Consider the following 246708-nt stretch of genomic DNA (forward strand, 5'->3'; position numbering starts at 1 on the left):
ACGGAGGCACAGGTTCAATGCCTGGAGGAGGGGGAACCTAAGATCTTCCGTGCCGCTGGGGTGTGGCCAAAAAAAAAAGCTTGTTGATGTTGACTTTGACCACCTGGCTGAAGTAGTGCTTGTGGGTGTTACTGCCCTCCCCCTCTCCATAGTGTACTCTTTGAAGGAAGTTACTCTGTGAAGCCCGTATCTAAGCAGAGCAGAGCTGTGGTCCACCTTCCTGGGGGTAGAGTGTTTACATATATTGTTTGGAATTCTTCTGCACGTGAGGTTTGTCTCTTTCCTCTCCATTTATTTAATTGTTCAATCATTAATTTATATCAGTATGCACTATTAGATATTCACTCATTTTAACAGCAGCCTTATTGAAATAGGATTCATGTGTCACACAATCTACCCAAAGTGTAAAATTCAGTGGGACTATATATTTACAGGACTGTGCAACTATCACCATAGTCAATTTTAGAACATTTTCATCATCCCCCAAAGAAATCCCATAACCTTCAGCAGTTCCCCTCCCCGCCACCCCCAGTCTTAAGCAACCACTAATCTTTCTCTCTTTATGGATCTGTCTATTCTGGACATCATTTCATATAAATGGAGTCATACAGCACGTGGTCCCTTGTGACTAGCTTCTTTCACTCAGCAAAATGATTTCAAGGTTCAGGTTTCAGTGCCCGCCTGACCTACCTGAAAACATAGGTGTAACCTCTAAAGTGCCTGACCCTTCTCTCTTTTGGTGATGGATTGCATCCTCCACACTGGAGGCCTCTTATGTGAGTGGTTTCTGCTCCTTCTCTTCTTGTTCCTTTCAATGTCCCTGATCGTGCCTCCTACTTTCCCAGCGATAATCTGAGAAGCTGGTTCCTGCTAAAGTGTGAATGGCTGTTAGTGACTTCCAAGGTTGACCCTCTGCAGTGCTTAATCTCCTGGGTACTGTTCAGTAGAGTTTCAGGTACGAGACAGGTTTATAGGCAAGACATCTGGGGATGGATGATGTTCTGTTTTCCTGTAGTCGATGAAATCAGTGCAGCCAATCCCCCTCCTAAGTTAGTAAATTGGATTCATTAATGGAGATCATCTATGTCAAAGCAGTCTCTGGAAGAATCTTCTCAAGAACATAGTGAGTTGATGACTGTGACTGTCGTGATTTTTTTAGAGCAAACTGGCTCAGTTGACTGGGGAGCTGGGTGAGAGTGTTACAGGGACTTCAGAGATGATCAGATACAATCTTTGCACTCTAGCAGGGAGACAGACAGGCACATAAATAACTCACGTACGAGCCGGCAGAGAGCAGTGTTGTGATCAAGGTTAAGCAAAGCATCCCCGGAAACTTGGAACCACTTTGGAGGCTCTCTGGGAGGCTGGGGACAGATTTTTAGAGGCTGTGTGGTTTGAGCAGTTGGGCAGGGTGGAGCAAGACACAGATGGAGGGAGGGCAGCTGAGATCTGCGCACCGCCTGAGCTAAAGCTCCGAGGTTAGAAAAGGCAGGGCGTCTTTAGAGAAGGACAAAAAGATTGAGAATGTAGGGGTGGGAGTTGTTGGGGGAAGGCATGTTATGGTGGGAAAGACTGGAGGGGAGCAAAGTGGGGAAGAATTAGACCTCTCAGGTGAGCAGTTTGGAGGACATTTGATATGTGGTGGGAAGCCCCTAACCTTTTTGGCCAGGGGAGGGGGTGACAAGATCTGTGCTGGGAAGTGGGGGCTGGTACGGAGGAGGGAGAGGATGTGTGTCTGTGTATGGAGAGAGGACTGGATGCCAGGGGATGAAGGTCCAGAGAAGGCTGCTGCTTCCTGTGTGTATGTGACCTTGGACGAGTTCACTTCCATCCCCCATGTCTCTTCTTCCTCGTCTCTGAAATGGGATCAGCCAGTTCTGAGAGATTTCATGTGAAGCTTGGAGGAGAGCGTGTAGGGAGAGGGTTTATCTGTCATGAGTGAAGCAGGTAAAGCCGATGACCGGTGAGGACAGATGAGGATGGGGTGGGGGGTGGGGGGGGTAGAGGGGAGGTGATAAGGATGACCATGTGGCAGGAGCTTTCCTCGAATTATCTCATTTAATCCTCTTAACAACCTTTCGAAGTGGGTGGTGTTATTACTCCAATTTTACAGACGAGGGATCTGGGACTTACAGTGGAAAATCTCTCACCTGAAGAAGGGAAGTGGAATCCATGCCGAGGTGCCATGGTCGTCCAACGACTGGACGACAGTCCCTTCTGCCCTGCCTTGGGGAGAGGAGAGGAGGGGTGGCTGGAGCAAGGAGGAGGAGCACATTTGGAGGAGCCCGAGAATGGGGAAAGGCATAGACACTCATCACAATAGGATGGGATTAATCAGGGAAGGCTTCCTGGAGGAGCCAAGTTATTATTTTTTCTAAGGAGTCATGTTTTGAGCCAGGTTTTATAGGACAGGAGCCATCTTGAGGCAGGAAGCAGAGGAAGGTCATGTCCCACAAAGGAAAGTCATAAAATCGTGATCTTCCCTCCTAAACTTGTTCTTGTCCAGCGAGAATGACACTGCAGCCAGATGCCCACACAAACCACAGACTCAGGAAAAACTTTGTTGCCTGTCTCCCGTTCACCATGTCTGACCCACCCCAGGTCCAGATGATACTTCTTCCTTCTCTCACTTGAGTCCTGCCATGTCTCTGCGTTCCAGCACTGTCCCCTGGGCAAACTAACATTGTCCCATTGGAACCCCCTGCGAGAACATCTAACCTGGCTGCCTTGCCCTTTTCCTCCAAGACGATCTTCCCGAAATGCCCATCAGATCATATTGAAGAGAGTGAAGGGAGACAGGTGGGGACCAGATGCCCTGGTTTGGGAGACCATAGGAGCAACCAACGGAAGCCCTCTGCCCTCCAGCAACCCTCGTTCTGGGAAATCTCCTCTTTCAACAAAGCCAGTGCCTGATCAGGCAGTATCAGAGTGGCTGCACAATTTGTTTTTTATCATAGCACTTTATGCAGTTTGTAATTTCATATGCACACACATAATTAAAGATTTGTCATCATAGATAATACCTCTCCTGTATAAAAAGACACATTGTTAAAAAGTTACTCCCTCCCCGCATTCCCCCAGCTTGTCCTTACCCCCACCTAGGTAACTACTTTTTATTAGCTTGGTGTCTCCAGAATTTCTACATGTAAAGATAAACAAATAAAAATTCTTACTTTATTTTTCCCCCCTTTTAAAACAATGTATAAAAAAGAAAAACAAAAACTCAAAAAAAAGAGATAAAGCAATGTATCCTGGAGATCTTTGCATGATAGCACACAGGGAGTGCCCTCAATAAAAACATTCTGTATGGCTGCACACTGTTTTACTATATGGATGCACCGTTATTTATCTAACCAGCCCTCTACTGATGGGTGCTTGGTCCATTCCTTGTCTTTTGTTATTAGAAACAGTGCCACGGATAACCTTGTGCATGTGCTAGAATCCGCAGATAAATTCTCTGAAGGGGGATCGCTGGATTACAGAGGAACTGCAACTGTAATTTAGACAGACGTTGTCAGGCTGTCCAGCAGAGGGCTTGTAACCAATTGACAGTCCCACTGTGTGTGAGGGGGCCGGTTTATAATGATATATTAGTTCATGTGATTATTGATGGCTTCTCTTTCCACAAAACTGTAGGCTCCAGGATGTCAGGGATTATGACTCTTTTGCTCATAGACGCTCAGTAAATACTGGATTAATGGACGGATTTATGAGTCTATCAGGAGTTGGTGGCCGAAGTGAATGAGATCACTTTGTGTTCACCTTGCCTGGTCCAGCTTCCCTGATCTTTGCTCTGGGCTGAGTGTCGATCCCCAGGGTGACTGGAACTCTGGGAGAGACCCTTGATGTTCTGGAAGATCTAATCCTGACATCTGACTCATGACCCCCACTCCAGAGCATGCTTTCTCCTGCTATGAGCTCAAGAAGTCCAATGTGTCAGTCTTATAAGGGTTTGGAGAATGGATCCTTGTCTGATGCTTGTGTTCTCTGCCCAGCCTCTGCTTATATGCCTCTGGTGACAGGAGACTTACCCTTTCGACTGACTCCTTTCAACTTTAGACAACTAACACTTAGAAAGCTTTTCCATCTATTGAGTTGCTCCGTATAGCTGCCTCTTCTTCAGGGAATTTAAATCATGGCTCTTTGGAGATAAGACTTTATGGCTGATGAGCAGGGGTATCTGGGGACAGGTATCCCTCATCTGTCACTTTGTGGCACGGAGGGCCAACTCCCAGAGGACCTCTGCAGGGCCCTGGCTGCCCACCGCCTCACTCTCTCCCGCCTCACCCGCAGGTACGTGCAGGAGGGACGGTTCCGGATTGAGGAGAGGACGCTGACAGCCTTCCAGTGGCTCTACAGCCCCCAGCAGCATCGCATCCTCAGCCGTGCTGACTTGGAGTCTCCCTCCAGGTAAGAGCACCCACTGCCCTTCCTCTCATTCTTCGGCCAGGGTCCAGGCCCCTCCAGGTGGTCCTTGTTAGACAGCCAGCCCTACACTGGTCCATAAACTCCCAGTGGGAACCATTGCCTTCTGTGGTGGAGAGGCCTTCTAGGGTCCTTGAAAGTTTATCAGCTGTGGTGCTGATCCAGCCTAGAATATTCTGAGTGATTTGAGGCAAGTCACTGCCTCTGCTTTCTCCTCTGTAAAATGGGTATGATCATGTTTTCCCTGCCTTCTGTTGGGAAGATCGTGAATCTCAAGTGAAATGGTGCCTAGAGATGAGCTGGTTCCGTTTTTTCTTTTTAAAATTATTTATTTATTCATGGCCGTGCTAGGTCTTCCTTGCTGCTTTCTCTAGCTGTGTCGAGTGGGGGCTACTCCCTAGTTGCAATATGCGGGCTTTTCATCGCAGTGGTTCCTCTTGTTGCAGAGCACAGGCTGTAGACACACAGGCTTCAGGAGTTGCACCACGTGGGCTCAGTAGTTGTGGCACACAGGCTTAGTTGCTCTGCAGCATGTGGAATCTTCCTGGGTCAGGGATCGAACTTGTGCCCCCTGCATTGGCAAGGCGGATTCTTAACCGCTGGACCACCAGGGAAGCCTGGCTGGTTCCTTTTTAAGAGGAAGAGCATCTGGCAAGTTTGCTGGGCAGTCCCTGCTTTGACCTGGGTAAGAGCCAGCCCTGCCTTGTCTCCCTCCTCTGTCAAGTCAGCTGGGATCCTGAGTCTGGGGGAGGGGCACCCAGATTCCTGCTCCCCGGCCCCCTGGCTCCTTCCTCCACACAGTGGACAGGCAGGACAACTGTTAGCGGTCTTGATGGAGACATGCTGGGAAGCCTGGCTGCTGCCACACCCCTTCCCAAGGCTTCTGCTAGACCTGACCCTGGAGCTTTCTTCCCACTTGCCCCATCTAAACCTCTTTGCATCAGCTTCTAAAGTAGCAGGACCTTTGAAGCCAAGGGGCTTCTGTGGTGGCTCAGATGGTAAAGAATCTGCCTGCAATGCAGAAGACCTGAGTTCGATCCCTGGGTTGGGAAGATCCCCTGGAGAAGGGAATGGCAACCCACTCCAGTATTCTTGCTTGGAAAAATCCCAGGAACAGAGGAGCCTAGTGGGCTATAGTCCATGGGGTCGCAAAGAGTCAGACACAGCTGAGCGACTAACACTGTCACTTTTGAAGCCAAGAATGAACAGGTCTTTCCTCCCAGGGTTGGCTGAATAAAAGAAGAAAGGAAGTAATGTCATTTGGGGGAACACCCTGGTCTGGCCAGTAAGTAAACAGAGACCATGCTCTTATTGCATCTCCCCAAACTGGCCCCAGGAATAAGGTTCCGTGATGCTAGTAGACCTCACCTCCCCAGACATCTGCTGGGAATCCTACTTAGCTAAGAGCAGCGAGTCTGCTCTCTCTTGTCTCAGTGACGATTTCAGAAGGTACCGGAAGCAGTGAGGGGAACAGGAACTCTGGATCCAGTTCTGCTCAAGGAGGAATAATTAACTGAACGATGATATAGAAATGATAGGGTTTCCCAGGTGGCACTAGTGGTAAAGAACCCGACTGCCAATGCAGAGGCATAAGAGATGTGGGTTTGATCCCTGGGTTGGGAAGATATCCTGAAGGAGGGCATGGCAATCCACTCCAGTAATCTTGCCTGGAGAATCCCACGGACAGAGGAGCCTGGTGGGCTACAGTCCAAAGAGTGGCACAGAGTTGGACACGACTGAAGTGACTTAGCACGTGTGCACAGAGAAGTGATAGGAACCCTGGGAAAGGCAACTCAGGCCACCCGGAACTCTTGGTATTCAGGAAACAGGAGGTTAGACAAATGCTCTAAACTCCGAAGGGCAGACTGCACACAGCGCAGAGAAGAGACTGAAAAGCCCCTCGAGCCTGAGGCAGGAGTATGAGGAGGGCAATGTCATCCTGAGCGTAGGTCGTGAATGCGTTCAGAGACAGAGAAGAAGGCTGCCTTGCAAGCACGCTGGTGAGACACAGACGTGAAGGGCAGATTGCAGTTTCAGGCAACCTGCAAAGCCCTATTGCAGGCTGAGCACCATCTGATTGACGGAAAGCAGTTTCTCCCTCACGTCCTTTCCTTTCATCAAAACTCCCGTGCTACCTGACATTATTTTATTCGCCTATCTGTTCATTGCCCGTGGCTCCCCTGGAATATGAGCTCCATGAGGGCAGGCCCTTTTCCCTCTTGTCCTCATCTGTATTCTGAGGTCTTGCCTGGAGAATCCCAGGGATGGGGGAGCCTGGTGGGCTGCCGTCTATGGGGTCGCACAGAGTCAGACACGACTGAAGCGACATAGCAGCAGCAGCGGCAGCCCAGAGAAGGAGCTCATTAAACAGGCACCAGGTGAAGGACAAATGAACATAATGTAGGCTCACAGGTAGGAAGGCTGGAAGGGAGGCGAGTTCCAAGACCAGGATGGGTCAGCTACACCCACCCAAGATACAAGGGAAGAAGAGGAGGCTGAGACCGCCTGCCCATGTGGGTGACTTTAGGCAAAACCTTTTTTGAGCCAAAGAAGAAGAATGCTTTTCAGAGTCACAGGAGCCTAGCTGAGTCCATGGAGGAGGGAAGCAATCATAGGATGGAGCCATTTGAAATAACTTTAGCTTTCATATCTGAGAGGGCTACCTCCCAAGGGACTTGAAGAAGAGGCTGCCATAGCGCTGAGACTAAGCACTCAAAAAACTATTACTCTTATATAATGAAAGTGGTACTAACTTATTATGTGTATTTATTGCATGTCATGTTATAAATGCTTTGCAGGCATACATTGATCTACCCTTCATAACAATGCTATGATCTGGTACTGTTGTTCTCCCCATTTTTCAGATGACAAAACTGAGGCACAGAGTCAGTGGCAGTGCTCACAACCAGTATGCACACTCCCTCTCAGAGAATAGGACATATGCCCCAAAGTGGGAGATGATGAAAGTAATTTGTATCTTTACAGAGAGGAAATAAGTTCACAAACCATAAATAAATGAGCTTAGCATCAGTCCTAATCAGGTTTCAGAGTCTATTATTAAAGAGATGGTTTGGGGGCACTTAGCAAGGAAAGAGATAGGGGACCACTGGCAGCAAGTGAATTCCCTGGGAACCCATCCTGCTGGGGAAAGCGTTATTTGCTTTTCCAGTTAGTTTTCCAGACTAGAAGTTAGGTTGGGGGTGGTAAAGCAGGAGACAGTGGTTCTGCGTTTCAGCAAGAAATTGTTCTTGTCTTCCCTTCAAAGCCTTACAGGTGACACAGAGGAGTGTGGGCTGGGGGCGGGCACGGCTGGGAAGGTTGATGAGTGGGCTGCGCTTGCCAAGACTGCTCAGTGCGTTCATGAGGGACTTGGTGACAAAGGCTGTAGACAGCATGCTGGTGATGTTGCTGATGGCAGGAACCTGGGCACCATCCCAATGGACAAGATGGCAGAACTGGACTCGAAGTGTCCTGGAGGCCGGAGTCCAAGTCCAAGTCTAAAAGGTACAGTTTAACAGAAATTAAAGGAGAAGTCTATTTTAAGCCTCCAATTTTGTCTGCACCTGGATAGCAGGCTGAGCAGATCAGCTACCTGAGGGCTTCCAGTTGAAGCTTGGGTATGATTTAAGAAAATGCTCGCACCTTGGGGCTTCAAGAGCTCAGGACAGAGTCCAGAGCTGCAGAGGGAAAGTCCTGGTCTTTTGTCTCAGATGGTTGATCCTTGGGTTGAGAAGATCCCCTGGAGGAGGCCATGGCTACCCACTCCAGTAGTCTTGCCTGGAGAATTCCATGGACAGAGAGCCTGGAGAGCTACAGTCCATGGGGTTGCAAAGAGTCAGACATGACTGAGCAACTAACACTAATATACCACGGAATGCTCTATCATTTCCTCATTTATTTTGTGGACAGAGATTGAACACATTTCTCAGCTAATTCCATATTGGATATTACCCTCGAATGGCTGAGCAAGTTGTGTTTTGGGGTGACGGGTCAGGCTGCTGAAAGGTCTCAGAGGGTGAGCTGGCAACTCGCTTTCCTTTTGTCTTTCCACCCTGCTCCAGGTCAGGCCCTGGGGTTTTGATGCCTTGTCTTAAGGAAGACAAGAGTCCTGACTCTAAGGGACACACATTCTAGTGGGAGAGACAGTCTGTAGACACACAGATAAGAGAATTTCCTGAGATGATCAGAGTGCTGAACAAACTCAAACAGGGCATCAGATAAAGATGGACCAACGGGTGGGTGGGAACTCTGGACGAGAGGGAAGGGCCCACTGGGAAGGAAACATTTGAGCTGAGAGTCCTGCCTGAAGGACACAAGAGGGCAGCCACAGGGAGAAGCTGCTGGCAAAAGGTGTTAAATAAATGCTGGGGAGGGGAAAGAACATGGGAAGGAGAATCTCAGTGACAAGGCCCTAACTACGTTCTAGATTTTGTGGCCAGAGCAGAGTGAGGCCTTGGCCAACAAATGGACGCGATGCAGATGTCCGTGCAATTAAAGGAAGGGCTTTCTAACGTCCAGAGCTGCCTGAGTACAGCGTGGGCTGCGTCCTGAGGGGGTGAGCTTCCCATCACTGAGATGTGCAAGTCATAGTCAGAGGCCACCCCTAGTGGAGGTTAGGGAGCAAGACTCAAGCATTTCAGGGGCCCCACAGGGCATCCTTCCTGCCGTCAGCCCCTTCAAGTTCAGGAGCATCGTTGGTTTGGCCGAAGCTGGGAGGATGTCTGTGCAGCGAATGAATGAAAGCTCCAGGCTGCCAGGTCCAAGGCAGAGGCAGTTTTAAGGACTCCGGCAGTCCTTGAAACCTCCCACTTCCAAATCCAGAGAGCACTGCACCCCCTCCCCAGTCCCGCCGCACGCAGAGCTGGGGAGAACCCCAGTGTCTTCCCGCAGATCTTTCCCCATTTCCATTCCCCACCCGCCCGGGGCCCCATCCCCCAGGAACTTCTGCGGGCAGGTGGGCTGTCCCCTTCTCCGCTCCCCTGGGTCCCTTGGGCGCGCCTGCCCCGCCCGGCGCCTTTGTTCCGAGGAGCCGCCTCGGGCAGTCCCCTGGCGGCAGCGACGCGAGCATCCCCGGCGCCGCACCCGGGACTCGCCGTACCCACCCCCACCGCCCCCGTGCCCTCTCCGGCCCAGCGTGCCCGCCCCTCCATCTCCCTCCCATTCTCCCGCAGCTACGCGGCTGCGGCGCCGGGCGAACTGAGTGGGCATCGCCGGGAACTGGGCGCGGACCCCGGCGGCGGCGTCGCGGAGGGCAGCAGGAGGGCCCCGCCTGGGCCAGGCGCGGGCTTGCGGGCGGCGAGTGCGCGGCTCCGGCGGTGGGGCGCGCCCGCCAGGTGTGCGGGCGGCGGCGGCGGCGGGTCGCGGGAGCCGCTTTGTGCCGCGGCCGGGGTGCGCGCGCGCGCGCCGCGGTGACGGTGCGCGCGGCGGGGCGGGCGGCCGGGGGAGCCCGCCGCCGAGGAGGAGGGGGCTGGCGGCCGGATGGAGACGGGGGACGCCGCCGCGACAGACTGCTGCCGTTCCGTCCACGTCGAGCAGTGAGCCCGCGGGCGCCGGCGTCGCAGGTCAGAGGGGCTGGGGCTGGGTGGCGACCCCGTAGTTAGCGGGGATCAGAACGCGGGTCTTGGGTGGGACTGGACCCAGGGTGGAATTGGGGTGTATGTGGTGAGGGCAAATGCGTGTGTCTGCAGAGAGCTCAGCTCGTGTGGACGTGAGTGAGCTCTGTGCTGCGATTCCACGGAGCAGTTCAGCGTAATGGGTTGTTTGGGAAGTGGGGTGACTGTCCTCAGACACCCTACCGGTGGGGCATGGCGCACACACGTCTGGGGTGTCTCTGCGGTGAGGGAGACGTCAGCCCAGGCTCTGTCAAAGTCTCTGGCTGGAGAATGACCAAGGTGGAGGTCAGAGCTGGGGTGTTTACAGGTGGTGGTGGTGAAAGGAAAAAGCCAGGACCTCCAGGAAGGACCCTGGAGCTAGGCTGAGTTGGTTTGTTGTTGTTGTTTTTTTTTTCCTCCTAAAGGACATAAACCCCACCCCGGCCTCACTCCAACCTGTGCCTGTTGCAGGGAGGGGAGCCAGGACGGTGGGGGCGCTGTCTGAGAGGCCTCTGTGGACCTTTGGAGCAGGGCTGGGCTCCAGCGTAATGCTCACCTTTGGAGGCCCTGAGTGATGAGTGTGGGGGTGCCTGCCCTGGGTGGGGGTCCGGGGCACACTATGAGTCCTGACCTGGGAGCTGGTTGAGGAGGACACCCTTCTTTCTCTCCGTCTGTGTGGCTCCTCTACACCCTACTTAACAGACCAAAGGGCATTTATATGCAAGTGGGGTTTGGGGTCTGAATGCTGGGATCTGTCTCTGTTGAGTGGCCCCCAATGGAGCAGCCTCCGTAGAGAATAATAGGGTTGTCCTGGGCTGGGCTCCAGGGCTCTCTGATTCTTTTCATGCTTGATGACCCTGGGGCGGTCCCTTAAGCCCCACGGGCCTCAGTTTCCCACGGAGAAGGGAGAAGGCACCCGTTCCCCCCTCCCCTGGTCTTCCTGCTGCAGAGTAAGGAGTAAACAGAGAGCTCGCCCAGCTGCGGAGGAGTCAGGAGGCAAAGAGTGACTCAGGGCATGTGAGGTCTCCATCAGTGATTTCCCCCAGGAAAGTCCCCGCACATCTTTGAGAGGTGGGCAGCAGTTGGGGGGGTGTTCTTCCCTCATCTCCAAGCAAGTGTGTTGGATATTCTGAGTTCTGGAGTGGGGCAGGGTGGGTGTCTTATAGATCCAGCTGCTCAGGCTTCCAAAAGCTACCTCAGGTTCCTTCTCCTTTCTAAGATGTTGAGAATTGTGGAGGGATTGGATGGGATGGGGGCTTGGAGTCACCGAATTTCTGGGCAGAGGCAGATGCTAAAGTTGAGTAGGCGTGGGCACATCTGGCTGGGATTCCCACTCAGCCCGCTTAGCCCAGGGTGTTGGGTGATTTGTTGGGAGGTGGCCTCAGTTCCGGGCTTCCCAGATGGCGCTAGTGGTAAAGAACCCGCCTCTCAATACAGATGTCCGAGATATGGGTTCGATCCCTGGGTCTGGAAGATCCCCTGGAATAGGAAATGGCAACCCACTCCAGTGTTCTTGCCTGGAGAATCCCATCGACAGAGGAGCCTGGTGCGCTACAGTCCATGGGGTCCCAAACAGTCAGACACGACTTAAGCGACCTAGTACACATATGCACGGCCTCAGTTCCAGAGAAGAAGACCCTCCTGCCACAGGCACCCTTGCCACCCCCCACCCCTTCCCATGGCCAGGTCTGGATCAAGTGTGGCTGAGTCACTGTGGTTCAGAATGACTTGAACCTTAAGGGACGGGGACGTTGGCATGGATGGTGGTGGCAGCAGCAGACAAGGCTGTGTTGTGACTCAGACTTGGGTTGAATCCCAGCTCCACCTCTCAACTCTCTCTCTGTGTCTCCACCTGTGTTTTCCCAAAGCAGAACTGGAGGATGCATGCTTTTAATTTTCCCACTGCTCTCTCCTGGGAGGTCTCCCCAGGACCATGCATTTCAGAACTGCCCTGTTGGGGAGAGAAACAGGAAAGTGTTCATCCATCAGCTCTGTCCCGACCATAGGCGTTAAGTCCCGCATGCTTCCAGGCTGCACATGTGAAGCCCCAGCAGGTTCGTGTGGGCATCCCACACTGTGGCTTCAGAGAAGATCCCAGAGTCCTTGAGGAAGCCTTGCCACGTGGCGCCGTAGGCTGTTGCTCGAAGCCTGCAGGAACCGGTCATTGCAGAAGTGACTGGAGTAAGACATGGGACCGAGATGGTTTGAAGTACTCTTTGAGGTGTCAGACACTGTGTGACTCTGGGCAAATTTCCAATCTTCTCTCCGCCTCAGTTTTCTTCTCTGGGGTTGTAGGTATTTACTAAATTTTTGAACATGGCAATGGGTCCGTAGCGAGGGCTCCATGATGGAATATTTCTGTGTATTTGGGAAGACAGTATGTTCTAGATGGTTCACATAGTCATCACTTAAAGTGGTGAAGGAGGTTGGATTAGGTGACCTCTAAAGACCCCCATCCTGGTCAGAGAATCTGGGACTCAGGGGTCTGGCCCCTGACCTGGTCAGTTCTTCCTGGAATGTGGCGCAGTCTCCCAGACCCCTGCATGGTTCTGCTCTGCATTCTGTGAGTTGGAGGCAATATGCCGGTTGCTCAGACGTGCCTTTCCCAGTGCTCTGTCCAGTCTAGCACATGGGAGCCCCGAGGGTGGGCAGAGGGGGCGAGGGGAACAAGCATCTCAGAAGCAGGTGGTTGAAGGAGGGGTGGCAGGCGGGTGGATGCTGGCGTTTGGAGTTGGCAGATGGTCGTGGGCACTGGTCTGGGCTACAGTCAGTGGGGAGGAGAGGGCACAGGGGTGGGGGAGGGTGAGAGAAAATGGAAAACGGGAAGGGCGGGGAGAACGAATTGGCAGAGGGCAACCCAGAGTGATGGAGGAACCAGGGCTGTGGGGCAAGTTGGGCAACCTTGGTGCCCAGGGATTGGGGGTGTGTGGAGTGGCAGGGACAGGCTGGGCTGGCGGGAGAGCAGTGGGGTGCTATGGCACTGGTTGAGGATTAGTTGGGGGCCCTCTGGCATAAGCCAGGGCAGGTATCATATTTCAGGGAACAGCACCTATAAGCCCCCTCCTCCTCCTTGCTCCAGTGCATCTGCCTCTGCTTCCTGGGCCACCACCCACGTTGGCAGGTGAGGCGCTGTCTGCAAACACTTGGGTCCCGTTGTGAGCCATGATTGGAGAAGGCAAGGATGTGCCTCTGCCAAGGCCTGTTGCCATGGTACCATGGTGACCCTTGTCTCCCGGTCCTCTCCCATCTCTGAGCAACGTGGCCCTCCCCAGGGGGAGGTCGTACAGTAGGGAAGGTGTCCGGCTGCCTCTGACTTACGCAGGGGCTGCTCAGGCTGGCCACACGACGGTCATGGTGCCCAACTTTCTGCCTTCAGGCAAGGTCACACCCAGCCTAGGGTGGGCGGTTGCAACAGCCACTGTCTTCACTTACAATCATTTAAAGACTCCTCTACAGTTTGGGGTTCCTCTTATTTTTAACAAGTTTAGTTTAAAAACAAAGTCAGTAATGCCAGCCTATCCATTTCTGCCCCCCCCCATTAAAATATGTTTATTTATTTATTTGGCTGCACGGCGTGTGGGATCTACGTTGCAGCATGCTGGATCTAGTTCCTGGACCAGGGCCCCCCTGCACTGGGAGTGCAGAGTCCTAGCCACTGGGCCAGCAGGGAGGTCCCATGTCCTCCCCTTTTAAAGAGCCAGATGACACTCTCTTCTTGCCCACCCCTTTTCAATGCTTTGGTGCTTCTCTAGAGGGAAGTTTTGCATCAAGTCTGCCACGCTACACTTTTTTGTTTGTTTTTTGCTCTGTTTGCCACCATCCTTGAGTAGATTCCACTCCACCTGCTCAAGAGTGCAAACCAGCTGTTGGGGCTCCCAAGGCAGGTGGGACACCAAGGCAAGGACTGAACTCTGGGGAACCTGGCCTGAGACCAGGCCTGGGTTCTGAGTTTGCAACTTGCTCTCTGGGCCAGCGGGGGTTCCACCTCTTTCCCTAATTCAGATCCAGGGCTGTCCGCCTCCTTCCCGGATCATGCTGGGTGTGTGAGCTGGGCCCTGCCAGGCCTGGCTCAGCAGATGGCATTGGATCTGGGCACCCGGGGGACCCTGCCAATTAGATGACTGGTGGTGAGCAAGACCTAGAGGGGAGTGACAGGCATTCAGGCACGGTGAGGTCCACCTGTATGTATGTGCACGTCTGTGCATGTGGGTCCCTGGAGGGCATGTTGCTGGATTGCCATGTCTGCACATCTCTGTGATTAAGCAGTGCTCCTCTGAGCTTGTGTCTGTGTGCACTGCTGTGTGCTCTGACTTATTCGTGTTCTTTCTCTGGGGATGTGAGCTGGCCACCCACCCAGTGCTCTCCAGGTCCTTGGGGCTGTGCCTGTCTGATGGCAAGTGGTGTTTTACCCAGCAGGACTTCCCAGTCCCCTGAGGTTCCTGCGTCTTCTGCCCTGCCCAGCTCTCCGGCATTCCTGTCCCGGTCTCCCTCCCTATGCCTTGAGGAGGTTGCTTCTCCCCCACTGGCCATGTGGCTGCCCACTGCTGTTCAGGCGGGGCTTGTCATGAGACAGCCGGTCCAATTTCCAGCCCCATCCTTTAAGCTCTGAGTTGAGGATGATGGCTGGGTGAGCCCTGGGTGGAGGAGATGAGTCAGACTGGCTGCAGCGGGTGGGGGGAAGCTAGGCTGGGTGTCAGCATCTTCAGGCAGGGGTGTGCACCCTGCGTCTACTTGACCCATCCTCAGTGGCTTGGCCACCAGTGCAGCAGTGGGAGGGTCCGTCCACCTCCCCTGCTCGTATTGTCTTCCCTTGGAGCCATGCCTGGCAGTGTCTGATGGGGAGCAGAATGGTCTCTGGGGCTCCAGGCAGCCCACCAGTAGCCTTGGCCTTAGCATAATCACTGAAATTTATGGAGCTCCTCTTCCTGTGCCAGGCCCTGGTCATACGTCATGATCCATGTTTTAGCTCACTGGCTCCTCAGCGCAATCCTATGAGGTGGGTTCTGAAAGCATCCCCATCTTATGAGGAAGTGGTGGCTCAGAGACGCTGGATCACTTCTGCAAGGTCACACAGCTAGGAAATAGTGTAGCCAGGACTGTTCTTTTTTTTTTTTTTAATTTCTTTATTTATTTATTGGCTGTACTGGGTCTTCCTCTGCTGTGCGGGCTTTTCTCTGGTTGAGGCCAGCAGGGGCCACTCTCTAGTTGTGATGCACAGGCTTCTCACTGAGGTGGCTTCTCTTGTTGAGGAGCACAGGCTCTAGAGTGCACAGACTTGAGCATGCGGGCTTCTGTAGTTGTGGTTCCCAGGATCTAGAGCACAGGCTCAACAGTCGTGGCACATGGGCTTAGCTGCTCCAAGGCATGTGGGATCCTCCCAGACCAGGGATCAAACCCATGTCTCCTGCATTGGCAGGCGGATTCTTTACCACTGAGCCATCAAGGAAGCCCCGGGTCTGTTCTTGACACTTGCTGCTGTCCCCTCCGCTCTTCACAAAGCTATGTCCGTCTCATCCTTACAGTCTCCCCTTCAGAGAGGTCAACTCAGATCATCCCCTCTAAACAGGGCTCTCCACCCACCCAGTCCCCTTTGGATCGCATCATCCTATATAAATACCTGTGTAACGTTATCCCTCTCTGGTACTCCACTCCCCTGCCCTCCCAGGGCAGGGATTTGTCTGTCTTGTTCACTGGAATACCCTCCACACTAGTGGAGAGTCTGGAACACAGTGGGGATGTAGTAAACATGGGATGAATGGGTGAATGAATGAACATGACCGTATGTCTGACTCCAGACCTAAGCTCTGTACCCCTTCTCTATGCTGTCTCTCACTGCAGGGTGGCCGGGTGCACAGCCCTGGAGCCAGCTCGCTTGGTTCCCTGTTCTGGTTATCTAGTGCTGCTTAATAAACCATCCAGAAGCTTATGACCTGAAACAACAGCGATGCGTATTGTGCTCATGAATCTGCAGTTTGGGCAGGGATTGAAGGGAGACCTGTATCTGCTCTGCCATCATCTTCTGGGGCTGGAATTGTCTGAAGGCTCAGTGACTCACATGTCTGGCCTTTGATCCTGGCTGTTGGCCTGAGGTCTTGGTTCCTCGCTACACAGGTTTCTCTGTGTGCTAGACTGAGCTTCCTCACAGTGTGGTGGCTGAATTAAGGGGCAAGAAAGAGCCTCTGTGCTTACTTGCTCACTCATGTCTGACTCTTTGCAACCCTATGGACTGTAGCCCGCCAGGTACCTCTGTCCATGGGAATTCTCCAGACAAGAATACTGCAGTGGATTTCCATGCCCTTCTCCAGGGAATCTTCCCAATCCAGGGATCGAACCTGGGTCTCCCACATTGCAGGCGGATTCTGTACTGTCTGAGACACCAGGGAAGCCCAGGAAAGGACAGCAGCAAGTGTCAAGAACAGATCCGGGGCTTCCCTGGTGGCTCAGAGGTAAAGAATCTGCCTGCCAATGGAGGAGACAGGTTTGATCCCTCGTCTGGGAGGATCCCACATGCCTTTTCACCTTTTGTCATCTGGCCTTGGAAATGATGCAACATCACTTCTGCCAGAGTCGCAGATCCACATGGATGCTAGAGGAGGGGGAACATATACACCATCACTTAGTGGAGGAGTGTTACCATCACGGGGTAAGAAGAGCATGTGGGATGGGGGGTATATTATGGGATGGACAGTCTGCCACAGTCGCTTCTTTGGAGTATAATCTTGAGCACATTACTCAGTCTCTCTGTGTCCATTTCTTCATCTTTAAAATGGGGACACCATCAGTATGTATTGGGCTATTTCATACTCACTGGGCTATTTCTTTGGCGGTGACTCTACTCGGGAAGATCCCCTGGAGGAGGAAGTGGCAACCCACTCCAGTATTCTTGCCTGGAAGATTCCATGGACAGAGGGGCCTGGCAGGCTACAGTCCATGGGGTCGCACACAGTTGGACACAGTGGAGCGTGCAGGCACGTGCACTTCCAGCCACAGATCCCCTTGGCCTCAGATGAGACATTGGTCCAGGTTTTCACTGAGCTGCACGATCCAGCCCCAATCCCACCCCCAACTCTCATGTAATACAGGAGGCACCTACCTGTGAAGTGTCCTTCTGAGGGCAGGGCCAGTGGTGGGGAAAGAAGAGGGGACCCTGAGAGGAGTAGGCCTTTTCTGTCTCTGTTTATTATGTGAGTCTAAGTCAGCCCTGCTCCCTTCAAAGGGGCAAGGGACAGGGTTGGTGGAGGTGCCATGAAGCCAGGGCTCCAGCAGGGTTTCCCCTGGGCTTGGAGGCACAGATCCCACAAGGAACCCCTTCTTTATCCGGGGAAGTCAGGATAAATGCACATGCTGGCTTTGAGCTGCAGGTCATTTTTTTAAAGTATCAGAGAGAGCTCACTCCTCTTGCCTGTCCTCCACCTGGCTGCCTCTGCCTGAGTCACTGTTCATCTGTCTGAAGAGGGACTCCCACCCAGCTTGCCAACCCTGGGGATCTCAGGGTTTGCTCATCCTGGCCTGAGCTGGGGCTGCTCCTCAGCTGGGCATTGGCAGGGGGCCAGGGAGAGTCTCGGGCTTTGCTGGTGCTCAGCCTGGCTGTATCTCGCATCAAGCACTGCCCTCACTTTCGGTGGAAATGGCAGAATTGTTAAAAGCAGGGGCTCTGGGTTTGAATTCTGCTACAGCCGCTTATGGGTCCTGTGACCTTGGGCATGTCCCTTAACCTTTAAAAAAATTATTTTATAGAAATTTATTTATTTATTGTTCTGGGTCTTTGTTGCTGTGTGGGCTTTTCTCTATTTGCAGAAAGCTGGGGCTACTCTCCATTTGTGGTGGGCAGGCTTCTCATTGCGGTGACTTCTCTTATTGTGGAGCAAAGGCTCTGGGCGCATGGGGTTCAGTAGTTGTGCTTCCTGGGCTCTATAGGCTTACAGGCTCAACAGTTGTGGCACACAGGCTTAGTTGCCCTGTGGCATGTAGGATCTTCCTAGATCGGGGACTGAACCTGTGTCTCCTGCATTGGCAAGCGGATTCTTTACCACTGAGCCACCAATATTTTTATTATTATTATTATTTAAAAAATATTTTTACTTATTTGACTGTGCCAGGTCTTAGTTGCGGCAGTCTGGATTTTTACTTGTGGCATTCAGACTCTTACCTGCAGCGCGTGGGATCTCACTGCCTGACCAGGGATCAAACCAGGGCTCCCTGCATTGGGAGCATGGAGTCTTAGCCACTGGACTACTAGGGAAGTCCAATCTTAATCTTTCTGAGGCTCCAGGATGGAGGACATGATTGTGGTAAGGAGTAAATGAAATAAAAAGGTATGGCATAACTTGTTCACGGGAGATTCTCAAGAAATGTTGGCAGTTATTCTTTATAGGTGGACAAAGTGAGGCGACAGGAGTCTGCGTGATTTCCCCACAGCTACATTTACAGTCAGAATCCGGGCTGGGACCCATGTGTTCTGACAGCAGGTGGTTGCTGCTTGTCTCCTGCGATACAGAGAATTCCTCCATCCCTCCATCCCTTTTGCCTGAGGCGATATGGCTCCCATCCTAGAAGCAAGAAGCCGGATGCCCACTTTTGCTCCTTGCACTACCCAGACTTGCCTGTAGAGGGTGCTGACACCCACCTTCTCACCCATTTTGGAAGGGAAGCAGCCAGGTGAGGCTCTGCAGTAGAAGGGGGAGGGTGGGAAGTGACCCAGCAGAATAGGGGAGAGCCAAGAGCTGCCTTTGCCATCTCCTTTAGGGAGAATGCCCCTCAGACAGCTCCTAGTGCCCAAGCTTTCCTGTAGATAACTCCAAGGGCCACCAAAGATAAAGGGAGTATCTTACTGGGTTTCATTCCAGTGTTTCTCACCGGATTAGAATCATTTGGGGGAGTTTGTTAAAGATGCAGATTCCAGAACGATGTTCCCATCCCAGAACAATGGGATCCGAATTTTAGCCATTGTACTGGCTAACAGGTCTACAGATCTGTGCCAGGCACTGATTTGAAGGCTTACCACGCATTAACTCATATACCTCTCCCAAGAGCCTGATGAGGTAGGTACCATTAATATCCCCATTTTATAGATGGGGAGTCTGCTCTGAGGCACAGTGAGGTTGAGAAACTTGCCCAAGTTCACACTGCTTGCAAGCCTCAGGGCTGGGGTTTGACCCTATGCTATTCAAGCCCCAGGTGGTTCTCACACCCATAGCATGGGAGAACCACTATTTTATTAATAGAACACAGGGCCCGTCCGCTTTCTTGTTTCCTTTTGCTACCTTTTATATGTCATTATTTTAAATAACATTTATTGTGTTTTTCTCACTATAAAGCAAAACCTGCTTATTTAAGAAAACTTAGCAAGTTTAGGAAAGCACAAAGAAGGGGGAAAAAAATCATGATTTTTTAATCTCACCTCCTGAACAACAGCTTCCCTAGTGGCTCAGCAGTAAAGGATCCACCTGCCAATGCAAGAGACTCTGGTTTGATCCCTGGGTGGGGAACATCCCCTGGAGAAGGAAATGGCATCCCACTCCAGTATTCTTGCCTGGAGAATCCCATGGACAGAGGAGCCTGGCAGGCTACAGTCCATGGGGTCGCAAAGAGTCAGACACATCTTATCAACTAAACAACAGCACCAACTTGAAAACCATGATTCTGAGCGTGTTAGCCTGTTTTATCCTCTTCAGAGACTTACTGCAACTTGCTTGCCTGGTATCACATGGGCAGCTATACCCCAGTGTCTTTGGGGGATTGCTTCCAGGACTCCCCACCCATCTCCATAGAGAGGTGGATAGACTCTGTGGACTCTATGGATAGACTGGTCTCTTCAACCAGTCCTGGACCAGAAGTTGTCTAGGCATATGCAAGCATTTACATATTTATTTAAACTAAGGGGATCCTGTTACATGAGCTGTTGGGTATCTTTTTGTTTGTTTAGTTTTTAGGATATCTTTATGTAGTAACATATAAATCCTACCTCCCTCTTCATGGCTGCATAGTGTTCTATCGTGTGCTTGTTCCACAATATAGTGAAATAATGGTATTTACATTATTAATTCTATTTGCTATTATAAACGATGATACGGTTAACATCTGTGTGCATAGTTCTTGTCAACTTATATGAATTTACCAGTGAGATAAATCTCCCACCCCATAGGGTACCAAAACCCTGCGATGCTAAGTCTCTTATATAAAATGGTGTAGTATTTGCATATAGCTTCTGTCATTCTCCTGTATAGTTTATTTTTTTAAATTAAAAACTTAAAGATTGTACTCCATTTAAATTTATTATGTAGTTTGTACCTCTTAATCCCCTACTCCTGCCTTGCCCCCTACCACCTTCCCTCTGCCCTCTGGTATCTACTGGTTTGTTCTCTACATCTCCGAGTCTGTTTCTGTTTTGTTATATTCATTCCTTTGTTTTGTTTTTAGATTTGGAGTATAAATGGTAACAGTCTGTCTCTGTCTGACTTGTTTCACTAAGTGTAATACCTTCCAGGTCTACCCAAGTTGCAGCAAATGGCAACATTTCATTGTTTTTTATGTCTGAGTAGTACACTACTTCTTCTTTATCCATTCTTCTGTTGATGGTCATTTAGGTCTCTCATATACTTTAGATCATCTCTAGATTACTTATACTACCTAATACAATGTAAGGGCTTCCCTGGTGGTTTAGACAGTAAAGAATCTGCCTGTGATGCGGGAGCCCTGGGTTCAATCCCTGGGTCGGGAAGATCCTGTGGAGGAGGGCGTGACAACCCACTCCAGTATTCTTGCCTGGAGAGTCCCATGGACAGGGAAGCCTGGTGGGCTACAGTCCACAGGGTTGCAAAGAGATGGACACGACTGAGCGACTAAGCACAAGCCCAGAATACAATGTAAATGCTATGTAAATGGTGGCCAACAACATGGCAAATTCAAGTTTTGCTTTTTGGCCAAATTCAAGTTTTGCTTTTTGGCATTTTATGGAAACGTTTTTTCCCACATTTTTCCCATCTAATTTTTATTGGCTGAGTTGAGCTGTATTGCTGAGCGGTGTTGTCTTTCTCTCGCCTGTTCCTACTGTTGGAAATTTAGATCACCCCCAGCGTTTCGTAGTTATGGTAGCAATTAGCTTGAGACCCTCAAAAGTACAACTTGGCACACAGCTCTGATTTTTTCCCCCTTTGGTATTTCTAGGTCAAAAGGCATGCATTTTTTTAAAGCTACTTATTGAAGCATAATATACCTAGAGAGTAGTGCGCATATAAATATGCAGATGCCCAAACTGACCCTGATCTGCATTTTGGAAGCTTCTTGGCATGTACGTAAGGACTCCGATGTGTGCTGTCAAATTTCCCCCAGAAAAGTGGTATATTGGTCTTGTTGGAGTTTTCTTACTTGAGATGGAGACACAAACGCTTTGCTTAAAAGCAGAGTGGATGGGAAATTCCTTGGTGGTCCAGGGGTTAGGACTCTGTGCTCTTACTGCTGAGGGCCCCGGTTTGTGGTTGATGAACTAAGATCCCACAGGCTGAATGGCACAGCCCAAAACAAAGCAATCAAATAAAAAACAACAACCCAGAGTGCGTGGAAGAACCATGTGGAGTCAGACTCTGAGAGACCTGGGTTCCCCCTCTCTGGGGTAAGACAGGCTTATCATCAGGGTAACAGACTTATGTTCAGGGTAGAAGAGGCAATCTCAGGTCTGGGATCAGCGGTCAGTTTGAGCTCTAAATAGCTTAAGAAGGTTTTAAAGAAATCAGCTTTTGTAGCTTCCACCCCTCCCCTCCTCCTCCTCTTCTTCATCTTCTTTCTTCTTAGCAAACCATCTGTTTAACACTTTTCCTTTAAATTATTACATGTTCTTGATAAAAAAAAAATCAAACAGCACAGAAGGACATAAAGTGAAAAGTTCCTACCCCCCAGATTTCCAATTCCAGTTGCATTCAACCAGTCCTGGACCAGAAGTTGTGTAGGCATATGCAAGCATTTACATATTTATTTAAACTAAGGGGATCCTGTTACATGAGCTGTTGGGTATCTTTTTGTTTGTTTAGTTTTTAGGATATCTTTATGTAGTAATATATAAATCCTACCGCCCTCTTCATGGCTGCATAGTGTTCCATGGTGTGCTTGTTCCACAATATAGTGAAATAATGGTTATTTATGTTACTAATTCTATTTGCTGTTATAAACAATGATACAGTTAACATCTGTGTACATAGGTCTTGTCAACTTATATGAGTTTACCAGTGAGATAAATCTCTAAAAACAAAATAATTGGCACGAACAGTGTGTGCACTTAAAATTTTGATAGATCTTGGCTTTTTCATGGTGGCCCACTGGCTAAGACTCTGTGCTCCCAATGCAGGGGGCCTGGGTTCAATCCCTGATCAGGAAACTAGATCTCACATTGCTACAACTAAGATCAAAGATTCTGCGTGCCACAACTAAGACTTCATGCAGCCAAATTAAAAAAAAAAAAAGATAAGTCTTGCCAAATATCTACACACTAATGATGGGGTGCCTGTTTCCTTATATCCTCACACTATCATTATTAATTTTTTTAACCTTTCTTATCTGATGGGTAAGTGTGTTAGTTCCTCAGTCACATCTGACTCTTTGCGACCCCATGGATTATAGCCTGTCAGGTTCCTCTGTCAATGGAATTCTCCAAGCAAGAATTCTGGAGTGGGTTGCCATTCCATTTTCCAGGGGATCTTCCCAACCCAAGGATCAAACCTGGGTCTCCCACATTGCAGGCTGATACCTTATTATTATTTAAAAATAATTTGAAATAATGGCACATGTTTCAGCTTCTCCAGTCCCCAGTCACGTTGCTGGGAGTTCTCTTGATAGACTGGATTACAGAACAAATCAGAGTAAATTGCACAGTCGTCGCATGTCAGGGTCCCGCCCTTGGAACCCAGCTTTCACAACCACTCCTCTTGTAATTCTTTTGGTCATCGTCTTGCTTTTCAGAACTTGTGCAATGGGAAATTCAGTCTAACCCTTGAGACAGGGTGAGGGGGAGGTGACCAGGGCACTGTAAATCACCAAGCGGATGTGAGAGGTTTAATCTTCATCCCAAGGCGTACATGCCCAACCCAGTGTGGGTCTGCTGGCTCCAAATGCCATGGCGCCCTGTTCTCCTGGGGACCAGAGTGTCCTTCTGTCGTTGTGCTTTGTCCTTACCTGTGGCTTATAAAGAAAGCAGAGGCTCACCAGGTGAACTGAAGCCTTCTAAGAGCATGCGACTTGCTCGAGGTGATTCAGTGGTCGAGCCAGGAGGAGAGCTGAGCACTGCGGGCTCAGTACTGATGCCAGCTTACGCTGTCTGGAGTAGGGGAGGATCCAGGCCGAATGATCTAGTGCCTGCTTCTCTAGGAGCATCTGTTTCCTTGGCTTCCTGTAACTGCCTCATCCCCACGCCTGGGAAAGGAGCTGCTTCATCTTTCAGCTCCCGCTGGTGGCTGAGAGGACAAGTGGAGGAAACCACACTGTCTCACCCTTCCCTCCTGCCTGAGGACCTGCAGACAGGATGGAGGGGCTGTTGGCAGGGCCTGGGGCTGCCTTTCCTCCTCTGATCCGGGCCAGTTTTCTCAGCTCCGAGTTTCTCTAAAGCCCAGAGAACTGGGTGGATTCCCTGGAGCCCTGTCCCAGGGCTGGGACTCTGGCTGGGACTTGCCTCCTCAGCTGGACTGGAAACACCCACAGGCTCCCACCAGGGAAGCCAGGGCCTTGGGTCTTGGTGATCCAAAGTGGGCCCTTCCTCTGTGGAAGGGTGAGGAAGCAACCTTAGGAGAGAAGGACTTGGGTGTGTGTTCTTTCCTGCTTCATTGTTGTTTCTTCGCAGCTGTTGAGATGAGTCTTGCTTGCAGGGCCTTAGTTTCCCCATCTGTAAAATGGGCTCTGCACGAACTGGGTATTTCTATAAGTTCCCAGAGTCATGGGGGCAGGTTTGATTTGCTGATGCAGATCATTGTGCAGGACAGCGGCTGAGAACTTGGGCTCTGGAGTCAGACCCAGCTCTGTTACCATCGCGCTGGTTCCTTAACCTCTCTGTGCCTCCGTGTCCCCTACTGTAAAATGGGGAGAAAGTGGTGTCATCTCAGAAGCAGTGGTGAGATGGAAAGGTCAGTGCTGGCCTACAGTCAGTTCAGACCCAGCACTGCCCCAGCGCCCCTTTCCCGGTCACTTGTCCTCATCTACCCTCCTGACTGCCCACATGCTGAGTCAGCAGTGGTTTGGGAGGAAGCTGGGTTGTGCTCGGTGAGGCAGGAGGGTTGGGCCTGGCACGCGGAGTGCTTCTCTTTTCTCTCGACTCACAGTCCTTCTCAGGGAGCCATGGGCCCCTTATTGCCCACCTCCACCCAGAAGAAAAACCGAGGGGTCAGAGCAGGGGCAGCAGGAGGCTGAGAGAGACCAAAGGAGAAGGTGGAATCCTAATAATACATGTAACAGCTCCGGGAATGGTATGGGAGCCCTGGGCTGTGTTAATGTTTATAATCTTGTGAGGTTGGTGGCAGCCATCCCCTATTGTTCAGTTGCTAAGTTATGTCTGACTCCTGGCGACCCCATGGACGCAGCACGCCAGCCTTCCCTGTCCTCCACTATCTCCTGGTGTTTTCTCATATTCATGTCCATTGAGTCATTGGTGCCATCCAACCATCTCATCCTCTGCTGCCCTCTTCTCCTTTTGCCCTCCATCTTTCCCAGCATCAGGATCTTTTCCAATGAGTCGGCTCTTCACATCAGGTGGCCAAAGTATTGGAGCTTCAGCTTTAGCATTAGTCCTTCCAATGAATATTCAGGGTTGATTTCTTTTCAAATTGACTGGTTTGATCTCCTTGCAGTCCAAGAGACTCTTCTCCAGCACCACAGTTTGAAGGCATCAATTCTTTGGCACTTATCTCCTATTAGGGAGGAGGAAACTGAGGCCTAGAGAGGTTAGGTAAGTTGCTGGAGGTCACACAGCTCCAAAGCTTGGGAACCTGAGCGCTGAGGAGAGGAGAGTGGATGAGGCTCTAGAATGGCTCTCACCTCCCTCCCGAGCTTATGGGGTAAAATTAAAAGCTATCTGGGAACTTTGCTTCCCTCTGTCTGGGCCCTGGGGGGCGAGGAGGGCACAGGTCCTTCTGGACTCTCAAGTTCAAGTCCAGACTGTGAGTTCTGCGCCCCTTCTTGCTGATGCAGCCTGGCCATTGCTGCTCCTTCGCTAGGTGTCTGAAACCCACGATTCCAGGTCTTTTGTGATTGCCGTGCAAGATGGGAGAATCCAACCTGGTCTTGAAATGCTCCTCCCTGCCTGGTCCTTGGGCTGCCCTTGTGATCTTCAAATGCTTGGACCTAGGCCTGTGTCCCTTCTGGGTCTGTGAATACTTGGCCCAAGTAGTCTCCTACCTGGGTGATAACCTGGGTGTCTGCAGACTGTAGGGGCCTGAATGAGAGCATCTCTCAGCCGTGTCTTCCCTGGAATACATTGACACACAGCACACATGGCACATATGCATACTGATAAGGGTAGATAAGATGGGGGCGGAAGTGTCCACACTTGCTGTGACGGCAGCCCCAGCTCTCTCTCTCTCACGCGAAAACACATCAGATGCTGTGCTCCAATGATGGGCTCGCCAGGAACTCCCTCTAACTGCTAAAGTAAGTACTTTGCAAAAGGAATTTTGTTATTATTATTAGTCACCCCACATGACTCCTGGGCCAAGGCTGTGAGTTGCATCTGGGGCTCCATCCTGTGGTTCAGCAACCCTAGGGAGGAGAGCAGGGAAGCATTCTGGGAGCGAGTCAGGGTGGGTTTGCTTAGGTCTCCTGTCCACTCCTGAACCAGGAGGATGAAGCCGTGGTTGGCCTGGCCTGGACCGGTGTTCCCCCCAGAAGCTGATGGAGCACAGAGCTGTCTTGCTCAGAGAGACACCTACTGGATGCAAGACAGGCAGGACCCAAGGTGTCCTTAGTACCTGCTGAGTGTCTCCTGAGTCTGGGTGGGTGCGGTAGGGATGACAGATCTGGGTGTGGAGTGGACGTCCAATGGGAAGCCAGTGGTCTGTGCAACCCTAGAAGGTGAACCACATGATTCTTCCTTTCCTGGTGAAGGTGGGGGTAGAGGGTGCAGCCTGAACCAAGGCCCACCAGGCTCCTGCTGAGCAGCCCACTGCCTCGGAGCAGAGGACCCCACACTGGGCACTCCCAGCCCTGGACTGGGCTGGCCCCTCTGCTGTCCCCAAAGGTCTGAGGCCCCTTCTTGCCTTGCCTGCAGACGAGGAGTCAAGAAAATAAAAATGCCTGTGCCCTCTGTCTACGACCTGGGCATAGCCCTCTGGCCCCATAGCACAGACTCCCAGCTCTGGGGAAGGGGGGCCAATGGGAGAGGCCATTGCTTGGTGGAGGGGGCCTGGCAGCCCGTCTGTGACCCTCTACCCTTCCAAGGTGGAGCTAGTGGTAAAGAACCTGTCTGCCAATGCTGGAGACCTAGGAGATGCAGGTTCGATCCCTGAGTTGGGAAGATCCCCTGGAGGAGGGCATGGCCACCCACTCTAGTATTCTTGCCTGGAGAATCCCATGGACAGAGGAGCCTGGTGGGCTGTAGTCCATAGGGTCGCAGAGAGTCGGACACGACTGAATGACTGAGCGTGCACCCTAGGCTGCTGCAGTGTGTGTGCCACGCCCTTCTACGGGGCTCTCATGAGTGAGCGCCTGCCGTGCACCAGGCAGGGTCAGCCCTGGTGCAGACGGAGATGAGGACTCACTCGCTTGTGGTTCCAGAGGGAAAAGCAGAGACAGGGCGCCACCCGCCACCTCCGCCACTGTCCGCAGGAGCTCGGCACTGCTGGCCTCTGTCTCGATGCTCCAGGGCGGCGTCTGAGCAGCACAGACCTGTGCCTGTGTAAGTGAGGGTGCTGGTAGGAGTGTGTGTGTGATCTGAGTGTGTGCCTGGGTGTGTTTGTACGGGGAGTTGTGTGTGCCTGAGGTGTACACACGGGTGTTTTTGTCTGCATGCACCTGCATATGAGTGTGCAGTACCCGTGTGCACATGTATGTGGATGTCTGTTGACGTCTGTGAGCATGTGTGTGCCAGTGTGTACCTGTGGGTCCTGTATGTACCTATGTGCTCACGTGTGTGTGTGCCCTGGGCCCACGTGGGTGTACGTATACTGTGTCCACATGTGTGCAAGTGTGATCACAGGTGTGGGGCTGGTTTATCTGGTAGGGTGAAGTGGAAAGGCCAAGGTCCCACCTCTGGCAGCCCCCGGGAGTCAGGGGGTGCCCCCCATCTGCAGGGCTCCCAGCTGGGTCTCTGTCCCCCCACCCCCACCCACCCAGGCACAATCATGGGAATCCTCAGCCTCTGTGGGTTCCAGGAAGCCTGGGAGGTGTGGGGCAGAGCTGCCAACTTGGGCTGTGGTGCAATCTGCCAGCCGAGCCCCTTCCGGAGCTGTGGGTTCCTCCGGGTGAGGGGAAGCTGCCCTCTGCGACCTCCCCTGCCTGTCTTGGTGCGTCCTGGGGGCCAGGACACACCTCCCACCCCACGGCCTCACCCACAGGAAGCCGGGTTGGGGGGCAGGCGATGGGGGAGGTGCCACAGTGGGTGCCCCGCCCCTCGTGGGAGGCAGTGGACCCCGCTGCTCCCAGGCTGCGGCAGTCCTGCCAACAGCTCCGGGGACATCGCTGGACCAGGCGCCCCTCGGCCACAACCATGTTTGGCAGGAAGCGCAGTGTCTCCTTTGGGGGCTTCGGATGGTGGGTAACAGATGGGAGGGCTGGGGAAGGAGTGGAAGGGAACTTGGCCGTGAAGCCTGGTTGAGCCTGTGGCTGGGACCTGGTCGGTACTGCGAGGGTGGGGAGGGGGTACTTTCAGATTGCCTGGGCCGGATGGAGATGGAAGATCCTGGGGGGATGGGGGGCATCAGACACCAGGCTTTTCCTCACTGTCCCTTGGGTACAATCTTCGAGGGAATTCAGAGGTCGGAGCTGGAGTGTGACTCTGTGGCTCATGAACATGTGTGTCTGTGTCATGCATCTCATCACCTGTGATGACTGCGAACATGTGTGTGTATCTGAGACTATGTGTGTAGGTGAGCATGTCTGACTGGGTGTGAGGTGTGTGCCTGGCCGGGTGGGTATGCCTGCGTGTGTGACCCTGTGTGCCCTTTGTTTCTGGGTGCACCTCTGAGCTTCTGGACCTGCTCGTGTTCTTGTCTGTGCACGTGTGTTATGTTCCCGTCTGGGTCATCTTTGTGACTTCGCTGCAGGGAGAGTGCAGGCCTTTGGGCGGCCTCCTCTGGGCAGGGGTGAGGGGTGAGCCCAGAGCCGGCAGCAGGCTTGCCTCCAAGGGCCCGCCCCCTCCCTCCCCTGCAGCCAATCCTAGCTCTGTCCGAGCCTCAGCAGCTGGTTCTGTGCTCTGACCTCTCCCCTCACCCTCTGTGCCCACCTTTTGCCCCTGAAGTTTCTGTCTGAGACCCGGGAGAGGCTCTTTTCCTCTCTGTAGGGCCAGAAAGTGGGGGAAACTGAGGTCAAAGACTTGTCTCTGGCCACCAGCTGCTGGCAGCTTCTCCTCCGCTGGGGAGCCGGGTCTAGTGGTTTTCATTATCGGTTTCCTTTCAGCTTCTAGGCTGGGAGCGCTGTCAGAAAAGAGGTTCCCAGTGCTGGGGTGGGAGGAGGGTGGCCAGGGCTGTCCTGGTGTGGAAGCTGGGTGGCCCGTGGTTGGGGGCATGAGCGGTGAGGGAGAGTGGGAGGAAGCACAGGGGCTCCCAGACATGGAACGGCAGGGCCTCCAGGTGGGGCTGGGGGGTTAGAGTGGACATTGCGCCGGGATGGCTGCTAGCAGGGAGGAGATGCTGCAGTTGGTTGAGGGCTAAATTACAGATTCCTGGAACCCTGGTCCACCCCAGACAGTATAGAGAATCTCGGGGGTCGTATTTTCAGAGCTCTGTTGGATGCTGGGGTGAGTGTCCACTAGCTCTGGGGTGGACCAGGTGATGTGAATGAATGGCAGTGGGGCGGTGGAGGAATCTGGGGGCCTTGGTTTCCTGAAAGGGAAAAGCTCAGTTGTCACGGCTGCCCTATCTCCCCATCTCAACCCTGCCAGACCATCGGCCCCGCCCTTGGAGGCCACACCCCAGCGTGGGAACTCTATTGCCCGAGTAGGTGTGGATGTGGGTGCAGGGACCAAGCTGCTGTGGCCCAGAGTGTGACCCAGAGTGTTGGCGGTTGAGGGGAGTGAGAGGGCGCCATGCTAGGAGCCCAGGGTTAAGGTGCTGCTGCACTTTTGCTCTTTGAGGAACCCAGATGGGACACTTCCGCTCTCCGGATCTCCGTTTCCCCCCTGTATAAGTGGGGAGTTTCTGCCTTACCCACAACACAAGGATGTTGTAAAGGAGGAAAAGAGATTCCTTGAGGAAATGTAAAATCTAAGGGCTTACGGGTCGGGGTTGCAGTTGGGTCGCTGTGGATGACAGATATTCCAGCAGAATGCAAGGATCTGCTTCCTGGGTCCACCTTACTCCTATTTGGTGGGTGGGATGGGAGAGGAGGAGGGTCTGCATTCCAGAGGTGGGAATGAGACCCTTGGGGACCCCGTGGAAGCCCCGAGGAAGGGGCCCAGGAGGCATGTGCAGAAGAAGCTGGGAGGAGGGACCTGGGCTAGGAACCTCGGGTGTGGCTTGTTTTGCTGTCGGGAACTGAGACCCGAAGGTGCTGGGAGTTTACTCAGAGTGAAAGGACCCCGCCCCCAGCTCCAGGGCTTGGTGCTGACTTGAGATTTCTGGGGCAGCTCTGCGTCCTCACCATGTGGCCCCTGACACCTGTCCCCTCCCCCTGCTGACCCCAATCATTGTGTAGATGGGAAGCTTGTGGCAGAGCTGAGCTGCTGGACAGGGGTGGCTGTAAGAACTTTCCAGGGTCTCTAGCTTGGTGGCACTAATAGTGATGATTGGTGATGGTTGGATGGCATCATTGACTCAATGGATATGAGTTTGAGCAAACTCCAGGAGGTGGTGAAGGACAGGGAAGCCTAGCTCGGTGCAGTCCTTGGGGTCGCAAAGAGTCGGGCATAGTGACTGAACGCCGGAAGAATAACCATGGTGATGATAACATGGGGCAGTGGTGACACTGATGGTGATGTGACACTGGTGTTTGTGACCCCTAAACAAGAGGAGACACAGACGGTGGGAATCTCACCTCCCTTTCTGTCTCTGGAGAGAGGAAGGGGCCTCTTTTACCAGCCATAAGGGCTGGCATATGCAGAGGGTAAAAATAGAAGCCTCAAAGCCCTGCCTTGTCTTCCAGCGAGGGTGGGCGCAGGCTGGGCGGAGTTGCTGGCTGCGGGGACCGTCTGCCACAAACGTGATCTGCTCTGAGCTCCTGTGCCTGACAGATCCCACCCGCCACTCGCCCTGCAGCTTGCTGTCAGGTTCTGTCCCGGGAGTGGCTTGTGCCTCCTTGTGGGGTAGTGGTAGCTCCCTGAGGAGGAGGGTCCCTGGCGCTGGAGGTTGTGGCATCTTTCTAAAGCAGAAATATCCATGCATCGATTGTCTAGCTGCTGTGACCCATCCCCCACCCCCCGAGGCTGGGTTGCAGAGTCCTCTAGTGGAGTGTGGGTTGCAAAGGGAGATGACATTCAAAGTGGTTAGGATCTGGAATCAGGTACTGGGATCCAGGCTGGACCAGTGATTTTGAGCCGGTTTCCTCATCTCTAAGATAGGGAGAATAACAGGACCCATCTCACTGGGTTATGAGTGGCTTCAGCCCTCCCAGAGCTCCCAGTCCTCCCTTCCCCAGGCTGGAGGAGAACTTCAGCATTGCCCCCTGCAGGGCCCTGTGGGGCCTGTGGTCTGCAGGTGCTAGGTGAGAACCCTCAGCCCCCACACTGACGGAAGCCCTTGCTTTTCTCTTGGCAGGATCGACAAGACCATGCTGGCGAGCCTGAAGGTCAAGTAAGTAGCCACTTCCTGTTATGTAAAGGTCAGAGGTAACGGCAGACAGAGCGGTGCTGGGGCCTTCATTTCCCTCCTGGTTGTGGAAACTCTCTCTGAGTGGGGCTGTTGGATGTCAGATTCTCCATCTCAGTCCAGGGGCTCATGGACTGGGAGGAGGCTGGACTGGGTTTTTGATTCCTGAAATATATGGGAAAAGACAGATGCTGGGAAGAGAGCAGGGGGACCAGCATGGGGAAAATGTGAAATGTGAAAAGCAGTGAAACTTTCAGGCCACAGCTCAAGGGTGTAAGAGAGATAATTGTATTTTCAATCTCTTTAGTTTTTATATGGAGTCCTAGTCCCATGGGGCTGTCTACTGAAATTCCCACCTACTTGGAAAATTGTGCCACACAGTTCTAGGACCTGAAAAAACACCCCAGTGTGTGTGTGTGTGTGTGTGTGTGTGTGGTCAGTTGGTCATTGAGTCATCTGTTACCAGACATCTGTCATCCTGAACAGCCTGGCCTCGGGGGCTGTCTGAGAATTCCAGCACCAGATTCAGGGTCTGGGAATCATCTGCCTCGGTTTACCATGTGTCTAACCATCTGCTGGGGAGCTCTGAGAAAGCACCCCTTTGTCCTAGAACCCCTGACTGATCCTCTCTCATCACCTTGGCTCCTTTTCCCTCCGTGTTTATGGCCAAACATTTTGTCTGCTTCTGGATCCTCTTTCCCCCTTGCATGCCCAGTCGCTCAGTCACATCCGACTCTTTGCAACCCCATGGACTCTAGCCTGCGAAGCTCCTCTGTCCATGGACTTTTCCAGGCAAGAATACTGGAGTGGGTTGCCATTTCCTCCTACAAGGGATCTTCCCAACCCAGGGATTGAACCCGTGTCCTTGTGTCTCCTGCATGGGCAGGCGGATTCTTTACCACTGCACCATCTTGCATGAGATGCTAGGTAAGAAGCTGAGTTACTAAGGGGTGTAGAGTAGTAGGAATGGGCTTTTTTTCAATGCTGTCTTGGGATATCTAATTCAATTTCACAAGCGTTTATTGAGGGCCTGGTTGTTTTAACTAGTAAAGATGATACATGTAACCCAGAAGGGAACCAGTACAAGGCAGAGTGAAGCGCTGGGGGCAAGGACCAGTGCTGAAATTGGGACCTCAGTGGGGTCTCTGGGTACCTGGGGTCTGAGGGCTTAGGCCTTGGGGAGGTGGTGTTGAGAGGATTGTTGGGGATAGCCTGTAGGACCATGTTCCTTCTTATGCTTGGTTAAGAATCTTTTGATTGCAAGAAGCAAAAATCCAGTGTAATATGGTTAAGCAAAAGATGAAATTCACGGAAAAAAATCCCAGGGTGCCTCAGGGAACACTGAGGTGTGGAGCTAGAGCTCAGCAAGACTGAATAGGAACTGGAAATCCATCCCTCAAAATCCGAGCTAACTTCCCTGTGAAAATTGATAAACGGATCCTAAAATTCACATAGAAAATTCAAGGATAGTCTTTTATTTTTTAATTAATTTTAAATTAAAATTTATTTATTTTTGACTGCATCAGGTCTTAGTTGTGGTTCAAGGATAATCTTGAAAAAGAAGAACAAAGTTGGAGAATTATACTTCCTCATTTCAAACTTACTACCAAGTGAAAGTAATCAAGAGAGTTCAGAACTAGCATAAAGATAGACATATTGATCGATGGAATAGAATTCAGAGTCCAGAAATAAACCCTCACATTTGTGGTCAGTTGGTTTTCTTTTTTAAAAAATCCTGATTTATTTATTTTTGGCTATGCTGGGTCTTCGCTGCTGCGTGCAGGCTTTTTCTAGTGGCTGTGAGTGGGGGCTACTCTTGGTTTTGGTGCACGGGCTTCTCACTGCGGTGACTTCTCTTGTTGCAGAGCACGGGCTCGAGGCGTGCGGGCTTCCGTAGTGGTGGCTCGCAGGCTCTAGAGCGCAGGCTCAGGACTTCTGACACATGCGCTTAGTTGCCCCTGGCATGTGGAATTTTCCCAGACCAGGGATAGAACCCATGTGCCCTGCATTGGCTGGTGGATTCTTATCCACTGTACCACCAGAGAAGTCTGTCAGCTGATTTTTTTTTTTTTTTGAATTTACTTGGCTGTGCTGGGTCTTAGCTGTGGCATGTGGGATCTAGTTCCCTGACCAGGGATTGAACCCAGGCCCCCTGCAATGGGAGCACGGAGTCCCCGCCTCTGCACCAGCAGGGAAGTCCCCATCAGTTGATTTTCAACAAGTATGTCATGACAGTTCAATAGAGAAAAATAGTCTTTCAACAAATGGTGTTGGATGATTGATATCTACATGCAAAAGGATGGAACTGAATCCTCCTCTCACACCATATACAAAAATTAACTCAAAATGGATCAGAGACATAAATGTAAGAGCCCAAACTATCAAAGAAAACATAGATGGAAGTCTTTGTGACCTTGGATAAGGCAATGGTTTTTAAGGTATGACACTAAAAGCAGAAGCAGCAAAACCAACAAGAACAGCAAACTGATTGATTTAGCTTCATCAAAATAAAAAAACTTTTGCATCACAAAGAACACCATCAGGAAAGTAAAAAGATAGTGCACAGGATGAGAGGAAATGTTTTCAAATCACGTATGTAATAAGGGACCTATATCTAAAACGTATAAAGAACTCTAGCAACTCAATAATACAAACGCAAAAACAATTTAAAAATGGGCAAAGACTGGAGAGTTCCCTGGTGGCCTAGTGGTTAGGATTCTGGGCTTTCACTGCCGTAGCCTGGGTGCAGTCCCTGGTGGGGAACTGAGATCCTGCAAGCTTCATGGCGTGGTCAGAAAAAAATTAAAAACATGGGCAAAGACTCTGAATAGACATTTTTCCAAAGGAAATATATAAATGGCCAATAAGCAGATGAAAAGATGTTCAATGTCATTAGCCATCAGGAAAATGCAGTCAAAACCACAGTGAGATACTAACTCACCCTCACTAGAATGACTATAATAAAAAAAGACAGATAATGACAAGTGTTTTGTGAGAATGTAGAGAAATCAAAGCCTTATATACTGACGGTGGAAATGTAAAATGTCACAACTGCTTTGAAAAACAGTTTGGCAAATTCAAACTTCGTAGTGACGCAGTGGATTAAGAATCCGCCTGCCAAAGCAGGGGACATGGGTTTGATCCCTGGTCTGGGAAGATTCCACATGCCACGGACGCACTGAGCCCATGAACCGCAACCATATGCTGCAGCTCCTGAAGCCCGTGAGACCTAGAGCCTGCGCTCCGCGACAAGGGAGGCCACTGCTGTGAGAGGCCCGTGTGCCGCTTCTAGAGAGTAACCCCTGCTCTCCACAACTAGAGAAAACCTGTGCGCAGCAAGGAAGACCCAGCATAGCCAAAAACAAATAAATACAGCAGTGTGTGCATGTCAAAAAGAATGTGGTGGTTTCTTAAAAGGGTAAACATAGAATTACCATGTGACCATCAATTCCGTTCTTAAACATACATCCAAGAGAAATGAAAACATATGTCCATACAGAAACTTGTACATGAATGTTCATAGTAGCATTATTAATAATAGCCCAAAGTGGATATAATCCAAATGTTCATCAACAGATGGACGGATAAACAAAATATAGTGTCACCATGCAGTGGTGTATTATTTAGTCATAAAGGGGAATGAAGTAGTGATTCATGCTACAGCATAGATGAACCTTGAAAACATTACATGTGAAAGTTAGTCATAGGAAATCCACATATTTTATTATTAAACTTTTTATTTTGTACTGGAGTATAGCTGATTAACACTTGTGATAGTTTAAGGTGGATGGCGAAGGGACTCAGCCACACACACACTCATGTATCCATTGCCCCCCAAACTCCCCTCCCATCCAGGCTGCCGAGTAACATTGAGCAGAGTTCCCTGTGCTATACAATAGGTCCTTGGGAAACCACATATTATAGAATTCTATTTATGTGAAATGTCTCTATAAGCAAATCCACATGTGCTAAGTTGCTTCGGTCGTGTCCGACTCTTTGCGACCTCATGGACTATAGCCCGCCAGGCTCCTCTGTCCATTCTTCAGGCAAGAATACTGGAGTGGATTGCTATTTCCTTCTCCAAAGAGACAGAAAATAGATTAGTGGTTTCCTAGGGCTGAGGAGGTTGTTGGGAAAATAAGGGGAGTGGATGTACAAATACAGGCTTCTTTTTGGGTGATGAAAGTGTTCTGGAACTAGTTCTTGGTACAGACTCTTGGTTCTTGGTTGCACAAACTTGCGAATATACTAAAAACCCTTGAATTGTACATTTAGAAATGGTAAAAGTGAACGTTGCTCAGTCGTGTCTGACTCTTTGCAACCCCATGGACTATACAGTCCATGGAATTCTCTAGGCCAGAATACTGGAGTGGGTAGCCTTTCCCTTCTCCAGGGGATCTTCCCAACCCAGGGATTGAACCAGGTCTCTTGCATTGCAGGCTGATTCTTTACCAGCTGAGCCACCAGGGAAGCCCAGAAATGGTGAATATAGTAAATAACTACATATAGGAAATAAACTACATCTCAATAAAACTGTTAAAAAAATAAAAGAGGGAATCCGATTGGCCCAGCTTGGTCCAATCAGTTTAGCTGGAGAGATGGGGTTTATGGATAAAACATGGCTGCTGCAGCCACCTCTCCCTGTGGGAAGGGTTAGTTCTCAGAGAAGAAGGGTGAACTGTGGGCTGGATAGGCACCATGGTAGGTTTTATCCAGCCACCCCAATTACCCTTAGGACCAAAAGGAAGATTGGTACCCACTCCCTAATCCTCCTCCCCACTAATACCTAAGATGAAATTCTGCCTGGATGCCCAGGACATGGCTCTGTTTACTGGCAGGTCCTTAGGCTGCCAAGGGCGTGTGCTTGGACTCTGCCAGGTACCCAGGTGCTACCTTCCTTCTGCCTCTGCTGGGTGAGACATCTTTCTCTGCCAGTGCAGCCCATTGGCTTCTCCAGTGAGCACCAGGTACCCCTGGGCTGCAGCCGATGCTCCCAATTTCCTCAGCTCCTCTGCCAGGGACCTGGTGTCCTTGACGTGAAGACAGTCAGCCATGTAACTCCTGAAAGTGTCCCTGAGCTATGCAGCTCTGAAGACAGGGGGTTCTGGCACCACTATTATTGAGCGCTTACTGTATGCTCACTTTATTTCTGTTGCTTATTTGGTTGCACTGGTCAGAGTTGCAGCACGCAGGATCTTCTGTGTGGCATGTGGATCTTTAGTTGCAGCAGGCGGGATCCAGTTCCCTGACCGGGAATCGAACCCTGCGCCCCCTGCATTGGGAACTTGGAGTCTTAGCTGCCACATCACCCAGGTTCTCACTTTTCATCACACAGTTTACCTGAAGTTTCACAGTCACCTGGTGAAGCAGCTACCACTACTGTCTGCACTTTACAGAAGAGAAAGGGAGGCTAGGGAATTTGGCCCAGTCATCAGTGAGTAGGTCGTGCAGCCAGAATTTGAATCCAGGTCTGTGCTTCATCCCTGGTTCAGTCCAGGCTGGAACAGGATCCTTCTCAGCACCCCCTCACCCCGCCCTATTTGCCCGCTCTTTCCCCAGTGTAGACAGAATGCACCTCTGCCTCCACAACGCTGTGGGTAGAAGGGCCTAGCCCCCTGCTGGAAGCCCTGGGGTATCTGAATGATAAAGACCCCCAGAAGCAAGAGGCGCCAGGTGTCCTGGAGCCACAGAGGACCAGCGGAGAGGGCAGTGGTGGCAGCACATGCAGAAGAAAAAATTGGGAGGCGGAGACTGACGAATTGTCACCTCTCCAGGCTCGGTTTTCCCATCTGTAAAATGGGAGATTTGGACTGGCGTCCAGTTTGCTCTCTTCAAGTTTTGATTTTCTGGGAGTTTGCTTTCATGCCGTTTGTCCTTTTACTCTTCTCCCAGGACCTTGATGACGGTGGATGCTCGCTGTTGAATAAGTGAATACAGGCATGAATGAATGAATGCCTTTGAGAGCAGAGGCTCTGCGTCCTTCATCTCTGGCTCCCCAGAGCCCAAAACCTTGCCTGGCATGTAGCAGGTTCTCATTCTGTATTTGCTGGATGAATCCGTGATGGGTCATCATGGTGATTAGCCCATCACATGAGGTGGAGGCTGGAGAGAAAGGCTGGGTCAGGAGGTGGGGCACAGCCCTTCTCCAGCTGCTCCCAAGCCTGCTTGGGATGTGGTCTGTGTTAGTGGTTGAGCCACCATCTGAGTGGATTCCCACAGAGCAGAGCTCAGGTTGGCAGGGCCAGTGTTTGCTTGTGGAGGTCCTTGAAGCAGCATCCAGAGGGGAGGACCTGAGCAGAGCGCTTCAGACTCTTTCCCCCATTCTTTTTCTGCTGCCTCTTGCCCTCCCTTTCGGAGACCGCTGCTTCTTTGCTAAAGAAAGAGATGTGAGGAATTCCCTGGTGGTCCAATGCTTAGGACTGTGCTTTCACTGAATAGGACTCGGGTTCAATCCCTGGTTGGGGAATGAAGATCCCATAAGTCCAGTGGTGTGACTGGGAAAAGAAAAAAAAAGAAGAGATGGAAAGAGGTGTGTGTGTGTGTGTGTGTGTGTGTGTGTGCCTGCTGCGTGGGCTGGCCAAGCCACGCTCCAGCCATTTGAGATGACCATGGCACCGTCACTGGCCAGCGTGGGGCTGGCTGAGCATGGAGGGGGTTCAGGGCAGCTTGTCGCTGTTGCTGAACACAGTGTCACGCACACTCCTGCTGACGGGGCAGTTAGAACCCATTCCCCTGTAGGGAAAAGAATCCACCTTTTAAATTGATGGTCCCCATTCTCAGGCTTCTTGGGTGACTCAGATGGTAAAGAATCTGCCTGCAATGCGAGAGACCCGGGTTCAATCCCTGGGTGGGGAAGATCCCCTGGAGACGGGAAAGGCTACCCACTCCAGTGTGCTGGCCTGGAGAATTCCATGAACTGTATAGTCCACGGGGTCGCAAAGAATCAGACACGACTGAGCGACTTTCACTTCGCTTCCCCATTCTTGGTCACTACACGTGGGCATCTCTAAATCGAGAGAAAGCTCATAAAAGGACCCAGAGGTCACGGTGCTGTCTTATTTCTTCTTCAGGAGAAGGGAGAAGAGGACCTGGAGGAGCTGTGTTCCCAGCAGCCTGGCTGGGGCAGCATTTAGGCCATCCTGTGGTTTGGTCAGAAGACCTCACACAGCCATCCCTACTCGAGGCTTCAGATTTCACCAGCTAAGAATTCAAAATCCTATTAGTAGGGAGGGGATCACATAGACCAGCAGCAGATGCTGTGTCTCAGCATACCTTCCCTTGGCCCCTGGGATCCCTGATGAAGTGGCTGGAGCCACTGTCCCTGCAGGAGGGGGGGCTTGCCACATCCAGAAAGCTCAATCTCTTGCTGTGTCACAGCCCTTTCAAATCCATGGCTTCCGTCCCCATCCTGTGAGGATTCCTTACAGAACCTGGCGATTCCCTTACAGACCTTCGCCTCTCCAGGTTCTCTTGCTGTGGTTAGCGTACATTCTCGGGGGTGGCGGGGAGAGTGAGGCCAGGGTCCAGGCACCTGTGCATCAAGTCTCTGCTTCCAGCTTTCCAGCCTTCCTTCCAGAAGGCCTGTCCCTGCCCAGCCCACCCCTTGATTCCAGCGTAATGCCTTTTTCATGCATCGGTTGAGGGCCGTGGTCACTGGTTCATTTCTCCCATCTTTGACCACTAGGTCTCTGTTTACTGTGGATTATAAGAATCCTTGAGGCACCACAAAGATGTTCTAGAAGCTTCTGAGGCTGCCCCATCTCCATCAGCCCTTCTCCCAAGCACCCAGAGCATCTGCTGAGTTTGCTGGGGTTGCCAAGGATGGGGCGGGGGGTTGATGTTTTGGGGGTTAGAAAGCTAAATCAGTTCAGCTCACATTTACTGGGCACCTATAATCAAAGCCCAGTGCTGGGCCCTGGGGCTGGTGGGGAAGTAAAGATGAAAAAGACTCCTCCCTTCCACTGCAGGGAACTAGGGTTCGATCCCTGGTCAGGGAACTAAGATCTCACATGCTGTGCAGCAAGGGCCCCGCCCCCCGCCAAAAAAAGAGAATGACAGTCTCTGCTCATGAAAACGTATAGTCTCATAGGGAGACAGACAGACAGTTGCGATGGGATATGACAAGTGCTAGCAGAGATTCCTTGGAGGATGGAGGGGGCTTTCTGGAGCTTGGTGGTGCCTCAGCCATCTCCGACGGTGAGTGAGGTCAGCTCCCCAGGCAGCAGCACCAGCCTGCGGGCAGTGAGGTGTGAATGGCGTGGGCTGGGAGGGACCTGAGTGCTGTTATTGCACCAGACGGATCACCGGGCACCGGTTCGGGGACAGACTGGGCCAAGTCCAGGAGTGTGGGAGGGCTGTGTGGCTGGCCGGGCTTGCCTCTAGGTGTGGCCAGGAGCCATGGAAAGACTTTCGGGCACGGGAGTCACGTGGCCACATTTGAGTCTGAAGGCCCTGCTGGCTGCCATCTGCTGACCCATTGGAGAGATTGGAGGCTGGAGCTGGGCCAGTGGGGTTGGAGGTGGGGGACAGATCGGAGAGCTCCCAAGGGGGTGGACTTCCCACCCTGGAGCTGCTTGGGACGTGGGAAGTGAGGGCCAGGGGAGCCGTCGAGGTGAAGACTCACGTTTCTCAGCGAGCCCTTGAGTGGATGTTGGTCCCGTGTATGGGGATGGGTGAATTTGGGCAGCTAGGGATGGAGGGAGAGAGTAAGGCTTTTTTAAAAAACGTTAATTATTTCTGGCTGCCCCGGGTCTTCATCGCTACTCGCCGGCTTTTTCCAGTTGTGGCGCGCGGGCTTCTCATCGCGGTGGACTCTCTTCTTGCGGAGCACAGGCCCTAGGTGTGCGGGCCTCAGTAGTTGTGGCTCGTGGGCTTCGTTGCTCTGCGGCACGTGGGATCTTACCTGGCCAGGGGTGGAACCCGAGTATCCATCCTGCCCTGCCTCGAGGATTCTTAACCACTGGACCACCAGAGAGTATGGCTCTGCACATACAGTCTCTGTTTCTCCTTTACCTTCTCCCCTCCCACGCGGCGGATTAAGTCCCGACCTTCAAGCCAACCCCCCCTTCCCCCACCCAGAGAAGGGCGTGGAGGAGAGAAGCAGCATTTGAGGGGTGCTGGAGCTGGTGGGTGGCCAGGGAAGCGGGCTGGGCAATGCCCTCTCCCTGGCCTTGCAGGCAGAGCTGGTGGTGGTCCTGGACTCCTCTCTGCCCAGCCCCTGCGCACCAGGTGTGCCTCTGGCAGGTGAGCACCAGTGAGCGCTGGTTGGTTCCACTGCACTTGTCACCGACAGCTGGCCACACGGGGCATGCAGGGAAGCTGCTTGCAGACATGTTCCAGGTGGCACGGAGAGGAGCATCTCCATTTCTGTCTCAAGCATCAGCTCTGGTCTGTTGATTCTTTAGGATAGTCCCCGGGACTGAGAACAATGCTGGCGTGTGTAGGTGTGTGTGGGCATGTGTGCATGCTTGCCCATGCAGGTGGACATGAGCTTTGAGGGCCCGTGTGGGAGACTGTGTGGTGCCTTTTTTGGCTTTAGCGAGTTCCTATGGTAACCACGAACATGCCTGTTTTGGGATCTGGAGTCGTGGGGCGTGAGTGGCTACAAGGAGAACCAGGCGGGCGGGTGCTTAGCCGGCATTTGGGCTGTGGCCTGATTTCATTGCCAGGCACGAGGGAAGCACCTGGAGGTGCCGTTTGCCAGGCAGCAAGGTCTGCAAACCCCGGGGTGATTTGTGTGCTCCTGGCCCTCCTCCGGGCAGGTCCCCACCATGCCCAGGAAACCCTGGTGAGTCCCTGTTCTGATTTCTTGACGGGCAAACAGCTCCCTGGATCTTGACCAGGTCTGGTGGGCTATCTGATGATGGGCAGCAGAGAGCCAGCTGGCAGCTCTGGCCAGTGGATACTGGACACTGGGGCTCTTCTGAGATGGGTGTGGGAAGGCAGGCAGGAGGGGCTCTGCTTATTCCCTGGGCCCCGTTGGGGGTGTTTTCTGTGTGGCTGGTGAGCTGAATGGTGCTTGTTGATCCCATGGGACAGGGCTAACAGGGACAGGGGCAGGGATATGGGGGAGCAGGATGCAGATGGGGCAGCCTGAGACCTGCCAGCCCAGCTCCAACCATCCTGGGGGCTTCCCCTCACCCTATTCAGCTCCCTGAAAGTCCTTGTGGAACCCCAGGGCTCTGGCCATGCCCTTGAGCTTCCTCAGAGGCCTGCTGGCCTGTCCTGAATGGGAAGGCTCAGAGTCCCGAGGGGAGGAGCCTGGGGGACTCTGCCTGGGTCACCAGGAGCTGGACCTGGCCAAGGCTGGGGGAGAATTGCTCCCACTGGGCTTTGACGAGAGCTCTGATACCCACCCTGCGTGTCCTGTGCTTCCTGTCCGAATACTGTGGACCTTGGGGTTGGTCAGGACCCCCTGCATCCCCTTGGAGAGGCTGCTGATGGATGGGTGCCCGGGAGGCACTCAGGGGTATCTGGATGGGGTGGCTGCCTGCTTCTCTCGCCTTCCTCCTGCTGGTTACTCTGGGGCTGGGAGCAGGGAGTGGGGATGGGGGTGTCAGGAGGGGAGGTAGATGACCCCCTTGGCTTGTGCTAGGAGGCCCCTTCAGGAGCTGCTGCTCCTCCTGCCTCTGAGGGGTCCCTGGGTCCCTGTGCTGGGGATGGGGGCCATGTGGCAGGGGTTGCTGGGTCTCACTGGGGGGCTGTGGTCCTGGTGAAGGGCAACGGGAGCAAGGAATTAAGACATTCTATGCTTTTTCCTGACCATCTTGGCCTTGAAGGCCAAGTCCAAGCCTAATCCCCAACACCTTTCCTTGGGAGCCTTGGAAAAGGAAGACAGGGAGCCTTCAAGAGAGATCCCCAGCTCTCTGGAGTCCTTGAATCTTAGGGCTTGAGATAAAAAGGTCAAATTAGCCACTATGTGAATCCCTTGTGCCCCTAAAACCAGTCACCCAGCTTGAACTTGATTACCTCCAGTGACAGGGAGCTCATTACCTCATAAATATGCCTGTTCTATTCCAATATGGCTCTGATCGGTCAAAGCTGACCATTATATTCAGCTGGAATCTCTGTAACTGCCACTGCTTGATCCTTCATCTCCTGTCCCTAAACAAGGCTAATAATCCTTTCACTTGAGAGCCCCCTGGACTTCAGAAGATGGCTCCTGTTCCCTGAGTTTTCTCTTCTGGGTCATCCCTGGCCTCCTTGGCTCTGTTTGGGACTTTTCACCGAAGTGTTCAGGTTTTCTAGGCTTCATTTCAAAGCCTGGACAGAGGAATTGGCCTAGGCAGCTTGCAGGAGCATGATGGACCTGATGATGGACAATGAAAAGTCATTGGCTTCAACCTCCTTATTTACAGACGAGTACACGGAAGCCCCAAGTGGGGATGCCCCAACCTGAGACGGCCCAGCACAGAGGTGGTGGATGCAGGGTCAGGACATGAGAGGTTGGCTGTGTGCGTCTGTGCAGTGCCTGACTCCTTTTCTGCTTCCCCATCCACTCCTCCATCTTCGCCACTTGCTGATTTAGGACCTGGTCTTGTCTTTCTGAAGACAGACCTGATGGCTGCTGGGATCTGGCAGGGCTGGGAGGGGCCTGGGGGGAACAGCAGGCACACATTGGTGCTCTGCCAAAATGCCGCTTGTCTCCCCAGACCTTCCACATTACAGGAGAAGCTGGAAATCTGGAATTTTCGGCAACAACTTGACAAGTAGCTCAAGAATTAAAAACACGAGGCCACATGTGACCCATCCTGTAGGCCAGATTCACCCTACCTGTGTGCCCCTTCTGCTGCAGGGGGTCAGCCCTGTGCGTCTCAGCTCCCTTCTCCCTGGGGTCGATTCTGTGATCCCTTCTCCCCAAGTCCCCCCTAGCTGGTGCTCTCACCTCCTGCCTTCAGCTGTTGGCTAGTCATTTCCTGCTCTGGCCCCAGACTGGACACACTCTCAATTAACCTTTTCTGTCTTCCAAATCCAGTTCTTTCCCTGTCACTGGATTGTGAAGCCCCTGAGTCACGGGGGTTGGTCCTCTCCCGCCCTCCTCCCGGCTCAGACCCATTATCTCCTGCCCAGACAGGGACAAAGCCTAATTACCTCCTCCTCGGGCCTCAGCCAGCTCTGACTAATTCATCATCCTCACAGCCGTTTCTAACTGCTCCAAGGAGGCCTGGATCTGCATCCCGACCTTGTTAGTGCCGTTCCACTCGGACTTGTCCCTGGGGCCTGGGCTGGGGACTGAGCAGTCTCTGGTCGTGCTTACTCCTCAGTGACTTCTCTTCCTGGCGTTAGTGTCCACTCACTGTTTGTGGTTCACAGCAAACAGTTGGATCCTCCATGGCCCCCAACCAAAGTAGTGGTTCCCAAGCTTTTCTGGGAAGCTTAAGAAAAATAAAAATTAAACTTAGGCGTAAGAAAAATTCTCATGTCCAGATTGCACTCAATTCCAGATTTGGAAATCAGTGCCCAGGATGCCCAAATTTGGAAATCAATTCCAGATTAGGACTCAGTGCCAGCACTTTATTTATTTATTTAGCTCAATCTTTTTTCAAAAAAAATTTTTAATTAGAAAAGTTTTTATTTTTGGCTGTGCTGGGTCTTCATTGCTGCATTTGGGCTTTCTCTGGTTGCGGCGAGCGGGGGCTACTCTTCATTGCAGTGCTCAGGCTTCTCTTGTGGAGCACAGGCTCTAGAGCATGGGCTCAGAAGTTGCAGCGCACAGGCTTAGTTCCTCCTCGGCATGTGGGACTCTTCCCGGAGCAGAGGTTGAACCCATGTCCCCTGCATTGGTGGATGGATTCTTAACCATTAGACCACCAGGGAAGCACCTGGTCTTCGTTGCGACATGCAGGATCTAGTTCCCTACCAGGGATCAAACCTGGGGCCCCTGCACTGGAAGCTTGAAGTCTTAGCCACTGGACCACCAGGGAAGTCCCGTGCCAAAGTACTTTTTAAAGATTCCCAAGTGATTCCAACGTGCAGCCAAATTTGGGAACCCCTGTCCGAAGGGATAAACAAGTGCACTGACTGTCGTTGTGAATATGGGCTGCATGTGGGTGAGTCTCTCTAGCCCAGGGTTTCTGTTGACATCTGGGGCTGGAGGATTCTGTCTTGGGGGCTCTCCTGTGCCCTGTAGGATGTTGAGCAGCATCTCTAGTCTCTGCCCTTGAGATGCTAGCAGCCTGCCTCTTAGTAGTGACAATCAAAAATGTCTCCAGGCATTGCTGAGTTTCCGGGGCAGGGGTGTAAGAGCTCCCCCAACCCACTGAGAAACATTGCTCCTGGTCCAGCCAGATCCACTTCTGCCCATTCTATAATTTTATTTATCTATTTGTTTTTGGTTGCACTGTTGCTACGTGAGGGTTTTCTCTAGTTGCGGAGAGCGGGGGCTACTCTTCGTTGAGGTGCACAGGCTTCTCTTTGCAGTGGCTTCTCTTATTGCAGAGCACAGGCTCTAGGCAGACTTGTTTGATAGTTACCACTTGCAGGGTTTAGAGCATGGGCTCAGTAGTTGTGGGGCACAGCCTAGTTGCTCCGCGGGCCTGTGGAATCTTCCCGGACCAGGGATTGAACGCGTGTCCCTTGCATTGGCAGGTGGATTCTTAATCCACTGGGCCACCAGGGAAATCCCTGCAGCATCCTAAACTATGTGCAGAAGACAAAGCTACCAGCCAGTGAACCTCATCTTAGTGGTTAATCCAGGGGCTTTGGAGCCAGGCAGCTTATGTTTAAATCCTGATCCCACCAGCTGGGTGACCTTGGGCAAGTTCTTTAACTTGTGCCTCAGTACATGTCTAGTTTTGTTTTTCTGTTTTTGTTTTTGTTTTTTTCTCTTGGCCTTTAGCTCCTGCCAGATGATGAGATTGGCCACTTCCTGGGGTTTCTGCCTTGATGTCTGCTTATGCTGTTCCCTGGGTGTGAGATGCCTTCCCGTCTCCTCCCCCATCGGTGTCATCTCGCCCATCCCACCAGGACCAGTTTAGATGCTGCTTCCTCTAGGACTCCTTCCCTTTGAGAACAAAGCACTCCCTTCCTCAGGCTCCCAGAGCAGCTGGAGCCTCAGGGTCATGTTTAAGCTCCTCCCCCGTCTGGTTTCTTTCTGTCTGTGTCCTTGTCCCCTTGAGGGCTGAGCCTGTAGGAGCCTCTAGGGTGCCCCGCCCTGGCTGTTTGTTGTCCAGGTGAGGTGGCTGACCCCTCCCTGAGCTGTGAACCAGCGGGTTACCACGCTGTCATCCTCCACCCCAGGGCCGAGCGCATTCTGAGAGGGTGGAGTGGGCGGAAATCCGTGCCTGGCAGGCCACAAAGCCACATAACTGAATTTTGGAGCCCTGCCCTGTGGTGTGTGTGTGTGTGTGCGCGTGAGACAGCAGCCACTACCTCTTTCTCGTCACCGTGCCACTAGCAGATGCCATCTGGAATTGAGCAGCTTTGAACCTCAGACTTTCCCTGGCCCGTTCCCCTGCCATGCCCTGTCAGTCCTGTGGGTCAGCTCTGCCTAGAGGACCAGTGGTCATCCACCCTGGCTGCAGTGCAAACCCACCCTGGGGACTGTGCTTCCTGAGGCCTGGGTGGGGCCCAGGAAACCTGTGTTATCAGGCCCAGAGGTGGCGCTTCTGATGCAGCTGGGTCTGCAGCTGTTTGGGAACTAGTGACATTTAAATCGCTCCTTCCTCACAGTACAGATTTAGTGGTTAGGTTCATGTGTTCTGAGTGATCTTGGGCAAGTTCCATAGCCTCTCTGTGCCTCGATTTCTTTATCTGGGGATAATAATAGTACCTATATGGCATACTGTTGTGAGGTTAAAAGGAGATAATCCAAGTGAAGCATGGAGCACAGTGCCTGCTGCCTAGTTAGTGCCTGGTAAGTGCTACCTGCCTTAACATTTCTGATATTGGTGATAATGGTCCTGGGCTGTGTGGATGACACGTATCCATGTGACATGCCCACGTGCATGTAAGCAAGCACATCACCATGGGCAAACCAGAGCGATGTGCAACCTGCTGCAAGGCAGAGCCAATTCGGACCCCATGAATGGATCTGTTTCTTTGACTTCAACCTTTGCTTTTCATTGCTTACATTATTATAACCATACATGTGCTGTGCTCATTTGCTCTGGACGGGTATCCCGCCAGGCTCCCCGACCTTGGGATTTTTTCAGGCAAGAATACTGGAGCGGGTTGCCATTTCCTCCTTCAGGGGATCTTCGCGGCCCAGGGATGGAACCTGCATCTCCTGTGTCTCCTGCACTGCAGGCAGATTCTTTTACTGCTGAGCCATTGGAGAAGCCCCGAAATAAAAACCCCTGTAATAAAAAGCCTTGGGGTACCCTGCCCCTCTGATTAACACATCCCCTCCCCAAGCTTGGCCATTCCAGGAGATATTTACAAGATAATGGTCTTTACTTCCCCCATCTCTGTCCTAGAAAAGAACCTGGCACTCAGAGTCCTGGTAAGATGGTTATTTTGAGACAGTAGTCTTCCATCTTCTTGGTCAGCTGGCTTTCCAAGTAAAGGCATATTCCTTGCCTCAGCACCTCGTCTCTCAGTTAATTGGACTATGTGTGGTGAGCAGACCAGGGCTGGACTGGATGACACACCCAGACCCAAGCCTGCTAAAGACAGACATCTGCAGGTGGAGGTCACTGCAGGCTCACGCACAAACACACCTTGCCAACCATACCAGGAGGGACGGATGTGTACACGGGGCCCAGGTAATCCAGGATTTTATTTCATTCACACTCTGACATTATTCCTGGAGTTAGCAGCACCTGGGCCGAGCTCTGGGCTCTCAAGGTGCCCCTTGTTTCCATAGCAACCACAATGCAGTAAAAATAGGACGAGAGAAGAAATGGAAGAGGACTGAGCCAGCTGTGAGGGGCATCCTGCCTGCTGTGGGCTTGGTCTCCACATCCTGGGCCACACCAAGTGTCCTGTTTTGTTAGTTTATTTTTAGAATAAAGGCATGGCAAACCTCTGAGTACTCAGGACCCAGAATCGACACTGTTAACATTTTGTTGCATTTTCATCAAACCTTTTTAAAACAAATTGTGGTAAAATATATACAGGGGCGTTGAGTACATTTTGTAATGTTGCCCAACTATCACCACTATCCATTTCTGGAACTTTGTCATGATCTCCAGTTGAAACTCTGTCCCCATTAAACACTAACTCTCCATTCCCTGCCTGCTGCCAGCCCCCGGCAGTCACCTTTCTGCTTTCTGTCTCTATGGACTTGACTATGCCAGGGACCTTGTGTAAGTGAAATTATGCAATATTTGCCCTTTGGTGACTGGCTTATTTTTCTTCCCATAACACACCCAAGGTTCATTCATGTTGTAGCATGTGTCGGAATTTCCTTCCTTTTTAAGGTGGACTGTTATTTTATTGTTTGTCAGTGTCACATTTTGTTCATCCAGTCATCAGTTGCTAAGACACTTGGGCTGCTTCCACGTTTTGAGTGTTGTGAATACTGCAGCTGTGAACATGGGTGGACAAATATCTGAGTCCCTGCTTTCAGTTCTTTTGGGTAAAACCCAGAAGCTGAATTGCTGGATCATGTGGTAATTCTATTTTTTAACTTAAAAAAAAAATTACTTTTATATTTTGGTTGCACTAGGTCTTCGTTATGGTGCACAGGCTTTCCCTAGTTGCGGCGAGCAGGGCCTCTTCTCCAGTTGTGGTGAGCGGGGCCTGTTCTCCAGTTGTGGCGAGCGGGGCCTGTTCTCCAGTTGAGGCGAGCGGGGCCTCTTCTCCAGTTGTGGCGAGCGGGGCCTGTTCTCCAGTTGAGGCGAGCGGGGCCTCTTCTCCAGTTGAGGCGAGCGGGGCCTCTTCTCCAGTTGAGGCGAGCGGGGCCTCTTCCCCAGTTGTGGCGAGCGGGGCCTCTTCCCTAGTTGTGGTGAGCCGGGCCTCCTCTCCAGTTGAGGCGAGCGGGGCCTCTTCTCCAGTTGAGGCGAGCGGGGCCTCTTCTCCAGTTGTGACGAGCGGGGCCTCTTCTCCAGTTGAGGTGTGTGGGCTTCTCATTGTGGTGGCTTCTCTTGTTGTGGTGCGTCGTCTCAGTTGCTCCTCAGCGTGTGGACTCTTCCTGCACCAGGGATGGAACCCATGTCTCCTGCACTGGTAGGCGGAGTCTTAGCCACTGGACTACCGGGGAAGCCCCTGGGTTTCTTTTTGATTCCATTGACCTGTCTCTTGAATCTTGTACAGGCCCAGACGTGAAAGAGAGCAAGGTTTGCTCAGGGAGTTGGTATGGCTGGAGTCTCAGGAGAGTGAGGATTCATCTCCAAAAGGTGGGGGCCTGGTCATGCTGGTGGGCCTGGGAGGTCAGACTTCAGAGTGTGTATTCAGTTTATTGAGCTGCGGAGAGGTAGATAGCTGGAGGTTTTGAGTCGAGGTCTGGAGGGTTACTGTGGCTGCTTGGGTAGACCCAACAGGATCCTGGAAGCAGACAGACATGGACCAGCAACTGCTCAGGAGAGAGATGAAGGTGCTTCAGGTATGATGTGGAATCAAGATGCTAGCAAGATGCTCCAAGATGGAATCTGCAAAATGTGGAGGCTGGCTGGACTTGGGTTGGGGGGAAATGAGGGAGCCAAGGACCGTGGCCTAGTGTGGCAATGGGATGAACCAGATCATTGTTCGTTAATCATGTTTTGTTTCTTTCAAGCTGTAAAAACTTACATGACGGTGGTTTGATATAAAGCTATGTAGGACTAACAGTCATTTTAGCAAATACTGAGTTTATTCTCTGTATCTGTACTATATGAAAGGGGCTTCCCAAGTGGCTCAGTGGTAAAGAATCCACCTGCAATGCAGGGGACATGAGCTCCATCCCTGGGTCAGGAAGATCCCCTGGAGAAGGAAATGGCAACCCACTCCAGTCTTCTTGCCTGGAGACTCCCATGGACAGAGGAGCCTGGTGGGCTACAGTCCATGGGGTCGCACAGAGTCGGACATGACTGCTAAACAACAACAACTTCGGTGTGAAGCACTCTTATATGCATTGTCTTGACCCTCTCCCAATCCCTATAAGATGTGTGCTCTGATTTCTATTGCACAGATGGAGAAAAGTAGCCTCTGAAGCAAGAAAACTGGCAGCCTGGGACCTGGGCCAGGTTCATCTGTCTCCAAACCCTTGCTTGAGCCTGCAGTCAAAAGGCAAAAAAGGTCCTGGGGAGCTCTTCAGTCATGTGGGGGTCCAGCTCTTCCAGTATTGGGGTGTGCAGCATTCTGGAAGCATGGAGCCCTGCCTGGTACCCACCAGTAGCTCCAGGGGCCTGGGCCCTCTGTCTTGCAGTTGCAGGCATTCATGCCTTCCTCCTGCCTTCCCTAAGTGTGTCTTGTATTCATAGGCCCTAGAAGAGGACCCAGTTGGTCATGACTCTTGGTGGATGTGGCCAGAACCCAGGTCTAACCAGCTTACATGAAAAGGGAATGTCTTGGTTTTCATAACTGAAAGGACCAGGGAGTCAATCAATCTGACCTGAGACATAGCTGGATCCCAGGCCTCAAACAATCCTCCACATCAGTGCTGACTAATATAGTTACATGTTGCAATTTAAATTAATGAAAATGAAGTACAATTAAAAATTCAGTTCCCCAGTCACAATATAGCCCCATTTCCAGTACTCAGTAGTCATCTGTTGACGGAGATGCACATATACAGAACATCTCCATCATCACAGATAGTTCTGTTGAACAGCACTGGACAGACTCCCCTGGAGGTCGTCCAAGGGCCAGACAAACAGAGATTCTACCCAGTCTGAGCTAGCTCACATGCTGCGGAAATATTCCCAGACTTTCAGGCCAGAAGATGTCTGAGCTGCCTAAACCTTGGCCACTAGGTGGCGCCAAGGAGGTGGCCACAAACTGGGTCTTTGGATCCTGCAACTGTCCCGTGAAGCGGCTCCTGCTGTTTTTCCCATTTTTAAATGGAGGAAACTGGGAATTCCCTGGCGGTCCAGAGGCTAAGACTTGGCGCTTTCACTGCCGCGGCCCCGGCTTCCATCTCTGGTTGGGGAACTAAGGAACTAAGATCCCGTGTGCCATGTGGCATGGCCAAGAAAAAGGCAACTGGCAAGAATGCGAAACAACAGAGAGCATTTATTGGTTAAACAGAGTAGGGAAACAACGAAATTGAATATGAAATAATGTATTGGCCAAACATTCTATTGCCTGAGCAGAAGTAAGGAGGCTTGACTTGAGAAGAAGGGGTAGGTAGAGACACCAGTGGCTCTTCTGGAAGGGACATCTGGAGTTTTTGCTGCCAAGGTCAGTTCTGAGTGCAAATCATACAAAAGTGGACCATTCAGACCTGATGGAGCCTCTCTAATGGGGGAGGCAGACAGGAGCCGAATGGAAAATCCAGGTGGCCTCAGATAATGCCCAGACTTGTAAAGGAAACAAGAGTGAGGTGGTGGGGGAGGGGCACAGGGGGCTACTTTAGGTGGGGGTCAGGAGCAGCCTCTCCGTAGAAGTGACGTTTGAGCAGAGACCTGAAGAAAGAGGAGCCAGCTGTAAGATATCTGGGGGAGAGGCATTCCAGGTGGTGGGCTGCTGCTGCTGCTAAGTCGCTTCAGTCACGGCCGACTGTGCGACCCCATGGACTGCAGCCTACCAGGCTCCTCCGTCCATGGGATTTACTAGGCAAGAGTGGGGTGCTATTGCCTTCTCCGCCAGGTGGTGGGAAGAGCAGGTAAAGAGGCCTGGAAGGGGAACAGGCTTGGCAAATGTGAAATGAGGAAGCAAGGGGGTCAGGGAAAGGGATGGGGAGTTTGTCCCCTCCCAGATGGGGACACAGACAGTTCTCCCCAGCACCAGCAGGTGGCGCTGTTAGCCCAGCCCTGCCAGCTCTTGGGTGTGGTGAGTCGGGCAGGTGCTTTGACTTCAGGTTTGTACAATAATTTAGGAACGTGCACCCCTGCCCTCTGGGGAGACTGAGGTGGATGCATGTGGGTGCCTGGCCAGGACCAGAAGACCAGGTGGCCAGAATCACCAGGTGGTGATTTCCTGACTGTTCTGCTCCATTGGCTGTATCATTTTCAATGTTTCTTTGCTCGTCTCTCTGCTGTCCTCTGGGTATCTGCCTCATTTCCTTGTCCCTTTGTTTCTCTGTCTTGCTCTCCCAGCCTCTGCTCCTCCTCTCTCCCATCGCTCCCTGGTGCAGCTGGTTCCTGTCTCAAAGATTAATTACTCGCTTTCCTGATGGTAGCTCTGGTGAAGGGCGTGTGAGGAGGAGTCAGGAGGAGAATGTTCCTCATCTCCCTGCCTGCCCCTCCTTCCCGGGGCTTCAGTTCTCCAGGGCAGGCCAGGACTTGGGTGATGAACCTCATCAAAGGGATTCCACCTTCCAGTGCCAGGCCCAGCTTACCTCCAGCAGGCAGCCCTGGCCTCACACCATTGCTGACAGTGGGAACCAGGGCTTGAGTTGCAACCGAAGATCTGGACAGCAAAGCATAAGACAGCAAAAGAGCAGTCCCCACAGGGATTTTTATGATGGGTCATTTTAGTTGCAAAGGTAAAGCATCTCCCTTACCCCCATTGGAACATGCTGTCTGAATTATTTCTCAGTGGAGACTGAGCTGGTCGCAGCCTGGAGTTGACCTCCTGGTTGTCATTGTCAGGGTGAAGGCTGTTGGGTGAGCTCAGTAGTTAAGAGCTTAGTGTCTTAAAGCTTCCTGTTGGGTGGGAAGTCCGGCTCTGTACCTTACCATGGACCCTCCAGCCAAATGCTTAATCTGTCCGTTGACTTAATCTTTCTGTCTGTTGGCTGCTTCATCTGAAAATGGGAACAATAATAGTAACACCATGTAGGTTGTCATGAGGATTGAGTCAACATGTGTAAAGCGCTGCCACACACATGATAAATGCAGTGAAATTACTTGCTCTCATAGCTACATCACTTTAATTAATAATTAAGTCTGTATTTTACTTGCAGCATATTATTAATTGATAGTAATATAATAACAGCAGTGGAATAGTAATGTGTTATTAGTGTGATACATAGGGCTGGGGCTCAGCAGTGGTGGCTCCTGGGCTTAGTTGCTCCACGGTATGTGGGATCTTCCTGGAACAGGGATCAAGCCCACGTCTCCTGCATTGGCAGGTGGATTCTTTGCCACTGAGCCATCAGGAAAAGTTTCTTGCACGTGCGAGATGTATTTCCTTAGGAAGAGTCCTCAGAATGGAATAACCGACCCTTTAGGCCTGAACTTCTTTTTTTATGACTATTGCTAATTGTTTCCACAATACGATCTAATGTGTTGTGGTTATCTGACTAGTCTATTTCTTTATAATTTATTTTGAATAGTAGATGTGTTTATGTGTATTTGGTTCAGAAACCAAAGTGATTAAAAATGATATATGGTGAGAATATTTGCTCTCGCTCCAACCCACCCTGACACCTCCTTCTTAAATCCACTTACCAGGTTTTTCCAGTGCTTCTGTATTCCTATATTATATGAACATTTATTCTTCTTATCTCATTCCTGACATGGGAAGTAATATCCCACACAATATGGTCTCACATCTTCCTTTTATCACTGGAGAATACATCTTACAGCTCTTTCTATATCCGTCTGCTGAAAGCTTCTTCCTCCACCTCCTTTCTTTTATAACTCTGTAGCATTTCCCTCTGTAGATTTCCTTTTAGAAATTGATGATTCTTTTAAGAAATTTAATTTTACATCACACAAGTAACATAAGAATACATTAAAAAAAAAAAAAAAACAAAATCAGAACATCAATGATACAATTTCCAGGCAAGGGGAGAGATAAATTAGGAGTTTGGGATTAACATATACACACTATAACATATACTACACACACTGCTGCTGCTGCTGCTGCTAAGTCGCTTCAGTCGTGTCCGACTCTGTGCGACCCCATAGACGGCAGCCCACCAGGCTCCCCCGTCCCTGGGATTCTCCAGGCAAGAATACTGGAGTGGGTTGCCATTTCCTTCTCCAATGCATGAAAGTGAAAAGTGAAAGTGAAGTCGCTTAGTCGTGTCCGACTCTTCACAACCCCATGGACTGCAGCCCACCAGGCTCCTCCATCCATGGGATTTTCCAGGCGAGAGTACTGGAGTGGGGTGCCATTGCCTTTTCCGACTACACACATTAGCACGTTATTATATATGAAATAGATAAACAACAGGACCTACTGCATAGCACAGGGAACTATACTCAGTATCTTATAAAAGAATATATATGTATATATAACCGAATCACTTTGCTGTACAGTTGAAACTAACAGAAATTGTAAATTAACTATACTTCAATTAAAAATATGTTACAAATAAAGATGCAGTCTCCTGTGGCCACAATGCCAGTTGCTTCTTCCCCTCACAGTAGCCACTATTCAGAGTTTGATACATACTTTCTAAATATTTTTGCATGTGTCTTGAGTAATGGTTGATGTCCATATATATGTATTTAGTTCATTCCTTCCAAACATTGTATAGTATCTAGCTTTGAGTATATCACATGTGCTTAGCAGTCTCTGTTCTAAATGGTTGCTTCTGATATTATTTACTCTACAGAAAGTGCCGGAACAGCCCAGCACTCATCTCTATACACACATACGAGTGTTTGTCTAGATTTGAGTAAATCTAGCGGTGACCTTGCTGGGTGATGGGGTGGGTGACTTTTTATTTTAGTCATACTGCTCAATTTCTCCCTGGTTTCTGTTCCCACCAGTAGGCATGTGCAATTTGGGTGACACATCCTCTTTGTTGTGGCTGCATTTTTCTGACTGCTCACCCCTGAATTTCTCCAGCTGTGTTGCCTGTCACACCCTCTGCCCCTTCCTGCACCATCCTCCCTAAGTCAGTGAATTGTTGCCCTCTGAGGTTCCTGCAGCCACCTGGAATCATTCTAGGATGGTCTTTTGCTGAGAGTATCTGCAGCCTCTCCTTTTTCAGGGGCTTCCCTGGTAGCTCAGCTGGTAAAGAATCTGCCTGCCATGTGGAAGACCCTGGTTTGATTCCTGGGGTTGGGAAGATCCCCTGGAGAAGGGAACGGCTACCCACTTCAGTATTCTGGCCTGGAGAATTCCATGGATTGTGTACTCCATGGGGTCACAAAGAGTTGGACATGACTGAGTGATTTCACTTCACTTACTTCTTTTTTAGAAGCCTGAGGCTCCAGGGAACTTTATTAACCAGAGGGGTGGCTGGCATGTTGTCTGTGAGACTGAAAGCGCTGACTTCCCTGGCCAGGTTCAGAGGGGTTGGCCTTGGCTTTTCATTGGTTCATCCTTGAACCTTGGCTTTTCATTGGTTCATCCTTGAACGGGTTCTGCTCTGAGGGTCCCTTGGGCACAGCTTGGAGCCCAAATGCAGTTCCTCTGCCGATTGAACCCAGAGGCCAGTTCTCACTGGGCTGGACTGGGGTGTTATCAGTTGATCTCAGACCCCAAGGTCAAATTCTAAGTTTCCTGAGAGGCCTAGAACTGGGCAATTGAGTGGGAAGGGAGTGACCATGGATGCAATTTCTGTCACCTACACCCACTTCCCTAGAAAGGAACCTCGAGATGGAAAAGACCATCTTATCGAGGTCTCTGTCGTTAGTTCTTTACCACTTCATGTACTACTCCGTCCACTTGAATGCTCATACTGCATCCTGTGCGTGTATATGGAATTTCCAGCCCTCACTTTACAGCTGAGAACGTAGGATATAAGGAGGCATGGGTCCTGAGTGAACAGATCTGCGTAGCAGTTGGGTCTGCTGACTCAGGCCCATTGCTCTTTGCACACCCATCTCTTGGGTCACAGAATGTGTGCACATATGTACAGGCATGCTCCCTGCACTCATACAGATATGTGTGCAAATTTAAGGACAAGTATTGGCAAGGGTGATATGGTTTTTTCCACTTTTTTCTTTCTTAAAATATTTTAATTTATTTATTTGGCTGTGCCTGATCTAATATGGGATCTTCAATCTTTGTTGTGGCATGAAGGATCTTTAGTTGTATGTAGCATGTGGGATCTAGTTCCCTGATGAGGGATCGAACCCAGGCCTCCTGCATTGGAAGCACAGAGACTCAGCCACTGGCCCACCAGGGAAGTCCCTGTTTTCAACTTTTTGTTTTGAAAATTATCAACCTGTGCAAAAATGAGAAGGACTGTGCATTGAGCAGCTGTACTCACCCAGATTCACCACTTATTAATATTTGCACAGCTGTTCTTGCTTTCTCCGTAGAATGAGAGTAAAGCAGAAAGTAAGTGGCCAACATCGTAATACTTCATATGTAAATTCTTCAGCAGGTGTCTCTCCCAAATAACATCATTTTCTGATGTAACCACAACGCTATGATCACATGTAAGAAAATGAATGTTAATTTACCAGCATAACTTAATATACAGTCCATTTCCAAATGTTCCCCAAGTTGAAATGTGGATTGTATATTAGATTATGTTATTGACTTATTATTAATGGGCTTCCCTGGTGGCTCAGACGGTAAAGAGTCTGCCTGCAATGCAGGATACCTGGGTTAGATCCCTGGGTTGGGAAGAGCCCCTGGAGAAGGGAACAGCAACCCACTCCGGTATTCTTGCTTGGAGAATTCCATGGACAGAGGAGCTTGGTGGGCTACAGTCCATGGGGTCACGAAAGAGTCGGACATGAAATGTGACTAACATTTTCACTTTATTATTAATGGTCACTCTTTGTACTTGGTTATTGCATTAGTCTTTTTAAATGTGGAACAACAGACCTAGCAAAGTTGTCTTGTAGAATATCTCACTTTTTATTTTTTTTAAGTTTATTTTTAATCGGAGGACAATCGCTTTACAACATTGTGTTGGTTTCTGCCATACATCAAAGGAAATCAGCCATAATTATACATATATGTACATACATGACATATTTATATATATGTATGTATGTGTGAGCCTCCCTCCCCCATCCCAGCCCTGTCCCACTTTTTTTAGATTTGTCTGAATTTTTTTTTTTCCAGTGTTTTCTTTGAATAAGCTTTGATTTTACTGAAGAAAGACAACATGAGTGACCCACATGCTGACAGTGAGGAGGAAGGGAGAAATTCCTGTTTTATCTTCAGCTTCAGATTTAAGCCCTCCTGCCTTCCCCTTGAGTAGGGTTGGGATGATCGTCCCCAAGCCTGTCATTCATGGGCTGTGCTGGTGCGGCCAGGTCTCTTTGGTGTTCCCAGGGGCTCCTCCTGGAAAGACTTTCCTGTGGCCCGTTTTGGGGGATGGTCCCCTTGGATGAAGGACTTATGTGCTTTTTTTACTTGTCTAAAGCTATTATTTTGCTCCTTCATGGGTTTTCTCCCCCATTGGGTAGAGAGCTCATATGTTAATTTTAACTAGTTTACTAGTGACAGAACTCTAACTCATACTAGTTTAAGAAGAGAGAGGGAAAAAAAAGACACTTGAAGGAATAACCGATCTAAGAAAACAGCTTCAGGAGCGGCTGGATCCAGGTGGGTCAGACAACACCATCACTCTGTCCCTCTCTCTTGGCTCTGCTTTCTTTTGCATTCACGTCACTCACAGGCAGTTCTCCTTCCATAAGACAGCCACTGACTTTGGACATCCTGAGGAGTGGTAAGCTGCTTTCTATGGTGCCGACAAAACTTTGGGTTTTCACACATTTGCACCGGCTCGGTTTATATGCCCATCCCTGAAGCAGTCACCTTGACCTGATGAATAGAATACATCGATTGGCCATGCCTGGACCACATGCCCACTCTAGAACTTGGAAAGGGACAGCCCCGTCTGAACCACAGAAGCCAGCCCTGGTGTCAGGGCACTGCCCGAGGGAAAAATCAGGGCCTGTCGACCAAAACAAGGGGCCTAGGTGCTAAACAGGCAGAAAAGTCGGCCTCCCTTAGTCTGGCGACAAGCGTGGTGAGCCTCTGATTGACTGCATCATTTCCTAATCCCCTTGGGTCTCATCCTTTTCATTTGGGTTTTGTGGGAGTCAGTAACTATGGAGACCACTTGTGTCTGGGTCTCGGCACTGCTTCTTAGGAGCTGTGTGATTCTCGACAGAAGAGTTAACCTCTCTGGGTCTCAGTTAACTCACCTAGCAAGTGGGGATGATATTAATGTTCCTTCCATACAGAGCTGTGAGCACCCAGTGGAATAAAAGCTGTGGATGTGCTTGCACCTGTCAAATGCTGCATTGGGGGGAGGTGTTTATCACCCTCCGAGGTGATTCTTGTGCTTCAAGGGGAGCAAGTCCTGCCCTTGGAGCCACTCCTCAGACCCTTGGGATGGTGACCTACACAGGGCAGTGGAACCTCGGGATGGGTGGGTTATTCTACACTGGTGACTGTAGCAGGGGGGCACGGCCCTGTCCCACAGGGGAACCGTCTGAGCCTTTTGGTCATTTTTTGATGCGGAATGGGAGATGGTGGAAGTAGATGGGCTGGAGGAGAGGGCTCCAAAAATCTAGCATTTCCTGCCAATCCTGGAAGAATTTTTCAAAAGTATTTTTAGAAGAATAAAGGAATGTACTTCTTTCTTCATGCCCAAGGGTGGGTGGCCAGACCCCTACCCGTCGCTCAAGTGTGGGCCCCGGAGTCAGACTGAGTCTGTCCAGGGTTGGCCCTAGACACGTTCTTCTGCTCATCTATAAACATTAGAAGGATACTGACACCCTCCTCTGTACAGCTGTGTCACAGGCGAGGGGACTTAGAGACCTTGGAGTTGGACCCGCTGCTTTGAGGTTTCTCCTTGCCAGACTCACGAGCTGTGCCAACCTGGAGCGGGGCTTTCAGTGTAAGAGTTGTTGGCGTTTAGTTGCTCAGTTGTGTCTGACTCTTTGTGACCCCTATGGACTGTAGCCCGCTAGATTCCTCTGCCCATGGGATTTCCCAGCAAGAATACTGGAGTGGGTCGACATTTCCTACTCCAGGGGATCTTCCTGACCCAGGGATTGAACCCGTGTCTCTTGCATTTGGAGGTGGGTTCTTTACCACTGCACCACCTGGGAACCCCCATCCTTTTATCCTTTTAGCCACATTACCTGAATTTTTGCACCTATGAGAAGGCAGAGAGTGGGTCTTCATCTCTGGGACAGCAATGCTCTGCCCTCCCCTCCGGCCAGTCCAGCTTGACTCTAGGAACATGGTCCTCCTAGTGGGAGTTGCCCCTCTCTTTCTGTCCTCCTCCTCTCCTTCCTCACTTCCAACAATATTTATTGAGGGTTAGAGTATATTAGATGGTATTCTGGGTGCAGGATATAGAGGAGGAGGTGATGACCTCTAAGATAGGTACGGTGTCTGCCCTTATGGAGTTTACAGTCCACTGGGGCAAAGAGACCAAAAAACCAGCCAACAGACAAGTCAGTAAAACCTCCTCAAAACCCCTCGTTAAGTTGGAATAATTACCGCAAAGGAAACAAACCAAGGGCTAGGTGCAGAGTAGCTAAGGGCTGTACTCCAGGTGAGTGGTCAAGGATGGCCTTGGCCACTGGGGAGGGGACATGTGGGACAGATCAATAGCTGATGAGGTTAATTTCCACATTGGATCATTGGGGATTACACTGCCAGTTGCTCCTCCTACCCTATTTCCCACACATCCCACTGCCTCACAGACTGGATGGGTTGATTGTTTCTGCTCCAGGTTCTCCAAGAAGGGACCCTCCTGAAGGTCACTGCCTGTCTTGCCTGGAGACGGCCTTACAGCATCCTCGTACATGTCCTTTGCATGACAGGTTTGATGGATGGTGTTCACATACAGCTGGCCACTGAGCCCAGCTCCCCGTAACCTTGAACCTGCTCTCATGCATTAAGAAGAAGAAAATAAGGAAGAAACTTTGGTCCTTTAGTTATTAGCTGTGACCCACGCAGCCTCATGACTGAGTGAGGGGGGCAGGGCAGGGGGGGAAATGGATGGAAATTTGGAGCCTTGGGGAGAAAGGGAAATGGCTGGTGCAGTTTGTGCAGTGCTTTGGGACTTGGAGGAGGGGTAAGATAGTGGGCACTAATTGGGGTGTTCCCTCAGGATGGAGGCAGTTATTCGCCAGAAGAGCTTAGTACAGCAGGAGTGATGCAGGCTAGACAGCTGGAAGAACTTTCCTGACGGAAAGAGCAGAAAGGCCCCAGAAAGCAGAAAAATGTGCAAATTGCAGACTCATAGCCACTCACCGGGAGGCTCAAGGCTTAGTCCCCAGCTGCGCGAGGCTCAGGGAATCTGTCTACATGGAAGATAAGCTTTGTGTCTGTCTTTAAGGCTAACGGGACTTAAAGTCACAGAGGGAAACAGCAGTTAACACATTAATGCTTTAGTGTCCAGAGGCCATTGTGAAGCAAACTCCAGTTGGGGTTAGGTAGAAACTGTTTGATTACAGCCGATAGGGGCAGTTTCCCTCTAGAAAGGAGTATCCAACCCAGGGTTCTTCCGGGACCCACAGAAGCAGGAGATGAGTTCAGACAACAGGGAAGAAAAATAGAATCTATAAGGAAATGGGTCAATGGGGCCACAACCTATGAATTTTCTGGTTGACCAGGCTTATGTGTGATCTGCAGTCTACACAATGTGATCTTCGTGTTCTGCTTGGTACACACACACACACACACACACACACACACTGTTGGGCTGTACCCCACAGGCCTACAAGCCTTGTACTTGCCCAGCTTTGAGATGGAAGAAGGAGCCCAGAGTCAGCGGGACAGACATAAATAGTTTAATAGACAAGGGGATCCTACATGTTTGGATCAAGGTCCTGGAGTGACACCTCCCTGTGTGAAGCAGATGAGTGCAGGACAGGATGGCAGTAAGAGGGGGAAGTGATGTCTGGTTGGCTCATCAGTTACCAGGGAAACCGGCAGAGGAGCACACCCATCACCCCCTTTGATAAGCTATTGTACAATCATTAGCTGGGGCCAAGGACGGGTATATAGGCATTTACTGTTAGGAAGGTCAGTCATATGAGTGGGCTGTAGGTGAAGCAGGGGCTGGTTGAGCAGGGGATGTACAGAGAGCACAAGAACAGCCATCTTGGGGGCCTCATTGTATTCTGTTCAGGATGTGTAAGATCTGTGTGTCTGTTAAGTGAATACTCACCTGCTTGCTGGTACCCACGATGCTTGCCCTCATTTTTGACAAGCTAAGTTACAAGCCAACCTCATTTTACTGCACTTTGCTTTCTTGCGTTTCTTAGATATTGCATTTTATTTAAAAAAAAAAATTGAAAGTTTGTGGCAACCTTGCATTATCAGATGATAGCTTTTTTTAGCAATAAAGTGATTTTTAATTAAAGTATGTGCACTTGTTTTTAGACACAATGCTACTGCACACTTAGACTACAGTATGGTGTAAAAAATTTGATATGCACTAGAGAAAACAAAAAAATTGGTACAGATCATTTCCTTGTGCTACTTGCTTTCTTGCACTGGTCTGGAGCTGAACCTGCCGTGTCTTCCAGGTATGCCTGTATTTAGGGCTCCCCAGGTGACTCAGTGGTAAAAGAATCCGCCTGCCAAGCAGGAGATGCTGGTTCGATCCCTGGGTTGGGAAGATCCTCTGGAGAAGGAAATGGCAACCCCCTCCAATATTCTTGCCTGGGAAATCCCATGGACAGAGCAGCCTGGCGGGCCATAGTCCAAGGGGTCGCAAAAGAGTTGGACACAGCTGAGTGACTAAACAACATCTGTATTTGGTTTCCCAGGGAGCAGTCACAATGAGCCATCACTCAAAATAGCACAGTGATAAAGGCCACTTGAAGAGTACCTGTGAAGTGCTTTTCATGCATTCTCCTTTAACTGATTATAACATCCGTTAACTTATTAAAACTAACGTAGTTATATTTATAAATAGAAGAAAATGCAAAGACAATAAAAGTCATCATAATTCTAGAGATAAATCCTATTAACCTGAACATGCAGTTCATGTAGTAATAAAAACTGATCATTTAATTATAAATAGAAGAAGTGCAAAGACAACAATAAAAATCATCATAATTCTAGAGATAAACACTATTAACCTTTTCCCCCTACTAAGAACTTTTTCTTTTTTTGGAACATGCCTTGTGGCTTGTGGGATCCTAATTCCTCTGCCAGGGATAGAACCTGGCCCTCGGCAGTGAGAGCATGGCCGAACCACTGGACCACCAGGAAGGTCCTTGGACTGTCTATTTTGAATAAAACCACCATGAACATTTTCATACAAGTCTTTATGTGGACCACACATGTTCAATGAATCCTTGGAAGAACCCTAGGAGCAACACACTGTTGTTATTCCCATTTTACAGATGATCAAACTGAGGCTCAGGTTAAATTTCTAGCCCACAGCCACAAAGACAGTAAAAGCTGAAATCAGGATTTGAGCTCTGGTTTGTCTAACTGCAGGATCTTTTAGTTTTATTCCCTCACTGTGGTATCTTTCCATCACAGCTGATTGAAGTTATTAAGTCTAGAAACAAATGGGTCCTCATCTCAATGACCTGTTGTTCATAACAGTTTTAGCTCAAGTACAGTGGGTGATATTGATAATGATGGCTCCGAGTCACCCAGAAAAGATTCTGTTAAACCTGTATTTGAAGTGGGCAAAAATATGTAAGACGTCTTACAGAAATTTCTAGCCAAGGTCACTACAGTAAAAGCAAGCCAGCAAGCAAAGGAAAGTTTTGCTACTCAAAGCTCTGTTGTCTGGAATTCTCACTTAGGTGTAGTACGTCCTCTCCTGAGGAAGCCAGACACAGAAGGCATTACTGACTATACAGAACGGTATATAAATAACACATGTATAAGAAACCAGTGTGTTCTTTGTAGAGCCAAACAGAATAGGTTTTTGGAGAGTCTGCCGGTTCTTGCTTTGAAAGTTGTTGCTAAGCAATGTTGCTAATATTATGGAAAGACAGCTTTCCTCACTTTTCCACTCAGCCCAGAAAGCCTAGCATTTGGAAGTGGCTCCAGTGGTAGCAGTAAGTTGGCAGGATTTGCTAAGCAGTGAGGTGGGGACTGCCGGGGGACCCTGGGTGTGAGATGACTGTGCTGCAGGCCACCCACCCTCATCTGCTCCCAGTTCTCCAAAGTGACCCCGGGCAGCCTCCATGCAAAATCTACGTCTTTCTGTTCATCAGGAATTTCACACATGGAAGAATCCTTTCGAATGTTTCTACTGTGGGAAAAATTATAGTCATGCTATAGACATGCTTTCTTGCCTGGAAAATCCCATGGACGGAGGAGCCTGGTGGGCTACCGTCCATGGGGTCGCGAAGAGTCAGACACGACTGAGCGACTTCACTTTCACTTTTCACTTTCGTGCATTGGAGAAGGAAATGACAACCCACTCCAGTGTTCTTGCCTGGAGAATCCCAGGGACGGGGGAGCCTGGTGGGCTGCCATCTATGGGGTCGCACAGAGTCGGACACGACTGACGCGACTTAGCAGCAGCAGCGTAGACATGCTTAGATTCATCGATTCAAAATGCCATAAATAGGGGCGTCCCTGGTGGTCCAGTGGTTGAGAGCCCACCTCCCAGTGCTGCGGACACAGGTTCAACCCCTGGCCAGGGAGCTAAGATCTCACATGCCACAGGGCAACTACTGAACCCCGGCCACAACAACAGAGCCCACGCAGAGTGACTAAGACCTAACACAACCACATAAATAAACAAACTGGGTTCCAGGATCCCTCTTAAAAAACTTCTGTAAATAAACCAAAAATAAATGTTTTAAATACCTTCAGAAACCCCAAAAAAGATGAAAAACTCCTTTCTTCTTCCGCCTACCGCCCCACCCCCCTTTTGTAATTCCTGAAGAGGAAATCAGCAGAGTTCTGATGGACGTTGTCCATTGCAGGCTCTGGATACCAAATGATGTGTGGCCCAAGGGTTGGATGCCTGCCGCTGAGTGGGATCTGTGGGTTTCCTCGGGCTTGGTTTCCTCTGCCTAGAGCTCGGAAATGCCACACAAGTCACTGAGATCCGTTTCCAGAATCTGAGCCAGTTTCTCGGCAGATCCCCTGTTCGGTGGGATGTGTGTGGCTCCGGGGAGGTAGGCTGCGCTGCGGTTCCCAGACTTGGCTCCTGTGCCCAGCATGGGCATGGCCTGTTGCTGTTACCGAAGGACCCTGTTGTGGGATGGACCCCTTTGGGGGGCTGGTTGTGAGTTCTGAGACAGGGGAGGTTAGGAGCTGGGAGGAGAGTCAACGTGTTGGCGAAGATCTCTCTTGCATCTCTCTCTCTCTTTTCAAAATAGAAACTGCTTCCCCACCTCAAATGACCTTCCCAATCTTTCCCTTCCCTCCCTTTTCCCTCTCCCCTTTCTCTCCGCCCCTCCTCCCCGCTCTTCTGCTCATTTGGTGATGTCCCAGAGACGCAATAGTAACGTGGTCCAGCAGGGGGCGCTGACGTACCTGCCACGAATGAATGTCAGTCTGGTTCTTTGCAAGCCCAGGTGTGAGTGCGCTGCCGAAAGGAGACATGTGGTTGGGGTTGGGGGGCTTCTGAGTGATTTCTCTGAGCTGGAGCTGGTGTGTGTGTGAGTGTACCCTCAAAGGCATAAGAGCGTGAGGGGTTCTGACCCGTCCTGAGCAGATCTAATATTGTATGGTTTTAACTCTTGAATTGCTCCAAAGTTGGTGTAATGGTTGGGCACACTGTCCCCTGCAGAAGGGGACAAGCAAGACATCTAAAAAAAGCTGGTTTCCGTAAAAGGCCCCACCCCGTGTGGCTCCGCAGCCCCGGTTGCCCCACATCTACCCACGATCCTAGCCAAGAAGGGCTGCGATCCTTCTGGAGAGTAGTGGAGGTAGGGTGGGGCGGGGAGGGAGCTCTTGCTTTGGGCTCTCTCAGACCTAGACGCTGGCAGCGGGGCTGAGTCCCGGTTTCACACGGATGTGTCTCGTGGAGCGGCTTCCTAGGCACAGAAGGCTCTTTTCTTCAGGACCAAGCATGCGTGTCTGTCTGCCTCACCCCACTGGCCCCTTAGGAATGGGGCTGTGCAGCTGTCTGCCCTCTGTTCATGATTAACTCCCCCATCCCCTCCTCATCTCCAGCTCCCATCCAGGCGCCCCCGCAGCATTTGGGTTTCCCTGGATTAGGGGCAGAGACTCAAACTGGCAGCCTCCTGGCACTTTGTTCTCAGGGACTGTGGACTGGAAACAGGTGGGGGTCTGGAACAGACCTTGGAGGTCCTGTGAGCTGGGACACCTCTACTGATAAACTGCTGCTAAATGACTTGGGATCTGGGAGGAGACCCCTTGTCTGACCACTTCTGTCCTCACTGACCTCATTCCCTGTAGTCTGGAAGTGTCCAGCCTTCTCGGTCCACCCCAAAGTGCCCCATGGATGTGGCCCTAGAGGGCCTTTGAGTTACCCATCTGAAAAATTGTTCTCTTTTAATTCTCTTTCAAACTTTGTGATTTCTTCAAGGACAGGGTCTTCATTTCGCACAAGCGTGTAGCTAACATCTAACGCTTGTCTTTTAACGAAGGTACTTCAGGTGCCAAACCTTCACCAGCCAATGGTATTGAGCTTGGATTTAATAAATTTGTATTTGTTTTTATGGGGTGAATGGCAAGTGAGTTAAGAAATGAGTGGACTTAAAGCAAAATAATAAGTAAATAACTGAGTAGTATGGTATTAAGACAAAAAATTGTGAAGGTGGCATGCGAATGGCCTGATTTGGGGGAACAGTGGCTGGGTCACAGTGGATAAGCCAGCTGGGAATGGGATGGTTTTGTGGTTTCATGTGTGCTAGCCCCATTTGTTTTAGCGAGGGTGGTCTTAACGTTCTCTTACCCGAGTCTCCTGCACAAAGCTGGATGCACCCTAGTTATTTCCTAATTGCTGGTGGGATGGGCCCATCTAGCAAATGGCCATTACCTTCTCTGCTTTTGATGGATTTGGTGTTTTCAAATGTTTCCGTGTTTCCTGTGTGGGGCGTGGGCAAAAGGTAGGACTCTCCATCCCCAGGAAACGTCTACATCTTAGGGCACTAGGAATCAGATCAGATCTTTTGGGGACAACCTTATATTTTCAGCCACACTGGGGCTGGAAACATTGAAGTTATAGATGAGTTGAGAGGGCCTGGAACCCCAGAATGGCAATGAATAAAGTTACCTCCTCAGTGGAAAGATTTTTCACTTTCATCCCAGTGTCCTGTTTCCCACTGATGCACTTGACCTAAAATACCTCCCAGGCAGTGGGGTGCAGGTGGGAGCCATTCATAGTCACCCACCTGGAAGGGGGTCAGGTTTTGCACTGAGATGTACTCTGCCCCTGTGTGTGGATAAAATACATCCTATGCTGGCCTGGACCTACGGCCAGTGCCCCCAGCACCCTCCTGACTATGGAGAGGTTCTGTGAATGGCAAAGGCTGGAGAAGCCCTGGGCTCTAGTGCTGGGGCTCTGCCCCCTTGCCCACTGAGGACGTACTCATTTACCCATCCTTCTTCCAGACTGATTCTCAGGTCACTTAACTTGTGTAGTCCTTGCAGCCCGGCTAGCTGCAGTCCCAGGGGTGGGGCCTGGGGCACTGTTTTCTGGCTATAAATAGATGGCCATGGCTATATCTGTGATCTCCCACCACCCAGCCAGGCTCAGGGGGCTGAGGCCATGGCTAATGGACGCTTCATAAATAACCCAGGCACAATTTGGCATCCCTCTGGTGCTCCCTCCCCTGCCCCCATTCCAATGCCAGCAAGAAGCTGTGCCCACTGGAGAGGTGGGGTTGAGGCCACAGGCCCTTGAACCATTCACCACCCTGGTCCCCTCTCCAGCAAAGTCCCTTTCCTGTCTGGCTTTTCTCTGCTTGCTTGAACAGCAGACTGTATTTTAAACAAAACAAACAAACAAAAAAAACCAAGGCAAATTGCCTGTGGGACCTCTTTGGCCCCAAAAGGGCTGTTTCCCCAAGATGGACTAATTGCCTTGTTTTAATTCCCTCCAGCTCTCTACCCATTCCCTTCCCTGGGGGTGGTGGAAGGAAAAGCCAAGCCAGTAGTTAGGCAGAGGGTGGGGGGAGTTGGGGTGCTGAGAGGGGGTGAGGCTTCCTGGCAGCAAATGGAAGAGAATGAGTGGGGCTTAGGAGCACCTTGCTCCCCACAGTAGGGACCCGGCCAGAGCCCTTTTCCCACGGCCTGGCATGATCTTCCTTTTGCATTCTGAAGGGAAGATGAAGCATGGACGCGATGTGGGAAGAATGCAGGCAGGGTGCATGCGGCTGGTGCTGGGGCCCTGGCTGCTGGTGGAATAGGGTGCCCCCTCCCTCAACTTGCATCTCCCTGGCAACCTGGGACGCGAGGTGCGGGTGTAACAGCCGGGAAATCGATCTTGGACCCTATGTTGTGTCAAACTCCCAGGGTCGGGAGAACAAATGTTAACCGAGGGGACTGAGCCCAGCCCACATAGACGCTGACTCTGTAGTAGATCCCTCAGCCCCAGCACGACGAGCCCTTCCCAGATTTGGGGAAAGGTGAGAGTTAGCATCCAGTCGAGTCAAAGCGCCAGGGAGCCCCGGCCCGGGAGGGCGGGCGCCGCGCGCTGGGCGCGGGATGCGCTTCTCACCGCCAGGCAGCCTGAATCGGGTGGGGGAGGCCCGCGGCGGTGCCCGCGCGCGGAGGCAGTTTCGCTTGGACTGAGGACGCGCGGTTTCCTCTCGGTGCATGTTTTTCTCCCTCTGTTTTAAAGACAGTGACAGCATCGGAGAAGTATCCCGGCGGGCCGGGCTGGGAGAGAGCGTCAGCCGCCTTTGCCTGGGGAGGGAGCCCGGGGCCGGGCCAGCGGGGGCGGGCGACGCGGAGCGCAGAGGAGGGGACCGAGGAAAGGCGAGGGAGCCCTGGGGCCCGGCCGCCCGGCAGGACGGGAAGGGGCCAGGGCGCAGGGCAGAGAGCGAACCCCGGCGCCGAGCCCCGCGAGCGCTGAGCGCGAGCCGGTCGCCTCCCTGCGGGGCGGCTGGGCCGCCCTTACCGCCCGCACCCGGGGCGCCCCGGGCCGGGGCCAGAGAGGCGGGGTCGGGGCGGCGTCCGGGGCGCGGGCGGCGCGTCGGAGCCGGAGTCCCGGAGCCGCCCGTCCGGGCCGCGCCCCGAGCGAGCCTTGGAAATGCCCACGCTGGGGGAGCGGGCACCGGCCGCCCGGCGGGGCCCGAGGAGACGCTGAAGGTCGCCGGGAAGTGAGCGCCCGGTCACCTGACCCCCGGGGTGCACCTAGGCGGGGCGGGGCCCATGCGAGGCGAGCGGCCGGGGACCCGGGCGCCGGCGCAGGGGCCGGGAGCGGGCGTCGCGGAGCGCGCGGAGCCGGGCCGGCGGGGGCGCGCGGCGGGCGGGCGAGGGCGCGGCCGGGCACTGCCGGCGGCCTCGCCATGTCCCAGCCGGCGGGCAGGATGCATTGCCGAAAGGCTGGGATCCGCGCCGCCGTGGTGCTCATCGGACTCCTGCACAAATCCCGAAAGCAGAGTAAAGAGAAAAGGTAACGCCTGGCGGCGCCACCTCCCTCTTCCCGCCGCTTTCGGGCTCAATCCCCGTTTTCTTTGGGGTGGACTTTTCCAAGAGAGCATTTGGCTCCGAGCTGGATGGGAGAAAGCCTCCACTCTGGGCGCCGTCGGGCGAGCGAGTTCGGAGCTTAGCCCCGACACTGGCTGTTATGGGAAAAAGCCCAGGCAGGGCATTGGCTGAATCGGGGATGGGGGGAACGGTGGGTGAGCGCGGCCGGGAGGATCATTCGGACTCCATCCCCCACAGAGGGGCACCAGATCCTTCACCCCCACTCCTCGAATTTGCCTAGCGCGGCGTCCTTCCCAAAGCCTGCAGCGCGGGTACCATTGAATCGACCCGGGCGACCGTCCCTGGCTCAGGCCCCGACCCGAGTGGCCCAATGCGCTGGAGATGCCATTTGCTTCTCTGCAACTTGGCTGAGCCCGCGAGGGGCCGGCCAGGTTGGGATCTGCTAGCTTCGTGCACGATGCCGTCAGGCCAGGAGCAAGTTTGGAGGTTGTCTATCACCTCCACCCCCGCCTCCGTGTCTCTCTGTCTTTGGGTTTCTCTGTCTTTCACCATTCTTGGGTTTACCCTCGTGTTTGCTCCTGAATGTTGAAAATCGTTCTCCCAGGCTGTTTCAGAGATAGGCTGGAGGGCCTGTGGGGGTGAGAGATGTGGGGTTTGGGATGGGCAAAGGAGCTTTGGAGGCACCTTCCTGGACCCACAAAACCCCAGGGAGCTGGCCATACAGGCTGGCAGAGCCTCTGTCCTCTATAGGGTACATGAGCCCAAAGTCTGCCAGCAACTGGGGGTCATTAGAGTTGACTGTCCACAGACATGTGGTGGGGGTGTGGGGCAGACTGGTGGCCCTGCTGTATTCTAATTTCCAGAGACGTTCAGAGTTAGTGCTGCATTCTACGTTGATCAAGGGCTCAGACAAGGACAATGGAGCCAGAGAATACCTGGGTTGTGACTGGTGGCCCCTGGGCTCACCCAGAAGTTGGGTGTGCCTGGGGGAGGTGGTGGGCAGTGAAGTGGAGCACTTGGAACAACCGGCATGGGTTGCCCCCTACAGTCTGGCTGTCTTCTGTCCCTCTCGTCCCCCTTCCTATAATGTAATTCAGTGTTTCCCACAGCCTGGGATGAATCTCCAGTGAAGTAACTGAAGGTGGTTAAGCATGAAATAGCATTGAGTCACCTAGTGAGAAAGTTCTTCCCTTTTCAGTTCTCTGCTAATCCTTGTGATTTCTTCAAGGGGCAAGTTTCAGGTTGGTGCTAGTCTGACTTTAACACCTTTTAAACACTTGCTAATCTCCCACTTATAACAAAGAGAGAGCAGACCTCTGGCTCAGGGCCTTTAAGTGGGGGAACAGTGCCTGCCTGCAACTTAGGTTGTTTTTGTAGGGTTTATTTTTAGGATTCTGTCCTGGCTATGGCCAGTGGTACTGATGTTCTCTCTTGCAGTGGTGATATGAAGCATCACTTTAAATTAGCCGAATCAAGTCACAAGAATGAGTCTATTTAGTAGAAATGGTACAGATGGTGTAGAACATAGCACAAATTCTGCAGGTGATCTAGGAATGAATGATGCTCAGGACGCACTTGTCTAGCAGAAAAAGCTGCCAGAGGGACTCAGGACCTCAGGGCTCCAGGTCTGGTCCCCATTCTCCCCTAGACTTTGATTCTCATCCATTCCCTGCTCTTTGGCATTTTATATGTACAGATGAGCAAGCCAGCCCTTTACAGTCAGAAAGATACAGGGTGGCTGCTCCAAGACAACCTGGACCTGTTTTGAGGGATGAGAAGGGAGGCATGCTCCATGGAAAGGCAGCTAGTTGAGAATCGCTCCTGTCTCTGAGTGTTGAACGTGGATGTGTGGCAGAGGCCCAGAAGCTCTAGTCCCCCCTCCTCTCTTGACCATGACATGATGGAGTTCATCTCTCTGAGCCTCAGTTTCTGCATCCCCACAAAAGGCATGCAAGGCTCAAGGGAGATGATGTGGGTCATGATGCATCTGATAGGAAGTACTGCATGAGGATGGAGGGATTTCAGCAGATCGCTCCCATTCTCCTCTCTCTGCGCCCATGTCCTGGAAACCACGGTAAGATGGCAGGTGGTGACAGCCCCACCAGTGGTCCAGACCAGCTGTGTGTGGACTGAGAAGGCAGCCAGGTGGGTGTGGGCTTGGGGGGCTGCAGTGAGGCACAGGGCAGGACTTGGACAGGGAACAGGAAGGGATTGGCCCAGGTGAGGATGCCCCAGGCTCCTGGTACTTGTGTTTCCTCCTGGCTGTTCTGTGCTTTTCCCTGCAATGCAGGCAGACAGTGGTGACCCTCTCAGCCTCTGCCTTTGTCCTGTTTTTCTGTTGCTCCTGCTATGCTGATGGCTCTGGCCATGGATTTAACCTGCCAAGGAGAGAGAGGGCTTGCTTTCATGCTTGTGCTGAACGACCTTTACTTCCCTTGCTCTTTGTTATCTGGAGTTTCTTTGTCTCTGAGTGTCTGAAATCAGTGCACACGATTGACCCTTACTCTGCAGGCACTGGCCATGGGGGCCCTGGAGCAGGCTGCAGCTGCCAGCCTCTCTTAAGCACTTCCTAAGCTCCATGCTGAGTGTGAAATTTGCCGAGTTCCTCCTTCCTCCCCCATCTCATCACAGGGTCAGGTCAGATTCAGGTCCCCTTGTCATCCATCCCAGAAGGCTTGATTCACCCATCGATCTTCCCAGCACCTCTAATTGACAGGCCTGTGCAGATAATACTCCTGGCTGTTGGCCATGAGGGATGGAAGGTACTGTGTGTCTTGTAGTAATGGCCCAGTGGTCCTTCATCTTCCTGCCCTCCCCAGGCCATTTGGAAATATTGTTTGGGAGGGGGAGGGAGGTATGCCAGGCAGAGTGGTTACAACATTGGTAATCCATACGGGCGCAGAAGCAGGAGACTTCCAGACACTCTTGGTAGGTGCTGAGAACTATACCAGAAGCGCCAGCCTCAGATTGCCTCCTGGAGAAATGGGAGTGGGGCTCACCAGCCTTGATCTGATGGCTCTGTGGGAGATTTGGGACAACCTGGAGGTCCTGCTTCTTTCCTACCATCTTCCAGGAATTCTAGCACCTGTGATCTTATGGAAACAATGTTGTATTTGAGAGGGGATTGAATTTGAATGTGGTTCCAAGGAGGCACCTGAACAAAGCCTTCCTTGGTGATGGCAATTTGGAAGCCCCTGTAGTGGAGAGCACCTTTTTCTTTTCTTTTCTTTCTTTCTTTACTTGGCTGCTCTGGGTCTTAGTTTCGACATTCAAGATCTTTTAGTTGCTCCATATGGGATCTCGTTCCCTGACCGGGGATCAAACCTGGACCCCTTGCATTGGGAACACAGAGTCTTAGCCACCGGATCACCAGGGAAGTCCCTGGAGAGCTGCTTTAGAGTGCTCTGATTTTCAAAGCATATAGATGTGGCAGAGCGGGGTAAGATCCAGAGAATGGCTTCAGTAATCATAGAAGTGGGTGATGAGGCGGGTGGTGCCCTCTGAAGGGGTGATAGCTTATGGTGTACAGTGTCAGTTTTGTGATCTCCGAAGAAGAAGATGCAGCTTTGGGACCAGGGACCAGGCTCGATCACTCAAGAGTTTTTGTGTAGCAGTATCAAAGTATGGAAAGGGGCAGAGAAAGCTTCTGACATAGACATCAGAAGGGGGACGGAGAGTGTCCCCCTTGCTAGTCTTGTGAAGTGAAGTGAAGTTGCTCAGTCGTGTCCGACTCTTTGTGACCCCATGGACTGTAGCCTACCAGGCTCCTCCATCCATGGGATTTTCCAGGCAAGAGTACTGGAGTGGGTTGCCATTTCCTTCTCCAGGAGATCTTCCCAACCCAGGGATTGAACCTGGGTCTCCCACATTGCAGGCAGATGCTTTACTGTTTGAGCCACCAGGAGGCTTTATATACTTTCATCAGACCCACTCCCACAACATATATCTTAAATTAACAAGATTAGAACTAACAATAGAAAGGTCTGACCAGACCCACTCCCACAGTATACAAGTTTTAAGATAACAAGATTAGTCAGAGGGTTCTTGTTAAGGAGAAACATATCCTTGAGCAAGATACATTGTTATATTGACTAAGACAAGGCAATGTAGAAAAAAATATTTGCCCTTTTCTCCTCCTTGAGAGCCTCAGACCCCTTTCTCCTCCTCCTTGGGGACTCTGGACTTCTTATCAACCTGCCTAAGAATTGACTCAGGGGCAACGGGCATCTTTGGCAGTTGGTTCGAAACAGGGGAACATAATCAAAATATTTACCTTCTGAAATGTGTGGATAAAGTCCGTGTGGCTGCAGGTGTGACATTCTGAACTGAAGAGAGGTCATTTAGCATAAATGAAAGAAAAATCCACATCTTACAGGGGGTAGTTATTTTGGGACAACTCTCACCATGGGGTTTACAAGGAGGAAAATATAAATTCACTCATCATTCAGCAAGTCACTCATGGCAGGCTCTGTGGGGCAGAACAGTGACTCTAACGAACCTGATCCCTCCATGGTGGGACGTAATGTACAGAGGATTAATCCTGTGTAGGTTATTAGAAAAATCTCATCCTTGGCTTAAAAAAAACCCAGCTTTTTATTGTGAAACTTTTAAAGCATGCACAAAATTGGAGAGAATGGTCTAATACAATACCCAGTTTCAGCTTTTATCAACTCATGGCCAATCTTATTTCATTTATTTACTAATTCACTCCCCCGCAAGATTATTTTGAAGTAAATCCCAGACTTTATATCATTTCATTCTTAAATATTTCATGCATCTTAAAGATAAGAATTCTTCTGAAAAACTAGCAATGATCATACCCCCTAAGTTAACAATAATTTCTTAATATCACATTCAGTCAGTGTTCAGATTTCCCTTATTGCCTCTTAAAAGTTTTATTTTTTATTTAGATTTTATGGTTCATTTACTGTCTCATATCCCCCCAGTCAAAGATGATTATTTCTTTTTTTTACCTCATAAAAGTTTTTCTAAAGTGTTTTGGGGTTAAGATTCACAAAATCCAGTGTGATTGGTGATACGTCTCATTATAAGTTTTCTCCTACAACTCTTTTTTTTTTCTTTCCTCCTTATAATTTCTTTATCGAAGAAAGTGGGTTGCTTGTCTTGGGGAGTTTCCCACAATCAGGATTTTGTGGATGGAGTCTCTGGGTGTCATTTAACTTGTTCTCCTTTCCTCTATGTAAGTGTCAGTGGTATTTAGTTTTAGAGGCTACAGTAGATTTGGGTATGATTTTTTTTTTTTTTTTTTTGGTGAGACTATGCTAGTGGAAGTTGGGCTTCCCTGGTGGCTCAGATGGTAAAAAATATGCCTGCAGTGCAGGAGACCAGGGTTCGATGTCTGGGTTGGGAAGATCCCCTGGAGAAGGAAATGGCAACCCACTCCAGTATTCTTGCCTGGAGGATTCCATGGACAGAGAAACTCGGTGGGCTACAGTCCATGGGGTCACAAAGAGTCAGACATGACTGAGCGACTAACACTATGCTAGTGGAAGGACTCCCAGGCGGCGCAGTGGTAAAGCAGCATGCCAGTGCAGAAGATGTAGGACACCAGGTTCGATCCCTGGGTCGGGAAGATGCCCTGGAGGAGGAAATGGCAACCCACTCCAGTATTCTTGCCTGGGAAATCCCATGGACAGAGGAGCCTGGAGGGCTACAGTCCATGGGGTCTCAAAGAGTCAGACATGACTGAGTGACTGAGCACGCATATACACTAGTGAAGTTGTCCAGTTGTCTGCTTTTGTGATATCAGCAGTCACTGATTGCTTTGTCCTTAGGGTTTGAAGGCTGGTGTCATGGATGATACCTGGGTTCTCACATGGGAGAGCTGGTGCCAGCCCTTCGAGCTGCGTGGAGTCTGAGCCTGAGGAGTGTCCAAGAGCACTGGCCTTTGAGCCCCAGAGTCCCGGGGCTGGAAAGGGTGCAAGGCAGGAGCTGGTTTGCTCCCAGGCCCCGGAACAGATGGCCGCTTGTTCTCATCTTAGGAGGTGACTTGGTCCTGTCCTCTGCAGAAGGGCCTGCCCTCTGCGGAAGGGCCTGGTCTTCACCCTTTCTTGTCTCATGCTTGAGCCAGTTGCTATCGTTGCTTTAAAGAACAAACCTCTCCCTTTAACCAGCTTCCCATTTTTAACCTCATTGCAAGTCTGAGGAGTTAAGGAACAGAATTTGAGGTGTAAATGAGTGTATTAGATTCCTTTTGAACCATTATTTTAATCTTCTAATTGGTCTCCTCACTTCTTGTCCCCCTTACCTCTTCTCCTGACAGTTGCCACAGTGGAGTTTTAAAAATTCAAATATAAAACAATACAAAAAAACTCAAATACGATCAAGTCTGTCTACTGCAAGAAGCTCTCCATGGGCTTTCCATTATACTTTATTTTTAAAATTTTATTTTTTAAAGTTTTTTTTTTAATGGCTTTATTTATTTTTGGAGCTGTGCAGCATGTGGGATCTTTGTTTCTCGATCAGGGATTGAACCTGCATCCCTTCTGTTAGAAGCATGGAGTCTTAACCACTGGACCACAGGGAAGTGCCTCCATTACACGTGAAATGAAATCTAAAATCTGAAGCTGGGTCCACGTCCCCTCCCTGGTTCTATGAACTTACCTCTGACCTTGTTCCCCCTCCCCACTGTGATCATTGTACTTCAGTGGCAAAGGCCTTCTCTCTGTTTCTGGAACATGCCAAGGTTGCTTCTACCCCAGGCCTTTTACACATGTTATTTACCGTGACTTCACTAACCATGCGGAGAAGGCAATGGCACCCCACTCCAGTACTCTTGCCTGGAAAATCCCATGGATGGAGGAGCCTGGTGGGCTGCAGTCCATGGGGTCGCTAAGAGTTGGGCACGACTGAGCGACTTCACTTTCACTTTTCACTTTCATGCATTGGAGAAGGAAGTGGCAACCCACTCCAGTGTTCTTGCCTGGAGAATCCCAGGAACGGGGGAGCCTGGTGGGCTGCCATCTATGGGGTTGCACAGAGTCGGACACGACTGAAGCGACTTGGCAGCAGCAGCACTAACCATGCTTCCTCATCACCTGGCTCTCAACTCAGATATCATCCCCTCCAAAGGGACTCCTCTGACCATCCAACCTAAGCAACTCATTCCAGCCGTTACAACTTTATCTTGATTTATTTCCTCCGTGGCACTTACCGTTAACTGATATCATTTAGCATGGGTAATAAACAATTCATTGACTATCTCCTCCCCTAGAAGGCAAGTTGTCTGAGAGCAAGGACTTTGCCTTTTTCACATCATTGCTGAGAACAGGAGCGCTCGGTAAATATTTACTGAATGAATGAGTGGGTGCTCATGAGACTCACTGACCCCTCAGGCGAAATGTGCTCACTGCTTCTTACCTTGAAGTCCTCTTAATACTGTAGTGCTCTCTGAGATGGGTTTCAAGATGTCCCTTTTCTTTCTCTCTCTTTTTTTGGCCATACCATGTAGCCTGCAGAACTTCCCTGACCGGGGATGGAACCTGCGCCCTCTGCAGTGGAAGCATGGAGTCTCAACCACTGGGCCACCAGGGAGCTAGCTCCTTTCTTGTCTGCGATTTCCCCCCTTGCCTCTTGTTCCTTTCCTTCCACAAGAGATTTTGGGGAGAAATGAACCAGATCACTTGCACGTGGGTATTTTTCACATTATTCCTCTGACTCCTTCCTGCCTCTGCGTGGTTCAGGGACCCATAAATGGGAGGGTCCCGGCTGAGTCCAGCCCATCCTGAAGCTGCGACTGGGACACCAGGACTGTCCTGACTCTGGGTTCCTAGATTTCGGGTCCTGGAGCTGCTACCCGACAGGCAGAAGCGGGGTCCCTTCATTCATGCCAAAGAGGGGCCAGTGGGCGCCTGAATTAGCAATCAGTCTCCATTAGCAAATATATATATTTTTTGAAATGTAGCTTTATCTCTTGGGAGCCCGTGTAGTGCACAGATGGCTGGTTACCAGGATGTTGCCAAATAGAGGGCTTGCCAGGCTCGCTTGGTTAAACCAGCGAGAATCACTTCTGTGCGCTCGGGGGCTGCTGAAGGGCTCAGGAAGTTTCTCAGTCATTTTAAGCAGATGAGGCACTCCCTCACCCTCAGCCTGGTCCGCACCCCACCCCACACCTGCCCGACAAACGGAGTTTATTTGCCTCCGGAATCCATAAAAAATAAAGGAGGTAGGCAAGATGATTTCAGGTGGACAAGCATTTTTTGTTTTAATAGCTATTAAAAAAAAAAAATTCTGGCAAGTGATGCTGGTTTTCTGTGTACGGCACTTACATAATGCTTTAAAAAAGTAAGTTTGTTTAAGTAAAAAATTGCGAATTAATTTAAAGAGAAGTGTTAAGAGCAGTAATAGGTGGTACGCGGATTAGGGGAAGATGGGGAAGGTGGTGCTGACATGCCTGTGGCTCAGGGAGGAAGGGAGCCTGTTTCTCGTATGTTAGAATGGATGCTGCAGCATCTGGGTCGTTGAGGACTGAATGGTTGTCACAGGCTAGCACCTTTTGAGACTTACTGTTTGCGAGGCTCTGGGCTGAGGGCTCGTGTGCGTGCCTATCAATTCTACCAGTTATTATCTTTGTTTTCTAGCTGAGAGACAGAGGCTCAGAGGTCGAGGATCATGCTGGGGACAGAATCAGAGGTGGAGGAACGGGGATTTTAACCTGCTTCTGCTGCAGTCCAAAGGCTGTGATCTTAACTATTATGTTATCTGGAACCCATAAGCACTTAGGCAGTGCCTGGCTTCTGAGAAGTGCTTATTCCGTTCCGCTGCTATTATTATGAATGTACTGAGGTGTAACATCCATACAATGAGCATACAAGTCTTAAAGATACCGCTCAGTGACTTGTCACATATTTATCTGCCTGTGTAGACACCACCCGGGTCAGATATAGCATTTTCCAGCACCCCAGCAGGCTCCCTCAGGCTCCTCCACAGTCCAGTTATAATTACTATGGAGTCGGCCCATTGCCTTACATCTGGGTGGTACCTGGGGTAGCCTTGACCATGGTAAAGGGAACTCATGTCATGAGTTAGAATTTCTGAGTGGGGAGCCCCAGTTCGGCCATGGTGGATGGTGCCAGACTCTGCACTGGTTTCTAGGGACAAATAAGCCTGGTTTCACCTTCCCCTCTCCTTCCAGACGTGTTCACTGTGGACCTGGAGCTCGTGCTCTGTTTATTCACTGCCCTTGGAGCAAGGCTGGGTTGAAAAATTGTCACTTGCTTTTAAGCTTATCAGTTATGAACACTCTGTTTCATGAAGGCTGGAGCCCTGGCCAGCTGCTTCCCGGAGCCCTTTGCGGGTGGACTGACCCTGCGGGGCCACTTCTCTGAAGGGGGGTGGTGGGGTGGGAGCTGGTTGTTGGTCAGAGCCGCCCCCTCCCCATCCTTCCCTTCCTTCCCACTTTTCTGTGTCTTCGTTGTAAAGATCTTTACCAACCACACTGAATGTGTGTGGTACAGTCAGGGTGCTGTGCTAATACTTGTTGTCATAAACGCTTACTCTCAAAGCACAGACTTGTGGTTACTGGGGGGAGGATGGAGGTAAGGGATTGTTAGGGAGTTTGGGATGGACATGTACACACTGCTAATTTTAAATGGATAACCAACAAGGACTTACTGTACAGCACGTGGAACTTTGCTCAACATTATGTGGTGATATTATGTGGATGGAGGGGAGTTTGGGGGAGAATGTGCTGGGGTGCTCAGTCGTGTCCACCTCTTTGCGACCCCATGGGCTGTAGCCCACCAGGCTCCTCTGTCCGTAGGAGGAAGAGCAAGAATACTGGAGTGGGCTGTCATTTCCTCCTCCAGGGTAATCTTCCTGACCCAGGGATTGAACCCATGTCTTGCGTCTCCTGCATTGCAGGCTGATTCTTTACTGCTGAGCCACTGGGGAATGGATACATGTGTATGTATGGCTGAGTCCCTTCACTGTCTACCCGAAACTATCACAACATTGTTCATCAGCTTTACTCCAATACAAGGTTACACGTTTAAAAAATAATAATAACACCCCCCCTCCAAAATAAGCGCTTACTCTCGGGGCTCAAAAATAGCCCCCGAGCAAGGTGCAGCTCTCACTGGGCTTACAGGACAGACCCTCAGAAGGGTGGAGGACCCCCGCCCCGCTCATTTTTCACTGTCATGTGCTTCGTAACCAGACTGTCCTGTCTGCAGAGAGTGGGGAGAGCTGGCACCTGGGCATTTAGAGTCGGAGGCAGAAGTCAGAAGCTGGCCCCTGCAGACTCCTTAGGTCTTCGAGAAGCCTCCTCTCTGTGCCAGACTCTGTTGGAGGCACTGCGGATGCAGCAGGGAACAGCGCAAAGCCTTGCCTGTTCTCCAGGGACTTGTTAGACCCACATATGTTTTTCACTTTTAAGTCAGTATTTTTGAATTGGAAGATTCCGTGTTACTAATGTGTATTTCAGCCTTCTATGGAGAAATCAGAAGTTCTGGCAATGCTGGCCGGGCCTGCCTTCCCGCCTGGCACTTCCACTGCCAGTTGCCGGCTCCCTGTGGGGCTGGTGCCCTCCTGCTCACCCCAGCACCCATACCTGGCTGCCCCTGTGTCACCTACCCCTGTTGTGAGGGATTGGGTATAGAGTGTGGGAAGCAGGAGGCTCAGGGTTGGGGAGCTCTATGTGTAATTAATGAAATATGTAGGCTGGGGGTTGGGTCTTAGCCAGGCATGCCCTTGGGTCTCCTTGGTTTGGGGCAAGTCCATTGTGACCGGAAATGAGGGGTCCTGGCAGTGTGGCTGGGTGCCCTGCAGGAGCTGGGCTGGAGAATGGCCACTGTTCATTTGCCTGTAGATGTTCCTCCTGTCTTATCCTCCCTAATTACCCTCCAAACAAAAATAACAGAAAGATGGGAGGCTGGGTTCCATAGAGCACAGACTCACGAATTCCCAAGAGAAGGGACAGGGATGAGAACTAGTATTGAGCTCCCCTCTGGGCATGGCACTGGGCTGGCACTTGAACCTCACTCATTTCATTCTCTGCAAGGCTGCTCGTCGTGATTTCCATTTTTCATGGAGGAGAAAGCGGAGGTTCAGGAGTGACACAGCCAGTGTCACTCAGCTTCTATAGGAGAGCTGAGATTCAAACCCCAGCCTGATGCCAAATCCTAGGCTTTTGTCCTTTCGCCTATTACATGGTGACTCTGGCCAAGTTCCTTGAACTCTCTGCCCTTGACTTTCACCTTCTACGAAGTGGACTGTACTGTATTTCAGGTGTATGAGACACCTATCAAGTGTATGAAAAGGCTTCAGATTATAGTGAACCATGACACTTTAGCACATTTGTTATTTTGTAAGGAAGGGACTGGGTAGGTCTCTTGGGCACCTGGGCTTCTTTGGAACCCCAGGCCTTAGCTGATGGGTGGGGGGAGGGCGCGATCCATGGAGCCTTAGGTGGGGGAGGGTTCTGTCCTGTCAGGCGTCAGATAAGCTGAAAGGTCTCTTGGCTGTTGTCGTCACTAATTAGAATAGAAATTCCTGCTCCTTTATGAGAATGGGAAGATCTGGGCTGCAGCCTGGGTTCCCCATGCCATCTGTATTTTAATAGAACGTTTATTTTAATAAGATACTTAATCCGAGATGCAAAGGCAGGAAGAGTGTGTAAATTAAGGGGTAACCGAAGCAGGCTATCTGAAAATTCTATTTGCAAATAAGCCAGAAAGGGCTTTTGAGCGCGACGTCAACCAAGGCCAGTTGCTGAGAGCCGACAAGGTCCCCCAAGGGCACAGCCACGCGGAGCAGGACACAGGCTGTGATACAAGTGATGGGAACAAGGCCACCTGGTTCCACGTCACGGGTCCTCTGCCCTTTCCCTGCTGCTGGAAGGTGCTGCCACCCCCTCTGCAGCATTTGCCCTCTCTTTCTCCTCCATGAATGAGTTGGGTTTCAGACGTTCACCTGTGCTGCTTCAGTTCACGGCCCTCCCCATCCGTGGAGCACAGGGTATGTACCAGGCCCCGGACGATGGGGTTCAGGAGGAGAATGAGATACTCTTCCTGCCTCAGGCAGTCTGTGCCCTGGAAGGAGGGATCAGACGTGTAGTGTGAACCCGAGACCAGAGGTGGGGGTGCTGGAGAAGAGGTGCCTGGCACCCTGGAGGCCACCCAAGGAAGGCTTCTTGCAATTGGTGGTGTTGGAGGTGGGCCATGGACTTCCTCGATGACTCAGTGGTAAAGAATCGGCCTGCAATGCAGGAGGTACAGGAGATGTGGGTTTGATTCCTGGGTCAGGAAGATCTTCTGGAGGAGGAAATGGCAACCCACTCCAGTATTCTTGCCTGGAGAATTCCACGGACAGAGGAGCCTGGCGGGCTACAGTCCATGGGTCACAAAGAGTCGAACATGACTGAGTACACATGATACACGGTATGGAGCCTGAAGATTTCAGAAGGGAATGGTGAAGTGGGGAACTACATTCTAGTTAAATAGCATGTGTAAGCAAAGGAATGCAGGTGGGAAGAGCAGGGGACACGTTCAGAACCCAGCTGGACTGTGATGTGGATTTCATGGTGAGGAATAGCGGGAAATGAGGCTGTCAAGGTCATCTGGGTCTATTTTGTGGTTGGTGCTGAATGGCAGGGAGAGAAGCAGATTAGGCAACGGGGGGCTTCACTGCTCTGTGACCCCCAACCCCAAACCTATGTGGTAGTGTGGAACCCCAGTTAGCATATACACAAAGAATCAGTCAACGTTACAGTTGAAATAGAGTTCTCTAACATTTGTTTTTTAATTTTTTTCCAAGAGACCAAAGCTTTTTATTTAATAGTGAATAAATCAGTTTGTGACTCAGTTTCCTTGTCTGAACAGCAAGAAAAGATAATTTGTCATGTTTTATAGAAAGATTGTAAGGAGATGTAAACTTCAAAATGATCTTTGTGTTTTGAAGAACAATGGTCTAACATTTGCTTTAATGCCATCTATTTAATCAGGGGTTTCAGGTTAGAGGGTCTTTGTGTTGGAGGGTGGTACCTCCAAAATGACTCTTTTTAAAAACAAAAATTTTTTTAATTAAAAATTTTCAATTTATAGCACATAGGATCTTAGTTCTTTGATCAGGGCTTGAACCCATGCCGCCTGCAGTGGAAGCACAGAGTCTTAACCACTGGATCGCCAGGAAAGTCCCCCAAATGACTCCTTGGTTAGAAATTGAGCTGAATTAGTCAGGAATCTTTTGGTTGTAAGTGACAGCTGCTGCTGCTGCTGCTAAGTCGCTTCAGTCGTGTCCGACTCTGTGTGACCCCATAGACTGCAGCCCACCAGGCTCCCCGTCCCTGGGATTCTCAAGTGACAGACCCCCATTCAAATTAACTTAAAGGAAGAAAAGAAGTGTGTTGGGTTAGGTCAATTAGAAAGTTCAGAGGGCACAATTCAGGGATGGCTGGATCCAGGGCTTCTTTGGTGTCCCTGGACACCGGTTTTCTTTCTCAGTCTCTAGGCTATGCTTTCTTTTGGGTTGGCTTCATCCTCAGATAGGCTGTCCACAAAGTTGGATGATGGCTGCTTCAGGCTTACATACTGCCAGTTTAGCAACACCAATAGGAAGACCAGTAGTATCAGCCAGAGTCCCAAGGGTGACTCACCCTGGATACAGTGGTTTGTGCCCCATCCTTGACTTTGGCTAAAGGGATAGTATACATTTTTAATTTTTTTTAGAGGAAATTTCTGTTCAAGAGGAAGTGAAGTTTTCTTAGAATGACGTGCAATTTCCATCCTCATAGAGTAATTTTTTAAACTTTTTATTTTGTATTGGAGTATAGCCGATTAACAATGTTGTGATGGTCTCAGGTAGACAGTGAAGGGACTCAGCCATACAGATACATGTATCTAGGCTCCCCCAAACTCCCCTTCCATCCAGACTGGCACATAACATTGAGCAGAGTTCCCTGTGCTATACAGTAGGTCCTTGTTGGTTATCCATTTTATTTACTTATTAAAAAATATATTTATTTATTTGACTGTACCAGCTCTTATTTGCAGCATGTGGGATCTAGTTCCCTGACCAGGGATCAAACCCAGGCCTCCTGCACTGGGGGTGCGATCTGAGCCACTGGACCCCCAGGGAAATTCCTGGCTATCCATTTTAAATACAACAGTATGTCCCTGTCCATGCCAAACTCCCTAACCAGGATAGGGTACACTGATTAGCCAAGTCCGGGTCTTGTGCCCACTCTGGATCCCAGAGGTGGAGTCACCTAGGCTGAGACAATAGGAGGGGTGGGTCATCTGAGGAAATTGGGTATGTTGCTATCAGAAGATCAGGGGATGGAAGTGGGGCAGGACAAGACCAACTGCTGTCCATTCTCCTGGCTCTGCTGGTTTAGAGAGATGTGGGTTTGATCCCTGGGTCAGGAAGATCCCCTGGAGAAGGAAATGGCAACCCACTCCAGTATTGTCTGGAGAATCCCATGGACAGAGGGGCCTGGCAGGCTGTGGTCCGTAGGGTTGCAAAGAGTCGGACAGAGATGAAGTGACTTAACACGCACACATGCATTGCATTTCTTACATCTCCTGCATTGGCAGGCGGATTACCACTAGCGCCACCTTGGAAGCCCATACAATGGAATGCTGCTACCACGTGGATGAACTTTGAAACACTGTTCTGGGAATTCCCTGGTGGTCTAGTGTTTGGGACTCTGTGCTTTCACTGCAGAGGATGTGGGTTCACTCCCTGGTTGGGGGACTAGATCTGGCAAACCATGAGTTGTGGCCAAAAAAAGAAAATATTGTGCTGAATGAGCTAAGCCAGACACAATACGACAGAGATTGGATGATTCCACTTGTGTGAGGTACTTGGAATAGATAAATTCAAAGAGACACAAAAATTCAAAGTAGAGTAGAGCTTGTGTGTATGTTAATCACTCAGTCATGTCGCTCTTTGTGACCCCGTGGACTGTAGCCGGCCAGGCTCCTCTGTCCATGGGATTCTCCAGGCAAGAATACTGAAGTGGGTTGCTATTTCCTCCTCCAGAGAATCTTCCCTACCCAGGGATCAAACCCCAGTCTACTGCATTGCAGGCTGATTCTTTACCATCTGAGCCACCAGGGAAGCCCTAGAATAGAGGTTACCAGGGGCTAAGGGGGTAGGTTAGGGAGAATTATCGTTTAATGTATACAAAGCTTCTGTTAAGGGTTCTGAAAAAAGTTCTGGAACCGGATTGTGGTGATGGCTGCATGATACTGAATCGCGCTTAAAAATGGCTACAGTGGTTAAAAAAAAAAAAAAAAAAAAAAACTTATTCAGGATCCTAAAACGTAAAGCAGATAAAAGAGTGTTTCCCTGGGTGGAGATGGGGTGGGCAGATGGGGGCGGCTCTAGTCTCATTTCTGTGAAAATGGAGATGCGTTTGGACCCAGAGTGCCGTGGGGACTCCAGGGAAGCGACAGTCCTTCCTTCCCTGATAGTGCAGTCCACGTGCTGAAGTTGGGGGTCCCCCAAGCTTCTGTCCTGCCCAAGCTTCACTCCCCACTGATGGTCATGTGTTGGTGGGGAAGGTCAGTCCAGGGAGCAGGTGCCGGAGGGATGGGGTCCCCTCCTGTGAGCTCTCCTTGTAACCCACGTTTTCTTTCCTGTGATCAAGTGCTCATGGACAGGCATTTGCCAGTGCGTTAAGGGGCTCTCCTCAGGGCTTCCCTGGTGGCTCAGACGATAAAGAATCTGCCTGCCAATGCTGGAGATGCAGGTTTGATCCCTGGGTTGGGATGATCCCCTGGAGAAGGGCATGGCCACCCAATCCAGTATTCTCATCTGGAGAATCCCATGTTCAGAGGAGCCTGGGAGGCTACAGTTCATGGGGGTTGCAAAGAGTTGGACATAACTGAGTGACTAACACACACACACACATGCATGCACACACACACACACACTGGGCTCTCCTCAGAGGCTGAGGGGACTAGGGGTAGGCAGGAACTATGGGAGGGGCTCAGCATGGTCTCAGTATGAAGAGAAGAGCCTTGACCCTGTGCTGACCTTGAGGCATAGACCAGAGCCTGTGCGGCCACACGATGGAAGGCTGGGGTCTGTGCACATGAAGTGGCCACCCTCAGGGACCTGCCAGCCGGCCCTGAGACAGGCAGCAACCACCCCAGGGTGCGTGGACCATGCAGAGAGGGCATCTCTGCTGCTCCCGACCACGGCACGTGCTCAGAACCTTCCTCTGAGTGTTTTCTGGGCTGCTTCTCGCCAGTTGGATTTTTTTTTAAAGAAACATTTATTATATTTTTAAAATCCATGTTCCTTGCAGAAAAATTGGAAAACACAGAAAAGTACAAAGACTAAAATAAAAATCATCTGCAATCCCAGATGGGGGATTTGCAGAGATAACCACTATTAACATTTAATACATTTTCTCTGGTCTTTTTTCCTATTCAAACACATATCCTCCCACACAGTATATTTACATCTGCATCTACACCTGTTTCTCTGTATTATAACACAATTGGGATTATATTTTATACACAGTGTATTAGTCAGGACTCTTGAGGGCAGGCGACAGAAGCCCAGGTTGAATTAGCCAAATAAGATCAGAGAATATATTGGTGGGCATAACTCATTTTCAGAAACGGCTTCAGGAACAGCTGGATCCAGGACCATGAGCTGTCTGTCTTCCTCTCTGTCTCTTGTGTCTGTGTCTCTCCCTGTGTTGGCTTCATTCTCTTGGGACATCTCTTCCCATGATATTGAAACCATGGTGGCAGACCACTGTGGGTTTACGTTTCAATCCCTTTTCCTCCTGAGAGGGGAAAAAAAAAAAATCTCCTTTTCACCAATTCCAGTTAGATAAATCCCAAGGAGGAATTCTGGTTGGCTTGGATCATGCACTGAACTCTGCATCAGTCCCTGTATGGGGGTGAGGGTGGGGGCGACGACAGCCCAGCCTGAGTCAGGGGCTCATCCCTGTGGCGGGTGTTGGTACAGTGACTGTAAGAGTCCTTTTCAGTGGGAGAGGATCAGATCCCTGAAGTAGGGGTGTGGAGTTTTATTACTAGAGGAAGGGGTAAGAGTGCGTTGGGCAGGTGAAACCACACACAAGCTGCTTTGGTCCTGGTTCCAGACACAAGAGCTAGCACAGTGTGTTGGGTGAGCATGTGGGCCTTCTTTCTTTTCTTTTGGCCGAGCCACACAGCATGTGGGATCTTAGTTCCCAGGCCAGGGTTTGAACTCGCATCCCCTGCATTGGAGGCACAGAGTTTTAGCCATTGGACCACCAGGGAAGTTCCAGGGCCCTTTTTCTTGTAGGATTTTAACAGATCAGGTGGTACCGTCCTATAAGCAGCACAGTTTGGCCGCACTTGTCATCATTATGCGTGCATATCCCCTTTGACCAAGGGGATATTTCCCCTTGTATATTTCCACACGTGGAATGGTGCAGTACAAGATCGATTCACCATGATATTATCTGAAATAGCAAAACGTTGGAAACAACCAATTGCCTACCAATAGAGAACTGGTCACCTAAATTTCACATTCATGCTCTGGGCTACTATGTTACTCAATAAAGAATGGCGAAGCTTTCTATGTAGCCATAGGAAGTTCTCCCAAGATATTTTGAGTAAAGAAAGCAAGGTGCAGAATGGAAGTATAATATATTTAACTTTTGTGTAAAAAAAAGGGGAAAATAGGATGCTGTCTTTGTATTGTTTTATATTTGCATAAAGATGCTACAGAAGGATGTGTAAAAATCTTTTCATGGGCCAAGTGGGAACTGGACAGATTGAGACAAAGCTAAGATGAGGCTTTTCACTGTATATCTTCTTTTTTTAAAAAAAATTTTATTTATATGGCTATGTCAGGTCTTAGTTGTGGCATTCAGGCATTCTTTTAGTTATATAACATGCAAATTCTTAGTTGCAGCATGTGGAATCTTTAGTTGTGGCATGTGGGATCTAGTTCCCTGACCAGGGATTGAACCCAGGCCCCCTGCACTGGCAGCATGGAGTCTTAGCCACTGGACCACCAGGGAAGTCCCTGTATATCTTCTAATAGTTGTCAGCTTTTGGACTACATCGATGTATTACTCATTCAAAAATCACCAGGTCAGTTTCCTTTGGGGTGATGAAAAAGTTCTGGAAATAGAACCTTTGTGGTGGTGATGGTTGGACACTGTTGTGAATATCCCTAAAGCCACCGAATTGTATACTTTAAAATGGTCATTATGGAATTTTGTGTTATGTGTTTTATCACAACTGGAAAAAAAAGTGAAAAAGTCAACAGACCAAAAGGCAAAAATAGAAGAAACCGAAAAAGCACAGCATGAGTGTCTGGGGTCAGACTGCCTGGGTTTAAATCCTGACTTTGCTACTTCTTGGTTTTATGATTGGATAGATACATTACTTAACTTTTTGGAGAATCAATTTAGTCACTTGCCAACAAAGCTCCGTCTAGTCAAAGCTATGGTTTTTCCAGTAGTCATGTATGGATGTGAGAGTTGGACTATAAAGAAAGCTGAGCGCCGAAGAATTGATGCTTTTAAACTGTGGTATTGGAGAAGACTCTTGAGAGTCCCTTGGACTGCAAGGAGATCCAACCAGTCCATCCTAAAGAAAATCAGTCCTGATTATTCATTTGAAGAACTGATGCTGAAACTCCAATACTTTGGTCACCTGATGCGAAGAACTGACTCATTGGAAAAGACCCCAATGCTGGGAAAGATTGAAGGCGGGAGGAGAAGGGGACAATAGAGGATGAGATTGTTGAATGGCATCACTGACTCGATGGACATGAGTTTGAGCAAGCTCCGGGAGTTGGTGATGGACAGAGTAGACTGGCATGCTACAGTCCATGGGGTCCCAAAGAGACACGACTGAGTGACTGAACTGAACTGAAAGAGTGGATTATAAAAGACTGTATCCTGAGAACTGGGTGAGAGGTAAAGGATTTAACTGGGGAATCATAGGCCTCCTTGTGGGTTAAGGATCCAGAAAGGTGAGGATTGTTAGGGCTGCCCTCCTTCTGGCTAGTTGGGACATTTGCATTTTAATGGAGACTCTTGAAGAATAAAAACATTCAGACTCAAAGGGAGGAATGGTTGGAATTTCAGAAAAATTTATAGCACCCTGACTAGGGAAAATGAGATCTTTTCTTTTTCCTGGGCAGAGTTAAATTTTTACTTTGTCCTCACCTGTGGCCCCAGGTGGTGGAGTTGGAAGCAGAAGAATGAATGTTGCCAGCTAGCGGGAAGGGGAAAGCAATGGCACCCCACTCCAGTACTCTCGCCTGGAAAATCCCATGGACGGAGGAGCCTGGTGGGCTGCAGCCCATGGGGTTGCTAAGAGTCAGACACGACTGAACGACTTCCCTTTCACTTTTCACTTTCATGCATTGGAGAAATGCATGGGAAATGGCAACCCACTCCAGTGTTCTTGCCTGGAGAATCCCAGGGATGGGGGAGCCTGAGTTTGAGGTGCTCAGAGATCCCAGGGGAGATGTCCACCTGGCAGTGGGGTCTGAGGCTCAGATGAGAGGCCTGGGTTGGAGGCAGAAAATGGGGTCATTGTAGGGATGGCAATCACAGTCCTGGCTTGCTTCTGGCTGAGTGGGGAGAGGGTGTGCTGAGGGTAGGCAGGGCTGCGGGGAGCTCTCTCGCTCCCTGGAAGATCCATTGTCAAGGGAAGGGCCTTGGTTAAAACACCCAACTGACACCAGATGTGGGACAGGTGTTTTCTTCACTAAGCTTGTTCATTACTGCCTTGACCTTGCTGGTTCAATACCCCACAAAGAAAACAGCTCCCTGGGGGCAGCATAATTGCCTGTCTGTCCATCCATGTTCCCCATCACACATCAGTCCTTGAGGGACTGAGGATCCCGCAGGGACAAGGCTGGCCTGATGGCTGCCCTTATGGGGCTCATGGTCAGGTGGGTGGAGCTGAGGAGCTGGGGACAATGGCCTTTCAGTGAGGGTCTGACTTGATGGGAGCCATCGAGGGCTGAACTGGCAGCTCTGAGGAGAGTGAAACCTGTTCTGATCTCACCGGGCTTAGGGAGGAGGGGAAGCACTTCCCGTCTGCAGGTGGCTGGGATGTTCCGGCAAGCCCTGCCACTCGAGGGGGTGCGCTCAGGGCGCCAGATGGTTACCTTCACTCTTGCCATTTCTTCCAGGGTTCTGGGAGGACCGGAAGGACCTACTCCAGCACTTTGTGTGGTTGTATTGATGTTCCCGCCTAAGGCCTCGACTTTGGGTGCTGCTCCCCACCAGCCCCTGGGGCTTCTTCAGCTCTGTGGCCTTTTAACTGATGGATTTTGGCCACAATGGAGAGGGACGTGTCTTCCATCTAAAAGCTTCCAAAAGCTTCCATTTTCTCTCTTCCCTGTCTATCCACCCTTTTCTCCCCCCCTCCCTCTTTTTTCATCCTCTGGCCTACCCCCACCACCCCCTAAATTGGTAAAATAAACCCATTAAAAAAAAATCTCACTTACCTATTCCACCTGCAGCTCAGAGCAGGATAAAGCTGCTGCCTCCCTTGGGAGTTGGCCTTTTCGGGTTGGCATCAGTCAGCTCTGTTACTGGGGTGATTGGCAGAGAGTCCCAGGGCCCTGCCACGTAGCCTGGGGCCCCATCGGCCCTGCCTCAGAGACTCTGACCCAGATAGGCAGGTGGGTGGTTCTTTCTCTCCACTCCCTGCTCACTTACTGGTCTGGAGAGGGACCCAGACAGGACAGGCAGGGGATTGGAGGCCTCGGTAAGCCTTTGAGCGATAGCAGAGCCAGGATGGGCTACTGCAGTGACTGCTGGTCTGTGTGGACCCTAGGCCCCTTGACAGACTCAACCTCCTGCCTGCTGTCCTCTCCTAAGGGACAGCAGGGGTGATTTGTGGCGGTGGGAGGACACCTCCAACCGATAGCTTGTGTTCCTGGCCTAAGCTGACAGCCCACGTGCTGCCCCAACCAGGACACAGCCATGTCCTCTGCTCAGCTAGACAGAAATTTATTGTTCAGCACTGTTGGAGGTGCGGAGGGTCGGGGGTGGCTATAAGGAGATCAGGGTGTGGTCCTTGGAAACCTGCCTGGAGTGTGCACCGCAAGTGAGAACGGTCCTCACTTGGCGGGACCCGAAAGAGCAGGGGAAAACAGGTGCACTGATTTCCATGCTTTGCTGTGATACGGCAGAGGTGGGAGAGGTTAGTTGTCCTTTCCTTCATTTACTTTTGAAAAATTGATTTATCTGGCTGCACTGGGTTTTAGTTGCAACATGCGGGATCTTTTTAGTTGTGGTGTGTGGGACCTAGTTCCCCAACCAGGGATTGAACCTGCGCCCCTTGCATTGGGAGTGTGAAGTCTTAGCCACTGGACCACCTGGGAAGTCCCCCTTTCCTTCATTCCTTCCTTCGGTCTACACATAAACAGGAGAGCTCAGCCCACAGATCTGGAGTCATTCTTGAGTGTGAATGCTAGTCTCCCCACTAACTCGCTGTGAATCTTTTAGGAAATCCTTCCACCTTCTCCAGACCTCTGCTGACTCATCTATAATATAAGATATAGAACATCACTCCTTGTCCTGAAGATCTTCACCAAACCGTGCTTGGCAGAGAAAGTGATGATAAACGTCCCCAGTGCAAATTGTTATATGAATGTGAGGTTTTAGTATTATCAAACAGTTTTGAGGGCTTGCGGTGCTCCAGCATTGCCCTGGGCCCCGTGGGCTCTATGGAGGTCACCAAGACCGTCCTTGTCCTCAAAGCCCTTCCAACCTCATCTGCAAGTAGACTCGTTTCTTGGAGGAAATGCCTGGAAGGTTTTCATCATGTTTCCTCAGGGGCACTGACCCATCATAGCCCCCAGGCTCTTCAATTCATTGAGCAGATAGTTAGCGAGTGCCTGGAGGAGCCAATGGATGTGCAGGGCCCGATTGGAGGCTGGCACAGGGCCCTGGTGCCCCACTGAGTCTTGAAGCTGTGCCCGGCTCCTCTGGCAGAAAGACCCATGGCAGAAAGTCCTCTGCATGTTGTTCTTCCCATCCCATCACACACACTAAGTTCCAACAGCGCCTGTTTCTTGGATGATTTTCTGGCTGGCCCAGGAGTGGCCTCTTCCTGTCACTCTTAGGTCTGGCCACCTGGGACCAGGAGGAGATCTGGGAAGGGACAGGGGGTCCTGGGCAGGGGCCCTTACTTCTCAGGGGCCTCAGCTGCCTGTCGAGGCTAACTTCATGCCTCCTGGGGAGAATAATGCCCTGTCCGTGGGCAGACCCTCCCTGCGTTATTGACGTTGATGTATCATCCTGTCACTTAAGTGACCAGGGCAGCTGGCAGTGATTCAGCAGGAAGGCTGAAAGAACAGCCTTTTCTCAGCCCTGATTCCCTGCGGCAGATGCTGGGTCTGATCCCCGGGGCCTTGCATGCTCTGGTTTGATGGGTTGCATCAGAAGAGCAGAGAGCTGAGGTGGGAGGGCCCCTCCCCGCCCCCAGTCCACTTCATGAGATGCCTCTGGATCCTCTGAATTTGTTCCCAGTGAGTTTCTATTAATATTGACGACAAAATGTGAAACTCAGAATGATCGCCTCTCACTCGCGGAGTCCTTTGAAACAATCTATAATAGATTATGTATATTTAGAGGGATATTTTGGTAGACATTTAGCAAATGAAAAGTAACTTTCTCTTAAGAAGATACTCATCTTAGGCCCCTTTCCTGAGCAGCATTGTGTCTGAACCCCAGGTTGTTGTAGGAGAGAACCTCAGGGCTCTTAAACTACCTTTTGCCCAGCAGAACGTTTAATGAATGATCCCAGTGCCCTGGCGGCCAGCTCTCAGAGGCCAGGGCTGTGGGGCTGTAGGGGTGAGGAGCGTCATCAATGCTGAGGACCTCCAAAGCAGGAGTGAGACAGAGGGGAGCCATCCAGAACTTGCTGTCCAGGGTCCCTTAGAATCCCAGCTTTGCCACTTACTTGCTGTTGGGCTTTTTGCAAGTCACTTAACCTCTCTGAGTCTCAGTTCTTCCTCTGTAAAATGACAGAATAAACCTGTATCTATCCCTTAGGAATAGGTGAAATGAAATAATGCGTCTAAGAATCTTCGCATAGAACCAAGTACATCTTAGCTGGTGGCATGAGGATGAGGATACTGATGAAGGATGCTTCTTTGATGTCCACTGTCCCTGTCCAGAGAAGGAATCCAAGGTCAGAAACAGAATCAGTCACCAGGGAATGACATGAGCTGAGTAACACATCAAACTGGTGGGAAATGGGTCAGTTGTGTCTCAGACTCTTGAGCAGGGCATTGAGGTCAGTCGAAGCCGCAATATTGAACAAACCGGATTACAGTGGAGACAGTAGCCTCCTACCCCATGCGGCTCCAACTTAACTCTCTACTCTGAAGGTGTGTGAGTTCCCTTGTTTTCTTATTCTTATTTACTTGGCCATGCCACGTGACATGCGGGATCTTAGGTCCCCAACCAGGGATTGAACCTGTGCCCCCTGCATTGGAAGTGCAGAATCTTAACCACTGGACCACCACCAGGAAGTGCCTCTTATTCATTCTTGAGTTCATTTAGTGCCAGCTGCTATGCTTGAGGTGGGCTGGTAGGCAGGGTACATGTTAGAGACCTGTGAAGGGGCCACACAGGGGTGGCTCATCATGGCCTTCTGTTCTCACTAATTCAGAAGAGGGGCCTGGCCTGGGAAGTGGGTTCCTGCTCATCACTTGGGGTTCTTGGTTATCCAGGGTGCTCCAGGCTGCCAAGCTCTTTTTTTGAACCTTCCAGTCATAGAATACTTGCAAGGATCACACCCAGATTCCAGGATTACCCTGGAGGCTCTCATAATTATCCTTCCTTCCCTAGTGCCCACAGGAAAGAAGTCAGTGCTGGGAGAAGGCCAGAAGGTTTGATATCCCTGGGTTTGGTTCATCAGCCTGGGCTCTGTAGGCTAGGTTAGAGCACGTTGTTGGTAAAATGAGATTGTAGCCCTTGCTCCTGTGGGCTGAATCAGCTATGGGTGATTACTCGGCCCCAGGTGGATCCTCCTTGCCCTGAACATTCATCTCCCAGTGATGCAGGAATGAGGGAGGGCCATGTGCCTTGTCTCAGTCCTGGAAAATAGCTCCGAGCATTTGTTTTTTCTAATGAGTGAAACTTTCAGATAGGGAATAACATTATTAATTGAAGATATACATACTCTGAAATACTATGATCTCTCCCCCTTGAGACTATCATTTAGTTTGAACCAGTGATGAGAATCCTTAATCTAATCTTTAATCCTAATCCTAACCAAGTAATAACTTCTTCAGAAGAGTTAAGAATTAAGAGGCAGAGTCTTCTTCAGACTCTGCTTAATTAAGAGGCAGAGTCTTCCCAGGTGGTTCAGTGGTTAAGAATCCACCTGCCAATGCAGGGGACACTGGTTTGACCCCTCTCCTGGGAAGAGTCCACATGCCTTGGGTCAGCTAAGCCCGTGCACTGCAGCTACTCAAGTCTGCATGCCCAGAACCTGCACTCTGCAACAAGAGAATCCACCACAGTGAGAAGCAAACTGCAATCAGGAAGTAGCTCCTGCTCGCCACAGCTAGAGAAAACCTGTGCACAGCAATGAAGACCCAGTGCAGCCAAAAATAATAAATAAATAAAAATTTTTAAATTGTTTAAAAAATAAAGAGGCAGAGTCTTGGAATGATGGATTAGCTGGGAGGCTGGTATGCTCTGTGATCGGGTGACTTCCAGTGCTGACAGACAGTTGGGTGGTTTAACGCACCCCTGTGCTGGGAACTCTGGAGGTGGGTGGGTTGGTGGGGATGCCTCTTCTTTCCCAGGTCTTACCAGGAATTCAGTAAAGACCTGTGGTCCCTTAGTAAGCAATGTATCCGTCCACTATCACCATTTTTTGTTGTTGTTGTTTGATTCAATAGTCCATGTTTACTTATTATAATTGTGTAAATATTATTTATTGTTGAGCCAAAGAGGGAGCTATAAATGTGTGTCCCTTCTTGTATAACCTTGTATTTTTCCTAGGGTTAATGATTAACTCATGTTTCCTCCATTTGTGTAATTTTCTATGTACCTTTTTCCATTTTCTATTTTTATTTTTTTCTACCATAATTCCTTTAATAGCATTTTTTCCCTCACCAAAAGCTTATACCCATTGGACATCCTGGCAGTTATATCTAACAGGAAATGGTTCAAGGTGGTAATTTTGGGGGGCTTTTTCATATTTCAGAATATCTTTGTTCTACTCTCAAAGTTGCTAGATAGTTTGCCTGGATATAAAATAGTAGGTTGAAAAGAATATTCCTCCAGAGTTTTGAAGGTATTGTATCATTGTTTATACCAGATTCTGAACTGCTGTTGAAAAGTCTGATGATGTACTGATTTACATTCCTTTGTATATGGTGTGTTTTTACATTTTCTTTCTGGAGTCGTTGAGAATTTTTCATTTACCCAGGCATTCTGAAATGTCCTGACAATATTTGGGGTGGATCCCTTGTCATTTGCTGTGCTGGCCGTTTAGTGGACCCAGAGATTCAAGTCCTTCCTCCAGTTCTGGGAAGTGTGCTTGTACTGATTCTCTGTTAAGTTTCTCCTTTTAAGATGAAACAATAACCATTTACAAATTTATTTATATTTTATTTTTTTAGACTTTTAATTTTGTGTTGGAGTATGGCTGATTAACAATGTTGTGATAGTTTCAGGTGGACAACAAAGGGACTCAGCCATACATCTACACATATCCGTTCTCCCCCAGGCTGCCACATAGCCTTGAGCAGAGTTATCCATTTTAAATATAGCAGTGCGTACCTGTCCATCCCAAACTCCCTAACTATCCCTTTCCCCCACCCTTCCCCCCAGCAACCATATGTTTGTTCTCTAAGCAACAACCATTTTATTGTGCTCCAGTTCTATGGGTTAGGGTTTCAGGTAGGGCACATTGGTGATGGATGGCTTATCTCTGCTCCACAGAGTTTGATACCTCATGTGTGGGTGGCTCAGATAGATGGAGGTGATTGGGATGCTCAGCTGGGGCCATATGTCTTGAACCTTGGTTCTGGTTTGATTCCTTGGTACTTTTCATGGCATCTGCTGGGGCTGAAATGTCCAAGATGGTTTCTTCACTTGTATGGACTGAGATGTCTGGGACATCTGAGAGTGGGCTGGGTGTCGCTCCATGCAACCTCTCCATCTGTTAACCATAGCTCGGTAATCTCAGGAGAGTCAGGCTTCTTACATGCTGCCTTGCTTTCCCTAGAGCAAATGTTCCTAGAGATTGCGATGGAACCTTCAAGGGTTCCTATGACTCAGCCTTGGAAGTTAAGTAATATTACTTCTTTCTCAGTCCTTCGGTCCAAACTGAGTCACAGGGCCAGCTCAGATTCGAGGCGGCAGCGGGGAGGGTCCAAGTGCATTCATACCAAGAGATACACTCATCAGGAGGCCACCTTTGGAGACTAGCTGCCACAACTCCGCTCTTCTATTTTCCTCTTCCTTTTGGGAAGGTATCGGATCCTCTGATGTTTTTACACTTTCTCTTTTACTTTCTATATTTTTATCTTTTTGTCCTACTTTTTGGAAGGCTTCCTCAACTTAGCCTTCCAATCATATTTCTCTTTTCTAAGATTTCTTTCTTTCCTGATCATTCCATCTTTATAGCATTCTTTCCTTGTGTTGTGCACATGAACTCTCGTCTGATAGCTGAGACTACTGCTTTACAGCGTATTTGGAAGTTTCCATTGGTTCCTTGCCTTGTCTGTTTCTTTCAGGTTCCACTTGTTTATTTGGATGTCTCTTGCTTGTGTTGGGGGACTTCCTCAAAAGTCTAGCCATCCTTAGCTGTACCTCGGTCGTCAAAGTGAGGTACTGAAAGTGGGTTAGAAGCCCTGTGTATTTGGGCTGGCATGCCACCTGGGGGCTTCCATGCAGGGTGATAACTGGGTAGCAAGCTGCCCTTTCCACTGGGGGAACTCAGATGTTGTCTTTTCTCAGGGATGGTTCAGTTTCTCATGGTGGTGGCAGTTGATGAGGTCATGTGGTTGGTGAGGAAGTGAAAGGTTGGGGTCCAAAGACTTTGTGTTTCAAGTTTCAGACATTAGCCCAGGTCATCCATCCCCCATCCTTCTTCCAGGAACTTGTAATCTCTTCTGGGCTGGATTTTCCTCTTCTGTTGCATTTGCTTTTGTCATTTCACATTTTTTAAGGGGCTTCCAGAAGAAGCTAAATAAATGCATGTGGTCAGTCTGATATGTTCATCATAAAGTCTCAGCAGGCTTAAGAGTATATCTGTCTCAGGAAGGAGAAATATCATGTGATAACCCATATATGTGGAATCTAAAAAGAAATGATACAAATGAATTTATTAAACAGGAAGAGATTCAACAGACTTAGAGAATGAACTTATGGTTACCAGGGGAAAGGATGAGGGCGAAGGGATAGTTACTGAGTTTGGGATGGACGTGTACACTCTGCTATATTTAAAATGGATAACCAACAAGGACCTCTTGTATAATGCATGGAACTCTACTTAATGTTATGTGGCAGCCTGGATGGGAAGGGAGTTCAGGGGAGAATGGATACATGTATATGTGTGGCTGAGTCCCTTTGCTCTTCACCTGAAACGATCACAGCATTGTTGATCAGCTATACCCAATACAAAATAAAGAGTTAAAAAAGAGTATATCTGTCTCCATCTCTACATCTATATCCATATTTCTGTCCATCTGTCCTAAAAGAAGTGAGAGAGAACTGCTTAAAAATTATTTTTTACTGTGATACTGTCCTGTGTCCAAACTGAGTCATGAAATAAGCACCCATGAACTTGCTTATCTGGGTCAAGAAATACTCACTGCTTGGGAAATGCTGATATTCTGTGCCTTTGTGACTCCATGGCTTTATGATTTTGATTCTGAAGCTGTCTGGGGCCATGACCTTGTGAGCTGGCTGCCTTTGCTGTGACCATGATGTAGCTCCCTCAGTTGAGACCAGGCAGCGCCAAGCAGAACCGCTGACCACGTGAGGGCAGCTGCTCACTCAGCAGTTTTCAAGTGATGCAGTGTGTGAGGGGCGGGATGACACGGCAGGTAGATTATCTCCTCCGTGCTTTGGAAATAGAGCCTCTTGGATGACGGGGTGACTTGCCCACCATTGCCTCCTTGGCACTTGCCCTTCCCTTGGCTTTCAAACTCCATCTGGGCATGGTCCTCCCTCTCACCTCTCCTTTGCTGTCCTGCTGAGGGCTTCTGTTCTTTTTGCCTTTTCAGCCCTGCTTATCCTCCCTGGGGGCCTCCTCTCCTCCTGTGGCCTCTGCCTCTGTTCTCCTTACACCTGTCTCTCTGTTTAGGCTGCACTTCTTTTCTGATCTAACCTGGGGCTCCCAGGGGCTCCTGAGCTACAGAATGGATGCTTTATCTTCCGCCTCTGCAAACCCAGCTCTCCTCCTCCATCTGTGTCGTGAAGCATCACTCATTCAGTTCTCTGCTACCCAAGTCTTTGCACATTTTCGGCTGTCTCTTCCTTCTTTTCTCAGTCACCAGGGGCTCTTCACTTTGCTTCTGAAATCCTGATGTATATGACCCTTTCATTTCTTTTTTGTGACTGTAAGCAGAGTGGAGCCCCTCCCACTCTGGTCCTCCCTGCGCCCCTGCCCTTCCAGTCACTGCGTCCTCCTCTGCTCCCTGGAGCCCTCCAGCAAAGCCCTGCAGGGCAGCCGCCTGCCTTCCACCTCCACGCTCCCCTCTGCCCATGAGGCAGAGTTCAGATTGCTCAGTGCCTGTTTCCCAAACCACCTTCACTGCTTCTGTCATGTCAGTGTCACACCTGTATCTATTACTTACTAGTTGCCTTGACTGGCTTAGTTTTAAAATCTTGAATGAACTCGTTTTAGAAGGCAACGTTATGTCACTACCATAAAAGGAAGATTAGGGTGGCCTGCCACAATTAGAAGGTCAGTGTAAAAGGTCAATAAGGGACAGTTGCAATAAAGAGTGCTCCAGATCACCTTGGGTGCCCGCAGGGAGGCGTGCCCCCAACTCTGAGCAAGTGTACTGAGAATGCTCTTCATGAGTGGGCTGCCGCTTTTGCAGGCAGTCTGGTTGGCACAGTGGTATACATCGTGGACTGTGGAGCCAGACTGCGTGGGTCTAAGCTTTGCTGCTTCCCTGCTCTGGGACCCTGGGCGAGTAACTTAACCTCTCAGAGTCTCAGTTTCTCCATCTGTGAAGTGGGGTTAATGATATTTGCTGCAGAGGGTTTTGTTAGTATGAAGTGAGAAAGGATATGTGGGTCATTTTCAACACTACCCCGTAGATGATAAGCCCCAAGGACTGCTTGCTGGTTTTCACTCTTCCTTTATGGGGGCCTGCTAAGTGCCAGCGGTGTGTTTGTTCTGAGGCTCCATAGTCTCTCGGCTTCCCCTCCTCTGTGCCTCTGTTCAGGGCCTTTCTCCTTTCTCTTTCTTTCCCAGGCAGATGCTGGCTCTTCCCTCCAGGTCTGGCTCGGCTGTCACCTCCTCCGTTACCTTAGCTGATCTCCCAAGGAGACCTGGCCCCCTCTTCCCAGTGTCCCCACAGCACTTTGTTCTATGTCTGTTTTAACCTGTAACCTACAGCGCACATTTGGCAGAAGGGTCTTTCACGTGGGTGCGCTGGGCCTTCAGGATGGCTTCTGCATTTTCACTTCTCCTGCCTGGATTGTCTTCTCAGATGCTTGTAAATAATCCTGACCTCACCACCCGCACTGACACACAACCCACCTTTGGTTCACAGGAGCTCAAGCTTAAAGGCCATGGAAGGTGCTGGCCCGTGTTCTCCTTTCAGATTATAGAAAGGGCTGGGCAGAGCTGGCTTTCCCTTTGTGACCGGGAGGAGCCATGGAAATGGAGTCGGAGATCTTGGGGTGGAGGCCTAACTCTCCAATTTTCTGGCTCCGTGAGCCTCAGGCCCACACAGAACCCCTCTGAGTCTCCTCTTACTCATGCGTGAACCCGCCGGCACCAGTCGGGTCTAAAGCTTGTCTGTTCAGTAAAGGCATGTTTTCCCAGGAGTGTGGAGGTTTGCCCGTGTGGGCGGGTTGGTCCATCAGCGCTGAGCTGTCGTGCCGGGGTGGAGGGAGGCTGCGTCACCCGCCCCCGCCGGCCGGGAGCCATGGCCGATCCTCATGGCTGGTTTGCCCTGTCGTGTGTTCGTCTTGGCGCCTGCCCTTTCTCCTACCACTGGCTCAATGCAGGGATTCACAGGCCTCCTGGAAAGAGCAGTGCCATCCTCTCCCTACATGCCCCGAGAGAAGCCAGCATGTTCCCTGCAGCTGCACGCCGGGAGCTTTGCCCAGGCTTCCCCTGGTCCCACGTGGCGGGCCTGCGGTTGAGTCACACCGGGCACACCTCCTGCACACCCGCACGCCAGCATCTCCGGGGCCCCTGCTCAGCCCCTCACCTCGCACAGGGCCCTGGCACTCGTCCTTTACAAATGTTTGTCCAGGAACCAACAATGTTTGGTTCCTCGGGTTCTTCCTGAGATGTGACCTGCTCACCTCCCACACTCGTGCTAAGGGGACTGGGGAGCCGTGCCTCTTCCCAGAAGAAGAGAGAGGCTGGCCATGGGGCTTGGGCATCTCCTTCTGCCTCTTTGGGCCTCAGAGTCCTTGTCACCATGATTAAGTGGTAGGGTAGCTTCTCTTAGTTTCTCCCTGGGCTGCTGGTCTCTGCATGGACCCTGGGGTTGGATGGGCACTGTGGGATGAAGTGAGTGTTGTACTCCCTGGGGGAGTTTTACATCTTCAAAAGTCCAGAGGTGTGCTTGACTCTCCTGGCTCTTCTCAGAGTATGCCCAGGGATGGGATGTGTCACTAAAGCCAGCCTGCCAGGGGCTGACAGGTGAGCAACACCTGCTCTTTCCCAAGGGGCTCTCAGAGGGGGATGGGGACTCAGCCTCTCCACCAGTTGGAGCCTCTCATTCCTGAATCCTGTACCTGCTTCCCTCCCTCTGCCCCCGGCCTGTTCTGCTGGGCTGGCGTCCTTCTCCCCTTCTACATCAGCCTCAGCACAGTGCAAACAGTAACATCCTCACCTCCAGCCTGTGCCCCAGGGCTTTGGAATCAAGCCTTGTGCTTGACCTGGAGGTGCACACACCGTGGCTGGACGCGCCTCCAGGTTCCCCCAGGTTTGAAGCAGGCCCTCCTGCCCCGTCTCTGCCCTCTAATTGACTCTCTGCCTTGGTGCTCCACCCACCCAAGGCCATTCCTCTGACTCAACTGAGGGCAGCTTTGGCAACAACATTGGTGGCCAGGAATTATGTTTTTGCCATGGACCACGTGCTGAGCTAAGTGCTTTCCAGGCCTTATTCAAACCATCCAAGGGGGCAAATATTATACCATTTTACAGATGAGGAAGCTGAGGTGGGGTCAGGCGAAGTAACCTGGTCAAACCCACACAGCATGCCAGGGGTGGTGCTGGAATGCAGATCCAGGTCTGTTGGGCCAGAATGCCCCCCATGTAGGTTCACTGTGCACACGGCCTCCCTGCCTCCCTTGAGGTTGGAGCCTGACCCTCTACTCCAGTATCTGCCAGGCTATCCTGCCATGATGGGCAGAAGTTCTCAGACATGTTTCCCAACCACGGGGACTCCCCAGCACTGCTGGTCACTGGAATGAGGGCTACATGATTGTGCCACTGACCTTGGGTCTCTGCAGACAGCAAAGTGGATTCCTCTGGGCAGGGACCCCCAGCCCACACCTAGCCTGGTCTCTGTTCGTCTCCCCACTCGGTCTGGCTTGTCCAGTGACCACGCAGTTTTCTGCCAGTACGAAAGACTAAGACTCTAGTCATACTGAGGAGTTGAGTGCAATTTTCCGAGTCCTGTGGAGGGAATAGGAGTTGGAGTTAGCCTGCTTGTTCTGTAGAGAGGAAAACAGATACCAAGACTGAGGTTTCCAGTTTGTCAGGGTTAGAGCTGGTGGGAGCCAGTCCTGGCTTCTAATTCCCTTTTCTTTCCATTGTGTCTTCTTCTTACGATGATTTCTCTGGAAGTTTTTGAAAAAATTTGTGTTATGTTATTTCCTATTGTTTATGGTCTAGTTGGTTATGCAGGATGCGGAAGTGTGAAAAGTTGGAACTCTAAAACTCTCTCCTAAGGTGTTAAGCACTGTGTTGCAAGAATCAGTACTGAAGGATGCTGGGAATGGGGAGAGAAGCATTGCTTTCAGTAGGTGGGACTGGTCAGGAAACCATACTCAGCATCTTTAGCATGGCCAGAAAGCTAGAATCTGCATACCGCCTGGGGCCCCGGGGCCATCAAAAGGCAGCCGGAGAAGGAAATTAAGCAGGAGAAGTGACTGAAATGGAGCCCATTCAGCCTCTTCACTCTTATTTCTTTCTAAAAAAATTGAAATATAATTTATATTCCATGAAATTCATCCTTTTAAAGTGTGCGATTCAGTGATTTTTAGTATTTTCACAAAGCTCTGCAACCATCCCCACTGCATAGTTCCTGGACATTTTTATCACCTCAAAGAAGAAACCCTGTACCCATGAGCAGAGCCTCCCCATCCCTTCTCCTTTTGCCCCGACTCTTGCAACTACTCATCTGCTTTCTGTCTCTGGATTTGCCTATTTTAGACATTTCCTATAAATGGAATCGTGCAACGGGTGGCTTTTTGTTTCTGGTTCCTGTTAGTTAGCGTGCCTTTGAGGTCCGTCCATGTCATAGTATGGATCAGTGCTTCACTTCTTTTTATGGCTGAGTAATATTCCACAGTGCAGAAGGACCGTGTTTTGGTTGTTCATTCTTCCGCTAATGGATGCTTGAGTTATTTTCATCTATTTTGTCATAAGGTGTATCATTGCCTTTGGTTTGATTTTCCTGGGAAGCTCCGCATAGCAGCCAGCTGTCTGCATCTCTCTAGGTTGGCTACTTGGAAAGCAAGAGAAACCAGGATGGAACCTGGGAGGGGGGCTGTGGAGCTGGAGTAGTGGTCGATGCCGACAAGGGAGTATGTTGGTTTGGGAGAAGCCCTGTGCCAGGGGGAGGGCTTAAACCTGGCCTCAGAGCTACCTGCCGCTACAGGGTTTTTTTTTTCCCTGTTGTTGATTATTAACCGATGGTTATGACCCTGGTGGTAGATCCCCGGGGCTAGAACTGGTGCTTATTTGAGATGCCAGAGATGTTTTCAAAGATGTGTAAATAGCCCTGGACCCTTGCTTCTGTCTTTTCACTTAGTAACCTGATCATCATTGTATGAATTATAGTAATAATGGTCTCCATTTGTATAGGACTCCCTATTTTATTTCGCAGCCATTATGGCAACCCACTCCAGTATTCTTGCCTGGAGAATCCCATGGACAAAGGAGCCTGGTGGGCTACAGTCCACAGGGTCGCATAGTCAGACATGACCGAAGCGACTTAGCACGCACACGCATGTGTGTTTAATGCGTCAGAACATTCTCACCCCATCTTTGCAGAGGAAGGAAGTGGGGCACAGAGAGATGAGGTAACTTCACCAAGGTCACACAGTGGGGTAGCAGGTAGAGACAAACTTGAGCCCGGGAATCTCTTGATTCTTAGTGTAGGTCGCTTTTCATAGAAATGTGGGAGAGGTGAACTGCAGTGGCTGCAGATGGTCAGGGGCAGGGCCACTGGAGGCCAGAGGCGAGGACCTGGGGGCCCTTGGCCTGGGGGGCTCTGCCCAGTTCCCCGTGACCAGCCCTATCTGGGTGAATCATCCCTGTGGTTTCTCCTCTTCCTCTCCTGGCTCTTTGATCATTTCCTCCTGAGACTTACATTTGACTGAAGCCAGCTAGGGCCTTCCTGGTGGCTCAGTCAGTAAAGAATCCCCTTGCCATGTGGGAGACCTGGGTTGGGAAGATCCCCTGGAGGAGGGCATGGCAACCCACTCCAATATTCTTGCCTGGAGAATCCCCATGGACAGAGGAACCTGGTGGGCTACCGTCCATGGGATTGCAAAGAGTTGGACATGACTGAGTGACAAAGCACAGCACAAAGCCAGCTAGGACCCCCCCTTTCCCTGTGTCTCCCTGAGCCTTCCCAGCTGGGAAAAGAATCCCAAAGTAGAGGACCAGGCAGCTCTGGGCAGGGGGATGCTAAGTGGGCAACATCTCCAGGACCCCTAGAGGTTCTCCTGACCCGCCCGTTCACACCTGCTCTCACCACCCTTCTCTTTTAGCTGCGCATGAAATGTCCCTCCTTCCCTCCTCTGCCTCCATCACCAACCCCGCCTCTTGTGGGTCCCTTTGTGGGTCTGGGACCCCACCACCTTAGGGCGGCCTGTGAGCTGGCTTGGCTGGAAAGGCAGTTTTCAACCTCACTGCCATGACACGTGTCAAGATCACTGTGGGTTACAAGAAAGTCATTACAAAGAATAGTGAGGATACCACTTCTGCTAATAGTTTACCTTTGGCTTATTGTACATTAGAACAGATTCAAGGTTATCGCTTGATATAATCATGTCACTTTCACCACCTGGTCTGTGTGATGTGTTTGCCTGAGAAAGGGCTGGAATTGCACTGAGCACCGTGTTCTTACTCTGCCTTATCTTAGCACCAGCTGGTGGTGAGGCTGGGCCTGGCTGTCCTTGGAAGGGTGGCTCACACACAGATGCCATTGGTGGTGAAGGCTGGGGCAGGACCAGGTTGAGCCCAGCTGACCATAGCAAGGGGACTGAGGCTGAAGCAGGGATTTCACGCTCTTTGTTTTTGGTCCTCCGGTTACAAAGCCAAGGCTAGGACGTGGAGCTTGGGCAGTGTATTTGTTTCTGGGGGCTGCTCTAACCGAGTACTACAGGCCACGCAGTTTAAAACAACAGATACTCATTTCAGTTCCAGAGATTAGAAATCCGAAATCAAAGTGTCAGTGGGGCCATGCGCCTCCTGAAGCCTCTGGGGAAGAATCCTTCCTTGGCTCTTGTAGCTTCTCATGGTGGTCTGCAGTCCTTGGCAACTGTTGGAGTTCCAGCTGCTTCACTTCAGCCTCTGTTCCTGTTGTCACATGGCATCTCCCCATGTGTCTGTGTCTTCTTATGGCCACCTTCTCCTCTTCTAAGTATACTGGTCATATTGAATTAAGGAGTCAGGCTAATGACCTCAGCTTAACTTCACTACATCTGCAAAGACCCTGCTGCCGCTGCTGCTAAGTTGCTTCAGTCATGTCTGACCCTGTGCGACCCCATAGATGGCAGCCCACCAGGCTCCCCGTCCCTGGGATTCTCCAGGCAAGAACACTGGAGTGGGCTGCCATTTCCTTCTCCAATGCATGAAAGCGAAAAGTGAAAGTGAAGTCGCTCGGTCGTGTCCGACTCTTAGCGACCCCATGGACCGCAGCCCACCAGGCTCCTCTGTCCATGGGATTTTTGAAGCAAGAGTACTGGAGTGGGCAAAGACCCTATTTCGAAACAAAGTCACGTTCACTTGTGGGTTAAGACTTGAAAATATCTTTGAGTTCACAGTTCAGCCCCTCACTAGCACTTGTTATTTGTCCCTGTTTTTGGAGGATAGTTGCTTTGCAGTGTTGTGTTGGTTTCTGCCTTACAACGGTGTGAATCAGCCGTAAGTGTACACATGTCCCCTCCCTCTGGAACCTCCCTCCCATGCCCACCGCATCTCGCCCCTCTAAGTCTTCACAGAGCACTGAGTCGAGGTCCCCGTGTTATCCATCAGCTTCCCACTAGCTATCTGTTTTATGTATGGTAATGGATTGGGGGCAGGAGGAGAGGGGGACGACAGAGGATGAGATGGCTGGATGGCATCACTGACTCGATGGACGTGGGTTTGGGTGAACTCCAGGAGTTGGTGATGGACAGGGAAGCCTGGCGTGCTGCGATTCATGGGGTCGCAGAGTCAGACACGACTGAGCGACTGAATGGAACTGAGTGTATATGTGTCAGTGCTGCGCTCTCAGTTCGTCTCACCCTCTCCTTCCCACACTGTGTCCACAAGTCTGCTCTCTATGTCTGTGTCTCTATTCCTGTCCTGTAAATAGATTCATTGGTACCATTTTTCTAGATTCCACATATTTGCGTTAATATATATTTGTTTTTCTCTTTCTGACTTACTTCACTATGTAACAGGCAGTTAGCTCTTAAATACATACTTTGGCTCTTAGAGGGAGAGCTGGAGTGGAGAGTAGGGTTGGTGCAATGTGGCCCGTCCCCTCCCATAAGAGCCACTCCAAGCCATCTAGGTACCAAGGCGGGTAGATTCTAATTTGTAGCCATCGGCGCCGATGTGCTCTGGGTTCTGATCTTTTTGAGGGCAGTGGTCATGCCTTCTGCCCAGCCAGGTGTCCCCTCTGGAGTCTGGAATGGCGCCCTGGAGCTCACAAGAGGCTGATAGCCACGGATGCTCCTTCCTGCTCCAGCAGCTTCCAGCTCTAGGCATCATTTGGGAAATCACACTGGCAGATGCCCTGTGCTCCCCACCTAATAGTCCTCACCACTCCCTGGAGACTTGTCCAGGGAGAACAGGCTGGCTCAGGGGAGAGGAAGGCTTCCCTGGTGGCTCAGGTGGTAAAGAATCCACCTGCAATGCAGGAGACCTGGGTTCAATCTCTGGGTTGGGAAGATCCCCTGGAGAAGGAAATGACAACCCACTTCAGTATCCTTGCCTGGAGAATTCCATGGACGGAGAAGCCTGGCGGGTTACAGTCTGAGGGGTCATGAAGAGTTGGACGTGACTGAGCACCTAACACATGGGAAAGGGACTCAGCCCACCAGGGTTGGGTATGGAGCCCTTTGCCTGGAGTTCAGAGACCCAGGTGATAATCTTATCTGCTCTGGTTCCCAACGTACGGAGAGAACTGCACAGTGTGACTGTGTATAAAGGGTCCCCTGACCACTGATATTAAAAACCTGCTGGCATGGCTCTGCTCTAGGGTTTGTTTCCGGAGAACCAGCGTGGCAGTTGGTCAAGTGTGCCCACAAACCATCTCCAGCAGAGTGAGCCAGGGGTCCTCAGCTGACCTCACACAATCCTGTAGACTCTGAGTGGCAGCTTGACCCCCCTCCCTTCCTTGCATGATTCTCCCTTCCAGACTGCCTGTCCCACCAAGGAGCTGCCCTGTCCATCTCCATCTCAGGGGATCTGAGGGTGATGCTCCTCTTCCCTGAGCATCCTTCCTCCTCTTCCCTTTCCCTCTTGGGGCTCAAGCCCATTGAGGGGGAGCAGGGTCTGCTTGGAGAGGGTAGAGTGGCTGGAGGAAGCGAGCTTGTTCCCAACCCAGCTCTGTTGGATCCACAGGCAGGCGAGGGCCAGAGCAGGAGGGCACTGTCCACAATGGTAACACCTAAGGCCTTAAAAGGAAGGGGAGGCTGGTGGCTCTGAGCAGCAGAAGGAGCTGCGTCCGTTCCATTGTGTGTGAGCGTGTGCGTGCACAGACACAGGTGTTGAATGTTGGCCCTTTGGTTCTTGCCCTAGTTACAGTCTGGATCAGGAGGGAGGGGACCCCGCTCTCCAATTATCAGCGTGAGCCCCAGGTCCAGGAAGAAAGGAGGAAGGAAGGCAGATGGAGGAGCAGAAAGGGAGATTGGCAGGGATGAGGTTAACAGGGTCACAAGGATCCTCTGCGAAGCCAGCTGTTCACTCAGCCTGCTTACCTGGCATCCTGGAGGACGGGCTTTGGGGATGGGTGGGGGGTGTGCCAGGGGAGCTGGGCTTGCCTGGCTGAGGGGGCCGGCCTGGGCTGGTGTCTGAGCCCCGGGGCCAGGGTTTCCTCTGGAAAGATGGAGGGCGGGGCTCTGTAGGGAATGTGGCTGCTCTCATGAAGGGGACTCGGGGTTGGAGCTGTCACCCCTTTGGCAGGACATGGACTGGAACAAAGTTCAGAAGCGTTTTCTCCAGGTGGCGGTGGGCGTCCTTTGGTCATTTAAGTGAGACCAGGTTGGGGTCTGACTCCTGGCTGTGTCAGGGTGGGGCTCTAGAGAAGGAAACAGTTGCAGAACTGGGGGCTTTGTGGCTCAGTCCAGTCTCCTTCGGCTCTTAGTACCGTCCTAGGAGATAGCCGGGGCATGTCCTGGACAGCAGAGTCCCTTGTCCGGGGAGGCCCCCAGTTCTGCCCAGCTGGCCCTGTTGTGTAACCGTCGCTCCTAAGGCTTATCCATGGCACACACTCTCCCTGCTGATTGGACTGTCAACCAGCATTCCCTGGTCACCAGCAAGGGCCAGATGGAAAGTGGGGAGCGTGTGAGAGCAGCGGACTTGTCGCAATTGTGTTGTCATGGAGACACAACTCTGTTTAGCTGCCTCTCCATGGTCCTAGCCCACATGGACTAAAATAAGTCTTACCTGCAGCTTACACAGCAGGCAGCCCTGTCTTTTCAAAGTCAGCTGTCTGATCAGGATGTGTGTGTGTTTAGGGACAGTGGGCCCCCCAGGGAGGATGAATTGAAAATGTTTACCCCCTCTTCTTTTTTTCCTTCCCAGTCCCATGTCTCTTTAGCCTCATGGCACTCAGACCTCAGCATCACAGTCACCTGGAGAGCTTGTTAAAACACAGATTCCTGGGCCCCGCCATTGGAGAGTGTGGTGTGCATCTGAGAATGTGTCTTTCTAACAAGTGACACTGATGCTGTGGGTGCAGGGGGTCACTCTGGGAGTAAGCTCTGCCTTAGATTTGAGTGCATCCCAGCCAAGAAGCACACTGACTCTATTTTCTGCACATGTCAGCCTGTGTCCTTAAGCCTAGCTGCTGATAGAGGAGAGGGAGGAGGTGCAGACAGGCCCCTGCTCACTTCTGACCTCTTACGTGTTCTGTGGTCTCCTCACAGGAAGCAGGAGCTGGCCAACAGCTCGGATGTGACCCTCCCAGACCGGCCATTGTCCCCTCCTCTCACGGCGCCTCCCACCATGAAGGTAAGAGGCTTCGGGCTGGTAAGTGGGGAGGGGACGTTGAGGGGGGCAGGGGGGAGCCCTCTTACTTTGGCCCCAGGCCCAGCTGCTTCTGTCCCCTCCGTGGGGGCCATGGAGCCTCCCCGCACCTCTGGATGCAGTGTCCACTTGAGATAACCAGTGCGGGAGGAAGGTGTGACTGTGAGATACAGGGGTGTCAGGGGGTGGTGAGGAACTAGACTGGTTGACTGCGGTGGGCAGGATGCCTGGTGATTAGGGAGGGGCCTTGTGGAGCTGTAGATTTTGGAGCAAGGGGCCCAGGTGGGGCACTTACACGGGGACACTCAGAATGTGGCCGGGTGCCTTATGGGGTCACCTTCTCAGAAGGGCTGCCTGGGGGTGGGGAAGGAGGGGTCCTGTGGGCTGGGACCCTCCTGGGACTTGGATGACTTTTGTATGCTGGTCAACCTGCCTCTGACTGGCCCTCCTAGGTAGCTCTGTCACCCCAGTCTCTATGGGAGGATTGCCCTGGCGGTTCTGGGGAACCTGTAATTCTCCTGTTAGCACTTCATTCGCAAGTCTCTTTCGTGGGAAATTGCGTCCCAGGACCCCGAGGGGCCTCATCCTCCCCACACTGAGCTCCCCCACCCTTCTGTCAGCCAGTCTTCCTGGCCAGGTGGCCACATGTGCCTGGGCTGGCCCTCAGGGGGAACTTTGGCTCATCCAGTATTGCTCTCTAGGCAGCACTGAGCCTCCCTCCTTCCCTCACCCTTTGCCAGGTGATGACCAGCTCTGAAGAAGTCACCTGCCTCCTGAGGCAGCTGAGGGGACATCTAGGCCAGCCACTGCCCCACTCCTGAGGCTCTGCTAGGCAGTGACTCACAGGGAAATAATTAGGTATCTCTTTCCTGTGAGTCCCCGTTGTACCCCATCTTCCTTGACCCAATCTGTTGCAAAGTGATACCTTCAAAGGAAGTAGATAAAAGCCATCTTCCCATTACCATCCCACTTTGAATGCCCACCATGCACAGAGCTATCCTGGAATGACAGAGCCTGCGTCCTGGTGGAATTAGGAATTCAGGAGTGGGTGGGGTGCAGGGCCCACCTAGGACAGCTCTCCTCTCCTCCTGGTGGGGATATCCAGGGGCACTGAAATCCAGACCATCTTCATCTGCCTAGTCACAGTGCTGGCATCTGAACCAGGTGTCGGGGTGGCTTGTTTGCACAGGGCAATACTGAAACGGGTCACCATTCTCAGTTTCAGCCCCTTGCTCTGCAGAACTGGGTGTGGGATGCTCATCTCTGTGCTCACATACTGGTCTGTGCTTAGTCAGTCATGTCTGACTCCTTGAGACCCCATGGACTGTAGCCCGCCCGCCAGGCTCCTCTGTCCATGGGGATTCTCCAGGCAAGGATACTGGAGTGGGTTCCCATGTCCTCCTCCAGGGGATCTTCCCAACCCAGGGGTCAAACCCGCATCTCTTACATCTCCTCCATTGGCAGGCGGTTCCTAGATCCCATACATCACAACTAAGACTTGGAGCGGCCAAATAAATATTTTAAATAAAGAAAAAAACAATTGGGGCTTTATCCTAACTAGAGGCACTGAAGTCATTGAAGATTTTAGTCCGAGGAGTAAGATGGCTTTTGAAGAGTCACCCTGGCTTGTATGGGAGGGAGCAGAGTGGAAGTGGGGTGGGCTGGGAGGCCACTGCAGGAGTCCAGTGGGGAGAGGATGGCGGCCTGACTCTGAGGGGCCCGTGAGGTTGTTCGGAAGTGGTCAGATCTCACATTTCCTATGTGGTGAGATGTGAGAATTTGGGGGTGAGGTAGGGGGCAAGGAAGGCCCCAGGTTTGGAGCAACTGCATAAAAGTTACAGCCATGCTCTGAGAGGGAGTGCCCCGGGAGAGAGAATGAGGGCTTAGGTTCCGCGTGCTGAGTTGGACAAGCCTGAGACATCAGTGAGGGTGTCAGTGAGCAGCTGGGTATTTGCGGGCCAGGCTCAGAAGAAGGGTGTGACTGGAGGTAAAAACGCGGAGTTATTTTTGCTGACAGGGGAATTGAAGCTGGGGGTGGACGGGTGGGTGAACTCTCCAGGGAGAGAATGGAGCCAGCCGATGAGAGATTCCTGGGGTGGCCTCCCCAAGTTGAAGGCTGGTGCGGAGGAGGCTGGAGACATGGTGGGAGGGACAGGCAGATCTGGGTTAGTGGTCTGGCGGCTACTCAAAACTACAATGCTCACTTATGTCTCGTCTTCTCAGCACAGGGGGAGCAGCCATCTGGGGACTGCCCTTACCAAGCCATGTTGCTGGCCCGATGCATCCCAGCATTGAGTTCAGGGCAGCAGTTGCATCCCGTTCTGTGGGTCCCTGATTCTGGTGGATGGTTTTTTTTAAAAAAATAATTTTATTTGTTTTTACTTTGTGCTGCACTGGGTGTTTGTTGCTTTTCGTGGACTTTCTCTAGTTGCAGCGAGTGGGGCTGCTCTTTGTTGCTGCTCTTTGTGAGCAGGCTTCTCATTGCCATGGCTTCTCTTGTTGCGGAGCACGGGCTTCAGGAGTTGCAGCTTACTGGCTCAGTAGCTGCGGCTTGAGGCTCCGGAGCACGGCTTAGTAGTTGTGGCTCACAGGCTTAGTTGCTCTGCGGCCTGTGGGATCTTCCTGGCCCAGGCATCGAACCTGTGTCTCCTGCATTGGCAGGCGGATTCTTATCCACTGCACCACCAGGAAAGTCCATCTGGTAGATGTTTATGATGTGTTGATGATACTGGGATCCTGGTTGGAGGAGCAGGCACTTATCTTCCACGCCTCTGGTTTTGCTTGAGTCTCCTCTACCATCAGGCACTTTTCTAAATTAAGCCCGGATATATGTGTTCTTTGATATATGGACTGAAGCCTTCTCCCTCCCCATCAGTTCCACGTGGAGTCACCTGTGAGGACCTGGGCTCCCACCTGCGATGTCCTCTGCAGGGTGGGATTGAGCCCAGACACTGAGGTCTGGGACACCACGGGGTGGAGGCTGGACTCTCTCCAGGGGGTCACTGGCTCTGGAGTTCCATCAGCCCCCCGCCCTGCCAGCATCTGGACAGGGGAGGAGGGTCTGACTTGGTTCCCTGGCACTGCAGGCTTGGGGCAGGGGTGGCAGGGAAACCCCTTTGGTGTTGATTAGCTTGGGAGTCACAAAATCTCAGGGGTGGTGATCCATTTCCTTTCCGGGTAAGTTGGAGGCCAGGAGGTGGGAAATGACTTCCCCAAGGTCCCACTGAAGATAGCTGTCTTCCTTCTATGGCCATAGAGTCAGTTCAGTTCTAAGACACAAACCATTTTTGATACAATGCTCTCATCCCACCCCACACACCAGGGACAACCCTCCTCTAGTTGCTCCCCCGACTGGAAAGGGCCTGATGGAGCAGAAGCTGGCCTCCAGCCTGAGAAGCACCCTGCTGATCCCTTCCCCCACTGGCATGCCTGCTCCAAGGGGTCCTCTCTGCCCCTCCCCTACCTCTTTGTGTTGTGGTTTTCAAGGTTGTTTTTTTTTTCCCTTGCTAATATGAAACTGAGAAAAAGCCACCAAAGAAATGCTGAGCAGATGGGCAGAATGTGAGCCCAGTTCCCAGCCAGAATTCAAACTGTGGATGGTGTAGGGTGGGCTGGGAGAAGGGCTGGGGGCTGTCTTCCTGGGAATGCAGTGCATCGTTTCCAGGCTCACGTTTTTTATGATCCAGTTTTCATACCCAAATGGATCACCCAGCACTCAGGAGAGCCATGTGTATCTCCTGCGCTGTGCCAGACCCCGTGGGGTCAAACCAAGGCCACCGTCCTTGTCCCTCAAAGAACCTGCTGTCTTCGGGAGGCCTTAACTGAGCAGAAGAAGCCATATGGCTCAGCATGTGGCATGCTGCAGTGAGTCCAGTGGCTTCTCAGTGGGGGAGAGGAGTGAGGATGGCTTCGCGGGGAGGCCGGTGGGGGAGTTGGAAGGGACCCTAATGTCTAGCATGGGGGTTGGTCGACCCCCCGCCCCAGGAATGACCGTAGAACAACCTTTTGGGCTTGAAGAGGGTGGGGTTGACCCTCCTGATTCTTTTCTAGCTCGCAGTAAGTGCACGGGCGTTCTGTTGAGGGTGGTGATGCCGGGGCCTTGGTGTGACCTTGATCCGAATTGTCACACTCGTCTCTGGAGCCCCACCAGGCCTAGTCTGGAAGGTGACCCTCGCTCAGCCTCCTCCGTCCCTCTCTTTGCTAGTCTGAGGGCAGCCTCCTCCACCCCAAACCTTCCCCTTTCCCGAAGACAACAAGGAGGCCTGAGTGCCCACTGTGGGGGGAGCAGAAAGTTGCTCTCCTGCTTTGTCCCCTCGCTCTTTGCTTTGCATCCCTCAAAACCCCAGCGGTGTGTCAGGCAGGCGTGAAGTCCCCAGAGGTGGGGAAGAAAGTGGACGTCAGAGGAGCCTTCTTTGCACTTCCTGCGTTTCCTGTGGGCAGGGCTGTGTTGGGTCTCTGCCTCCTGCCCTCATGAACTGCCCACTAGCCACCCTCTCTCCTGGGTGGTGGGGGGTGTGGGTGCTGGGGTTTCTTTTCCAGCTTGGAGCCCAGCCCCAGGCCCGATGTCAGCTCTTTCTTTGCCCCTGGTTCCTACCCCTTGTCTTCTGTTCTCACTCTGAAAAGAGACCACACCTCTCTGTCAGGATTGAGTGAGGGGTGTCAGGTCCCATCAGATCTGCCACGTTTGTGTGGGCGAGGTGAGGGAGCCTTTGTGGGAAGGGTTGGGACCCCTCTGGGGTGGGGCAGGAAGGGCTCAAGAACAGCGGCAGGGGATTTGGTTCCCCCTCCTTAAGAAAGCCCTGGGTCGGGTGGGGGGCATGACAGTCGGGACTCGCATTCCCCACCCCAGCCGCGACCGCCTCCCAGGAGTTCAGCTGGCTTTCTCGCTGGCGCTCCTGGGAGGGCTGTCCCTGGTCTCCACACGGACCCTGTTTATGTTGCTGGTCCAGATGCCATCCTCTCAGGAACCACTTCCCAGGAGGCCTCTGATTTCGTGCAGTAGGCAGGGGAGCCCAAGGGCAGTGCACATGTGATGGGGGGCTTCCTGGCTCTGCACCTGTCGGGGGTGCGCCTTGGAGGCTTAGCGAGCTGGGGGATGTGTGTGCACGCCACCTGCATGAACCCACCATCACGTGTGCACGTGTGTGTATTGGACCTGATTTTGTTCATTGTTTTAAGGCCAGCTAGCCTACATTTCTTTTTTTCCTTCTCAAAGACATTCTGTTTTAAAATTTTTTATTTTTAAAATTTTTATTGGAGTATAGTTGTCTTTTTCTTTTTTTAGTTTTTTAAAAATTTATTTATTTTAATTAGAGGATAATTGCTTTATAATATTGAGTTGGTTTCTGTCATACATCAACATGAATCAGCCATGGGTATACATATGTCCCCTCCCTCTTGCTGGAGTATAATTGCTTTACAATATTGTGTTATTTTCTCCTGTACAGCAAAGTGAACCAGTTACACATATACACATATCCCATCTCTTTTGGGTTTCCTTCTTGCAAATGACTTTAGGTGTAACCAGATTTTTAAAAAGTTTACATACATTGAAATGCATGAGTCTTAACTGTGCACTGTTATTAATAAGTACACCCATAGGACCCATACTCTTTCTCAGATGTAGGCTCTTTTTGGTCCCCCAGAACATTCTATCATGTCCCTTCTTTAGTCGATCCCAACCACCCGCCCGTGGGAAGCAACCAGTGTTCTGGGATTTTTTTTTCCCCAATGTAAATTAGTTTTCACCTGCTCTAGAACTGAATTTAAAAGAGATCACATGTAGCCTGCACGTGCTTGCGTCCAGCTCAGCATAGTATCTGTGAGATCCGCCCACGCTGTAGAGCGTATCCGCAGTTTGTTCCTTTTAGCCCCTCTGTATGAATATAGCACACTTGGTTTATTCTGTTGAGGGACCTTTGGGTTGTTTCCAGCTTTGAGCTGTAATGAATAGCCAGATGCTTTGACTATTCTGGTATACGTTTTGTTCTGGACACGTGTTTTCATTTCTCTTAGGTAAATATCTAGTGGGAAACGGCTGGGTCAAAGGGGAGGTGAATGTTTAACTTTATAGGAAGTCACCAAACTTTTGGCCAGGTGGTTGTACCATTTTATGTCCCCACCAGCAGCATTATGAGAGCTCTGACTGCTTCACATCCTTGTCAACATTTGCCATTGTTAGTCTGTTTAATTTTAGCCGCTTGGGTGGGAGTGTAGGGAGAGGGTATTTCATTGTGGCTTTAATTTGCATTTGTCCGATGACTAATGACATTGAACACTTTCTCACATGCTTGTGGACCATTCTTACGGTTCCTCTGTCCCTCCTACCCCTTTAAAATGGGGTTGTTTGTCTTCCTGTAGGCATTCTTTACATATTCTAGATACAAGCTCACTCCTGTCTTAATAGCGTCATTGACGAACAGAAGTTTTAAAATTTTGATGATGTTCAAAATTGATTTTCATCAAAATTGATGATAATGTTCAAAATGATGTGGGTTATTTCTTGTTTTGTGTCTATAGCTTTCTGCATCCTAAGAATTCTTTGCTTACTCTGTATCACAAAGATTTTCTTCCATTTTTTTCTTCTGGAAGATTTCTGGTTTGAGCTATGGATCTAAGATCGATCTCAACTTAACTGTGTGCCATGATCCAGGGGCCCCCAACCTCTGGGATCTAATGGCTGATGATGTGAGGTGGAGCTGATGCAATCATAACAGAGATTAAAGTGCACAAGAAATGTGATGTGGTTGAATCATCCTGAGACCGTCTCCCACCCCCCGAGTCTGTGGAAAAAATTGTCCTCCATGAAACTAGCCTCTGGTGCCAAAAAGGTTGGGGACCACTGAATAGGCATCGTTGGGCAGCAAGCCCTGTACTTGCCCAGCCTTGAGATTGAAGAAGGAACCAGGAGTCAGTGAGAGAGACCTCCGTGGCTTAATGGACAGAGGATCTCATGTCTGAGACAAGGCCCTGGAGTGACACTCCACTGTGTGTGGCAGATGCAGGGCAGGACAGGCAGCAGGCTTTGCTCCGGGAGGGGAGAAGGAGGTTAAGTTATAGGTGGAATTGACATCGGGTTGACTCATCGGTTACCAGGGAAACCAGCAGAGGAACACGGCCTTCACTGCCTCTTTGCCCCTTTGCTAAGGTATCATGGTGAGCATGTTCTGATCTGAAGATTAGAATAATCACTAGCTGGGTCGGGGGGCAAGTATGTAGGCATTCACTGATTGTGCTCTATGACTAAGAGGGAAAGTCTGTCGGGTGTGGAGGGTGTAGGTGAGGCCGGGACTGGTCAAGCAGGGGGATGTACAGGGAGCAGAAGAATAGCCATCATACTGGTGTTGAGGTCCATTTATTCTCGTATGGATATCCAGTCATTGAAAAGACTGCGTTGCTTTGAGACCTTAGTCCAAAATCCGCTGGCTGTATCCAGGCACCCGTGCCTGTGTGTGGTTTCTCTGTAAGCCCTGGTGTTTCTCTGGATCAGGGATGGTAAATGAATGAGCCTTGTGCCATCACTCCAGCCTTCTGCCCTGATGGCAGACATCAGTAATGATCACAGCATCCTTGCTCATGAGTTTAGACGTGGTCTCAGGATCCTCTCCAGCGAAGTCCTGCAGGCAGCCACCGCCAGTCATTGGGAGCTGACATTTGAGATGAATTGTTCGTGGCATCTCTGACTGAACTTGGCGGAAGAGGTTAAGTTGTTTGCTCAAGGTCCCACAGCTGGTGAGAGCAGAGCCAGGATTTGGATTCAGGTTTGTCTGTGTGGCTCGGAAGCCTGTGCTGTCTTCACCACGCTCCAGACTGTGAGTCGTGTGAGCTTGTTACTTAATCTCCCTGTCCTCCAGTTTCTTCCCCTGTAGAGTGGGGACAGTGACCACCTAGAGGAGCAGGTATGAAGAGTAACGAGGTACATCATGAAGCAACTAGCGGAGTGCTTACCACATAATGGGGGCTCAGTAAATGGTTGTGATAACGATGATGGTGATGACAATGGTGATGATGGTTATATAGTTCTTGCCCTGAGACACATAAAGAGGACTTTTCTCTAGGGAACTGGGAATCACCAGCTCATGAGAGTCCCTTGCCTGCTCCCATGGAGACTTCTGAGCTGGAGGCATTGGGGCGGGGGAAGCCCTGCTTCCTAGAAATTGCTAATGGAGCTCAAACTTCAGGTCTTGGCCTAGGCGTCTGGGCCGCTTGGACCTTATTTCTTTCTCTCCTTTGTTTCAGGGAAATAGGCCATCTGGGCTTCTAGAATGATCTCTCTGGGAGTCCTTTCCCCCTCTCCTTTGATTCTCTAGTCCATCTCCCTTTCCTTCTGATGGACCATATGATCTCCTCCATTGGGGAGGCTCATCCAGTTCCTGGACCCGTATCCCTTTGAGGCTCTTCCTCAAAAAGATGACACAGTATGGAGTAGCAGTTAAGGACATAGTTTCTGGAGCCCACCTGCCTTTAAGGCTTTGCCATTTCCTAGCCGTCTCGGCCTCATTTCCCTCATTTGTAGAGGAGGAATATGAGAGTACCTGCCACGTGTGTTTGTAATGGGGATTAACTGAGATGATGTGCTACAGAAATATTAGTCATTATTCCTCCAGAGAACAATGCTCGGAGATAAAGTCAGAAGGGAAGTACCCTGATTTTTCTGTTGTTAATATAATACCTCCTCAATTCTTCTTGATTTCCTGCCCTGCCTGGTACCCAGGATTGAGTGCCTGTCCGTATCCAATGAACAAAAATTGAAATTGCATCATATGTGATTGGCCCCACCTGAGCCCTGTGTATCAGACCCAAAACCCTGCCTGGTAACTGTGGATGATCCTGAGGGTATTGGAAAAAGGCCAAAACCCAAGATCCTGTCCAGCAAAGATCAGAAGGACCTGGGGGAGGGGTCTTTAGGGAAGGAGCATCCTTCTGGATCTTGTTCCCGACCCTTGAAGTCAGGCTGCCCTGGGCCAGTCAGGGTTCACAGGCCGGATGGTCCCCAGGGTGACAGGGAGAGCCTGCAGAGCTGGAGTCCTCATGAAGGATTTGGGGATTGGACTGAGTGGAGACCTGATAATTCAAGGCCATGGAGAGTCCCAGGGTTGGCCTTGGAATGCATTTTATAATCTGTTTATTCCCATCAGAAGGCTCCTTCCTAATTCCTTCTGCCTGAAGCTATATTGAAAGGAGTCTATATTTCTAGACAGACACTGACTTTGTGCTTTGATAGAGCCCTTGGCGTTTGGGGCGTCTGCTTTTTTTAAAAACAATGTATTTGGCTGTGCTGGATCTTCCTTGTTGCACGGTGGGCTTTCTGTGGTTGCAGTTACTCTCTAGTTGTGGTGCTTGAGCTTCTTATTCCCCTGGCATCTCTGGTTGTGGAGCACGGGCTCTAGGCACACGGGCTTCAGCAGTTGTGGTGCATGGGCTTAATTGCTCCATGGCACGTGACATCTTCAGGGACCAGGGATCGAACCCATGTTCCCCGCACTGGTGGGCGGATTCGTAACTGCTGGGCCACTGAGGAAGTCCAGGGCGTCTCCTTGGGGATGCTTCTCTTGTGTGACGGTGTGCAGTTCAGTCATCTCCTAGGAACATCAGTTCCTCCACTGGTAAGACTGAGCCCACCCTGCAGGGTTGCTGTGAGGGTTATAGGAGGAAGCAGGTGGGCAAGGGCTTCAGGAAACACCAGGCACCCACATACGTATTATGTTGTTATGACTGATACTTGTGGTTGTTACCGTGGGCAGCGAGCTAAATGCTTGTGGGGTGGTTTCATTGATTATCCTACTCTTCTTCTCTTCGGGCTGCCATACGCACTACAGCACTGAGACCGGCTCAGGAGTGGGGTCCTGCCAGATTCCATGCCCCACCTCTCGTCCCAACCCGCCTGTGCGCCTGGAGGGGCGTGTCATTGACTTGACACTCAGGTCCAGTGTGCCTGGCACTTTTGGGGGACAGTGCACAGTGGGTCCTGTGTTTGTTCCTGGGGGCGTCACCCCTGCACTTCTGAGCCCCTTAGGTACTCCCTGTGTGTACCCCCTTAGTAGACCCCCTTCTCTTGGCTGAGTATGGAGATGGAGTTTCAGGCCTTAGGGTGTGTATTCGTTTCCTGGGGCTGCCGTAACAAAGTCCTGCAAACTTGGTGGCTTAAGACGACAGAAATGGATTCTCCCACAGCTCTGGAGGCTAGAAGTCTGATATCAAGGTATGAGAAGGGCAGAGCTCCCTCCAAAGGCCCTAGAGAAGGAGAATCCTTGTTGGTTTCTTCCAGCTGCTGGTGACTGCAGGCATGCCTTTGGTTTGGGGCTACATGTTTCCAATCTGCCTCCGTCTTCACGGGACCTTCTCTTCTCCCTGAGTCTGTGGGTCTTTTATGAAGATTTAAGGCCCACCTGGCTTCTACCTGGATCTTATCTCAAGATACTTGATTATACCTGAAAATAAGTCACATTCATAGAATCTTGGGTAGACATATCTTTTGAGGAGGCCACCATTTAACCCTCTATAAGAGCTGTGATGGGAGCCTGGTGAGGCTCCGAAGCTCTGCCAGCAGCTGCTCGCCCTTGTGTAGTTAGAAGTCACTCAGGTGTGACCACAGGGGTGTGTTTGTATGTATGTGTGTGTGATGGGGTGGGGCGTTGCTGGCACAGGGCTGGAAGGAACTGGCCCAGAGCAGCCACAGCTCCATGTCCTGAAGGGCAGGACGTGCTCTCCTGTTCTTGCTGTCACAGAGCTCGGTACATAAGGAGCCCAGAGTGTGCTTCATCAACCCTTGGTGGTTGGTTCTTAATTCATACTCATGGTGGTACTTTAGTTCCTCGGTCATGTCTGACTCTTGCGAACCCATGGACTGTAGCCCGCCAGGCTTCTCTGCCCCTGGAATTTCCCAGGGAAGAATACTGGAGAGGGTTGCTATTTCCTTCTCCAGGGAATCTTTTCAACCCAGGAATCGAACCTGGGTCTCCTGCATTGCTGGCAGATTCTTTACTCACTGAGCCACCAGGGAAGCAATACATATGCATAATAGGTGATTTATGAATTCTCATGGACTGATCCAGCCTTGAGAATGTGGCATTGAACAAAAAAGCCCAGTATTTTCTTGGAGTTTTTATTAGATTTTTTCTGCAAGTAAACAGCACACCCTGTTTTAGCTAAGATGATATATGCTTCTTATTAAAAATGTAAGCAATAGTAAAGTATAAAGAAAGTAAAAAAAAAAAAGGAATTTAAAACGAAACCCTAGTAATAATCCCACCATCCAGACATATTCATCATTACTATTTGCTAAATCTGCAGACATCTCGGCATCATGCGCACATTTAGAGGCATAAATAAATGGGATCGTGTTGTTGGTGCCCATTTATAATAAAAGGAGTTAAATTCGATTTTACTTGCATTCAACCAGTGAAGAGAAAGCCAGGCCACTCAGAAGGAGTCACTGAAGTTTAGATAAATGTTTTTACTCTAGAAGAGATAGTAACCCCTGTAAGAGTCCTCTGAAGATGAGCTAAATTGTTTTATTAAATTCTTTTATTGAAAACAGACAAATCTTTGAGGGTAGAGACATTAATTTTTAAAAAATACTTACTTGTTTCTTTCTGTCTGTGCTGGGTCTTCCTGGCTGTGAGCAGGGGGCTTTCTCTAGTTGCGGGGAGTGGTGGCTATTCTTTGCTGTGATATGCGGGCTGCTTGTGCAGTGGCTTTCCTTGTTGCAGAGCATGAGCTCTAGGCTTCAGTAGTTGCAGTTCCCGGGCTCTAGAGCCCAGGCTCAATAGTTGCCCCGTGGCATGTGGAATCTTGCCGGACCAGAGATTGAACTGGTGTCCCCTGCATTGCAAAGCGGATTCTTAACAACTGGACCACTACAGGATGCCCCCATTAATTTTTTAAAATAAATTATTCCCACTTTATACATACTGTTTGGCTCCCTGCTTTGAAATGTGAGAATCAGGTGGCTTTGGAGGTGAGCTGGTGCTCTCTGTGAACGGCCTGGCTCATTCACTCCTTTTGACGGGAACTGCTGGACCCTTAATAGCAGCCCGGGCAGAAAGGATCTGCATCTCCAGGTGTGTGGAGAGGTGGGGGGAGCCTTTCAAGAGCCCCGGCTCAGTTCCACATGGAAATCAAGCAGAACCCCTTGTGGGAGAGAATTGGGTTTGCTAGCAAATGACACGGCTGAGCTGATTTGATTTGGCAGCAGGCTGCAGAGGTTATGTGTCACAGAACATTTCAGTTTTGCAGGGTCGAGACATGATGCTAGACAGTCAGAGTTCCTTCCTTCCCGTGGATCTGTCAGAAGGTTTGTGTTAGTTTCTTATAGCTGCTGAAACAGATGACCACAAGTGTAGTGGCTTAAGACAAATGGATTTCTCATCTTCGAGTTCTGGAGGTCAGAGGTCTGAAATGGGTTGCATGGGACTAAAATCGAGGTGTCCACGGGACCACATTCCTTCTGGAGACTGTAGGAGAGAATTTATTTCGTTGCCTTTTCCAGCTTCTAGAAAGCCACCTGCATTCCTCGGCTCCTGCCCCATTGCTGTATCTTCAAAGGGAGCAACACTGATCGGGCCAGGCCCCTCCCACACTGCCATCTCTCTCATCCTCTCTCTTCTGTCTCCTTCTATTATAAGGACACTTTTGATTATATTCCTGGATAATCCAGGATCCTCCTCTCACCTTAGGGTTGGCCGATTACAATCTTAATTCCACCTGCACCTGAATCCCCATTGTCGCCATTAACCTCACATACTCACAGGTCGTGAGGATTAAGGACAAGAGCATCTTTTGTAGGTGGGCATTGTTCCGCTATGACAAGCTCAGGGTTCAGTAGGAGAGGCTGGGTCCTGTTAGAGCTAGGTTCCTCATCTGTAAAGTGTGGGAGATTTTTTTACCCCACTTCCTAGCGGAAATCCTTGAGGCCTAGCACACAGTAGGTCTTCCTTCTATGGGATTCTGTGGCCCTGTAACTGATCTTTGGCCTGTGTGATTTCATGACTTTGTGAGATCATGACTGATTATATGATTTCAAATGTCCTCCCCTGACCATTGGAGAAAGGAATGGCAACCCACTCCAGTAGTGTTGCCTGGAGAATTCCATGGAAAGAGGAGCCTGGCAAGCTCAGTGCAAGGGGTCGCGAAGAGTCGGACACAACTGAGCGACTAACACACACACACACACACACACACACACACACACACACACCCCTGACCATGTGTAGGCCACGGGGTTTGACTTCCATGGAGAAAAGAAGCCCACTCAGCACTCATATTGTCAATATAGAGCTGAGATGTGACCTTGATTTTGTTACCTTCAATCAGCAACTTGCTGATCCCCCATCCAGGCAGAAAACTAACCCCTCGTGGAGGAAAAAAAATGACACACGCGAGCTTCCAGCCCTGATTTGAGCTGTCCAGTCTTTCTTTGAAAGGAGGTGCCATTGCCTGTCTCTAGTCACAGGTGGTTATCTTCCCCCTGTCTAACCTGAATCTTTCTTGCTGTGATCTCAGCCTGCTGGCTCTCAGCTTGGCTGGTAGGGAGACAGCCAAGCGGGTCATCAGGTCGATAATGCATCGAATCCTGGTGATCTGTTTTTAACAGATTGCATTCTAAGGTGTCACCATGTCTGTCCCAGGACCATGTTCTTGTGCTTGCTGTTAGAGTGGTCTGTCTGTTGCGGATGTGGGGTCACCTGGAGGTGAGGGTGGGGAGGGGTGAGCGGAGTGGGGGGTGGCGCGGGAGGCCCATCACTGTGCCGAGACTGGCCGTACTTAGATAACCCTCCCCAGGTGACCTGCCTGGCACGGAAAGTCCCCCTCCTGGTCCCTCAGGTCAGATAGTGTTGCTTGGCTACGGGGCAGCCAGCGAGGTTCTGGCAGGGAGAGTAAACAGGCACACGTGTTTAAAATTCAATATCCCTGGGAGGGTAAACACCCGATCAGGGCCTTCCAACCCACCGATAATCTCTAATTCTCCTCGCTTTGTGAGAGAGAGAGAGAGAGAGAGAGAGAGAAAGAGAGAGAGAGTGTGTGTGTGTGTGTGTGTGTGTGTTGGGGTGGGGTGGGGCGGCACTGCACAGAGACCCAGATGGTCTCTTCTGGGAATTGGCTATCAGCTGTTGTGAGGGATCAGCAGGGGTCAGAGAGTTACAGCCTCAGTCCCATGAGGACTGTCACCCTGGTCACCTGGGCGAGACTCCTGGGAACCCCTGGGGATAGCCTGGACTCCTCGTGGAATGGAACCATTGAACCGGGGATCTGGGGGTAGCTGGCCCAGACTCTGGACTGCAGAGAGATCGCTATGGTGGGCTGGATCCCTGTGGAAGGCATGCAGCACGTGGGCCACCCAATATTGTAGAAGAGTGGGGGTTGAAATTGATAATCTGTTGGCCAACTGGGTGTCTTGTGAGGGACTGTCTGACCAGAAGGAAGGATGCCTTTTTCCAACTGGTCCAGCCAGAGGGGCACCCTGTTTTAATTCACACAAAGGCACTTTGTAGGTGAGCTTTGGTCTTGCTAAAGGGAAACTCATTGTGCTGGTTGAGTCCTCAAGACCTCCTGCGGGATGCTGAGCATCACATGGCCTGTTCCTAGGCACCTCACTTGCCTCCTGAGGAGGAGCAGCAGACTTACTCCCTCTGTGTGGGGTGGGAAAGTGGGCTAGCATCCGCTTAGATGCAGGTACAAAAATGCCTGCTTGCGGCATCTCCCAGCACTTAGTGGGGGAGACCCTGGGGTGGGGCCCTACTGAGGTCATTCCTGGCTGCCCTCATTAGATGGTAATGGGTGGTCTACAGCCAATGAGGCTGATTATTTTCCCTGCATGCATTTTGTGCTTTCTCCTCTTCTGTTGCTTGGGCTTCTTCCTTGCCCGCCCACCCCACAACCTTCCTCCTTCTTTCTAAATCTCCTCAATCAAAGGTGCAGCTTGGGCCTCACCTCTTCCATGAAGCCTTCCCTGAAAGCCCCTAGTAGGAGTTTGTATTGCTTGCTCTCCTGCATGGGAGCACCTAACAGGTGGAAGTGCCAGCGAAATCCTTTCATTCACTTGGCAAATATTTATTGATCACCAGCCATGGATTGGGGACTGCTTTAGGGCCCAGGGAACCAGCAGTGAGCCTGGCAGGCATGATTGCTGCCCTCACAGAGCTTGCTGTCCAGTGAGGGAGATGGATAGTAGATAAGAAAGTTATCAGACAACAGCAACTTCTGATCAGTGCTCTGAAGAGAGACACAAACTTGGTGTTTGTGGGTTGGGCATCATTTTCAGGGTGCTCTTTGAGAATACAGTGTCTGTGGGAGGGAGAAGTGGTTTTCCCTGGGGCTCAAGGAAGACCCGGAGAAGGCAATGGTAACCCACTCCAGTACCCTTGCCTGGAAAATCCCATGGATGGAGGAGCCTGCTAGGCTGCAGTCCATGGGGTCGCTAAGAGTCGGACACGACTGAAGTGACTTAGCAGCAGCAGCAGCAGCAAGGAAGACCTGTAGGAGGTAACATTTAAGCTGAGCACTGAAGACCCTGATGTTGGGATAGATTGAGGGCAAGTAGAGAAGGGAACGACAGAGGATAAGACGGTTGGATGGCATCACTGATTTGAGCAAACTCTGCGAGATGGTGAAAGATAGGAAAGCCTGGTGTGCTGCAGTCCATGGGGTCGCAAAGAGTCGGACATGACCGAGTGGCTGAACAACAACTGAAGATGAGAAGGAATGCCCATGTGAAGAGATGGGGCTGTCTGGATGCTGGAAATAAGAAGTGCAAAGGCACTGAGACAAGGAAGAGTTGGTGCTTCGCTTTTTGTTTCCTTTTTAATCTTTTGCTGTGCCGCACAGCATGTAGGATCTTAGTTCTCCAGTAAGAGATCAAACCTGTATCCCCTGCATTGGCAGCGTGGAATCTTAACCACTGGGCCTCCAGGGAAGCCCTGGGTGCATGCTTTTTCTTTTTCTTTCTCCTTTTTCTTGAAATATAGTTGATTTACAATGTTGTGTTAGTTTCAGGTATACAACAAAGTGATTCAGTTATAAATAAATATATATGCATATTTATATAAAATGTATCCATATGTATATATGGATACATTTTATACATATGTAACATAGATATGGGTATATAAAATGTATGCATATATATGTTCTTTTTCAGATTCTTTTCCATTAAAGGTTATTACAAGATATTGACTATGGTTCCCTGTGCTCTACAGTAGGACCTTGCTGTTCATCTGTCTGAGCTTTTGAGGAACACAGAGGAGGCCTGTGTGGCTGGAATAGGGTGAGCAAGGGGAGGCTGCAGAGAGGCAGAGTGTGCCAGTCCTGTGGGTCTTAAGAAGGGTTTGGAACCTGATCAGTGGGGCGCTGTGATTCATCTCTGACTGCTGCGTGGCTGTAAATCAGCAACAGTGGAAGGAGGGAGACCAGATCGGAGGCTGTTGCTCTAGTCCAGGCAAAAAATGAAGGAGACTTGAACCTGAGGCAGAGTGGGGGTGGGGCGGGTGGCTGTTGGTAGTGGAGATGGGAGAGATAGGAAGGGATTAGGGTTATGGTGAGCAAGTCAGGAACATGGGAGGTGCTGGTGGGTTGGACCTGGGAGTTGATGGAAGGGAGGGATCTTGATGTCTCGTCATCCCAGGTGGGGCTGGAGCGATGGGTAGGTTTGGGTCCCATCTTAATGAGAAGGAGAAGCCCGCGGAGAGACAGGTTCAGAAGAGCAGATCAGGAGCTCTATATTGGACATGCTGAGTTTGAGATACCCATGAGACCACAGATTTGCTAATTTGGAGATCCAAGAAGAGGTCAAGGTTAGAGACATTCAGGTGGGGGTAGCAGTGTGCAGCTGGAATTAAATTCCAGACAGATGGTTAAGTACCTTGGGATGGCAGGAGAGACAGAGATGAGGGGAGATCTCAGCCTGAGCCTTGAGGGTCTCCAAGAAGAAGAGGAGGAGCCTGCGAGGAGAGCTGAAGAAGACCCTGGTGCCCTCAAAGGAGGAGGAAGTGTACTGAGGATGAAGATGAGGGCAGAAGTTCTTCTGGGCTTTGGCAACATGGAGGTCAGTGATGACCTTGACCAGAGCAGTTTCAGGGGAGCTGTGGGGCCAGGTTGATTGACGGATGGAGGCAGGAAGATAGTCACGAAGAGGTACAGAATTCTGCAGGGCTGACCAGAGTGGCCATGTGTAGAAAGACGGTGTTTCTGTCTGCTCCAGCTGGAGCTGGGGTCTTCTGTGTGCACAGCCAGGCACACAATCCTCCTGGTAGCTAGGACCCCGTGACCACCTTGCCCCACCAAGGCACCAGGCTCTCTTCACAGCTCGGCACATGGTTTCCCAGGGCAGGACATATCCAGGCTGTTTGGTGATTCCAGGAGGGGATGGTCATGGTTGTGAGAGACCAGCCTGAGCTGTACACATTCAGCCAAAATCCTGAACGCACCTTCCTTCTGCGTCCTTTAGGCCTGTCCATTAGGCCTGGGAGAGCAGGGTCATGATTTCACCTCCTGGCGGCCCTTTGGGACTGGTCACTCCCAGGGCTCCAGTTCACTCTCTCCTCTGGATAGCCGTGTGGCCAGAGGAATTCCCAATTCAGTGTAAACGGGGCTGTGTCTTGGGACCAGAGAACATCACCTGCCCTCTAGGGGGCTGAGAGGGGCCTGGAAATGTGTCTGGGGCTGTCTCAGCTGCATCCATCTGAGGAGCCAGGAGTTGACTTGGTTCTCCAGTTGGACCATCCATTCTGCTCACCTGGCCCCCTTGTGGCCCCTATCATCAACAGCAGGCTGAGGGAGGGGGACTGGGGAACAGTGACAAATCCACCAGCTGCCTGCTAAGCCATCTGGGTCAGGCTGCCAGGAGCTGGGCCCCACCACTGTGTCCACTGCCATCCTTGCTGCTTGGGTGTCCCTGGAGACCTCCTTGGGGGAGACCAGGCCTCGGTCAGGATGAGCTCCATGTTCGCAGCATCACAGGCTCCTCTGCTGTTTCGGTCTCGCCCTGCTGGCTTCAGAGAAGGTCTGGAAGGTGACATCAGCCCTTGGAGCCAGGCGCTGGCACCACTTCCAAAACACCCACTGAATGCACGGACGGATCTCTTCTGGTGGGAAAGGAGTGGACTGTGAGAAGCAGGCTGAGGTCTCTAACTTCGCGCCTCCTTCACTCAGCGTGCCTCCTTTGTTGCCGGTCTGCTTTTGAGGAGGGGACCACTGGGCAGGCAGATTGCAAACGGCAACAGATAACTGTCTATAGCAGGAGGGTGTGTGCAGCTGGCTAATGGTCCTGGCCTTGGGGGCTCATAAACCTCCCAAGGACTGGGTGTGTGTGTTTGCATGAATGAGTGTTTATGGTGTGTGGGGTGAATGTGAACGTTTGGGTAGGTCTTTGTTGTACTGTTATGTTTCAGGGTGCTGTATGGGGGTGGGTGGGTGCTGGGGGATTCTGCATTGGAGGGAATATCTTTTGCCTTGTGAAGGCCTGCGTTTACCCCAGTGCCCCGTTTTATTCGTCCCAGCTGGCACAAGGGGGCAGGGCAATCGTGTTATTTGACATATGGTTTAGAGGGAAGAGAGCTGCTTAGTGTCACAGTCCCCCGCATTGTATACATATAATTAGGCTCTTGGAGCTCAGAGGACTGATTGTAAGATCACTCGGGACCGAAGCGTTTATTTAGGTGATCATTAACGAGAAGATGGGGAAGGAAGAGAACATGCAATTTGCAAACATGCCCTTCCTGCAGGTTAGTCTGAAATGAAACTCCCAGCAACCTTCCTCCTGCCGTCTCCTGCCTTCAGGAGAGGGCCAGGTCAGAGTCTTTTAGGGGCTGCCCAGGGTTGAGACTAGTTTCCAGGTGGTGCTAGTGATGAAGAACCAGCCAGCCAATGCAGGAGGCAAAGAGAGGCTGATTGATCCCTGGGTCGGGGAGGTCTCTTAGAGGAGGAAATGGCAACCCCCTCCAGTATTCTTGCCTGGAGAATCCCCATGGACAATAGGAGCCTGGTGGGTTACAGTCCATAGAATTGCAGAGTCAGACATGACTGAAGCGACTTGGCACACATGCAGCATGCACAGGGTTGAGATGGGGGTGCCTCGGATGGCATCTCCTGGGGAACATCTGGGAGTAGGATCCCCCAAAGTTTCCAGTTTCCCATGATTTCTTTCCTGATATTGCCCTTTGCTCAGCCCAGCACAAAGCATGTATTGATGTATTCGGTTCTCAGCCCTGAACATCTGATGAGAATTGGTTGTGTGCTAGGCAAGTACTGGCTCCAGCAAAATCCTAGTAACCTATTGTCCTGGGTGGAGGCGAGTGCTAACAGGAAGGGCCCAGATGAGTTCCGACTCAGATAATCTCTAAACCTTGTTTTTGCCACTTACTAACAGTGCTAATGTGGGCAGGGGGTATGGGGAGCTTTGTTTCATAGTAGACGTGGGTCAGTTGGGACATTTTGTAGGCAGGAAGGTGCTGGGGAGGCAAATAGCTTGCTGGTCCCTCTGGGGCGACAGATTAGCCCTGATGGAGGGGAAGGGAGAGCAGCCACCTGCATATCCCATAATGAGCGTGGAAACAGAGGAGGCACAGAGATGGAAGAGACTCACTGAGAAGGTTGGTGTGTGGTGTATATCTTGGTATATGGCGCCTCCTACTTTAGAAAGAGGTGAGGTTGCTCCCTGGCACTCAGTCTTGCCTGAACCGCCCTGGGCATGAGCTGGGTAGTGAGAGTAGGATGAATGTTTATTTTGCTGATGAGCGAACCGAGGGCCGATCACAGTCACGTGACTGGCTGCTGGCGGACGCCTCCCCAGTGGTAGGTGGTTATGTTCGTGGGTCCTTGAGATGATGCTAGACTCTGCCAGGAGGACGGGGACACTCTCGTGGATGGGTGGGGGAGCTGGAAGGGGAGCCTTGGGCAGGGGACAGCTTCTGGGATCAAGGAAGGAGAGCGGGGTTTTCTGGGGAGGCCGCAGGTTCCCCGTTTGCTCTGTGACGTGTTCTCTGTGAGTCAGAAACCCAGGAGCTCCTGTAGCCTCTTTTCTCTTCCAGGTACATGTCAGGGCCGGGATTGAGAGAGGAGGCTAACTGATCCCACAGTCCTTAGTGCTTGGTTCTTTTATTTTTTTAATTGAAGTATAGTTGATTTGCAATGTTGTGTTAGCTTCAGGTATACAGCAAAGTGATTCATACCTACACATATATATTAATATGTCGTTAGTCACTCAGTCGTGTGTGATTCTTTTTGACCCCATGGACTATAGTCCTCCAGGCTCCTCTGTCCATGGGATTTTCCAGGCAAGAATACTGGAGTGGGTTGCCATTCCCTTCTCCAGGGAATCTTCCTGACCCAAGGATTGAACCTGGGTCTCTTGCATTGCAGGCAGATTCTTCACCGTCCGAGCCACCACATTATGTATTAATATTCTTTGGTTCTTAAAACTCATTTGATGGCAGGGAGAGATGGAGAGGTGGTGGCAGGGCTTCTGCTGCTCTTGCTGCAAGCCTCAGAGTCCTGGTATGTTGGTAGCAAGGCTGCAGTTTCCACTCCCATAGAGCCAACAGGAAAATAGGCAAGATCTGGAGGGCAGGGAAGAAGGAGAGGGTAAGCTGGAAGGATGCTGGCTATGCAGGAACCTTGCCTGGGGAACAAGGGCCACCCAGGAGTGAGGAGAGAGCCATGCTTCTGACACTCAGCCAGACACCCACCCACCCACCCAAGCCAGTTAGGAGACACAATAGCTGCGAAGTGCCAGCCACTGCATTTCAGGGACAAGGGGGTTGGGAGGGAAGCAGACATTTTTCTAGGAGGACAACACTGTTTTTTGGTCCTACCTTCTCAGCTTCAATGTTGCTTTATTTCCTATTCCTCTGGACAGACATGGGCAGGGGGACCTGGGCCTCTTGCCTGGACCACAAGTATGGTCACTGGTGAGATCAAAGCCAGACTAACCCCCTCCTCACTCTCCTGCCATGAAGCCTTTGTTGAGGCTGTTGTCTCCCCGGGGGTACTTAACCCTCCAGTTCATCCTGTGGCAGACCCATCAAGGCTTATCTCGGATCATCTGATAAGGTTCATAGGCTGTTTTTCCAGTGCCCCGACGGTGAGGCTCAGAACTGAAGCTGACCCCAGCTTTATTGGGAAGACTAGAAGTTTCAGGCCACTGGCTGGATCAGAAGCAGAAGGTCTGTGGACTGGCACCCCAAAGCCTGACTTGGAGAGCCTCCAGCGGTGTGGACACCGTGATTCCTTCACCAGCGCCAGGCTGTGAATCTTGTGGTTGCAAGGGAGGGACAGCTTGGAAGCGGCGGTGCCAACGATTTCCTAGAAAATGGGGCTGGATTGCTCCAAGGCAGCCACACGCTTACAGAGCCCCTTGCAAACGCCCACAGGGTCTGCTGATGTCGCTCATAACCGCTGCTGGTGCCCCTCGTCGTCTCCTTTTCATCCTGTTTACCCTGTAGGTTGGTGCAGTGCTTTCCAGCTTACAAAGCACGTTCTCAAACTCGCCTGGTTCTCATAGACACCCTGGAAGAGAAGAACTATTTTGCCCACTTTAGAGATGAGAAAATTGAGTCTTAGAGAAAGGTGGCATTCCCCTTAGCCTGCTGGTGAGACACAAACTTGAGGCAGACAAAATTCCGACTTAACACTCTTTCTCCTACTCCGAGAAATAATTACTGAGTACAGATAATTGCTGCGTATCTACTACTGTATTTCATCGTTTCAAAGACACGTTTCCCCTCTCTCTCATTTAACATCTCTGGACTCAGGCTGCACTCCCCTAGCAATAGTTTGCAATTGGTGGTGTTTTTGCTTTGTTTGTGGTATACAAAGTAAAGTATCTCTTATGATGGATGTCCTTCAAGATTTGATGAAATGTGGCGTGTGTAGTGTGTGTAGATGTGACTTCTGCTGGCCAGGAGTTCTAAGTTTAGGGGAAAGATCAGACACTCCTAGGAGCCATTCAGATAAAGCAGAATATTAGAGGAATTTCCTGGTGGTTCAGTGGCTAGGACCTGGTGCTTTAACTGAAGCAGGGCAGTGGGTGCGGGTGGGGGATGCCCAGGTTCAATTCCTGGTCAGGGAACTAAGATCCCACAAGCCATGTGGTGCAGGCCCAAACCCAAACAAACAAAAAACAAAACAGAATATGATATGCATGCCCTGGGAATTCTGGCTGAGAGGTTTCAGAAAGATTTGAGAGAGGTTGGCAGGGATTTGAGTATCCTGCTTCTTATGGACCAGCCATGTCCCTGAGCCCTGTTAGTGTGGTGGTTCAAAGCTTGGATGCTGCAGGCTCTCTCTGTTTGTATCGATGATGCAGCCTGTTGCCTAGTTACTTAACCCTCAGCCTCAGTTTCCACATCTGAGAGTGGGGATGGTAACAGTGACTGCCTCTTGGGTGGTCAAGGGGATCAGCTAAGAGGAGGCACTTTGTCAGGGACCTGAAACCCGTAGTGAGAGCTCAATAAACATCAACTGCTCCTGTCACAAAATTAAAACTATAAATCCGATAGATTCAGGGCCAGCCGATGTGTGTTGATCAATGACCGTTCCCGTATTTGATGACATTTGTCATCTCGTTTCATCGTCACCGGGAAGATGGGTATCATTCCAGCTTTACAAATGAAGAGCATGTGGTCCGAGGTTACAGCTGGCCAGAGGCTGGGCTGGAATTTGGATCCTGGTCTGTCTGATTCCCAGTCCCGTACTCTTTCTACTGGACTAGAGCTGCGGGTGAAAAATTACCTGCGGGGGAGGAAACCCTGCTGATCCCAGTGGCCTTGCTGCAGGCAGGGTTTTTATAATCAGATGACTGTTGGGTGCTCTCAGTAGTGGCTTTTCTGGCTTTTCTGAAGGAAGAGAGCCCTCATTCAGAGATGTGGGGGCTAATCTGACAGACGGGAAGTGCGCTCAGACCTTAACCTCCCTTTCCCGGCTCCCAGCGGTCAGCGGGCACTTGTGCCCCACCTGGATGGCTGTTGGTCTCTCTGGTCCTCGTTCCTTCCTCTGTGCTTGCCTGTCCTTGGACTCACTCTTGTGGTGTATGGGTTCCCCCACCCCTCACCCACCCTGGAGAGGCTGCCAGCCTGAGGTCATACTGCCACACCACTGCTCATGACCCTGCCAGGGGAGGCTGAGGGCCTGCTCATCTGGAGTCTCCTTCCTGCCCCTTGAGTTTAGCTCAGACACACTTACCTTCGGTCCCTCCCTGACCCCCTCTGCCCCTCTGTTTTCTCCACCACATCCTGTCTTTCACCCACAATGCCTGGCTCTGCTGCTAACAGGCCATGTGACCTTAAGCAGGTCAGTTGCTGTCTCTGAGCTTCATTTCTCAGCTGCTCCCGACCTGCGTTAACCTAGGGGGCAGGTGGGAGGTAGTGGGAATGAACCCTGGGCCTGGATATTGACTCATGCTCTACTGCTGTGTGTCCTTAAATGCAGGGCTTGGTTTTCTTGTACCGCCATGACTCTATCTGCAAGATAAAGAAAGTAGCTCCTTTGGGAAGGTCCCTCCTTTGCAGTGTGGCTTCCCTGGTGTTTCAGTTGTAAAGAATCTACCTGCCAATGTAGGAGACACATGTTCGATCCCTGGGTTAGGAAGATCCCCTGGAGAAGGAAATGGCAAGTCACTCCAGTATTCTTACCTGGAGAATCACATGGACAGAGGAGTCTTGCAGGCTACAGTCCATGGGGTCACAAAGAGTCAGACACAACTTAGCAGCTAAACAACAACCACAACTCCTTTGCAGCAGACATTGTCCACTCCTCTGTGGGTCCATGCAGGCATCGGCTCACCATTATAACTGGTCCTCTTTTATTGGGTTCTAATTATTTACTCCTGTGATTATCTTAGTCACTAGATGGAAGTCAGTTCTTTTATTCAGTCCTTCATTCATCAAATATTTATTGAGCACCTATGTGCCGAGAGCTGAGGTTAACAGATGAAGGGGGGGAAACAGATAATTAAATGAAAAATTAGAATGCAGAGATAAGTGACCCAATAGGGCACATGCTGGATGCTTATGGAAGTACTACTTGGGGGAGGGGTGGATGCTCGGAAGGCTTCCTGGAGGAAGTGATCTCCAAGCTAAGGCCTGAAGGACAAGTAGGAGTCAACCATGTCAAGGGGAGTGGGTAGAAGAAGGAGAGGCTGATCTTCCCAGGGTCCACAACCCTGAGTCAGTGCCAGGCCCAGGGGGGATCAGCAAGCCTCTTTCCTTCCTTGCTGCCTCTGAATGCATTTCTGCACGGAGGCAGAGGCTTGGGAATACAAGGCCTCCTGTACTGGGTCCTGGTATGCTGTGGCCAAGCGGGTGGCAGAAGTATTCTGGATGTGGCATGTCCTGGACAGCCTGGCTGCAGGGTGGGGTAGGAGTGGGGCCCTGGTATTGACTCATGGGCCCAGAGCAGGAATGCAGATGAGCCAGAAGCAGGTGTGGGAGGATGTTGAGGACACAGGAGCCTCATCCAGGGTTCTTCTCCAGGGGCAGGAGAGAAGGGCTCATTAGGCACAGCCCACTGGGGCCCCTTTAGGGACAGGGAGGGTGGTGAGCTTGACTACTCCTTTCTCCTGACATGGACTTCTCTATCAGGTTTGTAAGAGTTGGAAGGGACACTGCCAGCCTTCTCCGAGGCCAGGGTTTCCTCTGGCACGTGACGCCTCCAGATGTGTGAGATGGCCCAGTTCACCTCCTAGAACTCTGCCCCCTCCCCCACTTCCCTGACCTTCATTGTCACTTGATGCCCCCAGGGATGGACTCATGCCAAGACCTTCTCTGACCTCGATTGAGCTGTGTCCTCTCCCAGTCCCTGGGGACATATCCTGGCATCTCTGATCTCCCGTGGATGCTGTTGGGGTTTCTGGGCTCGAGCCAGCGTAGGATGGGACTGCACTGGACAGAGCGTGTGGGCTGTGTGTTTGGCGGCAGGCTGGGCTCCAGGAGGGGAAGCAGAGATAGGATAGGCTTCCTAGGGACTTCCCTCGTGGTCCATTGGTTAAGACTGTGCTTCTGATGCAGTGGGCACAGGTTTGATCCCTGGTCAGGGAACTAACATGCCACATGCTACATGGCACACCAAAAAATAAAAATGATCAGCTTCTGAGTGGGGCTGAGCAGGTGGTGGGGGTACTTTTCACACTGTCGCTGGGGGCCAGGGCATGAGGAGTGAGCACTCGGGGAAGGAATGACGATCATCATAGTGGCCACATACTGAGGGTGTTTGTGCCTCACTCTCCCTGGGCGTAGTATATATATCACACCCTACTCTACAGCCACTGTGCAAAGCGGGTCAGATTTTGTCCATTTTACAGATGTGGAAACTGAGGCTCAGAGGCTGAGCAACCAGCCTGCACAGCTTGTAAGAAGCAGAACTTCAGGTTAAAGCCTTGTCAGCTATGCACAAAGTCTAGGGTTATTTCTTCCACACCATGCTGCTTTTTTTTTGAGGGATTTAAAAATTCATTCCCTTCCTTTTGAGCTGGGACATTACTTTTCTTCCAGAGCTGGAATGGGACCAAGGCCTATGGATGGATGTGAAATGTGATGTGTTTATTAGTGTTGGAAGAGACTCTGAGACCCAGGTGAGCCCTGGGCTGAGCTCTGGGGCCTGGTTTCTTTGTTAACAGCACAGCACTTGGTGCCTCTGGGCCTTGGACTATAGATGCAGTACAAGTCTTCTCAAGCCATTTACTTTACTTATTTTTTATTTTTCTTGTGGGATAGCTGCAAGACGTGAGGACTGCTCTCTTTTTTAAGGCACATTAAAAAAAAAATTTAAACCAAAGTAATACCTTACAATGATTGGAAAAACAAAACCGAGAGTGTTTGGTCGGAGAAGGCAATGGCACCCCACTCCAGTACTTTTGCCTGGAAAATCCCATGGACGGAGAAGCCTGGTAGGCTGCAGTCCATGGGGTCGCTAAGAGTCGGGCATGACTGAGTGACTTCACTTTCACTTTTCACTTTTGTGCATTGGAGAAGGAAATGGCAACCCACTCCAGTGTTCTTGCCTGGAGAATCCCAGGCAAGGCGGAGCGTGGTGGGCTGTCGTCTCAGGGGTCCCACAGAATTGGACATGACTGAAGTGACTTAGCAGCAGCAGCAGCAGAGTGTTTGGTGAAAGAAAGCCGTTCACCATGCCTCTGTTCCCTCCTACCAGGTGGGGAGGGTTTAGTTGCTAAGTCGTGTCCGACTTCCCAACTCAGGGATCGAACCTGAGTCTCTAGCATCGGCAGGCAGATTCTTTACTGACTGAGCCACCACAGATGCCCTCCCTCCTACTAGACCCACTTGCAAAGTCTTTAGCAGGTGGGTTTTTTTCTAAAGAAACAGTCTTTAGCTGTTTCTTCAAATCTTTGAGTAGGAGATTTTGGGCTCTATGGGGACGACGTGAATGCCTATAAGATGCTGGCACCTGCTTTCTTTCTACTTCATTTTTATTCTTCTTATACATAGGGCTTCTCAATTTGCAGATGGGAAAATTGAGGTCCCAAGCCAGTGGGGCCTGCCCTGAGTCCCACAGCATGCTGTGCCCCAGTCCTGTCTCCTGTCATACATCACAGGCCAGCAGCATTGAGAAATCACTCCAGATGAGGATGGAAGGGGGCTTCCCTGGTGGCTCAGTGATAAAGAATCGGCCTACCTGTGCAGGAGACACAGGTTCAGTCCCAGGTCGGGGGAGATCCCACGTGCCATGAAGCAAGTAAGCCCGTGCACCACAGCTATTGAGCCTCTGCTCTAGAGCCCGGAGCTGTAACTAGTGACGCCCGTGTAACCTAGAGCCTGCGCTCTATAGCTGCTGAGCCTGCACTCTAGAGCCCGTGTGCCACAACTACTGAAGCCCTCACGCCCTAGGGTCCATGCTCCCCAACAAGAGAAGCCCCTGCAATGAGAAGCCCAGGCACTGCAACTAGAGAAAAATCTGTGCAGCAATGAAGACCCAGCACAGCCTAATTAAACAAATAAATAAATAAATGAAATTAAACAAAAAGATTAAGGCTGGAGAGACAGTAATGCTTCCAACACCCCCAAACAAGTCTCCCCTGACAACCTACAGCGCCTCTCACCTGGGGGGAGAACCTCTCGCTCTTACTACACACGCTATGCGGTGGCTCCACCAGCTCTGGGTTCCCCAGAAAAACAGTGGCGGTGACAGAGGGGTCAAAGGTCAGATCCAGTCAATGTGGAATGACAGCTCCGGGCGGACACCCAAGTCCTGCAGTTCCTTGTTTGATCTTAAGGAAGTTGTTCAACGTCAGCAGCAGCAGCAGCAGCTGGGGTGCTAGCAGCCACCACAACAGTGTTGCTCAGGCAGACAGTCAGGGCCCCCCTCAACTCGCAGGGGAAGGCACTGGTGGAAGATGATGGATTTCTTAAAGAACATTTTGGTGAGTGTGCCCGGGTTAGGGGGCTATGCCTGTCCACACCGGCTGCCCAGAGTGGCCCGGTCAAGGCAGGAGCCAGATGACCACTCCCGGTGTCACCTGGCAGGGAGCCCTGGTGGGGTGTGGAGGCCACTGTCACTTGGGGAAGGAGAGACCCGGGACAGAGGGGATTAGGGCTGAAGAGGGGGTGTGGGGTGGAGTCAGGGGCCAGAGCCTTTCCCCCTTGACCTGGAGGGGTGAGGTGGGGGCCCTGGTGTGAGACCGGGCAGGGCTCACGTCTGTGCTCCTCTGTCGAGGCTTCCTGATGCCGGGTGAGGGCCTGAGGGGACTCTCACCCACCTGCAGGCTGTGCCAGGTGGGGTGCCAGGGGCAGGAGAGGGAGGGACACTGCAGCTGCCTTCCTTCTGCCTGGCTCCAGACACTCGGAGCTGGCAGGCCAGCCCTGTGGCTGCAGCCCTCCCTGCTCTGTGCTGTGTGCCCGGGAAGGCCCTGGCAGGGGCCTGTGTCCTGTCACAGGGCCCTGGGGCTGTTAGGGTGACACTTGGGAATGGTGTGTGTGACGTTTCCCCCTGGCCTGGGAGTCAAGGTCCCTTCCTGCCAAGTCAGATTGTCCCTGGAGGCTCTGTGGGCACCCTCCTCTTTCAGCTCTGCCAGACCTTGTGCCCCTCCTGCTGAACTGGGGTCAGGACTGCTGTCTTCTCGTTCACACCTATCTGTGGCAGGCGGGAGGTCGGGGAGGGGGATGGCTGGGCTGAGTTCTTTCCTTTCTTTCCCTTCCTGGACTGTGACTGTTTAGGGAGTGTGGGGCGTGATAGGATACTTGTTTGAGGGTTGGTCGAGAAGTCCCCCAATCTCAGGCTGAGCCACCAGTAGCTCCAGAGCAGGGGGCAGGGTGTAAGCCTGGTGACCTTGTTACAAACCGAAATGTCCTGACACCCCTTGACCTTGGCAGGGTGTGGAGTGGTGCACTGGAGGGAGATGGGTGCCATCTGATTTATCTTCCAGAAAGACTGTGTGGCTGATGTCCGAGGGGGCTGGGCTGGATAGGGGGTCACTGGTGTGGAAGCTGGGGACTGCCGAGGAGGCTGCTGCATGGTCCTGATGAGGGGCAGTGAGAGATGATGGGAGTAGGGATGCTGTTGACAAGTGCTCAGACTTGGGAGATATTTTGACATTGGACTTGCAGGCCTATCGGGGCTTCCCTGGTGGCTTATAAAGTGAAGTATCTGCCTGCAATGCAGGAGACCTGGGTTTGATCCCTGGGTCAGGATGATCCCCTGGAGAAGGGACCCCACTCCAGTATTCTTGTCTGGAGAATTCCATGGACAGAGAAGCCTGGCAGGCTATAGTCCATGGTGTCGCAAAGAGTTGGACACGACTGAGCAACACTTTCACTCTGCAGGCCTATTAGGTATGGAGAATGAGGAAAAAGAAATCAGTGATGATCCTGGGGATTTTGTCAGGGTGGGTGGACAATGGGGAAGACTGGCTAGGGTGGAGGAAAGCTTTTGAGGGGAAGAGTTAATGATTAAAAAAAAAAAAAAAAGAGTTTCTGAGTGTTCTGTTGGGCCTAGTTCAGTCTAAGATGTCTGTCAGGCACACAGTGAGATGTGGAGTTCTCAAACCCAGATAGATCTGAACCTGAATCTGGCTTCTGCCTTTACTGAGTATGTTCAGTTTGGGCAAGTTGCTTAGTCACTCAATGCCTTCCACCCCTCTAACCCTCCTTCCGTGGACTGACAGGCTAGCATTTGTAATGTGCCTGCTCCAGTGCTCCAGTGCCTGGCATATCACGGGTACCCAACAGAGAATATCCTGGGACTCCCTAAATTTTTCTTATATGTTCTCATTTTCCAGCTTAGAAACATGCGATGGCTCTTTGTTATACAGCGGCTTGTGGACTGACTTGGCTCATAGACACATTTTGTTTGGTCCATGTAGAGAACATTTGGTTATCAATGTCTAGAAGTTGGGAGTTTACATACAAATTGGGATTTCTGGCTTACCTTGAAATGTTGAAAACGCTGGTAACATTAAGCTGGCATTCCTGCTTGCAGCCTGGCAGAAAGGAGCAGCAGTTGCCCCTTTTGTAAGGGATGTGCACTCTTCCATTACCATTGGTTCACTCTCCCAACTCTTATTTTCATTGAGGGAAAATGTACACAACATAAAATCAATCATTTGAAGTGAACGATTCATTGGCATTTAGTATATTTACAGTATTTTGCAACCATCATCTCTGTCTAGTTCTAAACTATTTCTGTCACCTCCAAATCAAATCCCATTTAGCTCTTGCTCTCCATCGCCCCCCGCACCCCCCGCCCAGCTCCAGCCCCTGGCATTCGCTCATCTGCTTTCTCTCTCTATGGACTGATTTGCCTATTCCGGATATTTTGTAGAAATGGAGTCGTACAGTATGGGACCTTTTGTGTCTGGCATCTTTCACTTGGGATGCTTTTCTGAGGCTTATTCACCTTGCAGCTCGTATGAGCACTTGGTTTCTTTTCCTGGCTGAATGATATTCTGTTGTGTGGATGCACCACAATTTGTTAATCTGTCCGGTTGTGATGGACATTTGGGCTGTTTCTACCTTTTGGCAAGTGTAAATGGTGCAACTCTTCAGTGCATGAATGAACAACATTTGTGTAAATGTGAGTATTTGTGTGAGTACTTGTTTTCGGTTCTTCGGGTATCTACCTAGGAGTGGAATTGCTGGGTCATATGGCAACTCTATGTTTAACTTATTGAGGACCTGCCAAACTGTTTTCCACAGCAGCTGTGCCATTTTACATTCCCACCAGCAATGTGTGAGGGTTCCAATTTTTCCACATGCTCGCCAGCACCTGTTATTTTCTATTTTTTGACTATAGCCATCCCAGTGGGTGTGAGAATGGTATCTCATTGTGGTTTTGATTTGCATTTCCCCACAACTCGACTGAAGGGACTTAGCATACCCATGCACACCACTTAATGATGTGGAGTGTTTTTTTCATTTTCCTATTGTCCGTTTGTATATCTTCTTTGGAGAAATGTCTGTTCAAGTCCTTTTCCTATTTTAAAAGAGGGTTGTTTGTCTTAAGTTATCAGAGTTCTTTATATATTCTGGATGTGCACGCTTATGTGCTACTCAGTGGCTTCAGTCGTGTTTGACTCTCTGCAACCCCATGAACTGTAGGCCACGAGGCTCCTCTGCCTATGGGGTTCTCCAGGCAAGAATACTGGACTGAGTTGTCATGCCCTCCTCCAGGGGGTCTTCCTGACCCAGGGATCGAACCAGCGTCTCCTGCATTGCAGGCAGTTCTTTACTGCTGAGCTACCAGGAAAGCCCATGTGTTCTGGATACAGATGTGTGCCTTCCAAATATTTTCTCCCATTCTGTTGGTTGTTTTTTTACTTTCTTGATAATGTCCATTAAGGCACAAAAGTTTTGAATTTTTATGTTCAATAATTTATGTTTCCTTTTTTGTTGGTGTCGTGTCTAAGAATACGTTACCAAATCTAAGACCATGAAAATTTAACCTTGTGTTTTCTTCCAAGAGTTTTACAGTTTTAGTTCTTAGATTTAAGTTTTTGCTTTCTGCATGTGGTTTGGTGTACAGGTGTCCAACTTTGTTTATTTTGCACGTGGGTATCTAGTTTTTCTAGCACCATTTGTTGAAAAGACTGTTCTTTTGGTCTTGACCTTGTCAAGAGTCAATTGGCCAGAAATGCATGGATTTATCTCTGGGCTCTAAATTTTATTCCATTGTTTATCCTTATGCCAGTAATACACTGTTTTGATCACTATAGCCTTGTAGTAAGTTTTGAAATTGGAAATTGTGAGTTTTTTCCCAAGAATGTTTTGGCTATTCTGAGTTCCTTGAGTTTCCACATCAATTTTAGGAACAGCTTGTCAACTTCTGCAAAGAAATCCAACTTGAATTTTGATAGGGATTGGATTGAATCTGTTGATCACTTTGGGTGGTTATTGCCGTCTTCACAATACTGATTCTTCCAACCCATGAACAAGGAATGCCATACCATTTATTTAAGTCTTCTTTAATTTCTTTCATCAATGTCTTTTAGTTTTCAGTACTTGAATCCTTTACCTCCTTGGTTAAATTATTCTAGGGATTTTATTTTATTTTTTTGATATTCTTGTAAATGGAGTTGTTTTCTTAATTTTCTCTTCAGATTGTTCATTGCTGGTGTATAGAAGTACAAATGACTTTTGTGTGCTGATCTTGCACTCTGCAATTTTTCTGATTTTCTTTATTAGCTCTAGTAGTGTTTTTGTGGATTCTTTGGGTTTCCCATATTGGATCATGTCACCTGCAAATATAGTTTTATTTTTCCTTTTTCATTTCTTTCTCTTGTCCAATTGTTCAGGATAGAACTTTCAGTACACACAATAGTAGTGGAGAAAGTGGGCATTCTTGGTTCCTGATCTCAGGGGGAAAGCTTGCAGTATGCTTTCAGTATCATTGAGCATGATGTTAGCTATAGGTTAAGAAAAAAAGCCCTCATCATGTTGAGGAAGTTCCTTCTATTCCTAGTTTTCTGAGTGTTTTTTTCATCAAGAAAGGGCATTAGATTTTGTCAGATGCTGTTTCTGTATCGAGATGATTTTGTGGTTTTTTTTTTTCCCCTTAATTCCATTAATGTGATGATTGATTTCCTTCCTTATGTTGAACCAAGCTTGCATTCCTGGGATAAATCCCACCTGGACACAGTGCGTAACATGCTGTTGGGTTTGATGAGCTAGTATTTTGTTGAGAATTTTTACATCTGTGTCCATCAGGGATATTGGTCTGTAGTTTTATTTCCTTGTGGTTTCTTTGTGTGGTTTTGGTAATGCTGGCCTATAGAATGAGTTAAGTAGTGTTCCTTCCTCTTTGCTTCCTCTGGAAGAGTTTATGAAGGATTGGTGCTAATTCTTCTTTAAATGTTTGTTGGAATTTACCATGAAGCCGTCTGACCCTGGACTTTTCTCTGTTGGGAGGTTTTGGATTACAGATCCAATCTCTTGTTATCTCCTCATTTTTAAATGTTACTTGCCTGGTACTTGTAGTCATTTGCATTTTCAAATCCTCTTTCATAGATTTAAAAATGAATCTGCCTAATTTTGAAGATGTCTTATAAAAACCAGCCATCCTCCCACTCTTTTCCCTGTCCTATCTCTGCTCTGGCCAGTTTGGTCCCTTTCACACCTCCTCTGCATTAAACATGATAATTCCATAGGTCAGTGGTTCTCACAGTGTGGTCTCTGGTCAGGAGTATCGGTATTACCTGGGAGTGTGTTAGAAATGCAGATTCTCTTGGCGGCAGTGTGGTGGTGATGGCAGGAACCTGGGTTTTAACAGCTCCTTCACATGGTTCCATTGTATCACCATTGCCATAGGTAATAAAGAGTCTTGCAGGCTCCTGACCCAACGTGACATAGTTGAAGCTGTGCCTCTGCAGGACTCCAGCAGCCAAGGAGCTATGTTCAGTGTGAGACGGTGGGAAGGGAGACCAGAGCAGGGAAGGAGAAGCATGAAGTGTGCATAGGGGAGAATTGATTGGAATAGGACCTGTGTCTGGATGGAACTTACTGGGGACTCCTGTTGGCTGTCCAGGGTGAGGGGTGCAGTCTGTGGTCAGAGAAGAGACAGCGCTTAGGAGCACATGCAGTGGCCTGGCCTGCCCTGACTGTAGCCATCCCGAGGAGATAGCTCCAGTCACTTACAGTCAGTCTCCCCTGCCCATTTCATTCTCATCTTGCAGGGCAGGGTTTTGAGTCATTCACTCAGGAAATGTTTCCTGAGCATCTCCTCTGTGCCAGGCAGCTGTAAACCCAGGGATATAGCAGTGAACAAAATAATCAGAGCCCTGCCCTCAAGGGCTTTCCGTTCTCATGGACCATCCTTTGCCTTCCTCTACAGGTTTCAGCAGCCAGGCTGGCATCCAGCTGGCCCTCATCCTGCTATCCTGCAGATAGGGGCCTCTGAGCCAGCAGCTGAGCCGGGATAGCTCAGTGTGGTATGGTTGGGCAGCCCTGGGACACATCTGATCTGGTTCCCAACGGGGTGTGTGCTCTGGGCTCTCAGCTCTCCAAGTTTCCAAAAATCTCTATGAAATTCTGCAGGAATCCTTTTCTTTAGTGATGTCTTCCTTCCCTGTGGGATGAGAAACCTGCTCAGACCCCTGTTTTCTCCCCCACCCCAAACTCATCTCCATCCTGTTTTCGTGGGACCCCTGTGGGCTGGAAGACACCTTGTCTTCCATCCTTGTTTGGTTTTAGCCCTTCTGGTCGCTGTTAATATGACTTGGCCTCTTCATGCACGTCCTGCGTTGAGGCTGGATCAGGAGACAGTCGCTGCTGCCGTGCATGGAGTGAGTCCTGCGTTGGGTGCCGTCCCCGGCTCTGCAGACAGGCTCACGTTATCCGACCACAGCCCTGTGAGTCGGTGCGGTTCTGAGCCCCGTTGCAAGGCTCAGGTGCTCACACAACCTCGTCCTGTGTGTGAGCACTGGGTGGGTGATACCTCCTGGGCAAGAGTGTAAGAAGGCTGCTCACACACAAACACAGCCTGCCTGCAAGAGGGGAGCAGAGGAGCCCAAAGCTAGGGCAGGACCCCCAGCAGGGATCCGGTGGGCAGCAGATGGATGGCGGTGGGTGTTACATCTCCAGCGAGGTTCAGAGAGGAGGAGGAAAGAGGGGGGGAATGTGCTGGTAGGGGCCTCTGAGCTGCGATGCTGTAAGAAGGAAAGAACAGGTGGCCGCCCATCTGCTGGGAAAGGCCGCATCCATGTGTAGAGCTGCTGTGGACCAGAGAGAGGTAGGCCAGGCCGCTCCTGTCCCCAGGAAGGGGCCAGGGTGCTGAGATGGGGCGGTGGCCCTCCTGTACTGAATTTCTTCCACTGTTTCTGCTTCTTCACCACCTGGGCAGGGGGCTGGCACCAGAGTGAACAAGGAGGGGTGCCGGGAAGATTCCTCAAGACTGGCCTTGCAGTTCCTGTTCTCTCCTGCCTCTGTTACCTCGGACCTCCTCTGACCCTCTCCCCGCAAGGACTTGCTTTGTCCTTCTAAAGAAGTTTGGGTAGTTTCTGTACGGGGAGGTGGGAGGACATGGCTTGAACCTGGACAGACCCTCGGGGCCCAGCCTGTGGATTCCTTAGCTGGGCGCTGGCTCTTGGTGATTATTTCATGGACTACTCGACAGGCTGTTAAAGCAGAGCCCAGGGGGAAAGCTGGCCTCTGCTCAGATTTGGGTGGTGATGGCTATTGCTAATAATAAGTTAGACAGCTGGGCCGCTGCTACTGGTGAGGAAGCCGAACTACATTTCTTGCTAACTGATGGAGGGGGTGCCCTTCTGAAGGATGCTTCCGGCAGGGCCTCATTCTGTCCTGAAGGGCCTGTGGGATGATGCCCGTGAGTCAGTGAGCATTTATTGCATGCCTGCTTCGCGCCCTTGGCTGCGTAAGGCAGTCTCAGGGGGTGTGGACAAGGGTGGGACTGGAACTGCGGTCCCAGGCTGGCCTGAGTCACCTTGCTTCTGGGTGGAAAAGGAGGCTTGCTCTTTGCCAAGGCTGGCACCATCCCACTGGAAAGTTCAACAAGTCACCACGAAGTGGGGCCAGGTCAGCCCAGGCCGAGTTGCCACTGGCCAATTTCTGCTCCTGGACACTGTCCACGCCGCAGTTGTCCACCCTGTGCGTTACTCAGGACTGAGGCTGAGTCACAGCCCTTTCATCTCATCATCTGTGCCAGCCCCGAGGCCATGGAGCATCTTCATTCAGGAAGTAGACCCATTTTTAACAGTAATCGAAACACACTGCCTCTGGGAAGATGGACGAAGTCAAGAAAAGCTTAATCAGGAGAAGCTGGGACTTCCCTGGTGATCCAGTTGTTAAGACTGTTTGCTTCCACTGCAGGGGGCACGGGTTTGATCCTTGGTTGGGGCCTAAGATCTGGCATGCTGCACAGCGGAGCCAAAAATTAAATAAATAAAAATTTTCATAAAAATAAAAGGAAAAGCTAACTACCTAAAGGTACTAGATCATCTCCCAGCAGGACAGAGTTTATTTCCAGAGTGAAGTTTCTCAGAATTCCTTATAGAAGTTGCTGTTTTTCCAGTAGTCATGTATGGATGTGAGAGTTGGACTGTAAAGAAGGTTGAGCACTGAAGAATTGGTGCTTTCGAACTGTGGTGTTGGAGAAGACTCCTGAGAGTCCCTTGGATAGCAAGGAGATCAAACCAGTCAATCCTGAAGGAAATCAATCCTGAATATTCATTGGAAGGACTGATGCTGAAGCTGAAGCTCCAACACTTGGCCACCTGTTATGAAGAGCCCATTCATTGGAAAAGACCCTGATCTGGGAAAGATTGAAGGCAGGAGGAGAAGCAGGCAGCAGAGGGTGAAAAGGTTAGATAGCATCACCGACTCAATGGACATGAATGTGAGAAAACCCCAGGAGATAGTGAAGGACAGGGGAGCCTGGTGTGCTGCAGTCCATGGGGTCATAAAGAGTAAGACACGACTTAGCGATTGAACAATAACAAAAGCCATGGACCAGGCTCTGGCACTTCTTGTTTATATTCTTACTTCATCTTCACGTGAGCCCTGAAAGGCAGGGGCTGATTCCGCTTTCAGGTGAGGGAAGTAAGAGAGATTGAATCACAGGCCTTGTGCCACACAAACCGGTCAGTAGGGTGTTGGCCACTCTCCAGACCTGGATTTGACCACTGGATTCTATGGCTCCTGTTGAATTGACCCTCTGTATCCATGGGTTTTGCATCCACAGATTTAACCAAAGATTTTGATTTTGATCCCCAGCTGGTGGAACCTGTGGGAAAAGGGGGCACTTGTGCGCCATCATTTTCTTTTCTTAAAAAATTTTCTTTATTCATTTATTTAGTTTTGGCTGCACTGGGTCTTGAGTGTTTCATGGGCTTTCTCTAGTTGTGGTGAGCAGGGGGTACTCTCCAGTTATGGTGCACGGGCTTTTCATTGCACTGGCTTCTTTTATCTTTTTGGAGCGTGGGCTGTTGGGGGTGGGCGGTATGGGCTCAGAAGTTGTGGTACACAGGCTTAATCACACCAGTGCATGTGGATTCTTCCCGGACTAGGGATTGAACCTGTGTCTCTTGCATTGGAAGGCAACTTCTTAACTAGTTGACCACCAGGGAAGTCCCTGCGCCATTGTCTTTAAGGGCCTGGAGCATCCTTGGATTTCAGTATCCTCAGGGATGCTGGAACCAATCCCCCACAGATATTAAGGGAGGACAGTCTTTCTACCATACGCAAACCTCAGTAGCTTTCCAGGACCTTCCAGATTAAGCCCAAATTCCTGACATTCAGAGTCTCTCAGGCCTGCACCCTCCTTTTCAGTCTGAACTTCAGGATGTTGACCCAGAGGCCTCGGGCAGCCGAGTTGATCCACTCACCGTTCATTGAGTACACACCATGCTCCTTCACCTTTGCCCTCGCTGTTATACCACTGCCTGTAACGCCCTCCGCACCCTTGCTATTGGGCTTCCCTAGTAGCTCAGATGGTAAAGCATCCACCTGCAATGCAGGAGATCTGGGTCCAATCCCTGGGTTGGAAAGATTCCCCCTACCAGAGAAGGAAACGGCAACCCACTCCAGTATTCTTGCCTGGAGAATCCCCATGGACAAGAGGAGCCTGGTGGGCTACAGTCCATGGGGTCACAAAGAGTCAGACAAGCCTGAGCAACTAACACACACTCCTTCTCTATCAAGTGATTCCTGTTTATCTTTTAAGGTCTGGTTGCATTTACAACCAGAAGCCTTACAAGAAGCCTTCCTTGATGCGGTCATTTTAAAACATGACCTCGAATTCTTTGACACTTCTCTCCTGTAGAGGTGGAACCTCATTCCTATCCGTTCGAGTGCAGGCTGGTCATGGACACTTGCTTCTGAAGAATAGGACAGGGACTTCCCTGGTGGTTCATTGGTTAAGAATCCGCCTTTGAATGCAGGGGACATGGGTTCAATCCCTGGTCAGGAAACTAAGATCCTACCTGCCACGGGGCAACTGAGGCCACAGGCTGCAGCTTCCAAGCCTGTGTGCTCTGGAGCCTGTTCACCACAGCTAGAGTGAAGTCTAAGTGCTGCAACAAAAGATCCCACATGCTGCGAGAAAGTTCCTGCATGCTGCAACTAAGACCCAAAGCATCCAAATAAAAAAAATATATATTAAAAAAACCCATAAAGAATAAGGAGTAGGATAAAGAATAAGGATAAAATAAGATAAAAGTAAGGACTAGAATAAGGAATAGGTGTAAAGGTACTATAGCTTCTTTTGTGCTTTCTCTCTTGGCTGCCTTGCTCTGGGTGGGTTGGGGTGGGGGAGGGTCAGCCGCCATGCTGTAAGGACACTCAAGCAGCCAAAGGAGAGGTCCGTGTGATGGGAACTGGGCCTTCCTGCTGACAGCTTTGTGACTAAACCATCTTAGAAGCAGATCCCCTGGCCACAATCAAGCCTTCAGCCTCTGCTGACATCCTGAATGCAACTGCCTGAGAAACCTTGAGCCAGAACTGCCCAATGAAGCAGTTGAATTCCTGACCCATGGACATTGTTGTGAGTTGCTAAGTTTTGGGAGTAATTTGTTACGTAGCAGTAGTGAACTAATATTTTTACCTCCCAGCAAGGAGTGCTGCCTGCCTGCTCTGAACCACTGGTCACCTGCAGCATCACTAATTTTGTCTCATAATTTTTAAGATCTGTTGTTGTTGTGTGGTTGCAAAGTCACGTCCGACTCTTTTGAGACTCCATGGAGTGTAGACTGCCAGGCTCCTCTGTCCATGGGATTTCCCAGGCAAGAATACCAGAATGGGTTGCCATTTCCTCCTCCAGGGGATCTTCCCGACCCAGAGATTGAACCGGAGTCTCCTGCATGGCAGGCAGGTTCTTTACCACTGAGCCACCTGGAAGGGGGCCCTTCCCCAGTACTTCCAGTGACCAGTGTTTAATCATGTGGGGTTAATTGATTAACTAGCACAAGAGCATTGTGTAAGAACACACCTAAGGTTTTTTTGGTTGCCAGATATAGATACTAATGGGTAAGTTGGATGTGGGGGTGATTCAAGAGAATTTCTTTATCTATAACACACAGGGTCATGATTAGACCTGGAAATTAATTGGCCTGAATTCAGGGGCTTTCTGTGGGCACAGAAGGCTGTAAAACTTGTGTTCCTGGGAGTGCTATCTTATGAAAGTGCTGGTTGGGGCATACTGTAGCAGGAGTTGGGGAAGGGAAGAGAGGCATGTTAGAGCCTCTGATTATGTGTTGAAGTCTTTGCAGTTGATTAATTACAGAAATGATTTATAATTATTATAGAAAATTGAAAAAATACTGAAAAGCAAAAAATTATCCTTAACCTATAACTCAGCTTGGCAAATATCCTTCAAGAGTGATGTGTACATCCACAGGAAGATATATATGTTGGAAAAAAAAAAGCATCAGGACTTCCCTGGGTGGTACAGTGGTTAACAATCCGCCTGCTAATGCAGGGGACACGGGTTCAATCCTTGGTCTGGAAAGATTCCACGTACCTCAGAGCAATTAAGCCCATGTGCCACAACTGCTGAGCCCACCCTCTAGAGCCCATGAGCTGCATCTGCTGAGCCTGTGCGCCCTAGAGCCTGTGCTCCTTAACCAGAGAATCCACTGCAGTGAGAAGCCCGAGCACCACGGCTAGGGAATAGGCCCCACTCGCTGCAAGGAGAGAAAGCCTGCACTCAGCAATGAAGCCCCAGTATGGCCAAAAATAAATAAGTAAATAATAATTAAAAAGGGACCATATTGTTCTGATCCTTACTTTTCTCACTGAGCGATATGACATGAGTCTTCATACCAACATAACCAGTACAGATCTCCTTTTAGAGTTATTTTATTGTATGGGCATACTTCCGTGTATTATTTATTTTTCCCTTATTGATATGTACTTCAACTATTTCCACTGTTTTCAACCCATAAACAATGTTTCTACAAATATCCTTGTATACAATATTTTTGTGTAGTTGCCCAAATAGTGCTTTAGTGTAAATTCCTTACAGTAGGTTTATGGACCAAATACCTGAACATTTTTCAGGCTTTGAACACATTGTACCAAATTGTCCTTCAGAAAGTACCAGGCACACGCTTATCTGTAGTCCTTGCCAGCACTGACTTTTCTTTTTAATCTTGGCCAATCTGATAGGTGAAAGATGTTATCTTCTTATTATCTTAACTACTTTAATAACTAGGGAGGCTGGGCATGTTTCACTGGTCATTTTATATTTCTCCTTGAGCAAATTGAGTCCTTCGCATATTTTTGTTTCCTTTACAAAACTTATTTCTTTGAAACTGAACTATGCAAGTAATGTAGGTCTACATGCTTGTGAAGCATCCCATATATAAAGCAGAACTCCCTTCCCTACTTTCTCCCTCTTCTTGTTATAATAACTTTTTGACAGTGTGAGGTATATTCTTCTGTATTATTTTCTGTGCATTTATATACATACCTATAAATAATTTTAGGTTTTGTTTTTACTAAAATGGGGTCATGTTCTCTGTGATGTTCTGAATTGCACCCCCGCCCCCCCTATATTCAATAGATCTTGGAGAGCATCTTATGTCAGCAATATGGAACTACTGCTTTCTTTTCTAAACATATTTATTTTGGCTGCATCCGATCTTAGTTGCAGCATTCAGGATCTTTCGCTGTGGCAGGCAGGCTTCTCTCTAGTTGAGGCATGGGCTCTGTAGTTGTGGTGTGTGGGCTTAGTTGCCCTGAGGCATGCGGGATCTTAGTTCCCCAACCAGGAATCGAACCTGAGTCCCCTGCATTGGAAAGCGAATTCTTAAGCATGGGACAACCAGGGAAGTCCTCAGATTTCTTTCCGAATAATTGAGCAGTTTTATTTAAAGTGTACAGTTTAATGGTTTTTAGTTTATTTACGGAATTGTGTAACCATTACCACAATCAATTTTAGAACATTTTTCATCAGCTCCAATAGAAACCTTATATCCTGTAGCTTCCAAATCCTCCATTTCTCTGAGCCCTAAGCAACCACAAATTTACATTCTGTCTCTATAGATTTGCCTATTCTAGGCATTTTATATTAATGGAATCACATAATATGCAGCCTTTTATGTCTGTGTCCATTCATTTAGCACAGTGTTTTCAAGGTTTATCCATGTTGTAGCATGTGCCAATACTTCATTCTTTTTTTCAATGGTTGAATACTATTCTAGTGTCTGGATATCCTATAATCTGTTTATTCAGAAGTTGATGGGCATCTGGGTTGTTTCCACTTTGGGGGGTATTATGAATACTGCTGCTGTGAACATGCGTGTACAAGTTCTTGAGTGGACGTGTGTTTTCACTTGTCTTGGGGGTATATACCTGGGAGTGGAATTACTGAAATGGTAGTTCTTTTTATGTTGCTGGGTTCAGTTTGCTGGAATTTTGTTGAGAATTTTTGCATTTATTTTCATAAGCTGTATTGGCCTGTAGTTTTCTTTTCTTGTGATGTTAATTTTGGTGTCAGTGTAGTACTAGCCTCATGAAATAAGTTGGGAAGTGTTCCCTCTTCTATTCCTGGAGGAGTTTGGGAGGAATTAGTATTACTTTTTCTTTAAGGGCTAGAATTTACAACTAAAGGCCATCTGGACCTGGGCTTTTCTTTGTGGGTAGTTTTTTGATTACTAATCCAACCTCTATTATTTATTATAGGTCTTTTTAGATCTTCTGTTTCTTCCTGAGTCAGCTTTGGTAGTCTGTGATGGCTGGGAATTGTCCATTTCATCTGCGTATGTATTAGTCGCTTAGCTGTGCCCCACCCTTTGTGGCCCCATGGACTGTAGCCCAGCAGGCTCCTCTGTCCATGAATTCTCCAGGCAAGAATACTGAAATGGGTTGCTATTCCCTTCTCCAGAGGATCTTTTCAACGCAGGGATTGAACCTGGGTCCCCCGTATTGCAGGCAGATTCTTTACTGTCTGAGCCACCATGGAAGTCCCCATTTCATCTAAGTTATCTAAATTATTGACACATGGCTTCCCATAGTATTTGTATTTTATTCTGTGTAGCTTATTCTGATCAGTTTCCTATAGATTGATATTTAAGTTGTTTCCACTTTTTTTTTTTTTTGCTGTTACAAACAATGCTTCAGTGACCATTTTATTGTGTCTCTCTCTGTGTTCATGTGTCAGTGTGTTTATAGTATATGTTCTAGAAGAGGAATTGTTGGGTCAGCGGTTTGTGTATTTAAAAATGTTGATTGTTTGTTTCTATCTTCTTATCCTCTTTCTTCTCATCTTTCTATCCTTACTAATTTGTATAAGTTCTTTTTTTAAAAAGTTGTCTGTTTATTTGGCTGTGTCAGGTCTTAGGTGTGTCATGCGGGCCTTCTGTTGCGGCTTGAGGGTTTCTTTCTAGCTGTGCTGTGCAGGCTCAGTGATTGTGCTGCACGGGCTTAGTTGCTTTGCAGCATGTGGGATCTTAGTTCACCAGCCAGGGATCCAACTGCCTTGCCTGCACTGGGAGGTGGATTCGTAACCCCTTGACCACCAGGGAAGTCCCTGTGTAAGTTCATTATTATTCTTGGTATCCTGGAGATTGGAGTTGGTTAGAATCCACAGAGCAAATGGGAAGGATAGATTTGAGAGCTGGATGTTTGATGGCAGCTTCTGGTCAAAGTTGCTTGATGTGGGTGCCCGAAGCTTGTCCTCGACCCTGAACATTCACATGTGGGGTTTCCAGACTCTGGAACCTGAACTTCGCAGAGGTCGGAAACTCTTTGCCTCTGATGGGCCAGTTTTAGCTTGGGAGAGGTCACTTGGAGTCTGAAGCAGGGCCTGGTTTCTGCCCGTGATTCCATAAGGGTCCTTCCATGGTGGTTCTCTTCTGAGAATGTGGAGGCTGACGGGGACATCAGGCAGTTCTGGCCTGTGGGTGCCTGCAGAGGAAGGCAGGATGGATGCCCTACCTCTATGTGGAGAAGCGACAAGGACATGTTTTCTTTTCACTGCTTTCTTTTGTTCCCTATTCATCTGGGGACAGTCCATTCTGTGTGCTGATTAACTCAGGGCTTGCCAATGCCCAGAAGAAAGTAGAGCTCTTTTCACAGAATGGGAAGTGGGGACACTTCTGGTGGAACCTCTGCCTGTGTTTTGTTAGGATACAGCTTTCAGCCCCTCACCCTTCCATTCCACCTTCTTTTTCTCTTTTTGGTCTTATCTGGAGTTTACAAAGTTGGCACCAAAGTAGGTTAAAATTTTTACATAGTTTATGATTTTAAAAATAACCCATCCAGGCTCCTGGAGGCTGCAGTTTTCAGGCTTTGCTTTCAAGTTCTCGGGTTCCCAAAATGTCCCTTGGGGACAGCGGACAGGGACAGGCAGAGGTGACCCGCCAGGGCTCAAGCTTCCACAGCTGTTTTGGTCAGGGCGGCATGCTTTAACTGGTTTTGTATGCTGGAATTCTAAGTGAGACTTTTGTGAGGAGACAGAAGGGGCTGTGTGTTGCCACAAAACTTGGAAGTCTATTTGTGTGGGACATCTTGGCCCCACTGTTGGGTTGAAAGCATCCCAAGCACAAATGCTGCCGGAGGGTGAATCTCCAGGCGCTGGGGAAACCTCGGCTTTTCCCAGGGGCCCCTCCCTCTTGACAGAGACTGAGTAACTGTTCTCTCCAGGGCCATGTGCCAGCCTGGGCGCGCTTTGTTCCCCGTCTTGTTCTATGGGGTGTTCTGGCCCTTCCAGCCCTGCAAAGGCGAAATCAAATTATCTTCTCTCTTGATCCAAATGAATTTCATCCCTGGGGAAGCCGGGGTTGAGCTTCCAGACAGTCAGCAGGGAGGCTTTTTCTCTCTACCTCCTGGCTGACGCCCTGTCTTTGTCTCTCTGCCCTGTTTGTGTCTTTCAGTCGGCGGAGTTCTTCGAGATGCTGGAGAAAATGCAGGTAAGCATCCTCAATGTGGGGGTGGGGTGGGGTGGGGCAAGGCCCGGGTGGGAGTGCCTCAGTGACCTCAGGACACAACACCAGGAGAAACCCACGGGCAAAACTCAGGTCCTTGGAGGGAGGGCAGAGGGGAGAGCACTCACAGTTCTGAGGGCCTGGGCCATTTCCACGTGAACAGCACTCAGGATTCTGGAATGGTTCCTGCCTGAAGGATGGAGAGAAGATAAACAGAACCTGCCAGCAGGGCAGACGGATGTGGGGAGGGTTTGAGAGGGTCCGTCATTCCTGGAATGGGTCAGAAAGAAAGCCCCTTCTTAGAGGAGTCATCTCACGTCTGGGAGGCAGAGCAGCCAAGTAGGAGACAGACCTGAGTTCAAATCCTGCTTCTAACACTCGCTAGCACTAGCTCCTACCCTTTTCTGAGCCTCTGGTTCCTGTTTTCTGTCTACTCACTGTTCTCGCTTCACTCTGATGCCAAACGCGTGGCCGTTTTCCCACACTAAACAATTCAGCAACACCAGCTGGGTGCCCTACAATTTCACCCAGTTCTGACACAGTCTCCCTGGAGATCTCATAGGTAAAGGGCTCAGTCCCACAAGACCACCCTCCTCTGACTTCAACCCCAATCCCAAATCCAGATTATCACTCGTGTTTTGACTCACTGGCTATAAATCAGAGGTTCCCATGATCACTCCTTGGTTCCATTAATTCACTAGAGCGACTCACAGAACTCAGGAAACCCACTGACTTACTAGGTTAACAGCTTATTATAAAAAGAGATAACTCAGGAACAGCCAGATGGAAGAATGGCCGGGGGCAAGGTATGTGGGAAGGGATGCAAGCTCCCATGCCTTCTTCAGGAACAGTGTGTGTTCACCAGCTAGAAAATCCCCATCCTTGTGGGTTTTTGTGGAGGCTTCTTTAAACAGGATGATTGATTAAATCATTGGCTATTGGTGATTGATTGACTCTCCAGCCTCTCCTCTGTCTCTGGAGGTTGAGGGTGGGGCTGAAAGTTCCAACCTTCTAATCAGGGTTGGTTCCCCTAGCAACAAGCTCCCATCCTTAGGGGCTTCCCAGAAGTTACCTCATTAACATAAGCTTATGAATAACAAGACACCCCTTTCACCTTTCTGGTTCTGGAGCTGTTTCAGAAATGAAGGACAAAGGTTCAAATGCTGTAAAAAGAGATGGTCCATTGTTCTTAACACCTAGGAAATGCCAAGGGTTTTAGGTTTTTCCTACATTTATAGTTGGCTTTCTACAATTAGAAAGAGCTTTCCCTTTTCTCCGTTCATTTATTCATTTGTCCATCTATCCATCCATCCATTCATCCATTCACTCATTGGTATGGACTCATGGATTCTGATTATACTATAGTTTATAGTCTATATAATAAAATCTTTATTTTAATGCTCAAGTTATCTTAGATTTGGCCAGTGGGAGCCCCTGGGACCTGGCTGCTATACCAAATATATATTAATATTTCTCATAAATCATGATAGCACAGGTTCTACAAATGAGAATGCAAATACCCACTTACATGGTTGTCCAGATGAAATGAGAAATAACAGTTACAGATGGGAAGAAGATGCTGATGATAGCCTACACATTTCAGACACTTCTCTGGGCTCAGAGATTGATAGGTGTCACCTCATTTCTTCCTGAGAAGTCCCACAGGAAGTAGGTATATTGTTATCCCCATTTCACAGATGAGAAAACCAAGGCACAGAGCTATTAAGTAAAGCACTCAAGGGCTGATAGGTTGTTATGGTAGCTTTGGAGCCAGAAGGCTTAGCTACTATGTTATGGTGGCTAAGTAGACGCTCCAGGCTCCAGGAAGGAAGATTCTGTAGTGATGGTTTGGAAGCTCTAGAAGGGAGGCAAATGAAGTGCCCACAGTCAGCCTGAGACGCAGGTGGAGCTGCTGAGAGGGTGACTGCCACCAGCAATCAAGCATGGTCCTCATGGAAAAGCCAGGTCGCCGCCCTAAGGGTGGGGAGAGGTAGGGATGGTTGAAGGGAAAACTATTATTAGTGGTTGTGTTATTATCACAAGCAAGTTATTAAAATCCCCTTCTGTGCCCAGCAGTGTGTAGACTACAAGCTAATTTATATGTATTTAGGGAACCTACAGTCAAGTTCGGAAACAGGGAGGGCCTTGGCCTTGACAGTGAGTGGTGGGAGGCAGCACATAATTAAGTAAAGCCGGGATTTCTACCTCAATCCCTGGAGTCCCGCTCTGCACTCTGCCAAGCTGGTGGGGAATTTGCAGCTTGCCCTGCCTTCTCTCTGGTTGCTCCTGCAATCCACTCACCCCTATCTCTTTACCCACTTCCCTCCCCCTAGCCCTGACTCAACTGACCTCATCATTCTCTTGTTTCAAGGCTGCTGAGTTGTCTTCTCAGCTAGATTGGGAGCCTGTCAAGGGCAGGGGGTCTGTTTTATTTTTTTCTGGCCATACTACGAGGCTTGCAGGATCTTAGTTCTCTAACCAGAGATGCAACCACGCCCTCTGCAGTGAAGCTTCAGAGTCTTAACCACGGGACCACCAGAGAATTCCCAAGGGTCTGGTTTTTATGCTTCCTTTCTGTCTCCACGGCAGGTGGCTGACCCCTGTGGGTGGGTGGTCAGTTTCATCTCAGTTGAGACTACCTGGGGCTGAGACCAGGCTTCCCAATGCTTGGGCCTCTGCCTAGTGCCCACTGGGCCCCAGCCTCCAAGGGGCTGCAGCTTCCAGCTGTTCCATGTGTCTGAAAGTCATGTGGGGAAGTGGCTGGTGTGAAGTGTGGCCAGAGTCTGTCCTTGAGTGTGGGCGCCCTCTTTCATGCTGCGGGCGTGGAGACAGAGCCTCGAGTATTGTAGCATCCAGGGCTCTCTGAGAGTTGTGAAGAGCTGAGACTAAGATCCAGGACTCCTGACCTCCCTGACCGAGAGTCAAGGGATTTGAAGAAGAGCAAAATCCTTTGAAGCAACAGAAGTGCACAAGCTTTGGATCCCTTCAGTCCTGGGTTCAAGTTCTATCTGATACTCTCTAGCTGAACATCCTTGGCCAAGTCATTCTACCTCTCTGAACCTCAGTGTCCACATGGCCAGGGATGAGGGAGGGGGCCATAATCATGACACCTATAGCAAGGAGATCAAACCAGTCAATCCTAAAGGAAATCAACCCTGAATATTCATTGGAAGGACTGATGCGGACGCTGAAGTTCCAATACTTTGGCCACCTGATGTGAAGAGCCAACTCATTGGAAAAGACCCTGATGCTGGGAAAGATTGAAGGCAGGAGGAGAAGGGGGTGACAGAAGATGAGATGGTTGGATGGCATCATTGACTCAATGGACATGAGTTTGAGCAAGCTCCGGGAGATAGTGAAGGACAGGGGACCGAGGTGTGCTGTAGTCCATGGGGTCGCAAGGAGTCGGATACGACTTAGCAACTGACTTAGCAACTGAACAACAATAGCAAAGGCTGACACATGGAGAGGCCCCAGTGCTGGGCGGCAGCTCTGTCGGGGGGAGGGCACTGGAGGAGGTTTGCTCACCTGCCCAGGGCTGTTTCCAGGGAGGGATGACTAACGAAGGACAAACAGACCAACTCCTGACATCACCCCTCTCTTCACCCTCCCAGTTTGCTTCCCTGGTCAGGGACTGCTGTCCACTCAGGTGGTTTTCATCCCATGTGGGGAAAGGAGGGCTTGTCGAGTGGGAGGGGCCCTCCCCACGCCCTCCTGGACGGCGCTGCAGGTGACTCAGTCCCACCAAGTCCGGAGAAGCCCGAGTCTAAATCTACCCAGTGAGTGAGCAGGAGTCCTGGGCTCTGAGGGCTGTGGGACAGGCCTCCGCACTGTAGACACATGGCCTGGCTTCACCTCCAGGTGCTGACAGCCACTAGCTCCAGGAACCTCCTCCCAGGGCCCCCACTTCTGTGTTGGTAAATAGGTGCTGAGGGTTTTCAGAGGAGACTGAAGGAGGGAGCGCTGTGCAAGGTCAAGCTCCTGCTCTGTAGTATTATGATCAGGCAGGGGCTGCTGCAGGACACTCTTCTCTCCAGAGGGGCCTGCGTGTCCCAGTGTGTCCCAGCATCTCACACCCTTGTCGGAATTTATTCAAACAGTTTTGGGGACACCATGTACCCCAGCCCCTCAAAACCCACTTAAGTCAGAACGTGGCACCGTTGGACTGGGCCCTGCTCCCCAGAAGAGCACCTTCCAGACGCCTGCAGATGACGCCCTTTAATCCAGGCCCAGTGAAGGTGCCTGACCCTTGCGATGACACCTCTGTGAGATGGATGGGTGGATGTTAGAATCCTCATTTCGCAATTGAAGCTGTGGAAGCTGCAAGAGGCTCAGCTTCGTCAAGGGTCACTGGCAGTAAGACAACAGCAGAGTGAGGACCGGGCCACCTGCCTGTCAGCCGTGGGGCCTCCCACCAGGGAGGGGTGGAGCTGCTGTGGCATGAGGTCCAGCTTGCGGGTGCCGACACCCCAAGATGCAGGTTTCCATCCCTCACCCCTCACCTGTTGGCTTTGAGAGAGCCTGTTGGAGATGTTTAAGCACCGGAATGGGTCTTGCCTGGTGGTACAGTGGATAAGAAGCCGCTTTGCAATGTAGGGGACATGGGTTTGATCCCTGGTCTGGGAAGATTCCATGTGCCATGGGGCAACTAAGCCCGTGTAACCAACCCCTGCTTGCTGCAACTAGGGAGAAAGCCTGTGCAAAGCAACGAAGACCCAGCGCAGCCAGAAAAAAAAAGCACCAGCATAGAAAAGCTGCTTACCTATAGCTTTTACCATATTCTGACCACTCTTCCAAGGGCTCAACACATTCTCAACATTGAATCTTCACTACCAGAGTAGGTGCCGTTTTCATTCCCATTTTACAGATGGGAACACTGAGCTACACAGAGGTTTTGTGACTTGCCCAGGGTCATCAGGTCGTAAGTGGCAGTGTTGGGATTTGAACCCCCGTGATCTGGCTTGGAACCCCTGTGATCTGGCTTGAGCCCATGCTGTTAACCTGCTGCCTTGCCCGAGGCTTCTGTGAGGCCTGAGTGTGTAAGGGCCGCGCCAGCTGCCACTGCTGCTGTCACTAACTGCCAGCTAAGGCAGCTGCTCCTGATAAACTCCTCTGTTTGGCTCGTCTTCTGTGACCTTTGCTTTTCCATGGATCCTCTTTTCCTTGTTTCTGCAGGGGATCAAGCTTGAAGAGCAGAAGCCGGGACCCCAGAAGAACAAGGTGGGCTGGGCGGGTGTCAGAGACAGGGGACACAGCGGGCTTGCTGGGTTCTGCTATCTTACGCTGTCTACCTCAGATTTTCACCATGAGCCACTTAAGTGACCACACCATGTTGACTGGGGCATAGTGGGCAGCAAGGGGGGCCCTGGCTTGATGCCTTTGGGGCAGCTTCTGGGTGGACTGGGGTGGAGACAAGGCTTGAGGCTCAGCCTGGCTTCTCTGCACCCACTCCTGTGAATGGACCACACGCCGTGTGTAGGGGTATCGGGCTCTGTGCTCCAGGTTCCAGAGGCATCAACTCTCAGCTTCAACTTCCATTGCCCAGGCCCAGGGGTGCAGCTCATCACTTGGAGGTCAGCCCTCTTACCTGGAGGGGGCTGGATGGGATCAGAGGTTACCTTCCTGTCACAGCCTCCTAGGGTGAGCAACTGGGTCACCAGAAGTGTGGGCATCAGCGCTTTGCATATTGCGTCTTCAGCTGGCAGGGTTTGCACTCAGGTTCTGTCACTCTGGGAAAGAACTCAAGCCAGGTTCCAGAGCTGCCTCTAGGCTGTTTTTCTGTCCGGTGTTCTGCCCGTTGATCCTCCCAAGGCCCTGCTGCAGTCTGCCAGGCCCCCAGCCCACTACCTCCCCCATCTGGGAGAGGGGAATGCAAACAGTGGTCAAACCTGATGGGTGTTGTGGGGATGGATGGTGACATTGTCTGGTTTGTCTTGCAGGATGACTACATTCCGTACCCCAGCATCGACGAGGTAGGAGTCCCCTGGCTGCCTTCAGCTCTGGGTCCTGTCTCTGGGGCGCAGCTGGGGGAGCTGATGGTGATGATGTTGATGGTCCCTGTCCAGCCCCACGTGGGAGAGAACGCTGGCCCTGGAACTTGAGGGCCTGAGGTCTCTTCCCATTATCCCCTTTGTGACCTCAGCTTTTCCATGTGTAAATTGGAGGTATCTGCCAAAGCTTTGCACCTCTGGTGCTCCAGGGTCGGTGAAACTGGAGATGTTGCAGGGCTTAGAGGAGGGGTTCATGTTACTGCTTCTGGCCTCAAAGATGGGATCCCCTCCTTGGAGTGGTTGGAAGGTTGAGGGACACCCCACCGGCACCCCTCCCCTCCTTCTGTAGACCCGGGACAGGCTGCAGTGCCAGACCCTCCCTCTGCCTCCAGGTTGTGGAGAAGGGAGGCCCATACCCCCTGATCGTCCTGCCCCAGTTTGGGGGCTACTGGATTGAGGACCCCGAGAACGTGAGCACACCGACCTCCCTGGGCAGCAGCATCTGTGAGGATGAGGAGGAGGACAGCCTCAGTCCCAGCACGTTTGGCTACAAGCTCGAGTGCAAGGGTGAAGCCAGGGCCTATCGCAGGCACTTCCTGGGGAAGGTAAGGCCCGGGGACCCAGGGCAGGGAAATAAATAGCTGCTGGAGGTGGGGGCGGTGGGCAGGGGGTGGGGGCAGGAGCCTGGCGTTCCTCTCCAGGCCCCCTTTCTCTCTGTCTCTCCTCTTCCGAGTCCTGCCCCTGTCCTTGCTGCCTGCCAGTGTCTTGACTGGGGTGGGGGATGAGGGTGGGGCAGACGGAGCATCTGCAGAGCCAGGAAGGCTCGTGCGCGTGATGGGTCCAGGTTGGGAACACCCCCGACACATATTTTAGAAGGTGATGGAATGGGTAGTGTTTGGAGGTGATGGAGAGTGGAAGGAAAAAAAAAATGTTCTCACACTTAGGAAGTCTGTTTCTATCAAAATAGTACAAGTCTCTTGTGTCCTCATTCTAGCAGGTCCCCCTTGGTACTTGTACCAGATGATGTGCTGTGAGCCTCTGATGGCTTAAAAGTGACGACTTTACATTTCCTTAAATATATTCTGCCCACCAGACTTGCCAGGTTCCGGAAGTCCCGAGGGCAGATTCCCGAAATCTCCAGCCTAAGGCAGTTTTGCAGTCTTAGGAGTTGTGTGTCAGCACCTCCTGGGGAATGTGTTAAAATGAAGATTCCAGGGCCCCACCCTGAGATAACTGGTCCTAACTAGATGGGCTACCTGAGCCAGGGAGAGACCCACTGTCTAGAGCACCAACTGGTTCCACCCTCCCAGCTTTATTCCTGCAAATAGTCTGAAGTGGGGAGGATTGCCCCTGGGAGCTAGGCAGCAGACTAGGTATCTTGTGGTGAAGAACTTGTGCTTTGGTCAAGACAGATGTGGAACCCTGGATCTTTCACTTATTAGTGATGTGACCTTGGATGGTTAACGACTCTGAACATGGTTTATCCGTCTGTGAAATGGGCACGATGATGTTTTCTTCTGCATAAAGTTAAGAGTCAGGATTAAAGGAGTAAAGGGATATTGGGCTTTTAGCCCAGTGCCTGGCAGGTCCTGGGACTCCGGGCAGTTGGAACCTGTTACTGTGGCCCTTCTCCTCCTTCCCCTCATCTACCCCTCCCCCTACCATCACCAGCAGAACCACAAGATTCCCTTTTGTCTCTTCCTTGTTGCTCTGGGGCTTCTGACTCCTGATGAAGCAGGTGATTTGGGGGAACATGTCTGGAGGGTACCCTCCTGGTGAAGGAGGTGATTTGGGGGAACATGTCTGGAGGGTCCTCCCCATCCCCGCTAACGTCTGATTTCTGTCTCTAGGATCATCTAAATTTCTACTGTACCGGCAGCAGCCTGGGAAACTTGCTCCTGTCCGTCAAGTGTGAGGAGGCCGAGGGTGTTGAGTACCTTCGGATCATTCTCAGGTGGGGCTTTGGCGCTGTTGGAGGCCACGCCTCTAGTGGCTGGTACCCAGAAATACCGGTCTGACCGGTCTGGTCTGGGTGTGCTGGGGAAATAAACCTGGCTAGAGTCTTGGGGATCTGTGTGAGTTGCCAGGCGGGGAGACCAGGTGTCTGTGCCAGCTGGCTGACTGCAGGAGTCAGCGTGGTGTCTGGTCTCAAGGTCACCTAGACCATACCCCCACGGGCTTCTCTTGTGGGGACTGGGACTCAGAGGAAGGTGGTTCATCCTGCTGAGATGCAGCTCCAGACTGTCCTGGGAGAAGGTTTACCAGAACACTGCCTCCAGCGTGCATCCGGCCGTGCAAAATAGGTCCCAAAGCATCTCTGTGTACCCTGGGTTCCCCAAAAAGGAATGGTGGTAACAACCGGAGCACTGATTCACAGCCAGGCTGGGGACCTCTCTCCAGATTATGACCTTCTCAAGGGCAGGAACTGGAATTGGTTTCTGTTGGGCTTACGTGTTTTTTAAGAACATCTTTTGCAATGATGACAGTGGGATGGTCCATGTTCTCCTCAGGCCTAGTGGTGAGAAACACAGAGGATTTTAATGCATGGCACAGTATGATTTTATTGATTTGCACAGGATGCTGTAGGAACACAGAGAGTCAATCTTAAATATCTCTCTCCCCATTGGGCTGGTGGAGAAGCGGGGAAAATCAGCAATGGTGCTTAGCAGTGTGCTGGGAACCTGTCAAGCTCCCAGTCCATATTTGTGAATCTAATTGGAAGTCCTTGATGGTATTTGGAAAAGAGCAATAGCATTTTTTCTCTGCCCAAGTTTTGAGATAAAAATGGGATGGAGAGTGACAACTAGCCTTGCAACGGGAAGGATAGGAGGAGGGGGGAGCTGGTACAAGGAAGTTGTCAGCACTTACCCAATTTTGATTTGCTCTTTCTTAAGAAAGGAACCAATTTTCTTTGCTGAGGTTCACCTGGCTAGAAATGATGTTTGCAAGGCAAGGAAGAGTCCATTAAATCACTAGCACTAATATTCTGAGAGAGTAATACCTGGATCCCCATATCCTAATAGGATTTCAAGTTGGTGAACCTCTGTGAAGAAAATTACTTCCTTTCTTAATAAAACTCAGACCCAGATGGGGTAGCATTTCTGAGTAAGAAGATAATTGAACACAAGGATCTAACCCTCTTTTTCTAATACCATATCCTATCTGAAATGCCACACCTGGACTTAAAGAGAGAGAGAAAGATGCTTGGCACACAGCATATTTTGATGATTTTTATATTCTTTGGTAATCTATGGGGTGATATTGAGAACTGACCTCAGTGCCTCTTCCTTAGAAAGCAGTGTAATGAGGGAACAGATGAAATGGAAATTGCTCAGTCGTGTCTGACTCTGCCATCTCAGGGACTATACTGTCCATGGAACTCTCCAGGCCAGAATACTGGAGTGGGTAGCCTTTCCTTTCTCCAGGGGATCTTCCCAACCCAGGGAAGATCTAACCCAGGTTTCCCGCATGTTGGAGATAATTCTGTGCTGTTTAGAAGTAAGGGTGAGCCCTGGAATATTCAGGGGTCTTTCCACATGGAACCACTTTTGTTGTTTTGGGTCAACAGCATTTGAAATCAATGCCTAGGGGAGAGACTTCCCTGGTGGTCCAGTGGCTAAGACTCCACCCTCCCAGTGCAGGGGGCCCGGGTTTGATCCCTGGTCAGGGAACTAGATCCCACATGCTGCAATGAAGATTTCGCATGCTGTAACTAAAAAAATCTCACATACGACAAGGAAGATCAAAGATCCCTCGTGCTACAACTAAGACCAGGCACAGCCAAATAAATAAATACTAAAAAGAAATGCATAGGATTCTTTTTTTAAAAAAAGGCCCTGGGGAGTTAAGCTCAAATGTGGCTTTCCCAGTAGAAATCCAGTGAGCAGGGTGGCAGAGAAAAGCCATTCACCAGCTAGGAAGTTGGGTAGCCACATGGTATACCGAAAGCCAGATGTAAAAAAAATTGGCCCCACGGCCTAGTAACTTCACCAGGCACAAAGAAGAAATTATGCAGAGATGAAATTCCCCTGCTGGCAGTGACTCTATCCCAGCTTCTTCCTCATTCCCTGTCAGCTTCTGGATTATTTAACTGATGTCTTAGAGCAACCAGCTCTCCAGCTAAAATCTGAGGATTCTAACAACATGTGTGTGCTGTGAGAGTTGCCAAGGAGAATCTCCTTACAATTCGGAGACAAGTAACAAGCCCGAGCGGAGAAGGCACTGGCGACCCACTCCAGTACTCTTGCCTGGAAAATCCCATGGACGGAGGAGCCTGGTGGGCTACAGTCCATGGGGTAGCTAAGAGTTGGACATGACTGAGCGACTTCACTTTTCACTTTCATGCATTGGAGAAGGAAATGGCAACCCACTCCAGTGTTATTGCCTGGAGAATCCCAGGGACAGGGGAGCCTGGTGGGCTGCCATCTATGGGGTCGCACAGAGTTGGACATGACTGAAGCGACTTAGCAGCAGCAGCAACAAGCCTGAGTAGATGTCACCTTTTTCAATGTGTGTGCTTGGTGAGTCGCTAAGTCATGTCCAACTCTTTTGTAACCCCATGGACTGCCCACTAGAGTCCTCTGTCTATGGAATTTTCCAGGCAAGAATACTGGAGTGGGTTGCCATTTTCTACTCCAAGGGATCTTCCTGACCCAGGGATCGAACCCGTGTCTCTCATGTCTCCAGCATTGGCAGGTGGATTCTTTACCACTGTGCAACCTGGGAAGCTCCACCTTTCTTAAGTTTGGATATAAAGAGAAGGAGAGGGAAAAAAAAAAACAAACCCAAACCCTAATAGTTTGGTGAAAGAAAAGATCCTGCATCTAAAAAAGCATAACTTAGCGTTTAGAGTGGAGAAGGCGATGGCACCCCACTCCAGTACTCTCGCCTGGAAAATCCCATGGACAGAGGGGCCTGGTAGGCTGCAGTCCATGGGGTCGCTAAGAGTCAGACACGACTGAGCGACTTCACTTTCCCTTTTCACTTTCATGCATTGGAGAAGGAAATGGCGATCCACTCCGGTATTCTTGCCTGGAGAATCCCAGGGACAGAGGAGCCTAGTGGGCTGCCATCTATGGGGTCGCACAGAGTCGGACACGACTGAAGCGACTTAGCAGCAGCAGCAGCAGCAGCAGCAGTGTTTAGAGGATAGGAAAATATCCAAGCTTTGGAAAGGATTTATTATAGCAAGCCAAGTTAAATTCTGATATCCATTAACTTTGTATTTTTAGCAAACCTCTAGAAAAAATAAACTGTTTTACAAACAAAAGATTAGGGACATCCTGGCAGTCCAGTGGTTAAGACCTGGGGATCGAACCCACATCTCTTGCATCTCTTGCATTGGCAGGCAGATTCTTAACCACTGAGCCACCAGAGAAGCCCATTGTGTTCAACCCATGCTATTATATCCGAAATTTCATTTGAAGCAGATGCTTTTCTAGGAGGGCATACGTGACTAGATTTAACACGAGGTGAAAAACCTGACCAGATCAATAACAGTAGTGGAATAAATTGAAAAGTTCTCAAAGAATTCTCTCTCCAGAAGTTTCTAGATCTAGATGGTTTGCAGGTAGTTATTTGAAACTTGTAAAGAACAGATTTCATTTAGAACTTCAAAGATAAATAGGAATTTTTAAAGCTACCTAAAAATAGATTATCTATGAATGACAACCAGGCTGAGAGCAAGTTTCTTATCAGCCATGGGACAGTGGGACAGTAGCTTTAAAATGGTGGAAGAAAGCTGTTCATACATTTAAAAAAAATGAAGGGAGTACATTATTCACAGAATCTAACTGAAAGAATCACTAAAGGATATACTTCAGCTAGAAGAAAATAAAAACCAAAAGAAAAGATGCAACTAAAAAGTAAGAAGAAATAGATAAACTATGTTGATAAATTTAATTACGACTGGAAAAAAGAATTTTTTTAAAGAAAAAATTCTTTTTTTTTCCTAGAAAAAATTCTTGAATTAAATTTATAAACAGTTATACAAAAGACAGTGGGAAGGAAAGAGTTCAGTAGCTCTTGTGTCTTCTTCCTTCCTCAGGAGAGAAATAGCAAGTAAGTTTAGAGTTTGTTGGAAAAATATAAATAGGTGTATTGGAAGTTATAGAAATACAATATATAGCTCTTAAACTAGCAGAGGGATAAAAAGAATTTTAAAAAGTTTACCAAACTGAAGGCAGGGAAGGAGAAAAAAGAAAAAACACAGGGTTATTAACAACACAAAGTGATAAAAACAATTCCAAGTATATGCGTAAGAACAAGTACAAATAGTCTATGAAAATCTCGGGCTGTGGGATTGAACTAAAATGCAGCTGTATTCTACTTGTAAGAGTCATGTCTAAAGAAGAATGACATGGGAAGATTTAAAATGAAGAAATAGAAAAAGATATTCTGGAAAAATACTAGCTAAGAAATCTGGCGTCGGAATAGTACTGTCGGAAAAAATAGAATTTCAAGGACAATGCATTAGTAGAGATAAAAGGAGCACTCTGGTAACTTGGGAATCCTTCCCTGCTCCTGATTTCCTTGCTTTGTGAAGGGAACACGTCTGGGTAGCACTCCTGGCTCTCTCCACCCTCTTGGTAGGTAAATGTGCAGTAAGAACTTGATGTAGGTAGCTGTATCCTTTTCGCTTTTCCTCTTGAAGCTGTCTGCCCTTGGGGCAATCCTCTGCTCCCTGTATTGTAGCCCCACCTGAGCAGACCCCAGGAGAGGGGGTTTATCCCTGCCCCGCACTGTCTGTGACTGGTGGATAACTCTGGGGTTTAGTTTAAACATCCATTTCAGCTTCACGCTAAGCTACTGTGCTTCCTCTTCACCTTTATCAGTACCAAAGGAGTCATTTTCATTTCCAACTGCCTTGCTTTTTTTTTGGCTATGCTGTGTGGCGTGTGGGATCTTAGATCTCTAACCTGAGCCCTTTGCAACGGGAGTGCGGAGTCTTAACCACTGAACTACCAGCAAAGTCCCCAGCTGCCTTACTTTTAATTTCATTTTTTTTCTTTTCTGATTTTGTTCATAACTTGGGCCAGGAAAGATGCTCTTTACTGGACCCCTCAGAGGCCTCAGCCTACATGATAATCAAAAGAACAGTCCACCTGGAAAGTCTAACAGTCATGAACTTGTACTTAGTAACATAGTCTTGAGTTTAAAGAGGCAAATGATAGGAATGTGAGTAGACAAATCCTCAGCTACAGTTGGAGATTTCAGGAACACCTCTTAGATATCAATGGACCAAGCAGACACAAAAATTATGAGGATATAGATTTGAACAACACAGTTAACAAATTTGATCTTCTAACATACATTCCTGATACATTCTTGAACTCAACAAAAGAAAAAAAAAGACACATTCTTTTCAAGCTCACTTGGACATGAAAAAACAGTCCATGAATCAAGTTAGCAAATGTCAAATAATAAATATCATATCTGGGGGCTTCTCTTGTGGCTCAGCTGGTAAAGAATCTGCTTGTGATGCGGGAGACGTGGGTTCGATCCCTGGATTGGGAATATCACCAATCCAGAGAGAAGGGAATGGCTACGCACTCCAGCACTCTGGCCTAGAGAATTCCATAGACTGTATAGACCATGAGGTTGCAAAGAGTTGGACACAACCGAGTGACTTTCTAATTAATGTAATAGGTTATATGCCCAGAATATACAAAAATTAAATTAGAAGTCAGCAATTAAAATACTGAAAGATAAAACTTGTACACTTGGAATGGTAAAAAAAATAAAAAACAAAGAAAACCCTTTTAAATAACTCATGTGCTGAAGGGGAAATCACAAAAGAACTGACAAAATATTTAGAACTAAGTGACAGTGAAAATACCACCTATCAATGTGTGGGATGCAGCTAAAGTGGTACTTAGGGAGAGATGCATAGTTTTAAATGCATTTGTAAAAAAGAAGAAAGGTTCAGTGTGTAAGCATGCAGGTTGGGATGTTAGAAAAAGAATGTTGTTCAGTTGCTAAGTTGTATCCCACTCTTTGTGATCCCATCGACTGCAGCATGCCAGGCTCCCCTATCCTCCGCTATCTATAGAGTCGGTAATGCTATCTATTTCATCCTCTGCCTCCCCTTTCTCCTTTTGCCTTCAATCTTTCCCAGCATCAGGGTCTTTTCCAGTGAGTCAGCTCTTGGCATCAGGTGCCCAAAATATTGGAGCCTTAGCTTCAGCATCAGTCCCTCTAATGAAAATTCAGAGTTGACTTCCTTTAGGATTGACTGGTTTGATCTCCATGCAGTCCAAGCAACTCTCAAGAGTCATCTCCAGCACCACAATTTGAAAGCAACAGTTATTTGGTGCTCAGCCTTCTTTATGGTCCAACTCTCACATCCATACATGACTACTGGAAAAAAACAACCATAGCTTTGACTCTACGGACCTTTGTCAGCAAAGTGTTGTCTCTGCTTTTTAATACACTATCTAGGTTTGTCATAGCTTTAGGCAAAGCAGAAACCAAAGAAAATAGAAGGAAAGAAAAAAGGCAAGCATAAGCTAGTGAAGTAGAAAGCAAAAAAAAAAAAAAAAGAATAGAGATAGTAAACAAATTAAAAGCTATCTCTTTGAAAAGATTAATAAACTAAACCCCCAGCAAGGGCTGATAATGAAAACAGAAAAGATACCAAGAGAAACTATTTCTGCAATGAAGGAAGGGTTACAACTACAAATAGAAATGAAGTCTTAAGAGAACACCAAAAACAACTTTATATTAATGCATTTGATGGATGATTTTATAGAATAAAACATAGATTACCAAATTGACTCGGTGAAGAGTAGACAACCTTAACATTCACCGTTAAAGAACCTAACTGGTAGCCAACAGTACCCTCCAAATGAAAAAGAGCAGGCCCAGAGATTTCACAGATAGATTCTAGCAAATCTTTATGGGACAGAAAATTCTTATGGTATACAAACTATTTCAAAGGATGAGATGCTTCCTATTTTTTGAGGTTTGATATTAAAACTTGACAAGGGAAGCACAAGAAAATAAAATAGGCCAGTGTTGCTACTGAATATAGGTATGAAACTCTAAATGAAATATCAACAAGTTAAATTCAGGAGGATATGAAAAAAAATAATACAGCATAAGCAAGTGGAGTTTTACCCAGGAAATGAAAAGATAGCTCAACAGAAATGTAATCCACCAGGTTAACAGATTAAAAACCATATGATGATCTGAGCAGATGCAGAAAAGCATTCGGTGGAATTCAACACTTTCATAATGTGCTGAATGAATCAGGGGAATGGGCTAAATTTAGAATCTTATGGTGAATCTCTTTATAAAGCAACTCGCATCCCATTTATATTTTGAGTAAGTCCAGATTTTCAAATATTAGGTTTTCTTTTCTTAAGGTTTAATTGCATGTCAGACCCGAATATATCCAGGAGCTCTGCCCACTTCTTCTGGAGAACACAAAAAACCCAGCAAGAAGCAAAAAAATAATGTTGAATTTGAAGGTGACTATTTGCATTTCCTGGGTTTCAATTGCAGTCAGCTGTACCCAGCAGATTCTTTGAGTATCCATTTCCCATGGGGTCCCTAAGTAGGATTCTGTTTTCCCATTTTAGTCAGGGGCACCCAATGCCTGGGTCGGGTGGCATGAGGCAGGTCTGACCCAGGGGTGACATGAATCAGGTACCTGCTTTGTGGCCTGTTGTGACCTCAGCTACCTTCCTCATTGACTCCATTTCTGTGGACTCTCCTTTCTCATCCTCATCCATGTCGTGAAAGGTGATCTTCACCTCTTCTCATCTTTTGAACGTGTGTAGGTCCAAAGTGAAGACGGTGCACGAGCGGATTCCCTTGGCCGGACTGAGCAAGTTGCCCAGTGTCCCTCAGATCGCAAAGGTAAAAGCTGGCACCAAGAGGAGGTGGCTTCCTCTTTTAGGCCGGGTCTTGGGGGTACAGGCTTGTCCTGGGTAGGCTCTGCCCTTGGGAAGGAGGAGCCACTGTCCTCTTGGAGCCTTGACTGTATGCATGGGGTGGGGGAGCTGTTGGTGGATACCCCCAAATCCCTACTCCACCTCATTCTCGCTGCTGAGGCTGCTCAGGGAACAGGCTGCTCTTATCCCAGGTTCTTACACCAAGTTCACAGCTAGTTCAGGAGACCAGAGAAATGTAGAGACAGGCCTGGATATGGAGAGTATGGTGGGGCTTCAGAGGAGGATGGAGGGGAGGGGGCAGCTGGGAGCCTTACAGCAGAGGATGGTTGGGGTTGAGGGATGGTCAGGCTGTTGATCCAGACAGAGAAGCCCTTCAGGTAAGGAGCCATCAGTGGATGGAGGGGCCCGGGTCCCTTCTCTGGGATGCTGGGAACTGAGTCAGAAACGTGGGGCAAGAAGGATGATCAGCTGCGTTGGGTTGGACCCACACTCTGGGAGCGGGAAGGCCAGGCAGAGCTGTGCTGGATACCTTTGGTGGCCTCACTTCAGTGGGAAACACCAGGAAGGTCTCTTGACTTTCCTGACCACATGCGAGTGACCAGCAGTGCCCAGCATCTGACCCCAGACCCCTGGGCCCTGCAGATCTTGGCCTCATGCTCTTTCCCTTGGTGGGCAGGGCAGCCCAGGTGCGCTCCGTGGACGTGGCCCCTGAGCTGTGTGTTTCTCTCTCCCCGCTCAGGCTTTCTGTGACGACGCAGTGGGGCTGAAATTCAACCCTGTCCTGTACCCCAAGGTGAGGACCTTTTCCTTCCCCCTGACTCAGGCCACTGCCGCTTGGCTTGGATTTGCATGCCTGTGGCTCTGTGGGAAGTTCTGTGCATCTTGGGGGTTTTTGTGGGGTCTCCATGACAAATCTCCATGTCTTCCCCTCTCCCTGCCCACCCCTTCACAAACTGATCTGCTGGAAACCCATCCTCATTCACGCCTGGGTCTCTGGCCCCCATGAATGGGGACAGCAGATGGGTAGCAGTTTCTCCATCTCACCCTGATTGAACCTCCCCAAGGCTGGTGCTGAGCTGGGGAGTGATTCTGCCTCTAGGTGGGAGGCTGCTGCAGACCTGGTCAGCCATGAGCATGGAGTCGGGGAGCAAGCAGAAGGCAGAAGCCCACTAAGAAATACAAAGCCAGACCTCGGCTCCCCGTTGCTGACATTACTGCAGTTCTGAGGCCTCACAAGCTAGGCCTCTTCCGCCGGGCTCTAGTTAATCGACTCGGCTGGTCCTCTGTTAACAGCTTCTTTAGGATTGGCCTGATCTTGACCCCAGTTCTGATGTGGGGGTGTGGGTGAGGAGAAAAACAGTACTCACAAAATGAACTCATAAGCCCATTCAAGAACAACTCGGCGTGAAAGGATCTAAATCACGCATGGACAGTGAATCACTTTAAATCGGTCATTGAGGGTTTCCTTGGTGGTCCGGTGGTTAAGACTTCAAGTTCCCAGTGCAGGGGGCATAGGTTTGATCCGTGGTTAGGGAACTAAGATCGCTCATGCCACACAGCGCTGCCAAAAAATAAAAATACAATTTTTGTTTTAAATGAAAAAATAGTTGGCCATAGGAAGAGACCCAGGGCATTGGCCACTGCTTTGGGCGCCCGCAGGGTGTAGGCAGAGATCGTGCAAAGTGGTTGGTGCTCCTGAGCGTCCACTGTGGGCCAGCTGAGGCTGGCTGCGGCTGGTCAGTCCATTTCCTGAGTCCCGGTTTTGACAACGAGGAACCAGGAGGTGAAACGTCTGGTGGGGGTGTGTGTGAAGAGGGACCTTGTCCTGTCTGGGACACCCCAAACCCCTAGAATCAACACCTCAGATTTTCACGATTGTGCTTGACACTCTATTTGTCCCCACGCGGTGGCAGAGTTAATGGCAGAATCTTCTCCCATGTGGAGAATGTGCCAGAGTCCTTCTCCTCTAAGACAGCTCTTTCACCCCATCCGAGCATCCAAGGCACTTCCCAGTAATATGCTGCGCTCCATCAAACATTTTCTATCACTCAGACTGCCCTCCCTTTTGTAATTAAAGCTGAATTACTGAGGTTTAACCAAACATCAAAACCCCATCATAAAACCCTAACTTAACTACAAATTTGGCAATTTTCGTTGTCAAATCATAGCCACGGATGACTCTCATTTTTGTAGTGTTCTCTCTGTAGCTTGTAAAGCCTCCGGTTCTGGGAATAATGGAAGAGCAGCTGTATTTTCACGTTTTCTAGATTGGAAGGATTGCTTCGTCCGGCTGGGATGTTCATCTGGCTGAGATGTGTGCATGTTTTTACAGTTCACAGAGTTTAGAATGTTCCTTGGAGGCTATCCATGGCTCAGTGCCTCTTCCCGGGCAGGGCAACTGCTCCGAGCCTTTGACTCATCCCAGGCGGGAGTCGGGGGGCGCCGTCTGGGGTCAGGCAGTGCTGATCTTCCAGGTGAAGCTGAGACGTGTCCATTTCATCAGGCAGCTGAGAGCCACAGAGAGAGATGTCAGGTGTGACAGCTGACACGGGTCACGTACTCAAGCCAACAAGTTGTGTCTGGTTTGTTCTTTCCGTAGCATCTCATGTGGTCGAATCCTTCCTTTTTATTGCAGAGAATAGCCACTAAGTCTTCTCTTTCCTAACAATCTGGTCCAGCTCTGATCTTTCTAGAGGGTTTACCTAGATGTTGATGATAATAGCCGCTGAGTGCTCTGCACTTCGTGTGCCCCGTTTCCCTGAATCTTCACAGCCACATGTCTTCATTGAACAGATGAGGAAACTGAAGCCCAAGGAAGTTAAGTGGTTTAATCAAAGCTGCACAGGTAAAGCAGTGGCCTGAAAATTAGAGATTAGTGTTTCTGACTGACTCTTTGAAACACAAGAGACAATTAGATGGAACCAATGGTCAGGGTTTTTTGTTTGTTTTTTCTTTGCATATTGAATTAGGGTATGTTCCTCCTTAGAGATCTCTCATTTTATGGATAAGGGGGATTGAAGTCTGGACGGGAGCAGCGCCTTGCTGAAAATCTCTCTGCTGGACTTCCCTGGTGGTCCAGTGATTAAGAATCTGCCTGCCAGTGCAGGAGACATGGGTTCGATCCCTGATGCAGGAAGATCCCATGTGCTGTAGAGCAGCTAAGCTTGTGTGCCACAGCTACTAAAGACTGTATGCTCTGGAGCCCATGCTCCGCAATAAGAGAAGCTGCTGCAATGAGAAGCCCATGCACTGCAGTTAAGAGTAGCCCCGCTTGCCTCAACTAGAGAATGCCCGTGCACAGCTGTGAAGATCCAGCACAGCCAAATAAAAAAAATTTGCTGATTAGAGGTGAAATTAGAGCTAGCATCATCTTTGATGACTATGGTTTTGGGGTTCCAGCTTCACTTTTACTCCCCAGATAAAAACACTGGGGTCAAGTCAGTTCCCTGTGTTCTGCAGGACTCTCTCTGTGCACAGGCATTGGCTGATAGATCTAGATGGAAATGGAATGGGTGACCCAGAGGTTTCATCACTGGGGGAAGCCCAGGGGCTGAAAGCTAGCTGAGACCTTCGGAGCTGTATCCTGACTGTGTACTTGACTTCATCTCTTCTCTTCCTCCACGTGTGAACATCTCATATCAACTGGGGCCCGTCCTCCACTGAAATGGGTACTTCCCCTTCCACCTGACTCCTCACTCTGCCTCCAGGTTGGTAATCTGATTTCTTCTATTCCCTTGTATTCCAGGCCTCCCAAATGATTGTGTCCTACGACGAGCATGACGTCAACAACACATTCAAATTTGGGGTCATTTACCAGAAAGCCAGGCAGGTAAGCATCATGAATCCATATCCCTCGAGCCTGTGTTTTCTCCCTGGGGATGCTTGTTTTCCCATTCCCCACACACAAGAGCTCCTGGATTATGTTCTTAAACATTGTGAGTACAACCATCCTGTCCACATAAGAATTAGACTGGAGGTGGCAGAGTCTTCAAGGTAGGCTGGTGCTCTCAAAAAGGCTTGCGCATCCTTGAAACAGCGATATAGTTTTTCATTTATGAATTCTAGTTTTTCCTGGCTTACTTCTGCTTGTGTTTAACAATGGGCTGTTGGTCACAAGAAAAATCAGACAGGGTGGAGGGGAATGGATTAGTGAAGGCTGCTTTCTTTCTGCCCACCACTCTCGCTGCTGGGAATTTGCTTTTGCTCCCCAGATGTGAGTAGTGTTCTGGCATTGAGTGTGTGCTCTCTGCCCAGGTCTTTGTTCATTGGTGTCATGTTGGTGGCTTCCAATAAGCCACGATGAAAGTATTCACAACATGGAAATGGGCAAACACCAGAGCTTCTGTTTTTTCTCTCTTTAGAGAGCAAGTTGTTAAAAATTTTTACCAGTACACACTGCTCATCCTTCTCTGTCTCTTGGGGTGCTTCATGTGCTGCTTTGGAGTTAGTTGACCAGAAATGTGTTTCTCAAAGTGTGTTCCATGAGACTCTCGTTGAGCAGTATGGTATTTCTCAAAATGTGATCCGTTAGACCTTAGTTGACCAGAATGGTGTTTCTCAAAGTATGTTCCATGAGACACTAGTCTGGTGAGGTACTCTATGAACAAATGAGTTCCAAGGGGAGTGATCAGTTGTGTGGGAACACTTTAAAGGTTCTGAGAGTTATAACTTTGTTGAACTCAGTATTTCCCATACTCATTTGACCACAAACTTCCCATCTTTACTACCATGAACATTTATTAACATGCTGAGAAGTGGTCAGGATGTTAATACCACTATTTCCTCATCTGTGTTGGATGGGAGAAGGTTCCACATCCATTTCGTCTTTGTATCATCCAAGAGCCTAGCACGGTGACTTTATAGAAATACATTCAATTCTTTGTTATCTGAATGAATGAATGAATAAAGGTTTGGCCCTCCTTATGATAGGTCAATAGTATTTTTCAGTATTACCTCTGTCATCTCTTTTGCATGACAACATCTTTCTCAGCTGGATGATAGCTGACTTCCTTGTCTGAAGATATTAGACCACAAGAGGCATGCGTTTGCTTAAAAACACTCTAATTAATGAAGGCTTGAGGAGCTGAAAGACCAACACAGATGAATCTTATAATGTAAGGGAATTATTCAAGTAGCTGCTCTAATTATTTTCACATATTGCATTTTTATTTTGTACAGCTCTGATAATACAGTCCCACTAATTAAAGTTCTTTGCTTGTGAAATTTACCAAAGCAGATCTCATAAGGTGATTACAGTCCAATGTTCCAGCAGAATTATAATTACTGAACATTAACCATCCACCTCAGAGAAGGAATCTGAGGGAGTCTGCATGTTGTTCGTGTACCTGACGACTGAGGCAAGGAGTGGGCGCAAGGGCAGATAAAAGTCTCTTCTTAAAAAACAGGGATTGTTGTTTTTACATTAGGAGGGATTAATATGAACATTTGTTGTGTGAAAGCCCTATGCTGGCCCTAGGATATAAATAAGCCCCATCTGACTCTCTGTCAGGCACTTTGCTAAGCACTGTGGCGGATACAGCAATGATTAGGAACCCCTCCCTGGAGTGCATGATCAAGCTCAAGGCCAATACAAAAATAAAGACAGTAATCCCAGACAGAGTTGAATCCTGGAGAGAGGTACACACCCCAGAGCATAAGCTAGATTGTTTTTTTTTCAGGAGAAGATGTACATTGCCTGGAAGTGGTTATTCTACTGAACTCTAGCTTCCTGACCTGAGGCAGACAGCATATTGGGCTCGAGTTGTGATAGATCAGGCATTGGGAAACATTTTCTGTAAAGGGCCAGACAGTAAATATTTTAGACTTCTCGGGCGATACTGTTTGTGTTGCAACTATTCAACCCTACCTCTGTAGTACAGAAGGAGCCACAGACAATATTAAATTAATTGGCCTGGCCGTGTTCCAGTAAAACTTTATTTATAAAACAGGCAGCAGGCCTGACTTGGCACCTCGGGACATAGTCTGCTGGCCCCTGCTAGAGAGCATTGTTTCTCAAACTTTAGACATTTACAAACCATATCCAAGATCACATCAGTCTACTCTTCTGTTTTTTTAATTGCACCTATACCGTACTTCCCAGGTGGCTCAGTGGTAAAGAATTCTCCTACCAGTGCAGGAGACGTGGGTTCAATCCCTGGGTCGGGAAGATCCCCTGGAGAAGGAAACGGCAACCCGCTCCAATATTCTTGCCTTTGGAATCCCATGCACAGAGGAGCCTGGCGGGCTATAGTCCATGGGTTCACAAAAGAGCTGGACGTGACTTAGCAACTCAACAACAACCACAGTCTGTGTAACCATTCACCCACTGAGGGGCAGACACCTGGGCTGTTTTCAGTCTGGGGCTATTATGAATAAAGGCACTGCGAACATTTATATACAGTTCTTTATGTGAGCAGAAGTTTTCATTTCTCTGGGATAAATATTTAGGAAGACAATTGCCTGGGTGTGTGGTGATTATATGTTTAGTTTTATAAGAAACTACCAAGCTGTTTTCTAGCATGGTTGTTCTGTTTTACATTCCTACCAGCAATGTGTGAGTGATCCATTTTCTCTACCTCCTTGCCAGCATTTGGTGCTGCTACTATTTCGCGTTTTAGCCATTCCAGTAGACGTGTGGTGAGATCTCATGATGCTTTTAATTTGCACCTCTCTAATGGCTAATGATGGGGCTTCCCTGTTGGCTTAGTGGGTAAGGAATCTTCCTGCAGTGCTGGAGACACGGGTTTGATCTCTGGGTCAGGAAGATCCCCTGGAGGAGGAAATGGCGACTGACTCCAGTATTCTTGCCTGGGAAGTCCCGTGGACAGAGGAGCCTGGCAAGCTACAGTCTGTGGGGTCACAAAGCGCTGGACACACTGAGCGACTAAGCACATTCACAAGCGCAATGGCTAATAACAGTGAACATCCTTTCTCATTTGAACATCATATGTGCCATCTGTGTATCCTCTTGAGTGAAATGACTGTTCATGTCCTTTGACCATTTCCTAATTGGATTTTTTTTTTACTGTTGAGTTTAAAATTTTTAAATAACAGCTTTATTGAGGTATAACTGACATACCATACAATTCACAACAGCATGTGACTTATATCTCAATACAGTGCACAGTTCAGTGGTTTGTAGTATATTCACAGAATTGTGCAGTTATTACCACTAACTACAGAAAAGTTTCATCACGCCTAAAAGAAACTCCATACCTAATAGTCACTCCCATCATCCCCATTCTCTGTAGCTCCTGTCAGCCACGTATCTATTTCTACTATCTCTGTGGATTTGCTGGATATTTCACATAAATGGAATCATAATATGTGGCTTTTGATGTCAGTTCTTTTACTTAGCATAATGCTTTCAAGGTTCATTCATGTTGTGCAATGAATCAGTACTTTATTCTTTTTTCATGGCTGAATTATATCCCATTGTATGGATATACCACATTTTAGCTTCCCTGGTGGCTCAGATGGTTAAGACTCTGCAATGCAGAGAGACACAGATTTGATCCCTGGGTTGGGAAGATCCCCCTGGAGAAGGAAATGCCTACCTACTCCAGTTTTCTTGCCTGGAGAATCCCATGGCCAGAGGAGCCTGGAAGGCCGCAGTCCATGGGGTTGAAAAGAATCAGACACAGCCGAGTGACTATCACTTTCACCACATTTTGTTTATCTGTTTATCAGTTGACGGGCATTGGGGTTGTCTCCACTCTGGGACTATTATGAATAATAATATTATTAACATTTGTATACAAGTTGTTTTTTTTGTATGAACTGTCGTTTTCATGTCTCTTGGGTGTATTCTTAGGAGTGGAATTGCTGGTCATGTGGTAACTTCATGTTTAGCTTTTTGAGTAACTGCCAGACTATTTTCCAAAGAAATGGCACCATTTTACATTCCTACCAGTGATGTATGAGAGTTTTGATTTTTCCATATCCTCACCAACACTTCTTGTTGTCTTTCTTTTTGATTATAGTGTGAAGTGCTGTCTCACTGTGGTTTTGGTTACTATTGAGTTTTGAGAGTTCTTTGTATATTTTCGATACAAATCCTTTGTCAGAAGTCCTATTATGAATTTTTCAGTTTTGGATTGGTTTATGGTATCAAGTCTAAGAACGCTTTCCTTCAGCTTTGTCCTTTTATTTTTTCCTTTGAAACTCAATTTATTTTCTGTACCTACAACACAGTGTTGTTGTAAAGACACAATGATGAAATTATTTTGGAAACTCTCAAGTACTTTAAAAAGTCACGTATTAATATTATCATATAGTGTGCAATGAAATTATGGCTAGCTAGATTGGAAGTTATGTATCCATAGGCTTGGGAAAATGTATTATCCATTAAACTTTGGAAGCTTTTAAAAAATCAAGGTATCTGAATACTGGTCATGCCTTTTTCTTTTTAAAGTGATCAGTGAGCAGTAGCTCTTGTTCAAATAGAAATCTTCCTTAATCACCCCCCAAATCCAGCTCTGCTGAGTGAGTCCCGTTAGTCCTTCCTCCTGAGGATGACAGAGCCACTGGGTGTGACTGTGCAGAATGGGGAAAGGGAGAAAGGGATCAGGTATCCGGACAACCACATTCCCTCCCTTGGTGGCACCAGTAAGCCTTTTTCTTTTTTCCTTAACTCTTGTCCCTGATCCTGTTTCTCTTTCAGACCCTGGAGGAGGAGCTGTTTGGGAACAATGAAGAGAGCCCAGCTTTCAAGGAGTTCTTGGAACTATTAGGGGACACAATCACGCTGCAGGACTTTAAAGGGTGAGTTTTAGCCAAGTGATGGTTCTGGCCACATTGATGAAGCCCTAGAGGAGGGGTGAGAGCTAACAGCTGAGTTTCAGCAGGGAGGGGGCATGTGAGAGTTAACAACACACACAAGCAACATGGGATTACTTTTCAGTAAGTGCTCAACATTCATTGATTGCATCTCTAAGGAATTTGTGGGACAGGTGGTGGTGGTGGTTTAGTTGCTAAGTCATGTCCAACTCTTGCGACCCCATGGACTGTAGTGCACCAGGCTCCTCTGTCCTTGGGATTCTCCAAGCAAGAATACTGGAGTGGGTTGCCATTTCCTTCTCCATGTGGTACAGGGGAGAATCCTGAACGGCAGATGACCTGAATCAAGGCATTGACTTTTGCCCTTGGGATGCATGATGAAATCATTCCACTTGAGACTTGCCTTCCTAATAACAGTTGGCTCAAACTGAGAGTTAAATGAATCCACCTTCCGTTCCAGAGGAGCAGGTCATTCACCTGCTAGGCATTCTGGAAAGAGAGTCCTGTGTAGTTTTTGGGGGGGGGGGTGGGGGTGGGGGGTGGGAAGTGACCATTTTAGATAAAACACAAAAAAATTGGATAATAGAGTTGGTGCAAATACCATAATCCTCTGGCAGGAATCTATGCAACAGCCTGTGGTTCTGTAAGTGGACAGAGAGAATATTGGGGCGATTGCTTTGAAAGCTCAGCCCTTTATTTCCTTTGACAAAGGCAACACTTGGGGAGGGCCTTCAGACCTGGCCAACCTATTCTTTGCTTTGTGGCTGGAGCATGACTAAACCCTCAGATTTCTCCACCTCAACAGCCACCTTAACAGGATTTCCTAACGTGTGAATGCACCTAGCTCCGTGCCTGGCATGGCATAGGTGTTCAGTAATCACTTCCTTCCTCTGCTCCCTTCTCTCCTCTTCTTCTTTCTCCTTTTCCCTTTTCCCCTCTTCCTCTCCCTTCAAGGTCATCACTGCTGTCTAGAGTCAGTCACACATGGGTCAAAATCTCATCTCTGCCACTTATTAGCTCTGTGACTTTGAACAAGAGGTTAAGAGGACTTAATCTCTGCAAACCTCAGTTTCCTTGTCTATAAAAAGGGAGATAAAGATAGCACTGACCCTACAGGCTTGTTGAAGAATTAACATAGATAATGCCCAGGAAGCACTTAAGCCAGTTTCATGCACAGAGTAAGCACTGGATGTCATTATTACTGTTCTTATTATACCACTTTCCATTGGCTCTAAGATGCCATCCTTACAAGATATATCCTGGGACTACCCTGCTGGTCCAGTGGTTAAGATTCTGAGCTTTCACTCCAGGGGGCAAGGGTTGGGGAACTAACATCCTGTATGCTTCAGGGAAAGTGAAAGTCACTCAATCGTGTCCAACTCTTTGCGACCCCATGGACTGTACAGTCAATGGAATTCTCCAGGCCAGAATACTGGAGTGGGTAGCCTTTCCTTTCTCCACGGGATCTTCCCAACCCAGAGATCGAACCCAGGTCTCCCGCATTGCAGGTGCATTCTTTACCAGCTGAACCACAGGGGAAGCCCTTGTGCTTCACAGAGGCTGCACAGAGTGGCCTCCAGAATAAATAAAACATCAAAAATAAAGTATAAGATATATCTGATTTCAGAGATGTTAAAATGTCAGAAAGTGTTAACATCTTACAGTTGATGAGATAAAGTATATTAAAATCACAAAGGACGCTGGCGATCATATAACCCTATCCCTTTATTTTCTGAGGCCTGGAGAAATGAAGTGATGTGCCCAAGGGTGTGTGCTGACTTTGTGGCAGAAGCTGGTCTAGAACCTGTGGAGCTCCTAGCTCCCAGCCTCCCGTGCTTTCCTCCATGTGGGGCTGAGCACATTTCTGGCTTGAATTGCAATGTATGGGGGTTGGGGAGGACTTAATGTCCAGGGTCTATTTTATTTCATTTTCTTAAAGGAACCTGTATCCCACTCCCCTTGCTGAAGAATATGATCACGACCAGCAGCCATGTTTCTATAAAGGAAGAAGGTGCAACTCCTAGAAGCCCACCCAGTTCCTTAGTACTTTTCTTTCCTGCCTGTGAGGAGGTAGCCAGAGAAGGAAGCCCCTTGGATATCTCCCAGCTGGGTGTTGCCATGGCGGGGGAGAGGGGCCTCCACTTCTGGGACTGACTGGGTAGAAGTCAGGCGTCTGTCCCTTCTTGCTGACTCTGGATACTCTAGGCGGGGCTCACCACCATCAGGACGGCTGACTGCCCTTGCTCAGGGCTGTGGACCTGCCCTTGCAGAGAGAAGGGCTTATGTCCAGGCTTGGGGGCCCCTAGCAGCTGGGACAGCATTTGTCTGAAACTGTGGCTGGACCTCCATCTTCCCATGGTGTGGAAGGGACACAGCCGAAGCTAGGAATGGAGGGTCTGCCTTTGTCTTCTAAATAATCATTTATGGTTGGAACACCAGGGCTCATCTGCTCAGATGAGGGTTATCTGCTTTCCCCACATGGTAATCTCTCTGCCCTCAGCTCTTCCATATCTTCCCATTCATTCTCCTGCCCCTATGTCCTTAGGGAAGGTTGTGCCAACTCGCCCACTTCCCTTTTCTCTCTCTCTCCCTGCCGCCACCTGCCTGTTTCCCTGACAGTTTCCGAGGAGGCCTGGACGTGACCCACGGACAGACGGGTGTGGAATCAGTGTACACAATATTCCGGGACAGGGAGATCATGTTCCATGTCTCCACAAAGCTGCCATTTACCGAGGGAGACACCCAGCAGGTAACTGTGTTCAGAATGGCTTTGGGAGCCTGGGGCGTGCGAGGTGAAAACCTGGATTCAGGCTGGTGTCCCCCAGGGCCCGAGGCCCCTCTCCCCATTTTCATAATCCAGAGGCCTGTCTATTCAACTTTGTTTCTCTTATCAAAGCCTGTCCTACTTCACGGTCACACCAAGGCCGCAGGTCAGCAGCCTGCGTGGGAGGTGGGACCGAGTTCTTGGATACCCCTCTGTCACAGCGAGGCCGCAGGTCAGCAGCCTGCGTGGGAGGCGGGACCGAGTTCTTGGATACCCCTCTGTGACTGATGGGGAAGCAGTTAAGACTATTTCCCAGGTGATAGTGGCAGAGTTGGGAGCAAAGCCCAGGTGCCCTGATCATGGAGAGTGGTGATGAAAGAGTACATGATGGGGTCTGCACATGGCAGCTTGGAGCCAGCTCTGCCACCTTAGGGCTTTGTGACCTGGGCAAGCTGGTAACCTCATGGTCTCATTCATCTCATCTGTAAGATGGGGGTTATACCACGAATGTCAGAAGGTAGTGGTGGAGATCACGTAGGGTTCCGATTGTAGGGCTCAGTACAGTGCCTGGCTTGTGGCAGACTTCCTACCTCACAGCTGTTCACTGCCCACTCTTCTGGCTCAGAGATGTAACGCTGGTTACTGCACGAGACACACCCTCACCCCACTACAGCTTTTCTAATCCCACAGCCTCACCTCTCAGTGCACCTGCCGTGGACAGGAATCCAGCCTTTGGCTTGACTGGAAACCCCTGGATGAGACTGCGCTTCACGTGTGTCCCCTCTTCCCCTCTCGTTTGCTGCACAGACAGTTGCATGTCCTCAGGGAGGACCTGGCCTTTTTTTAGTTTTGTTACTTTATTTATTTTTTATTATGTTTTTTCCCAGGTTGTGACTTATTGATTTTTTTTTTAAAGTTCTTTGACAAGCAACATTTTAAAATTTAATGATGTGTAGCTTTGAATTTACTGCTTTAAAATTTTAATGCATTTTTGGTATCTTGGCTAAGAAATATTTGCCTTTTCTCAAGTCATAAAGATATCCTCCCAGTTTTTTTAAAAAGTTATTTTTAATCGGAGGATAGTTGCTTTACAGTGTTTCTGCTGTACAACAACATGAATCAGCCATACGTATACACGTGACCCCTCTCTCAGGGCCTCCCTCCCACCTTCCCCTCTCCGTGCCACCTGTCTAGGTCAGCACAGAGCACCGAGCTGAGCTCCCTGTGCTATACAGAAGCTTCCTGCTAGTTATCGAGTTTATATGTGAGGTAGCATGTGTATGTCAATGCTACTCTCCCAATTTGGCCCACCCTCTCCTTCCCATGCTCGGTCCACAAGTCTACTTTCTACACCTGCATCTCTATTCCTGCCCTGCAAACCGTGTTTTTTTTGTTTTTTTTTTTTTAATTTTTTTAAGAGGAGTTGTTTTGATGGTAAAATAGAGAAATAGTCATTTTGTTTATTTATTTACTTATTTTGGCCATGCTCTGTGGCATGCAGGATCTTAGTTCCCTGACCAGGGATGGCACCCGGGCCCTCGGCAGGGAGAGCCCAGAGTCCTAACCACTGGACCGCCAGGGAATGTCCGACCTACCTTTCTTCCTCCCTGAGCCCTGAAACCAGTAGCTGGTGTCTGCGGTGGCCCCGTTTGCCCCGTCCCACCCTTTGTACCATTTTAGTCTCTAGGCAGATAAGGAAGGAACTTGGGCCTTTCACCAGCTTCGGACTCTGTTGTTTCTGAGCAGGGAACCCAGGAGGGAGCACAGATGTGATATTATAAACAAAGTGCCTGGCTTCTTAGGAAAAAAGGAAATTGGCAAAGGAGACTGTGATTTGGCTCTAAAATAACTACTGAATGTTCCAGAAGCAAACAGGAGTAGGACTCCTTTTGATTCCAAGCTAGGTTTTTGCTGTGTTTTACCTTCAGCTCTGTTCCATCACGGCCCCCTCACCCCTCGCCCCAGCCTAAGACTGAGGGCTGTTCTCTGCCTGTCTTGCTCTCGGTGTCTCCTCTGTTGAGTGGGACGTGCACAGAGCTTGACTCTCAGCAAGGACTGAATGGATATTAATTTTTCATCTGAAGAAACAGGATGCTGTGTGTGGAATAAGTGAGACGATTTGTAAAAGTGCCCTGTGTGGGGCTCAGTATACAGCAGGTGCTCAGTAAGTGGGAAACTCAATGGGAAACATAGTTTGCATGCAGGAGGTGCTTAATAAAGGAACAAAGCTAGATAAGTATCGAGCCAGGATTTGGTATACAGGAGGGCCTCAACATTTGAAATCATGCGTGTGAACAGCCCAGCATGGTTCCTGGCACACAGTAGGTGCTTGGTGATTGAGAGCTCCTGTGACAGCACCTGGCAGAACCTGGGATCCTAAATCGGGGTCAGATTTTTCTCTCCCCCATGACTGCCATCAAGCCAGGTTGTCCATATTTCTCTAAGCCTGGTTCTTCTCCCTCTGGCCCCTCCTTCCCGTGCATCCACATTTCCGTCAAGTGCTCCCTTCTCTCCCAGTCTCCTCTTCCAGGAAGTCTTCTCGGATTACCATTAGGCCTCTGACTTTGCCCCCTTCTCTGCCCCCATAGTATCAGGCACTTCGTGGGTGGTGACTGATTTCAGTTCAGTTCAGTTCGGTTGCTCAGTCGTGTCCAACTCTTTACAACCCCACGAATCACAGCACGCCAGGCCCCCTTGTCTATCGCCAACTCCTGGAGTTTCCTCAAACACATGTCCATCGAGTCGGTGATGCCATCCAGCCATCTCATCCTCTGCCGTCCCCTTCTCCTCCTGCCCCTAAATCGCTTTGTTAGTGCCTTTGTTAGTGTTCTCAGGCAGCTCCACCAGTGTCTGTGTCCCTCTCAGGTCAGTTGTGAGCTCTCTGAGGACAAAACCCAGCCTCACTTTTTAACCATTTTCCCTGAGTCCTGAGTCAGGGCTAACTCTACATGCTGTAGAGCTTGGTCCTGACAACTTAGGCATTTTTCTCATTTTTTTCCTTTTTAGTGGCTTCTAAAGATTGAAAGAAAAAGGTCCCTGGAGTGAGAGGTCTCCGTGTTCCAGGGTTTATGTATAAAGATAGAATAATGAGGAATTTCCTATATAGACCAGTTCTGTTTTCGGGATGTTCTTACTGGCTTAGAATAATGGAAACCTTTTTGTTTAGCTCCAAAGAAAGAGACACATCGGGAACGACATTGTGGCCATCATCTTCCAAGAAGAAAACACACCGTTTGTCCCAGACATGATTGCCTCCAACTTCTTACATGCCTACATTGTCGTGCAGGCCGAGAACCCGGGGACAGAGCCCCCATCCTACAAGGTAAGGAGAAAGTCCCGTTGGAGTAAGGACGTAGAATCAGTAATATCGAGGAACACCAGGGCTTCGTGGCTCCTCAGACCATTCTCCAAAAATGTGATAGATTTCCCATAAATTCTCGGGTTTCTGGGATTTGGGAGCGAGACTCTTGGAGAGCGCCTCCTGAAGTCATCGCATCCATCTTGCTGCCCCTGGGCTTCCCAACCTCTAACTCAGGGGTTGAAGAGCTCCTGTGTCCCTACCTGGAATCTGGTAGTGCCGTTTCCTAGAGCGGGGAACAGCCAGAGAAGAGTGAAAGAGAAAAAGGGGAGAGGACTGTCAGGAAAGGGCAGCGGAAGGAGGGTGGTAACAAATGAAGGGAAGAAAGAAAAAGGAGAGATGTTCATGGTGAGAAGGGTGGAGAGCAGGGGGCCTGGTAGACCCTGGCCCCTGGGTGGGTCCTCTGATTTAGCCATTCTGGGCAAATGATCTCAAGTTGAAGACTCACAGCTGGTTGTGAGCATCTGGGTCTAAGCCTTCTGACGCATTGGCTCAGAATCCTTGGGGATGTAGCTGAGCCTCAGCTGCCCTCACCTTACCCTCTCCTGATGGCTGTGTCGCTAACCCTCCCCTTCGCTTCTCTGTGCGGAATGAGTCCAACTCCCTGGGTAACAGTTTCTCTATATCACAGTGGTGTTGGGATGCCTGGGATCCTAGGGAGATAGACTGGGGCAGAGTTAAAACGTGGATGTTTGACAGTCTTTGAACTCCTTGTAAATAAGGACAAAATGTCGAGTTCACATGCTTCTTTGTGTTTTCTGGGGAGAGGGGCCACAGCTCAAATTCTCAGAGAGCTCCATGCTCTCCCTTACTGTAAGGGAGAGGGAAAAGGAGCCTGGGAAAAGGAAACCGTAGGCCTGAAATGTTTCCTGTGCATGTGTTTATATTTATTTTTGGTTGCACCGAGTCTTTGCTGATGACCTCCTGCTTTCTCTAGTTGCGGCGAGCAGGGGCGACTCTCCGCTGCGATGTTCGGGCTTCTCACTGCAGTGGCTTCTCTTGCTGTGGAGCGCGGCCTGTAGGGCGGGAGGGCTTCAGCAGCCGTGGCACACAGGCTCAGTAGCTGTGGCCTGTGGACTCCACAGCACAGGCTCAAAAGTCGTGGTGCATGGGCTTGGTTGTTCCGCAACATGTGGAATCTTCCCAGACCGAGGATCGCACCCGTCTCCCCTGCTTGGCAGGCGGATTCTTATCCACTGTGCCACCAGGGAGGTCTCTGTTTTCTCTATAGTAGCTGAGGCCAGTGCTGGTCTCTGGGGTTCCTGAGGCCATAGCACCTCCTAGCCATCTTTACACAGTATCAATTTTGCCTGAATATTTTGGGAAAGAAAAATGCTGTTATATAATCATGTTATATAATTTTTATACTAGTACAAACCCAAGTGTATTAAGTACAAAATTCACATCAGCTTTAAAGCCAAATCGGAGGCTTCAGAATAAAACAAAGCCCAGCCCCCCTAACTCTCTCTTGTTGAGAAGAGCTGATTCCTTTACATGCCCACGTTCAATCCTCTTCTGGTGTTGAGCAGTTTTAGCTGAAAAGTTGGAGAAGCCATGGTTTGGGTGTTTCCTTGAGGGCTTTGACTGACATGGGCAGTCACTTCAAACAGTGGCTTGATTAATTTCTCAGTGGAAGTAAGTGTTCTCATTCAGTGCCTGCCATGTCACTTGGAAGTGACATAAAAAATAGTTTCAGGGAAGGGACAGAAGAGGCCGTGAGTGCAGTTCAACCATCGGGATGCTCAGACAGCCACCTGGGTCCTCTAATAGCCAGTGGAGGCCGAGAAGGCGCCTCAGAGATGTGGAAGAGGAGGGCTCCCAGGCCCTGCCAATCAGTCATTATATATACATATGGCTCGTCTACTGGCCGAATGAAGCCTCTTGTAGATGTTTTGTATCTGCTTATAGTTCCTGATAGGAAATGGGGTTCAGCTAACTGGCTCTTCAGTTTCCAAGAGCTTTAGCAGAATGGGAAAATAGAAGACAGAAAAAAAATCAGAGATCCAGGGAAGTACCACCCCACCTCCAGTGGTGATGCTGGAAGTCTTTATAAACCAAGTCTCCCCAGCCACAGTCTCTGGTCCCAGGAAATGCACTGTCCTCAGGGAGAGGGTGAGAACCAGAGCTCATAAGGACAGGGGGGCTGCACATGGAATGTGGGACCTCAGGCTCCACCTGCCAGACAGAACTGAAGCCAGAAGGCAAGACCTGTGAGCTGGGGGCTGGGTCCGGGGAGGGGGCGGGGCAGGCAGGAGGATTAGCCTTTCACTGTGTTCCCCAAAGCTTTGTCTATCCACGCCCCCAGCAGCACTCCAGTAGTGATGGGCAAACTGAGGACATGGTTAGATCCTTCAGGGGGTCCAAGTGTCACCCCTGCGGGCCTAGGGGCTATGGCACAGGAGGCTGAGATTTCCCTGGGGGCTGAGCAGTGCCCCAGGGGCCCCCCTGGGGAGAACAAACAACTGGAAAGAGGAAGGGGTGAAGGACAGAGGTGGAAATAGGCAGGAAAGGTCCCCACACTGAGAAGCTCTGAAATCCGGGGTTTGGTCCTGGCCCTGCCTCTGACTGCTGTGTGACCTGGGGTCGTTCCTTCCCTCTCTGGGTCTCTGTTGTCTTCTGTGTGAAATGAAGAAGTTGGAGTAGTTCTGATACGCTGAGCAGGGGAAGTAGGGGGAGTTGAGAAAGACGGGCGTGTGTGTGGATTAAGAAGTGGTTTGGGGGAACTCTGTAGTATTTTAGGTGTCCTTTATTAGACAGCATGGAAAATATTAAAAGCTTCGAGTGAAAATGGTTACCCCTTCCTGGGCATCTGATCTTGCCGGACACTGTGCTCGGCCCCCGAAAGCAGTCTTCTTGAGTTCTCCCAAGCCAGGAAGGCTTCCATTAGCCCTGTTTCACAGGCAGGCAGATTGAAGCTGAGAGCTTGCGTCTCATAAAGCCTGAAGCCACCAAGCGTGGAGACAGTGGAGCTGGAGTCCTGTTCCTGTCTGACTGTGGTCTTCATCCCAGAGCTGTCAGGGCACATGGGAACGTGGACTCACGACCTGGGGTGTGAGTCCCAGAAACATGAAACATCACATTGGAGTGTGTTTCACATGTGAATTTCATCCTTAACCTGCTAACTTGAAACTCCAGCTGAACCATCATTAGGAGTCCCTCCCCTCCCAGACTCTTCAAGTTCGGCAAAAGCATCAGGAATCTTGTGTGAAGCAGACCACAGGGGTGGGCTGCTATCTGTGTACCTGCTTCCCTTCACTACTGGTCTGTTGCTTGGGCAACCTAGTGGTCCCCTAAGGCTTCCAGGCCACGCTTGGACAGACAGGATCTTAGTAAGCCTGAAGTCCCTGGAGGCTCCCCGCCTCCCTGGCGCATCCTCGTTACCCACAGGCCCATGCGTCCTTCCGCTTTCTAGTCCTGAAGAGTCTCTCCCCAGAGTCACCTGCTGCCTCTCTCCTTCTGAGCCCTGCCCCCACCCCTGCAGGGAGGCCTTGGCTGGATTTAGAAAACCGGAAGGTGAGGTTGTGTTTAGGCAGCTTCTGCTTTCAACTCAACCGTCCCCAGGAAGAGGGAACAACAGAGGCTCGGACGTTTGGCTGGAAAAGGGTCAGGAGATGGAGCATGTGGGGTCGAGAATGGCCGTCAAAGGAAGGCTCCTCTCTCCTTTCCGTGGGCTTGTCTGGCTGGGCGACTGGGGTGGATTTAAGAATGTGTCTTCCCCAGTCAGCACAGACTGCTCTAACGCACGCCTGAGAAGGAGCGGGCACGGGATGGGAAGAAGGGAGAGCAGAGCCTGGCCTCTGGCCTCATCTGCATCAGTAGCCCCTCAGTGGCCTTCCCCTCCCCTCCCCCCAGTTTTGGCTCCACGGGTGGAATTCTTGACTCGTGCCATGGCTGCACAGTGGGTGGTGGAGGGGGAACAGTTCGGCGGCTGGAACCAGCCAGAAATCACGTCAGTCAAACACACACCATTTCCTGACTCGGGGCACTGCAGGGGTGGGGGGTGGGAGTGGCAGCAGCTGCGAGGACAGCCCTGCGCTTGGGGAGAGAAAGTCATATCGACCGGCCCTCTCTGGCTCCCGCCCCTCCAGACCCTGGCAGGACCTTTGCTTGGCCGGGCTCCGAGCTGCCTGCTCACCCCGCCTGGCAGACTCTCTGCATCTGCCCTACTTCACAGGCCCAGGAGGCTGGCGGCGGACCAGCACTGGGCTCACGTTAGCAGCCGCCAGGGGATGGGAGAGGGCAGAGTCTCCAGAGAGGCCTGCAGCCTCTCTGGAGGTGAAACCAGGGCACCTCCGTGCAGAGGTGGAGGAGAGGTGCAGGCGTGGGGCCTGTCCCAGGCCTGGGAGACCCCAGAACACCTCGGTGCCCCCTCTCACCAAGTTCCTGCTCAGCAGGCGGGCCGGAGGTGCACACCCTACCCAGAGCCTGGGGCACCCCCATGCAGAGCACCTTGGTGTCCCCCCACCCCTCATTCCCAGCCTCTCTGTGTCCTCTCTGTAGAGTAGCATCCCAGTCGAATGAGGTAATGAGATAGCATCTCCTGGGCTCTTGTTACTGCCTTAGAATTAGGACTCCCAGCCTGGGCTCTGGTGCTCTGTTAGTTCAAGCCTCACCTAGTCTCACCGATGCTTTGTATCTGAGACCAGGGCTCCTGAACACCAGTCCACCGACAGCACAGAAACTCTTAGGTGCGTTTGAATAGTTACAGACTCCTGGCTTCACCCCAGAGCTGCTGATTCAGTAGGCTCAGGGTGGAGCCCATGCCATTGGTGTTTATTTTTAAACACTTGAAGGGATTTTGAAGTCTGGCTAGGTTTGGGAGTCAGTGTTGTGGGAGAGAGCCCCAGAGCAGGATTGGGAAGCTTTGGATTCTCTGTTCATCTCTGGGGTTCATCTCTGGAGCCTTTGCAGGGTTGGCTCCACAGCTCTGGGCACCTGGTTCCTCATCAGGGATCCAGGGCTGATAATCCTCCCTGTGTCCTCTCTGTAGGGTTAGCATCCCAGTCGAATGAGGTAATGAGATAGCATCTCCTGGGCCCTTGTTACTGCCTTAGAATTAGGGTTCCAGGCTGCTCCTCAACCCTGTCCAGGTGTCTGGCGTCCGGCCTCAGGAATGCAGAGGAGGGCATGTGGATGGCTCTATGCCGTCCAGCCCCGCTTCTAGGAACAGTGACTCCGGTGTGCCAGCGATGGCTCAGGAGGCACCTTACTGTGTTCTCGGAAGGGGCGGAGGGAGAAGGGAAGTAGATCCCCCTGGATCGGGGCTCTGAACACGCGTCATCCTCAGCTGCGTTTCCTCCCTCCTGGCCCACACCACGCCCCTCTGTGTTTCAGGTCTCAGTCACCGCCCGGGAAGACGTGCCCGCCTTCGGCCCACCCCTGCCCAGCCCCCCTGTTTTCCAGAAGGTAAGAAATTCTCCTTTCTGCCCCTCTCATATCTGAGACTCTAGGTTTCCACACCTGAGTGGCAGGGAGTGCAGGGGGCCGAATTGGGGTGGAACTTTCAGGAGCACCTGCAGCAGGGTCAGGGAAATCTCCTCGTGTGGGGTCTCGCCCCACCTCTCCTTGTGCTGCCAGCCTGACCCGCACAGGGTCTTTTGTCAGGCTGTTTGACGCTGGGGTTACCTTTCTGCCAAAAGAAGGGTTTTATGCCATGATCCAGTCCCAGGAGCCCTGGGCACAGATGGCTTGCCGTCATGGAAATGCCACTGTGGGGTGTGAGGGTTGGTTTCCCAGCCCTGGGGAAGCTGGTTTCTGCGCTGGTATCTTAGCAGGTGGGCTTGGGCTGGGCTAGAGACGATGAAGTGTCAGACCTTTGAGGGGCTCTTCCCAGACCCTCTATTCCGCCTACCACTTCCTGTGGCTGAAGCCCCTTGAGCAACAACAGCTATAAGGGTGGGATGTCTTGTCTGTTCCAGGGCCCGGAGTTTAGGGAGTTTCTGCTCACCAAGCTCACCAACGCGGAGAACGCTTGCTGCAAGTCGGACAAGTTTGCGAAGCTGGAGGTGAGAGCGTGGTTTCTGATCTTCCTCCTGCCCTCCCGGATAGCCTTTTCTTGGGGGGTCTGTTCTTGGGGGCTGTTTAAGACGGGGAAGCACCATCTTTGCCCCTCAGAGCCTTCAGCCTTGTGCTGGTATGGAGCTCTTTCTTCTTGTGGGAACTCCATCCAAACTTTAGGTCTAGTCAGCCATTCTCTGATCAGCACCTACTATGTGTTGGACTCTGTTCTGTTCCCTGGGGTCCTGGGGTCCTGGAGACAGAGTTTCTGCCCTTAAAGAGCTTGTAGGCTGGTGGGACACAGATAGGATGCAGTGCACTGGACTGTGAAGGAGGCCGGTATTGAGGCCGCTTCTGCATCTGGGGAACGGAGGGTGTGTTCAGGGAAGGCTTCTTGGAGGAAGTGGCCCTTGAGCTGCTGAATCTGGATATCTGATAAATCTTTTGCCGGGAAGAAAGAATGAGAATGGTTATGCCAGGCGTGAGAAACAGAGAGCATGAGCAAAGGCCAAGCAGATTTAGAGCATGACTTTGTGAGCATGACTCTAGAGGACTGAATGTGGCCTAAGCATTCATGTGGAGTCTGGAATGGTGGGAGGCCGCTTTGGCAATGCTAGGGGGTCAGATCAAGAAAGACTTCCAGCTAGAGGTGATGGGGCCCTAATAAAATACAGGAGGGTGTGGGAGAGAGGGGAGATTGAAAGGGAAGAGGGCAGGAAGGGTGGCCAGTTAGAAGCTATTATGGGAGTCCAAAAGACATAGTGACAGCTGCTTATCTGGGCCTAGGGCATGGTTAGAATCAGAAAGACGTGATGTTTATAAGGGTATGGGGAAGTGGGTTTGTGAGGTGGCTCTTGAGCCTTTGGCTTGGGCTCTTTGCTAACATGGGCACCACTGGAGATGGATTCTATCTAGACCTGCTATTTGGAGGTGCTCACAAAGGCTAGGTTGCTGGAAGAGTCTGTTCTGGTCTGTGTGAATGCCCTCCCTCCACTGCCGCCCCCCGCCCTGCCCCTGACAATGAAGGCTATATACATGGCCCTGGATAAACATTTGGATGGAGAAGAGCTCTGGGTAGTTGGGTACATGGAGGTGGCACCTGGGGAAGAGATCTGGGTGGGGAGTCATCAGGGCAGAGCCGTGGGAGGGCAGGATGGTCCAGGGCAAAGGGGCAGAGGGTAGAGGGCAGAAGGCCTGAGTTAGCTGCAGCATTTGTGAGTGTGGAGCCCAGACAGGAGGTAGGTCCACACCGTCGCCCGGATGCAATTGATCAGAATAGCAGCCCTTGGGCCAGGTGTCTGGATCCCCCCAGGGAGAGGGCACGCCTCTGCCACCAGTGCCAGCTTCACAACGCCCCTTTTCCCTTCCAGGACCGGACGAGGGCCGCCCTCCTGGACAACCTTCATGATGAACTCCATGCCCACACTCAGGCCATGCTGGGACTGGGCCCCGAAGAGGACAAGTTTGAGAATGGGGGCCATGGGGGATTCCTGGAGTCTTTTAAGGTACAGACACAAGAGTGGCTGGCTATTGCTAGGACAACGAGGTGTGTGTGGGGGTGGACCCCTGGAAGACAGCAGGACAAAGTCCTCGTGATCCTGACCCCAGAGCCCAAGTGCCAGCCAGAGGGGGGCGGGCAGCAGGGGCATCACAGGTGTTTGCAGAGGGCAGGGGCATCGGGGAATGTGAGCAGTCAGAGCACCAACAGTGTCTCTGGCCATCTTCTACCTCCTTTCTTTGATCTGTATCATCTCCTCCTGGCCTGGTCTGGTAGGCAGAGACAGGGGAAGCGTTAGCAGCAGGAGAGGAGCCTGTGCAAAATAAGAACATTACTGCTTCCATCTGCCTCTTTCTGTGGTCGGGGACGCCAGGGCAGGATGATAGCAGAGGCAAGGACACAAGCCCTAGGGGTCTCTGGCAGCCAGTGTGGGAGACTGCAAGGGTTGTTCCCAACTGGCAGGGCAGTGGAGAACCTGGCCAGGGCCGGTGGGATGGAGTTACAGGCAAGTCCTTGTGGACTTTGCAAAATGGAGACTTTTCTAACCGGAGAGTGCTACTAAAATAAGTAGTGAACCTCCTGTCTCTGGAAGTGTTCAAGTCGGGCTTTGACAGACACTTGGGATAAAAGGTTAATCATCACATGCTTGCCAAGTGCTGGTTGGTCTACCCAGTGTTTACACCCATCCTCCAATTTGAGCTTGGCTGTCAGCTTGTGCAGTTGGCAGAACTTGGGTCTTTTTATCGGATTGATCAAAAAGGTCATTTGGATTTTTCCATAACATCTTATGGGAAAACCCGAACGAATTTTTTGACCAAATCAATATTTTTCACTCACACACCAGGGGATAGACTGAGTGAGGCCAAAGGGCTGCTCGAAATGTTACCCCTACAGGAGAGGTGGAGCCTTGTTTCAAACCCAGGTTTTCTGGTTTTTAGGTCTGTGTTCTGCTGGATTGCCCATTGCAGAATGATTTATAAAGCTGCCATTTTGGTGGCAGTATGTGTGAGGTTGGGTTGGACCTGCCCATATTAGAATCCCAGCCCTATGTGATCCTGGGCATGGTCTTTAAAGTCTCTGAGCTGCGGATTCCTTACCGACAATACAGGGATGATCAATAGGACCTCTGTCGTGGAGTCAGTGGGAAAACTCATTGAAATGATGCCTGGAAAAGTGCATGTGGCCTGGAATACAAGAAGTGCTCAGTGGAAGTGTTAGCTGGTATTACTGTTTTCATGGAAAGTGAAAGCTTAATGCACATGATCCCATCAAAAGCCTCCCGACTGCCCTCTGTGCCCTGTGAGGAAGGCTGTTATTATGGGCATGATAATCTTGGTTTGATAATTCACACTCAGTTTTAATAATGATGGTTGTGATTTTACATGTGAGGAAGCTAAGACTCAAAGAGACAAAGCAGTTTGTCCCAAGTCACCCAGCAGACACGGGAGTTAAATCTGGGTCTGCCAAATTCCAAAGGCTCTTGTTCTTAACAGCTACATGACACTGCCTCCTGGTTCCCGACTCTGTTAGGACTCCACCCATGCTAGCCTGGCCTGGACAAGCCTGGGGTCCATCCCTGGCTGCCAGGCTGGACTGCAGAGAGCAGGGCAGGGCTCTGCTGATCTAGTTGGGGCCAGCTGCTGAGATTCCTCACAGGGGTGGGGGTAGGAGCCAAGCTGCTTGCTGAGGCTGGCGGGAGATTCCTGGGGCATCTGTTTCAGTCCTGATGGTCAGAGCCAGGCAGGGTGAAATAGAAATTGGGAGATCAAGAAGAAAGGGGGATGAGGGATAAGAGACGAGATGAAAGGGGAGGAAGGAGGAAGCCAGGTTGGCTAGCCCAGCCAAGAGAGGGGTGACCATACCAGGTAATTGGGAAAACCTTTGTAGGCTCCCCCCACCCCCCATCACAGCAAGCACATCAAGCTGTTCCTGAGTCCTACAGTCAATGTAATTCATGTAAGACTCGAGCTGCAGTTGGCTAGCTAACATCATGCTGTATATTGCAGACATGTAATGAAACCTTTGTTGCTTTCGGTTTTGCAGGTTTTTTTCTGTATCGAGGAGTTAATAATTAGTTTTTTAGATTTCAAATGTTTCTATAACCTGAAAAAGCGTGTAGGCTGTGGACAGTGGATAAAATGGCCCCAGCAGCTACAGACAGGTTGTGGGTCTAAGGGAGAGTGGCCTGAGGCCATTTGTTCAGGCTCTTGCCTCCAGCTGGGGAAGCAGTAGTATCTTTGACTCCAGGGGGTCCAGTTAAAGGGCTTTTCCAAGAGAGATGCTTCAAGACTTTATCATTGCTCATCTTTGATCCTGTAATCCAGGGAATCCATCTTTTCAACCCTAAATCCTTCCAACTGTAGGCTGAAGATAGACTCGCTTCTGCTTTCTGCTTCCCTGTCTGTCTTTGAGGTAGCACTGTCGGGTAAGGGGACAGTCATGTCACGGTCACCGTCATGGTCAGTCACATGGTCAGTCACACCGAGTAAGCCTTCAGAGCTCTGCCAGTTATGATCAGCTTCTTTTTTGCAAACCTTGCTGGGAACTCAAGTTCTTTCTCCCTGTCCCTTCCATCGTTGCCTGCATGCCTCCCAAGCTGGGGGCAGGCCAGGTGTAGTGGCATGAAGCCCAGTAGATGGGAGGGTTCTGATGTTTGGGCCGTGCCTGTGACCTTGCCTTGGGTCTGACCCAGCTCAGGAAACCGTCTCTAGTTTTGGTATTTCTTTAGGGGCCACTTGAGTGGTGTTGGGTGTCAGAATCACTGGCATTCCCTTGGAACTCCTCACTCAGACCTCCGTGGAATCTTTCATAGGAACGGTGCAGGAAATGACCTCAGGAAGAAAAGTTGCGTGTTTCATCTCTCTCCTGTCAAATTTCTCATCTCATAGGCACGTGGAAACAGAACTGAGAATTCCCAGGACTGAAAGCCATGTCAGTCCTCTCTCCCCTGGCCTCTGTGATTGTTCTTCTTCCACCTCCAGGGCAGACCCATCACTGCCCTGGGCTGTGCTGCCCGGCACACTACTTAGAATAGCTCTTCACCTGTTACTTCAATCCCCTTGGCTCTCATTTAAGCTTTTCTCTCATGAGAAACAGAACCATTCGTTTGTGAGCATCAAGGCATGCTTTTCAAACTGAGATGCTTAGAGATATTCTGAGGAATCTGCCTGTTTACAAACCCTTTGAAATTTTGCACTTTTGCTTTAGATGAGTATCTATCTCACCTGCTTCGCAGGTGGCGCTGGTAGTAAAGAACCCGTCTGCCAATGCAAGAGACATAAGAGACGTGGGTTCAGTCCCTGGGTCGGGAAGATCCCCTGGAGGAGGGCATGGCAACCCACTCCACTAGCCTTGTCTGGAGAATCCCATGGACAGAGGAACCGGGTGGGCTACATTCCATGGGGTCGCAAAGAGTCAGACACGACTGAAGTGACTTAGCACGCATATACGCATAAGTATCCATCTATCTGTACGTGCATATTTCTAATTATAGAGGCTAAACTTTTACCTTGAAACTCACCATTAAAAGATATTTCTATGGACTAGGTAGGTATATTGCAGATACAGTCCAGGGACCACTGTTGTTGGAGGTCTGTGAACATATTTTTGGAGGCTTGCAAGAAGACTTCTTTAAAAGGAGTGTACATTACTGAAAAACAGTGACCTCTCGACTATTGTTCTCGAATGCCATTCTGAACCACTGCCACCTATTGATGAAGTTTTTATTCGTCCTGGCGGGCTACAGTCCAAAGGGGTGCAAAGAGTCGGAGATGACTGAGTGACGAAGCATGCACACAATAAAAGGAGAAGAGTGATGATACTTGATGTATCCACATGCTATGTGAGAGAAAGTGAAAGTCGCCCAGTCGTGTCTGACTCTTTGCAGCCCCGTGGACTGAATTCTCTAGGCCAGAATACTGGAGTGGGTAGCCTTTCCCTTCCCTACTGGATCTTCCTGACCCAGGAATCAAACTAGGGTCTCCTGCATTGCAGGCAGATTCTTTACCAACTGAACTATCAGGGAATTAATACCCCTACCAACTGAGCTATCAGGGAATTAATACCCCAAGCAAGAAACACAGAGCTAGCCCGCTAGCTAGCTAACCCTCCGCTGACCTCATCATGAAGAAGGGGGATGAAGGACCATGGAGGGGATGGTCACGCAGTGTCAGGGGAACTGGGACCACAGCAACCAGGGAGTGGTCAGGTGACTTCCCAACCTCTGAGGGTATGTGGTAGGTGATGCACTGGTCTTCTCTGACCCCTAGTGGCAGGAGAGGAGCACCGAGCTGCAGAAATCCCTGTAGAAATCCCTACAGGCAGGGCAGCCCTGTAGCTTGTGGCTTGGAGCTCTGGTCTGTCGAGGTGGAGATGCAGAGGGATATTTCCTTATCCCACTGGGCTGCTAGAGGGACCAAAGACCCATTATGGACCTCAGTACTTCCTGACTAGCAGCCATCCCAGCAGGCCAGCAATTAGCACCTTTCTCTCCAAGGCCCTTCCCTACCTCTGGTGCTTGCCAGAGTATCAGTAGGCATGTCCCCATTAGTGCTCATGTCTGGGCACTGTGTCTTGAGTTTGTTAAACTGGAACACCACAAAACCCATCTGTAAGCATGATAGGTTTGTGGTTGACCTGGAGGAGATGTGCTTCCTCCATGATGCTAACTGGTACTCAGCTCCCTTCCCCAGCTGAAATGAAGTGACGTGAGCAGGTACCCAGAAAGTGACTCCCTCTCTCTTTTCTGACTCTCCCAGAGGAGAACTCATTTGAAGGTAAGCCAGGAGGTGAACTGAGGGCTGGGAAACCCTAGTGACTGGGGATGGCGATGCAACAGGAGGTGGTTGGCTGGTAGGAGAGCAGACTGTGAGGACAGGTAGGGATAGTTGTGTGAATTGGGAATAGACGAGTCAGAGATTCCAAGGGCCGGAAATGTTAAGATTTCAGATCAGTGTGCAGAAGACCTTTCCAAAGGTCATGCTATCCGCTGCTGGCACAGGCAGCCTTGGAAGCAGGAGCTTGTCTGTGGGAAGCAGAGGGGCGGTGCACTGGATGTACTGGGGTGAGTGGGAACAGGTCGAGTTGGTCCCTGCAGGGCTGATGCTCCTGCAAAGGTTTCATGCGCCTTTGCACCCTTGCCTTCTTCTTTCTACAGCACTGCCCTCTGCTCTTATCTTCACCCTTTACCTTCTGCCCAACTTGAGAAGCCTGGTGCTTCCAGCTCTATAGCAGGCTGAAACTGATGGAATACTTTAGACCATGTCACTGGGTGATTTTGTCCGAATCAAGCATTATTTTAGGGTTTGGAGGGAGCCATTGTCTTGGTCTCCTTTGGTCCCTAAGGGTGAAGGAGGAGGGCTGACCCCGAGCATGCAGGTATCACATGAGGTGTCCGGCACACCCATGTCATCCTCATGTTTATGGGCCAGAGGACTGTCTCCGGGAGGTTCACATGCTCTACAGGGAAGAACCAGGATGCAAACCCCCTCCTGTTTGCTTTGAGCAGCAGATGGCTGCCCTGCACATCCCTGGAATTCCCTGTCAGTCCATTATCTATCTTTCTTGTCTTGTTGACTCAAACAGCAGCATCAGGGGCATTCAAGAAGTTTCTTCCCTGACATCACTGTTGGAGATTTTGTGTGTGTGTGTGTGGTGGTGGTGGTGGAGGGGAGGTGCTAAAGCTTCATGGTTCCTGATCACCTTCAGTCCATCAACCAGTTGAATTATATGTTGAATCTGAACCACTTTTGGGATCCTGGAGCCCTTCTGTTTAGAGACCAGGTTCTGAGTTTGGGTCCTGGCTCCATCTCTTACCTGCAGTGTGACCTGGGTCATCATTTACCTCTAGGGACCTTTTCTATTGGTGCTGTCCTCTCTGCATCTGGGAATGGCAGGATTCCATAAGATCATGTATGTGGAGCTCAGTAGACCAGATACCATCACACAGGGCTTATTATCCATGTCAGATGTTCTCTGGAAAGAGATCGCAGGGAACACATCAGAACATAAATGACTAGTTGACACGGCATTGTTGATGGCCAGTGTTGGTGGCACCTGAGGGCACCCATGGAATGAAGCGATGCTGAGATTGATGGAGCACTTGATTCATTTAAGGATCTTTGATATTTATCTGGGGACTCCCTAGCATGGTACCCTGCTTTCCCTGCCTTCAGTTCTTCAAAAGGTCCGTGACTTAATGATCTTCGCATGATGAAATGAACAGAATGTGGTGGCTGTTTTAACCATGTTGCAGTAAACTGTTGCTCAGTGACTCTAGAGCCTAGAAAGGGAGAGAGGAGGAGAGAGATGAGATCCCTTAAGGGGTGTCTTTCGCTCAGACGGGAGAGGCTAGGTGGCATGAGGAATGGGAGGTTGGTAGGTTTCACGCTTATTTGCAAACAGTGCTCCTTCCTGAACCAGCTTCTCTTGTCAGGACGGAAAGGCAGGCAGGTTGTGGTTCTCAGCAGAGCCTGACCTTGAGGAGACACCCCCAGGGGGTCTGCTGTGTGAGTTGGGGGCACCATTCACGCTGATTTCTTGGGACCACTGTGCCGCAGACCAAGCTCTTCTCTCGATACTTTAAGGGAGGGAAGGAGGTTAGCTCTCCCACATGAGACCATCTGGAGGTTGGCTCGTGGAGTGTGTAAGCTGACACATGCGTGTGCAAGTGTGGGAATGAACCCCGTGAGGATGGGAGCTGTGTCTATATGTTCATCCTTCCACGTCAATTTTCTGAAGCTGAGGTTCTACTGGCTCACACAATAAGGAAAGTCCATTAGCTCACTTCAAACAGGGCTTGAGGTGGCTCATGGTCATCCAGGTTTCTTCTCCTTTCCCCTCTGGCATCCTCAGCTCGTCAGCTTCGTCCCTCAGGCTTGATGCCTCTTGGCCCCCAGGTGGCTGCTGTGGTTTTAGAAGCAGACATGTCACATTTCTTTTGGGGGTCATTGAGGAAACCTTTCCCCAAAGCCCCCAGAAGGCATTCCCTCATGTTCTACTGGCAGGGGGATGAGGGGGTTATGATTTAGTCCTTTGTCTCAAGGAGGAAGAGGGGACATTGGACAGTGGTGGCTCTGCTACCAACAAGTGACGTGGCCGTGGAGGGGAAAGGCACCTATTTGTGAGCAACTAAGGCAGTGTGTGCATGTACGTTTGTATGTGGACCTGAGGCCCCGGGGCCCTGAACAGCTACTGAACGCAGAGGGCGCCCCGCACTGGCCCTGGGTCTTTGGCATCACCCTACTTTTAAGGAACGTGTCCTGTTCCCCCAGCTGACGCGTATGCTTCTTGGGGGTAGGGGCTGAGTCTTCAACTCTTTTGACTCCCTTCCCTTAAATCTCCTTATTTCTGGCACAGTGCTGGGCACACGGGAGTCACACAACAGATCTTATCACTAACAATAGAGTAGCCGCATACGTGGGTTATTTATGATGCTCTGGGCCCTCTGTGTGCAAGCTCACCAGAGCCCTGCAGTGTAGATCTCCTCCATCCCACTTCACAGGTAAGTCTCAGAAAAGCCGAGGAACCTACCAGGGACACCAGCTGATAGGTGGTGGAGCAGAGAGTCCAGATATAGTCCTGGCAGTAGGACCCTGGCACTCCATGCTGGTGATCTCTAAGCTGCATTGCCTCCTGGCTGTATTATTGAGTCACCGAATGAGTGATGAAAGGGAGGTGATGGGAGAGAACTTCCCTTCCTAAACATTCAAGTCATCTTTGAAGGCGTCCAGAACCAGGGAGTAGCATCCACGTGGTAGGTGGGATCCTGTGAGCCTTCCCTGGTCAGGAAATCCTCCCCTGGGTCAAGCTGAGCACTGCCTCTGGAGGACCACTGCCCATGAATCTGGTTGCAGAACCACTTTGGTCTGCAGAGCCGCCTAAGGGCGTGGTCATCACCTCCTCGGCCCATCCCTGCTGAGGGCTCAGCAGCCTTGATTTGAGCTCTTCTCATCCCTGCCTGCTCTGTGACAAGCCCCTGGCCATCCTGGTTGTCCCCTCCTGGACACGTCACTGTTTGCCCACGTGCCCTTTGGGCTTTGGTGATCCTACATGGGCCTGAGCAGTTCCATGCCCCCAGCAAGAACCCACGCCTCTGCCCGGTCTGAGCATACATCTCTTCTTCCAGCAGCTGTGTCAGTTTGGAGGCTTGTCTTCATAATCTCTTAAGCCCCTGCAAGTGCGAGGGAAGGCTCAGTGTGTGGATTAGTAAGAGCTCCTTATGGTTCAGCAAGGTGAATGTATTCCACATTGCACACAGCACACTTTGGGATGATGGCAGAAGGACTAGCTGGTGCATAAATATAGAAATACATTTAATTTGTGCAAGAAAAAGTCAGATTGGGGTCAGGCACATGACCATATTTAGTCCCCACGTGATCCTGCATGGAGTGCATCATTCTTGTTTTACAGACGAGGAAGCTGTAGCTTGGAGAGGTGGTAGCCAGACGAGGGTCACCCGGGTTTACTTGGCTGTCCAAATCTCTCTTTCCTCACCTGTAAGATGAAGATAACAGCCTTTGTCCACCTTGCCAGGAGCTGGGACATTGGTCCCTAGACTTCTTCTGGCTGGTGTCCTCTCTGACCTCTGCCTGCAAACAGCCACCCATGCCCAGAGCATGGAGTATATTAAAATTGCAAACAGTAGTGAGTGTGAGTGTGTGATCATGTGTGTACATGCTGAGGGCTGCGTCTGCAGACCCGATCAAGCGGACACGGTCATCGAAAGGGACCAGACTCCAGCCCTTAGGCCTCTGTCATCTGCTCTCCCCGCAGAGGGCCATCCGCGTGCGCAGCCACTCCATGGAGACCATGGTGAGCAGCCAGAAGAAGCAGCATGGCGGGGGCATCCCCGGCAGCCTCAGCGGGGGCATCACCCATAACAGCGTGGAGGTCACCAAGACGACCTTCTCGGTAAGAGCTGCCTGCCCGGGGGTGGCATCCTCCCGGCCCCAGTGGGGGAGGCTGGGGCCAGGCAACTTAGAGCAGGGATGACAGAGGGAAACTGAGGCTGTTTGGGGAGTGAGCCCAGGCCTCTGAAATGGAGCCTGCATCCCTGGGGTTGGCCCGGCCTAGAGGCCCTTTTGTCATCCTGTTCCCCGAGTTTGCTCGACCACTGAGTCAACCTCAGAGCCAACCCTGCAAAATGGGCCTGAAGTGAGTCTCTTTGCTTCGGGGCTTGGGACCCCTGACTGTGAAAGGCGTGTCCTTCCTTTGTTCTTATTAATGATAACAGTAGCTGTCTCCCACCCCGCCCCCACCCGCTTTGGGCTTTGCTGAGCACTAGGCACTGAGCTATATCATTCATGAACATTATCTGATCCATTCCAGTGACAGTTCCTGGAGGAAAAGGAGGCCCAGAGGGTTTAAGTGACTTGCTACAAGTCACCCAGCTAAGCTGAAGAGCTGGGATTTGAATGCAGGTCTCGCCGATCCAAAGTCTGAGTTCTTAGTCACTGTGTAGACAGTTCCCAAGGAAGGAACCTGGCAGGTCTGTGGGTTTTAGTCTGGTCAGCTCACACCAGAAGCTGGCCAGCCAAGGAGCCAGTGAATTCTTTAAAAAAGCAAAGTGACTTTGCATTTGCATGGATTAGACTTTTTTCTTTTCATTGCAGAACATGTCTACCACGATACTAATCATTAGTATTATAAATAATGTCCCACAATTTATTTATTTATTTTTTGGCCATACTCCATGGCACGTGAAACCTTAGTTCCCCAACCTTAATTCCATGCTTCCTGCATTGAAAAGTGGTCTTAACTGCAGGACTGCTGGGGGAGTCCCTCGCATAATTCATTTAACTTACCAAATGTTTTCATTATTATCTGGTTCCTCCCACAAGGTCTGTGAATGAGCAGGGTAGGGCCGTTTTATCTTTATTCTGTGGATGAAGAGACTGAAGCCCAGAGGGTTTTGTCACTTGCCTGAGGTGGAGGGCAGAAGCTGGGACCTGGGTTAGGAGCCTGATGGGCTCTAAATGTTGGCCATAGGCTCTCATCTCCCCCTCCACGGTCTCCCAGCTCTCCATGGTCCCCTTGCATGTGGCTGAAGCAGAGCCACAGTCTTGGGCTCCCCTTGCCTGGAGCTGTGTGTGCACCCGACTCTGCTGCTCTCAGTCTTATTATTGGGTCCAATCTGTGACACCAGCTTGGACCCATTTCTTGGTAGAGTCAGGAGCCCAGGCACGTGTGCTTGTCTGTTGGGGGTTTGCCATATGACCTAGGCCAAATCTCCTCATTCCTGGGCTCCTTAGCATCCTCACTGGTGAAGGCCAGAGACTGGTCCAGGTCTCTCTCAGGACTCTCAGCTCTGTGGTTCTCAGTCTGAGTCATCCTGTCCTTCTAAATATGTGGGACTCTCCTTAGGGTGACCCTGACCTCCAGGGATTCTGGTCTTTGGTAGATTGTTAGCTGGGTAACAGGTTTGGCTTAAGAACACAGGAAAACAGGCTGCAGGTGGCTTGAGTCTCAGGGTTCCAGCTCCCATTCCCCCATTATTAGATCTCACCTTCCTGGCTGGCTTGCTGCTTGCTGGGATCTCCTCCAGACCAGGGCCTATTTGTAGGTGGGAAAGGTGGAGGAGGAGAAGGAGGGCTGAGTTTGGGGGGTCAGCACTCACTCTGGCAGTTTCATTGGCAGCCTCCTGTGGCGGTGGCAACGGCGAAGAACCAGTCACGGAGCCCCATAAAGCGGAGGTCGGGGCTCTTCCCCCGTCTGCACACGGGCTCTGAAGGCCAAGGGGACAGCCGGACACGATGGTAACTGTCAGTTCTCACCACTGCTGCAGCTGTCAGAGGCGCACCTTGGGGAGGGCTTGGCATAGATCGGGAGATGGCTTCCTGTTGAACCTGGTCCCCACTTCAGACACCTGCACACCCCCGTCACTCATTCACCTCTTTATCCACCAAGGCAGGTTTGGGCAGTCTCTGCACAGGACTTTCCAAAGCTTTACAATTTGCATTTTGACCCCAGACTAGAAACACCACTGGGCTTCCCAGGTGGCACTAGTGGTAAAGAGCCCGCCTGCCAATGCAGGAGACATACAAGTCAGGAAGATCCCCTAGAGGAGGGCATGGCAACCTACTCTCTTGCCTGGAGAATCCCATGGACAGAGGAGCCTGGTGGGCTACAGTCCATAGGGTTGCAAAGAATTGGTCATGACTGAAGCAACTTAGTGTGCACGCATGCAGAAACGTCACTACAATTCTTTTCTTTCTTTGCCCCCTTCTTCAGTGCTTACTCAGATATCAGCTCTTATGGAAACCTTTGCCTGATTCTAACAGGCAAAGTTCATCAGACCTCCTCTGGGTTTCTAGAATGCTCTCTCTCTCTCTTTTTTGTTTTAAAATAACTCTCATATTGCATCATACTTCACCTGTTCCTGCTAATGGCCATTCTGATCATTTAATCACTGAGCCCACTTATCATTTAATTCAGTAAGCAGCATCATTGAGTGCCTGCCCTGTGCTGCACTCCGTGCTCTGTCAGGAGCTACAGAAGATGAAAACTTGCCTGTGGAAGCTTACCATCTTGTGAAGGGAAGGGAGGCCTTGGTGTCCAGGCCTCCAGGTTGTCTGTCTGCAGCCCTGGATGGTGCACCATCCGCTGGGCTTGAGCATGCAGGACCAGGGGCATGTTTACAGAAGGGGCTGAAAAAGCTCTATTTGAAACCTGTAAATGTGAGTAAGTCCTTGTGGGCCCCCAGGAGAGAAGGGCAGAGTTGGGAGTGATCAGACTGCAGGTCTTGAGCTTAGGAGAGAGCTCTTGACTGGAGAGCTCCTGGGAGCTCCTGGGGTGGAAGTGATGTTTAAAGAGGAACCAAAGAATATGGCCACACCATAGGGTGTATAGAATGCCTGGAGAAGACCTGCATTTAGGGGCAAGTGGAGAGAGGAAAGCCAGTAAGGAAGATTTGGGAGAAGATGAAAGAAGAGAGAGCCTGGAGATACAGGGGTAGGGGATGGATCTCAGAGGCCAGAAGAAGAGACATTCCTGGAGGGAGAGTCAGCTCTGCCAAGTACACAGAGAAGTCCAACTCAAAGACTCAAACCCCGCTTGGGTTGACAACCAGGAGATCATTGTGAAAGTGTTAGTTGCTCAATTGTGTCTGACTCTTTGAGACCCCATGAGACTGTAGCCTCTGTCCATGGAATTCTCCAGGCAAGAATATTGAAGTGGGTAGTCATTTACTTCTCCAGGGGATCCTCCAGACCCAGGGATTGAACCTGCGTCTGCCACATTGCACGCACATTCTTAACTGTCTGAGCCACCAGGGAAGCCCTAGGAGGTCATTAGCACCTCATTAAAAGTACATTGAGGCACTTCTTGCCTCTGGGATGGCTCTAATAATAATAACAAAAAGACAAATAATAACACATGTTGGTGAGGATATGGAGAAGCTGGAATTCCCTTGCATAGCTGGTGGGAGTGTAAAATAATGCAACTGCTTGTAAAAACAGTCTGGCAATTCTCCAGAGGGTTAAACAGAGAGTTACTGAATGACCCAGCAGTTCCACTCCTAGGTATGTACCCAGGAGAAAGAATATATATGTCTATATAAAAAGTAGCATGCAGATATTCATAACAGCGTCCTTCATAGCCTAAAGTGAAAATAGTCCAAATGTTCATCCCTCGAAAAATGGATAACTGAAATGTGGTATATGCATAACGTGGAATATTACTTTGCAATAAAAAAATAATGAAATTAGCATGGAATATTGCTTGCAGTAAAAAGTGGTGAAATACCATAGTACCTACTATGGCATAGATGAACTTTGAAAATGCGATGCTAAGTGAAAGAAGCCAGTCACAGAAAGACCGCACTACGTCGCATGATTCCATTTATACGGAATATCCAGAATAGGCCAATCCATTGAGACAGTCGACCAGTGGCTGTTGGGGGAGGAGAGAATGGGCAGCGACTGTAAGTGCATCCAGAGTTTCTTTCAGGGAGGCTGAAATATTCTGAAATTAGATTGTGGTGATAGTTGTACAACTCTGTGAATAGACTGAAAACCATTGAATTGCACACTTCAAATGGGTGAATTGTATAAGGATTATATCTCAATAAAGCTATTATACAAATAAAAGTGCATTGAAGACAGGGCCATCATGTCTTCAAAAGTGAGCAGGGCAATGGGTGTCAGGACTTGGTCTTTGTTAAGCTAGAAGAGGAAGAAACCCTGGAGCTCCAGACTGAAAGTGACCCACTTCCCAGCACAAGGGCCACTTCATCACCTGGACCCAGGGAGCTCGTTTTACAGTCTGTGTGAAGTGTAGCCTCTGGAGTTGAGCAGTGGTAGCCTGGATAGCACCCTGGGGAGCCCATGTGCCTTGGGTTTTTTTTCCCATTGAGGTGTGGTTGTCCCAGACCCCCTCCATTCCCTTTGTGGCCTGCTCTTGACCTAGAGCTCTGCCGTGTGAGATGGCCAGCCAGGGGTAGGGGATGGTGGACTTGTGCTTGGGGGCACCAGCCTAGAACTCTTGCTTGATGACTCTTGACTCTCACCCGGGAACCTGGAGTAGCCTCTGATGGAGCAGAGGATTCGGTGGTCTGCCACAGTGTCTGAGGAGGTCTGGATGGGAGTGGAGGTCCTGGTGGCCACGCTGTCAGGGGGGCACTATGACCCCACAGGTCCCCATGGTGCTGAGTGCTGGTGGGGGGGTTGTGGACTGGCCCCCTGGCCTCACTCCTCTTCATCCTCCTTTCCTCAGTGACAGTGCATCCAGCAACCCCAAGACCCCGGAGGGCGGACACTCTTCTCAGGAGATAAAGTCTGAGACCTCATCCAACCCCAGTTCTCCGGAAATCTGCCCCAACAAGGAGAAGTAAGAAAGTGAGGTGGGGTGGGGTGGGGGCTTTAGCCACCCGGGACCCCAGAATATGTGCTCCACTCCTGGCCGGCTGACAACCAGCTTCTCTTGCCTTGGGAACTCTCTGAAACAAAAGCCAACACCAAAGCAGGGGCCTGCTGGAGGGGGTGGCGGTGCTGGGGGGCTGCTGGTGGGCAAGCTCAGGTCTGCCAGGCCTGCCTTACCCTCAGTCTCAGGGAGGGCCTGTGGGGGGCGTCTCGGCGTGTGACCAGGGCCTGCCTGCCTTCCTGTTCCCTGCAGGCCCTTCATCAAATTGAAGGAGAACGGCCGAGCCAACATCTCCCGCTCCTCCTCCAGCACCAGCAGCTTCAGCAGCACGGCCGGGGAGGGCGAGGCCATGGAGGAGTGTGACAGTGGGGTAGGTGCAGCCCCGTCCAGCCCTGGAGAGCAGCGAGGGGCACCCTGGGCCCAGGCGGATGCTGCTTTGTGCATTAAAATAGCTCCTGTGGGCAGAGCCTCACACAGGCTCAGCGGGTAAAAGGGGAAGTGAGGAAATGGGAGAGGGCCCAGTCAGCCATGTCCACCCTCTGGGAGCAGTGGTTCAGGGTGGGGTGGGGGGTCCTCCCCCAGAGTGACACTCCCTCACTCCTCAGAGTGATACTCCCTCAGGAGTATCAGCAGCAGGGGTCAGAGGTCAGACTGAATGGTGCCCCTGTGGTGGGCTTCCCAGCTGAAGGAGGGCTCATCTCTCTCCATGGGGCTGGGTCAGGGGCAATTCCTGGGGGGCAGGGGAGAGGTTGGAATCGAGGCTGTAAGCAACAAAGGGACAGAGCAGGTCCAAGTGGGGTAGTAGGAGCCTGTCTCAGGCCTGGGGAGGGTGGGACTGCCTGGCTCACCCAGCCTCTCTCCCCAGAGCAGCCAGCCGTCCACAACCTCTCCCTTCAAGCAGGAGGTGTTTGTCTACAGCCCGTCCCCAAGCAGCGAGAGCCCCAGCCTGGGGGCAGCCGCCACCCCCATCATCATGAGCCGGAGTCCAACAGGTTGGTGGTGTCTCGTGGGCAGTGTGGACCATGCGGCTGGCAGGGGCGGGGCTGTGGCCTGGCCGCTGTTGGTGGGGTTCGAGCCCCAGGCACACTGAATTGCCCTGTTTCCATTTCAACCCCAAAGTGTTAGGGCCTTCAGCTCTGCCGGCTCACTGCATCTGTTCATCACCCTCCAGAGGCTGTGTTCTCATCCCCTCCATACTCATGGGGAAACTGAGGCTCAGAGAGTTCAGTGATTTGCCAGAGGTGTTGAGACAGTGTGATTGGAAAGCTGAGGCTCTTTCCCCTGACTTCTCCATTAGCCCATCACCGACCCAGGGCCTTTCTGCCACAGAGACCATCTTGATAATACAGCGATAAGGAGCGGGAAGCGTGGTGCAGGTGGACGGAACCGCAGTGGGGAGGCCTGGGAGGAGCCCAGAGGCCGTGTACGGGACCCAGGTGTGGCTCAGTACTGCTGGAGTGCACGAGGGGACGTGTCAGAGGGCAGACAGCGGTTAGACAGTAGGAGCACCACGGGGCCCCTGGTGAGGATTTTGCTTCATCCTGCCCCCAGTGGGAGACATTGAAGGGCCTTCAGTCTTTAAAGGTCCTTAACTAGAAGGAGGGGAGAGACCGTTTTGGTGACTGCAGCTGGCTGAATAGACAGGGTTGGTGGGGAGTGGATGCAGGGAGGGAGAGCAGTGAGGGGTCACTGTGAGTGGCGAGGGGTCACAGGGCCATGGATGGTGTATGGGGTGATGGGAGAAGGATGTGGATTCAAGGCGTGCCCAGGTTCAGTAGTGAGGGCTCAGGGAAGGCAAAGAGTGTGGGCTTTTCAGGTTCCTATGATCCCTGCAGTCAGGCAGAGAAGGAGGAGCCAGCTCTGGGGAGCGAATAAGGGGTTGGAGCCCAAGGGGTGTCCAAGCAGACATGTGTGGTTGGCACCACTGGGCACTGGGCGGGCGTGGAAATCAGAGTGTTGGTCCTGCCCTGAGGAGGGCAGTGTTATGTAGTGGAGGACTCTGGAGCTTGGCTCCAAATCCTGGGTCTTCCACTTACTAGTGATGTGCCAATGGGCAGGTTACTGAGTCTTTTCTGTGCCTCCGTTTCCCCAAACGAAAAATGGAGGGAAGGGAATATTTCCTACCTCCTGTGGTTGGTTGTGTGATGAGCAAGTAAGCTTACGGTTGTAAGAGATGCAGAACTGTTAGCCTAAGTATTTATTGAATAACAGGAAGAAAACAATAGTGTAATAAGTGGTTCTCAACCGGGGGAGATGTTGCTTCCTAGGGCATGCTTTTCAGTGTCTGGAGGATTTTTGATTTTCATGATCGTGGGAGGGGAGTGTGCTGCTGGCATCTCCTGGGCAGAAGTCAGGAATGCTGCTAAGTGCCCTACAGTGCACGAGGCAACCCCCCCACCCTGCCACCCCCCTGCCCCGCAACAAAGAGTTGTCTTGCCCATAATGTCAGGCTGGGGTTCAGGAACTTTAGTCTAAATGATAGAAACGTTTAAGGCCAGGGGGCCAGCAGGGTCATTTAAACCACGGTGCTTCTGGGGTTCTCATGGTGAAGAAGTGTTGACAAATACATGCAATGTTAGGGATAAAGAGAAGGCATGGTTCCCAAGTAAACAATCATCATGTTAGGGCGGCAACCTTCTGTGGCTGAGCAGCTGTGGAGCTGGGTTCTGATCCTGGTGCAGCGTTGATAGGCCCACCTCTCTGAGTCTCAGTTTCCTCATCTGTAAAGTGGGGTAGTAATGTGAATTTCCTGATTTTTTTTTTCAACAAGGCTTATTAATTAAATATTGAAGGAATGATTGAATCTGTAACCAAGCCTGGATCCTACTTGATATTAAATAAATATCAAAATAAATAAGGTTTTGAGTAAAAGGAGGTGTGACTTGCTGAAGGTCACCTGGGGCAGAAGGGGACCTCCAATAGGTCTGCGATTCCGGCCTGTGCTTATTGCAACCCCACCTCCCATGGAGTGTTTAACCCTGAGAGGGGGCCGCCTCTCACTCCCAGCCCCACAAGACTTGTGCTTTGTACCTGTAGGACTGGGGTGGGCTTGTGGAGATCTGGAAACCTGTTTTAGAGGAAGAGACAGGGGTGAGGGGAGGGAGGTGGCTGGGAGGGCTTGACATCGGTCTTCCATAATTCCAATGCCGTGGCCATTGGTCATTTCATACGTGAGCTCCCTGGGATCCTGAGAGGGTGCTAGCGGCTCTCACCAAAAGGTAGTCATAGCACCGAGTGGAAGCTTTGAATATAAAGCACCAAGAGTAAGTCAGCAGTTTCTAGATGGAGTATACCAAGCTGTAGATTATCTCAGCCAGAGGAAAACCAGAAAGCCAAGGGAGTGCCCTGCCAGTGGTGTGCTGTCAGCGTTTAACAACTGGCTGTCCCACCGCACACGCACACACACACACACAGGCATATGTTTACTGTAAATTTTACTGATCTAAAGGATCTGAAGCACATAATTTATAAATAATGATATTAACAAAATGTACAACATTCTTTACTATAAATTCCTCAGAGTCAATTGATTCTCACAAAATGCTTTTATTGATATTTGCCTAACTGTTGTATCTGTAGAAAACATAAAGTTCCAGATGATGAATGAGTATAGTTTTGACATGAATGTTGATTGATATTATTTTGTCAGTGATGTGAGCAGCTTCTCTGCTGAATCAGATAATAGTTTTCAAATACGAAAAGAGTGTTTTCTCAGTTTTTTGTGCCATTCACAATGTAATGACTAGAGACGAACACATTTTCGAGTATAATCCGTTCTATTAACATATGCTCCATGAGTTTCTTATGTCTAGACAAGAAAACATTAAATTAAGCTCTGATTTGTAGTGTGTGCTGACTTCCGTGGTGTGACTATTCCTGGCTGATCTCAAGCATCCATGTGACATGGAGTTGGGAAGAACTACTTGACACAATGGGGGCTTCCCTGATGGCTCAGTGGTGAAGAATCCGCTGGCAGTGCAGGAGACACGGATTGGACTCCTGCATCAGGAAGATCCCCTGGAGGAGGGCATGGCAACCCACTCCAGTATTCTTTCCTGGAGAATCCCATGGACAGAGGAGCCTGGTGGGCTACAGTCCAAAGGATCGCAAAGAGTCAGATGTGACTGAGCGATGTGTGAGCGACTAAGCACACACAAGCATCAGACATAATGGATGTAAATAATCTTAGGAGAATAAATAATAGTAAAATGTACTGAAATAACTAGGTGACTTCTGAGTATTGATTACCTTTGATGAATATAATTTGTTTAATTGTAAGCTTGTAGAATTAAAAAAAGATAACTGTAACAACCAGCTCATGACATTTCTAAAAATGTGAGAGTTGGCTCTTGTGAATTGGCACAGGTCAGCTAGAGTGCCTAGTGGAGAGGACACCCCCTGCTTCTCTGGGGCTCCCTATCCAGCTCTTACCCGCTAGCCCCAGTGACCTTTGTAGCCCCACCCTCCTCTCAAGGGCATTCTTCTTTTTCCTAGATGTCAAAAGCAGAAACTCCCCGAGGTCAAACCTGAAATTCCGCTTTGATAAGCTCAGTCATGCCAGCTCCAGTGCGGTAAGGATCTGGGGACGTCGGGGGAGCAGGGGGAGCCTTCCACCTCCTACATGCCCATCTCCTCCAGAAGCCAGACATCCTTCCTGGGGCTGGAGGAAGAGGGTGCCTCACACCTCACATGGGGGCAGGGAGGAAGCTCTGGTCTGATCTGGGGGTGCCATTGGTTCCCCCTTGGTCCCCATGGTGCAGGCATCAGCCTGGGGTTCACCAGCCACCTTTCCACACCTCCTGTGTCAGAGCCACACCCTTGGACACAGGCAGATGCAAGTTGGAAATTATTGGCTCCTGGGCCTCATGTCCCTTCCCAGGCTCTCTGGAGAGATGAGCACCGAATATACAGAAGCTGTAGTCACTGGGGATTATGTGGTCTAGTGATTTAAAACTCTCATATGGATTTTTCTTGAAACAGGGTCACTAATGTGAAAGAGGAGTCCTTCGCTTGTCAAAGGTGGGTCAGGTGTTGGTCCTGCTGTGGCCACGAGGGAGGGTGTGTCACTAAGATTGAGCGTACTGGTGGTCTGATACCCAGAGAATGGCCAGAGAGATCCTGACTGCTGGGGAGGGCCAGTGCCTCTTCCCTGGAGTCTCTATGGTGGGACTCAGGTCTGGATGGGGAAGAGGGCACACGGCCTTGGGTGCCCATGGGAAGGGTTGCCTGGTGGGATTGGACCAGGCTCACTGAGTCTCCCTTCCCCAGAGCAGCCTGTTCCCGCATGCAGAGGGCAGTAGCCCAGAGCCCTCCTTCCTCAGTTGGCCCCTGGCCTTCCTGTGTTGGCAGCCTTTGTCTCCTTGTGTCTTTGTCCAGTTCTCTGAGATGAGACATGTCTTCCCTGTGTGTCCAGAGATGCCCTGGTTTCTTAAGCATTGTGCAGCGTGAGCCCAAGGGGAACCCTACTCCCAGCCTCAGGCAGGGACTCATGAAGTTTTCAGCAGAGCAGGGCATGGGTCCAGCTCTCCACCGCCAAGACCTGGCCTCCTGCTAAGGAAGTTACTAAAGACCCATCTGACTGCCCAGCCTTCTCCCTGCCATGGGGCTCCCAGGGGTTTGAGTCACATTTGGAACCAGGGGGAGGAGCGCAACTGAGCGCTCATTATGCAAACCTGGATTCCCACTTCCAGTATGGACTTCAGACGCCTCATTCACTAAAGTAATGTTTGTGCCCAACTTCTCAGGTGGTGGCAGCTCTGCACCCTTGTATCTGGCAGCCACCCATCCTAAGCACGTGTGGGCACAAGCATCTCCTTCTCTTCCTTTACCTACTATTCGATCATCTTCTCCCTTCTTGTTTTTTCCAGGGAAGCCCCGATTCTGTCTCGGAGAAGGCTCCTATTCCAGAAGTTTGGGGGTGCCGTCCACTACTCTGACCGTCACAGGCTTGCTTTTCCACTGGCCACCTGGCCACCAGACAAGCTGTCTGTCCCAGTGTCCCGACCTGGCCACAGCCTTGCCCGTCCCTGCCAGTACCTCCCCGTCTCTGGGCAAGGCCTCATTCCTCCAGGCTCCCCGTGCTCCTGACCGCCCTATGTGATGTGTGTCTGGGTCGTTTGTCATCTCGTTTTGTCTGCAGGGGAAAGAGTTGGGCAAGGGAAGAGGGGGATAGGGTACCAGTCAGAGTCCAGAGAGGCAGAGAGAGTGGTGAGGTGGGCAGCAGAGGCTGACAGCAGGGCACTACACCCAGGCAGGGGCAGCGCCGTACCCTGGACGTGGTAGGCAGGAGGCTGCAGCCACACTGAGCATGTCTCCCTTCCCCGAAGCAGATGCACTTAGTGGTGGCGGAGGGAGCATTTTTCTAAGAATCTAGATTTGTAGCCATCCTAGAAGGCGTCCTGATAGAAACCGGTTCTGCTGCTCCTTCGTGTCTGGAGCTCCCAACATCTACTTGCTTCTGTGCTGGGAGTTTCTTACCCACCTGCTGACATCAGGCCAGACTGCTTTTGTCCCTGCTGCCCCGGGATCTCGAGCTATGTGGCCGGGTGAAGCTGAGACACACAGCTGGGCACGCGTGGGAGGCGTGTTCTTCTTGGACGGCTTTACTTCCTGCAGGAAAGCGGTAGCTGCCAGGGAAGTCGTCAGCCTCTCCCCTTTGAGCGGATACCTTTCCCACAAAGGGGTGGGCAGCGGCGGTGGGAGGGTATTCAGGGAGAGCCAGGAGCATGCAGGGGCCTTGGCCAAGGAGAACCTCAGGGCCAAGGGCTGGCTGGGAGCCAAGTTGCTGCTGGTTATGGAGGTTCACAGGAGGCAAAGAGAGTTACTTCCATCCCCCACTTAGAGGGGGAGCCCAAGAGGCGGGGTGGGGGACAATTGGATGGGTTGGTCTAGCTTAGGTGTGGGGATGGGAGGTGTCTTTCTGCAGTTTAGATGTCTGGACTCCGCCAGCACCCTGGGGGATTTTTTCCAGCTACTAAGCCCTTTGGTTTTATCAGGGCTTGATCCACCCTAAATCTTAAATCCTTCTTTTCTCCTCTCCAGCCACAAGTCTGTAAGCATTTGTCACATGAGTGGGATTCTTGCAACCTGGGTCCCTGTTGGGCATAGTTCAGACACTACCTGTTATCTGCACCCTCACCCTTTGCTGGGCTGAGCTGGCTTGCTCTCTGAGAAGTGGGCCCTCCTTTCTTCTCAGCCATCTGAGTCAGTGATAGGTCATTTCTGTTGACTGGCCATGGTGGGGTTTAAGGTGAGGAGGTGTCCTCCAAGTTAAACAGTCTGAAGAGCAGACCCTTGAGGGGTGCCACAGCTCCAAGTGTGTATGGGGCCTCAGTGACACACAGCTGCCAGGATGACACCGCTAGGCTCCTGTTTCAGTGAGCAGATTACATGGACTTCCAAATGCTGTGATTGCATCAGGATCTGGGCCTATCCCCAAGGCAAGACGTAAAAAGGTTACACTTGTTTTTTGACTGATGTGACAATTTCCCCATTGCTTTTGCTTTTAGAGCAAAATCGTGGTCCTTCATCCTCAACTCACGTGAACTCTGTGGGATCCTATTTATAGGTTGGGTGGACCTCTCCCCTTCACGCTATCTGGGAAATGTGTTTGCTCAAAGTACTAGTCCGGTTAGGTTTATTCTGGTTAGAAGGTCAACAATGTCTGTTTAGCTTGTATTAAGATCCCCGTAGCAGCGCCCACGGCTGGAATGAGGCCCATGGATTCTGGCAGAGTTCTCTTGGCTGGGCTTCTGAAGGAGCTTGAAAGGTCAAACTCTATTTCTTTAAAAGCTGTTCCAGGTTCTGGCTGGCTTCTCTGCGTAGCTGTATTTACAGCCGCCTGGTGGTTGTGCTGTGCTGTGTTTGTCGTGCTCTGGGGGTCCCCTGGGGTTTTCAGGTGGTCCCCATTCTGTCCTACTTGGGAACCTTCCACCCACCTTCCCCCACTGCTCTGGCTGCTCTTCCTGCAGCCCCCAGCTCCCGGAGGGCTCTGCCCCCTGCCTCTGAGCCAGGGTCCGGGTTGATCGCTCAGTATGTCCAGAGAAACTGAGAGGCTTACATGGGCTCCCTAAGAAACAGACCTGAGAAGTGGCCTCTATCTTCTGTGTGCTGATGGAGATGCTCTGAGCAGGATCTGAAATGTCCCTCCCTCACTTCATCTAGGAAGTTTATTTTGTGGCTTCTAGAGTGTACCGCATCAGCCCCACTGAGGTCCAGGGCTGTGGAGGAGAAGGAGAACGAGGATGGGCCAGTCTCCCTTTGTCCTCTGGACCATGGGACTGGCAGCTTGGATTCCTGAAGGCTGCTCACTCCATCCCCCTCTTGCATTGCTCCAGAAGGTCTTTCCTTTTATTGCCCCATGTAGTCTTGAGGCTCAAAGGTTGCTCCAACCTCCTTGGTCCTTATGACCAGACTCATCCCTGATGGTGTTCTTGCTGGCATTTGAGGCGTCCCATCAGAGACATATTTCCTGGACGTAACTTTGGCTCTGGGACCTCATGGAAGAAGCTATACTTTTCAGCTCTGTTGGGCATCCATATGCCTCTACCGAGCTAAGGCTTAAAAACAGATGCAGAGAGAGCTGGAGAGAGAAGGTCTTAGCTAGAGTTTCTATTGCTGCTAGTGGATGGAAATGGGAAAAACATTCTGTGGTTCAGTCTTGTGAGCTTCATCTCCATGTCCAAGCCTTCCGGGCCCCTTTTAGCATCTAATCCAACCGTGTCACCTTCCAGATGAGAACCTTCAGCTCCAGTGAAGGGAAACAGCTTGCTTGAGGTCACATAGTCAGCTGGTGGCAAAGCTGGGATGAGAATCCACAACCCAGAGCCCTTTCTTCGGCACTACCTATCTGGTTGGTGGAACAAGAGACTGGATTTACCGGGGCCCTGAGATCTGAGGAAGCCAGTGAGCCAGTTTCTCGGCACTGGCTGGGAGGTGTCAGCAGCCACAAGTGCTGGTGGGGCTCAGTCTCAGCCTCTGTTCTTTTCAGGAGGGATGTTCTTTGGGATTTTTTTCAATGAGGGCCCTGGGGTTTGCCTCCAGCTCAGGCAAAGAAAACAAGGAGGGAAAGAGATTTCAGGGACTGTTCCTCAGTGACATTAGTTCTTCAGTCCCTATCTGTAATGAGGGTGTAGGCCTGGGCAAAGATGCAGTTAACCAAACCTCACTTTCCTTTTTTTTTTTTTTAGTTAAGGAGAAAAGTGGTAAAAGGAAACTCTTTGAACTCTCCCCGATCGTTAAACAAAGGTAGTCAATAAAAACCTCAGCTCAAGGAATGATAGCCCATTTCATGTTCTTACCCTGACTGTTTAAGGTGCCAACTCAAACACTACCCTCATTCATTCTTAGTCAACAGAGACAAGTCTGTTGTGGGGGAACGGTCGAGGTTCAAACAGATCTCATGGCTACCGGTGGCTGGCAGGGGCCCCATGGCTCCTCTCCAGCCTCCAGGTACCCCTCTCTCAGAGCAGGGAGAGTCAGCAGTTTGCCAGGGCTGTTCCTACCACCTGGGGGCCCCCACTGGGGCATTCTGTTCTGCTCTGATGGCTGTTTTATCGCCAGTTCCTTACCCACCCCAACCCCACAGCTCCTTCCTTTCAGCAGGGCCATGTGCCTCTTTGGGAGAAAGGAGAAACCCCCCACCAAGGCCAAGGACAGTGGAGTCCTGCCTAGTGAGACACTACTGGGGGGCAAGGGCCCTGTCCTGTCCTTATCAGTCCCAGGGACAGAGTGTATGGCTGGAAGACTGGAATTTAAATGCCATCGTTTCTGATTTTGTGACATTTCTACTTGGAAGGGTTAATCCCCCCCTTCCCGCTCCTTAGCATGTGTGTTAGCTCTCCCCTATCCCGGGCGTTGCCCTTCCACACTCCAGCCTGGGGAGTGCCGCCGTTTAAGTGTGAAGAGATTCCTCTGTGTGCTAGAACCTGCTTGGAGATGTAGCTTGGAGATGATGATCCATGTGATGATGACTTTTCTGTCTTTCCTCTTTCAGAGGAGGTGATTTGTAGACCCCCACCCCCACCCCTGACTGCCTATGTAATGTAAATAGTGTACATTTAATTTATTGCTATGGTAGCACATTGTATTTGTTAATGTATAAAATGAATTCTAAAAGTTGACAAATGTATATTTTGTTGCTTAAATGTGTCTTTGCAGAAATTGACAATAAATAAGATATTTTGTGTCCATCAGTGTTCAGACTTCTTTGCCTAGGACCCAGTCCTGAGCATCTTTCAGTACATCAGAGACTGAATCCATATTCCCATGGGCTGTATCTAGCCTGTAGATGTATTAATCAAGAAACATCCCTCTGACCACCGGCACCCACCCCCCACCCTCCAGCTTCATTCTCAATAGCCAATCAAGTTGCTCTTCCCTCACCTTTGATACCTAACCAAGTTCCTCTTAATAATTTTCCATCCAATTCCTCACCCTGCCATTGGCTAGAAATCCCCATTTGTCCCTGTTGTATTTGGAGTTGAGTTCAGTCTCTGTCCCTGATTGCAATAGCCTCAAATCCTCAAATAAAGTCTTCCTTGCCTTTTGAACTCTGGGGCAGTTTTTCTTTGACAGGTGGCTAACTTGTCCTCCCCTGCCCCCCAACCCAGCCTCTCCTCCTCTGCACATCTGCACCAGTGTTAGTAGGAAGAAGAGGGAGGCAGAAGAGACCTCTCATTTTGAGACTGCTCCCGAGTGAGTACAGTGTTAGTTGTACTCTGAGAAGCAGTCACCAAGACAGGAAGAAAACATTTGTTAGAAGAAAGACCTGTGAGAGAAAATGGGGAGGGAGCTGAAGAAAGCTGAAGAATTGTCCGACTGCCATGCAGGTCTGACCGTGAGTGAAGAAGAGATGGGAGGAAGCAACATGGCATGGAGGCATCTTTGATGCCAGTTCATTTCTAAGAAAATTCTAAGCAAGGCTATTGCAGAGTCCCCTAACCTCTGTCACCATCTCCCTGCAGACTGTGCACCCTCTCCCATTGCAGGCAGATTCTTTTTTTTTTTTTTTTTTGCAGGCAGATTCTTTATCACTGAGCCACCAGGCCCACATTGATGTAGGGGGTGGTTAAAGCCTCCTTTCTCTTGGTTCTCTCTGCCTCTCTGTCTGATATAAACCCTCTGTTGGCTCCTTGTGCTTGGCAGGTATTCAGATGCTGCTGATTTGTTATAAATTTCCTTGTTATGAGAGAACTCTATATGCATACAGTCTTTGCTTAATAGTGTAAGAATTTCAAGTTTGGCTACTTCCTTGGTGTCCACTCGGCTCTCAGGATGTCCCCTTATCCTCACCACCCTTGCAGGTAGCAATATCTGCTGCTGTATGTCACATCCCAGCACTCCTTCTCTTCCCTACATCTACCTTCTCCTTTCTCTAGACACTAGCCATGACCAGTGGTCTCGGCAATAAGACAATCATCATACATGACTCATTGTGGGATGTGTTTGGAGGACCCTCAATCTTGTAGGACTAAACAGAGACAAGCCAAATGCTCTCTTTCTTTCATGGAGCCAAATGCTCTCCTTCTTTCATCCCTCTCTTATACTGTCTGGAGAATGAGGAGGGGTGTTGCTTTTATTGCTGGTTCGAATGAAATGGTACCTTTCTGCCAGCCTGGTGGGGCTCCATGGTTGGTTCCAGTGATCCAGTGGTTCTCTGAATTTGAAATGCAGATTTGGCAGATCACTGCTATGGCTCATTCAAAATTCTGTCCTCCAACATTCAATGGTGCCCCTGTGCTCCCATGACACATACTATTTATGGGAACCAGAGTTAAGTTTCAGGGAGGAACTCTGAGAAGGAGTTATGACATCTAAAGGCAGGGTTCCACTGAAGGGGGCCACCAGACTCCACTTCTTCAGGCAGAGATAATACCTGTTGGGAGCATCAGGTCATCCCCACTTCAAACCAGCTCCCTCTACTCTCAGAAGAGAAAACTACTCCCATCCAGGGATGGCTTCTTTTCAAGCATTTTAGTTTTAGAGTGCATAAAAATCACCTGGCGAGATTGTTAAAAATGCAGATATCAGGCATCATTCCAGAGGTTCGAATTTGATTTGGTCCCAGGAATCTGCATTTTTAATAAGCTTGTGAAGGATTCTGATGCACTGATCTGGTTTGTAGTCTCTATATACGTCCCTTTCCTATTACAATAGTCTCAGGTCCAGTGAGAAATGGATGAGGGTGTGGGGGGTTTGAGAGATGCCAGTCCCCCACCTAAGGGGATTGTTATTATCATTATCACAATTATGGGAGAAATGTCTGTCCCAGCAAGACACAAGCTCTTACAGGAAAATGAAAGAAAATCACTTAGAAGAGGATAGAGAAATATAAATAAAACATGAAGCTTGTAAGGAATAATAGTTTAAGATGAAAATGCATTATGGCTGTGTGAATGACCAGGGCCTCCTGTAATAAGACTGGGAGAAAAGATGAGGTCATGCCTGAAGCAGAGAGAAAGAACTTGGTGAAAAGAAATAAAAAAATCAGATCCTGAGGATTAAAAATTAAATTAAAATTAAAAATTAAAATACAGCTAGAGCCTCTTTCTCCAAACCAAAACGAATTATCAGATGAAAGATGTGATGGGAGACTTTGGAAACCCACTGGCAATCTAGGGACATATCAGCTGCTGGAAAGGGCTGAAGACAGCACCCCTGGGTGACATGTTCCCTGTCACTAATGATGTTAGAGGCAAAGTAATTTAGTAACTACAGTAGGTAAATGAAAGGATGTGGTTGATGAATTGACTCCATCAAGGGGAATAATAACACAAAACAGCCCATATAAAAGAACTAGCAGAAACAAACTGCCACTAAATGACCCCACACGAAGACATACAAATGATTAGACAGACGTAAGTTAGATTGTGTTACAGAAAAATGCAGACACTTTATGAGAAAGATGGGAGAAAATGTGCTCAAAGTATTGGATCAGATAAATTTTACTAATCACCTTTAAAACATTATATTAACATTAAAAAATATATAAGACTAACAAGGAAGTCTTCATAGCCTTGCTCTAAAATATCAATTGGTGGGTTTACAAGAATTTATCACTAATAAGGAATTTGAGGAAAAGTTCAGGGAAAATGAACAACAAAGCCCGGATGAAATCTATCTATGAAACCTAGTATAATAGTGTATGTAATGGGAAAGGATTTTAACTTGTTTAATTATAGATATTTTTTTCTTTCTTATTTTGGGGGGTGGGGCGGTGTTGTGCCTCATGGCTTGAGGAAATCTTAGTTCCCTGACCAGGGACTGAACATAGACCCATGGCAGTGAAAGCACTGAGTCCCCTGGACCTCCAGGGAATGCCGTAGAATTTTCTATTAAGGAAGAGAGTTTCCAAAAAAGATAAAGGATACATTTCCAGCAGATATAAACAACTGGAATCTATTACAAGGATTCAGCAATGATAAAATTATTATCTAAGATTTTAATTCAGTGACTAATGCTAGCCCATGAACACTAGGATGACTAGGTTGCAGAACTTGAAGCAGTTCAAACTAGTTTAAATGCACAAGAATGGAGACATTTATTAAAAGAAGATAGGGGTCTATACAAAAAATTGATGAACAGAGCTTAATGTATAGCACAGGGAACTATATTCAATATCTTATAATAAGCTATAACAAAAAATATCTGAAAGACAAAACTGAATCAATTTGCCGTACATCTGAAATTAATGCAATATGGTAAATCAACTATACTTCATAAAACAATGAGGAAAAAAAAGAGAGTATTTCTCCTAGATTCAAAAGGAAGGGGCTACAACTAGGCCAACAGTAAGACAGCAAAGGTCATCAGGCCTTATGCCTATCTCTCACTTCTTCCTGCATTTCTCTGTATTTCTTTTTTCCCTGTTGTGTTATATCACTTCCTTATGAACACGTGAAGCCTTTTTGTTTGGTTTATTCTCTCTGAAGACCAGCTAAGCTGGTGTCAGCACCATTTTGTCTTCACTGCCTAGACCTTGAAATGGATTTGGGGTCATGAATTGTTTCCTTTGTCAGCTGGCATGATTTGTTAGGCTTTGTCAGTAGAGGGTGCAAGAGAGGCACTGCAAAGGGTAAAGGAGTTTTGTTTCTGGTACACCTGTGCAGGTTTTGTTGTAGTTCAGTGGCTAAGTTGTGTCGGACTCTGTGGTTCCATGGATTGCAGCGTGCCAGCCTTCCTTGTTCTTCCTATCGCCTTGTGCAGGCTTGGCAAGCTCTTAGACCTCACTTGGAAAACCCTTAGAGCAGAGACACATGCACTAGCTCCAGGCCATTTGCGGTTTCTCCTCATAAGGAGTTAACTGCTTGCAGTAGAGAACTGGAATTCTGGCTGTTCTCCTCAGAGAATCCCTGTCAAAGGGGAGAATCAGCAACTGGGCACTTCTCTGAGAGCTCTGTCTGTTTGAAAAAGGAGCTGGCATCTGGAAATTGCTTCAGAGTGCCTTGTGTCTGTCTGAAGAAGCCTGGCTCTCCAGCATGTAACGTCCTAGAGGCGCTGTCTCTGACTAGATGGTAGGTCTCAGGCTCCTGCCTTTCTCCTCAGAGAGCTATTTCTCCTTGTGAACCTGAAGGCTGCTTATTGAGCGTTTCTCCTATTTTTGTGGTTTGCTAAAGAAAATCAACCACCAAGCATTTCTCCTCCATCAGAGCTGCCAAGCTGTGGAGGGGGGAGGGCTGAGCCTCTGGCACTTCACCCCAGAGACAGCTATCTCCCTGTACAAATAAAGGAGCTAGACATCTGCCTTTTCTCCTCAGAGCAGTTTGTCTGTCTGATAAGAAAGGCTGAGAATTCAAGATTTCTCTTCGGAAAGAGTTGTGTCCTTTTCTGAGGCAGAGTGCTGGCAATCTGGCATTTCTCCTCAGAGTATGGTCTGTCTGAGGTGGAGGACCAGTCATCGGGCATTATCTCCTCAGAGAGGTCTGTTTCTCTGTTTGAAAAAACCTGCTGACTCTTCTGAATTTCATCTCATAGAGACCTGTCTCCACCTGAACGGAGGTCTGAAGGTCTCTTACTGGCCAGCCCTTCACCTTCTGGAGGGCTGTCTCTGACTGAACCGTAGTTCTGAGCTTCCTGCCTTTCTCCTCAGAGAGCTGTGTTTCTGTGTCAGCTGGAAGGTTGACCATAGGACTTTTTTCTTCCTGAAGGACTGTCTCTCTGTTTAACAATACTGACCAACTAGCATATCTCCTCTGATGGGATGTCTGTCTATTCAAGGGGTAGGGCTGAGCCTCAGGATTTCACCTCAGAGAGAGCAGTCCCCCTGGCTGAATCAGAGAGCTGCACATCTTTCTTTCCATCACAGATCTCTTTATCCTTTTTGAATTAGAAGGCCAGCTATTTGAATAAATATGGTACAGATTATGTCACTATGCAGCACTCCTTTTTCCTAGAAGCTGTTTTCTCCCCTTTCTCCTATTAAAAAACTACAGGAGAAAAATAAAAGAATTGACAACAACAACAACAAAAGAGAAGGCCAGCTATTCCAGATTTCTCCTCAGAAAAGCCTTTGCCCTTTCTGAGGTAGTGTTGGCAATCTGGTGTTTCTTTTGAGTGCGGTCTCTCTTTGTGAGGTGGGGAATTGGCCATTGGGCCAGTTTCATCACAGAGCTCGGTCCCTCTGTTTTAAAGAGTGAGGCGGCCATCCTGAATTTCTCCTCTCAGTATGCTGTGTATTTCTGAAGCCAAAGCCTGGCCCTTTCCTGTTCTCCTATGTGTGCTCGACAAGCTCTCAACCCTCACTGGGCAAACACTTGCTGCGCATGCGTCGACTCCAGGTTTGGCTGCCCGAGTGTCGACTGCTGTCTCGGCAGCCGATCCAGGCCTTTCCCGCAGTTTCTCTAGTGCCTGGGCCCGCGATGTGCCACGGCCAGGAGCACCCATTGGCTTCTCCCAGAAGCACCCCTTTCCTACACCTGCTGCTTCGTCACCTCAGGAGTTTCCCGTGAAGTGTGAGACTGGCACTGTCTACATGGAGCACGGGGAGAGATGGAAGAGTCAGACCGCTCCAGACTGGTAGGTGCAGGTTTAATACGCAAGGAAACTTACGACAGTTATCTTGAGTGACTGCTAGAGAAGTAGATCTCTGCACCCACCTGCTGGAACCTTAAAAGTGTATTGTTCTGTTGTTTTTTAGTCGCTAAGTTGTGCTGGACTCTTTTGTGACCCCATGGACGGTAGCCTGCCAGGCTCCTCTGTCTCTGGAGTTTCCCAGGCAAGAATACGGCACTGGGTAGCCATTTCCTTCTGCAGGGGATCTTCCCAACCCAGGAAATCGAACCTGTGTCTCCTGCCTTGGCTGGCATATTCTTTACCTCTGAACCATCAGGGAAGCTTAAAAGGGTATACAGAGGTCAGTTCAGTTCAGTTGCTCAGTTGTGTCCCCATGAATCGCAGCACGCCCGTCCTCCCTGTCCATCATCAACTCCCGGAGTCCACCCAAACTCATGTCCATCGAGTCAGTGATGCCATCCAGCCATCTCATCCTCTGTCGTCCCCTTCTCCTCCTGCCCCCAACCCCTCCCAGCATTCAGGGTCCTTTCCAATGAGTCAACTCTTTGCATGAGGTGGCCAAAGTATTGGAGTTTCAGCCTCAGCATCAGTCCTTCCAATGAACACCCAGGACTGATCTCCTTTAGGATGGACTGGTTGGATCTCCTTGCAGTCCAAGGGACTCTCAAGAGTCTTTTCCAACACCACAGTTCAAAAGCATCAATTCTTCGGTGCTCAACTTTCTTCACAGTCCAACTCTCACATTCATACATGACCACTGGAAAAACCATAGCCTTGACTAGACGGACCTTTGTGGGCAAAATAATGTCTCTGCTTTTGAATATGCTATCTAGGTTGGTCATAACTTTCCTTCCAAGGAGTAAGCATCTTTTAATTTCATGGCTGCAGTCACCATCTGCAGTGATTTTGGAGCCCCCCAAAATAAAGTCTGAAACTGTTTCCTCTATTTCCCCATCTATTTGCCATGAAGTGATAGGACCAGATGCCATAACAGGTCAAATCTTTACTTTTACTTCTTTCCTTCTTTTTTCCTTGTATACTCAAACACAACACATTCTATACACAAATATGCCTTTCTTCCAGTTACCTTACTGAATTCTTTAGTGGATTTTTCTGGTTTTTCAAGTATAAATCATTTTACCTGACCTAATTAATCATAGTATCTTTTTTCTTTCCACTTGACTGCCCTGCCCTGTCTAAAGTCTTATAGCTTGGTCAGGCTCTTCTAAAACGTTAAACGAAATTGATGACAGTAGGGCTATTAATATCCATTTAGACTTTAGCAGGAATGCTTCTGGAGTATCATACAGTTTGTAATTCACTGTGGTCTTCTAAGTCTTTAATGATTAATTAAGGTTTCTTTGAATTCCTAATTTGCTGAGAATATTTTGTTTTTAAACTCAGTGATCGATGTTAAATTTTATCAAATGCCTTTGCTTGTTTAACTATCTGATTGTTGTCATTACACGTTGTTTAAAAAATGTAATCTTAGACTTAGTCTGCTCATATTTCATTTAGAAACTTTGCATGAAATTCCTCGACAAAAGACAGAGCCAGGGCAGTGGGAGTAGGTGCTTGGTGCTGGTAGGAAAGAATTATTAGTTTGCATGTGTGCTAAGTTCATGTCTTACTTGTGTCAGACTGTTTGCAACCCTGTGAACTGTGGCCTGCCAGGCTCCTCTGTCTGTAGAATTCTCCAGGCAAGAATACTGGAACGGGTTGCATGCCCTCCTCCAGGGGATCTTCCTGACCCAGGAGCAAACCTGGGTCTCCTCCATCTCCTGCATGGGCGGGCAGGTTGTTTACCACTAGCGCCACTTGGGAAGCCCATTACTTAGTTTAAGGAAAGGTAAAAGGATCCAGGACTGTTTTGCTCCCCAGTGGACCTGGAGGGCTGGCAGGGACATCCTTTCCTCTGACTTGACTGAACACTATGCAAGAGTCGGACATGGTTTAGTGACTACACCACCATGACCACGACCACCACCACCACCGCAAAGATGGGAAGCTAGATTTAAGTTTCTATAATTACACTTATATAGACATTACTTTGCTAACGAAGGTCCGTATAGTCAAAGCTATGGTTTTTCCCTTAGTCATATATGGATGTGAAAGTTGGATCGTATATAAGGCTGAGTGCTGAAGAATTGATGATTTTGAACTGTGGTGTTGGAGAAGACTTGAGAGTCCCTTGGACTGCCAGGAGATCAAGCCAGTCAATCCTAAAGGAAATCATCCCTGAATATTCATTGGAAGGACTGTTGCTGAAGCCCCAATACTTTGGCCACCTGATGGCGAAGAGACGGCTCACTAGAAAAGTCTCTGATGTTGGGAAAGATTGAAGGCAGGAGAAGGGGACGACAGAGGATAAGATGGTTGGATGGCATCACCGACTCAATGAACATGAATTTGAGCAAGCTCCGGGAGATGGTGAAGGACGGGGAAGCCGGGAGTGCTGCAGTCCATGGGGTCGCAAAGAGTCGGACACGACTGAGTGACTGAACAACAGTAATGAAGCTGAAGATCTCTGCCCAGCCGCCACTGGAGGGCGCGCGCAACCAGCGGAAGCAGCAGGCGTCGCTTTGCGGCGGTTGGGAATGAATAGAGCGCCGACTTTTCCCAGCTTTTCATTAGCTGGTTCTGCGGGAGTCCCGCTTTTCTGATCTCCTCATTGGCTGTTGGCCCGGTGTCTTTGGTCAGCCCCTCCTGGGGGTTTGAAAGGGGTGTAGGAGAGACCCAGAAGTCCGGGTTTACAAGGACCAATCAATCAGGGCCTCCCATTGGTCTATCAAACAGGAGGCTCAACCCCTCCTCTGAAGACTTTCCGGTGGATGCTGCCTCCTTACTCTGGCGGCTCTCGCTTTGGGGTGGCCGAGGTTCTCCTTGGCGCTTTAGCCGGCTTCCGTGGCGGAGCCGATGCACTCCGAGTGGCTGTCATTTCTCTTTAGCGTTGTTTGCCTCAGACCCACGGCACACAGGTCTCTCTTCTATTGCTCTCTTCGAGAGACAGCTGTAACCGCTGTGGATTTGGGGGGCTCAGCAGTGCCAACCCTGTAGAAAATGGCTGGAGTGGGGGAAGGGATGTCTTGTCTTGAGCTAGAGATCTGGAGTCTGGGGTAGAGTCCTGAATGGGGAAGGAGATCACTGTAGATAGCCCTTACCCTTTCCTACCAGAGCTGGGCAGGAGGTATTCCCTTCAGCTGGGATCTCCCAATGGGAGCATCATACTTCTGAAGGCCCCTCAGACATTTGTATTTGTAGACATTGAAAAAAAAATTAGTAATTTTAACTTTGAAGTTTTAGTATTTTGGCGTCAATAATACATTATATATATATAGGATTCAGTCATAAATTATTAGTCCTTGGAAAACTTGTAGGCCCAAGGCGGGATGCCTATTGTGGGTAGTGGAAAAATTATGATGCTGTTCCACCCTCCTCCAACACACACACAAACACACACATGGTTTTCAGAGAAAAACTGGCTCCCCAGCTGTCTGCAGCCCAGGGCTTGGTGCTGCTGAATAGACGTTTGTAGATAAAAGGCTGAAGGAGCACACTAGAATGGGAACTGGGAGGATCCTTGCTAAACAATAAAATTGAATATGGAAAATGCTCTACAAGCCAGTGTGGCACTGTTACTCTGGCTTCCCTGATAGCTCAGTTGGTAAAGAATTCGCCTGCAATGCAGGAGACCCTGGTTTGATTCCTGGATTGGGAAGATCCACTGGATAAAGGATGGGCTACCCACTCCAGTATTCTTGGGCTTCCCTTGTGGCTCAGCTGGTAAAGAATCCGCCTGCTATGCGGGAGACCTGGGTTTGATCCCTGTGTTGGGAAGATCCCCTGGAGAATGGAAAGGCCACCCACTCCAGTATTCTGGCCTGGAGAATTCCATGGACTGTATAATCCATGGGGTCGCAGAGTCAGACCCTGAAGGACTTTCACTTTCACAGAGTTAGTGGTCTAATCATGTGGGCTTGGGTCAGGAGGTAAGATGCTTATTGTAGTGGGCACTGCCACACTGGCAACCTGGCAAAAACCACTCCAGCAGCGTTGGTCACTACCCGTCTAGGTCTCTCTTCTATTGCTCTGAACTTTGAACTATGAAGATAACACAGAGTCTTATTGCTGTGTCTAGGTAATTTTAAGTAGTTTGTTCCTATGTAGACATAGATAAATTGTTGGGCCAGAAAAATCTATGGAGGAAAGGATTAACTGTGGGTTACTCTTTGGATATCAAAGCAGATATGGGGGTATGGAAGGAAGGTTGTAGACTTATTTTTCATTTTACTCTTGACAGTGTTTTTTTTTTTTTTTAGTAACATAAACATGATAAAAAATAAAGCTGCAGAAATGAATAATTAGTGAAAAGTTTCTTTCTTACTTTGATGTCCCTATTTCCCTATCCAGAGGGAACTTCTAAGTTACCTGAATGTCCTTCACAACAGTTTATGCAAAGAGGCATTTATGTATACAGAATAAAACCTGAACTTTCTAACTAGCTATAGGTGGCCCTCGAAGACAATGCCTCTGCATTGAAAAAATGGAGCTGTGCTTCCCAGATCCCTCTTCAGTGACAGGCTTGCTTTCTAGCTGTGGAGAATGCAGCAGTCAGCAGAGAGCCTAGCTGTCAGCTCCTCAAGGGTTTTCTTCAGCTGCACATACCCTCCTTGTTTGCAGCTGCTTCTTCCCCAGGGTAGTCCACACCTGGGGGTTATAAAGCCTGTCCGTTTTGGCTTGCTGTGAGACAACTCTGATGGTCAGTGTTCACTCGAGATCTCCGTGCTGGGTTGGTCAGCACTTTGTGGCTTGCCTGTAATTTGACTTCGTCCTCTGCCTGATGGAGCTTCTTCACTTGTTCTTTCACATATGTCTATTCCTAACAAACACCTTGTACTCCAAACTCCATCTCAGCGCCTACTTCCGGAGAACCCAGGCTGTGGTACTGTCTTGATGGCATTGTCGTTCACCACTCTCATTATTTCAGATTGATATCAGTTCTAATGAGATGGATGAAACTGGAACCTATTATACAGAGTGAAGTAAGCCAGAAAGAAAAACACCAATACAGTATACTAATGCATATATATGGAATTTAGAAAGATGGAAACAATAACCCTGTATACGAGACAGCAAAAGAGACACCGATGTATAGATCAGTCTTACGGACTCTGTGGGAGAGGAAGAGGGTGGGGAGATTTGGGAAAATAGCATTGAATCATGTATAATATCATGTATGAAACGAGTCACCAGTCCAGGTTCAATGCACGGTACTGGATGCTTGGGGCTGGTACACTGGGACGGCCCAGAGGGAGGGGAGGGGAGCGGAGGGAGGAGGGTGGAGGGTTCAGGATGGGGAACGCAGATATACCTGTGGCGGATTCATTTCAATATTTGGCAAAACTAATACAATATTGTAAAGTTTAAAAATAAAATAAAATTAAAAAAAACAAAAACAAACAAACAAAAAAAATAAAGATAAATGATGAAAAAAAAATTCTTGGCATATACCCTCCCTGGCAGTGTATCTGGTAAGGGGCAGTTTTGCCTATGACACCTGCAGTGGGGGTAACACAAACCATCATCTATAAATGGCTTGCAAGCCATTCTCCTAAGAGAAGGTCAGAGCTCAGAAATTTCAGTGGATGTATATTAGCATGAGTGACCTCCTTAGGCTATAATTGAATATATCTGGATGAGGCTTGGACTGTGGTCTTGTCTGACAAGTTGAAAGATTTCTTTGACGATTTCTTTGAATTTCTTCTGCTGTTGATTAAAAGCAGACTCCTCTGTTAGTCTTAGTGTGCCCTTATTTATTGCCAAGGCTGGTGAAGTCTAGGGGTCATTGGGTTACACATACATGTCTTTTCTTTACTATAAAGCAACAAATTCATTCTGGGCTGGATCTGTGTCTTAATTAACTCCTGTATCTCATACAGGATAATGCCTTGCACATGATGGAGGAAATCCCCAGACTCCACTTCAGTGCCTCAGTTTCCTTCCTATCAACCTCTGGAAGGCTTTCCCTAAGAGGAGTCTTCCCAGTGCCCCATGCATGTCCTTGTTCCTCAGGCTGTAGATGAAAGGGTTCATCATGGGGGTCACCACAGCATACATCACTGTGGCTACTGAGTCCTTCATGGAGTGGGCTTTAAGGGGCTGCAGATATACCATACTAAGTGTCCCATAGAAGAGGGAGACCACAGCCAAGTGGGAGCCACAGGTGGAGAAAGCTTTGTATTTGCTGGAAGCTGATGGTATTCGGAGGATGGCTCGGACAATCCAGACATAGGACATGACCATGACTCCTAAGGGGGTGAAGAAGATGAAGCAACCTGTGGTAATCTGCACTGTATGAATCATCTGGGTATTGGAACAGGCGAGCCTCAGCAGGACGTACATCTCACAGAAGATGTAGTGGATTCTCCGGGGCCCACAGAAGGTCACCTTGGTCATGAGGAGGGTGAGAAAGAGACCGTACAGGACAGAGAGGGCCCAACACAAGGTGAGGAGCAAAACGCAGAGCCCAGGGCTCATGGCTGTGATGTAGCGGAGAGGGCGGCAGATGGCCACATAGCGGTCATATGCCATCGTGGCCAGGATGAGGTTGTCCAGGGTCACCAAGCAGACCAGGAAGTAGAGCTGGGTCAGACACCCCGTGTATGAGATGGCTTTGTCCTGGGACTGAAGGTTCACCAATGTCTTGGGGATCGTATTGGTGACAAAGAAGAGGTCGGTGAAGGAGAGGTTGGCCAAGAATAAGTACATGGGAGTGTGTAGGTGGGAATCAAAGCTGATGGCCAAGATGATGAGCAAGTTTCCCATTACTGTGACCAGATACATGGACAGGAACATCCAAAACAGGATTTGCTGCTCTTCAGGACTCTCCGAGATCCCCAGGAGTAGGAAGTCAGAGACCCCACTTTGGTTGCTGCCATGCATTTTCCCAGCTGTCTGCAACATCAGTACCAACATATATTTACTAATTGCCTTTGATTGAGTAAGGACATTCAGATAAGCAAAATCAACTATTTTCTTAACAATAAAAATACTTCAGGCTGGATTTCAGAATTTTTTTCCCATAAGCAGCAAAGTAATACCAGAGAAAAAAACCATAATGTAGAAAATCTTTATGCAGCCTAATCATTCCAGCAACTTCTGATCTGGCATATTCAATATTATGGAAATAATGTCTATGTCTTATTTTAAGTCCTGTCATCTTACAATATCCTTGAAGTGCCTAAAGATTTCGTATGCTGTATTTTGATATTGCATAAATTTGAAAATAATATTTGAAACAGGTATATGCATTATAGCAAATGGATACTGTACAATTGGACAAAGAGGGTAAAAGTAAAACTGTTGGAAGGGAAAAGAAAAATATATCACTGTTTACTGATAAAATGATCTGGGAAGCCTAAGACAGTCAGCCAAAATGCCATTGAAAATAAACAAAGGGATATGAGGTTGTGCAGTAAGAAGTACCCAGATCATGCTAGCCTTGTTAAGATTTTAAAAATTTTATACTGTGTAAAGAGTTTTAAGCAGAATGACCAATATAAACAGATTTAAGCAGCGATGTATGTATATATTAACAACCATCTTTCTTTGTATTTTACCAATAGTGTTTCAAAAATCAGGTGTAGCTGTTGCATTTTTAACCGGATACTTTTCAGTGCCTATCATGAGACACTATGTTAATAGTTTTTCTAATATTTAAAAATACCGCCAAGGGGCAACTAAGCCCACACACCACAAACAGCACATGTACTGCAGTGAAGACCTAGAACAGTCAAAAAGCAGAAACAGAAAAATATGTTAACACTCCTGGTTTAAATTACTTATCATGTTTATTTAGGCTTTTGTAGTGGTATTCACTAATATAAATGAGGTTTACCTATAGTTTCTTTTTTGTACATGTCATCTTTATCATCTTTTTGGTATGATTTGGTGTGCATTAGATTTCAAATTAAACTTGATTTCATTTATTGTCCATTTCTAGTGTTTAGAATTTGTTGGAATTTCTTCAACAGCTTAAGATATGAATTTAAAAATATATTACATGGAATTATTTTTCCAAATAAAAATAAGCTTCTATACTCTGTTGGAATTTATTGATTAAAAGCCAAAAAAATTCCAGTGTGAATCATTCAAGCAATACCGAAAAATTAAAACTAAAATGAAAACTTAATTTAGCCAAGATGATTAGTCAAGAAAAATGATTAAAAGACATCTAGATTGGAAATGAGGAATTATAGTATCTCTCTTCAAAGATGACATGATCTTGCATATAGTAAATCTTACTAAATATTCCTACTAAAAAACTACAATAATAAATGAAGTCAGAAAAGTTGCAGGAGCAAGATGAATATAGAAAAATTGCATTTTTATACTTGTAATAAATAATCAGAAAATGAAATTAAGAAAATAATTTTACTCATAATTGCACCAAACAGAAAATGATCTTTAGGAATAAATTTAACAAAAATTCAAAATTTATACTCTGAAAACTACAAATATTGTTGAAAGAATTAAAGATCTAGATAATCAGAAAAAAAAACCCATGCTCATGGATTGGAAGACTTAATATTGTTAAGATGGCATAGTCCCCAATTAGATCTATAGACTAAATACAGCCTCTATCAGAATCCCAATTGACTTCTTTGTAGAACTTCATGTAAATTAGTTCAAAAATCCATGTGAAATTGCATGAGACCCAGAATAGCCAAAACCATTTTGAAAAACAAAAACAGATTTGGAGGATTCCACTTCCCAATTTCAAATCTTACTACAAAGCAATAAAGGTAGACCTATAGATCAATAGGATAGAATTGAGATTCCAGAAATAAACTCATGTGTCTGTTGTCAACTGATTTTCAACAACGATATCAAGATCAGCGGGGAAAAGATGTTTTCAACAAATAGTTCTGGGCCATTCTGGGCCACCAGGATAGCCATGTGCCAAAGAGGTGAACTTTTACCTTGCACTCTATGCAAAATTTAACTCAAAATTGATGAATGACAAAGATATAAGAGCTAACATTATATCTGTGTATTAGTTGCTCAGTCATGTCCGACTCTTTGCGACCCCATGGGCTGTACCCCACCAGCCTCCTCTGAAAGGCTCAGAAAAAAACATAGGCAAATCTTCAAACCTTAGATTTGGCAAAGAATTCTTATATATGACACCAAAAGCAACAGAAGAAAAAATAAATTCAATTTAACCAAAATTAAAAATGTTTGTTCTCCCAATGACAGTATCAAGAAAGTACAAATAATTCCACAGTGGCAGACAATATTTATAAATTATATATCTGATAAGGTATTTACATGTAGAATATATAAAGAACTCTAATAACTGAATAATGAAAAGAAAAATGACCCAATTAAAAGCAGGCAAAGATTCTGAAGGCATTTCTCCAAGGAAGATATACAAATGGCCAATAGGCACACAGCAAGATGCTGAACATCATTAGTCATCAGGGAAATGCAAATGAAGGCCACCACTTCACACCCTCTAGGAACAATTCAGATAATAAACAGTTCAGAAAATAACAAGCCTTTGCAAGGAGGTAAAGAAATCAGAACACTTCTATACTGCCAATGGGAATGAAAAATGGTGCAGCCGTTTTGGAAGCAGTCTAGCAATTCCTCAAAAGGCTAATCACAGAGTTACCAAATGACTCAGCAGTTCCACTCTAGGTATCTCCCAAGAGAAATGAAAACATAGGTCCACATACAAACTTGTACATGAATGTTTATCGTAGCATTATAAGTTCAAACGATAAGGAATCTGCCTGCAATGCGGGATGGTTCCATCCCTGGGTCAGGAAGATCCCTGGAGGTCATGGCAACCCACTCCAGTATTCTTGCCTGGAGAATCCCACAGACAGAGGAGCATGGTGGGGTTCAGTCCATGGGGTCGCAAAGAGTCAGACATGACTGAGCAACTAATACACACATAATGCTCCAAAGATAGAAATAATCTATGTGTCTGTTTCTTGGGCATGGATAAACAAAATGTGGCACATCTATACAATAGAACATTTTTCAGCCCTAAAAAGGAATGAAGTACTAGTACATGCTGCAGCATGGATGAACCCTGAAAGCATGAAAGAAGCCAGTCACCAAAGACCACGTATGATATTATTCCATTCATATGGAAGGCCAGAATAGGGAAATCTATAGAGACAGGAAGTAAGTTAGTGATTGCTTACACACGAGAGAAGGGTGATGGGTAAGAAGCAGACAGCTGAAGAATACAGGCTTTCTTTTGGATGTGATGGAAACATTCTAAACTTTTTTCTTCTTAATTATTTTATTAAATTTTTTATTAGAGTAATTATATGATTTACAGTGTTAATTTCAAGTGCGCAGCAAAGTGAATCAGTTATACATATACATATATCCACTCTCTTTTAGATTCTTTTTTCATCTTTTTCCTCAGCCTCCTATTGTCTTCATAAAAGGGAGCCATGAGATTGAAGTTGTAGTCAGTGCCTTTTAGCTCTGAGCCTGGGGCAGTTCCTGACATATTTTAGGGTGTCTTTCTTCCTGTCCCACTGACTGCTTCATCCCCAGTCCTTGCTGTTCCTTACTTATTGATTTTTTAGGACTGCATTGATGAGAATTACCACCCATTTTCTTCCCGGCAAAAACTTTGTACTAAATCTGCTGGGTCTTTTTACACCTTACAGCTTGTCCCTCAATCCAAGCCCATTGCTCCACCTCATGCAATGATTCCTCTTAAGTTCTTGATTTATGATGTCACCTGTTCGCCAGAGTGGTTTTCAATTTTTAAATTACTTTTTAAATTTGTTTGATTATTTTGAAGTGGGATATTTGCAAAGGAGGGAAGTGAATATCATTTCTATTTTTCTCTATTACGTTGTTTTGTTAGAAAAAAAAAGCTTTGATATGGGAACTGTCTTCAAAGGATGGCATCGAAGGAGAAAAATACAATGAAAAATTATGTCATATTTTATTTCATAAAAGTAAAAGACCTCCTTCACCAAAACACCATAATATAACAACAAAATGCAAACAAACAAGAATGCCAGAAAGGAAAAATTCTTGCCATGAATGCGATATGCAGAGGCTTTAAATGCTAAAAAGAGAAAGATCTAGTTAAGTCAGTAATAAAATTACCACACCCCCTCCCCCACTGGAACATGGAATTCATAAAAGAAGAAATTCCAAGTCATTAAACACATGAACAAACATTACTTATCAAAAGATGGGATGAATAGGCAGTTTTATATCTGATGAAAAGAAATAATTAAGAACAATGTTCTAGAAGGAAACTTGACATTCCATGTCATAGGCTCTTAAATAGGGTATCCCTTTGAGCAGTCCTAGTAGTGGTAAAGAACCCGCTTGCCAATGCAGGAGATACCAGAGATGTGGGTTCGATCCCTGGGTTGGGAAGAGCCCTTGGAGTAGGAAATGACAACCCGCTCCAGTATTCTTGCCTGGAAAATTCTGTGGATAGAGGAGACTGGCAGGCTGCAATCCATGGAAGTGCAAAGAGTCGGTCACGACTATGCATGCACTGACACCCAGTTTTATGGATTTATCTTGAAATATAATCAGATGGAAACATAGATATGTATGTGTAAGGTGTTTATTAGGACTTTGCTCTGAGAATGAAATCATTTTCAGCAAGCCTTCAATGATTCTGACTGTGCACTTTGGGAAACATTGACCTGAGTCTGTTTAAGAGTCAGCAGATTCTAAACACTTGTGTGGTCAAGTGGTCATACAGACACAAACTTCAGTGCAGTGTGGCTGGATGGAGAATGGAGAATATGGGGAGAGTGTGGAAAAGGACTCTGCACATGATGCTGGAAAGCTGGCCTCCTGTTCTCTCTTGCTCCCCAACTGTATGATCTTGAAGTGGACATGCAACCTCTCTGAGCCTTCTCATTGCGCCAGTGAAGACTTCTTTGCTGTTTTGAGAACTATATTCAACAGGGCATGTGATGACACTTTGAAACCTCTATATGTGTGTGTGTGTTAGTCACTCAGTCATGTCCAACTCTTTGCGATCCCATGAACTGTAGCCATTCCCTTCTCCAAGGGATCGTCCCAATTGTTCAGACCCAGGGATTGAATCTGGGTTTTCTGCATTACAGGCAGATTCTTTACCGTCTGAGCCACCAGGAAAACCCTTGCAACCTGTGCATGCATGCTGAGTCGCTTCAGTTGTGTCCGACTCTTTGTGACCCTGTGGACTGTAGTCTGCCAGGGCCTTCTGTTAGTGGGATTCTCCAGGCAAGAATACTGGATTGGGTTGCCATGCCCTCCTCCAAGGGATCTTCCCAACCCAGGGATGGAACCTCTGTCTCTTACATCTCCTGCATTAAGTACCAAATTGGAGGGATGTTCATTTTTCTTTGACATGTACACACCACTTTATTTTTTAATTTATGAGTCTTCATTGCTGTATGTGGACTTTCTCTAGTTGGGCTACTCGCTAGTTGCTGTGTGTGGGCTCTAGGGTGCTGGGCTTCGGTAGTTGTGGCACACAGCCTCGGGAGTTGCAGCTTGAGGATTCTAGAGCACAGGCTCGGTAGTTGCAGTGCACCGGCCTAGCTGCCTCTTGGCATGTAGAATCTTCCTGGACCAGGGATCGAACCCATGTCCCCTGCATTGGCAGGCGGATCCTTAACCACTGGACCACCAGGGAAGTCCCGGAGGGATGATTACATCACCTTTAAGTATGAAGTGGTTAGATTATATGAACACTTTCAAGTATGTGAGTATGTTGTGTGAGAGAGAACATGGAGAAGAGAGATACAATAAGAAAGGGAGAAAAGAGAGAGCGTACGCCAGAAATGACCAGGTCTTACCCACGGCTCTCTGCTGGTCTCAGAGTTCCCTGGTGCTGTCACCTACATTTTCATCCTATGTAGGATGCAATTTTAGTCAGGATGGATATATAAGGACCTAAGACATTGCTTTCTGAATAGGACTTGATGACTCTTCCTTTTGGCTAAAGGTGGGAAGCAGGGCAGTTGATGTCTGAATAATCAGCCCATGCAAACAAGGAGAAAACAGGTAAGCAGTTCATGCCTTGATGAGGATGGGGAACCCAAGAACTGATGATTGGATCCTGAGTTTATAAGTAAAGGGGCTGAACTGAGACCACATCAGACTTATTTATCAGCTTTGGTGAGGCCTTGGGGAGGTAGTCCCAAGACAGCTTGTTGAGATGAACCTGGATAATTGCTTCAATGTTAATATCTATAAGCAGAGATCTTGGGAAATGAATCTTATTTACAAAGAGTAAACCAATTCTACCTTGGGCAGAAATCTTAAAAGTTTTCTAGGATTGGATTAAGCCAGAAATAAAGAAGACTTCACATAGAGTGCAGCCTGGCTTTGAATCATCAGAGGTTCAGAAAGTCTCAAGGACTATATTTGGATTAAGATGATCCCAGATTGCTAGTGACTCCAAGTACTGCATCAGAAAAAATTTTTAAAGTTGTATTTGGAGGAAAATAACATCACCTTAGACCTCAAATATTTCTCTTCATCACACTTTCAATCATAACATCAGGCACAAAACCAAAGATAAGCAGACACACAAAGAAATAAGATTCCTAAAGCAAGAACTAACAGCTGAAAGGCATACAGAGGCTCCTCTGTATGTCCATGGAATTCTCCAGACAAGAATACTGGAGTTGGTAGCCATTCCCTTTTCCAGGGAATCTTCCTGACTCAAGTACTGAATCTGGGTCTGCTGCATTGCAGGTGGATTCTTTACTGTCTGAGTCACCAGGGAAGCCCACAGAGACTCTAGACAATATAGTAGTCAGACACAGCATGAGAAGCAATGATGTTTATGATGTTTAAGCATACAGAACCAAGAATGGAAGATTAGGCAGGACTTTTTACAGACTGAACCAACATGAATAACCAGCAGTCAGATCACACACACATTACTAGCTCTGCAGGAATCCTGTCATGTCCTCTGCTGGTCGCTGTTCCTACAGGGGCAGTCACTTCCTTGATCCTAAAAGGATGAGTTAGTTCTACCCATTTTTGCACCTATTTAAATGGGTGCACTTTTTTCACTTTCTTGTCTACCTCTTTCACTCAACATTATGTATGTGAGGTTCGTCCACTTTGCGGTATGTGGTTGTAGACTTTTCATTTTCATGGCTGTATAGAGTTCTATTGTGTGAATAAGCCATTAAAAAATCCATTCTACCGTTGATGGGGATTTGTGGTTTCCGGTTTTGGCTGTTGTGAATAGTGAAGCTGCATATTCCTCTTGGGCATCCCTATGGAGGAGTGGGATTTGTGGATGATACTGTAGGTGTTTGTTTAGAAGATAGAGCTAAAGAGGTTTCCATCACACTTGTAATGATTACCCTCCTATAGCAATGGATTCCTCCTGTTCCACATTAAAAAATATTTTTATTTATTAATTAGTTTTTTTTATTGGAATACAATTGCTTTACAATGTTGTGTTAGTTTCTGCTGGATAGCAGAGTGACTCAGCTATATGTATGCATATCTGTGTAGTTGCTAAGTCGTGTCCGACTCTTTGTAACCCCATGGACTGTATAGCCTGCCAGGCTTCCCTGTCCATGGGATTCTCTAGGCAAGAATACTGGAGTGGGTTGCCATTTCCTCCTCCAGTGTATATGTATAACCCTTCTTTTTTGGATTTCGTTCCCCTTTAGGAACTTTCAGTCTCACTGTCCTCACCCCAATCTCTGGAAGTGAGGGGCTGAAGGTTGAATCAGTAACCACTGGCTGGTGATTTAATGAGTCATGCCTATGTAATAGGAGAAGGCAATGGCACCCCACTCCAGTACTCTTGCCTGGAAAATCCCATGGATGGAGGAGCCTGGTAGGTTGCAGTCCATGGGGTCTCGAAGAGTCGGACACGACTGAGCGACTTCACTTTCACTTTTCACTTTCCTGCATTAGAGAAGGAAATGGCAACCCACTCCACTGTTCTTGCCTGGAGAATCCCAGGGATGGGGGAGCCTGGTGGCTGCCGTCTATGGGGTCACACAGAGTCGGACATGACTGAAGTGACTTAGCAGCAGCAGCAGCAGCCTATGTAATAAAGTCTGTATAAATACTGCAAAGGACAGGGTTCAGCCAGCTTCTGGGTTGGTAACGCTTGGAGGTTTAGGTAGAGTGCTGCACCCAGGGATGGCACAGACACTCCATGCCCCTTCCCACATACCCTGCCCTGTGAGTCTCTTCCACCTGACTGTTTCTGAGTTATGACTTTTTATAATAAATTGGTAGTCTGGTAAGTGAAATGTTTTATCTGAGTTCTGTAAGCACCTCTAACAAATTAATTGAGCCCAAAGAAGGGGTCTTAGGAACCTCCTGTCTATAGCTGGTCAGTCAGAAGCACAGATGACAACCTGGACTTGAGATTGTCGTCTGAAGTGCTGGGGTGGGGATGGGGAGGTGAGCCCTTAACTTGTGGCATCTGAGGACATCTCTGGGTACATACTGTTTTCATTGAGGAACTGTAGGACCCCTGTCTGGTGTCAGAGAATTGCTTAGTGGTATGGACAGAACACACACACATTAGAATTGGCATCCGAATCATAGAACCTAAACAGAGATTGGATCTCAAAATGCCCTCCTCCCCTTCTGCTCCCTCCACTACCACTCCTGTTTGTGAGCATGTGTTGAAATGTTTGAGAGTTTTGTTTTGAGGTAATGAAGAAGAGATGGAAGGTGAAGAGCTGCAGAAATAAGGGGCAGGATGGGCTTCCTGAGGACAAAGTCTCATTTCTCTCAGAGGAAAAAAAAAATGCAGGAAAAAGGCAAGTGATGTAGTATGGCTTTGGAGTCCAGGGGATAAAAATCAGCCCAGAGCAAAACAGAGAAATCTCTTTCTATTCCTGCCTGAATACCAGGGACTGTGTCCAGAGGGACTGTGGGTCAGAACTGAAGCAGTGGGAGCAGTGTCTGGCAGAGAGAGCATCAGGAAGGGGCGGCCTCACTCAGGGCCCTACAGTGCCTGTGTTATCAGGTGTATTCTATAAATGGCTTGAAGGCAGCAGGCTCCTTAGAGAAGTTGAGTTCAGAAGAATATGAGTGAATGTATGTTAGTGAACACGTGAGATCCACTGAGCCATAACTGGGCATATCTGGATAAGGCTGGGACTGTAATCCTAGGTTAGCGCAAGTTGAAGGATTTGATCCTGCACACTTCTACTATTAGTGTGGTGTGTGTGTGTTAGTCACTCAGTTATGTCCGACTCTTCACAACCTCATGGCCTGGAGCCCACCAGACTCCTCTGTCCCTGGAAGTTTTCAGGCAAGAATACTGGAGTGGGTTACCATTTTCAACTTCAGGGGAATCTTCCCAGGGATCAAACCTGCCTTTTTTCGTTAGTGGTACTTTATTTATTGTCAAAGCTGGTCAGGTTTGGTGGACATTGGGTTGTACTTTGTCTATTTTTTCATCATAGACATATGAGATTATATTGAGCTAAATCTATCCTATATCTCACATAGGATAATGCCTTGGACATGGTGTAGGAAATTCCTAATCTCCACTGTAATGTCGTTTCCAAATGTATCCTCAAGTCAACCTCTGAAAGACTTTCCTAAGAAAAATCTTCCCAGAGCTCCGTGTATGTCCTTGTTCCTCAGGCTGTAGATGAAAGGGTTCATCATGGGGGTCACCACAGCGTACATCACTGTGGCTACTGAGTCCTGCATGGAGTAGGTGTCGAGAGGCTTCAGATATACCATACAAAGGGTCCCATAGAAGAGGGAAACCACAGCCAAATGGGAGGCACAGGTGGAGAAGGCTTTGTACTTGCTAGAGGCTGAGGGTATTTGGAAGATGGCTCTGACAATCCAGACATAGGACATGACCATGAACCCCAAGGGGGTGAGGAAGATAAAGGATCCTGTGGCAATCAGCACTGTGTGATTGATCTGGGTGTTGGAACATGCGAGTCTCAATAAGACATACATCTCACAAAAGATATAGTGAATCTTCCGGGACCCACAGAAGGTCACGCTGGTCATGAGGAGGGTGTGAATGAGGCCGTAGAGGACAGAGAGTGCCCAGCACAGGGTAAGGAGTGAAATACAGAGCCTAGGGCTCATGGCTGTGGTGTAGTGGAGCGGGCGGCAGATGGCCACATAGCGGTCATATGCCATTGTGGCCAGGATGAGGTTGTCCAGAGCCACCAAGGAGACCAGGAAGTAGAGCTGGGTCAGACACCCTGCATATGAGATGGCTTTGTTCTGGGACTGAAGGTTCACCAGCATCTTGGGGATTGTGTTGGTGACGAAGAAGAGGTCAGTGAAGGAGAGGTTGGCCAGGAAGAAGTACATGGGAGTGTGCAGGCGGGAGTCAGAGCCAATGGCCAGAATGATGAGCACATTTCCCACCACTGTGGCCAGGTACATGAACAGGAACATCCAAAACAGGACCCGCTGCTGCTCAGGACTCTCCGACAGCCCAAGGAGCAGGAACTCAGAGACTCTACTATGGTTGCTTCCATCCATTTCCCCAACTTACTGCAACACAACACAGCTGTTTACCATATGCCCTCAAATGAATACAAGCATTAAAATAAGCAAAATCAACTGTTTTCCTAACATGAACAGTATCTTAAGCCAAATTTTATACATTTTTTTTTGCTATCAGAGACAATGTAACAAACACAAAAATAAGACATGGAAAATCTTCATACAATTTAGTTATTCTGGCAAGTTCTAGCCTGGCATATTCAATATAGTAGGAATAATGCCTATGTCTTATTTTAAACCACATCTTGTTACAACTCTCTTGATGTGCTTAAAGATCAGTATGTTGTGATATTCTGTAGATTTAATGATATTTAAAACAAGTGTCTTCAGTAAAAAAAACTGATGTTACACAATTGGACAAAGGGGAAAAAGGTAAAAATATTAGAAAGGAAATGTAAAAATTACCATTATTTGCTGATATGATGATATATTCAGGAAATCTAAAACAATCAACTGAAATGCTACTAGAAATAGAAAGGGATTTCAAAACACTTGAAGCTAAGTCTGGGCTCTGACACTTTCTAACTCTGAAACGTCAGGCAAGTTACCTTGCTCTTTAAGATCCCATTTCTTCATGTGAAAAATGGGTTAAGGTGAGAATAAAATTAGTAAAGTGCTTAACATAGATAGCTGGCCTGCAGTCAATGCTCAAGAAATATTCCTTATTATTGCTGTACAATAACAATGCTGCTGCTGCTGCTGCTAAGTTGCTTCAGTCGTGTCCGACTCTGTGCGATCCCATAGACGGCAGCCCACCAGGCTCCCCCGTCCCTGGGATTCTCCAGGCAAGAGTACTGGAGTGGGTTGCCATTGCCTTCTCTGACAATAACAATACTCATGAATAATAAGATTAAAATATAATGTGAAATCCACATCAACAACTGAAAAAACCCATGTGTAAAAATGTTAACAAGAATCAGGGCTTCCTTAGTGACTCAGTGGTAAAGAATCCGCCTGCCAATGCAGGAGACACGGGTTTATCTCTGATCTGGGAGGATCTCACATGCCACTGAGCAGCTCAGCCCGTGCACCACAGCTGTTGAGCCAACACTCTGGAGTCTGAGAACCACAAGTACTGAAGCCCGCACACCTGGAGCCGGTGCTCCACAGCAAGAGAAGCCACCGCAATGAGAAGTCTGTACGCTGCAGCTAGAGAGTAGCCCCCACTCACCTCAACTCGAGGAAAGCCTGTGAACGAGGACCCTTCACTACCCCCCAACATGTTAACAAGGATCAGTCAAGTTCTGTAAATTCTCCAGAGAAGCATATGATAAAAATCAATAAATGGGTAACCATATTAAGATTCCCAAGATACATATTCTACTGAATTAATGTAAATTTTAACTCATTTGAAGTCAAAATTCTAACAGTTTTTTTGAGAAAGAAAATTCTCATCTAACTTTAATCTAAAAATAAGTGTGAGAATAAGGAAAATGCTGGAAAAGAGAATAATAAGGAGATTCTTCCTCTGCCAAATATGAAAGGTTCTGAAATAGTGTGATACTGGTGGAATAAACAGATTGATAGAATTGGACAGAAACTCAAATGCAGGCCAAATAACATGGAGGGTTTAGTTGATTATTATGGGAGCACTTTTACCAGGAGATACATTTTGTATTAGTTAGTAAATGGCATTGAGACAATTGTCTATTTAGGGGGAAATGTGAGAGCAATGGACTTCCCAGGTGGCGCAGTGGTAACGAATCTGCCTGCCAGTGCAGCAGATGCAGGTACTGTGGGTTTGATCTCTGGATTGGGAAGGTGCCCTGGAGAAGGAAATGGCAACCACTCCAGTATTCTGGGAAATGGACAGTGGAGCCTGGTGGGCTACACTACAGTTCATGGGATCGCAAAAGTGTCGATCACAACTGAGTGAGCATACACACATGGGATCAATGTTTTGCTTCTTACCGAATACCTTTCAGGCATACTGAGGATGAAAATAGCATAATGGGTATTTTTTCCTTTTGAAAACTTAATATGTAAGAAATAAAAATTTTTAAAATTCAAAAAATAAGAGTTTGTAAATAAGATACATTGAATTATACTTTAGGGAGATAGATAACAACTGTTTATATTTGATATTTTTATTATTTGGGATGTGAAGGGTGAAAAAAAGTCAGTCTATGAAATGTTGAAAGCATTGCAGAAAGAGAGTTCCGTGTGCAAAGAACCCAAGCTGTACTTTTGTTGTATTTAAGGAATTAAATATAGTTCGGGCTGGCTGGAGAGCAGAGTGGTGAGATATGGGATTGTACAGGTAAGCAGGGAGTCATGTCATTCAGAGCCTTATTATGAGTTTAAAAATTTATTCTAAGTGCAGTGAGGATCATTAAAATGTTTAAGCACAGGAAGATGTATATATTTAGTAACTATTTGGCTTGTGGGATCTTAGTTCCCTGACCAAGGATTGAACCCGTGCCCATGCCCCCTGCACTGGGAGTGGGCACTCTTAACTGATGGCCCACCAGGGAAGTCCCTCACAACTATGCTTTTATTTGTGTTTTGGTAACATTATTTTAATAGTTATCTATGTATTTTCATTTCTGATCAAATGACTTTTCAGTGTCTGTTACATTAATAGCTCTGATAATATTGAAACACTTCCAATCCTGGTATAAAATACTGAAATTGATTTCTAGTTGTTTAATTTAGACCATTGTAGTCACATTTATAAATGAGGTTTATCTATTATTCTGTTATTTTTTTATATGCCATCCTTGTATGATTTGGGTTTTTTTGATATGATTTGTTTGTGTTATCCTCCACCTTAAACTTATATTCACTTATTGTCTATTTCTGTTATCTGGAATTTGTTGAAATTTCTTCAATAATTTCAGATGTAAATTTTAAAAGAAGTCCCATGGAATTCATTTTCCCAAAATAGTTTGTAATACATTGCAGTCTATTGATTATAAACAAAAATTCTGGTGTGAATGAGTCAAGCAATACAGAAAAATTTAAATCAAAAGAAAGTAAACATCATCCCAAATTCTGCCATGCAACTACTGTCAACATTTTTAGTGAGCATACTTTTTTTCCTAGTCATCTTTATTCAGTCGACAATGAGATGAAGAGCTTTCTCCAATTCAAAATTGTAATTTATTACATATTTTTCCTCCTTAAATAAACTATATTTCTACATGCATACTTTTTTCTTTATTCTTGAAGTTAAAATTTACCAACTCTGTTTAGGAACTACATTGTATTCCACTATGGGAAGATAGATAACATCTATTCATATTTTGCTATTTTTAAAATTTGAAACGTGAAGGATGTTTCTCCTTTGTTGATTTATCTGAGTTGTAATGTCTTTTCCAATTAAAAAATTATGTGTCACATCATTTAATGAGAACCTACTTTCATTTTACTTTTTTCTGCTGCATTTCTTGGAACTTATCCTACATATTGGGTAATAATTAGCATTTCATTTTGAGATTTTTTAAAATTTATTTTTTAATTGGAGGGAAATTGCTTTACAATGTTGTGATGGTTTCTGCCATACAACCATGCAAATCAACTGTAATTATACATATGTCACCTCCCTCTTAGCCTTCCTCCCCTCCCCTATCCCACCCCTTTAGATCATCACAGAGCCCCGGGCTGGGCTCCCTGTGTTATATAGTAATTTCTCACCAGCTATCTACAAAATGGTATCGATGAACCTATTTTCAGGAAAAGAAAGGAGATGCAGATCTAGAGAATGGACTTGTGGACACAGTGGGGGAAGGAGAGAAAATGGGCGAATGAAAAAATGAGACAAATGGAGAAAGTAACATAGACATACGTACACTGTCATTTTGAGACGATGAGTCGGAAGTTTATGTCTAAACCCCAAGTAACACATACGACTCTTTTTTTAAAAACAAACAAACCACTACCCTATTTGCTCAGATAATGTGTTGTGACTATCTATCTATCTGTCTCTTGTATTTAGTCTGCACACCAATACTGTTTGTTTTTATTACCCCATTTTGTGGATGAGGTGCTGAGACTTAGAAGGTTAATGAATTTCCCAGATTCCTTCTACGAGTTAGTGACAGAGTTGGGATTTGAGTCCCATCCTGTGTCTCTGGAGTCCACAGCCTAGCCACTCTACCACACATTAAACAAGAGTAAAGATGCCTATCTCAGACTTTCCTGGTGGTCCAGTGGTTGAGAATCTGCCTGCCAGTGCAGGAGACGTGGGTTCGATCCCTAATCCAGGAAGATCCCACATGGCAGGAGCTACTAAGCCTGTGTGCCACAACTACTGAGCCAGCACTCTGGAGCCCTCGAGGCACAGCTCCTGAGCTCACATACTGCAACTACTGAAGCCTGTGTGCCCAGAGCCTGTGATCTGCAACAAGAGCCACAGCAATGACAAGCCTGCGCATTGCATCTAGAGAGTACCCCCTGCTTGCCTCAACTAGAGAAAGCCTGTGTGCAGCAACGAAGGCCCAGAACAGCCAAAACAAAAAATGCCTACCTCACTGTGCGTTTAGAAAAGATCTGAAACGCTGGATGTCAGAACATTCCGCCATCCTTAAAGCCCTGTGTAAGTGGATGGAGAGATGATGTTATTGGGGGGGTGGCGCTCAAAAGGAGTCCTATTCTTTACCATTTCTCAATATTTCTGAGTAACACCTCCCCTCCCCCTCCCCCGGCTCAGTAGGAAACCCTGCTCTCAGAACTAAGAAGAATCAGTGGCTCCAGTCTTGACTCCATCCTGCACATAGCTTTTGTGCCCACTCACCTAGGTACAGCCTCAGCCCACCTTGTCTGAAAGAAATGACCCAGAATATCAAGGTGGAGACTCATGTGCGGCTGTCCTCGTGCTATGTACATGGAGGAGAGAAGAGTAAAGAAGGTGTTATTGTGGCTTCACGTGCAAAGGGTTGTGGATTGTTCAGTTCAGGAGCTAGAAAATATAAAAGAGGCAGAAACGTCAGGTTATATTCCAGAAGACTTAAGTGCTCTGCCTACAAAGGGGTTGGCAGAGGGAAAGTAATTCACAGAAGGCTTTTGAACAGGCTGCATGACAGTGATCATTTCAGAGGTGATTCAAAGATTTGGTGGAGGTGAGTGATGGTTCATTTCTCTTTTACCATTAAGATTCCAAATTATAGAGTAGTCTTGTGGTGGTCCTTTGGTGTTTGAGTAAAGTGGGAGTAATCCTTAGGGCATTCTCTAGAGACTTTTTTGCATGTACAGCTTCCCACATCTGCTATTTGGTACTCATGTCATTCACCTATGGTTCTATACTGTGAATGAGCTCATTTATCTCTCACAGTATGTAAGTGAGGCTTCAAGTTGAAGAGGATGCTTGTCTATCAGAAAACAGAGTTTCAGTGAGAAGGGAGGAACTGATGGGCTCATCCCAAGACCCCCCAAATTGACCTGAGAATGAAAGGTGCACCATGGTGACTCCCCGGTGACCCCAACCCTAAGCACATCTGGCCACCACCTGTTTCTGCCATGAAGACAGAGGTCTTCCACCTCCTTAGACCTCATCAGAAATGATTTCCTTTCACAACCTGTTGCTTGGATTCAGGATCCTCTGGGGCATCTGCCTGATAGGAGAGAGGGAGGGAGCCAGGAATGAGGGCTGGGAAAACTCAGAGGACCCAAGGAATCTCTACCTCTGCGTCAGCCCTCAACACAGGAGTCTCCTACACTTTAGTGTCCATCAGAGTCACCGTGATGCTTTAAAACTAAATAAAAGCCCATTTTCTGGCTTCCTTCCTTGAAATACTGGCTCTTTTTCTGCGAACAAAGTTCTTTTTGAAATCACCTGATGGTTCTGGTTGTACCCTTTGGGAAACACTGTTCTTTTTCTAAGAGCCAGTGGATTCGGAGCATGTGTGTGGTCAGCTGACTTCAGAGACACAAACTCCTCTGCAGTGTGGCCGGGTGGAGAGGGGAGATAGTTTGAGGTGTTACTGCAGAGGGCTCCAAACTCAGCCCTAGAAAGCTGTCCTTCTGTCCCTCCGGTGCTGCTTTTCAGCAGCAGTACCCCGAGGAGGGCATGAAACCTCCTTGAGCTCTTCATCTCACCTGTAAAGCCTTTCTTATATGTTTGAGAATCATGTGCCACAGGGCTAGTGATAGCACTTTGAAAACTAGAGAGCTAGCAAGATAGGAGGGATTGTTAATTACCTTAAATACTAAGGAGTTGGAGGATAATGAAGATTTTCAAAGTATATGAGTATATTTGTGAGAGAGACAGAATAAATGGAGAAGAGAAGATAAGAAAGGGATGAGAGAGGCAGAGGATATGAATATTTCTGAAATGTGCAGACCTGTTCAGTGTTGGTCACAGGGCTGCCTACTTCTGCCACTTCCACTTTCCTGCTAGATGGATGAAAATTCAGTCAGCACGTGGAGGACACTAAGGCACTGTTTCTGAATAGAACTTGGTGATTCATTCCACTCACTGAAGTTAGGAAGGGTGGAATCGGTGCCTGGAACTTCAGTGCCTGCACAAAAGGAGAAAGAGACTGTGGTTGTTCTGATGAATTTGGGGAATTTGAGAGCCGACCCTTGGATACCGGGTTCATGAAGAGAGGAGCTGAACTGGAGCCACATCAGATCTATTTATCAGTTTTGGAGACAGCTTGGGGAGGCAATCCCAAGACAGCTTTTTGAGATGAACCTGGATAATTGCTTCCAAAGTTAGTATCCATAAGCAAAGGTCTTGGGAAATGGGTCTTGTTTACAAGGAGTAAATCAACTTCACACCAGGCAATAGTCCTGTAGGTGCCCTAGGTGTAAGAGAAAACCGTAATTGAAGAGAACACCACACATATGCTGTAGCCTGGGTTAGAGTCAGCAGAGGTCCACAGAATCTCGAGAACTAAATTTGGATTGGGCTGATTCCAGATTGCTGGTGACTCCAAGTACTAAGGAAAAACAATTGAAAAAAAAATATTTGGAGGAAAATAATACCATCTTAGACTTCAAGTGCTTTCCCTTCAATACCCAGTATCTGGCACAAACCCAGAGATAAACAAACACGTCAGGGAATAAGACTGCTAAAGCAGGAACCAACAGCTGAAGGCCTACAGGGAGTCTCTGTGTGTGTGCTCAGTTGCTTCAGTCACGCCTGACTCTCTGTGACCCTATGGCCTGTAGCCTGCCAGGCTCCTCTGTCTATGGGATTTTCCCGACAAAAATAATGGATTGGTTTTCATGCCCTCCTCCGGGAGATCTTCCTGACCCAGGGATTGAACCTGTGTCTCCTGCATTGCAGGCAGATTCTTTATCTACTAAGTCATTGAGGACTCTAGATAGCATAATAATCAGACATGGACTGCAAAACCAGTGATGCTTAGGATGTTTCTGGATACAGAACCAAAGGTGAAAATTTTGGCAGGGCTTTTTATGAACTGAACAAACATGCGTAACCAGCAGTCAGATCAAAAACTTTACTAGCCCTCCAGGAATCCTATCATGTCTCTGCTAGTTGCTATTCCTTCAGGGGCAGTCACTCTCTTGCTATTAAATTAATATCATGAATTTAAGTTATGCTGTTAAATTAGCTAATTTAATAATAATAAATATATTAGCTATCTAAATATTAGTTGTTAATAATTAATCTACAGCATACATTAATTTTACCCGTTTTTGGGCCTATCTGAATGGCAGTGCACCTTTTGTTCTCTTTCCTGTCTCCCTCTTTCAGTCAGTGTTATGTATGTGTAGTTCATCCACATTGCTGTCTGCAGTGGTAGACTGTCCATTTTCATTGCTGTGTAGAGTTCTATTGTGTGAGTAAGCCATTAACAACATCCATTCTACCACTGATGAACAGTTTTTGGCTGTTATGAATCCTGAAGCTCCCTGTTCTTCCTGGGCATCTCTACAGAAGAGTGGGATTTCTGGATTATAGGGCTGCTGCTGCTGCTGCTAAGTAGCTTCAGTCGTGTCCAACTCTGTGTGACCCCATAGACGGCAGCCCACCAGGCTCCTCCGCCCCTGAGATTCTCCAGGCAAGAACACTGGAGTGGGTTGCCATGTCCTTCTCCAATGCATGAAAGTGAAAAGTGAAAGTGAAATCGCTGAGTCTTGTCTGACTCTTAGTGACCCCATGGACTGCAGCCCACCAGGCTCCTCTGTCCATGGGATTTTCCAGGCAAGAGTGCTGGAGTGGGGTGCCATTGCCTTCTCTGGGATTATAGGGCGGGTGCTTGTTTAGTTTAGAAGACAGAACTGAGCAGTCTCCAGTCACACTTACCCTCGTTGTAACAATGGAATCCTCTTGTTCCACATTCTTAACATGGTTTGGTATTTCTCCCATCCTTTTCCTGTGAGCTTTCTGTTAAGTGTATAGTAGTATCACATTGTGGTTTTCATTTATATTTCCCTGCTGACTAACAAAGTTAAGCACCCTTGCATATGGTTATTCTCCAGAGCTATATCCTCTTTGTACATTATCTTGTGCCCATTTTTCTATTGGGTTATCTATCTCTTTCATTTGATTTGTAGGAGATCTTTATATGTTCTGGTTACAAGTCCTTTGTCAGATGTATGTAATCTTCAACTTTGTAGTTGACTTTCATTCAATTAATGGTGGGTATTTAGAAATATGAGAGAGAAAAAGGAAAGTGAAAAAGCTGGTTTGAAATGCATCATTTAAAAAACTAAGATCATGGCATCTGGTTCTACCACTTTATGGCAAATAGAAGGGGAAAATGTGAAAGTATTGAGATATTTTTTTCTTGGCCTCCAAAAATCACTGTGGATATGACTGTAGTCATGAATTAAAAGGTGCTTAATCCTTGGAAGGAAAGCTGTGATGAACCTGGGCAGCATATTAAAAATCAGAGGCATCACTTTGTTGACAGAGGTCTGCATGGTCAAAGCTATGGTTTTCCCAGTAGTCATGTACAGATGTGAGAGTTGGACTGTAAAGAAGGCTGAGCACTGAAGAATTTATGATTTTGAATTGTGCTGAAGAAGACTCTTGAGAGTCCTTTGGACTGCAAGGAGATCAAACCACTCAATCCTAAAGGAAATTAACCCTTAATATTCATTGGAAGGACTGATGCTGAAGCTCTAATATTTTGGTCACCTGATGCAAAGAGTTGACTGATTGGAAAAGACCCTGATGCTGGGAAAGATTGGAGACAAAAGGAGAAGGAGGCAATAGAGGATAAGATGGTTAGATAACATCACCGACTCAGTGGACATGAAAACTTGCGGAGATAGTGGAGGTCAGAGAAGCCTGATGTACTATAGTCCATGGGGTTGCAAAGAGTCAGACATGACTTAGGGACTGAATAACAACAACAAATTGCAAAACAGTCCAATTTAGCAATGTTTATTTTATAATTAGTGTCTAAGGACATTTGCTATATCTTTGTCAATGTTCTCCTATATTTTCCTCTAAAGGAAGAAGGCAAATATTTTAGGAGTGAAAATAATATAGAACCTAGAGAAGAAAGAGCTCTTTTGGGCTATGGTAGCCAGAGGAGTGGGCTTCCCAGGTGGCACTAGTGGTAAAGAACCCACTTGCCAATATAGGAAGGGTAAGAGAGGCGGGTTCGATCCCTGGATTGGGAAGATCCCTTGGAGAAGGAAATGGCAACCCACTCCAGTATTCTTGCCTGGAAAATCCCATGGACAGAGAAGCCTGGTGGGCTACGGTCCATAGGGTCACAAAGAGTCGGATGCAACTGAAGCGACTTAGCACAGCCAGAGGAGTATTCCTGTGGGATTAGGATATGAGCTTGCATCCTCTGTTGCCTGTTCCCCTACCCAAAGATGATTAGTAATTAAGAAATATCTGCCTTAGACCTCCTAGAGGATTTGTCCCAGAGAAGCAATAAAATTTACTTTGTTATTAATGAGTTTTTCCAAGTCCTAGTATCCGTTGGGACCCAATGTCCCTCAGGCCCAGGAAGACAGAATTACAAAAGGGATGTTGTAGAAGCAGGTGATGACTGCAGAGTCTATCTCCATATGCCTATAATGAATAAAAGAGTGAATACCCCCGTGTCAAAGCCCTGAAGTCATCCTCAGACATACTTGGTAAGTTAGGCTGGAGAGTCCATGCCTTTGCTCAGTTACTCAGTCATGTCTGACTCTTTTGCAACTCCATGGACTTGTAGCCCACCAGGCTCCTCTGTTCATGGGATTCTCGAGGCAAGAATACTGGAGTGGGTTGCCATTTATTCCTCCAGGCCTTAGGGATTTTTCAGCCTGAGTATCCAGACTACTGAGATTCTATGATACGATTCTATGGGATTTTTCTTCAGGCTGTCTAAAAAACCCCTGCTCAACATTCTAGAAAGTCTGTGTTGATTAGCATCTACCATATTTAACCTCTCTGTCAATATAGTATTTTAAGTATTTCATAATGGACTCCTCTATATTTTGCAAGAGATTCTCAAAAGAGATTTCAAGTTTACAGAAGCTTTGAAAGATAGGCAGGAACAAGTCAGCATTATCATCTTAAAACTGAAGAAGGTAATATGTAGAGAAGTGTAAGGAATAGGTAATTAGGAGTGGGTTTCCTCAAGGGCAGCATTTTTAGATGATATCTGAGTGATTTGGACTCCGTAATCAGGCATTTTATACAATAGATGGATCCCACCTAGTTCCCAGGAATGGAAGTTCATGAGGAGTCAGAAATTCATCCTTTAGTTCACTAATGTATAACAAACATCTTTCTTCTGTCCAGGTGTGAAAACACATACATTTGCCTGGTTTAAACCCTATGATCTTGGTGAGTATCCTGCAGTGAGGGTACTATTCTATATCTCTTTGGGGTTAGAAGAAGTTTCCCTTATCTGAAGTGCTCCTCCTGTTTTTTTCTTTTCTTTTCTTTTTTGGTCAAATCCTGATTCACACTGTGGGGAAATGTATCAGGAGTAGACCAGGCACTGGGTCCAAGAGATTGTAAGTTATTTTTATTATTATTTGCTTTTTCATGACATTTGTCTCAGCTGTAAAGAATCTGCCTGCAATGCAAGACTCGCAAGTTCAGTCCCTGGAGGAGGGCGTGGCAACCCACTCCAGTATGCTTGCCTGGAGAATTCCATGGACAGAGGAACCTGGCTGGTTATAGTCGATGGGGTTGCAAAGAGTCAGACACAACTGAAGCAACTTAGCATGGATGCACGCATGACCTCTAAACTTCAACATGAATCTCACATCAATATTGACATTGTGTGGGCTGAATTTTAAGGAAAAAATGACAGCCTTGCTTGGGTACATTAGTGTTAAGCCACATAATAAGATAGCTTGAGATGGGGTGGTTTTCTAACCTGGGGAGAGAAATTCTAGACAGTCTACAGTACAGTATTTGGAAATCAATGCAAATGACTTAGATAAGGAAGCTGTAATTTGGAAAGGCTGTCAGTGGATGTTTCTACCTTCCGTATTTTTGGTGTCTGTTGAAACAATTCAGTGATCTCTTGGATGGCCTGAAAGTTTTCTTTTTGTACTTCTCATTGTCCTAGATGTTAAGGTTCATCAGTGAACAAAGTAGAACTTTTTTTTTAATCTTTAGCATCTATCAAAGAGCAAATAATCCATGTTAAATGATCTGGAAGACGAGTTCCTA

At 49.1% G+C, this 246708-nt stretch overlaps 3 protein-coding genes across 10 annotated transcripts; 1 reads left to right on the forward strand and 2 right to left on the reverse strand.

Moving 5' to 3' along the window:
• Positions 1-9908: 9908 nt before the first annotated feature.
• Positions 9909-211804, forward strand: RAP1GAP2 (RAP1 GTPase activating protein 2). 8 transcript variants are annotated; one of them, XM_061390696.1, is made up of 25 exons: positions 9909-9986; positions 30896-30931; positions 106062-106146; positions 149426-149461; positions 154652-154696; positions 155416-155448; positions 155859-156071; positions 157317-157420; positions 165249-165327; positions 166102-166155; positions 169108-169191; positions 174025-174125; positions 176760-176889; positions 180071-180226; positions 185597-185668; positions 186181-186267; positions 187630-187764; positions 196530-196667; positions 198393-198511; positions 201468-201581; positions 201867-201984; positions 202480-202606; positions 206109-206185; positions 206595-206633; positions 207482-211804. In XM_061390696.1, exons 2-24 carry the CDS (start codon positions 30909-30911, stop codon positions 206601-206603), a joined length of 2139 nt encoding a protein of 712 aa, XP_061246680.1. In that variant the 5' UTR covers positions 9909-9986; positions 30896-30908; the 3' UTR covers positions 206604-206633; positions 207482-211804. The 8 variants fall into 8 exon arrangements, 7 of the variants coding, with proteins under 7 accessions (XP_061246680.1, XP_061246678.1, XP_061246681.1 ...); XM_061390694.1 differs by lacking the exon at positions 9909-9986 and adding an exon at positions 27603-27737; XM_061390697.1 differs by lacking the exons at positions 9909-9986; positions 30896-30931 and adding an exon at positions 40534-40733.
• An 11797-nt stretch (positions 211805-223601) lies between these two features.
• Positions 223602-224612, reverse strand: LOC133231577 (olfactory receptor 1D5-like). The gene has a single exon (XM_061389940.1). It carries the CDS (start codon positions 224598-224600, stop codon positions 223608-223610), a length of 993 nt encoding a protein of 330 aa, XP_061245924.1. The 5' UTR covers positions 224601-224612; the 3' UTR covers positions 223602-223607.
• A 9457-nt stretch (positions 224613-234069) lies between these two features.
• On the reverse strand, positions 234070-235185 carry LOC133231578 (olfactory receptor 1D2). The gene has a single exon (XM_061389941.1). The coding sequence runs from the start codon at positions 235134-235136 to the stop codon at positions 234201-234203; it is 936 nt and encodes a 311-aa protein (XP_061245925.1). The 5' UTR covers positions 235137-235185; the 3' UTR covers positions 234070-234200.
• Between the last annotated feature and the right edge of the window lie 11523 nt (positions 235186-246708).

This window comes from Bos javanicus, chromosome 19 (genome assembly GCF_032452875.1).
Source record: "Bos javanicus breed banteng chromosome 19, ARS-OSU_banteng_1.0, whole genome shotgun sequence".
Classification (NCBI taxonomy): Eukaryota; Metazoa; Chordata; class Mammalia; order Artiodactyla; family Bovidae; genus Bos; species Bos javanicus.

What these genes read in the sequence shown, in the direction of transcription:
- RAP1GAP2 (XM_061390692.1), top strand. Translation starts at nt 67,210, where the DNA reads ATGTCCCAGCCGGCGGGCAGGATGCATTGCCGAAAGGCTGGGATCCGC. An exon ending in TTTACCAGAAAGCCAGGCAG is followed by an intron (nt 169,192 to 174,024) that starts GTAAGCATCATG and finishes TTTCTCTTTCAG; the next exon opens with ACCCTGGAGGAGGAGCTGTT. An exon ending in CCGAGGGAGACACCCAGCAG is followed by an intron (nt 176,890 to 180,070) that starts GTAACTGTGTTC and finishes CTTTTTGTTTAG; the next exon opens with CTCCAAAGAAAGAGACACAT.
- LOC133231577 (XM_061389940.1), bottom strand. Translation starts at nt 224,600, where the DNA reads ATGTTGGTACTGATGTTGCAGACAGCTGGGAAAATGCATGGCAGCAAC.
- LOC133231578 (XM_061389941.1), bottom strand. Translation starts at nt 235,136, where the DNA reads ATGGATGGAAGCAACCATAGTAGAGTCTCTGAGTTCCTGCTCCTTGGG.